Source organism: Microcebus murinus, chromosome 6, assembly GCF_040939455.1.
Source record: "Microcebus murinus isolate Inina chromosome 6, M.murinus_Inina_mat1.0, whole genome shotgun sequence".
In the NCBI taxonomy this organism is placed as follows: Eukaryota; Metazoa; Chordata; class Mammalia; order Primates; family Cheirogaleidae; genus Microcebus; species Microcebus murinus.
In genome coordinates, this window is record NC_134109.1 from 45504278 (window position 1) to 45782936 (window position 278659).

Here is a 278659-nt window from a genome sequence, read left to right on the forward strand (position 1 = left end):
TTATGATTTTGTGGGAGATAAAAAACAATTTCAGAGTGTAATAAATACTCTGATGGAAATAAAACATGAACATGATGAAAAATGGGAAGAATTAATTTAGGACAGATATCTGAGATGGGAAGAAGCCAGCCATGCAACAAACTTAAGAACCTAGTAAACAAAGGAGATAGCAAGTGCAAGGTCCTGGGGGTTGGTGGGAAGCTTAACTTCTAGGAACAGAGGGAGGCCAGTGAGACCAGAAGGAAGTGGTTTGCACAGATGTGGTGCACAAGATAAACAAAGATGCTGAAGTAGGCTAAGGCAGGACTTTGACGTCTGATAGAACTGTCTTTCAGATTTCTGTATTTGGTAAAAATTGCTTAATCTCTCAATATCTCTGTAAAATGAGTATAATAATTGTATTTAACTAATAGGATCGTCATGCGTATTGAATAAGATAATGTGCCGAAAGCTGTTAATGCAACATCTGGCACATAGTAAGCACTCAATAGTGTTCTTTTAAGTCATTTGTTAAATAATGACCCCAATGATGGGGTATTAATGACTTCAATTTTTGCAATAGAGGTCCCCATTTCTATCCCCCTTCCCATCATTGTTCCTGGGGACAATTAATTGTTGTACCAATAAAATCAGTCAAATTCTCCAACTAGACTCCATTTTCTCTCATCCTATCCAATGGCCCCGAATGTTTAAGTTTAAATATTTATATTCTATATATACAAATAAAGGACAAGGTATGTAAATTAATGACCAAAAGTCACATAAAAGATGCTCAAATTCTTATGGGTATTGTATAAATATTCTATTCTATATTTTTAGATATGACTGGATCTTGCAGTATATAATAAACAAAGAAGATGGGTTGGGCAGGGATAGTCCCTTCTCCCAGTAAGTTGCAACTACGCTGGTCAAACTAGTCCACCCATATCAAAATATGTCACCTCTGACATCAAGGAGTAAAGAAGAGAGGACTAGGCAGAAAAAAAAAAACAAATTCAGTTTGGTTCAATTTAACAAATATTTATGAACACATACTGATATATTATTTTAACATTATTCTCATCAACATTTTAAACTCCTTTGACCGTTGTTCTTCTTCTTTCACCCATGTGGCAAAATTCCAACTTGAGATGAACCTTCTATATTCCACATGCCTACACTAGCCCTGTTCCTCTTTTATATGCAACTATAAGACTATTCTTTTTCATCAGAAAGTGTAGCTTAATTTGAAAATTATATAAACATAATTACATGTTTAGTGTCTTTTCTTCCCAGTAGACTATAAGTCTCAGGAAAACATGACTGTGACTATTTCTTGCTCATGATTGTATCCCTGGTGTCTAGCAGAGTGTCTGAAAGTAGAAAAGCTACATATATATTGAACAAATGAATTAATATGTCAGGCATTATGATAGGTAAGCAGAGATACAAAAAAGACTAAGAAATGTCACCAGTACTCAAGGAACTTAAAATATCATAGAGTAAAAAAAAAGAAATGCAAACAAGACCAAAAAAGAATACAAATAAAAATAATCTAAAATACCATAGAGTTGAAGAGATGCCAGAAAGTAGGACATGGCTTATTTTGGAGTCATTAAAAGTGATGTCATAACAAACAATTTTGATATAGATTTGGATCTTGAAAAATCATGTAGGGATAATCTCCCAACCTACTTTTATGTAATTTAGCACTGATATGTATAGTGGTTTTAAACACAAATTCCTCGATACTTTCCACTTCAGGATGTGGAGCCTAGTTCTCCCTCCACTCCTCCCATAACCTAGTGACTTGCTTGTGAATAATGTGGAAGTGACAGTGTACAACTACTGAGACTAGGTCATAAAAAATAGTGAGCTTTCCTTTTTATTCTCCCTTAAATAACTCCTTCTGGGGGAATTTAGGAGATCTATGGAGAGACCAATGTGGCAAAGAACAGCCATCAAGGAACTAAGGATTCCAGCCTATAGCCTTGTGAGTGAGCTATCTTGGCAGAGATCCTCCAGCCCTAGGCAAGTCTTCAGATGACTGCAACTCTAGTATTGATTGCAACATCATGAGAGACTGAGTCATACAACTCAGTTCAGCTACTCCAGGACCATAAGATGATAAATGTTTATCGTTTTAAGCCATTATGTTTTGGGGTAGTTTGTTACACAGTGATAGATAACTAATACAATAGGAATAGTTTTTTTAGACAGAAATTGAGAAATAGTACACAATAGGCAAGCAGCAAGTACTTTTGCTCCAACATCAGCCACAACCCCTGAATTTTTAGAAATTTTCCATTCTATATAGCTACCCCCAAATACCTACAAGAATGCACTTAATGGAATATGTCTATGGCTAAGCAGTAAGATGTTGTGGTAGAAATAGAAGTTAAAATTCCTAGGCTTCTGGGAAATACTCTTCTTTTAATCAAATACATAAAGATACTTTTTTTAAAAAAGTATTACAAAGATTCCATTGAAAAAGAGGGCCAGGTGTGGTGCCTCATACCTGTAATTTAGCACTTTGGAAGGCCAAGGAGGTTTGCTTGTGCCTAGGAGTTTGAGACTAGCCTGGGCAACATAAAGACTTTGTCTCTACCGAAAAAAGGAGGATCTACTAGGGAGGCTGAGGTGGGAGGATCATCGCTTGAGCCCAACAGTTCCAGGTTGCAGTGAGGTATGATTCGGCAACTGCACTCCAACCTGGGTGACAGAGTGAGACTCTATCTCTAAAAAGAAAAAAAAAAATAGAAAAAGAGTAGTCTACTGCCCTATTTTACTCTAACCCTGAGTCACATTCTCCAATTTTAACATGTTTCTCCTACATTTACTTCCATATTTCTGAATAATATACTTATGCTGATATTTTTTGATACACAAATTTTAGGATTTATCTTTTGACTTCCTAATTAGGAAGATAAAGATTTAGCACCCTATGTCACTCCAGACTCCCACTTTTCCTACTTCTGTCCTCCATATATACAATATATGCAAGTTTTGGTTCAATCACTATCCAAGATTTATATCATTGTAGGGCTACGTATGTCCAGCAATATACTATAGTTACAAATTGCTTTATCATAAAACTTTTTTGAATTTCCATGAAATTAAAAGTTGCCTCATTTTTAAAATGTGCTTAGTTGTTGTTTTTTTAATCATTGATTGTTTCCAACTTTTCAATATAATTGTAAACTTTCTCTGAATAGTATTTTTCAGAAAGTCAATCACATCAGGGATTCCTCCAGTTCTAATTTTTGTCGCAAGACACTCCTCTTGAAGGGCTCCATCTTGCTCTAACCTGGGCTTTCTATGTCTACTGCACAGGTCTCTTCTTAGAACTTCCCGAACTCCTCTCTTGCTGTGCTATCTTTTCCTTCCTGATACCCAAGTCTGCTCTTCTTTAGTTTACTCCCTTGTTGGTTGTATCACATGCTGTCAGTACTTTTCTGAGAAAGGATTTAAAGATGTACATTATTTGAGGCCTTGCATATCTAAAAATATTTTAATTCTACTCTCACACTTGATTAATAGTTTGGCTGGCTGTAGAATTTTCTCAGAATTTTGAAGGCCTTGCTCCATTGTCCTGTAGCTTCCAGTGCTTATATACTGCCCTTCTGAGTCTCAATTCTTTGTAGGGGACCAGGTTTCTTGTTTTTCATTCTTAAAGATTTATCTCTGTTGGGGCATTTTCCACCGGGTACACTGGACACTCTGTGGACCCTATCAATCTAGGAAGTCATCCTTCCATTTTGGCTATTTTCTTGAATTACTTATAAGATGATTTTCTCTCTGTTTTTATGATTTCTCTTAGCAGTACTTTTACTAGTCAAACTCCACTCTTCTCAATCTTCTTATTTTTCTATCTCATCTCATCTATTTTTACCTCTTGGTTTTTTTATTCCACTACCTACGAGATTTCTTAATGTTTCTTCTAATGTTTGTATCGCAATGTTTTATTTTGGTTATAAATATTTGCTTTCCAAGAGTTCTTTCTTGTTCTTTGCTTGTTCCTTTTAATGGAATCCTTATGTTTTTGAGGATATTAATTATAGCTTTTTATTTGTTTTCCTTTCTTCCCTCTGTGTTCCTCAAAGTTTCTTTTTTACTGTTTGTTTTGCCAATTTCATGTTGAAGGCTTTCCTCAACAATTTGATGAGCCTTGGTTTTCTGATCATGGAGTGAGGCACTAAAAACACAGTGGAATTCTGAATGTGTGAATGGGAGGGTCCAGCAGTTTTGTTGTTTTTGATGCCGTTGTTTATTCCAGGAAGAATTTTCTAATCTCCTTTCAGAATGGGAGAAAAGGGGATTGGGTGGAATGGAGTGAATGGAAAGCAGATATGTATATGTTCTGCAGTTTTGGAGCTGAGCATTACAGGTGGTCTGAAGGTCAGAGAGAAGTTTTAACATTCAGCACTGGAGGACTTCATATAATCTACCTTTCTGGCTGGGCGCGGTGGCTCACGCCTGTAATCCTAGCACTCTGGGAGGCCGAGGGGGGGTGGATTGCTCGAGGTCAGGAGTTCGAAACCAGCCTGAGCAAGAGCGAGACCCCATCTCTACTATAAATAGAAACAAATTAATTGGCCAACTAATATATATATATATATTAAAAAATTAGCAGGGAATGGTGGCTCATGCCTGTAGTCCCAGCTACTCGGGAGGGTGAGGCAGCAGGATCACTTGAGCCCAGGAGTTTGAGGTTGCTGTGAGCTAGGCTGACGCCACGGCACTCACTTTAGCCTGGGCAACAGAGTGAGACTCTGTCTCCAAAAAAAAAAAAAAAAAAAAAAAAAAATCTACCTTTCCTTCAGTTTAGAACTCTCTCTCTCTCCTCTTATCAGAATTGTGTATAGAGTCCCTGAGTTTGTAGCCAATCTTGTTCCTTATCTGGAAGCATTTTCTAAATGAATTTTGGATAAATTTATTTTTCTAGTGAATCAACTGATTGTTGAACCCTTATTTTGTCATCAGTTTCCCACATCCATACTTTTTGTGAATTTTCTCTTGTCAATTCCAATTCTGTTGTGTCCTCTTCCCCATCCAAAATTACTTCTTCCCCAAATGATCACTTAGCCTTTAAGCTCATATCATTTGTTTGAATCCTAATCACACATTGCCCTGTGACATCTCAGGCTGTTATTGTATTTTTAGGTTTAGTTAATTCATTTGTACATTCATTAATTTACTCAAAAGTCATCTCTTGAGACACATACATAGTGCTCAGAGCTGAGAAACAGAAGAATACCAAGGCAAGTTGTCTACCCATCTATTGAATGGAGAAAACTTTCAAATAAACAGATATATTTGATTCCATATGGTAAGCACAATTATAGGACTTTATGGAACCAAAGAAGAGTAACTTAATCCAAGCGCAGAGGAAAAGAAAGGTTAAGGAAGACTTCGTGGAGGTAGCAGGGCCTGCGCTGACTCTTAAAGCAGTCAGCCAGGTGACATGAGGGCAATAGGTTGGCATGGGAAGAAAACATTTCAAGAGTGGAAACTTATTCCAGGTGAGCAAAGAGGTAGAGGCTGGAAACAACAAGGCATAGTAGGAATAGTTAGCAGTTCACTGACTATAAATCAGAGCAGTGTTGGAGATGAAGTGAAGAAGTACATGGGGCCAGATCATGGAGGATCTTGAATGTCATGCTGAGAATCTTGAACTTAATATTCATCAGATAATCAGGAGCATTGAAGATTTTAAAAATAGGTGTAATGTGTCAGATAACACATTTTGAGAAACCAGGAGAGTGTAGAGGATTTTTGATGGATATAAGCCTAGAGGGTAGGTGATCAGCTAAGGTAATGTGACAATAAATGAGGTGAGAGACACTAAGAGCTGGAACTAAGCCCTTGGCCATAAAGATGGAGAGGAGGGAATAAGATGAAGATACATGGAAAGGACAAATTGGCAGGACTTGATGTATCATGGGAGGTGAAAGAGAGAAATTCAGGATGGCTTCCTACTTTCTAGGTGCCTAGACATAGACGGTGGAGTGACCAAATGTTTCAAAGAAAACTGGATGGATATATCCAATAGACAGTTGGATTTTGAAGCTCAAGGGAGTGATAAGAACTGGACATATAGATTTGAAAGACATGAGCATAAAAAAAGGTATTTAAAATAATAAGATTGAAGGAATTTCTTCAGGGGAGAATGTAGATAATCACTGAACAAAGGATAGACTCCTGCAGAACACTCACCTCCTGGAGGTGGGCCAGGGAAAAGGTCATGAAGGAGACAGTTAAAGAATATTAGATAAGTGTAAGGAGAATTTAGAGTATTTTGTGCACAGACAAATTGGAGAGAGGAACTAGCATTTTGAAAATGCAGCTGAGATTTCACGAAAAATGGTCATTGGATTTGACAATAAGAAGGTCACATGAAGTGGAGTTTCAGGAGCTGGAAGCCAGATTGCACAATGGATTAAGGTATAAGTGGGAAGTTGAAGACTGAATAAGAAGTGAAGTCAGTGACTATACATAGCTTGCTCTTTCAGGAATTTGAAGTAAAGAAGGTGAAGACAGAACTTAGGTGGCATGTCTTGATGATTCTAAGCACCTTGAGAGAAATGTCTAGCAATGTGCTATGTGTACATTTATATCAGTAAATATTAATTAGATAAGTGATTCCAATCAAACATCAGCACCAAACCTTTAGGTTTTTAATTAGCCTTTCTTCCTTTGCCAATTTTTTTCCTTTTAATTATATCCTTCCAGTATATTCAATACCAGAAATTGTTTAGGTACTGAGAAGCTTCCCACAGAATTCTCCATGTCCCATTTTGAGAAATTGGGCTCAAGCCATTTCCTGCTTTGGTCATTAAAAAAATAATTTACACAGTAATTTACACGGTAATCAGAATTCCATCAAGAAATGCCATGTACATTAAATCTAAGTCATGTTATTGTTATAATCACTAGTATTAGAATAACAAGGTTGTGACTTTGTTCATCACTAAAAAATTTAATGTTGTTTAGCAAAGTTGTAATAGATGGGAGGACAGGTTTTCAGAAATCAAAGGTTGAACTATGTACCCTGTGGGTGCTCTTTAAATAGTTATTGAATGAATAATCAGTGATTTCATGGGCCCTAATACAGGTGAGATGATTACCTGAGCAAGCATATTTTAAGTAAGCTCATATAAAGGACAAACTTGAAGGATTTTCAGGGAAACTTCAGTGATATTCACACCACACATATAAAACTGTATTTTATTTATTCTAATATCTCTTACAAATTTGAAAGGAAAACTTACAAGTATCAAGATAATGAAGTAAAAGAATTATATGATTACTGTTTCTGATTGTAAGATTTTTTTTTTTTTTTTGAGACAGAGTCTTACTCTGTCACCTGGGCTACAGTGCTGTGGTGTCAGCCTAGTTCACAGCAACCTCCAACTCCTGGGCTCAAAAGATCCTCCTGCCTCAGCCTCCCAAGTAGCTGCGACTACCCGCATGAGCCACCACACCCGGCTAATTTTTCTATTTTTAGTAGAGACAGGGTCTCACTCTTGCTCAGGCTGGTCTCAAACTCCTGAGCTCACGTGATCCTCCCGCCTTGGTCTCCCAGAGTGCTAGGTTACAGGTGTGAGCTACCGCGCTCAGCCCTGATTATAAGTTTGCTAGAATTTTTTTTCCAGGCAAGAATTTGAGTTTTATGGAAAAGAACTTCCATCATAGGAACATTGACATTTTTAAGCTCCCCCAGATTACACGCTATTGCATCAGAATGAAATGTTAAACTGATTCATGTTCAGATTGCTTCCTTCTGAAATCCTAGGCTTTACTCATTTAGTTTACTCCCTTTCTTGTATCTCTCATTTTTCATGGTCTAATCTTTAGTTATTAGTACAATGACTATATGAAAATTTTTATTCATTCCACAAACATGCAAACATGCTCTTTGTTAAGATCTCTGGGAGTCTCAGGGATGTTTGAAACATAATCCTTGCTTAAGAAGTTTAAAGAGTTTAGGCCGGGCGCTGTGGCTCACGCCTGTAATCCTAGCTCTTGGGAGGCCGAGGCGGGCGGATTGCTCAAGGTCAGGAGTTCAAAACCAGCCTGAGCAAGAGCGAGACCCCGTCTCTACTATAAATAGAAAGAAATTAATTGGCCAACTGATATATATATATAAAAAAAAATTAGCCGGGCATGGTGGCGCATGCCTGTAGTCCCAGCTACTCGGGAGGCTGAGGCAGAAGGATCACTGGAGCCCAGGAGTTTGAGGTTGCTGTGAGCTAGGCTGACGCCATGGCACTCACTCTAGCCTGGACAACAAAGCGAGACTCTGTCTCAAAAAAAAAAAAAAAAAAAAAAAAAAGAAGTTTAAAGAGTTTATAATTCAGTGATAAAAATATGAAGTAGAAAATGTCAAAAAAGATTACATACTAGGCCGGGCGTGGTGGCTCACGCCTGTAATCCTAGCACTCTGGGAGGCCGAGGCGGGCGGATTACTCAAGGTCAGGAGTTCGAAACCAGCCTGAGCAAGAGCAAGACCTCGTCTCTACTATAAATAAAAAAGAAATTAATTGGCCAACTAATATATATAGAAAAAATTAGCCGGGCATGGTGGCGCATGCCTGTAGTACCAGCTACTCGGAAGGCTTAGGCAAGAGGATCACTTGAGCCCAGGAGTTTGAGGTTGCTGTGAGCTACGCTGATGCCATGGCACTCACTCTAGCCTGGCAACAAAGTGAGACTCTGTCTCAATAAAAAAAAAAAAAAAGATTACATACTAATGCTGAAATGAATGTGGTAGTGCAGATATATCTTTGCTATACCTATTTCAATTCATTTGGATATATACCCAGAAGTAGAATTATTGGATCATATGGTACTTCTATTTTTTTTTTTTTTTTTTTTGAGACAGAGTCTCACTTTGTTGCCCAGGCTAGAGTGAGTGCCGTGGCGTCAGCCTAGCTCACAGCAACCTCAAACTCCTGGGCTCAAGCGATCCTCCTGCCTCAGCCTCCCGAGTAGCTGGGACTACAGGCACGCGCCACCATGCCCAGCTGATTTTTTGTATATGTATTTTTAGTTTGCCAATTAATTTCTTTCTATTTTTAGTATAGACGGGGTCTCGCTCAGGCTGGTTTCGAACTCCTGACCTCGAGCAATCCACCCGCCTCAGCCTCCCAGAGTGCTAGGATTACAGGCGTGAGCCCCCACGCCCGGCCTATTTTTAGTTTTTTTAGGAACTTCAATACTATTTTTCAAAATGGTTGTACTAAAGTACATTTCCACCAACAATGTACAAGGGTCCCCATTTCTCTGCATCCTTTCCAGCATTTGTTATAATTCATAACAACAACATTGCTTTTTTATAATAGCAATTCTAACAGATGCGAGGTGATATCTCATTGTGGTTTTAATTTGCATTTCCTTGATGATTAGAGATGTTGAACATTTTTTCATATATCTGGTGGCCATTCATATGTCTTCTATTCAGAAATGTCTGTTCATACCCTTTGCCCATTTTTATTTTATTTATTTATTTATTTATTTATTTTTTGAGACAGAGTCTCACTTTGTTGCCCAGGCTAGAGTGAGTGCCATGGCGTCAGCCTAGCTCACAGCAACCTCAAACTCCTGGGCTCAAGTGATCCTTCTGCCTCAGCCTCCCGAGTAGCTGGGACTACAGGCATGTGCCACCATGCCCGGCTAATTTTTTCTATATATATTAGTTGGCCAATTAATTTCTTTCTATTTATAGTAGAGACGGGGTCTTGCTCTTGCTCAGGCTGGTTTTGAACTCCTGACCTCAAGCAATCTGCCCACCTCGGCCTCCCAGAGTGCTAGGATTACAGGCGTGAGCCACCGTGCCCGGCTCGTTTGCCCATTTTTAAATCAGGTTATTTGTTTTCATGCTATTGATTTGAGTTCCTTTACTTCCATGTTCATTTCAGCATATTCACAATAGCCAAGATATGGAAGCAACCTAAATGTCCATCAATGGATGAATGGGTAAAGATAATGTGGTATATACACACAATACTATAAAGTCTTTAAAAATAAGGAAATTCTGTAATTCGCAACAACCTGGATGGAACTAGAGGATGTTGTGCTATGTGAAGCCAAGCACAGAGAGACAAATACTGTGTGATCTTATTTATATGCAGAATCTAAAAGAGTTGATTTCATATAAACAGAGTAGAAAGATGGTCACCAGAGGCTGGGGAAGGGGGTGAAGGATGAGGAAAGGGAAGATATTGGTCAAAGGGTATAAAGTTTCAGTTAAACTGAAGGCATAAATACAGTTAATAACAACATACTGTTAATTGTAAAACTGCTGAAAGAATAGATTTTTAATATTCTCACCATAAAAATAAGTTGGTCAGGTGATGGGTTTATTAATAGCTTGATTTACTCTTTCTACAATGTATACATAGATCAAAAACATCACATTGTACCCTACAAATGCACACAATTATTATTTGCTAATTAAACATTTTTTTAAAAAAGTACTAAGCTCCACGGGTGTCCCTCCATGTGCAGGGACTGGACTTTATGTATCTTTACATCTCCAATGTCAAGCTCAGTCTGGCACAGAGAAGTTTATTGAATTGAAATTCATTTTGAGACTGGAACTGGGTGAAGAGGAAAACAGGAAGACCACTTAGAAGAGGGAGCATGTGAGCTAGGTCTTGGCCCGAGAAAGGATAAGTATGAAAAAGACTTTTCAAGGTAAGGAGGGATATTGTATTAATATGTATATGTGGCATGTTGTAGATTAGAATCAGAGCTTCTCAGTCCCATGAGGATCTCAGATGGAGTGTTGAGTTTTTACTACATGTCAGTCCACTTGGCAGTGATGGACAGAACTATAGGCTTTGCAGTAAGATATACCTGAGTTTAACTCTTATCTCTACTGTGTTTTTTTGAATAATGTATACAAACTTTCTATGCCTATTTTCTCTGCTAGGAGACTTAGTTTGCGCCTAGCATATCCTAAGCTACTTCATTAAATGGTGGCCTTAAAAAAACTATTTACCAAAGGAGATAATTTGAAATATTTTAACTTGCAATGTGCGAGATGTTGGAAAGCTTCCAGTTTCACCTGAAATTTTCTTCTTAAAAAACAAAAACAGGCTGGGTGCTGTGGCTCACGCCTGTAATCCTAGCTCTTGGGAGGCCGAGGCGGGCGGATTGCTCAAGGTCAGGAGTTCAAAACCAGCCTGAGCAAGAGCGAGACCCCGTCTCTACTATAAATAGAAAGAAATTAATTGGCCAACTGATATATATATATAAAATTAGCCGGGCATGGTGGCGCATGCCTGTAGTCCCAGCTACTCGGGAGGCTGAGGCAGAAGGATCACTCGAGCCCAGGAGTTTGAGGTTGCTGTGAGCTAGGCTGACGCCATGACACTCACTCTAGCCTAGGCAAGAAAGCGAGACTCTGTCTCAAAAAAAAAAAAAAAACAAACAAACAAACAAAAAAACAAAAACAAAAGCAAAGCTGATAGACTCGTCCCATGGCTGAAAGTTAAAAGACCAGGACTGGGACTAAGAGGACCTGGCTCTATCACTAGCTTCCAATCCTTGCCATCCCAATCCATCATCTCACCTCTCTGGTCCTGTTTACTTCTATGCAAAGAGAGGGTGGTCTCTACTGTCGCTGTTTAATATAGTGGGCACTTGCTAGCCACATTTGACTATGAAATGTGCCTAGTTCGTATAAAATACACACTGGATTTCCAAGACTAAAAAAAAATTAAAAAGAGAGAGTAAAATGTCTTATGGATACATTTAAGATTGATTACATTTTGAAATTATATTTTGCACAGATTGGGTTAAATAAAATATATTTTTAAAATAAATTTCACCTGTTTCTTTTTGCTCTTCTGATGTGGCTACTAGAAAAATCTAAATTATATATGCAGCCCTGGTCTAGATGATGTCCAATATCCCTTTCAGCTTTAAGACTGCCGGGAACACTGCGGACACGTAATTCTTACGGTTTGATTTCCTCGCATATGAGACACGGAAGGATTGGCCGGGAGTGAGCCGGTTGGGGCGGGGCCCCGCAGGAAAACACAGGCCCCTCCAGCTTTCGCTGTCGCACCGCAGCGGAAGGACCCCAACCCCCGCGCGGCGTCTGGGGGCTCGCGCGCCGGGTCGAGTCTCCAGGCTGGAGGTGCAAGGGGGCCGAGCGCGGGCGCGGCGGGCCAGGCGGGGCCGAGCCGGGAAGCGGGTTCGTGCGTCAGCCTCACGCGCCGAGGAGGAAGCCGGCCTGAGGCCGCGAGCTGCCGGCGCGGGCGCTGTGGCACGTCCGCAGGCTCCACCGGGAGGTGGCGACCGCTGAGAGGCAGAGGAGCCGAGGGCGGGCCAGGGAGGCGGCCCGGGGGTGGGGCGCCGCTGGGGAGCGGCCCGCGCGGGCTTCATCCGAGGGCGCACGGCAGCGCCCGAGTGCTGGGGAACTCCAAGGCGCCGGGCGACGAGCGGCTATGGGCCGCGGCTGGGGCTTCCTGATCGGCCTCCTGGGCGCCGTGTGGCTGCTCAGTTCGGGACGCGGCGGACAACAGTCCTCAGAGACTGCGGCGCAGAGGTGCTTCTGCCAGGTGAGGGATGTGCGTTTCCGCGCTGCGGGTCCCGGCGCGCCCAGGCAGGTGAGGGGCTGGGGGTGCGTCTTTGCATCCCTTCCTGCCCGGAATGAGACCGCTGCGCTTCTGTTCCGCGGCCGGGGCTGAGTCCTGTGCAGCTCGCCAGGGGTGGCGTGGAGCGGGCTCCCACCGCAGCCTGGACGGCGGCGCGCGCTCCGGTGCCTCGGACCAGGAGAGGAGTGTGGGTTTTGAACGAGTTGGTTTATGCATCTTTGTTGGTCTTTCCTGCCCGAGGAGGGTGTGCACAGTGTACAGCGCACACCCTCTTTGCTATTTTCCCAGAACGTGGATCTTTCTAACTTCTAACGACCAGGAACTTTTGTACCAGTGCCTGGGCTGGCTGCGTTCGCCAGCCTTTCTGGCTAAGACAGGCTTTTGTAGGAGGGTTACTACTCAGATTTCCTTGTCAGTTGGAAGAATGGCTACACGGGGCTTTTCTGTGTCAAAGCTCAACTGCCAAATGCCTTTAGGACTGCCGTCGCCCTATGACTCCTCGTTCTGTGTGTTTCTTTTTCCTGAATGTAATGAGATTCTCTTATCATGACGCCCATTCAGCTGATCTGAATTGGGAGGATGATCCTTACTCTTCAGTGCACAGGTTTGATTACAAGCTTATTATGATCATTTTCTTCTGTAAGAGATGTGGGTTCCTTAAGCAAAAAATTCAAAGAAACTTAGAGGTTTCCAGTTTCCTCAATATATGATGTTTGGATGTTATTACTCATGTTTAAACCAAATTTTGGTTGACTTCTGTTGATAAAAATTATATTTTATACAAAATTAAGGGGTGGGCATCCAAATTATTCCTTTTAAGTGGATTTTGCTATTTATGATCAGAAATGACATGTAGGGGCATGATACTGTCTCATAGAGGAAAGAAGCACTTTAAATATTATGAAAGGAAGAAATATCATCTCTTTTACTGCTTTAAATTCTTGGATTTTGATGCTTTGTTGAGTGATTTGGGAGTTGAGGTGAGTGTTACCTAGAAACCTGTAAGGGGGGTTTAAAGAATGTTGCTACTGGCTGGGTGGCTCACGCCTGTAATCCTAGCACTCTGGGAGGCCCAGGTGGGAGAATTGCTTGAGCTCAACAGTTTGAGACCAGCCTGAGCAAGAGCGATACCCAGTCTCTACCAAAAATAGAAAAAATTAGCCGTGCATGGTAACACATGCCTGTAGTCCCAGCTACTCGGGAGGCTGAGGCAGAAGGATTGCTTGAGCCCAGGAGTTTGAGGTTGTGTGAGCTAGGCTGACTGCCTCAGCACTGGAGCCCAGGCAACAGAGGAGACTCTATCTAAAAAAATATTGCTACTTTACAACTAAGAGATTGAAAACTTCTTTACCTTCATTGCTTGCAAACGACACACAAGCAAGTACTTAAAAGGAATAAGGGTCATTTTCCTTGTGGGTACAAATATAACACAAAATTTAAACATTTAAAAATAAGTAAGGTAGAAATAAGTTACTTTATCATAAGGTCTTCAGTACTGAAAGAAGATATCCAACGTAACATTTTCAATTACATTCTAGAGATTTGGATAATGGAATAAAAGTACATGTTGAGCTCTTCAAATTTCACATTTTTCCTTTAATAACCTTATTAGAGATCTGCTTAAAATTGGGGAACTTTTAGCTTTTTATATTTATTTTCTGTTTTTTCTGATTAGTCGTTAAGCTTTTTTCCTCTTTCACAATATCCTCAAATTTAAATACTTCTCCAACACAAAAATCTATTAGGCCACTTTCTTTTCTTTTTAGATTGAATGACAGTTTTTCTTTTCAAAGTCATCTTTAAAAAATAGTAAATTGAGGGTCACATAGTTAAAAAAAAAACTTTAAGAGAAATTTAAAATGGTCTACTTAAATACATTTAAGTAGATCATCAATTCCAGTTCAAATAATGAAAGAAAAGTGTATGTTCTATTGTGGCAATAATGGAAGGGATGATGTTGAGGGGAGGAGAGAGGAGACGGGACAGTGATGAATAGATATACAGATAAGAATAGACACAAGCATACAGAAACAGAAACAGAATGAGAGAGAGAAGAATAAAATGGAGAAGGAAAAGATAAGGGGAGATGAATAGTGCAAATTATTCATTCAACAAACATTTATATCCACTGTGTACATTGATCTGAGTGTTTGGGATACAGAAATAACTATGGCATGATCCCTGCCCTGAAGAGCTTACAGTTGAGTGAATAATGTTCATTGGGGATTGGTGGAAGGCATGGATCCTAAGCACTTAAAAAAATAAGTTAATAAATATTGTTAGAAACTAGATTTTCACCTAATGCTTGGAGATACAAGTTAAAATCTTCTCTATTTACAATATCCAGTGAGCTGCAAAGTCCTACAGACTCTGTTTTATTAATAGCTTTATCTTTTCTTCCTTCCTGTTGCTTGTCCCTCTTACCACTTCTGCCTTGGGTTACCACATCACCACCCCTGTTCACACTATGGCATGGGTGCCTGGCAGTAGGGGTTCACTGCACAGAGTATCAGCTCTGATTTGAGCCAGAGCAAGGATGTAGTTAGTTATTCAACCTTAGAAAGTTAGTGAAGTAAAATGTATAGAGCTCTACAAGTAAGTCAGATTAAATTCAACATGCATTTGTTGAGGCCTACTCTGAACAAGTTTTGAGAGATCAAAAAAATGACTTAAAAATCATCTGACACTACTGAGTGATTGAGCCTGGTACATAATTGGTGCTCAGTAAATGTTAGGGAAATTACAGTACAAGATGTGGGCACTATGCCAGCAGGGATATAATTTTACAATTATTCTGCTTAGCAAGCCATTTGCATGTGTTCTGGAATTGATCTTTCAGATGGGTTGACAGCTCCAAATGAATCTTTGAATCTGGTCAGTTGCGACATATGCTTGTTAGTTAACATTAGATTTTCAAAACTATTTTTATTGTATATTGTAAGTTCCTTTGATCATAGTGCTTCAGTGTAAATTGTTCAAAGTAGTGATTAATTGCCTGGGGCTTGTAAATCCTTGTATGTAACCTTCTGTAATGTTATATATATATAGTCCTTGTATACAACCTCATATATAACCCCGGCTTTTTAGAAAATGACTCTATTTAAAATTTTTTAATTTTTAAAATTTTCCCAGAAAAGTCTATGAAGTTTAACACATATCATTTGTGTAAACAACTCTATAATTGGGACCTGCCCTTTCTTTAAACCAAAATAGTTTTTGTAGTGTTGGTTGTAATAGGTATGGGCTTGCAGTACGTGAAGACCTTTCAGTTTCTTATTTCTTGTTGACAATTACTGCCCTATTATGTACCATTAGAGAGAATGAAACAGAACTTCAGTCCCCAATTCATGAAATCCCAGGATGTATTTTAGAGAAATAACCTAAGAAGAACTATTGAAGTCCAAATATGGGGGCAGTATGGACATCTTTTTCATTTAAGTTACTTAAAAACAAGTTTGTAAACTCTTATGTACTCAAAATGTTTTATCAATCTTAATATAGCTAGTGCTGGTAATACAGAGATCCACTTATTTGAGTGCAGTAAGTCTCTGTTGGGCTAATGAAAGGGGAATAGCTCAGATAATCCAAAATGATGGCAACTCTAAAAGAGGATTTTTTTTTTATTTTGGAGTGCATTGTAAATATTCTGCCAACATGTATTTTAGAAGATTTAACTTGTCAAGTGTTTTGTTAGATCAATTTAGAAAATGATTTTAATTGTTAGCTCTAGTGGCTGGGCCTTGGGAGAGACACCTGAAAATATGTTGGGTGGTGGGTGGAAATAAGCCTGGGATTAAAACCTAGTCAGGAGGATCTTTGAAACAGGTTATGCTGAAGAGGTGTCCACTGACTCTGCTTACTGCATGCTAGGCTTTTCTGAATAAAGTGTGTGGAATATTTTTGTGATGGTGGTGGTTCTTTCAGTCATTTGACAACAGTTTAAAGTTTTAGCAAAACTAAGACTTTAGAGTAGAAGTAGCTCTTAGCATTCCATGTCCTTAGAATGGTGCCTGGTGTCTGGTGTAGAATCTTTGGCATTTCCCTGCTTTCATTGACAGAGTTTCCCAGTGTACTTCTGTCAACGACTGAATAATTTTCATGTTCTTTTTTTATGGTCACAAAACACAATAAAGTACCTAAAGTTCTTCGCCAAATAAATCACACTTTGAGCACATCTATGTATTTTATTTATCTCTTATGTATTTATTTATACGGCAATACAGCTTTATTGCTGTATAATTGACAAAAATTTTTAAGGTATACAGTGTGGTGTTTTGATCTACATCCGGAAACGAATACCACAATCAAGCTAATTAACATAGCCATCGCCTTACATAGGTACTTTTTTTGTGTATATGTGTGATGAGAATATTTAAGATCTACTCTCTTAGCAAATTTCAAGTATACAATGTTATTTACTGTAATCACCATGCTGTACATTAAGTTTCCAGAACTTATTCATCTTATAGCTGAAAGTTTGTAGCAACATTTCCCCATTTTCCCCACCCCCGACTCTTAGTCTGTTCTCTGCTTCTATGAGTTTGACTTTTTAAAATTCCACATAAAAGTGTGATCAGAGATCGTACAGTATTTGTCTTTCTGCATCTGGCTTATTTCACTTAGCATAATGTCCTCCAGCTTCATCCACATTGTCACAGATTGTAGGATTTCTTTCTTTTTAAAGGCTGAATAATATTCAAGTGTGTGTGTGTGTCTATCACCTTTTCTTTATCCATATATCCTTCAAGGGACACTTAGATTGCTTCCATATCTTAGGTATTATGAATGATGATGCAATGAGCATGGGAGTACATATATATTTTTTGAGATATTGATTTTATTTCCTTTGGATGTATACCCAGAAGTGTGATTGCTGCACCATGTGATAGTTTTTTTTTTTTCTTTTTAAGCACCTTTATACTGTTTTCTGTAATGGCTGTACCAATTTACATTCCTGTCAACAATATGTAAAGGTTCCTTTTTCTCTACAAGATTTTTAACACTTGTTATCTTTTGACTTTTTGATAATAGCCATTTTAAGTGTGAGGTTTTAATTTGCAAACTAGTAAGTAGATGGGATTCAGACCTAAGAAGGTCTGACCCAGAGGCTGCATGCTAACCATTGCTAGACAGTGCCTCCTCCTTGAGGGGTCTATATGGAGGGAGTTGCTGTTTTGTTTGGGAGGTGGCAATAGAAGGCCTTCAAAGGCTTTCCAACTTTTAAGAGACTGGGACTTTAAGCTGAGTGATATGTCAGGGTGTCAGGCCTACCTTGGTCCTCATATCTACCATCCTCCAACCAGGGCCTTTTTATCTCCACCTATTAGACAGGCTCCCTCTCCAAGACTGGTTATTACTTGAAGCCTACAGCAGCGAGCTTCAAATTTTAGCATATATCCATCACTTTGGAAGGTGAGTAGGGTGCATTTTTTAAAAAAATCAGATTCCTGTGGTAGAGCCAGAGCTCTGTTTCACTTTGGGGGATAGTGTAGTAGTTATTTAAGAGGCTTTAGCACATCCCGAAGCATAGCATCACATCATCCTTGTTACTTGTTGGCACCTGTCTTCTGGTCTTAGTTTAGGTAATAGGATTCTGCTTTATTCAAGATCCTGTCCTGGGTCTATTAACTGTATTTCTACCTTAACCCTTTCCTGAGACTGTATTCCAATAACATGTCTTATTCTCTAGTTTCTAGAACGGGGCCTGGCATCATACCTGCCAGCCTTCCTTCCAGGGATCAGGTTCTGCTGCCTGTTGGAGGGCTTATCCGACCTGTCAGATAACTTCGCTTTCCAAGTACTTTCCTGTTTTCCTTTGCTGGGCTTTCTCCAGCTATTGAAACTCCTGCCACCTTTACTGTACTTCCTTAGTGGCCTTGCCACCTGAGGTTGTAGTTGAGGCCACCTTTTAATCCATGTCTAAGGTAAGGGGCAGAAGATTTTTAATTCTACCATTTGTCTGGCCTTCTCTCCTTTTTTTTTTTTTTAATTTCAGGGTATTATGAGGGTACACACATTTGGGTTACATTTTATATCATTGCCTCTCCCTAGCAGGGAATCAGCCTTCTCTCCCTTTGAGGTCTTTTGGCTATATGCTACCTCTGCTCTGGAGGATTTTGCATTTATTTCATCCTGGTTTGGGGCTTCTTAGAGTTTCCTTTGTAACATGATAGAGCTAGGTAGACAGTTGGATGCAAAGGGTTATTCACCCCTGCCGCTCGCTTTACTTGCTGTTGTGGGTGTGTTCCTGCTCCGTGTGCTGTGTCCTCTGGGGCACTGAGCACACCGTAGGTGACATGGTAGCACAAAGGTATAATGAGACAGTGTGTGCTGGTCTCCAATGAAGAGTGACCGTGGACAGCATCCATTCATTCATTCACCCACCCATAATACAAATAATTATTGAGCATCTACTATGTGCTTTCTGGAAGTACAGTGCCAAGTACTAGGAATACAAAGATGAACAAACATGGTTTTGCTCTCAAGGATTTTACACTTTAGTGGGCAGGAGTGAAATAGATACATTCAATATTGTGAGGTACTGTAAATCTTACCTAGTTGTGTGGATAGTGTCCTGGGAACACATAGGAGGGGTACTTAACCTGGCAGGTGGTGAGGAGTACCTGGGAGACAGCTTCCCAAAAGAGCGGATGCTGAGCAGAGTCTTAAAGATATATTTTTACCTTAAAAATGAATTCCTCAGGGGGAAAAATGGATTGCTTTGAACTCTTCCTGTTCAATGTGTTTGCTTTCTTTCGTAACTTATGTCCCTAATTTGCTTGTGTCCCTTTGGCCTTTGCAGTCTCTGTGTCTGTTATTCTTTATATGATTGTTTCAAAGGGAAGAAACAGTAGCTATTTTTTGTCCATGGAAATTCTGCTTTTAAGGTTCAAAAGAAGGTGTGAAAACTCAAACCATCTAGGTCAGAAACGCTTTTGTGTTGTTGGTACCCAAAATTAGGACTCTAAGATTATTGTGTGTTCAGAGAGTTTTTAGTAGGAAATAAGGACAAATTTGCATATGAAATGAATATAGTTATTACATGACAAAATATGTAGATCAGAAACTGAATTAGTTAGTCCAAAACAAATAAGACTAGAAAAATCAGTAAAAAGTCCCTCTTGAATATTTCTGTTATCATTCAAAGTATCCTTATCTAGGTGAACAATTTTTATTACTGTTTTATGATCTCAAATTAAAAGGTAGTATAGAATTTTATATATTACAAAGGGAAAACATCTTAATTCAGTATTTCAATTAAGTATTATTTATTTGCTTCCTTACCAATAGATTTTTAAATTATTTTTTGTAGGCAATAGGTCTCCCTAAAATATAATCCAAAGTAGTTTATAATGCAACTATTCAGACCAGAGTATGATAAAGATCTCTTTTCTGTAGCATGCTGTGCTGTATTTTGTTAACATCTCTAAGTGTTTTTTTTCAATCATGATGTATTAATATTGGCTACTTAAAACAATGTTTAATTCTATTAGGTGTTTGTCTAACCCAAATAAACATTTAAGAATTTTAGTTTCGGCCAGTTGCAGTGACTCAGGTGTATAATCCTAGGACTTTGTGAGACTGAGGTGGGAGGATTGCTTGAGGTCAGGAGTTCAAGACCAGCTTGAGCAACATATTGAGACTTCATCTCTACAAAAAATAGAAAAATTAGCCTGGTGTGGTGGCATGTGCCTGTAGTCCCAGCTACTCGGGAGGTTGAGGCAAGAGGATCACTTGAGCTCAGGAGTTTGAAGTTGTTGTGAGCTATAATCATGACACCACCCTGTGCCTGGGCAACAAAGTGAGATCCTATCTCAAAAAAATATTCTTTTTAGTTTCATAACTGATACCATTGATTATGACCTCCCAATGTATCCTCGTATAGGTGCATTTAATAGTTTGATTTAGTAACTATAGTTAAGGTATCATTTTTAAGCATTTGAAAATCAGAATTGGCTTTGAGGTCAGTCCACTATTAAGTGTTGCTAATGATAAGTAATTCTGAGCACCATTCTAAACCTGTAAGAAATTATTATAGCCCAATAATTGAGAATTGTTAGATCCTTATGAATTATTATTTCTTTTCTAAATTCAGTATCACTTCTTTTTATAATTCACCAAGCTTGTCTCTGATCTGCACATCCTATGGGAAATTAAAATAAATGAAAGAGAGACAACTGAATTAAAAGATTATAGAGTCTCAGCAAAGCTAAGGATGGGAGTGGAACTGGGCTTTAGGAAAGACAGGGGGAAGCAGGAGCTAGAACCTCCTAAGGTATCCAAGTAGCATATCCTCTCTTGCTCTCTCTCCCCTATCTCTGCTTCTTTGTGTAGTTTTAAAAATCTTTCTTCCCTTTGCCAACTGGCTAATGTGCAGTTCACATGCTAGCATATGGTCTGAGTTTACCTGTTTACTTACTTTTCTAGCGGTAAGGAGACACATCTCTCCAAGTTTCATTTTCAGATTTCTGAAGAGGACACCATGACCTGGTTTGGGTCAGATGCCCACCATTGGTTGCATCAGTTTGGCCTAGAGGGCAGGGTTACAAAATATTAACAAATGGCTGCTGGGTAAACAACTCTGTGTGTGTGTGTGTGTGTGTGTGTGTGTGTGTGTGTGTGTGTGTGTAATTATGAGCTCAGCATACCCTACAAAAGTTTCTGCCACATCATTTAGGTAATGCAGTGGTAATGCAGGTAATTCCTACACATAAGAGTCACAGTATTATTAAATTATTGTCATACTTCATCTCAGGAAATTGTAGGGGAGAGGGAAGATAAGAGTTGGTTGAATAGGGGGCTATTTCATAAAAACCACGAGAGGGAAAATAACCCTGTTGCATCTAGGACATTTAAACTTAATATTTCTTTCTTTCTTTCTTTTTTTTTTTGTAACAGGTTAGCGGTTACTTGGATGATTGTACCTGTGATGTTGAAACCATTGATAGATTTAATAACTACAGGCTTTTCCCAAGACTACAAAAACTTCTTGAAAGTGACTACTTTAGATATTATAAGGTATTTTTAATTTTAACTTTTTGTATAGGTATACTTAATGTTTAAATGGATAACATTTTCTTAAGAATTTCCAAACTTCAAAATTGTGGTTCTTATTTAAAATCAATATAGGCTTTATTAAGAAAATTCAGCTCATAAGAGTGAACCATATGTGGTTCTAAAACCACAATATGTGGTTCTAAAACCACATATTAGATACTCTTAATTTTTTTTTTAATTTTGGCATATTATGGGGGATACTCTTAATTTTAATAACTGAGTTTTGTACTCTAGAGTTAGAAACTAGTTGGTTAAATTGAAGTTAGAAAACAAACCGTTATAATGTTATCAAAATGGTGAGATTGCAATTTTCTAAAACATCAGATTGAGTTCAGTTAATTGAAGTAAAGTAAATATTTCTGAGAAGAAGCATGACTTTATTCTGACATGTATTATTTTAACAAGTCAGTTATGGTATTTTATCTTGAAATGTCTACTGGAAAAGTTTAGAAAACCTAATCATTGGAGTATCTAGTTGTAGTCTTCGTTCGTAATTGTCTAACTGTTCTCTGTCCATTAACTTGTTCTTGCTTAAAAAGAATATGAGTTGAGCAGTGATGATCTGAGCTACTTTGGCTCCTAATTACTGTCTGTTCAGGTTCTGTTTAGCAGCAATCACTGCCTTTCTAACCAAGTCTACTAATTTATTTGCACTAGCTACACATTTATATAATCACTGGAATTTGACAATAGGTAAGTGGACAAAATAGAATAATTGCAGCTGATAACATGACTAGGTTATAGCATCATAATTCATATTTGTCAATTATAATTTCAAGATTCTTATTTTTATAACTTTTTTCTATTATTATTTTACAGGTAAACCTGAAGAGGCCATGTCCTTTCTGGAATGATATCAGCCAGTGTGGAAGAAGAGATTGTGCTGTCAAACCTTGTCAATCTGTAAGAACCATGTATACATTTAAAAACGGTTACATTTTTTCATCTTTTATAACTTTTAAAAGAAGGCCAATATAACTAAAGTAATATTGCAATCCTTAGTTTAAATATAACATTCTTTACATATTAAAAACCCAAACTTACAAATATAATACCTATTGTGAATTATACTGCTTTCATAATAATAGAATTACAATTTTGTGATTCATATAATCCATTGGCTTATTAGGCAGATTAATAGTAGTTCTTTTGGCTTGATTTTTTTTCTTTTTACGTCTTACCTGAACAAAGTTATGTATATAGCATAATAAAATGAAATTAATGGAGATATAAACAAAATCCCCTCCCCCCCTTTTTTTTTTTTATTTCGGCATATTATGGGGGTACAGATTTTAAGGTTTCAATAAATGCCCATTTCCCCCCCTCCCCCCAAAAGTCTGAGTCTCCATCATGACCATCCCCCAGATGGTGCACATCTCACTCATTATGTATGTATATACCCGCCCCCCTCCCCCCTCCCACCTGCCCAATACCCTATTACTGTAGTACCTATGTGTCCACTTAGGTGCTGCTCAGTTAATACCAGTTTGCTGGAGAATATATCTGGTGCTTGTTTTTCCATTCTTGGGATACTTCACTTAGTAGTATGGGTTCCAGCTCTAACCAGGAAAATATAAGATGTGCTATATCACCATTGCCTTCCCCTTTTTTAGGTGCATTTTTTCTTTGGATTTCTTGGGGTAGGAAGGAGATGCAACACCTGGTGTTGCTTAGGAATTCTCAGAGCATTAAAATTTGAAGTCTTCTAAAAGGTTTTTTTCAAATGAATCCATTTTTTTCCTTTAAAAGTATATATTTTTATTTTACTTTATTATGGTAAAATATATATAACATAAAATTTACCATTTTAACTATTTTTAAGTATACAGTTTAGTGGCATTAAGTACATTCACATTGTACAACCAGTGTAACCATCACCACCATCCATCTCCAGAACCTTTCATCATCCCAAACTGAAAGTGTGCCTGTTAAACAATGACTCTTCATTTCCCCATCCTTCTTGTTCCTGGCAACCACCATTCTACTCTCTTTCTCTGAATTTCACTATTTTAGGTAGCTCATATAAGAGGAATTATATAATATTTGTCCTTCTCAAATAATAGCTGTGGATGATGAAAATTTGTCCTTTTGTGTCTGATTTATCTCATTTAGCATAATGTTTCCAAGCTGATACATGTTATAGCATGTATCAGAATTCTATTCTTTTTTTGTTGTTGTTTTTTGGTTTTTTTTGAGACAGAGTCTCTTTCTGTTGTTCGGACTAGAGTGCCGTGGTGTCAGCCTAGCTCACAGCAGCCTCAAACTCCTGGGCTCAAGCGATCCTACTGCCTCAGCCTCTGGAGTAGCTGGGACTACAGGCATGCGCCACCATGCCCGGCTAATTTTTTCGATAGATTTTTAGTTGTCCAGCTAATTTCTTTCTATTTTTAGTAGAGATGGGGTCTTGCTCTAGCTCAGGCTGGTCTCGAACTCCTGAGCTCAAATGATCCTCCCGCCTTGGCCTCCCAGAGTGCTAGGATTACAAGCGTGAGCCACCACACCCAGCCTATTCCTTTTTAAGGCTGAATAATAATAATTCACTCTATGCCTGTACTCTGTTTTGTTTAACCATTCATCTGCTGATGGACTTTTGAGTTGTTTCTACCTTTTGGCTATTGTGAATAATCCTGCTATGAATGTGGGTGTACACATATCTGTTTGAGTCCTTTTATTTCTTTTGAGTATATATTTAGAAGTTGAAATGCTGGATCATAAGGTAATTCTGTGTTTAATTTTTTTGAGGATCTGCCATATTGTCTTCCACGGTGGCTGTGCCAGTTTACATTCCTAGCAGGAGTGTACAAGAGTTCCAATTTCTCTATTCTTTTTTTTTTTTTTTTGAGACAGAGTCTCGCTTTGTTGCCCAGGCTAGAGTGAGTGCCGTGGCATCAGCCTAGCTCACAGCAACCTCAAACTCCTGGGCTCAAGCGATTCTGCTGCCTCAGCCTCTCGAGTAGCTGGGACTACAGGCATGTGCCACCATGCCCGGCTAATTTTTTCTAGGTATATTAGCTGGCCAATTAATTTCTTTCTATTTATAGTAGAGATGGGGTCTCGCTCTTGCTCAGGCTGGTTTCTGTATTCTTGACAATACTGTTGTTTTCTGTTTTTTAGGCAGTATAATAGCCATCCTAATAGCTGTGAAGTAGTATTGTAGTTTTCAGCAGTTCATTTTTATACATATAAATATTGCTGCATAGATCTATCTAGCATGTGGAATTATGACAAATGTAAACTTTTTTCATGAATGTTTTATCATGAGAATGAGATGTTTTTAGTTATATTAATCTTCATAGACACAACTTTTAGAAAATTCAAGGATTAATTTATGAAATGCCTTGTTACTATTATAAAAGCATAATAAAAGTTAATATCATTAAAGTGATATTAACAATTTAAGCATTTTTATTTTATAAGTTTTTGCATTTATAATTTAGTAATAGGAAAATTTAGTTGGAAACATATAAAATTTACCAATATCTTATTTATATGACTTAGCAAAAATGCTAAAATATAGTAGATACTTAATAAAGGCATTTAATTGTATTGTGCATTAAATGGGCTTTTTATTAACCTTTGTCAGGAAAAATAGTTTCACAATTATTGGGAAGTTGAACCTTATCTTGAAATAGCAGTTATTTCTGATTATTATTAATGAAGTATAGAACTAGATGTTGCCACTTTGAAAAGAGGCACCATCTTTTCAAAGGGGAAAGAAAACCTGAAAGATATTTAACATAAAAGATAGCTTATTGATTCCCAGGTTGGCAGACGGATGGATGAAATGTATTTTATTGTAAATTCTGGAGAAAACAACCAATTTCAGCATTTAAAAAATGCTAAAAAATATATTTATTATTTCATTTGAATACATAGAAATACTAAAAATGAATTAATCAGGTGAAATTGACCTAGCAATTGGATTTGTCCTGAGAAATTGAGACAGGGACTAGTTATTTCAGCTTCTACAGTACTGGGTGCCTTTTGTGCCAATACTCTTTTTTCCCTGAACTGATGTTACCATGGAGAAGTGGCTTTTTCTTTAAAAGCTTATTGGAACATGTTTATCCATCTAAAAATATTCTTAGTTTATAAATATATATATATTAGCTCAGCAGAGAAGTGACAGGATTAGGCCAGTTTTGTGGGGAGTGGAAGATGAGGAGATGGAGAAGGGACTGGTAAAGTCAGATCAAGTAGCAATTGAATGTAATGTGGTTCAATAATGAATATTTTGTGACGTCCTGTTATGTACCAGGACCTGGGCATACGAGATAAGCTCCGCCCTTTAGGAGCTTGTGGTTTAGTAGTGGAGAGAAACACTAACTGAGCCTTTCAGTACATATGGAATAGCCCAACAACGGAGAAGTACTGGAGTTTACACACTGTGAGAGCCGGGGGCAGTCTGGGAGAGACTCCACTGCCTGTGACAATGAGGGGATGCCGTTTATATTCCTCTTAGGACAAGCCTGGGCTCAGTTCTCATAGCTCCTAATAGGGTGATGTGCCAGAATCAGAGTGATTGACACATTAACTGCCATGTCAGTTGTATTTAATTCACACTACACACGTCTCTTTACCTTGGGAGCCATGTGGTGCACAGACAACTCACGCTGCCATGCTATAGCATACATGTTACCTGATGGGTGGCCCCCTGGGCAAAACCTTGCAGTTGGTTTGTGAAAACCTTACTTGTTGATGTTCTTATTGTTGAAATTAATATTGACAATTTAATTGCATGTAACTCATGCACAGAAAACAATACAAAATAAATTTTTCATTAAATTAGGAAGGATCTTTTTGTTTTTGATGTTTGTATTCTATTTTTGTAATAAAACCCTGTGGCTGCCAAGGAAAAATTTTTTTTCTAGTGTGGCAGTCAATGGTAAAGATCATTTCAAGTACTTTAGAATACTTGCTTCAGCCTATATAATCAACTTTCATACCTAGCATTTATATTGTGCATTACCAATATCTTGACATCTCACTGTTATTAATATATATTAATACTTTTGTGTGCATCTGAAAGAAAGGACATTACTTTGTGACCACAGTGCCATTGTTACATCCAAAACACTGAACAGTTCTTTCTTAATCTAATCTATGTCCAAGGTTAGCACAGCTAACTCACTACTTCACCTGAGCTGATGGAAATAAGATTGAAGTTCTCCTTTTCTTGCTTGGCACTTTAAAAAAACCATATCCCTCAATTTGCACCCTGATTCCAGAGAAGATTTGAATGAGGCAGATGGTCTGCCTATAGAAGCTGGAATCTCTCTATAAACTGAAAGGCCAGGCATTTATTCCCTTTATAATTAATCAAAACAGAGTTCTTTCACCTCCATTATTAATTGGCCAATCTGAAAAAGACTAACAATACCCGTTATTAGTCTGGGAATAAGAAATGAGCACTCTGGTGGTTGTGTTTTTGGAGATCAATTTGGGAAATGTATCAAAAAATTTAAAAAGGTCCATATCCTTTGACCTAGCAGTTCTACTAGGGATTTCACTTAATAAAATAATTGGATAAATGTTCAAAGATGTCTGTAAAGTAGTACTGGATATTGTAAAGATGTCCACTCTGCTGATACAAATCTATATATTTGGCATTGTTTGTTATATGAAAAAATTAGAAACCATCTAAATGTCTAGTTACAGATAAAGAATATACATTGACCTAGTTCAAAGTCTAGAAGTATATACAATAAAGTGATGATCTGTGTGGGTCGTTCCCTTTGGCAGGTGTAATCTATTTCAGGAATATACCTGGCATTGGAATAGTGTCCTACAATTTACAGAGTTCCAGTGTGTCATTATCTACTCAGAGCATCACTTCAAGGACAGGCAAATAGTTCCTGTAGTTGAAGTGAGTGGCTGACACAACTGAAAACCAGTACCTGTAAACCAGTACCACTTTCCTCTGAAAAGAACTAGGGCTCCTTAAAACATGGTTGATTCTGAGAGTGGAGGAACAAATATACAGAATGAACCTGGAATATCTTGTCATCACAGGAAACAAAAAATGCTACTAAGGATCACTGGAGTAATATCAAAACGACACAGGTGTTAATATCAAGCCAGCACTTAATGGATAGTCAAGTGGCCAAATATGGGACAATTTGAACATCAAAAGGAATAATGGCTAAGTGACTATATTTCTATGCTATAATATATGTAATATGTGATCACCAATTCATAAGATAATTTGTTGAATTTTTATTTACTTTTAAGAAATAGTATGAAATACTACCTAGCCATTCTATTAAAAAACAATCCAGGCCGGGCGCTGTGGCTCACGCCTGTAATCCTAGCTCTTGGGAGGCCGAGGCGGGCGGATTGCTCAAGGTCAGGAGTTCAAAACCAGCCTGAGCAAGAGCGAGACCCCGTCTCTACTATAAATAGAAAGAAATTAATTGGCCAACTGATATATATATAAAAAAATTAGCCGGGCATGGTGGCGCATGCCTGTAGTCCCAGCTACCCGGGAGGCTGAGGCAGAAGGATCACTCGAGCCCAGGAGTTTGAGGTTGCTGTGAGCTAGGCTGACGCCACGGCACTCACTCTAGCCTGGGCAACAAAGTGAGACTCTGTCTCAAAAAAAAAAAAACAATCCAACTTCAATAATTTGTTTTTATGAATTTTTCACATAAATCATAACAATTTAAAATATTTTTTCAGAAGATACAATACATGTCATATGAAAACATTTTTTTTTTCTTTTTCAGGATGAAGTTCCTGATGGAATTAAATCTGCGAGCTACAAGGTATGTATGTGCACTTATTGATGTGTCTAGCGTCTTAGTGAAAAACTCAAAAAACCCATTTCTCCTGCCACCCACTACCCTGTTTCTTTGCTTTCCTTTACATTGAAACACCTCGAGAGGTATTTGTACTCAACGGCTCCAGTTTGTTTTATTTCTTTTTATATGTTTATTTCCTTTTATTGTGGAATGTGTCAAGAATAAAAGTAGGGAAAACCTACCCCCCACCCCCCAGAAAACCAAAACACATACCCATCAGACAGCTTCAGCAGTGATCAGTGTGGGGCCAGTCTTGCTTCATCAGTACCTCGCACCTCATTCTCCCACTTATTTTAAAGCCAATATCAGATAAATCATTTTGTTTATACATTATTCATATACATCTCTAAGACGAAAAGACACTCAAAACAAAACCCCACAGTCAGGGTTGATATTTTTCTGTTTCATAAAGACCTTAATAGTTACTTTGAAACAGGATTCAAATATGTTCCACACATTAAATTTGATTGATGTGTCTCTTATGTATCTCTTTCTTTTTCTAAATGAATTTTTAATTTCTTTTTTTTTTTTTTTTTCTTTTTTTTTTTTTTCTTTTTTCATATCTAACCACCACATGGAAGAATTTTTAATTTCATAAAAGTTTTATATTTGTAGAAAAATTGTGAAGATAGTGCAGAGTTCCCATATACCCCACACTCAGTTTCCTCTCTCATTAACATCTTACACGAGTACGGTACATTTGTTAAAATTTTTTTTTTTTTGAGACAGAGTCTCGCTTTGTTGCCCAGGCTAGAGTGAGTGCCATGGCGTCAGCCTAGCTCACAGCAACCTCAAACTCCTGGGCTCAAGCAATCCTGCTGCCTCAGCCTCCCGACTAGCTGGGACTACAGGCATGCACCACCATGCCCGGCTAATTTTTTCTCTATATATATGTTAGTTGGCCAATTAATTTCTTTCTATTTATGGTAGAGACGGGGTCTCGCTCTTGCTCAGGCTGGTTTCGAACTCCTAACCTCGAGCAATCCGCCCGCCTCGGCCTCCCAGAGTGCTAGGATTACAGGCGTGAGCCACCGCGCCCAGCCCATTTGTTAAAATTAATAAACCAATATTGATGCTCTATCACAACTAAAGCCCATACTTTATTCAGATTTAAAACATTTTTACCTAATATCCTTTTTCTGTTCCAGGGTCCTACCCAGGGAACCATGCTATATTTAGTAGTCAAGTCTCCTTAGGCTCCTCTGGGCTGGGACAGTTTCCCAGAACTTAAGAACTTACTTTGTTTTTTTTTGTTTGTTTGTTTGTTTTGAGACAAAGTCTCATTCTGTTGCCAGGGCTAGTGTGCTGTGGCATCAGCCTAGCTCACAGCAACCTCAAATTCCTAGGCTTAAGCCATCCTCCTGCCTCAGCATTCCTAGTAGCTGGGACTACAGGCATGTGCCACCATGCCCAACTAATTTTTTCTTTATATTTTTAGCTGTCCAATTAATTTCTATTTTTGGTAGCGACGGGGTCTTACTCTTGCTCAGGCTGGTTTTGAACTCCTGACATTGAGCAATCCCCCCTCCTCGGCCTCCCAGAGTGCTAGGATTACAAGCATAAGCCACCACGCCCGGCCTTACTTTGTTTTTGATAAGGCATTTTTGAGGAGTACTGGTCAGGTGTTTTGAAGAACGTTCCTCAATTGGGATTTGTCTGATGTTTTTTTCTCATGATTAGACTGGAATTATGTGTTTTGTGTCCTGCCTCAGCCTTCCGAGTAGCTGGGACTACAGATGCGCACCACCACACCTGGCTAATTTTTTTTTTTTTTAATTTGTTTTAGAGGGTTTTAACATGTTCCCAGGCTGGTCTCAAAAACTCTTGGCATCAACCAATCTTCCCATATAGTCTGTTCTTAAGACAGCAGCCAGAGTGATTTTTTTTAAATGAGATTATATTTCTCCTGTTTATCCTATGTGTTCCATTTTTCTCGGAGAAAAAATGAAAGTCCTTATAAAGTAACAAGAATAAATAGAGTGACTCTATGTCTAGGTTTGCTGAGGACAGAACTGGTTTATACCTGTTGTCTTGACATCCTGTCTGATTTATCATTTTTTCTGATTTTCTTACTTTTAAATAAAATATTATTAACAATTGCATTAAAATAATTTGTGATGGATTTAGTAGACCAAATACTTTGTATTTCTGTCTTCCTTTGTTGTTTTCTCTCTTATATTTGATATTTGTGCCTAAATAGAGTTCTCACTTTAACGCAAAGATGGCCAGTAAGAACTTGTCCTTCTTCTGACTTTCCAGATGCAAAGAAACTAACACTCTCTTTCAAGGACAACATACTAGGTGCCTGCTGATAAAAATAATCATACTCAGACACAAATGGCTAGGGATAGCTACCTCTTTACAGTCTTGGGAGGCAGGGGGAGAGGTGTTGGACACTGCTGCCCATGTTGGTCTCTTGGAGTTAATAGCTATTTATGCTGTGACCTGTGTCATACCTGCAATTTGCCCTAAGCCTCCAGGCTGGCTTTTGACTGGTCAGTGAAATTGTAGGTTTGGCTTATGGGAAATATACATGGGAAATAGAGGCTAAGCAATCCTGCTTAGAGAGAACAGTCTTGCTATAGTGGTTTTATCCTTTAGTAGTTAGTGTAAATTGACAACCCCTATAGTTATTTTACTGTTTGGTAATGATTTTTTTTATTTTCCAATGAATCCTTTTGGCTGAAATAACTAAAAAAGGAAAAAGGAAGTGCATGTTTCATGAAAAATAAAGTATTGAATTTACATTTCTCATGGCAGTTCATCATGATATGTAACTTGCACAAAAGATCATCATTTACTATCCATAAGGGCTGTGGAAATATCACTGACTATATGAAAACCAGAAGACATAAATCTGATGGTAAAAGTCTCAGTGACTACTTTGTAAGTCAGTGGTTATTTTAAGAAAACTGTCTAAAGACAACAATTCAACATGTGCAGCTGCAGAGAGTACATTTACATATCATTCTGGGATATGTGATTTTTCATTTAGACCAAATGACTGTTCTAAATTAATTTCCCCAGTATTTTATTATGAAAATTTTTAAACATATAGCAGCATTAAAGGAATTTTCCTATGAACACATTTAATACTCATCAGCTAGATTCTACCATTAACATTTTAATAAACTTACTTTACAACATAACCATCTGTCATCCTTCTAACTATCTATTAGAACATCTTATTTTTTGGATGCATTTCAAAGTAAATTGCAGGCATTAGTATATCCCTTACTAAATATATGTCATTAACTATATGAATATATATAATGGACTGTATCGAGTAATATATGTAACCTTAACATTTGTACTCCCATAATACGCTAAAATTAAAAAAATACATATAATGAACTGTATAATTATCTACAGTCCAGTATTTTATATAATTTTTATGAAATTAACATATAATGAAATGCACAAATCTTAACTGTGCATTTGCTGAATATTGAAATGCATATACCTGTGTCACCTGTGCTTCTACTGAGAAATAGAAGGTTATCATTACCCTAGAAAGTCCCCTCATATGCTGTCCCAGTCAATTTCCACTCTTTCCTCAGAGGCAACCACTGTTCTGAACCTTTTCCATCATAGATTGTAAACTAATTTAGTTCATTTTTAGTTTCATGTTTTCTTGCACATACACAAAACATCGAAGAGTGAAGTGATAGCTATTGCCTTGTTGTCTCCAATGGCAAAAGAACTTTGTACATGGTTAAATGATGTTATCATCAACTGTTTCAAATGAAAAATAATTTAATTTTGAAAATTGATTTTTTTTATTCTGTTGATGGACTCAAAGTAAAAGTTTTAGAAGTTCATTCTGTTGAAGGAAAACATTTATCACCATTGATGGTGATAAATGCTAGTATATGATAAATGCTGATGGTGAATGCTAGTATAACTTGAGTTCAAAGTTCAGTATTGAAGATCAAATATTTTGTGGTAACACACATACAAATTTTGATAAAAACAATGTTCTAGGTAAAAACAATATCCTTTTTAAATCAAGAAATCTGTGGAATAGAAATGCGTTTGTAATTAAGGTATACACATAATTAATAATTATGTCCAAATGAGCTGTGATATTTTATCAATTAAGATAGAAGTGGTAATTGTTAAAATATATATATTTATATACACACTAAGTAATGACCATGAAATTTTTGAGATGAAGCTGAAGCTTAAAAAAATACCTACTGTGGTATGGTTTTCGGTAGTGCTTTCTTTGCTGTTATCAGTTAGATTTTATAAATGTTTGAGCCTTTGAAGAACTATTTTGTAAAACAAATCAAGAGTCTCTCAGTGGAGTTAACCAGTTTTTAATAAATGATCTCTCTAAATTTTGATTGCAGTTTGTTCAAAATCAGTGGAAAATCTTTTATTCAAAGTATCAATGAATGGAATGCATAAAGAAAAAAACAAATTTCAGCTTTTAAAGTTTTAGCAAATTGCAATTATTATAACAAGGCTTGTAAACAAAGACCTTGAAATTTATTCCTATAAAAGTTAGGGAGGAATTGAACACATCAAAAGAGGAAAGCTCAAATGTTACTTAATCTAATTCTGAAATTTTAATTCTGAAATATTGTAATTATGTTTTGGAGTATATTTACTTGGGGGAAGAATCTCCTTTTTTTTTTTTTTTTTTTTTTTTTTGAGACAGAGTCTCACTTTTGTTGCCCAGGCTACAGTGAGTGCCATGGCGTCAGCCCCTAGCTCACAGCAACCTCAAACTCCTGGGCTCAAGTGATCCTCCTGCCTCAGCCTCCCGAGTAGCTGGGACTACAGGCATGCACCACCATGCCCGGCTAATTTTTTGTATATATACTTTTAGTTGGTCAATTAATTTCTTTCTATTTTTAGTGGAGACGGGGTCTCGCTCAGGCTGGTTTCGAACTCCTGACCTCGAGCAATCCGCCCGCCTTGGCCTCCCAGAGTGCTAGGATTACAGGCATGAGCCACCGCGCCTGGCCAAGAATCTCCTTTTGATAGAACTCTTGTTCTTAATTGGATAACATTTATATTCTGAACTGAAATGGAATGAAATTGAGAAACTTTGCAGTTTTGTAATATCTAAATTCGGCAAATAAAAAGACTCAACTTATTTGATGAGTTTTCTTTTAAAATATTTATTGAAGAAATGTAGTTTACCAACAGAGAGAATATTTTCTCAATTAAAAAATGTCTGCAGAGAAGAGTCAGTTGAAGGTATTGATAATTTCAAATTGATTAACCATAAAATATAACTTTGAAAAAGATCTGTAAATTAATTAACTATAAAATATAACTTTGAAAAAGATTATGGGTAATTTTGTGAACAATTAAAAATAATAAGAACATATTAGGAAAATGTTCAGGAAAATGCCAGTGCCATGGTATTGAGACAGATGTGACCAAGAAGCTGATTAAATTATCATATAGGAACTATTAAATTATTGAAGAAGATTAATTTTTAAGAGTAGTAAGATTATTAATGTTAAATTATTATTTTATATCTTATTTGTTAAGATGATATTATAAGATTAAGATTAAATTATTAAATAATAATAGTTTTTTTGTTTAGCTTATTTTTAACCAGATAATCACAATAATAAGTTTTTTAAATTTTTGTTTCAGTATACACAGGTATATGTTATTTTTTGAACAAGTTTTGTTCATTTTTGATATGCGTTTTTAACTTTTTATTTTTTATTTATTTATTTATTTTTTTTTTTTTTTTTTGAGACAGAGTCTCGCTTTGTTGCCCAGGCTAGAGTGAGTGCCGTGGCGTCAGCCTAGCTCACAGCAACCTCAAACTCCTGGGCTCAAGCAATCCTCCTGCCTCAGCCTCCCAAGTAGCTGGGACTACAGGCATTCGCCACCATGCCCGGCTAATTTTTTGTATATATATTAGTTGGCCAATTAATTTCTTTCTATTTATAGTAGAGACGGGGTCTCGCTCTTGCTCAGGCTGGTTTCGAACTCCTGACCTCGAGCAATCCGCCCGCCTCGGCCTCCCAGAGAGCTAGGATTACAGGCGTGAGCCACCGCGCCCGGCCTTAACTTTTTATTTTGAAATAACTTTCAACTTACAGAAAAGTTGCAACAGTAGTATAAAGACATTTTGTACACTCTTTCTGCAGATTCACTAAGTTTTCATATTTTGCCACTTTTGTTTTATCATGTTTTTCTGCATACACACTATTTTCTGAGTCTTTTGATGTTTGGTTGAATACATCATATCCCTTTACCCTTTAATACTTAATTATGTCTGAAAGAATTTTATTTTTGAAAATAGCTTTTGATTGAGCTATCATATATGCCAACCAGTATAATGAAATAAAGTTATTCAACAAATAAATATTTCAAAAAATTTATATCATTTTATTTATTTTAGTGTTCCCTTTAAAAATTACATGATTTCAGTTATTTTAGTGTTCAATTATTTTAGTGTCCTAGTTTAGACAGTCATTTGTATGGTCATCTTAACAATACGACTACAGTAGGTACTTACTAAATATTCGTTGAGTGAGTTTGTGGCCTGCTTATTCCTGTGTTGTCTTCTAGCTGTATGATGGTGATGACTGGTGTGTTTTGAGATCTCCTGAACCACCCTCGCTTCCCCTGTGCCATGTACAGATCTAGTGGAATATATATATATATATATGTATATATAAAGTGACTTAGATATTGAGAAGAAATGTGGTTGTTAAAGCAGATACTTTAAAAACCTAAAGATGTTGGAATACTTTTTATAAGACTAGGTAGGTTCCAGGGTGTTCTTAGAATTATGGCTTGTGATAGACCTTAGGTACATGTGATCTAGTCCAACCACTTATTTTATGGAAGAGAAAACTGATGCTAACAGTCAAGTCATTAGAAAAGTGGGACAGTGCCTCTTGACTGTTTGCCTCATGACTTCCTTATACCTGGAAGATTTTCTTAGTGGACATTTTAGTAATTAGCTATTAGAACTATATTCTTTATTTCGTGAACATAATAGTAAATTATGCTTTCCAACATAAACACAAGGCAAAGCCCTTTACTTATTTTTTAGCTTCAGGAGGAATGTGAGAGCTTAGTTTTTTTTGTTCTTTTTTTTTTTTTAAGTTTTGATGCTAAGGTGATGGTGCCAGGTATAAAAAAAAGCCTCAAATCACTTCTAATTAAAAAAAAAAGTTTTAAAAATACAATAAATTATATGCTATTTAATCCCTTTTTCATTTTAGTATTCTGAAGAAGCCAATAATCTCCTTGAAGAATGTGAACAAGCTGAACGACTTGGAGCAGTGGATGAATCTCTGAGGTTTGATTTTGTTTTTTTCTAGCAGTATTTTATGTTTTTTTAATGTCACATGTTAACTTAAAAAAAGAGTAACATTATTTTCTTGTTTGAAGTGAGGAGACACAGAAGGCTGTTCTTCAGTGGACCAAGCATGATGATTCTTCAGACAACTTCTGTGAAGCTGATGGTATAACATTTTTTTATGTATGCGTTATGTTTGAAATTATGCCTAAGGAAAAGGTTTAAATTATTTTTAAAAACTCAGTTTGTAATAGTTTGGCAGTACTTCAAAAAGCTAAATATAAAATTACCATATGACCTAACAGTTCCATTCCTAGGTATATACTCAAAAGAATTAAAGACACGGACTCAAACTGATATTGGTACACCAGTGTTCATTACAGCATTATTCACACTAGCTAAAAGGTAGAAACAACCCATTTGTCCATCACAAGATGAATGGATGAACAAAACATACAATGGAATACTGTTCAGCCATAGAAAGGAAGGAAGTTCTGATATTTGCTATAACATGGATGAACCTTGAAAACATGCTAAGTAAAGTAAGCCAAGCACAAAAAGACAAGTATTAAATGATTCCACTTATATGAAATATCTAGAATAGATAAATTCATACAGACAGAAAGTAGATTAAAGGTTGGAGGTGGGGCAGGACATTATTGCCAAATAGTTACAAAGTTTGTGTTTGGGGTGATGAAAAAGTTTTAGAACAGATAGTGAATGGTAAGGTAAGGGTTGTATAACATTGTGAATGTAATTAATGCCACTTAATTGTACACTTAAATATGATTAAACTGGTAAATTTTGTTATATATATTTTACCACAATAAAAAAAACCCTTGAAAAGAAAACTCAGTTTCTGGAAAAATACTAACTTCTTGTTTTACAGTTCTGTATATCTAGTAGTTTACATAATTGTGTATACATACGCATTTTACATGAATAGCTATAATGTAGGGATTACAAAAACCTGCTTCTGTTATATTGGTGTTGGATTGTTATATATTTTCCTTAATGTTGGTCTGTGCTGCTTTTGGAGAAGAGAATATGAAGCCATGAGTCTTATCTGTGACATCTAAAGCTAAGCCAGAGTGCAGGTGCTGTTAAAATCTAGGAGCCCTGGAATCCATTAAAACTCTTTGATCAAGACTTATGCATGTTCCCATTCTTCTTTTTCTAGTATTTCCCATTTTCTAAGTTATATTGTTAGCCTCTTAATTAGCTAAACATAATCAAATCAAATAAGTTTTGGCATTCTTCTATGGGTCTGTTGTAGTGGGTTAATGATCTTTCAAAAAATTAGTGAAAAAAACAATACAGATTATTTTAATTAACAAGCAAAAGATGAAGCCTGCAAACCCCATAAAAGAGAAAATATGTATTTTTAATTCTGTGGCTTCTTTTGGGCGGGGGGAGGGGAGAGTGCTCCTTAATGGAAACTATGAGTGTGTTTTGGCATGTACATATCTATAATCCCTTATTTATAATTCTAAAATCTGAAAACTCTGAAAAAATGAACATTTCTCCTCTAAGTTTAGCACAGACCCATTTAGTGTGAATATTCATGTGTTTCACTGCAGAAATATATATACTTTATTAAAGTTTGCTGCCCCAGGCCCAGCTGGAGTAATATTCAATATATATTGGATAAACTGCATTACCTTTGTGAAATCTGAAAAGTTCTTAATTCGAAAGCACATGTGTTCCCATGGGTGTTGGATGAGGGGTAAGGATTTTTTGGCCTTAAACATTGTTGTGTGAAATAAAACTAAATTTGTAACATGCAGCAGATTTTTTTTAGGCTTGTGGTGTTAGAAAAAAGGATGGTGATACTTTAACTTCCATTAACAAAATATCCTTTTGAGACTCTACAACGTGTAGCACCAACTGAGAAACCAATAGACTTTGGTGAATCACTTGCCCATTTGTATTATTAATAGTTTTTTCTGTTAAAGGAGGGTGAATATTTTTTAAAAGGACAGCTTTATAAGGAATAAATAATGTATGTAAATGGTATGTGAAATACAGAAGGTATTTTATAAATCCTAATTTGAAATTTGAGCTTTTGTCATGTGGCAAAATATGCTTATAGTAGCATTTTTAAAATAAGGTTTAAGAGAGATGAAGTATTTATAATAAGTAAAATTATGAGGCAACAAATGTTTATCTCTAGGTACAGTATAAAAAATTTAATTATTTTTTGGTGGTTAGTTTGCTGTCTTAAACAAAGTACTGTATACTGAGAATTATATATTTTAAAAATCAGCATTTTTAAAAATGAATTTATTATAATTTACTTGGTATTAGTTGACATGAACAGTTGATTATCTCTGAACTAGATGTTTCCTTGCTAAGTTGTTTTTTAAGTTCTTATATTTACTTTTTCTAGTTATTTTAAATGCCACTTCTGCTTTGGACCCTGTTATTTCTAGATGCTGGCATTGTGCTGCTTCTAGAAGCAATTTTCCTAATTTATGCCTCTAGGGTCCAGCTTGGTGGCTCAGGCATGTAATCCTAATTTATGCCTCTAATATACTATGAATTAGAGTAAAAATAACCAAGCTTAGGGTTTTTTTTTTGCTTTGTTTTTGAATAGTAAGTATTGTTGAGAGCTTGATGGAGTCTATTATAAGCACCTTAGTGCTCAGATTTTTGTCATCTACTTTGGTTGCTTTGAGGCCATTTTTGCTCACTTCCTCATTCATTATTGGTTCATATTGTTAAGCTTTATATATGTGTAAGGTTAGCTGTAGTATTAAATAATTTTCTAAAGCCACAGAGGACTAGGGGCCATCTTTTTTGTTTTGAAGTTATAACACATTGTAAATGAGTAGGTAATGGGCTCCAGAGCCCAGGCTTCTAAATTGTTCTGCTATGTGGGATCATTTAAGTTGCTCCCAATTTTCCCCTTTATAAATAGTGCTGGCTGGGCGCAGTGGCTCACGCCTGTAATCCTAGCACTCTGGGAGGCCAAGGCGGGCAGATTGCTCGAGGTCAGGAGTTCGAAACCAGCCTGAGCAAGAGCGAGACCCTGTCTCTACTATAAATAGAAAGAAATTAATTGGCCAACTAATAGATATAGAAAAAATTAGCTGGGCATGGTGGCACATGCCTGTAGTCCCAGCTACTTGGGAGGCTGAGGCAGTAGGATCTCTTGAGCCTAGGAGTTTGAGGTTGCTGTGAGCTAGGCTGACGCCATGGCACTCACAATAGCCTGAGCAACAAAGTGAGACTCTGTCTCAAAAAAAATAAATAAATAAATAAATAAATATTGCTTACACAAAATCATTCTGCATATAGCTTTTGCATATTGAGTATTACATCTTTAGGACACCTTGGTAGTAGATCCTGATGGTAGTCTTGTAAGAAGAAGGTGATTAGTAATAAGCAGTGTATAACACTAACGCTTCTTTGTTTCCCTAGTTACTGATGAACTGCTGTGGTTAATGCGAAAGGCAATGGATATCATATTCTATGTCCGGATAGCTTATGAGAATTGAATTACCACATTTCTTCTATTTTAAAATTTATATATTTCTATTTTTACCATTTCTAAAATCAGAATGTTTTTGCAGCCAGTGTGTACAGTTAATGTGGCCGAGTTTGTTTCTCCTTTTCCTTCCTTTCTTTTTCCTGAAAAGTTGTTTTAAAATCCCTGATGCATTGTTGTAACACATTTCTGGTGCCTTAGAATCAATGAAATATAGTCTTGTATCTAGCTTTTTAAAGCAACTGAAGATGAAAAAGATTCAATGAAACATTTTATTAATATTTTACAGACATTCAGTCGCCTGATGCTGAATATGTAGATTTGCTCCTTAATCCTGAGCGCTACACGGGATACAAGGGACCAGATGCTTGGAAGATATGGAATGTCATCTATGAAGAAAACTGTTTTAAGTAAGTGTCATTTTCATGTAGAAATTCCTATAAGATGTGATTTTTCTTCATAAACAAATGAAGTCATAATGATTTAAAATTACAAATCAAATTCACTTTGTTAAAAGATGTATTTGGACGTAGAAACATACCTATTCATTAATCCAGTTCCCCTGTGGGGAAATATAGACATGAGTTTCAACAAATTTTTTTTTCTTTGAAAGAATAGTATTAGACCTTTATAGGAATATTGCAGGCACTTAGTAAATGTTCCTTGAGTAGATTATAGAATCTCATTTTATAGATGAGGTAACCTAGAGCCAGAGAGGTTTACTTCATTTCCCAAGATCGCATAGTTAGTGGCAAGGTATAGATGAGAGTCTGCAAGTCTTAATTCTCTTTTTGGTGCTCTCTACTCTCCTTTCTGTGGCTATAATTAGTTTGCCTGCTTTAAAGTTAAAGTTAAATTGATTTCAGAGAATAATTATAATAAGATAACATTTTTGATTACTCACTGCATGCTAGGTATTGTGTTAAGCATGTTATTATACACGCATCTTCTCCTTTATTCCTTGTAGTGAACCTGTGTTGTAGTGATTACTGTTTTGCAGATGGAGAAACTGAGACATAGGAGGTTAAATGATTGTTCAGTGTCAAAGGCCTAGTAAGTGGGAAGAGCCCACTTTGTACTCTTCCCCATTACAATGGAAGCAGTTGAGTTGATCACTGCATGATTGAGAAATGCTTCAAGTTACCTACATGTAAGCCTTAAGGCTCTAAACAATGTGCTTCTTGGTTTTTGGAAAGAATTCGTGTGTGTGTGTGTGTGTGTGTGTGTGTGTGTGTGTGTGTGCTGTTTTAGAGATTGAGAGAATTCTGGGAAAATCGTTGGATTTCCCAAATATGGGGATAATATATTTCACTTTTTTTTTTTTTTTTTGAGACAGCGTCTCGCTTTGTTGCCCAGGCTAGAGTGAGTGCAATGGCGTCAGCCTAGCTCACAGCAACCTCAAACTCCTGGGCTCAAGCAATCCTCCTGCCTCAGCCTCCCGAGTAGCTGGGACTACAGGCATGCACCACCATCCCCGGCTAATTTTTTGTATATATATTAGTTGGCCAATTAATTCGTTTCTATTTATAGTAGAGACGGGGTCTCGCTCTTGCTCAGGGTGGTTTCGAACTCCTGACCTTGAGCAATCCGCCCGCCTCGGCCTCCCAGAGTGCTAGGATTACAGGCGTGAGCCACCGCGCCCGGCCAATATTTCACTTTTTATAAGTCAGATTGATATAAGTATGAAATAAAAAATTGTGCTTGTACCAAACAAATGTCAGCCTGGGTTTTTCTGTTTGTTTTTACTTGAAGAATTTCTTCAGTTTGGAAAGTGGAGAGTTTTGATTATTTACTTATTTCTGCCATGTGTTTCTTTTAAATTCTCTTGAGTAGTATTAGGAAGTCTTGGTTTACTGACTTAAAGGTTTATTTTGCAGGTTTTGTTGTTTTCGTTTTACTGACTTCAAGGTTTACTTTAAAGGTTTTTGTTGTTGTTTTAAATGTGAACTAAAAGAGTCCATGAAACTTTGGTTAGATTGGTATTAGTTTTGGAGTCATTTCTTTACTCATTCATATCCTGCCTCCCATAATTTCTAACAATATAAACAATGTATGAGGCACTAAGTTAATTATATTGAGTATGTTAAAATGCAGCTTACATATTCTGTTCTCTGTCTCAAGTTGTGCAGATTTTTAAACTTTAAATTATGGACATTAAAACAGTCACTACACTTTATTAATAATACTAATGCATATTTATTTTGGGATTTAAAAGCAATTTAGTAACATATTAACTCTCAAAAAAACTTCTACTTTTTCTTATTTGAAAAAAACACCTTTTATTTATATAATGATAAACTTGGCCAGAGGACAAATTGATGTGTCTAAGATTACCTAAGTGGAAAATAATCTACCCACACTATTTTTTCTACTTTTTAATTTTAATGCTTGTATTGAGTATTTACATTTTTTGCTTATTTGTCTTTCAATTAGGGGCACATTTTGTGCCATACACACATAACATGCATATGTAGACATGTGTATATTATGTATATAAAAACATGTTAGTGACTCTAGAAGAAGAGCTTGACTTATATTTTTTCTTCCTTTGAAGAAGTGATTGGTAAGTGACCTTCTGGCTGCTACAATGGAAAAAGATCAGGAACAACTACTATTGCTGGAACAAATAATGGCCACATCTCCCTTAAAGCAATCAGTGAAAGCTAAATATTTTACAATCACAATAAAACAATTTGATTTTGGGGATAGTCATTAAGCAACTTTCTGAGATAATGTCACTTAGATAATTACAACATGATTGGTAACATATTTATGCTTTATACTTTTAATTCTTTTGTTTCTAGGCCACAGACAATTAAAAGACCTTTAAATCCTTTGGCTTCTGGTCAAGGTGAGTTATTTATTTGTATTGTTATATTACTTATCAGCCAGTGAACTTTGATTAGGAGGGAGAGAAGGTGAGATAAATGGCAAGGGCAGTTGAGGTCATGTAATCCACAGTCTGTTTTCATAGAAGTTATGCCTTGCTCTTGCAGAGAGTGATGTTTAAAATATTTGTACTTGAGTAAGTAGTGCTTTTATAATGAAGCTTATGGTATTAGAATATCACAGGATGAAAATTAGGATATATATTTATTCTTTTGTACATTATTATAAACACATTAAAGTATATGTTCAGTTTTTAAATTTTTGCTCATCTTTCAGATAAATATCAAAAAGACTTCTTAAATTTTTCCCAAAACTTGAAATTACTGCATCCAATGGGAGTCTGATTTCAAATGCACATGTCTTTTTTTTTTTTGAGATGGGGTCTCACTCTTGCCCATGCTGGTCTTGAATTCCTGACCTCAAACAATCTCTTGCCTTGGACTCCCAAAGTGCTAGGATTACAGGCATGAGCCAGTGTGCCAGGCCCCAAATTCACAAGTCTTTATATCTTATTAACATTTTTCATTTTCTGTTTATACTCAAGGCCCAAATGCTGCTTTTTCCACAAAGCTCCCCCTAGTCCTTATACCCAGAAGTAATCTCTCCCTGCTCAAGAAGTAATCTTAGGCATGTTTTGTTTTCCTGTTGTAGCCTTTTCCACTGTGTAGCATTATTTTATTATTATTTGTATTTCTATTGATTTACCCTAATACTTTGAGCATATGGGCAGCATTTATCTGTTTCATCTGATAATAGAGAGCCTGACACATAATAGACAGAGTAGTTTGTTAGATAAATGATAATTGAAAATTGCTCTCCTTATTGAATGGTTTAGTGAAAATCACTTGTTTGTTCAACAAATGATTATCCACCATTTACTATGTGCTAGGCAGTATGTAGGTGCCAGAGGGGATGTAAAGTTGAAACTCACAAACCTTGCCCAGTCTATAATATACAGAATAGTTCGTTGGAGAAACCATTTCAGTGTATGATTTCAGATTTTTTCATTGAAAATACATATCCCTGTTCTCTTTGAATAGGTGCTTACTGATAAAATCTTTGCATTTAGCAAATGCATAAGATTTTCATTTTTAAAATTTATTTGAAAAGATGCTGATTTCATATAGTCAATAAATGTAAATGTCATCCTGGAAAGCAATGAGATTGCATCACTCCCTAAATGCTGGCAGACTTCTCTTTCTTAGGTTAGGAATGAAAGAACAAAAGCCTTTAAACAGGCTTTTTAGTTTGTACAGTCACATGTGGTGACTCAGTGGAAGCTATCAGTTTAATATCAGATGAAACACAAATTCATAGAAAAGAGGGGATCTTCACTATAAACTCACATTATGATTTGATAAGTTAGCCACCCTCACCTTAAGAATAAATTAATTAACCACCCTCACCTTAAAGATAAATGGGAACAATTTAAATGTTTATCTTTAGGAAACTGATTAAATGACTTATAATATGGTCACATCCAAGAATACAGCCTTATAAAGGTTGCTGTAACTTTGCATTCTTTTAAATTAAAAGTGATCAACAGCACATTGAGGATAAGAAGCAGGTATCAAAACAACATAATATATTTTTATTAAAACATAATTAATATAATTTAAGTATCTATATACAAGGGAAAGGACATTTGCCAAAATGTACATGTTGTTTATCTTTGTTCGGGGGGTGGATTATGGATAATTTTCCATACACCAGGTGTTTCCAAAACACCTGTGTCTGTTTTTTTAAAGCATATATTTACAATGAGTATTTTTACCTTAATAATCAAACAATAAGGGCATTAAAGAAAAGTGGGCAAAATGAAGACAATTTTTCAATAGTAAATAAGCAGTTGCATACAAACTGCTATATTATGTATTATATAATTTGAATCTTACAAATAGTCTTTGAAAATATTCCAGACTATAATATTTATAATGCCTGTATGGAGGTTTCAAAGCAATAATACAAATCTTTAGCAGAAACTGTATTATAGCTTTAGAATAAATACATGTGGAAAAAGGCTCTGCCAACCAGACAAACATAAGTCTTTAAGATATTTAAGAGTACTCTCAGGTCAGGTGCAGTATCTCATACCTGTAATCCTGGCACTTTGAGAGGCCAAGGCAGGAGGAACACTTGAGGCCAGGAGTTTGAGACCAGACTGGGCAACATAGCGAGACCCCTGTATCTACAAAAAATTTAAAAAATTAGCCAGGAATGGTGGTGTGTGTCTTAGTCCCAGCTACTCAGGAGACTGAGGCAGGAGGATCACTTTAGCCCAGGAGTTTGAGGTTGCAGTGAGCTATGTTCACACCACTGCACTGTAGCCCAGGCAACAGAGCAAGAACTTGTCTCAAAAAAGAAAAAAAAAGAGTACTCTCAGATGATGAGTAGTTTTTTTAGATTTTTCTCTCCTGTCAGTCCATTTCACATCTAATGTGAGCTGAAAGTCTTTATGCACACTCCTGGAGAAAACGTCATTTAGTCAAATCAGGCATAAGTCATATCACTAGATAGAGTTGCAGTTATGAGTGTCTCATTCCCAGATTTTACTTGTGTGAATGAACTGATGGAGTAAAACCAACCATTATTAAAAAATCTTATTTTTATGAGAGTACAGCATTATAAAAGGGACAGCTGGAAGGAGTTTATAATAATAAATGTTTTGTTTTGCTTTTCAGGGAAAAGTAAAGGTAAGTCTAACTTTTTTATCATGTATTACGTATATGAATTTGCTTATACATTTAGGTGTTTATTATGGCAAACTTTATTTTTTCTCTGACCTCTGAGACTGAGAAGAACCTAATTTTTATTTCTTTATCTAAAATTCTGGTGGTACAAACAGGTTAATGGGAAGTGACTTTTTTGTGTCTGGGCTCTGGCATTAGAGACAGCCTGCCTCAGCCTCTGATAATTCAGTCGCATATTTTACCTACGGGAATGTGGAAGCCTGCCATATGCACCTCACCATCTTCTCCACTGCCTCTGGCAGGGAAAACTTCCTCTTCAGTCCTTTACTCTTGAACTCTAAGATCTGCTGGGTCTTCTATAGGAAGCTTCTGGGTGTGATCAGAGTGTTGATCCCAGAGCTGGCTTCTAAGGCTTATGCTGACTCTTGGCTGTAGGTATCATTGCCAAGTCAAAGTTAATAATAATGCTAAAAATTTTAACATATGTTAGGTTTACTTTGTCTTCTTGAGAATCTTTTTGCTTTAAGGGTGAAATTGAAATGACTTTTGTTATTCTCAAGACCATATGGTTGACCATGTGAAAAGACTTAATCAGTACTTTAGCTTTAGTCCAGCTATATGAAATTGCTAAAATGTGAAGTATCACTTTTCTCTCCCTCAAAATCCCGATTTTTGAACATTGTTTTTATGAATTGATTTTGTGTTATGTCTAAATAACAAAATATTAAAGTCTGATAACATTGCTATTTTATTATTATACTTTTAGTAACCCCATAGCAGCTGAATAAAATATGTATCAGAACTGTACTGTTTGGAAGAGAAATTGCTTAGCAGTAAGATTGTTTTTCCACAGATGCCTCATATTTGTTACTGGTAGAAGTGATTCTGTAATTTTCAGTTTTGAGTAACCTTATTCTACCTTGGGCATTAACCTAGTTCCAGGATATATTCTAACTACATTAGAGGAGGCTACTTTGGTTTGTCAATACTATTTGAAGACAACCCGTCTGTTGTTATCAAAAAAGGATTGTTAACCTGTGGGAGCTATCCTCAGAGAAACTGTCTTATTTATAAGTATTAATTTTGGCCAAATATCAAAAGGTTATTCCTGAGAGCTGTCAAATTAATCAGCTTTCATTCTTGACAGGTGATTATTTAGACCACAGTCAGGTCAAGTTGAGAATAGCTACATCAGGATTATAGAAATGAACTGAAAATTTCATCAGAAGACTAGGTCTTAAGTAGTTTTATCCCCCAGCTTCCCAATTCATGGTCAGACACTTGGGGGGGGGGGAAAACTCTGACAGTTTTTTTTTTTTTTTTTTCCCTTGGCATGCAAATTTTTGTTAATCTGACAGTTTTTATAAGGAATAAATCCCTTACAATCCTACAACCCTAAAATAATAATATGTGCCAAGCACTTTTTAAAGCAATTTACAAATATGATTTCATTTAATTCTTTCAATAATCCTAGGAGGTATTATTTTTGTCCCCATTTTTTAGAAGAGGAAAATGAGTCCCAGAGAGGTTCAGCAACTTGGTTATAATCATATGATTTGTAAGTAGCAGAGCTAGGATTAATATCAGGCAGTTTGGCACTAGAGACCATGCCTTTAGTTACTACCTGATAGGGCTTCTTTGTTAACATTTTGATAGATATGTACATATTTGTCAAACCCTTGTCAGCATTAAATATTATCATATTTTTGTCTTTACTATAGTTTCATAGGTAAAAGTGGTATATTGTTTTAATTTGAATTTTTTATTATAATACTAGAAAGACTGGACAGTTTTTGTCTGTTATTATCATTTATATTTTTTCCTTTGTGAATTTTCTATTCATGTTATTTGCCCCCTTTTTAATGAGCACTTTGGCATTTTTATTCAATTTATGAGCTTTTTACATATTTAGAATATTTTTGTCATATTTGCAACATACGTTATTTGTTGTTTGCATTTTGCTTTTGTTTATGAAGATTTCTGACAAATAGATGTTTTAAGTTTTTATATAGTCCAATTTATTGCTTTTTCCCCTTGTCATTCTTTCCATTACTTTTATGCTTATTTGGTTCATTTTTAACATTACTATAAGCAACTTTAGGAAAAAACACTGTGCAGTGTTTATTGTCTCTGTACCAAAAGCATACATGAATTTTTACATAATTATAATTGTTTCTTATGCCTTTATATGTTATTTCATATAAACAGTTTTATGTATTTTCATGTTCTCCATTCTTGTCATTTTAACAGTTGTAGGTTATTCTACCATGTCAACTAGTTATGTTAACTTAGGCATTATTGTACTTTTGGTTATTTGAGGTTTTTAAAAAGTGTATATGACATAATCATCTTTCTACAAATATCTCATTTTGAGTTATTTCTTTAGAGCTTAATTCTAAAAGCAGAATTATCGGGTCTAACTATATTAGCAGTGATCTTATTAGGTGATAGATTATTACTGATATTTGGTTTTTGTAACATTTCCCTGAATTGCTCTTTTGACATAGTCAAGGGCAGATAATATCAGCTATATAGAAATAATACACCTCCAATACTATTTTATTTTATTTTTTTAGAGACAGAGTCTCACCCTGTCATCCACGCTGGAGTGCAGTGGTACATCATTGCTCAATGCAGCCTCCAACTCCTGTGCTGGAATGATCCTCCCACCTCAGCCTCCTGAGGAGCTGGGACTACAGACAGGCACATGCCACCATGCCTGGCTCATTTTTGTATCTTTTGTAGAGATAGGGTCTTGCTATGTTGCCCAGATTGTTTTCAAACTTCTGATGTCAAGTGATCCTCCCTCCGTGGCCTCCCAAAGTGTTGAGATTATAGGCCTGAGCTACTGAGCCCAGCAACTATATAATTGTTATTTATTTTCTAATTTAAAAAGCATATAATGAATCCTTAATTTTCATGGCATAAATTATTATCAGAGCTAGGTATTTTCCTATTCTTGATTGATTTGCTATTTAAATTCTGTATTTTGACCTTATATATAACACTTTATCCATAAAATTATGAGACTGGGGACACCCAAGTCAAAGCTGAAAGCCTTTTAAAGACTGAGCAGCAGGCTGGGCGTGGTGGCTCACACCTGTAATCCTAGCACTCTGGGAGGCCAAGGTAGGTGGATTGCTCAAGGTCAGGAGTTTGAAACCAGCCTGAGCAAGAGCGAGACCCCATCTCTACCAAAAATAGAAAGAAATTAATTGGTCAACTAAAAATATACTGGGCATGGTGGTGCATGCCTGAGCCCAGGAGTTTGAGGTTGCTGTGAGCTAGGCTGACACCATGGCTCTTTAGCCTGGGCAACAGAGTGAGACTCTGTCTCAAAAAAAAAAAAAAAAGACTGAGCAGCAGAGTGGTACTTAACTGAACCCATACTAAGAACGTCTCTTCTTTCTTTGGAGAAATTGCAAACAAGACTTGGACCTTTAGATTAAACAATTTTTAAATCACTGTTTGGCACGAATTTGCTACAATGCTTTAAAACTTGAAAAACGTACATTTTGCCATTTTTATAATCTTGTGATTCGTTTTTCTTTTAATTTCAGAGAACACTTTTTACAGTTGGCTAGAAGGTAACTGGAAATTTTTAAATAAAATTTTTTTCTCATTCAATGGGTATGAAATTAATTTTGTATCTATAAGATTCACATGAAATTTTATTTCTAAATCACTGACTTTTTTTAGGACTCTGTGTAGAAAAAAGAGCATTCTACAGACTCATATCTGGCCTACATGCAAGCATTAATGTGCATTTGAGTGCAAGATATCTTTTACAGGGTATGTGACGTTTACTTTCATTTACCACACTTATTTTCAGGTATTCTTAAAATTGTCATGCTATTTACTTGAATGGGAAAAGATTGACCTGATTGAATATTAAGCACTAAAAATCCATTCTTAAATGGTAGTAATCAGGAATGTGGGAACTGTAAATACAATTGAAAAGTAAATTCTTAGTTCCCTTCACCTTCTTTTAAGAAGCTGCTCAAAATTCTACACATCTCTTTGGAAATAGTCTTTTGGTGGTTTTTTTGTGGGAAATGAAAGAGCTCCTAACAGCATAGTTTGTTCTTTGTTAGATATTACTGTATCAGAGCCTTTTTATTTGTGTGCCAGTGTCAGGACTGGAGGTTTAATGGGTTAAAGCACTTCTACTGCTCTTTATGCTTTATGGATGATGTTGAAAAATGAGACCACTGTTGATTTTCATCAACAATATATTTCTTCTGGAATTAAAGTATCTGTTACCTCCATGGTCTTCAACCCCTGCTCGTCTGCAGCCTGTTAGGAACTGGCTGCAGAGCTCTGCCAGTCCCCCTTTCCTCCCACCCCATGCATGGAAAAATTGTCTTCCATGAAACTGAGGGGGGGGGGGCTGCACAGCAGGTGGGGAGGGGAGCAGTGGGCGAGCCAGCAAGTGAGCAGAAGCTTCATCTGTATTTACAGCCACTCCCCATCGTTCCCATCACCAACGCCCCCCCTTCATCTGTGGAAAAATTCCACAAAACCGGTCCCTGGTGCCAAAAAGGTTGGGGCCCGCTGTTTAGAAACACAATATAGTAACTTTGATTTTAAATGGCACCTTAAACTCATTAGTAATTTCAGAGTTTCATTTTTTAATTGTGTACCTTGGTTTTATGGATATGTTTATATTCAGAAATTTGATTTTTATTAAAAAATAAAATTGGTTAGTACAACATTGAATTTATTTTAATTTTAAGGATAGGTTCAAGAAAAAAATATTAATGTAGACCTATTACAGGCTAAATTATGAAAAACCACTGGTTGTATTTATTATATATTTTAAAATACAAAATGAAATTAACTTCTATAGTCATAAATAACATGATATAATTAAAATGAAAAGTACTTGATTATAAAATTCAGTTTTTAATATTTAATTCATCTTTCTTCCCAGATACCTGGTTGGAAAAGAAATGGGGACACAACATTACAGAATTTCAACAGCGGTTTGATGGAATTTTGACTGAAGGAGAAGGCCCAAGAAGGCTTAAGAACTTGTATTTTCTTTACTTAATAGAATTAAGGGCTTTATCTAAAGTGTTACCATTTTTTGAACGCCCAGATTTTCAACTCTTCACTGGAAATAAAATTCAGGATGCGGAAAACAAAATGTTACTTCTGGAAATACTTCATGAAATCAAGTAAATTATATATTACAACTTATACATTAATGGAAGAGTAACAAATGGCATCCAAAATTAAGTTTTTAAATATTCATTTAGAAAAAGGAAACTATTTAAAAAATAATTAAAAGCTAATTTTGTTTATAGGTCTTTTTGGGGTTGAGTTTTGTTTTTGTTTTTTTGTTTTGACCTGCATACTAAAAGGCACAGATTTTTAGTTTTAAAAGCCATTATTTTAGTATTTGCTACTTGTATTATTTACATATTTAGTTGAACAAATTGAGTTTGGGGCCAAACTTCTCCCATCCAAGTACTAACCAGGCCTGACCCTGCTTAGCTTCCGAGATCAGACGAGATTGGGCGCGTTCAGGGTGGTATGGCCGTAGACAGGGGCCAAACTTCTATATTATGCAATTAGCATTTAGTATAAGAATTTGTTTTGGGACATCTGAGTATTGGTTTTACTATGTTTTCTACTCAGTCATATTATTTATCACAACCAGTAAAATGTTGTATTTATCAGGACTTTTAATGTTTATAATGCATGAAAATGACTGTTTTGTTTTAAAATGCAGGTCATTTCCTTTGCATTTTGATGAAAATTCATTTTTTGCTGGAGATAAAAAAGAAGCACATAAACTAAAGGTAATTTTATACTATAACTTAATTGTTAGATACAAAGTGATTAATACTTATACAAGTATGAATATAAACCTATATATTACTTATAGAAATTGAGAGTAGAATGATGGTTACCAGAGACTGGGGGAGGAGGGTAAGTGGGGAAGAGGGAGATGTTGATCAAAAGGTAGAAAGTATCAGACAGAAGGAATAAGTTTTAGTGATTTATTACACAGAATGGTGACTATAATAAATAACAATGCATTGTACATTTAAAAATTGCTAAAATAGATTTCTACCACAAAAAGATGATTACATATGTGAGGTGATGAATTTGTTCATTAATCTGATTTAATCTAAATTCTACATTGTAAACATATATCAAAACATCACATTGTACTCACAAACATATACAATTATTATTTGTCAATTAAAAAAATAAACAGGCTGGATATGGTGGCTCATGCTTGTAGTCCTAGTACTTTGGAAGGCCAAAGCAGGAGGATCACTTGAGGCCAGGAGTTTGAGACCAGTCTGGGCAACATAGTGAGACCCCATCTCTTAAAAAAAAATTGCCAGACATGGTGGCACACACCTGTAGTTTTAGCTACATGGGAGGCTGAGGCAGGAGGATTGCTTGAGCCCAGGAGTTTAAGACTGCAGGTAGTTATCATTGTGCCATTGTACTCTAGCCTGTATGACAGAGCGAGACCCTGTCAATCAATCAGTAAAAAAAATTTTTTTGATTAAAAAAAGTGTAAAAAATAAAAATCACACTTAATAGTTATACTTAACAGTAAATCTTAATATACATATATATATATCTTGAAATTATAAGAAAAATCAATCATAATCTTTCTTTTTCTTTTCCTCAAAAAAGTTGTCCAAAGTTAGGTCCAGCTTAAGGTATATTTTGCATTATATTCCAAGTAACAACTGATACCTGTGTATCATTGTACACTTTACGGACAGCTTTCACCTTAATGGTCTCATGTGATAAATAGAGCTAATAAATTAAAGGCAAAGGAACCAGTGCATAAGTGGCAATATTAGTCTATTTTTTGCTGAGGAGAATTCCTGAAAATGGTATTGATTAAATTAAAAGATCTTTAGTAGAAGAGGGCACAGTGTAATGTTTTGTCATTCATCTTATTCACTGGGAATTAAAGGCAGCCAGCATGCTGTTGGAGAAAGAACAGATCTGACCTGATACCCCACAGATTGGGGTCAGTTGTTGCCTTGCTTCTTAATAAGGGTCTGACCTCAGGCTTCTTAATAGGGATCTGACCATCTCTGAGCATGTATCTGCCTCAAATACTACAAATATAAAAATATTACATGATTTTTATCATTAAAGAGAGAGTTCCTTCAAGGGATTTCCAGAGGGAGTCAAGTAAAATTATATTACTGTTCTGTCTTACAAAGCTATTCATAAGTAAAGGCAGGTGGCCCTCAGTACTACTGGGCTTGTTGTAATTTCACCAAAATATTTCTAACAACCTTCCTCTGCTGCTTATTCTCTCTCTCTTTCCATAATGAAAGAACCTGATTTTATGCAGCTTGCAAACAAAATACTTTTTGTACTCAGTTTTTTGCTGTTAGATAATAGTTATTCTTGACTTCCCATCTACCTCCTACTTAAAAAGCATTCTTGCCACAAATACATACCTCAGTGCTTATATAATCTCTCAGACAGCATCCAGGAACTTGAAAGTGAGGGGGAAGATGCTGCAATAAGACTTCTTTTTTCCTCCTATTTTCAATATGTTCCTTATTTTTAGTTTACTTGCTGGTTTATTGGAAAGTGTTTTGGCATCAGCTCTTTATAAATTGTGCAGATTAGAAATATTTCTCACAGTGTTTTAATTTGATCTAAATTCCAAAACACTTAGCTTTGATAACCTATTTTTCTGTCTTTTACAGGAAAGAAGTAAAAAATAAGAAAACAGGTTAATGTCAGATTTACTTTTTTAAAAAGAAGTTTTTGTCAAGTATCATGGATTTGAATAGTCATACTTATAAATTCATTTTAAAAATCTCATCTCCTTTATACTCTATCAAGTATGGTTAGAAACATAGGACGTTCATGAAAAAGAATTATTTAGTGTTTAATTAAAAACAGAATAGGCCCTCACTTCAAGGCTTATAAAACATTTGAGAATTTGGGTGAGAATTGGTTGATTAGTTTCACTGAATATAAATCACAGCATATAATCACAGCATGTTTCATCATTCTCCTGACTGGCTGTAACTTAAAATGATGACCTAAAAAACTATATGCCCAAATAAGGAAAATTTGTAAGTGATTTATGTACTAATTTTTCTAATCTGAGATAATTTTGGGATATATGCAGGTTATTGGATATGATTGTTATTTATGGAAGTCATAGGATTTTCTCTTGTTCTGATAAATTGTTCTGATAAATCTTGTTCTAGTAAATTTGGTTCTAGCATATTAAGTTCACTTAAGCAAAAGATGGATGCTATTTTATGTGCTTGGTTTTAATTTTATAGTGTTTATGTGACTTTTGTAAGCAACCATGCCTCTCTCTGTACCTGCTCTATAAAGATTTACTCAAGAGCTGTCACATTCGAGTATTTGAATTAACGTAGATTCAAATGTGAATTTTAATAATGTCTACAAAAGCAAGCATAATCTTTTAGAACAGAAGCTTCCAACCTTTACAAGTATGTGAGTGTCTTAAAAACTTTCGAGCCCTCTTCCCCATGACAATATATCTTTAGTATCTATTGATTGTGAAAATATAATCGCCAAAAAGCCACTGTGCATTCAGTAACACTTTTAAAATACAAATTGTGTTTTATCGATCATAACATTTATATCCATTTAGAAATTTATAGTACATACATCTGAGCTATTTATTCTGTCTATATACAATCTTGTTGACATGTGCATTTTGTAAACCCTAATAATGACCATTAAGTCCTCTAGAGGTCAACAACTCATACATGGGAACTTGGCTTTACAATAATTTTATTACTCTGTTATTATTGTTAAAAGGGTGATATTTCTTTAAGCCAAGGTTAAAACACTAGTTTAAAGGAAATAAAAAATCAAATCAAAATCTATCCACAGTAATATTATTGGGTAGTTTTTTTTTTAGTACTAAAATTAGCACCTCTTACTGAACCAAGTATAGAAACACAAGATAGAGAATATTGTTAACATATGATAACAATATTAATAATTTGGGATTTGTATTAAATTAATAAAGACATAAGATTAAGGATCCTATTAACAATCTTTTACATGTTACAGCTGCTTCAAAGCCTCAAGCTGAATAAAGTATCTGGGGAAAGTCTATCTTTAGAGCACATTGAGATCTGCTTTGAATAGTGGGTTCCAATCTTTGCTGATTTATTCCTATTTTAGATCTGTGGTCCTGTCTCATCTGGTTCAGCCCAGTGTGCGGTTTATCACATTAAAAAAGAAATATACTGTTATGTTCCCTAAATTATAGGCCAATTGGTATAATGGATATTCTATCTGAAATATATGTCAAATTTTCTGCTTAAAATACTATAAGCTTGGGATTCTACTAAGTCCAGAACAGAGGGAGTCACTTGGAAGATGTAGTTTCCCTTCTTTTTTCCATATTCCATAAGGACATATACTACTTTTGGGTGAGCTGGATGTATGTTGCCATGTTGTAAGGGATATAATACTCTAGTGTTCATGGATACATACATATGTATTAAAAGTATAAAAACAAAAAGGGGACAATAAACAGCAAATTCAGCATAGTAATAGAGGGTGGGATATAGGACTTTGGAGGGATATGTAGGGAGCATCAATTGTACTTATAATGGTTTCTTTCTACAACCTGGTGGTAGGTACATGGATGTTTGCTATATTTTGTATATTTTTGTATGCTAATAATAATAAAAGGGGCTGGGTGCAGTGGCTCACTCCTGTAATCCCAGCACTTTGGGAGGTTAAGACAGGAGGATCTCTTGAGGCCAGGAGTTGAGACCAGCCTGGGCAACATAGGAAGACCCCATCTCTTAAAAAAAAAAAAAAAAATTAGGCTGGGCACGGTGGCTCATGCCTATAATCCTAGAACTCTGGGAAGCCGAGGCGGGCGGATAGCTCGAGGTCAGGAGTTCGAAACCAGCCTGAGCAAGAGCGAGACCCTGTCTCTACTATAAATAGAAAGAAATTAATTGGCCAACTAATATATATAGAAAAAATTAGCCGGGCATGGTGGCGCATGCCTGTAGTCCCAGCTACTCGGGAGGCTGAGGCAGCAGGATTGCTTGAGCCCAGGAGTTTGAGGTTGCTGTGAGCTACGCTGATGCCACGGTACTCACTCTAGCCTGGGCAACAAAGCGAGACTCAGTCTCAAAAAAAAAAAAAAATTAGTTGGACGTTGTGGTATGTGCCTATAGTTTTAGCTACCCAGGAGGCTGAGGTGAGAGGATTGCTTGAACCTAGGAGTTACCATGGTGCCACTGCAGTCCTCCCTCCCTCCCTTCCTTCCTTTTGTAAAATGATGCCCTCCAACCCCTGCCCCATCCCCCTTATCATACTGACGTACAGTTAACAATCACAACAACAGGACACCTCCACTAAGTTACCTTTGTACGTTTTTTGCAGATACTTTAGCTTTCGAGTCAGGAGTGAGGCAGGCCTAAATTCTAAGTTTGCTGTTTACTAGATGTGGGAATTTAGGCAAGTTATCTAAACTCTCTGAATCTCGTTTTTTAATTCATTAGGTATTGATTATAATGTCTATTTTTGGATCTGTGGTGAAGATTAAATGAGATTGGGTATATAAAGATTATGGTATGTAGGAGGTACTCAATGAATGTTTTCTTCCCTTTTTGGTATCTCATAGTACCTTACATAGTGTTAGGCACATAGAAGGCACTCAGAAAATACTTATTAGTTGATTATGTATTTTACCTTAATATTTTGTTAAATTGTTTTTAGGAGGACTTTCGACTGCATTTTAGAAATATTTCAAGGATCATGGATTGTGTTGGTTGTTTTAAATGTCGACTGTGGGGAAAGCTTCAGGTAAGCAAATCTAGCCAGTCCTATTTCTCATTCATCCTTTGCACAAAGAATTTTCTTATTTTTCACTTTTTCTTATTTCTATTATAGACTCAGGGTTTGGGCACTGCTCTGAAGATCTTGTTTTCTGAGAAACTGATAGCAAATATGCCAGAAAGTGGACCCAGTTATGAATTCCATCTAACCAGACAAGAAATAGTATCACTATTTAATGCATTTGGAAGGTTAGTTTGAATGTACTGAAATTGTTTCTGCTAGCTGAGTAAGTAATGTAACACATATATTCTCAGGTAAAACTGGGTAAAGAATATCCTGTTTAGTGAAATTTTTGGAATATCCTGTTTAGTGAAAGATTGTATCACAGAATGATATGATCTTATGAAATATGCATTTCATGTATGTAGACATATATAATCATTATATGATATTCTTTATTTTTATCTATTGATTTTTATAATATACTGATTAGATTTTAATATTCATCTTACTGAATATATTTTTTGAACTATTTAAAAGCTATTTTTTTATGCTGTCCAGTTCTTTTTCTGAAGGTCCTGAATAAATCATGTTTTTTAATATAGGTGTACATGTAAATTTCTGTGAATTTACTATTATATAAAAAGATCAATAATTCTTTTAAAAATAATTATTTTCCATCAAAATGATTGGAGTAAAAGCATGAAATAAGGAAGTTACATTAAAATATTGAGGTATAGATACATTTCCTTTTAGCCTATCATGTAAAGAATGCCAAGATTTATAAAAATTAACTTATTTTAAGGACTATGTTTCTTCACTTTAAAAAAACTATGATTTAATATTTTGAGCTTGAAATAGTTGACCTTAAAAATTATTTCTCTGGCATCCAGGAACTGGACAGTTACATTGCATTGAGTATTCTGCTACATTTTTCATGGTAGAGAGCAAAGCTAAAGTGTACTTAAAATAAGGAACAGATTTTACTTTTTATAAAAATTAGTGAAAATAGGCCAGGCGTGGTGGCTCATGCCTATAATCCCAGTACTCTGGGAGGTGGAGGTGAGGGGATCGCTTGAGCTCAGGAGTTCAAGACCAGCCTGAGCAAGAGGGAGAACCCATCTCTACTAAAAATAGAAAAAATTAGCTAGGCATGGTTGTGCATGCCTGTAGTCCCAGCTGCTCTGGAGGCTGAGGCAGGAGGATGACTTGAGCCCAGGAGTTTGAGGTTGCAGTGAGCTATGATGACAACACTGCACTGTAGTCGGGATGACAGAATGACACTGTCTCAAAAAAAAAAGCATTAGTGAAAACAATTTAGTCACACATGTACTACTCTCACTCTTTATAGACTAATAGCTTTGATTCTTGTACATTTCCTAAATATGGCATATCATTTTTCTGTATTCACATACTCATGCATATTTAAAAATACATTTTAATATTTCTATTTATATGCTTTATACTTATGTACTTGAATACCAAGCATATGAATATAGTTATGAATACTTAAAATACCTAAATATTTTTTTCATTAAAATACCTATTTTAATACTTGTATCTTTTATACCACATACATACTTTAATACTATTTTAATACCTATGTACTTCATATTTATTTATTTAAATACTTTATAAGTAACTAATTTCTGGATAATATTATCTTAGTTTTACCATGTCAAATTAAGAACAAAGTATATCAAAATAGATTAAATGGCTTATGCACCTTTAAATTTGTTGAGTTAAATTACTTTTAAAATTTTCGGTGTCTTAAAAAATACAAAGTCAGTAACTTTTACAGAGAACATTTATCTAAGATGGTTTCTGAGTGAAATATTTTTTGGTTGCAGAATATCTACAAGCGTGAAAGAATTAGAAAACTTCAGGAACTTGTTACAAAATATTCATTAAAGAAAACGACTTGAAATGTGCCTGTTTCTGGACAATGGAGGCCAAAGAGTGGAATTTCATTCAAAGGCATAATAGTAATGACAGTCTTAAGCCAAACATTTTATATAAAGTTGCTTTTGTAAAAGGAGAATTATATTGTTTTAAGTAAACAAAATTTTTAAATTGTGCTAAGTCTATGTATAATACTATTGTGAGTAAAAGTAATACTTTAATAATGTGGTACAAATTTTAAAGTTTAATATTGATTAAAAGCAGGATTATCAAATTAATATATGATAAAACTAAGTGAATTATGTTTCAAGTCTCTCAAACTAGTTTTGTGTAAGATGTAATATAAATAAAACTATGGCAAATGTGACATACATTTAATAGGAAAATGCTAAGGAGGCTCATGAATGATCCATAATTAACAACCTAGAATTTTTGAATACACTTAGGGTTGCTAGATTTAGCAAATAAAAATAAGGAATGCCCAGATATATTTGAATTTTAGACAAACAACTAGTTTCTTAATTTAAGTATGTTGCATGCAATATTTGGGACATACTTATACTGAAAAATTATTATGTTTTTGAAATTCAAATTTAACTGGGAGTCTTGTGTTTATCTGGCAACCTGAAAATACATTGGTGTGAGACAAGTCACTTTTAAAATAATATTGCTATTTTGATTGGGTTGTTTTGTGTGTAGAAAGGTACAATTACAACTCAAAGGCATATGAGATTCCTAAACATTGTGAAAAGTTGAATAGATTATATATTTATTCTCATAATACTTTCCCTAATATTGAATAAAATTTTGGGGAAACTTATTTTTATATAATTTCAAATTCATAGAAAAATTTCAAAAGTAGTATAAAGAACTCTTTTACCCAGATTCACCAATTGTTCATATTTATCTTTCATGCTTTCTGTATATGTACAAACACACTATTTTTTTCCTTAGTCATTTGAAAGTCAGTTACAAGCATCATGCTCTTTTGACCCTAAATACTTTAGTGTGTAATACTGAATAATTTCTAAAAATTATTTCTCAGGAAAAAAACTCCCACAAATCTGGAACTATGATACTATAAGCCTTAGAATAAAGAATCATTTCAAGTTCCAATCTAAAGTTCTTTTTCAGTTTTGTTGCTCTTTTTATGCTTGATCTGATAGTCACAGGGCAATTTATTTTTTAATTTTTTAATTAAAACAATTTTTTAGAGACAGGGGTCTTGCTATGTTGCCTAGGCTGGACTCAAACTCCTGGCCTCAAGCAATCCTCCTGCCTCAGCCTTCTGAGTAGCTGGGACTATAGGTGCATGCCACCATGCCCAGCTTAAATTTAGTTTTTTATACCTGAAGTTCATTTCCTTTGCCTTCCTAAAATTAAACTATACTTTCAGGAGGTTTTCATTAGTGGAAGCTCTTCAATGATAAAAATATTTGAAGGGGTAGGAATTTATGTCACATGATAATTGTAGGGGAAAAGAAATTTTATACCTCAAAATTATGTGCCCTGTTTATATATGTCTTAGGTATAACATGTTGAGATACCACATTATTAGCAAAGCAGGGTTTATTTATATAATGGTTTAGAAATGTCACTTTACACTGCTGTATACTTTTTCTTCTCTTTATCCCTAAGGCTTGGTACAGTGCCAAGCACATAGTTAGTATCCAATAAATATTTGTTGAATGAATGTATGCATATGTATTCAGTATATTTTAAATGAATAATCACAGAACTAAGTCTAATAATATGTGCCCTATTTTCATTTCCCCCCTCATTTTCTCTGAATAGGGCAGGTAAAGAAAGCCATTAACCCACTAAGTAAATCCTATTGGAGACTATGAAGTACTATGAAGTGATCACTATATGTAAAAGTGTAAGGATATTAGTAGTATTATGAAATATGGTAAATGGTTTAAATGGTAATTTTGTGTGTATACCTAACTCATCTTATGCTGCCTCCCTTCTCTTTTTTTAATAACCAATCTTTTTGAAAGAATATCCCCACCTTCACTTTGTTACCTTCCACTTGCTCCTTAACTAAAATCTGGCATTTGTCCTTGTAGTTCTTAACAATCCCTTCCCGTAAAGTCTAAAATCTTAATTCTAAATCCACATTCAGTTCATAAGCCATTTCTTACTTGAATTTTTTCTGCATTTGACACTGTTGACAGGCCTTTCTAAAAATCTTTATTCTCTTGGTTCCTTACATTTTGCTTACTCCTGAAGCCCCCCTTTTGGCCTCTTCACTTATTCCTTAAAGTTATTCCACAGGCATTCATTCTTACTCTCTTGATCACTGCACCACTTCTCACTTTGGGTATTTCCAATGCAATGATTCCTAAATCTTGTCTTCAGCTCAGACTTCTAAATCCATCTGCCTGTTGCACTTGGTTGTCCCACAGACACCTGTGTTTGTCTTAGGAGTCATTCTTCCCAAAACTTAGTCTAATTCCCATGTTCCTTACTTTGATTTCCAGAACCATCATTTTGTAAGTTTTCTAGGTTCATTCCTCTCCTCTACCTTCGCCCTATCAATTATTGTCTAAGTTCTACTTATTTTATCTTCACCTCTCTGATACATCATTCTTTCCATTTTCATTGCTATTACCTGAAGTACTACACTAACCTGTCTCCTTATACCCAGCTTGTCTCCTCTCTTGCTCTACAACGTTACCAGAGTAGGCTTTCAGATACACTCTGACAGTGTTACTCCCTGCTTAACACCCTGTAGTGATTTCATGAACCTTTAGGAGAAAGCTAAACTCCTTTGTTTGCTGTACAAAGTCCTCTGTTGTTTTTCCCTCACCCAATGTCTAATAAAAACAGACTTAAAATTCTTCAAATGCCCCATAGGGCCAGGCCTCCACACCTTGGTAAATGTTGTACGCTGCATTGAGTGCCCTAGCCATCCTTCCCCACCTGGAAAATCTTACACATCCTTGTAGGTCCAACATAAGCATCTCCTCTGTTAAATCTCCCTTGCTCCATTTGAGGAGGATAACTCCCTCTTTTGTGTCACCACTGTAATTACAACCTACCTCTATTGTGTGTCACTTATTGTACTGTATTGTTGTTAATTTTTAAAGTCTCCTTTACTAGAATGTGAGCTCCTTAAGGGCAGGAAAAGGAACTTCTTTTATTTTTGCATCTCCATAGCATAGTTTTTGGCATATGAACATTTAATAAATATTTGTTGAATAAATTGCTTTTAAAATGACAGCTTTATTAGAGTTCCTACCTTGACTCCAAGTACCTTCATTTCCTTCACTTTGTAGCAAGGGTCAGTAGACTCCCAAGGACTTAATCGACTTTAGGGGGTCAATAAAGCTGAAATTGTATTCAAAATTTGGTGTGTTTTTTGGTGGGTTATGAAAGGGGTATACTGTGGGAAAAAAAGGAATTCTTCTTTCAAAGGAAAAGGCAGCATTATTGAGGAATTTCTTGAATAATCAAAGAATAGCTGCTCATGATTATGGCCTAGAAATTGATTCCTATTTAGATTCTAAGGGGAAGGAGAGGAGTGTTATAAATTATTTCATACAATGAATTTTCTTAGCTTAATGTTTAGATAAACATGTACTAGTAACATATGGGTATTTTAAAGTAAAAAGTATGGTACTTCATATCCAATTGGTATATAATAAGTGTGATATGACATCCAGATGCAAGTAATTGGGAGATCACTAAAAGCAAACTATCATTTGTAACTGCTGATGCTGATTTTTTTTTCTTTTTTGTGGTGGCACTCGGTTTCTTGTCCTTACGTGATAGAAACTCAGTGTAGTCCAATACAAGATTAAGAAAACCAGACCTCCAAATAAAAGCACAAACACTTTTATTTTGAACAGTAGTGTTTTGTTACAATTTAGTGAAACAACAAATAAATACATTCATTGGCCACAGCTATACTTTTACAACCAGTTTGAAACTGGATTATATAGCTGAGAAACACTGTTAAACAATAAAAAAGGGCAGCTATGCATAAAAAAGCCACTTTAGCTATAAATTACATCTTCCATAAAACTACAACCAACTATAATGAGTGGTAAGAGTTTCAAATTAATGGCTACCCAAGTGAAATGATAAAAACAAATACTGCTAATCACTGTAGAATTATTCACTTAAGTAATGAAATTCACTTTTTTAATTAATGAACTAAAAAGGAAGGTTTGAAATTGTCATCATGTGCTTCAGTGCAGGATGAACAGGGAATCGGTAGCCCTTTGATTTTATAAACAACTTCTTTCAAGACCAAATGTAAAGTGCTCCTAGTGCTTTGGAATTTTTAAGCAAAAATTGGGCCAGAGTTTATCTTTCTTTGTCTTTGGTGATGTATTATATGAGATGTGTATAAGGAGACAAATGCAAGAATTTAGGTACCCTAGTCAGTGGTAACAATAAACTTATAAATCCTGAATTTGGAAGAATAAACTAATGCAGCTGAGAAGAGCCAAATTATTTTATCTGAAAATTTTTTTAAAAAGTAATCTTTGTTTATCTGGTCAAATAGGAACATTATCTAGGGAAGCCTTACTAAAAAAACTATTACCTTGAACCCCAAGGATTAACAAAAATAACAGATATTTTCCAATAGCTCTAGATATTAGAGGCCTACCATTATTAGCAAAATAAATAGTTGGCATTCTGAAAAGAAATCTAACAACTGAAGTTGTAATAAAAATATACTGTTATATTGTCATGTTAATGCCAAGGTTAACTTCTGTATCATACATTTTAAAATAATTTGGTTACAATGAGAGAGCTTATAAACAAACCCAAAGTAACATTTATAACTGATAAGTCTATGCTTATGATTGAATTTAAAGTTATTTTGTATCATAAAAAGAAGAAATTTATTTGGCTATGTACCAGCCTCCCAAAAGATTGAAAACATTAACAATTTCATTTTTCTTTAGGGTTTCACTTAATGTTATACTTTTGTGAAGTTACTGCATCAGTTATTAAAAGTTGAAATATATTTTAAGGGTAGAAATAAAACAACTTTCTAATCAAAGTAAAAGCCATAAAAGGACAGTTGTATCGGTTCTAGTTCTTAAGAAATAGGTCAGCAGACAATTGTATATAGTTAGTCATCTTTAAGCACGTTACAGCTAGCTTCCCAATGTTGCCTGTTCACTTGGCATCTTTGAGGTATTCAGCATCTACTTCTTTCCATATAGACACTGGCAGAAAGTGCATTTTGAAATTCTGTATTGTTTTAGCCTACCATATTTTTTCTTAGATTTGGGCTAGAACATTCAAGACAGTTTTAATGTAATTCTAAGAGTATTCCAATATTATTAACCTGTGGTTTCATACTTGCCAAGTTTGTACGTTTACTTAAGTTTGCTTATTTAATCCTGGAATTAATTTGAAATCAATTTAACTTGGCTTTGTCCATATACAAGGTAACAAGTGTGAAAACTAGAGAAGGAATTATTTGTCTTACAAAGTATTGCACTTGAGTTCACTGCAATAACATACCATGATTTAGTTTACCTGAGGACAATTCTGATTCAATAGGTAAGACCAGCTATATCTTGCTTCAGATAAATCAAATGCTTTTGAAAAATGTATTCATGTTTTAACTTAGAATTGTGCATTTTATGAATAATTTTTTTTTTTTTTTTTTTTTTTTTGAGACAGAGTCTCACTTTGTTGTCCAGGCTAGAGTGAGTGCCGTGGCGTCAGCCTAGCTCACAGCAACCTCAAACTCCTGGGCTCAAGCGATCCTCCTGCCTCAGCCTCCCGAGTAGCTGGGACTACAGGCATGCGCCACCATGCCCGGCTAATTTTTTATATATATATCAGTTGGCCAATTAATTTCTTTCTATTTATAGTAGAGACGGGGTCTCGCTCTTGCTCAGGCTGGTTTTGAACTCCTGACCTTGAGCAATCCGCCCGCCTCGGCCTCCCAAGAGCTAGGATTACAGGCGTGAGCCACAGCGCCCGGCCTCATTTTATGAATAATTTTTAAATGCATCTGTAAACTTGTTTAGTCCCAAGAAGTTTCTACCAAAATCTCCCTATACAAAAATCACTATTGCTTTCTTGAATCATGCTTAAACTACTATATATATCTTAATTATATAAAATAACCACTTGACCAATTCTACTCAAAGTAGCCACACAATTTTCACTGGTATATCTTCCTCTTGAAATTATTGTGGCTTTCCAAAGAACACTGCTGGTCATCACTGTAATGGATTACTACCGTTTGTTTAAAATGATTCTTTGAATAATTTCAGTTGGTATTTTAAAATCATGCTTAAAAGAACTGTCTTCAATGATTACATATTTTTAGATTTTTTTAAAGGATGATACATTTTTATGCCTTAACTCTGTGCACTGTTAACACTAAAAAATTTTTATTGGGTAAAAATTCCATATAGAGTACACCACTGAATATACAGACTTTGCTTTTCATAGGAAAATTACCTTCCAATTTGGTGTACAACGCAGTATTCCAGTGTGAACACTGGCTTATGACTTTGGGGAATGCAGTGTACTCTTTCAGACAAAGATAAAAGTGCAAATATGCATTTGATGTTCCCAAGTCAGGATGTTTGGAGGCCATCAAGTGCCTTAAGATCTAATCTCTCTTTTCTCCTACTCCAAACTTTCCATTTTACTTCATTTTACTATGGGGAGGTCAAAAGTAACAGCTGTGTTCTTCGCCAAACACAGCCACGTTTCCAGATTTTGTTTTTCGTTGCAACAGATAATGATGGAATGTTTATGCTGATGGAATTTAAACACATTGAATATACACATTCATAAAAAACAATAATCACAACCTGGTAATGGTGTCAGTTTTGTGGTGTTACATATAAGCTATGGTGATTGTTCATATCTAAATTACTACAAGTAAAGAGCAAGGGAGCAGTATCTGTCATAGGTCCATTCAGGTGGGGAGTGACTGTATAACTGTTTCTGCCACACCCAGTCATGGTGCCATACCAGCCCAAACTTTGTGAATTTGGTAGACTGTAAGAAAAAAAAGGCAAAGAAGCCATAGGACTATGATCAGAATATAAGAAGTTACATTGGAATTTTTAACATTTTCAATGAATTTTGTAATACAGTTAGTATCATCAAATATATTAAAATGTTCTTTGCCAAATACCATAATGCCTTTCTACAAAATTTAATGATTTTATCTAATATCTTTGATTCTATATCACATATATGACAAAAGAATGAGTAAATGCCACTCAGAACTAGTAGAACTTGATGCTCAGATAATAATAGTAAAAATATAGTTCTTACATGCTAGGCTCTATTCCAAGACATGCGTATGTATAAGTATGCACACACGTTTATACTCATTTAATCCTCACAACAATTCTGAGAGATAGGTTCTGTTATTCCTATTTTACAGATAAAAAATAGGCTAAAAAAACTGAATTTAACTTGTTCGGATGAAGTTAGGATAACAGGAAAGGCTATATCAAGCTGAAAGCAATATGTAGGTAGGTATTAAGGTTTTGTCTTTGCCCTGAATAACAGCTAATACTAATAATATACTAGTTACGGACTTGCAATAGTTTTGGAACAAGAAAGGTATGGGAAGATTTCTTATGGCACTTAGGCTTCCCAAGGGTTTTATCTAGGGTTTCTCTGGATTTTGAATAGCACTGGAGATATGGAAACAGATACATAATTACTATAATAGCATTCCTGCCCTGCTCCCTCCCTCCATCAGCTCCTAACCAACAAGTGATCCTGGAATGAAATGGTACCATTTTACCCCCAAAGGCAGATAGGCTATGAGTCAGATGGTAGTTCTTTATAGCGTGGGTCCCACCATGAGTTTAAGATCTGCTGTAAGCTCCAATATGACAGATCTTATTTATTGACCTATACCACCAAATCTCCGTTTGTCATATTTGGGTTAAAGCTTAGATTTGAAATATATTTTATTACAAATTCAGGCTAAGAGACTTTGGTTACATCTACCTTCCTTCTCTTGAACTTCCCAGTCTTGGCAAGTCATCATCACTATCGTATCGTCTTGGATTGTCAAAAAAGTAAGCTCTGGAACTGTAACTGTGACTATTTATCATGCCAGCAGGTGCCTGTGAACAAAGTATTAGCATATGAAGGTTAACTTTTCCACTAAGAAAAGTTAGAATCTATAATGAAGTCTTACGCTTTGCTAAAAATAAAAATCAGTATAAATATTCTATAATTTTTAAAAATAAGGAAAACAAGTACTGGGGAATATTATGATATCATACCAAATTCTGGTTTAATCTCTGTGCCCGGAAAAACAGTACCACCGACCATGCTGGCACATGTTCCCACAGAAAAAGGACCATTCCAAATACTATATACTCTTCTCCACTTATGTCTTCTACATGAGCCTGTAAATAGAGTATGGCAGAGAATTTTTACATCTATTTAATGTATAAGCAATTACCCTACACAATTAACTCGTTTCAGGCTGGGTAAGTTCAAATGTATTAACTACAAACACATAAACTCTAAACATTTATATTTTGTGATTTCTCATGTAATATCCTTTAAGGGACATAAAATGCTTTGATGTTAAGTAGAATAAAAAACTTAACTTTCCCAATGCATCAATTTATGAAAATAATTTTAATATATGGATAATGGAGTGATCTCATATTTTAGGCTCCATAGTATGAAAAGAGTTACTTTTTATTTTATTTTTATTTCAGGATATTATGAGGGTACAAACATTTTGGTTACATTTTATGTCTTTGCCTCACCCAAGCGAGGATTGGAGGCATGCCCTTCCCCTCCACAATGCTCACCCTGTCCATTAGTTGTGAGTTTATCCCCCTAACCCCCTAAAGAGTTACTTTCTTGGGGGGGACAGGGTCTTGCTCTGTTGCCTAGGCTAGAGTCCAGTGGCAACATCATAGTTCACTGCAACCTCAAACTCCCAGGCTCAAGTGATCCTCCCACTTCAGCCTCCTGAGTAGCTGGAACTACAGGGACACCACCACACTCGGCTAACTTTTCTACTTTTTGCAGAGAGGGGAGGTCTCACTGTTTTGCTCAGGCTGGTCTTGAACGACCTGGCCTCAAGTGATCCTCCCGCCTCAGCCTTTCAAAGTGCTAGGATTACAGGGATGAGACCCAGTGCCCCAGCCTAAAGAGAGTTACTTTTAAAGAGAGGACTGTTCCAGCTATTCCATAGGCAAAATAATGGCACTTACTAAGTTATACCTGTAGAGAAATGTAACATGTTAAGCCACTCAGCTCCGCTGCAACTTAAAATATGCTTTTGAGCCTAATCTACATTTTTTTTTTTTTTTTTTTTTTGAGACAGAGTCTCGCTTTGTTGTCCAGGCTAGAGTGAGTGCCGTGGCGTCAGCCTAGCTCACAGCAACCTCAAACTCCTGGGCTTGAGTGATCCTTCTGCCTCAGCCTCCCGAGTAGCTGGGACTACAGGCATGCGCCACCATGCCCGGCTAATTTTTTCTATATATATCAGTTGGCCAATTAATTTCTTTCTATTTATAGTAGAGACGGGGTCTCGCTCTTGCTCAGGCTGGTTTTGAACTCCTGACCTTGAGCAATCCGCCCGCCTCGGCCTCCCAAGAGCTAGGATTACAGGCGTGAGCCACCGCGCCCGGCCATACATTTTGAGTTTGTTTCTATTCTCCCAGATGTTGGGTAAGGGAAATAAGAAAAGGAGTGAAAAGAATCTGCCGTATGCAACCACATGTGAAAATTGCTTCTCCTTAGAAAGGTAAATGAAAAATGGTATTCCAGGGTGACTTAAATTTAGTACAAAGTTAAATTACTATAAAGATATGATATATACCTATGTTAAACTACAGAAAGGGGATGGAGACTGCTGAGAAGTCAAATATACATAGCTAGAGTACTGGAAATTAATATAGAAAACACCTGGACATCCAGGAACTATGACTGTTCTCCCATTGTCAAGACTGATAATGCCAGATTTTTATGAAAGCCAATATTTAAACATCTAAGACTGAACAATATTAGTGTTATATGTAGTTCAAATTAAAGTCCCATGTTCACTGCCTAAATGACAATTAACTTATCTACAGTTATTTAAACACCACCATTAAAAAAATTAATAAAACAGATTTATAACCAATAGGCTTATGACACTCTTATTTACAAAAAGAAAAGAAAATATTTCTTTAGAAATTCCCTCTGAAGAATGATTTCAAGTGTCACACGTAAATAAGGATTTTTAAATATAGAGCTTTAAGTGTGATTACTGAGTGTAGACAGAGATTCCATAAAAGTGTTTGTAAGTCAAACACTGAAATGTTCTCCTAGTTGAGGGGTAGCTTAATTATCACATTGTTAGATTGACAATATGTGGTAGATTCTTACCTTATCTGAAAGATTATCCCAGCCATAATTAAATGGACTTTCTAATGTATCCTGAGATATGGTGATCACCACCAAATTATAACACGCTCTGGAGGAGTAGAGAAGAATGACTATAGAGCCTACAATGACAGTCTGGCACAGAGACATACCCTAAAAGAAATAAAAATCATCATCTTGATATTCTGCATATCTGTCACAACAAGCTATTCATCCACATAGAATATCATCACCTCTTGCAATGCACTCCTAGAAAGCATTAGGTAGGCACCTGTTGAAATAAACTCTTGATATATTGCTTAACAATTCCTATTCCTAGAACCATTTGTGTTTAATATGCATAAATTAATATGTGTATATCCTTTGCCAACTTGCCAAATAGCAGCTGGAAGAAGATTGTGTACTGCCAAGGTTACTTTACTCCCTTAAATAATATATGAATAAATAAGTTGGCAAAAGATCTGAACTTTTATTGATGTTTATCAGAGAAATAGTTTAGTCACAATGAGAAAAGAATAGAAAATAGAAGCATTCGTCCATTTGATACACTTAATTTCTGATTTAAAATTAGAACAGAAATATAGTTCCTATGCTATTTGCTTTCATTCTATTGGATTCTATTAGAGAGTGCATGTTAGTTCTTACTGATGCCATTATGTTGATGACAAAATGATTTAGGCATCCAAATGTACTTTCAAATTCATAATATCTTAAGACTATGGCTTTCACCATTTCTCCAGCATTGAAAGCCCTTACAACTTAGTGGTTCTCAACTGGAGTGTGTATACTAGAGAGGAGTGTGGTATCACCTCTTACAGGGGTTCTTTTTTTTAAATTAAATTAAATTTTTTTAAACATGAAGGGGGGGATTGGGGAGGGGAGTTCATTTTTATTTATTTATTTGAGACAGAGTCTTACTCTGTTGCTCTGGGTAGTGTGCAGTGGCATCATCATAGCTCACTACAACCTCAAACTCCCGGGCTCAAGTGATCCTCCTGCCTCAGCCTCCCGAGTAGCTGGGACTACAGGCACTCACTACAACACCCGGCTAATTTTTCTAGTTTTAGTAGAGATGGGTTCTCACTCTTGCTCAGGCTGGTTTCAAACTCCTGAGCTCAAGTGATCCTCCTGACTTGGCCTCCCAGAGTTCTAGGATTACAGGCATGAGCCACAGTGCCCAGCCTCTTACAGGGATTATTAACCAAGGGTCTCTATTTCAGTATAATTAGTTTCCTTTGTAATCCTATATATTTACTCTTATGCATTTAAAAACATTATTCTGATGGGCGACACCATTGCCAAAAGAGATCCATTGCAAAAAACCATCCAATATAGTGTTTTGCAAGTTTGTATTTTTGTTGTCACAATGATTAGGAATCAATGACAATTTTATGGCTAAATACAAACGTCTATAATATCATAACCCCAAATTTACATATTGAAATATTTATTAATTTCCTTTCATTTACTCTTTATATTATAATTATGGCAATTATATTGAATTTTATGTGTGTAGGTAGGTTAAAATTCTATTAATTTCAGCATAGAAACAAGTTATTAAAAATATTTGTTACTAGAAGGGTGCACTAGGTCTGGAAGGGTTGAGAACCATTATTATAACTGACTTCTTATAAGGACAATGTATTTTAGAGGTATGTAAGAAGAAAGAAGTAAAAGATGAAAGATGTTGAGATAGTAACAGAGTACCTTCTTTGAGCTAATCCACTCCCATCATAAAAAGTACGTGTGAAAATAAATAAAACTCTGGCAAAATTAAATTTCAAAAGGCTAAAATTTCCTATAATACTCATTTTTATTTTTGTGAATCCAAAAAAATGTTAATAAAAAAGTCAATCTAAAACCGATCTAGATTTTAATTTTAAAAGAACTATTTATTAGAGAAAAGTAAGATAACAAGAATAAGAAAACAGAATGCTGTACCATTACCATCCTCTAAAATAATAACAAGTTTATATTTACTGCTTTCAGAAATAAAACAACTGTTAGAAAGAAAAATGCTATAATACATAGAGACTCTACTTAAACTTACAAATATGATAAAAACTTTAAAAAAAACTTTTAAGAAAAGGTTGTGAGAAGAGCAAAGACTCAATAATACTGAAGCAATTAACAAAACAAAACAACCTCTAGCCAAATTACATACATGAAACAATGAAAGAAACCCATTGATTTAGAAAATAAAATAAGATACGTTCTGCAAAATACAGGATTACAAAATGAAAAATAAGAATCCAGCATCATAGTGTTACCAAAAAGTTGAAGAAAACTTTCCTAAAATAGCATCAAAACAAATAATTTCACTAAGAAGCAGTCCTCAAGAAATGATTCTCCTTTCCCCATCTCGGATCCCTAGATATCAGTTTTTAAGAAACTCCATATTTGATACGTAAAGAGTAAAGAAGAGTTACATCTCACACCTAAGCACATAAGTATCCACATCATTAGAGTTCAATGTTTGTTTACAGATACTTTTAGAATGCAGATATGCAGAAATCTAAAATTACCATTGAGTTTTGACAAATGTATACACCTAAACCTCTACCAAAATATGGAACACTATCACCACTCCAACGAATTCCCTCCCACCCCTTCCCCATCTGCCAAAGCCCCAAACACAAATACTGCTTCTGTTTTTACCACAACTTAGTTCTTCCTGCTCCTGAAGTTCATGTAAGTGTAATCAGAATAAGAACTCTTTTATAGGTTTCATTCATTCAGCATGTCTTTGAGATTCATCCATGTTTTTAGATATATCATTTTTTTTTTTTTTTTATTGTAGAGGAGATTAGGGTGACCATATCTTCCCAATTTGCTCAGGAGTCTCTTCGTTTTAGCACTAAAGTACCACATCCAGGAAACTCCTCAGTCCCAGGCAAACTAGGACAGTTAATCACACTAACTCCACTGTGTGATTATATGAGTTTGTTTATATGACAGTTTAACCATTTTTCTGTTGATGGACAGCTTCTAGGAAAATTCTTATTCAAATCTTTTTGTGTTTTCACTTCTTTTGGATAAATATCTAAGAGTGGAATTGCTGGGTCATATGGCAGGCATAAGTTCAGCTGTATAAGAAATTGCCAGATCTTTTCCCAAAATGGACGTACAGCTTTATACTTCCAATAAAGTATGAGAGTTTTAGTTGCTCCATTTAAAAGTCGAATCTGAGGCCTCATTTGGAGTTGTCAATCTTTTTAATTTGAAACATACTAGTGGATGTGTAATAATAGCTCATTATGATTTTAATTTGCATTTCCTTGATGATGAATAATACTATGCTATTGGCCATTTGTATATCTTCTTTGTGAAGAATCTATTCAAATCTTTTGACCATTTATAAATGGGTTGTCTTTTTTTCTTAATCATTGAGTTGTAAGAATTCTTTATATATGCTAGAAACCTTTATATATGCTTGTCTTTATATATGCTTGTCAGATGTATGTACTGCAAATATTTTCTTGAAGTCTGTGGCTTGCCTTTGCATTTCCTTAGTCTTGTCTTTTGGTGGGAAATTTTATATTTTAATTAATTCTAATTTATCAACTTATTCTTTTTGCTTATTACTTTCTATGACCTAAGAAATCTTTGCCTATACTTAAGTTGTATGATATTGTTTTCTTTTAGAAGCTTTTGACTTTTTCACTTACATTTAGGTCTACAATCCATTTTTTTTTTTCAACTGTGAAAAGAAGTTTATTGAGGAAGGACAAGATAGGTTTACAGAGCAAGAGCAAGATACGTTTGCCTAAACAGCAAATGGGCCTCTTGTTATAATCAAAAGACAATGATCCATTTTAAATTAATTTTTGTGTATGGTATGAGATGGAGTTGGAGGTTCATTTTATTCCATATGTATATCCAGTTGCTCCGGCACCGTTAGTTAAAAAGAATTTCTTTCCCCATTGGATTCCTTTACCAGCTTTGTCAAAAATCAAAGACCACATAAATGTGGATTGATTTCTAAGATCTCATTCTGTTCCATTGATCTATCTACCCTTATGCCAGTAGCACATTGTCTTAATTATCGTAGCTTTATACTAAATTTCAACATCATTTAAGTACCTCTGTTTTTCAGCGTTACTTTCTGTACTGTTCAATACAGTACCCACTAGCCACATGTGAGTATTTACACTTAAAATAAAAGATCAGTGCCTGTTGTGCTAGTCACTTTTTAAGTGCTCAATAGTCACCTATGGCTAGCTACCATACTGAATAGTCCAACAATGGAATATTTTCACCTTCACAGAAAGTTCTCTAGGAAAGCATTTCTTTAAATATTTTAGGTCCTTTCCATACAAATTTTGAAACCAATGTGTCAGTTTCTTTTTTTAAACCACTTTGAGATATGATTGACATGCAAAAAGCTGTACATATTTAATGTATACAACTTGATGAGTCTGCCAACTGTCAATTTCTCTTTTTAATGCATTAACTGCCATGTGAGTTGTATTTAACTCACACTAGCTTTGAGCTGGGGGCCCTCATGAAGCATATGTAACTCACACATCTCTTTTTCTTTTTTTTTTGAGATAGATTCTCACTCTGTTCCCCGGGCTAGAGTGCCGTGGCATCAGCCTAGCACACAGCAACCTCAAACTCCTGGGCTCAAGCCATCCTTCTGCCTCAGCCTTCCGAGTACCTGTGAATACAGAGATGTGCCACCATGCCCAACTAATTTTTTTCTATATAGTTTTAGTTGGCCAATTAATTTATTTCTATTTATAGTAGAGACGGGGTCTTGCTCTTGCTCAGGCTGATTTCAAACTCATGACCTCAAGTGATCCGCCTGCCTCGGCCTCCCAGAGTGCTAGGATTACAGATGTGATCCACCGTGCCCAGCCACTCACACATCTCTTCACCTTGGGAGCCATGAGAAACTGTTTTCAAGTTGCATATAACTCATGCACAGAAAACAATAAAAAATAACAACTTGTTCATTAAATTACAAAGGATCATTTTGTTTTCACAGTTTTTATTCTATTTTCGCAATAAAACACTGTGGGCCCATGGAAAGAAGTTTTTTTTCTAGTGTGGTAGTTAATGTTTTAATTTAAAAAAAAACATATGGTAGCCAGGCACAGTGGCTCATGCCTGTAATCCTAGCACTCTGGGAGGCCTAGGCGGGCGGATGGTTCAAGGTCAGGAGTTTGAAACCAGCCTGAGCAAGAGCAAGACTCTGTCTCTACTAAAAATAGAAAGAAATTCAATTAGCCAACTAAAAATATATATATAGAAAAAATTAGCTGGGCATGGTGGTACATGCCTGTAGTCCCAGCTACTTGGGAGGCTGAGGCAGAAGGATTGTCTGAGCCCAGGCATTTGAGGTTGCTGTGAGCTAGGCTGATGCCACGGCACTCACTCTAGCCAGGGTAACAGAGTGAGACTCTGTCTCAAAAAAAAAAAAAAAAAAAAGTATGGCAAAATTATGATTGGGATTGCACTGAATTTTACAGATCCATTTGGGAGGAACTGCCATCTTAATAATATTGCATCTTCCAATCTATGAACATGGTATATCTCTTCCTTGACTCTAGGTCTCCTTTAGTTTCTTTCAGCAATATTTTCTAGTTTTCAGCATAGAGATACTGCTTTTTTGAAAATTTAATCCTAAGTATCTTTTTTTTTATAGTATTGTAAATGGTGGGGTTTGTTGAATTTCATTTTCTAATGATTCTTCCTGCTATATATACAAATATAGCATATTGTATTTTGACTTTGTATCCTGAGAACTTGCTAAATTCACTTATTAGTTCTAGTAGTTGTTTAGTAGATTCTTTAAGATATTCTCCAGGGTGGGTGTGGTGGCTCACACCTATAATCCCAGCATGTTGGGAGGCTGAGGCAGGAGGATCGCTTGAGGCCAGGAGTTCAAGAGCAGCCTGGGCAACAAAGCAAGACCCTATCTCTACAAGAAAATAAAAATAAAAATAATAAAATTAGTGAGGTGTGGTGGCATGTGTCTATAGTCCTAGTTACTCAGAGGCTATTAGGGGAGGATTGCTGAGTCTAAGAGTTCAATATAACAGTGAACCAGTATCATGCCACTGCACTCTAGTCTGGGTGACAGAACAAGAGTGACACGCTGTCTCTTAAAGAAAAAAAATGTTCTCCATAACAATCATGTTATCTGTAATTAGAGATAGTTTTATTTTTTATTTCCCAATTGTATACCTTTTGTTTTTTTTTTCCTTGCCTTATTGGAATATTAACTAGAAATGGTAAGAATTGACATCCTTGCTTTGTTCCCAATCTTAGGGATAGATCATTCAATATTTAAGTAAGATATTGGTTTTAAGTTTTGTAAACAGATGCCTTTAATGAAATTGAGGAAGTTTCCTTCTATTTTGTATTAGCTGAGAGGGTTTTTGTTTTTGTTTTAATCATGAAGGGTGTTGAATTTTGTCAAACATTTTTTCTACATCTACTGAAATGATCACATGGTTTTTCTCCTTTATTCTCTTATTGTAGTGAATTACACAGATTAATTTTCAAATGTTAAAACTATGTTGTATTCCTAAGATAAATCCCCTTGGTCATGATATATTATCCTTTTTATATTTTGGTTAAATTTCGTCTCTAAGTATAAGGGTTACTAGTGTGTAATTTTTTTTTTTTTTTTTTTTTTTGAGATAGTCTCACTGTGTCTCCCTGGGTAGAGTGCAGTGGTATCATCACAGCTCACTGCAACCTCAAACTCAGGTGTCCTCAAACTACAACCCATGGGCCACATGCGGGTGTTTTTGCCTGTTTGTTTTTTTACTTCAAAATAAGATATGTGCAGTGTGCATAGGAATTTGTTCATAGTTTTTTTAAAACTACAGTCCAGCCCTCCAACAGTCTGAGGGATAGTGAACTGGCCCCCTGTTTAAAAAGTTTGAGGACCCCTGCTCAAACTCTTGGGCTCAAGGGATCCTCTTGCCTCAGCCTCCCAGGTAGCTGGGACTACAGGCATGCACCATGAGATGCCTGGTTAATTTTTTCTATTTTTGGTAGAGATGGGGACTTGCTCTTGCTCAGGCTGGTCTTGAACTCCTGAGCTCAAACAATCCTGCCACCTTGGACTCCCAGAGTGTTAGGATAACAGGCGTGAGCCACTGCGCCCAACTTTATTTTCATTGTTGTATTGTTACTTATTTAATCTTTTCAATCTATGATCAGTTGAATTTATGGATGTGGAACCCTTGAATACAGAGGGCTGACTGTATTTGTAATATTTGTCAGGTTTTGGTATCAGGGTAATGCTGACCTCTGTAACTTAAGAAGTGTTCTTTCTTCCTCTATTTTCTAAGACTTTGTTCAATATTAGAGTTATTTCTTTAAATATTTCATAGACTTAACCAGTGAAACCACCTGGGCCTGTAGTTTTCTTTGAGAGAAATTTCTGATAACATATTTAATTTTTTTTCTTTTTCTTTCTTTCTTTTTTTTTTTTTTGATACAGCGTCTCACTCTGTTGCCCGGGCTAGAGTGCCATGGTGTCAGCCTAGCTCACAGCAACCTCGAACTCCTGGGCTCAAGCCATCCTCCTGCCTCAGCCTCCCAAGTAGCTGGGACTACAGGCATGCACCACCATGCTTGGCTAATTTTCTCTATGTATTTTTTTAGTTGGCCAATTAATTTCTTTGTATTTATAGTAGAGACGGGGTCTCACCTTGCTTAGGCTGGTTTGGAACTTCTGACCTTGAGCAATCCACCTGCCTCAGCCTCCCAGAGTGCTAGGATTATAGGAGTGAGCCACCGCGCCCGCCCACAAATTTAATTTTTAAATTAACATAGAGCTACTCAGATTTTATATTTCAATTTTGTCTAGTTATTTTTTTTATTTTTTTTTTTTGAGACAGAGTCTCGCTTTGTTGCCCAGGCTAGAATGAGTGCCGTGGCGTCAGCCTAGCTCACAGCAACCTCAAACTCCTGGCTCAAGCAATCCTCCTGCCTCAGCCTCCCAAGTAGCTGGGACTACAGGCATTCGCCACCATGCCCGGCTAATTTTTTGTATATATTAGTTGGCCAATTAATTTCTTTCTATTTATAGTAGAAACGGGGTCTCGCTCTTGCTCAGGCTGGTTTCGAACTCCTGACCTCGAGCAATCCGCCCGTGTCGGCCTCCCAGAGAGCTAGGATTACAGGCATGAGCCACCGCGCCCGGCCTAGTTATATTTTTTAAAGAAATTATCCATTTCATCTCAGTTGTCGAATTTACTAGCAAAGAGTTGTTCATAGTATTTCCTTATTTTTCTTTTAATGTCTATGAGATCTATAGTGATATTCTATTTCATTTGTGGCAATGCCAATTTGTATTTTCACTCCTTTTTTTCTGTAGATCAAATTTGTTGATCTATTCAAAGAATCAACTTTTGGCTTTAATTTCTCTATTGTTTATGTTACATTGATTTCTATTCTTATCTTTATTATTTCAGTACTTCTACTTACTTTGGGCTTACTTTTTTTCCCTTTTTGTTTCCTATTTTCTCCCTCTAGTTTTAAGGTGGAAACTTAGATCATTGATTTTATATCATTCTTCTTTTCTCTTTAAGTACTATTTTAGCTGCATCCCACAAATTTTGATATATATTTCATTATCCTTCATTTGAAATATTTTCTAATTTCCCTTGTGATTTCTTTTACATATGGGTTATTTAGAATTGTGTTGAATAATTTCCAAATATATGTGTATATGTGTGTATATCATATTAATATTTAATTACATTGTGGCCATGAACATTCTTTGGTTCCAATCCTTTTCAATGTATTGATACTTGTTTTATGGTCCCTTGTATGCTTTGGTGACCATTTTCATACTCAATTAAAAGGAATATGTATTCTCCAGTTATTGGGCATCAGTTAGCTTAAGTGTATCGATAGTGTTATTCAGATTTTCTATGTCTACTCATTTTTTTTTGTTTTATCAACTGCTGAGGATGGGGTATCAAAATCTCCAACTATGAGTATGGGTTTATTTTTTCCATTTATTTCTTGACATTTTGGCTCCATGCACACATTTATGATTATTATGTCTTACTGATGAAATGTATCTCTTTATATCTGTTAACACGTTGTCTTGATATCTATTTTATCTGATATTAATGTAGTCTTTTATGCTTGCTGAATATGTAATATATTAGTTTCCATCTATTATCTGCAACTTATATTTGTCTTTATATTTAAAGTATATTTTCAGGAGCCAGCATATTGATGGGTCTTGCTTTTTTAAAAATCCATTTTGACAGTCTTCACTTTTTAACCTGAGTGTTTAGTTCATTAACATTTAATATAGTTAATGATATGTTTGAATTTAGATCTTACATTTTACTGTGTTTTTTATTTGCTCCTCTTGTGTTTTGTTGTTGCTGTTACTCTAGGACAGTAGTTCTTAAAGTGCGGTCCAAGGACTCGAAAGACCAAAATCAAAACTATTTTGAAAAATACTAGTATCTTTTTTTTGCCTTTTTTACCCTTATTCTCTCTTATGTGTATAGCAGAGTTTTCCAGAGGTAACATGGTAATGTGATGATGCCATAACTGTGTGCATGTATATTCTTGTGTTTTTTAGAATTTCTGATGTACAACTAGGATATAAATATGTGCATTTTCAGAAATTAACTCGATTTTTTCTCTGTACTTTTACTAGGTTCTTGCTAGTTTTCTTTAGTTACACCTACTATACCCACAGAAGCCTCATTCTCATTTAATAAATTGTTATTTTAAAATCCTAAACTTTTCCTAGCACCTTCATGGAAACACAAGAATGTGTATAGCATAAATATGCTTTATAATGTTTATTAATTTTCTTCAAAAACTCAAAAGTAAATTTGTTATAAAACATATTTTAGAATTTAATATTTTACTTTAAAATGAAAAAATTATATATTTTTGATATTTATGAATGGATCATTGACTTAGGAATAGGGAGTTATTGTTTAAGGGGTACAGAGTTTCAGTATGGAATGAAAAAAACATCCTGAAAATAGATAGTGGTGATGGTTGCACAATATGAATGCACTTAATGTCACTGAACTGTACACTTAAAAATGTGTTTAAAATGGTTAATTTTATTATGTATATTTTAGCACAACAACAAAAATCTTTCTCAACATATAGCTTCCTTGTTTAGCTCTAAGATGCTGAGAAAGATGAAAGTGTCAGAGTTCTCTGACTTAATAAAGGGAGTAATCTACCTCAAAGGAAGTACGTGAAGCTATAAATAAGAAACAAAAATATAATGAAAACTATCTTTCAATAGGCTTTATAAATGTTAATAATTTACCTTATTGTGTCTTCAGAACATTGTGTAACAGAACATTTTTGAGTAGTATTATGGTCCGAGTTAAACTGCAGCATCATTTTGAGACCAATCATACAGAGTTTAATGCAAAAAGATTTGAAATTTTACATGTAGGTATGTTGGCTGGGTGTCGTGGACTTGTAATGCTTGTAATCCCAGCACTTTGGAAGGCTGAGGTGGGAGGACTGCTTGAGGCTAGGTGTTAGAGAACAGCCTGGGTAACATAGAAAGACCCCATCTCTAAAAAAAAATAAAAAAATAAAAAAACAATTAGCAGAGTGTGGTGGCACACACCTATAGTCCCAGCTACTTGGGAGGCAAAGGTGGTAAGGATCACTTAAGCCTAGGAGTTCGAAGTGGCAGTGAGCTATGATGACACCACTGTAGTCTAGCCCAGGCAACAGAGCAAGACCCTGTCTCAAAAAATAAATGCAGGTATGGTAAATGCTTTAAACACCAAATACTGTTTTTATAACTTTCCAGACTAGAAAGAAAAAAGCCATTGAAGCATTATAATGGCCTTTATAATAACAGGTTAAATTATTATTAATATATTTCATTGGCTAGTAAAGTACACAATAGCTGAAAGACAAGCCTTATATAATTGACATTGCTGAGTGACTGTGGATAGAAAGTTTATAAAAGAAATCATGGCATTGCCATTTTCCCATAATACAGAAATTCACTGATTTAAAGATTTAACCAAAAACATGAAGATTGATTTAATATCTTGTCTACAAACTTATATTTCTGCCTTAAAAGTGAATGAATTGATAGATGTAGCAGGACTTGTTTGTATTTTTATAGTGTCAGCACCAACTAATCATCCAAGAAGATACTCTTTTACATCAATGCCTGACAAGAAACGCAAGTGGTACTAAAATATTCAAAGTGCCAAATAACTTTTCTGATTGTTTATACTGGGCCAACTGTGTTGATATTTTCACTAATAGCGCAAAAACAATTGTGTGTAAAACTGCTGGACCTTAGCACAAATCATGGCAGTGGCACTGACCTATACTGAGGGTGGTTGTGTTCTTCATTATTACCATGTACTCCCAGTTGAAAAAGGGTTTCATTTAAGAAAATCCATGATGAAGCAGTGAAAATATTCATTAAATATCAACCCTAGAGTACATGTCTATTTAATATTCTGTGTGATGAGATGTGATCTTAAAGCAATTCTGCTTCACATTGAAGTACAGTGGTTGTTTTCAGGAAAAACACTTATGTGATTATTTGACTTGTGAGCGGATCTAGTCACTTTTTTTCATAGAATACCGTGTTTCCCTGAAAATAAGGCAGGGTCTTATATTTATTTTTCCTCAAGAAGACACCCTAGTGCTTATTTTCAGGGGATGTGTTATTTTTTTTAAGTATGGTACAACAATCTACATTTATTCAAATATAGTTAAGTCATCTTCTTCTGGAACATCATCATAGCTCTTCAAACTCTGAATTCCATCCTGAATTTCTTGTGACTCTATTTCATTTAGAACCACTGGACCCAATCTCTCACGTCAAGCAATAGAGCTCTCATTAAATGAGCAGCTCTTATCCATGTAACCTGCTTGGAGTGCACTGGTAACACCACTGTCAGTGATTTTATCCCATGAATTCTTCACCCAAATCACGACCTGTCATGATGGGGCAGATGAGACGGGCTGCTTGTCTTCTTTACCACTCTGCGACAAAATGCATGGTTGTACAGATACGCTGCCCATCACTAGGTCTTATTTTCGGGGTAGGGCTTATATTGCACAAATGCTTAGAAATCCTGCTGGGGTTTATTTTATGAGTGAGTAGGTCTTATTTTCGGGGAAACATGGTATCACTTTTTCCTTGACAGACAACTATGGCAGACAAACAATGGTTATTCAGATGTGGCTACTGGGCATATATATTTTTTTAAATAAAGAAAATGAGCCTATCACTTCAAAGGAAATATCTGATAGTATTTATTGCCAAAGATGAAATTTTAACCTTCAAACAAAAATTAGAAATTTTTGAAACTTATGTGTGCTTGTATCCACTGTAAGAATGACAGCTTCCCAAAGCTAAAATACTTTTCTGATTGGATGGTCGGATATTAACACATGTGATTTTGGATATTGTCTAATGAAATGTATAAACATTTTGAAGACCTGTGACCACTCTTTTCCAAATGATCAATGCATGATGTTACAAAATCATTCAAAGTGCAAGATAGACCAATGGAGAGTACAAAAAGTTCACTAATATGGGTTTAGATTCCACATGGCAACTAACCTTTAAGAAACCTCCACTTCTGAGTTTTGGTGTAGTAGTAAAGAAGATATCCACAATTATCTGAAAAGTCTATTAAAATTCGCCTCCATTTTCCAACTACATATATGTGTGAGGATGGATTTTCTTCATATACTTGAACCTAAACAACATATCACAACAGGTTGAATGCAGAAGCAGACATGAAAATCTTCTATAGTCTTCTATTAAGACAGACATTAAAGAGATCTGCAAAATGTAAAACAATGCCAATCTTCTATTTTTTTTGGAAAATATTATTTTTTATAAATACATGTTATTTATGTTAACATGTAATGGGTTTATTATTATTTTAAATGAATACATGATTATTTTTATAATTTCTCAATTTTTATTTCTAATATGGTATGCATCTATCTATCTATCTATCAACAAAAGTTCTCTGAAGGATATGGGGTCTTGAGACCAAAAAGTTGAGAACCACTGCTTTAGGGTTTATAATATATATCCTTAACTTTTCACAATCTGAGTAATGGTTACTATCATTGGATTTGATGTAAAATGTAAGAACTTAGCAACCACATAGATCCATTTACCCTGTCCTTTATGCTATGGTTGTTATATATAACATAAAATTATATATCCATATAATTAACCTCACAGTATTATAATTTTTGCTTTGTACAGTCATATGTATTTTAAAGAAATTATATTTACCCACGTATTTACTATTTCTCATGTTCTTCATTCCTTCCTGAAGAGCTGAAATTCAAGCTCTTTAGTTTGTAGAAATTTCTTAGCGTTTCTTATAGTATAGGTATGCTGGTAACTAATCCCTGTAAGTTTTCTTTTATCTGAAAATGTTTTTATTTCTCTGTTTTCTTGAAGAATATTTTCACTGGATATAGACTTCAGAATTCACAGCTTTTTTTTTTCTTTTGCCAGTTCAAAAATATTGTTCCATGTCTTCTGGCCTCCGTTATTTCTGATGAAAACGAACAATCATTTAAATCTATGTTTCCCTATGTAAATCTGTAATTCATTTTTCTCTGCTTTCAAGATTTTCTCATTATTTTCAGTTTGAAGCTCTTTGACTATGATGAACTTGGGTGAAGTTTTCTTTATATTTGTCCTGATTGGGGTTGCTAAGCTTCTTGAAACTATACATTTTCTTTCACCAAAATTGGAAAATTTCGGTCATTATTTCTTTAAATATTTTTTCCAACTTCATTTTCTTTCTTTTTTTTTTTCCTTTGGGGATTGTAATTACACGTTTAGACCCCAATGCTCTGTTTTTTGCTTTGTTTCAGTTTTCACTATAGTCTTTCCCCTCCCTCCTCTTTTCTTCACATTGGATAGATAGCATCTACTTACTTTAAGTTCACTGACTCTTCTTTCATTTCCAACCTGTTGTTAAGCACAAATAGTGACTTATTTATTTTATATACTATATTTTTAAATTCTAGAATTTCCATTTGATTCTTTTTTTTTTTAATAGTTTCTATTTCTCTTCATGTTTCCTATTTATTTCTCCAATTGTATTTTCCTTTACATCCTTGAACATATTACAAAATTTTTGATAAATCCAAAATCCTGGTAATCTTGGTGGTGGGAGGTATCTCCATTGATTGCTTTTTGAGTTTTGATTTGTGCTCCTGAATATCAGTTATGTTTTTTCTGTTTCTTCATATATTTAGTAACTTTGAATTGTGTCCTAGACATTGTAAGTGACATATTTTAGACGGTATTGATTTTTGTTTGTTTCAACTTGGCTGAACTCAAATCCCACACTCTGTCTCCCAGGCATAGATAGCACCTGAAATCTCAGTCCAATTCCTTTATCCTTATTTGTGCTGCTTGGAGCCTGTCTTGCACATGTGCAGTTCAGGTATTAGATAAAAGTCTGATAGAGTTTAGAATCAGAATATGGGGCTTCCTCTATCTGGTTGTCTTCTTCCTGAGATTTCCTACTCATTTTCCATCTGTGGTAGTTACTACAATCTTATCTTCTCATTTTTCAAGCCATAAAACAGTGAATTTCTCTTCAAGTTTTTGGCTGTCCCATGGCTGGGACCTTCCCTCAGGCTAGAAGCTGTAAAAAACAGGAAACTCACTCAGTGCCATTTTCTTCTAATTGGTCGTTCTCCAGTGCTTTTTTATATTTTGTCCAAAATTTATTGTTGCTGTCTGTGGAACGGGTGGGTACATTAGGAGCAACCTAAGCCATTACCAGAAGCAGAATCCTGAACATATTTTTTTAAATCATCTCACAAATGTTTTTTCCATTTTGAAATTAAGATGCCAAACTAAGCATTAAAAATAAGAAAACAAAGTAATCTCAATTAATAAATTAAAAAATATGTTTTGATAATTACAAGGCTTAAATAGTTTCAGAAACAGTTACATGCTGCTAAGACACAATGAAATTAGATCTCTGGTTGCTATGACCCTGACATTATGGAGTTGATAATGGAGTTGGAAAAATAAAAAAATTCTGAAAATACTGGCTAGTACAGTAAAAGGGTCTAGATATATACAGGAAAAACTACTTGAGTTTAGGAGCAGATAAAAGATATAAAGTCTAGTATAAGCAGGGATTTTTCAAATGGGGCAAGTGTATGGTGAGTCACTCAGCAACAGAACAGGAAATAAGATTTGGTGTATACAACTGGAGTAGCTAAGGCAACAAACTAAAGAAGCTCCAGAGCTTAAGACAGATCAAGTAAATCCCAGTAACTCAAGAGAACTTATAACAGAATATTAGGGAAGTGGCAATCATACCTATGATAAGGAATGATGCAGACTATATTTTTCTACCATCATACTCTCCAAATTCTAGTTAGGTTTTATTTCAAGGTGGTAGAAGACTCTCATAGTAGTTTAGCCTGTTTCCTTAATTATGGCCTAAATTACCATAAACTACTGCTTTAATCTTATAGGATAAGTTGGCCTTTATAAAAATTAGAAATATAGTTTGGCTGAATGTTACTGTGTCCCTGAAAGATGCTGATGCTGCCTCCCATCCCAATACATTAAATAGTAAGGATCAAGGACGTAGTGAACACAGAACAGAAAAGTTTACATAGTAACTAGAAGTATTAGTAATTCAGGAGGGAGACAGAAGATGCATTATTTGCAAATGGCTGCTGGGCTGACAGACAAGCTGATCTTGAGTACTAAACAATTATTTCTTTCATACTCTTACACAGATATAAAATGGTACATGTCCCTGGCAAGACATATAAGCTTGAAAGCTTAATTTTTATTCCCACATAGTCCTTGAGTGGGCTTTCATACAAAGAATCCCAACTTGCTACCTTGCTACCATAGGGACTAAGCATCTATTATTGGTTTGAAACTTTTTGTGTTAATGAGTTATTTTATCCTTTAAAAGTGATATGTCTTCTATATTCTTATAAGTATTCTTATTTTTTCTTAAATGGAAATACTAAAATAAAAATAATTCTATTAGCATGCACCTTAATGTTAACAGCTCTAATTCTGATAAAAGTAAATAAATTCAATGTGCCACAGAAATTATACAAATGAAGACAAAGCAAGTAGCAATAAAAAAAACTTAACAGAAGAAAAAGACCAAACTAACAACCAATCATATCAATAAATGTAAACTGAGCTACCCTATAAAAAGGGGGTGCATCACTAACAATTCAGAAATAAATATTCTAAGTTAATGAGACACATTTAAAATGTCAGCATTAGATAAAAAGTTAAAAGATAGTCTGTCTATTGTGTCAATGCAAACAAAAAAACCCTGACATTGTAGTAAAGATACAGATTTTAGAACAAAAGTACTACCAAAAGAGGGCATGTAATAATTTCAATTTTGTTCCAAAAATGTCAAAGGAAAACTACTTTCATATTAGATGACATGTAATCTATCAGATACTTCAAATCTTATCAAAATCAGAGTGGAATGATATGTAAATAAGGTAGAGTCAAGTAAAATTAAAATATTCAAAAGAAATATCCTCTTTTTCAGTGTTTCTTATTTGTTTTTTTTTTTTTTTGTCACTATTACTTCTGAGAATCTGATTAAATATATAGGACGCCACTCCAAATAAATTTTGCAAACATTTTCAGGTGTTCAAGAACTTCTTGAAGCTAAGTTACCATGCACTGGAACACATTAGGACCATAATCACTAACATTTATAGGCACTTTTTTGCTGGTAAGCATTATACTTAGGACTTTATATACATTTTTATTTAATCTTTTTTTTTTATTTCGGCATATTATGGGGGTACAGTTTATTTAATATTTATAACAACCTGATAAGCAACCCATGAGATTAACACTATCATTATCTCCATTTTACATATCAGGAAAGTGAAACCTAGAGATGCTATTACTTGTCTAAGGTCACACAGCCAATAAACACCAGAGCTTATGTCCTCTCTCTGATCCCAGTTTCCATCTTTTAATCACTATAGTACACTGTTTCTCACCAAGATCTTTTCATATTAATTTAAAAAACTGATATGTAAAAAAAAATAAACATATCCAAAAGTATATCCAATTCTATTTTTACCTATACTACTCTCACTGCAAAAGAGAATTTGAAGCAGTCACAGAGATACATACAAATAAAAAATAAATATAGAAATGTATACGGGGACAGGTAAGAAAATGAGATGAAAATAGAGGTACAACTAGAACCAAAAATAGATATCATAAGGTTATCTAAAATTGATAGAGGTAAGCCACATATTTGCCTCTGAACAACACAGTTGCCAGAGGAAAGAACACTGTTCTTTCTTAACACTGTTTTTCTTGGTGATGAATCTGAGAAAAAGATCTTTTTTGAGGACATTGTATAGACAATATTTTCAACAATATTATATACTATAGTGACTTTAAAATATACCTTTCTTACAAATGTCTTGATGTAGGCCAAAGCATAATATCAAAGTGTAGGCTGGAAAAGACAACTCTACCCAAGGTATAATGTAGTCTTGGTGCAAAATTGCAATGATCTGGATTGGGCTGAGGAAATGGGCAGAGGAAAAGGTGGGGAAATGGGCAGAAATGGACCCCACATCCTCTTTCTGGCAATTAAGCTTTTGAATTTAACAGTTGAGAGTTTCTTATCTCTGACAAGAACCTGGAGTACAGAAATTCTTCATTATTTATTAGGCCAGATTCATATGCATGGACAATTAAGCAGAGGGTAAAACTGATAACTTCTTATGGAAGTTAGGAGGCCTAAAGAGGATATATGTCTGAATTTTAGACTTTCTTCCAAGGTGAGCTGAATGAAGACCTATAGCTAGAGATAATATCTTATTCACATTGATGTGTAAATATGCATTGCTTGAGACATGGCTGAAATCCAAACAGAAATTTTCTTTATTTTTGTTAAATAAGGAATGTTGTTACAACATTATAAGATCATAGAAAGCAGTACTGTATAAAACATATTGTTCTAAATATCTATATTAGTTTATAAAAGAATGAATTAAATTTCTATATGTCTCTATAAGGACATAGACATGGAACAAAGTAACAATCTTAAATATATAAGAACATAATAAAAAGCAGAAATAAACTTTTCAAATTGATAATATCTAAAAAGCAATTAAGAGTGCTTCATTGAAAAAGAGAATCAAATCACAGAACTGTTCTAGTTGCTTAAAGAATAAAATACAAATTAAAAATTAAGTAATAAATAGATAACATAAAAGATACTTAAGTTCTTTGTAAACTGAGACAGGGTAGACAGTTCTAGATGCAATTACTAAAACTCCTAACTCCTATTAAAAATAAATAGCTAGGCCGGGCACCATGGCTCACGCCTGTAATTCTAGCACTCCGGGAGGCCGAAGTGGGCGGATTGCTCAAGGTCAGGAGTTCGAAACCAGCCTGAGCAAGGGCGAGACCCCGTCTATACTAAAAATAGAAAGAAATTAATTGGTCAACTAAAAATATATAGAAAAAATTAGCCGGGCATGGTGGCACAGCCCTGTAGTCCCAGCTACTCAGGAGGCTGAGGCAGGAGGATTGCTTAAGCCCAGGAGTATGAGCTAGGCTCATACTGTGAGCTGCTTGCTGTGAGCTAGGCTGATGCCATGGCACTCTAGTCTGGGCAACAGAGTGAGACTGTGTCTCAAAAAAAAAAAAAAAAAAAAGGATAGCTTTGAAAAAAAATGACATCTGAGCTGAGATTTGAATGCAAAGAAGCCATCACATATCGATAGGAAGTGCAATTTGGGCGAGGAAACAACATATACAGTATAAAGGCTATATATGATTAGAATAAACTTAGTATGTGTTTTTGTTGAGATACTGAAGGTTAAGAAGCCCATGTGGCTGGAAAAGGAAGAGGAGAGTGCTAGTGGTAAGGGATCAGAAAGATAGGCAGGAGCCAGGTCATATAAGGCCATACAAGTCATACTGCCTTTGCCTCTTAAGCCCTGTCCTGCCACCTTTTTTTTTTTTTTTTGTAAAATAGAAATAAAACCATTGGAAGCTAAAATCAGTCTTTTCCTACTCTGTACTCTTACATACCACTCAACACAGTATTTTACCTCTGCTCACTATAATGGGGAGGGGGGGCTTTCTCCTTAACAACAACTAATTTTCCTACAGATACCAATTGAATGTCCTATAATTAATTCAATTCTGACACTATCTACTTGAAAATAGTGCCACCTACTTCAGATGCCAATTGCAAGTAGGAGATTGTCACCTATAGTTTTGACCAACTGGCTATAAATCTGAGGTTCCCATGACCCCCTCCTTGGATTAGATTAATTTGCAAGAGTAGTTCACAGAACTCAGGGAAATGCTTACTTACATTTATGGGTTTATTATAAAAGACATTAAAAGGATATAGATAAACAGCCAGATGGAGGAGAGACATACAGCAAAATATGAGGGAGGGAGCACAGAGCTTCTACACTCTGTCACCTCAAGGCACCTCCATGTGTTCAGCAATCTGAAGCTTCTCAAACCCTATTCTTTAGGTTTTTATGGAGGCTTCATTTTATAGGCATGATTGATTACATCATTGACCATTGATGATCAACTCAAGCTTCAACCCCTCTTCCTTCACCAGAGGTTGGGGGTGGGTGGGACTGAAATCCCAACCCCCTATCATACCTAGGTCTTTCTGATGGCCAGCCTCCAATCAGAAACTATCTAGGGGATCCCAGCCATCTGTCATTTTATTAGCATACACTCTTATCACTCAGGAGATTTCAAGGGTTTTAGAGCTGTGTGCCAGGAACCAGGGGCAGAGACTACACGTATATTTCTTATTATATCACAATATCACAGACTGCCTCATAGAATTGTTGTGAGATAATGTGAAAAACAACTAGAAGAGTCCTTGTGCATAGTAGATACTGATAACTATGCTCATTAGGTTACTTTTCCTGTCAAGTTGCTCAAATAAAGAAAAACAGATGAAAGAAAAAATTTTTTAAATTAAAAAGTCGACCGGAGAAAATAGCAGAATTGGTCACATAGTAGAATCAGTGAGCTTGAAGACAGACCATTTGAAAATACAGTCATAGGAGAAAAAGAAAAAAGAGTGAAAAGAAATGAAGAAAGTTTATGAGATCTATGGGACAACAACAAAAAGCAAACATTTGGGTTATTGGAGTTAAAGAGGGAACTGAGAAAGACAAAGGGATAGAAAGCTTATTCAAAGAAATAATAACAGAAAACTTTCCAAACCTGGAGAAAGATATAAATACCCAGGTACAGGAAGGTCAAATATCACCAATCAGATTCAACTCAAGTAGTAATACCCCCACCCAAGACATATTATAATCAAATTCTCAAAGGTCAAAGACAAAGAAAGAATTGTGAAAGCAGTGAGAGAAAAGAAGCAAAAAACATATAAGGGAGCTCCAATATGCATGGCAGCAGACTTCTCATTAGAAACCTTACAGGCCAGCCTGGCCATGGTGGCCCATGACTGTAATCCTAGCATTTGGGAGGCTTTGGAGGGAGGATCACTTGAAGTCAGGAGTTTGAGATCAGCTTGGACAACACAGCAAGACTCTGTCCCTAAAATAAAATTACCCAGGCATGATTGTGCCTACCTATAATCCTAGCTACTCAGGAGGCTGAGGCAGGAGAATTGTTTGAGCACAGGAATTTGAGGCTACAGTGAGCTATGATGATGCCACTGCACTCCAGTCAGGGCAACAGAGCGAGACCCTGTCTCAAAAAAAAAAAAAAATACTATGCCCTATAAAGCTACTCATCAGAAATGAAGAAGGACATAGACTTTCCCAGACAAACAAAAGCTAAAGAAATTTATTGCTGTCCTACATGAAATGCTAAAGGGAATTCTCCAAACTGAAAGAAAAGGACAATAACTTAATTGTTACGCTAATATATTCATGGTATGTAAACCACTTATATTTTTACTAAGTAGACTAAAAGACAAAAGTATTAAAAATAATAATGGCTACAACAATTTGTTAAGAGATAGGCAATATAAAAATGCAAATTGTGACATCAAAAATTCAAAATGTGGGGAAAGAAGGGAGTTCATGTGTTCAGATTATTATTATTATTATTTTGAGATAAAAGTTAAGTTGCTATCAGGTTTTTTTTCTGAGAGTCTTATTCTGTTACCTGGGCTAGAGGGCTGTGGCATTAGCCTAGCTCACGGCAACCTCAAACTCCTGGGTTCAAGCGATCCTCCTGCCTCAGACTTCCGATTAGCTGGGATTACAGGTGTGTGCCACCATGCCTGGCTAATTTATCCTATTTTTTAACTGGCTGGATAGTTTTTTTTCTATTTTTAGTAGAGACTGGGTCTTGCTCTTGCTCAGGCTGGTCTCAAACTGCTGACCTCAAGTGATCTTCCTGCCTTAGCTTCCCAGAGTGCTAGGATTACAGGTGTGAGCCAGCATGCTCAGCCAGTTGCTATCAGTTTAAAATAACTTGTTATAACTTTAGGATGTTTCATGTAAACCTCATGGTAACCACAAAGCAAAAACCTATAATAGGTACATGAAAAATAAAAAGCAATGAATCAAAACATACTATCAGACAAAATTGCTTAACCACAAAAGAAGACAGTAAGCAAGGAAGAAACAAACATAGAAATCTCAAAGCAATGAGGAGACAAGCAACAAAAAGGCAGTAGCAAGTTTTTACCTATCAATAATAACAATAAAATTGAATGTTAATGGAGTACATTCTCTAATTAAAAGACAGAGTGGCTGAATGGATTACAAAACAAGATTCAACTATATACTGCCTATAAGAAACTCACTTCTCCAATAAAGACACATAGATTGAAAGTGAAGGATTAGAAAAAGATATTCCATGCAAATGAAAACCAAAAAAGAGCAGAAGTAGCTACACTTAGATAAAATATAATTTAAGTCAATGTCTGTAAAAAGAGACAAAGAAGGTCATTATATAATGATAAAGGAGTCAATTCAGTAAGAGGATATAACAATAGTAATATATATATACACACACACACACACTCTATACTGGAACACCTAAATATATAAAGCAAATATTAATAGATCTAAAGGGAGAGATAGACTGCAATACAATATAGTAGGAGACTTCAACACCCCACTATTGGCAATGGGTAGATAATCCTGGCAGAAAATCAGCAAAGAAACATTAAACTATACTCTAGACTAAATAGACCTAGTAGACATTTACAGAACATTTCTTCCAACTGCTGCAGAATAAACATTTTTCTCAGCAGCACATGGAACATTCTCTAGGATCAACTACATGATAGAGCTCAAACCAAATTTCCAAAAAATTAAAACCACATCAAGTATCTTTTATCACAATGGAATAAAATCAGAAATCAATAACAACAGTAGCTGTGGAAACTGTACAAATACATGGAAATTAAGCAAAATGCTCCTGAATGACCAATGGGTCAATGAAGAAATTAAAAAGAGAATTAAAAAATTTCTTAAAACAAATGTAAATGGAAACATAACATATCAGAACCAATAGTATACAGCAAAAGTAGTCCTAAGAGGGAAGTTTATAGCAATAAATGCCTGCATCAAGAAAACAGAAAGACTCCAAACAAACAACCTAACAAGGTACTTCAAGGAACTAGAAAAATAAGAGCAAACCAAATCTGAAATTACTAGAAGGGACAAAAGGTAAACATTACAGCTGATACTACAGAAATACAAAGGATCATTAGAGAATATTATCAATAACTATATGCCAAAAAATTGAAAAACCTAGAAGAAATGAATAAAGTCCTAGACATATACAACCTACCAAGATTGTATGAGGAAGAAATAGAAAACCTGAGCAGACCAAATAACAAGTAACAAGATGGAAGCAATAATTTAAAAAGTCTCCCATCAAAGATAAGCCCAAGACCAGATGGATTCACAGCTGAATTCTACCAACCATTTAAAGAAGAACTAATACCAATTCTAGTTAAACTATTTCAAAAAATTGTAAAGGAGCGAATATTTCCAAACTTGTATTCTATGAGGCCAGCATTACCTTGATTCCAAAACCACACAAGGACAAAACAAAAGAAGAAAACTACAGACCAATATCCCTGTGGAGCATAGATGCAAAAAGTCCTCAACAAAATACTAGCAAACAGAATTCAACAATACAGTAAAAAGATCATTCATCATAATTAAGTGAGATTCATCCCAGAGATACAAGTATGGTTCAACACATGCAAATCAATCAATGTGATACATCATATCAATAGAATCATGGACAAAAACTGTACAATCATTTCAATAGATCCTAAAAAAGCATTTGATAAAATTAAACATCCTTTCATGATGAAAAACCTCAACAAAATGAGTACAGAAGGAACATACCTCAATATGATAAGAACCATATAGGACAAACATACAGTTAATATTATACTGAATAGGAAAAATCAAAAGCTTTTCCACTAAGATCTGGAACAAGATGATGCTGATTTTCACCACTTTTATTCAACCTAGTACTAGGAGTTCTAGCCAGAGCAATTAGACAAGAGAAGAAATAAAGGGCATCTAATTGGAAAGAAAGAAGTCAAATTAACCTTATTTGTAGATGTCATGATGCTATAGTTAGAAAAACTTAAAGGACTCCACCAAAAACCTCTTAGAACTGATAAACAAATTCAGTAATGTTGCAGGATACAAAAATCAACATACAAAAATAAGTAATGTTTCTATACACTAACAGCCATCAATCTGTAAAGAAATCAAGAAATCAAATCTCATTTTCAATAGTTACAAAAATATATATATACTCAGGAATAAATTTAACCAAAGAAGTGAAAGAGCTCTACAATGGAAACTATTCAACACTGATGAAAGAGATTGAAGAGGACACACAAGAAAATGGAAAGACATCCTATTCTCATGGACTGGAAAAATTAATATAGTTAAAATGTGTATACTACCCAAAGCAATCTACAGATTCAATGCAATCATTATCAAAATACCAATGATATTCTTCAAAGAAATAGGAAAAAAATCCTAAAATAACTATGGAATCACAAAAGATCCTGAATAGCTAAAGCAATCCTGAGAAAAAAAGAATAAAGCTAGAGGGATCACACTACCTGACTTTAAATTATTCTATAATAATTTAAAATATTAAAAAATTTATATCTAAAAATAAAAAGTTATTCTATAAAGTAATTGTAACCAAAACAGCACGGTACTGGCATACAGACAGACACACAGACCAATAGAATCGAATTAGAACCCAGATATAAATCCATGCACTTACAGCCAATTCAATTTCAACAAAGCTGCCAAGAACATACATTAGGGAAAGGACAGTCTCTTTTAAATGGTGCTGGGAAAACTAGATATCCATATGCAGAAGAATAAAACTAGATTTTCATCACCATATAAAAAAATCAACTCAAAATAGATTAAAGATTTAAATGTAATGCTTAAAACTATGAAACTATGAGAAGAAAACATTGGAGAAATACTCCAGGACATCGGTTTGGGAAAAAAATTTTTGGGTAAGACCTCAAAAGTTCAGGCAGTGAAAGCAAAAATAGACAAATGGGATTACATCAAGCTAAAAAGCTTCCACAGAGCCAAGGAAACAATTAACAAAGTGAAGAGACAACCTATTGATGGGAGGAAATATTTGCAAATTATCTGACAAGGGATTAATAACCAGAATATGTAAGGAATTCAATCAGTAGCAAAAAAAAAAAAATCAATAATCCAATTTAAAATGGGCAAAGATCTGAATATACATTTCTCAAAAGAAGACATACAAATGGCCAACAGGTATATGAAAAAATGCTCAACATCATTAATCATCAGAGAAACGCAAATTAAAACCACAATGAGATATCATCTCACCCCTGTTAGAAAGGCTATTATCAAAACAACAAAAAATAACAAATGCTGGCAAGGATATGGAGAAAGAGGAACACTCGTACATTGTTGGGGGGAATGTAAAGTAGTGCAAATATTATGGAGAACAGTATGGAAATTCCTCAAAAAACTAAAAATAGAACTACAATATAAACCAGCAATCCCACTGCTGGGTATATATCAAAGAGAAAAGAAATCAGTATATTGAAGAGATATATGCACTCCCATGTTTACTGCAGCACTACTCACAATAGCCAAGATATGGAATCAAACTGTCTATAAATGGATGAATAAAGAAAATATGGTATATATGCACAATGGAATATTATTTGACCATAAAAAATGAATGAAAGCCTATCATTTGCAGAAATATAGATGGAACTGGAGGTTATTATGTTAAGTGAAATAAGCCAGGCACAGAAAGACGAATATCATATATTCTCACTCATATGTGGGAGCTAAAAAAGTGGATCTCATGGAGGAAGAGAGTGGAATGATAGTTACTAGAGGCTGGGAGGAAAAAGGGGGAGGGGAAGTATGAAGAGGAGTTAGGTACAAAAATACAGTTAGAAGGAATAAGTTCTAGCATTTGATAGTACAGTAGAGAAATTACAGTTAACAATTTATAGTATATTTCAAAATAACTAGAAGGGAAGAATTGTAATGTTCCCAACACAAAGAAAAGATAAATGTGTGAGGTGATGGATATCCCAATTACTCTGATTTGATCATTACACATTGTATACGAGTATCAAAATATCACATGTACCCCCCAAATATGTACAACTATGAAAGATCAATAAAAAATACAAAAAAGAAAAATTAAACATGCACATACAAATGTTACCTACTATAAACTGGTAAGTGTCCCCAGAGGAATAAATACATTTTTGAGATAATTCAGATATTGAATCATTTCTGAATTTTATTTTAGAGTTGAGGGAGAAGGGATGAAATTGAGTTCATGAAAAGGGGAAACATTGGAGTTAGCTGTTTAAAGTTGGGTAAGATATGGGCAATTAGGTAGAGAGCTCTGGGAGGGGGAAACGCATTCCTGGATGATGAAATAGTCTAAAGATATAGAGACAGGCATACTGTGTGTCATTTGCAAATACAGTAAGATTTGGTTGAGACAAATTATGGAGGATTTTATTATCACAGAATATGAAAAGAAGGAAGGAAGAATAAAAAGAGGAAAAGAGAAGACTAAAGTCTGAGCTTTAAGGAAATGCTGTTAGGGATAGCAAGATACAGGGTCAGTTTGAAAGAGAAAGGTAGGTGGCTCAACAAACATTTGCTGATTGAATAAAAGGAATGGCCATTACTGGAGAACATGAAAGCAAGATGACAATGTCTTTGAATGAAGAAGTCTAAAACATAGTTAGGAAGATAAAGAACTGCATAACAGTACAATATAACACAAATCATCTAGTATCTCATCTCCCTTTATAGGTATCTATCTGAATATGTCTCTCTGTAGTGTTCCTAGATAATTCTGAATCCATGCAGCTTTTAAGTTTAAGGCATTTTAAATAATTAAAAGTGAATACCTTTCATATGATAGTAAGGGGAAGATGTTTGAAATAATTCTGGAAGATTTATCAGATAAAATTTTCTTCTCAAATTGGCAACTTTACTATATTCAGAGTATTATCTATTTCACAGTAAGTAAAACTAAACTTAGAAAGTTACTAGGTACCTAGAGAACAAACACTTTATTATTATTATTATTTTTGAGACAGAGTTTCAATGTTGCCCAGGCTAGAGTGCTGTGGCATTAGCCTAGCTCACAGCAACCTCAGACTCCCAGGCTCAAGCAATCCTTCTGCCTCAGCCTCCCGAGTAGCTGGGACTACAGGCATGTACCACCATGCCCGGCTAATTTTTTTCTATATATTTTTAGTTGGTCAATTAATTTCTTTCAATTTTTAGTAGAGACAGGGTCTTGCTCTTGCTCAGGCTGGTTTTGAACTCCTGACCTTGAGCCACCTGCCCACCTCGGCCTCCCAGAGTGCTAGGATTACAGGCGTGAGCCACAACCCATGGCCAAGAACAAGCACTTTAAATTTAACCACATCTGTTTATGCTTTATCCCTAGACAAGAAGTATAAATTCTATGGTGATGTTATTATATTAAGTAAAGATGTTATTGCTATCACCAAAAGATATGAATCATAACAGTGACAACATTATTCGTAACAAACTGAAGCCTGAATTAGCTAAAATATTTAAATTTTAAGAACCCTTTAGAAGTTAAATAAAACAGTTTAACAGGTAAGATGAATAACTTTGAAAGTCTGACTCTCTGTCTTTCTTCTTTCTCTCCCTTGCTATGTAGTTTTTTTAAATAACATTCCACTGAGATATGTTTAAGAAGTAAAATTAAAATCTCTGTCTAAATTTAAGGGACAAGTTGATTATCATATATTTAATTATAGCACCTTACTCTACCAGGACTATATTAAAGATAATGACAATATAGAGGTCTAAAAATATTTTAGAGAACTGTTTTAACTGTTTAAGATACTATCTTGCTTAATTTCAGTGAATAGGCAATGATGCCAAATTAAAGCATGCTTTCCTGGGCAGGTGATGGTAAAAGTGTGTGTAGGTATACACCCACACCCAGTATCCACATATCTACACCCCTACACTCAATGCCACACATACACTGTGATGATCAGTTTACTGCTCAACCACACTGTCAATCAAGACTAGTAGAAACTTCCATGGTTCTTTATTAAGGGGTTAACATTTGGCTTCTGTTTGTTGATCCAAAGCATAAGGAAAGGGAACAGCAAGGCATTCACAAATTTAGCTACATGATCAGTTATTTCAAATATCATATGGACTTCACATTATAGGGTGAAGTAACATTTTCTAAACCTTTATATGAATAAACACTACTTTACCTAAATGAGACCTTAACATTGGTGACCCAAGTGTACATAGACATAATCTGATAAATTCGTTTTTTAGGCAATACCACCATCCTTACTGGGCAAAATCTTAAGTTATTAGTGCACCTTTATATAATAGACTATTTTTGATCCTTTCATATAAATTCTGATTTATTTAATTTAATTAGCCTTTAATGCAGAGTCACAGAAAATACAATATGCCTAGTATAAGCTTCTTTTTAAAAAAACATTGTTTATTAAGGGCCAAATTTTTTTTTTATTTTTTAATTCTTCTTTTTTTTCTTTTATATTGAAGCCATTGCATTTGAAAAATTTTGAATACTTTTAAATTTCTAGTGACTATTCTTTCATGCTCAAAAAATGTACCAGTCATTTAGGATACTTTAAAAGAATACAATACACCTGTAGTCCCAGCTATTTGGGAGGCTGACACGAGGATCGTTTAAGCCCAGAAGTTTGAGGCTATATTAGACTATGATCATGCCTGTGCATAGCCATTGCACTCCAGCCTGGGGAACACGGTGAGACCTCATTAAAAAAAAAATAGCAACATAAACTTTCCATGAAAATATGGTTCATAGGATAAGGATTTGAAATTAGATTTAAGTACAAATTTAAGAAATATACTTACCTTTGATTCGAGGTAGACATTTGCTGATGACATTTTTGTAATTTTGCATATGTAACTAACTAAAGAGATGGCACAAAGAATAAACAGGCTATCATTAATTAATGCTCGAACAAATACAGTCCATTTCAACTGATTTTCTGAGACATCTCCGTGGACTAGCATTGCACAAGTCAAGTTCACCACTAAAAAGAGAAGGCTTGCCAATATAAAGCCCAAATGCAGTAGAATTCTGAAAGAAAAAAAGTCTGTTAGATGATTGTAAAACTAATGAAAAATTAAATTTAATTTTAAATTAGTGTTTTATTTTAGAAACAAGAATTCCTTCAGTTTAAAATGTTTATAATTTCATAAAATACAAATTTAATAATCTCAGAGTTTTATTGGGCTATCTTTGCTGCTAAGAAATTAGTATCTAAACCATCTTAAAATGGCACCGATTTTTAAACATTAATTCAGAAATAATCTCACATTAACTTGAATTCAGTTACCTTTACCAGAAGAATAAGAGGACTATTTTAACATTATTTCAAATAATCCTGAATTTTTCATTTTTATAACTATTATACATATTTCTACTGACCTTTTCATTGCAAGAATTACCAGGCTTTTATAATTTGCCTGAAAAAATAATATACTATATCTAAATTTATACTGATCATCTAATATTAATTTTTATGAGGTAAGGGAAACACATTTTAAGCAATGTTCAATCTTAGGAACTTCTGATTATTTATAGCAAACATTGACTAAAGAAGAACATAGGCATAGTATATGTAGAGTTTCAAGCCCTCATCAATATCTCATCTTCTTATAAAGTTACACATTTACTACATATACAGAGCAACTCTGCACATGAAATGCTTAACCTCTTCCCCCTAAGAAAAATTAGACTACCTCATAAAAACTCTTCAGGTAAGATGTGGTTATCTGTTTCAAACAGCAATAACAGCTGTCTATAGGAAAGTAATCATAGTTATAATAAGTATATACTCCCATATTAAATAATATGATCTAGAAATTTCATCTGGCATCCTGATATCTTGTATTTTGGATCACTTTCAATAGTGGGAATCACAAAGTCTCTGCATTTGAAAATGGTTTACATGAAGTAAATTGAAGATAATGTGTAATCTGTAACAAGCAAACTAAACTGTTAAGTGTACATGAAAAGTACAAAGATTTTAGTTTGAAAAGGTTAGGTTTTCGTATTCTCTCAGATTAAATAATAAAAATAATTATATAGTTTGAAATCCAAAAGGACCTATTAATAGAAATTATATATCCAGGGAATTAGAATAGTTTAGGAAACCAAAACATGTAGAAGATATATGAGGGGCATAGTCAGCAAGTTAGTGGGAAAATTGGGTCCGAAACCCAAGTTTATATGACTCTATAGCTTAGTACTCTCACTTCTGAAATTAATCAGTACTGAAATATTACTTATTTCAAGGAACTATACTATACATTCTCATTCTACACAGCATAATTTAACTTTGGTAAATATACATCTATGAAGTTACATCTGAGATCTGAAGTGGGACAGTGCAGAGCAGAAAAAAAAAGGTATTAATCAGCAGTATGGCTAAAGGGAGAGAAATGTGGGCTACTAAATTTATTTCCTTTGAACCAATCTAAATATTTGGATTTTCTAGAAAACTGCTAAGGCCCCTTCAACAACCACTCCTTCCTACCTTGAGAAGTCTACTGTAAAAAAATTTTTTTAAATCTTATAGGTACTAATCATTAATATTAATAAGTTAATGCTTTAGATCTTTTAGATAAAAATTCAGATACTCATAAAACTTACTTGTGTTTGTCAATTTCAGTGGCACATCTGACTTTACAGATAACCTATAATAGGAGTATAAAAAAAAGTTTTGAAAACATGTGTAATACAGTATTCTTACATATGTTTTGACTTTGTTTCAAAGTGATAAAACTATAAAAAATAATAGATAGCAAGTAAAGTTCAAATATTAACAGTTGAATTACTATGAAGCAAAAATAGGTTTCCAAAGGCTTAAAACAATAAATCAATACGTTTCTTTGTTATAGTCTTAAAATTCAATTTCTACCTTTAAAAATTTAAACAGATTTAATTTAAACATTTATTGAACTTTTATTATGGATGTTAAACATTGTGTTGGATGGCTTGCCAACTACCTAAATTTCATTATATTACTCATACTTTGTCTTAAAATGGAACTTGTCCCTTACATATGAACATGGCTGAGTATTCTACACAGATTATTTTTTCTTATGATGAAATGAAGTAGTAAAAGGAAACAAGGAACCAAAAAGTGAACATAAAGAGAATGAGCATATATCATATTTAGGAAACTTCTTTCACAAAGCCTTGCAAAAAGGCAGGTGCTCAAATACATGAATAAAGTTAGGCAGGTAGGTAAGTATAATAGAATTTGAAATAAACATGGTATATTCTGAGAGCATAGTGTGAGGGGTCTCAAGTCCTCACTGATGAACTTAAACTTTATTCTTTAGACAATGGGAAGATGTTGAAGGTTTTTATACAGGTACTCCAAAATATGGAATTTCATTTAATGTATAGGCTACTACAGAAGAACTAAAGAATAGAAGTAGAAAGACCAGTTACAAGACTACTGGAGAAAGGTATGAACTTCAGGGACCTGGAAAGAAAGAGGAAAGTACATTATGAATAAAAATAGTGTAGGTACTTGGTAACTTACTGATTTCATCCAAACATTTACTGAGCACCTGTTATATGCCATACTCTATGAAAGGTGCCATGGTTTCATAAACATGACCACTGTCTTTGCACTCAAGGAGCTCATATTTAGAATCTACCTTGACACACTGTGCTATAAATGCAAAAGATGCTATCACAAAATTTGGGAAGAGAGAAAGACTAATTCATTCCAGGAAAGGGAAAGAGGCAAGGAGAAAGACTGTGCAAAGAACCAAGGAGGACTTCTTAAAGGATGTCACATTTGAGCCAAGTTATGAAGGGTAAATGTGTGTTAAATGCTCAGGCAAAGATAGAAGCCTGTGCATCTACTCATATCTATTGTACAGTCATGTGATGCTTAATGACAGGGATACGTTCTAAGAAACACGTTATTAGGCCATTTTGTCACTGTGTGAACATCACAGAGCTCTTACTTACACACACTTTGATGGTATAGCTTTCTACACACTTAAGCTCCTAGGCTGTTCAGCATGTTATTGTACCGAATGCTGTAGGCAACTGTAACACAATAGTTAAGTATTTGTGTATCTAAAGATAGAAAAAGTACAGTAAAAATATGATGTAGAAGATAAAAAATGGACACCTGTATAAGGCACTTACCATGAATGGAGCTTGCCACACTGGAAGTTGTTCTGGGTCAGTGAGTGAGTGAGTGAGTGGTGAGTGAATGCAAAGGCCTAGAACGTTATTAGACACTACTGTTGACCTTATAAACGTTGTACATTTAGGTTATACTAAACTTACAAAACTTTTCTTCAATAATAAATTAATCTTAGCTTACAATAACTTTTTTAATTTCTAAACTTTTTAATTTTTAAAAACTTTTTGACTCTCTCATAACACTGTTTAAAATATAAACACATTGTACAGCTATATAAAAATATTTCCTTTCTTTATATCCTTATTCTATAAGCTGTTCTCTATTTAATTTTTTTTTAACTTTTTAAGCTTTTTTATTAAAAACTAAAGACCACACATTAGCCTGGACCTACACAGGGTCAGAATTGTCCATATCACTGTCTTTCACCTTCACATCTTGTCTCAACTGGAAGGACTTCAGGGGCAATAACAAGCATGGAGCTGTCATCTCCTATACTAATAATGCCTTCTTCTGGAATGCCTCTTGAAGGGCCTGAGGTTGCTTTACAGTTAACTTTTTTTTTTTAATACATAGGAGTACACTCTAAAATAATGATAAAAACTACAGTATAGTAAATACATAAACCAGTAATAGTTATTATCATTATCAAGTATTATACACTACACATAATTGTATGTGCTATTAGTATTGTGACTGGAAGCACAGGTTTATTTACACCAGCATCACCACAAATACATGAGTAATGTGTTACACTACAATGTTACAATGGCTACAATGTCTCTAGTAGATAGGAATTTTTCAGCTCCATTATAATCTCATGGGACTACTGTCTTATAAGCAGGCCATTGTTGGCTAAAATCTTATATGGCAAGTGACTGTATTTTGGTTAACAATACCACTGTCGAACAGAAGCTGAATGTCATGGAGGAGTCTAAAATATTATACCATCACTTTCTAAACTATACTACTTATATATTCTCAGATGTATCCATTTTCACTGTCTCCACTACCAAGTGGATTATTATTAATACAACAGTTTTTTTTTTATTTCGGCATATTGTGGGGGTACAGATTTTAAGGTTTCAATAAATGCCCTTTCCGCCCTCCCCCCATAAGTCTGATTTCCCAGCATGACAATACAACAGTTTTTTAATTTGTTTGTTTCCATTCTTAACTCCCTCCACATGTTTAGAAGGTAACTGTTCATTTCACTTTTCCTTTATTCCCACCTCTCAATATATGATTTTATTTTTTAAATTGTGCTAAAATATGTAAAACATAAAATTTACCATTTTAACCATTTTTAAGTGTATGGTTCAGTAACATTAAGTACATTTATATAGCTGTGAAACCATCACCACCATCCATCTCCAGACCTTTTCATCCTCCAAAATTGAAACTCTGTACCCATTCATTAAATAACAACTCCCTCCTCTCCTACCGTCTGGCAACCACCATTCTACTTTCTGTCTGTATGAATCTGACTACCCTAGGTGCCTCATATAAGTAAATACATAAAATATTTGTCCTTTTGAGACTTTCATGTAGCATGTTTTCACGTTTCATCTATATTGATGCTTCTAGGCACGTGTCAAAATGTCTTTTCTAAAGGCTGAATATTATTCCAATAAATATATGTTTTTTAGCCATTTACTCATTGATGAATACTTGGATAGTTTCTACCTTTTGGCTATGAACATTGGTGTTCTCTATATGAGTTTGAAAAATCATATGAGAGTAAGTTGTATCATGCTTCTTTATCCCTAAGTATTTCAATGGATACTTCCTTAAAAAAGATAATTCTCCTATGTAACTATAGTATAATTACAAAAATCACAAAATTAAATATTTTCACAATACTATTATGTATTTTGCAGACCTTATTCAAATTTTGCCAATCATCCCAATGAAGTTCTTCATGGGAAGAAATCCAGGATTATGCACTACACACAGATTTCATGTGTATTTAGTCTCTTTTAATCTTCATTTCTTTTGTCTTTTGTGATATTCAAAGAGTACAGAGCAGTGATCTTGTAGGGTTTCCTTATGATTAGACTCAGGTTATGCCTTTTGGTAGGAGTACCATTTGGGATAATGCTGCATTATTTTCAATGCACTGTATCAGGAGGTTCATGATGTTGATTTGTCCTATTACTGTGAGGTTAATTTAGGTCAATCAGTTAAGGTGGTATCTATAGAGTTTTCCCCATTGTAATTAATATGTGGGAAGATATTTAGAGACTATGTAAATATCTTATTCTTCAAACTTTCATACACTAGTTTTTACTATTATCGATGATTCTTGCTTGGATAAATTATGATGATGGAATAGTTTCTTTTTAAAAAGTAAATCTGATCATACCATTCCAGAAAAAAGTCCACACTCCTTTAATATTAAACACATAAAAGGTCTTTTATTATCTAGCCCCACCTTCCCATCCTTATATCCTTTTATCTTCACCTTCAATTTTATGATCTGGTTGTCCTGAATTATTTACAACTCTTCAAATAAGTGGTTCAATTTCTTTTTCTTTCCTTCTTTCCTTTTTTTCCCCCTTTTGAGACAGGGTCTCATTCTGTTCCCCAGGCTGGAGTGCAGTGGCACCATCATAGCTCACTGCAGGCTTGAACTCCTAAGGCTCAAGTGATCCTCCCGCCTCAGCTTCTTAAGGATCTGGGACTATAGGCACATGCCACCATGCCCGGCTAATTTTTATTATTTTTTGTAGAGAAGACAGGGTCTTGCTATGTTGCCCAGGCTGGTCTTGAACTCCTGGCCGCAACTGACCCTTCTGCCTCAGCATTCCGAAGTGCTAGGATTACAGGCATAAGCCACTGCATAGGCCACTGTGCCCAACCTAAAGTAGTTCAATTTCATATTTATGTGCCTTTGTACATATTTGTACTTTAACTGGAATATGCTTTTTATGGTCATATAACAAATTCCAATTCATCCTTCAAAACTTTACTAGAGTGTCATCCTTTACAATTTCAGGTTAAATGTCTTAGGGAGAGAGAAACCACTTTGTATCCTTGCATTACTAATCACACTTGGCATTTATTTACATATTTATTTTTCTCTTAAGACCATAACTTACTCAGATTTATACCCTTAGGGCCTAGCATGATGCTTCATTCACAGTAAGTTTTCAGAAAGTGGCTGAATAAATGAGCAGTGAATTCAGGTCAAAGAAAGTACTTTAGTATGGAGTTGTGGCATGGCAGTGTGGGAAATAAAGCAGAAGTTGAAGCTGGAGGGGCAAGCAGCCATCCAATCATGGAGGCCTTGTATAAAGTGCTAAAGAATTAGGCTTTAGCTCCTACAAATTTTGTCATATGATTCTATGAGTGATTTCTTAGGTGATAATGTGGAAAATGGACTAGATTATGACAAAGAATTCCAGTTAAAAAACGAATTTGAGTGAGTCAACTAAACTATATTCTCGGGTTTTGAATCTAAAACACCAATAGAATGAGGGGTCTATTGACAAGGAATTAAAAGTCAGGTCATAGAGTTGATTCTTATATTCAAATTTTATGACATCTAGGTAGAAATAAAAATGACAGGTGAGTTTTGAAATGTAAGAAAGAAATTACAGTCACCTACAGAGTTGACACCTGAAACTCAGAGTAGAAATCATTTGAGGGAACAAATGTAGAATGAGAAGTCAACCAGGAATATGTTTATATTTAATAGTCAAATAATAAGCACAAGAGTAAAGAAATACGTTGGGTGGAGGAGAGAAACATATGATCAGATTAGTCATAGAAAACAGCCAAGTAGTTTAGAGTTAAAAGGAAGAAAGTATAGGCCTTGTTAAATATTGCAATAAATCAGGAATTATTAAGAAAAGACTGTTTGATTCCACGACTGGTATGTCACCGGTACCTTGCATAGAATAGTTTTCAACAGAATTATTGAGCAGAAGTGCAGGGAATTGATAGGAAGTAAGACAACATAGGCATTAAGTATAGACTATATGAGAAATACTTGAAGCTAAGAGAAACCTGGGAAAACCCATGTTGAAATACAATTCTCTATAATGATCTCATGTTTTTGCATAGTCTAGGTCTTCTGAGCCAAGGAGTTTGCATAGCAAACATCCTTAAATACCAGAGATAGTGTTTACCTTAAGGTCAGAAGGAATATTTGTTTGCTGACTAGTATAATAAAGATAGAGATCATTTCCCTCTCTGAGGATATTCCAGGGGAAAAAAATCTCCCTTTTTCTCTCAGGTTAAGATTTGCTTACATTCCAGAGTCAATGTATATCTATATGTGTCTGTCTGTCTCTCTTCTTTATTTCAGGCTTCCTCTCTTATAGCACACCCTACTGCATGTACAGGTAACATCTGTCCCCTCACAGTGTTGCCCTATGGGATTGGAGCTCGGAGACATTCTTTGGTTGTTGTTTTTGCCATAAGTGATACTAAATGGCCTTTTTCTATGACCCATAGGTCTTGTATTTTTTGTCAGTATGTATATAAAGACCCTTTGCAGTTTCTAATTTAGCAATCTGTTAGTTAGAAATTGACTAAATAGGGAGGGTGAAGTAGAAGATGGAGGAGAGGAGAAGGGAGGAGGGAAAGGAGTGGGAAGGGGAGAGAGAAGGAGAGAGGGGGAGGGAGAGGATGGGAGAGGATGAGAGAGAGGGAGAGAGGGAGAGAGGGAGAGAGAGAGAGAGAGAGGGAGGGAGAGGGAGGGAGGGAGAGTGAGGGAGAGCGAGGAAGAGCGAGGGAGAGAGAAGAAGAGAGGGAAAGAGAGGGAGAGAGAGACAGAGACAGACAGACAGACATAACAATTGTTAAAGGTGGCTCTAGAAGAAGCAAGTTATCCCTGGAAAGAAACATACATACTTTTGAGTCAAGAAGGAAGAAAAGCAGGTTAAAGAAAAACTTGGCCGTCTGCACAGAAAATTTAAAATAATTACAAAATATCTCTTTGTTAAAATAAGAAATTTGGATGCAGTGTGGATTCAGATATTTCGATATAGAGGAGAAGGATGAGAGGATTTGGCAGATGGATTCTATTTTTTTTCCTAGTAAAGTAGAAGGCAAGGTCATCCCCTGTGAAGAGATGTTAGATTTAAGCAGTTGGAATATGGAAAACATTTGGAACACATGAACAGAAGGGTTATAAAAGAATATATTGAAGAGCAGGGAGGTCCAGTTAAAGTCAGGCAATTGATAGTAGATACAGTTAGCAAGGTTTCATGATTTTGAAATTGAAATAATCTAATAGAAAGAGTGGATGGCATTTGTGAACACTGTCAGAATCAAACAGAGTCACTTATGCCAAACCCTAATAAAACGGAGTCAGGGGCTGTGATGGAGGGGTCTCATGAAGATATGCCTATGATAAAAACTATTATAAGGACTATTATAACCACAACCTTCCACAAAGGGCACTGCAGCCTTAAACAAAGAAGACTTCTGTGAAGTCTTCCCAGGAACTAACTGCCTATTCAACCTTGTACTGACACCCCCCTTGTTATTATCCTTGTGGCCAGGGATAATTGTTTCAAAACAGCTTATGTAACCTTCCTCATTTTGCCTTTAAAAGTTTACCCTTGACTCAACCTCCCCCAATATGCCATTGATCTGTTTTAGCATCCATATCTTGGATTGTAATGCTGCTCATTCCTGAATAAAGTCATTATCTTTGGAGACTCTCTCTCTGTTGTTATTTTAGGTATACACATTATAAAAAGTTCAAATAACTAGGTTGTGTTTTTCATTTAGTAATCTAGAACTATAAAACGTGGAAACTATTGTAGAGAAAGAACTCACTCCAGTGAATGAGTAGTTTGGCGTGACAAAAAGTTAAGGGATTACAAATACTAGAATGGAGTGGGAGAACAGAAGAGATAAAATGATTAAAAGTTAGTATGAGGGTGAAAAACAGTTATAAAAGGATGAATTCAAGATGTATAAGGGAAAAGAGATAGAAGACATTAGTCAGAAAGAATAGCTCCATTTTTAAGAGCTGATGCAAGGTATGGCCATGCTACTGGGTAGCTCAAATAGAAATGGAGGGTTTCAGAACTCCAAGAAACCACTGAATTGAGACATTGGATGGGTTATCAATAAGGCTTTGAAAAAGATCATATATCACAGAAGATAAGAAGGAAGAAAGTGCTGATTCATCCAGGAAGGTGGAAGTTATTATTATAGCCAATGATGACCTAATCAGATGGCACAGATTTCAGAGAGATGATGATGGTATAACACTAATAAGTAGTATTGGGAAACATCAAGTAGGCTGATTGTTTTTCCCACAAAAGGCACAAAATGTCATCTGGGAAAAGCTTGATTTTAGTGACGGCATTTAAAAGGATCACATGAAGAAGAGAATGGGGACAGGGTAGGAGGTGTGATCCATAAGATTACAGGTCATGGGATAATTGGCATGAGAGGAAGTTGAGATGGATAAGGAAAAAAATTAAAGGTCATCTACCATCCCAGATCTGTAGAATATATTCCAATGTATTACATAAGCATAACCAGCCTCTTAAATCACATTTAGATTATAATAAGGTTAAAAACAATGATCTGCTAGTAATAGATTCCAAGCATTTTACAGAATATAGCTAATAGGACATGATCCTGAGTAAAAAAAAATTAGTAATATAAAAAATGTCAAGAAATTATGCATTTGTTGAGATAGTGATAAGTCATAAAACTTAATAAACACATGCTTTATGCAGATTTTTTGAAGTTTAGAATAGGAAATAACATATCTAAATAACTTGCTGGTGTTAATTTATGTCAGATGGGCCATATCTTACCAGGTCTTTCTTAATACCATAAAAACTGAATAAATGGGCCAATTATAGAAGGATATTATTCTTTATATAAAAGTATAAAGAGGCCAGCACGGTGCTCATGCCCAGTGCTTTGGAAGGCCAAGGCAGAAGGACCACTTGAGGCAAGCACATCAAGATCAGCCTGGGCAACATAATGAAATCCTGTCTCTACAAAAAAATTAAAAAATTAGCCAGGTATGTGGTGGTACATGCCTGTAGTCCTAGCTATTCAGGAAGCTGAGGTGGGAGGATTGCTTTAGCCTTGGAGTTGGAGGTTGCAGTGAGATATGATCACTTCACTGTACTCCAGCCTAGGCAACAAAGTGAGACATCTCCAAATAAATAAATAAATAAAATAAAGAATAATAAGGGTTAATGGATACCAAATGTTTTTTGTCATGTAACCCTTATCCCATGTGCAAACTAGCCTCCCCTAATTTAGAAAACAATAATTTTGGAATTTAGAAAACATTAATTTTGGATTTTTGAATTATTAAAGATTTATAATAATGTTATAACTAGCATACTTTACTTTTGTAATATTCAATCTATATATAAGATCTGAAATGATTCCATTTAAAAATGCAGACATATATTTGTCTCCTTAGTTTCTTAAATAAAGGGAAGATGAGAGTATTACAAATATACTTAGTGTAATTTTGCCTAATGTAACTTTAATACAAGTATCCCAAGATTTGAGAAAGGTGCTATAATCTGAATGTTTATGTCCCCCACAAATTCTTATGTTGAAATACTAACTCCCACTGTGATGGTATTAGGAGGTGCCTTTGGGAGATGCTAGGTCATGAGGATGGCACCCTCATGAATGGGATTAGTATCTTATAAAAGAGACTCCACAGAGATTCCTCATCTCTTTCTCCACGTGAGGACACAGTGAGAAGGTGCTGTCTATGAACCAGAAAGTGGGCTCTTACCAGACACTAAGTCTGCTGGCACCCTGATTTCTACTGTGTATAGGCTACCCAGTTTATGATATTTTGTTATAGCAGCCTGAATGGACTAAGACAGAAGGGTCCTAACACTGGAGCTGTGTATTATTTATCTTCGCCTATGACATGTTGATCCAAGTTGCTGGGAAGATAGTCAGTACTTGAAATACTTATAGAACAGATGCTTTTTTATGGAATTAATTTTTGTCAAATTTATTTTCCCACTTTTGTTGACTTAAAATAGACACTTTACTGGAGAACATATCTGTATAAAATTTAGAATTGATGCAAAAATGAATTGTGGTAAACATAATCTCCTCTCCATGGTGAAGAGTTAGGCATACATATCCAACTAAGTAGATTACTTTCACAGAAGCAGTTATCCAGTTTCCATATCAATTGCTTAAGTTTCTATGGAGAATAGTGCACCATTCCCAAGCTTACCATTGCTACTGCCTGCATATAAAATATGATGTTTTTAGCAACTTCAGTTATAAATTGAATAGACATATTCAATTTATATCTCAGATGTTCACTTTCCATGCCTATTGTATATTTCATTTTATTAATAAAAAGCTTTTTGTACTAAGTATTTTTTTTACAGCAGCCTGTTTTATTAAGTTGCTTAAAAATGATTTTATACAAATCAGAGTGTCCTGATTTACAATCAAATGAATTTCCAGGTAAATGTTGAATATACACATCTAATTTTGTTCCCATCTAAAATTCTACTAAAACAATACTAAAGGGATTTTCATGAAAGGAATAAACATATACATTTGAGTAGAATGGGAAAGGAACAATAATAAATTGTTAGAAGACAGAAACACAGCAGGCCTGAGACTCGATCCTCTGCTTGTAAGATTGGCCCATGGCTGGCATTTGGGAACTTGGTTTTCAGCAGGATTCCCAGTATTCTCTAAATGATGAGAGTGTTTTCACTGTACCTAAATTGCTTATGCAAATAAGTATTCAATTGCACACAGACCACTTTATTTTTCAGAGTTTGAAATTTTAGTATGTGTTAGACAGAGGGTACCTACATGACCACCCCAATAAAAAAACCTGGGCACTGAGTTTCTAATGATCTTCCCTGGTAGAAATCATTTCACGTGTGTTGTCACAACTCATTGCTGAATGAATCAAGCACATCCTGTGTAAGTCCACTGGGAGAAGACTCTTGGAAGTTTGTGCCTGGTTTATTCCATTCTTTACTCCATGTACCTTTACTCTTTACTAATTTTACTCTGTATCCTTTCACTGTAATAAATTGTAACCATGAGTATAACAACTGTGAGTCCTAGCAAATCATCCAGGCTGAGAGTGGTCTTTGGGATCCCCCAGTACAATATATGTTTACCCAAGAAAGATGAATCCCAAGCTAGTGATGATAAGGTTGAGAACCAACATGATATACATTTAAGAATCTTCAAAAGGTATGGGAACCATGAGAACCTGCTACCACTCTGAGAGAACTGAGAGGTGGGGGATGGTTAAAACAAGGGTAGGTAAAAGCTGTTTGAGAGCAGTTAAATCCCTAAATCTTTCCCTAGTCCATACCCTGGGCAAATGCTCCTTCTTCACTCTGGCAGATATCTGGGTATTTATTCTCTGGAGAGGTTAGTGAAAAGGCTTTGGCCTAAAGTATGAAAGGTAAATGCCAGGCACAATTGATAGTTTGGCACTATACTAAAAACAGTGCACATGAAACATAGGGATTCTCTGTAACCCCAAACCTCTTGCTCCACTAGGTTCTCAACATGCTACAATTGACCTTTACACTCTGAAAAATTAGAATATTTTTTCCCTGAGGAATCTAATCAGTCCAAGAGGAAGTCCTAAATATAGAACATTAGGGGTTCCCTAACAAATGGTCCAGCCAGACCACCCTACAGTGAAGTTCAAAGTGTACATGTCTCACCCACATCCTCAGAGTCTCCACTGTTAATTACGAGCAGAGAGTGTAAGATAATCACATAGCTCAAAAGTTTTCAATGAAAGAGATGAAAATGAACATACAGAAAAAGGAAAACAATACAGAATTAAAAACTAAACAAAAAACCTATCATTAATAGACTCAGAGAGATAAGAAAAACGGGCTCATGAAACAAAAACAAGATGCTGTTAATGAAAATTTCAGAGAATATAAAAGAGCTTATGGAAGGAAATTAAATGTTCTAGTAGAAATAAAAAATGTCAAAGGGGCTATAATTTGGGGAAATCTCCCTAAAATGAAGAGCAAATAGATGTAAAATAGGAAAGAAAAGGATCTGTATAAAAGGCCCAATATCCAAATGTTAGGAGCTGCAGAAAGAGAAACAGAAACAAAAGAGAGGCGAAAATCAAGTTAAAAAGTTAAGAATGTTTCCCTACACTAAAGGATACCTGTTAATAAATTGAAGGGGCCTATTCAATGTCCAGCAAAATGGATAGACAACAGACTCATTTGAAGATATATCAATGCACGTATCTTTGGGGTCAAAGAAAAACTTAATATTTTCAGAAAGGAAAAAAAAAAGTCACATATAAAGGATCAAGAATCAGAATGCCGCCGGGCGTGGTGGCTCACGCCTGTAATCCTAGCACTCTGGGAGGCCGAGGCGGGCGGATTGCTCAAGGTCAGGAGTTCGAAACCAGCCAGAGCAAGACCCCGTCTCTACTAAAAATAGAAAGAAATTAATTGACCAACTAAAAAATATATATACAAAATATTAGCTGGGCATGGTGGTGCATGCCTGTAGTCCCAGCTACTTGGGAGGCTGAGGCAGGAGGATCACTTGAGCCAGGAGATTGAGGTTGCTGTGAGCTAGGCTGACGCCACGGAACTCACTCTAGCCTGGGCAACAAAGTGAGACTCTGTCTCAAAAAAAAAAAAAAAAAAAAAAAAGAATCAGAATGCACTGGAAGTGGAGCAAAACCTTAAAAATCCTCAGAGAAAATTATCTCCAACCTAGAATTCTGTATCTGCCTATACTATTAATATCAGAGTCAAATATGACAGTAGAATAAAAATATTTCAGACATGCAAACCCTCAAAAAATTGCTTACCAAGCACCTTTTCTCAAAAAGGTACTAGAAGATGAACTTCACTGAAACAAGGTATGCAGTGAAGGAGTAATTCAGCAGGCATGAGTTATATAAATCCTGTACATTCCAAAGAAAGGTCTGGCTTTTGTCTGGTCCTTTAAGATACCTTCTAAGTCCTTGGAATATCTTGCCTGATAAGACCATTTTTGTTTACCTGGGGGCCTTGGACCATGCCACATAGTCTATGTTAACAATGTGATTTATGATGGAGGCCTTGGGCCATACAGTATCAGTTTGAGTTTTGGAGAGGCTGGAGACTGAGTAATTAAGGTCAGCCACATGGATGTCCCTTGCTTCTATGACTGACCCCCAATAAAAACCCAGGACAACAACATGGCTCAGGTGAGCTTTATGCTGGGAGAATAAGCTCTGTCTACAAGACTCCACAGAAAGAGGACAACTGGAAGCTTGTCCCTAGTCTCTCCTAGACTATGAGAAACCTTAGAGAGTTAGTTCAGTAACTTAATTTTATAGATAATAAAGTTGAGCTTTAAAGATTAAGTGTACTCTCCAGGAACACACAGGAAATCAAACAGGATCAAAACCCAGGTGTCCTGACTCCTAATTTAAGGATCACAGAGATCCTAGTTTTCTTAGATATATTTGTACATTTAGATCTTTAGATGGTATAGTTTTAATTCCTTAATTCATAAATCTTTTAAGGTGACAAATACTGCTTTATTAATATTAGTATCATCTATTTGTCACAGCAACTAGTTATTAGCTGTTCAAGATATGCAGAATTAACATGTCCAAGAAAAATAAATTCAGAAATCAAATGATCTGTTTAGTATTATAAAATGTAATGACTGAGAAGCAGTTTAACACCTTCATTTTGTGTTGTTTTGCAGACAATTAGTATTTTTCCATGTCCTTTACTTAATTAGAAGTATTTTTTAAAAGCATAAATAACAGAAATTTTTAGGAATGATGTATTAAATTTGTGAATGAGAAGGAAAATTTATGAGCATTATTAAAAGTCTCCCCAAACCATAACTGATTACTATGAACTGTTTATTAGTTTACCATCAACAGTTGATTGAAGATAATTTAACATCTTATGTTTAAGGAATATACAGAATTTATTTCTAAACTGAGCCTCATACAGTATGGATTTAGACTTCCCAGAAAACAGATTTAAATTGAATTTGTGCTGAAACTGTGCTGTCCTTGAAAAAATTTTCCAACACTAAATCCCCTGTTGTGTATTACTGACTTTTCATAAAATCTTTCATGCTTTTTGAGTTAGGAAGATAGCAGAATTGCTTTTTGTAAAGATAGAGACAGAGCCAGATTCACTGGAGAATATTGGTCTGACTGATAATGGTGGGGAGGAAAAGGGGCAGAATGTATCAGAAAGAGTAATAGAATATCCCAGGCAAGAAAGAAGCAGAAGGAACACTGCTTACTTTGCTTTCATTTCCATTTCTGAAGGACAATAACAGTTTGAAGGTAAGCAGTGATGATGATCACTAATGTTAGCTTAAAACCTGCTAATTCTAAGCATGAGAAAAAAAGCATTAGTGTAGTCAGAAGACCTGAATCCAACTCTTCTAATTTCTAGTGTGATTTAGACCAAGTCCAGGACCTCAGTTCATCACCTGAAAAATGGGGATAATACCTATGAGGCTATCTTTTTTTTGTTTGTTTTTTTGTTTTTTGAGACAGAGTCTCACTTGTTGTCCAGGCTAGAGTGAGTGCCGTGGCATCAGCCTAGCTCACAGCAACCTCAATCTCCTGGGCTCGAGCGATCCTTCTGCCTCAGCCTCCCGAGTAGCTGGGACTACAGGCATGCGCCACCATGCCCGGCTAAATTTTTATATATATATCAGTTGGCCAATTAATTTCTTTCTATTTATAGTAGAGACGGGGTCTCGCTCTTGCTCAGGCTGGTTTTGAACTCCTGACCTTGAGCAATCCGCCCGCCTCGGCCTCCCAGAGTGCTAGAATTACAGGCGTGAGCCATGGTGCCTGGCCTCCTATGAGGCTATCTTAATCATATAGTAAGGAAATAATGGTATCATGTCTATTACCATAGATTTGAAAAAGTGATTATTCTAGTGTCTAAAGTTTATACACGAGAAAGATGCCAGACACAAGAAAATCTTAATTTTAGAGATGCTCTCATTTTCTTTTGTGTGACTAAAATAGTAACAACAGCTAACAATTGAGTCCTACTATATTCTGATCCCTACTTTCAGTATTTCTAAAGTGTTACTTTATTTAATCTTCACAACCCTATGAGGTAGGCACAATTAGGTCCATTTACAGATGGGGAAACCATAATACAGAAAAGTTACATAACCTGCTTAAGGTTACCAAGGGTCCAAGGAATAGGACTCCAGTGCCCAAGATCTTAACTCCATAATTCCACCCTATCCAATGTTCTAACTGTATTCTTACAGCCTCTAGTTTACATAACCTGGAAAATCCACAACCCATTTAGAAATGTAGATGCCTTTAATTGTGATTGATTCTAGCCTATTAATTCATCTCAAGAAATATGCTTATGTGCAATGGTCCTAGCAGGTAATCATGTTACTTTTTCTACTTTGGGCAAAAGATTTCCTGCCACTGCCACGTATATATGCTCTGTCTATTCTGACTTAAATTAATGCTTGTCAGTTCTGCTGTTAAAAGTCCAATTCTTTCCAGAACATACTTTTAAAAAAATGCCAATTAGATACTTAACAGCCTCAACACAAAGCCTTTGGAAAGTGAGAGAAAGGATACTAGGAGGCTCCTGATCAATCAAAGAACATAAAGTAGGGCTGTGAAAGAGTAAAAGTCCATATCCTCCTTTGAGTATACCATATCACCTCAAAGCAGTCCAAATGATTGGATCAGCAATTAGACAGTCCTATGTAGTAGCTGAAGAAAGAGCAAAAATTTTAAGAAAATATTTCTTAAGTATTTCTATACACTGAGAGACTGAAGTTAGGAAGAACAAATTGTAGAGTCTGATTAATTTGCTAATGAAAAATGACAACTATAATTGAATTGTAAAAAGTGAGAACATACAGATTTGAAATATATAGTTACATCTTATTCTAGAAATCAGATGATCCTCAGGCCCTTAAATGAACTAAATTTTGATTGCTTTTAATATAGTATGTATAACTATGTTTAATTGGCATCCATATCTCAGAGATAGAATTCACAGACACTGTATTAGACCTAGGTAATAAAGTAAGAGTTTTTTAAAAAAAAGATTCTCAAAATCCAGGTTGCTTTATTAGTATAAGAATATTAGAATTAAAGGGATCTTAGATAGTACTGAGACTAATAACTTTACAAAGTAAACAACTGGCCTAGAAAAGCAGTGATTTGGCAAATATCAGTTAGCCAAGTAGAGTACAGCTTGGACTAGAGTTCAGGTCCCCAGACCCCTAGATCAGGGCTACTGATGAAATTATACTACCTTAAACATACCTCTTAACAAAGCTAAAACAGTAAGATTTCTTAAAAGTTTGTTTTTATTTGAAACAAATTAAATGAAAAGTTCCACATTGCTAAGTTAGAGATTCTGATTTTGTTTGTGGATATGGAAAGAAAGATTTCTTTTGAATTCCCTTACTTTACCACTAATTTGTTCAACCATCCAAGTCATTAAGCATTAACAACATAAATAACAATGCTAGGTGCTGAAGAGTATGCAAAATTTCCTTCAAAATAAATGTAAAATAGTGGCTGATCTAAATATATAGTGTAGGAGAGGAAGGCAGATATTGATGGTATATCCTATGATATACAGTACTATCTTTTACATTTGATCACACTTACAACATCATAATTTTCCCATAAGGTACAAATTATTCAGAGTTCATTTTGACCAACTTTCATAGCTATTAAATGTAATTATGTTTCATTATATGAAAATTATAAATACAAGATTATGTTTATTGTTTTATTCCTTAAAGGAATACAGAGGAAGGAGGAGGATGAAGAGGAAGAGGAGAAAACAGAAATCGTAGCCCATGGGTTGGGCTGATCCACAAAAATGTTTTGGTTACCTTATTCAGTGTTAGCCTATAGTATTTTTTAATAACATTTGACTCCCCTGACTTTACTTAAAAAGCAGATTTCCCATTTTAACAAATCTAAATTTCTGTTAATGTGGCTGTCCTCTTTAAATTTGTGCTGATTCACACTATCACCATCACTCCCTATTCTCTCTCAGAAGGTAGCATCCAGGCCCCTCTAGGCATTTGAGTTTGAGATGCCTGTTTTAACAAAAACACTTTTCTTCCTCCTTTTTTTTTAAGAGGAGGAGGTAGATAAATGGGAAAGGAAAGAAGGATAAAAGAAGTACTACTGTGAAATTATATATATATATAATATATATATATATTTTTTTTTTTCAGGGATTCCACCCCCTACGATATTTTGGATATGGTGAATAAGGACTTCATTCAGTATTTATTGAACACCTAATACACGCCAGGTATTAAATTAGATACTAAGGATACAGCAAGAACACAGACTTGGTCCCTATTCCTATAGTGCTCACAATATGGTAAGCTTACACAAAGAAATCACACAAACAAATATAAAATTGCAACTGTGCAAGTGATATGAAGGAGAGGAGCATAATGCCTTGTTAGTTTTGGAATCTAATCTACATGGATAGCTGGGTGAAGGCTTCCCTCGAGCAGTGTCATTCTGGAGTTGAGAGTTAACTAAGCAAAGGAGGAGGAAAGAACATTCTAAGCAGTGGGAAAAGAATATGGAAAGGCTCTGTGGCAGAGGGAATATGGCGAGCACAAAGGACTAAATGTTCTAGTGTGGTTGGAGTGGTGAGGAAAGAGCACAGTATGAGATGAAGCTGGAACCAATGAAGTGCATTGTATTATGTATAAAAGTGTCTTTATCCTAATGAGTAACTAGAGCCAGTGGAGGCATTTGGGCATGGAGTTTTTAATAATTAGATTTTTGTTTTAAAGGATAATTCTGGCAAAATTGTGGAGAATGGACCTGAGAGGACCATAGGATACAGACACACTCATTAGGAGGCTAACTGCCATCTACTAGGCAATAGATGCTAGTAGCTTGAACTAGGTTACTGTGATGGGGAGACATGAATGGACTTAAGAGATATTAGGCAGTAACATAGGATTTGGTGATAGAGTGAATATGAGGTATGAGGGAGAAGGCAGGATCAAGAATGACCTCATTCATAGGTTTCTGAATTACATAAATAACTGGATAGCAGTGTCAGTCACTGAAATGGGGAACAAAAGAGGGAAACCAGGTTTTGGTAGAGATAGGTGAGGGATGGGGAGGGAGGAGGAAAGATCATGAGTTCAGTTTGGGACATGTTGAATCTGAATGCTTCAGACATCCTGAAAGAGTTATCAAATAAGGGTAGAATCTAGACACCCAGAGCTCAGAGAGCAGTCTGGGTTAAGATTGGAGATAGGTGTGTGAATCATCTGCTTTTAAGTGCTATGGTGTCATGAAAATGGATGGGATCACTTGGGAAGAAGAGGGGATTCTAGGCTTAAGTCTTTAGAAATCTCAACCTTTCTGATGGCAAGATAGAGGCAGACAAGCTTGAAAAGAAGCTAGCAAGGTAGCAAAAAAAATCAGGAGTGTATGATTCAATGTGTTAGCAGTCAGGGGTCCTCAAACTTTTTAAACAGGGGGCCAGTTCATTGTCCCTCAGACTGTTGGTGGGCCAGACTATAGTTTTAAAAAAACTATGAACAAATTCCTATGCACACTGCACATATCTTATTTTGAATTAAGAAAAAACAAATGGGCAAAACACCCGAATGTGGCCCACGGGCCGTAGTTTGAGGATGCCTGGGTTAGCTAATGGAAATGTGCTATGGAGAAAGATATGGGGAGTCAGTTGCTGTTGAGAGATTAATCTGGATGATGACTGAAAAGTATCTAATGAACTCATTGACATGAAGGTCACTGTGAGCCACAGGCAACAGCTATTTTGCAGAGTGATGGGACAAAGGCAGATTAGAGTAGGTGGAGAAGTGAGAACATGGTGATATGTAAATAGTCACCTCTGAAGAAGTCTGATTATGAAGAAAGGTATGGGGTAGCTTTTGGGTTTACCAAACCTCTTTATTGTGTTTTTTCTATTTTATTACTTTTTACATTCATCTCCTTCTGTTTGTTTCCTTTGGATTTATCCTGTTCTTTTTGTAACATAAATTAGATGATTAGCTTGTTAAATTTCAGCTTTTTATCTAACTTAAACATTTAAGGTTCTAAATTTACCTCTGCATACCAATTTAGTTGCATTGTTTAAGCTCTGATATGTAGTGTTTTTATCATCACCTTCTAAGTATTTTCTAAATTCCACCGTGACTTCTTCCTATACACATGTTCTAGGTGTTTTAAAAATTTCTAAACGAACCTTTACAAGTTATTATTTTTAAGGAGTATGTAGTCTATAAAATCCCAATTTTTCAAAATTTAATTATAGCTAACAATCAACACTATATGCCATGCAGCCACTCTAAAGATTTTATATGAATTATATAATTTAATCTTCACAATAATCCTATGAGGCAAGTACTATTATTATTCTCATTTTTACAAACAGGGAAATAAGCACAAAAGTTAAACAATATATAACCAGGTAACTTTACCACGTTACACAGAGCTGATAAATGATCGAGCTGTGCTTTTTACATTTCTTCCCCATTTTAGCTTTTATTTTTGGAATAAATTTCACATAAAGCCCTGAAATTTTGGGATGATCAATTTCACTGAAGTATAGTTTATGTACAACATACTGCATGAATTTATGGTGTACAATTCCGGGTTTTGAGAGAAGTATACAACCTATAAACTATCACAACAAATACAGAATATTTCCACATCTACTTAATTTCACACTGCCCCTTTTATGTAAATCCTCTCTTCTACTCCTGACCCCAGGGAACTGGTGATTTGCTTTTTAAAACCATAGGCTTGCATTTTCTAAAACTTAATATAAATGAAATGATACTCTGTGAGCTAGTATTTGTCTGGCTTCTTTTTATTCAGCATATTGATTTTTAGATTCATCCATGTTGTTGTGTCAGTTTGTCCCTTTTTTTAACTGCTGAGTAGTGTTCCTTTCTATGGATATACCTACCATATTTTATTTATCCACTTATGATGAATATTGGGGTTAATTTCAGTTTTGGGCTATTGTGATTAGAGGTATTATGAACATTCATATTCAAGTTTTTGTGTGAAGACATGCTTTCATTTGAGTAAATATATAAGATTACAATGGGTAGATTTTTTCATAAGTTTTTGTTATTTTTCTTTTTTTGAGACATGGTCTTGCTATGCTGCCCAGGCTGATCTCCAACTTCCACTTCAAGTGATCCTCCTGGCTCAGCCTCCAGAGTACACTGGGATGACAGGTGCACACTACCACATCTGGCTCCTATAATGGTTAGATTTTATGATGGGTTTATGTTTTACTTTTTTAAAACTGCTAAACTGTTCCCAAAATGTAAGCTTTATATTACTAGCATCAGTGTAAGAGTTCCAATTAATCCATATATTTGCCAGTAGTTGGTATGGTCAGTCCTTTTTAGTCTTGATAGCTGATGCTTAGTGGTAACCCATTGTGATTATAATTTTCATTTTCCTGATAGTAGTCTTGAGCATCTTTTTGTGTGCTTTTTGGCCACGCATGTATCTTCTTTTGTGAAGTGTCTGTTCGAATCTTTTGTCCATTTTTATTAGACTTCATTATTGAGTTCTAAGAGCTCCTCATATATTCTGGATACATGTACTTTGCCAGATATATGTGTTGTAAATATTTTCTCCCTGTCTGTGGGTTGCTTTTTCAATATTTGTCTTGCAAAATATAAAAGTTTTTAATTTTTATAGTCTCATTTGTCAATTTTGGTTCATGCTTTTTTGTTTCCTAAGAAATCTTTATCTTCTGTAAGAAAACAAAGATTTATCCTGTTTCCTTCTACAAATTTTAGCTTTTACAGTTAGGTCCAGGATCTATATTAAGTAGACTTTATAGTATAAGAATCAATGTTCATTTTTCTCTATATGAATACCCAATTATTCTAACACCTTTTGTTGACAAAACTCTCTTTTCCCCACTAAATTACCTTGGTATTTCTGTAAAAAATCCAGTTGACTATATAAATGTGGGTCTAATTCTGGATTTTCTATTCTGCTCCATGGATGTATATGTCTATTTCCTCCCCCTCCCCCCCATATTACACTGTCTTGATTATGGTAACTTTGCAAGTCTTGAAATCAAGTAGTGTGATTTGTTCTTCTTTTACAAAATTATTTCAGCTTAGTATTTCCACATATATTTTAAAATCATCTTGGCAATTGCTATCAAAAAACCTGTGAAGAATTTAATAGGAAATACATTGAATGTATAGGTCAAATTGGGGGAGAAGTGACATCTTAAAAATAATGAGTCTTTCTGAGTATATTTTTCCATTTACTTAGGCCTTTCTTTAATTTCTACATTTATTAGTTTTCATTGTAGAGGTATTACACATCTTTTATTACATTTATTCCTAAATATCTTAATTTTTGCACTATTGTAAGTACAATCATTTTTATATTTCATTTTCCAATTGTTTTCTGCTAGAATATAAAAGTTATATCCTGCAAGCTTGTTAAATTCATTTATTCTTGTAGTTTTTTGTAGATTCATGTAGGATTTTTGACTTTAGCAATCATGTCACCTACAAGTAGACAATTTTACTTCTAATTTTTAAACCTTTTTCCTTGCCTTATTGCAATGGCTAGGACCTCCAGCACAATGTTGAAGTACTTTGTCCTAGGAAATAAGCTTTCAACTTTTCATCATTAAGTATTAACATAAAATTGGCTGTAGATTTTTGTAGATGCTTTTAATCAGATTGAGGAAGTTCCTCATTTTTCTCTTGCCAAAAGTTTTTTAAAAACCATCTATGGCTGTTTAATTTTGCAAAATTTTTTGTGTCTGAGATGATCATATGATTTTCTTCTCCTTTACACAGCAAATATTACAACAGCAAGTTTATTACATTGATTTCTGAATATATTTCTTAACATAAAACTTATTTGGTCATGATGTAATATCCTTTTAATATATTATTTGAGATTTGCCAAAGATTTTTGCATCTATGTTCATAAGAAATATTTGTAATTATTTTTCATAGAGCTTTCATCTGATTTTGGTATCATTCAGTTCTCACAATAATCCTATGGGGTAGACATTATTACCCATAGTTTTAGAAATAGGGTTATGGGCACAGAGAAGTTCACAGGTACAAAGAAGTTTAGTCACTTGCCCAAGATCTAATAGCTGGTAAGTGGTTGAGTTATGCTCTCAGTCATTATGTCTGATTACCTCTAATTTGTTGAGTGTTGCTTTAATGCTCCAGTATGTGGTCAATTTCTAAAATGTTCCAAATGTTAAATTTAAAAAAGATATACCCTGCTCTTGGGTATACTTTTACTGTGTTCTATATATGGTTCATATTTTAGTATTTCCATATTGATCTACATCCATATTTCCTTGATCAATGATGTTAACATTTTCAATAAAACATTAGGTTTTCTCTTTGAAGTTCTATTAATTTTTGTTTTCTTTTGGTTAACATGGCACAATATTTCATTTTCCTATACTTTTACCCTTTACTTGTATTAAGAGTGTCTCTTGTAAATAGAATATAGCTGAATTTCTTTCAAAATTAAGTATGACACATTTTCTTTATGCTAGAGTATTAAGGTCATGACTGACTGGAATTATTTTTTAATTTTCATACTGTATTAATCTGATCTTTCTCAAGGTGTTTTTTTGTTGTTGTTACCATGTTGTGGACAAGCGCTACTCTCATCCTACCACCATTTTCATTTCCCTCTCATAGTTTGAAAGTGATATACTTTTGCTTTTCTTTTGAAAGGTATATTCAACCTAAAGTTTAACCAAACACTATCACCTTATGATGTTTACTCCTCCAAATGACACTAGGACCTTACAATGCTTTATCCGTTATTTTGGCTTCCTTATTTATGTGCTATTGTACAGGATTTTGGTTATCTCAATTTTTTTATTCCTATAAATTAGAAATTGTTTCATACATATATCTTGTTTAGATTTACCAACTTATGTAACGTTTTTCTTTGCTCACCATTTCTCCCTGTATTTTAGACCTTTCTAAGACCTATTCTTTAGATCTTCTTTTTGTGAGAATCAATTAGTAACACACTGTTTTTGTCTCCACATGCTTTTATTTCACCCTTATTGTTGGCAGTTTCATTATGGGAAGAATCTTAGGTTTCAGGTTACTTTGTTTCATCATTCTGAAGATGTTTACTGTCTCCTCGACTCTTTAGTTTTGAACACCAACACACTTTTTATTCTTTTGTAATATCTTTTGTCTAGTTGCTTTAAAAATATTTTCTCTTTGGTGTTCTGAAGTTTTGCTCTGTGTTCATTTTTATAAAGCCTGCCTTGGATTAGCTAGGCTTTCTGATCCTGAAACTTGCTGTCTTTTATAAATTAGGGTAAACTTTCAGTCATTATCCCTTTGAATAACTTCTCGAAAATTTCAATTAGATATATGTTAGACCTGTTCATTCCTAATTCTCTCTTAAAAGATTTAAAATATAATCAATGGGTTATCTTTCTGGGTGATTTTTTTTATGAGATCTTCTAGTTCACTAATTTCTTTCTAACTATTGAATCTGTTTAACCATCCATTTCACTTCTTTTTCATTTTTAAAAATGATTATCGGCCAGCCATTGTGGCTGATACCGATAATCCCAGCCACCTCAAGTGATCCTCATGCCTGGCCAAACAAAGCATGAGGATCACCTGAGGCCAGGAGTTTAAGACAGCCTGGGCAACAAAGAGAGACCTTATCTCTACAAATAAAAACATGATTATTTCCAAATGTGTCAGTCAATTTTGAGTTTTATATTTCAAGTGTTTAATTTCTTAATTTATATAAGTGAATAATTATTTCATACTATGCATTTGATAATTCTGATATCTGTAATTTTTGTAGGTAAGATTGCCAGTAATTATTAATTTTGAGTCATGTTCCTTGGAATTTTATTTGTCAAGATGCTAGTTTTAAAGAACATCTTCCACAGATGATTTGCATTGCTCCCTCCAGGAGCTTGAGCTTACAATCAGGCAAGGATAACTTTACATTTCAGGTTGGATCTCCCGACCTCCCCATCCTACAATCATAGAACTGATGTGAACTTAGGCTTTAAACTGTGTGAGAACAAGCTTGTTGTGTATTCTCAGGGAAGATTTTTCTTTTCCCACTGTGTACACTCTTCACCCAGAGCCAAGGCAGAGACAGTCACAAATCCTACTATCAACCTCTGAGGACTTGCTTATTTTCCTACTTTACCCACTGAAGGTGTACACTTTAATGATTCTGGTATTATGCTGGAGGGGATGAGGTCTTCAATTAGACCTCACCAAAAGGCACAGCCTGCAATATCACCTCCCTACACCTCCAATACATAAAATTAAAATCTGGATGGTAGGCTAGCAGGAAGCAGCTGATACCTACTCTCACTCCCAAGTCAAACATCTGTGGTATTTTATCATTCCACATTTGCTTTTTTTGTAGTTTCTGGCCTTTGAGCAATTTCCTTACTTACCTGTTCAATCATGCATTGAAAAAGATTAAATACTCTCTGCAGCATTGTTATGCATTTCTCTGAATCTCTGGTCAGCCAGATGGCTCTAGCTTCTACACTTGTTTAAACTGGGAGGTAAATTAGGCATGATGGTTCATGCCTGTAATCCCAGCTACTCTGGGAGGCTGAGCTGGGAGGATCATTTGAACCCAGGAGTTTGAGACTGCCGCACTTCAGCCTGGGCAACAGAGCAGGAACCCGTCTCTAAAAATAAGTAAATTTATTAATTAAAATAGGAGGTAAGAGTCATATGCTATGGATGAAGGGAGAATAAAAGGTTTTCTAGACAGTGGAAAAGGTTTGAAACAGTGTAAAAATGGGAAAGCATGTTAGAGGAGGACTAAATAATAAGCAAAGAAGTGATGGTATCCAGGAAAGTTCATGGTATAGGAAGAGATTACCTGACAAGATTTTATAACACTTGAGCTATACAGTAGTCTCATATCTGATACATATTAGCCATGTAACCTTGGACAAATCTCACCCCTCTTTTACATATTTCATGGTAGTTGTGAAGATAAATGTCTAAGGTGCTTTGAAAATATTAAATTCATAAAATATAACAGATGTCTTCTGCCATAGATATGTATATGAAACTCTGGCCTCACAGATAGTCTCAGGAAAAATAAGATCAAGTTAGCAAATAAAACACCGTTTAGTAGATTCAGATAAAAACAGTTTATAATCACAGTTATGGATAAAAGTCAAACATTGCACTAAACCACTATTTCCAGTAAATAGTAACTGACTCATGATATGAAACTTGTTTTACAGACTTTTCTATGTAGAATTGTTGAATCCAAATTAGCAAAGCCCTAATTACTATGGGCCATTTGCCATGACATAAAAATAGTTTTGTTAAGCAAAACTCTATATTATATGGAATCTTTTAGGCAGAAAAGATTCTAGACAGTACATAATTTACCTCAAATGTCCATCAAAATAAAATTAACCTCCACATGTTAGAAGGCTAAATATTTTCTAGATCTTTTATATTATCATTCAATAATATAATCTCCACTGTTCTAGTTATCAGATTAAAAATATTATAAAATAATTTTTTATGATAAAATAACTTATTCTCAAGGAATTTTCATTTTATGTAGTGAAAATACTTTGGTAGGAAATCACAGAACAAAATGAATGTACCTGTAAGTTGAATTGCATGTTATTTCAAGTGCCATCAATATTTAGAAAAATACATCCACTAGTAGGGACAATAATAGCATCCATGGATGTAAGAGTTAAGATTTTGAATTTAATTTTCCTAGCTGTTTTGGCATTGTGATTAAGTCACTGTATTTTATCCTGATTAAGCAACTGGCACCCATATTACAAATAAAAGGAAAAAATGTCAATATGTCAAAGATGAACTCATTGATTCTGGCACGTATCATAACACTCCAGAGATGGTATACTACCAACTTTCATTTTAAGTCCTTCTACATGTTCTGATGGTGGATAGCATCAGTTTTAAAGACTGAAGTCTCCTCTGGTAGAAGTACAGGAGAGTGAACCCTTGTCTGGAAAAGTTCATGTTCTACTGATCCTGCCAGAAAAAGTTCAGTATATGTGCTTTTAAGATTAGTGTGCAGGTTTTTTCTTCTCCTCAACTATCTGCTTCTAGGAGGTTAAATATGAGAAGCTGAGATGCCTAATTGTTTGAGAAAAAGCTACTTTCCCTTATCTCAATTCCATTCAACTGTAGTCACCAGAAGACAGTGGTTTAGGCAGTTCTTAACTTTTCAAAAACATAATGAGTTTTAGAACACCCACCAAAATGTGTTCAAAGTAGTAATACTTTACAGACTATTTTTATATTGATCTGTGGTTCTTTATAACTAAGTCTTTAAAATTACTTTTAATTAGTGAGGGACAGATCAACAAATGCTTTAAACAGGTCAAAAGTAAAATGGAATTGGTATTGAATATGACAGGCAGTAAAGACAGAATAAGTTAGTAATCAAGTAGCACAACTATTTAAAAAAGATATAGGAGCTTTTGGTTTAAAAAATTAAATATCAAGTAAGTCTTGTATTAATATTTGTCACTATATAGACTTTTCCTACCACTTTGCTATAATATGAAAAACTTACTAGGAAAAGCTTCATTAATTCAGAATGATCAAGGGAAGTATGTTTCTAGTTGCCTGGAACTGAGAATTTGAATTCTAATACTATTAAATTCAGCTTCCTATGGATTTTTTTATAAGGAATAAGGAAACAATTTCTGGTTAAGCTCTCTCTTTTTAAACAGGTTTTCCAAAAAGTCAAAAATTTGTTCTCTTAAGTACAGGTATGTATCCTAAAATTGTTAGTTTGAGTATAAAAAGACAAGGATAGACAAACAATCCACACCCATTTTAGAAGACACTGCAAAAGGAAAAAGCTTTAGCCTAGCTTCTTTCCAAATTATATTTTCTAGGTTAATAGAGTTTTATTGCTTTTTAAAAATAACACACAAACAAAAGATTCATTTAACAGGAAGACTTTTAGACTTTAAATTCTTCCTCACTAGTTTGGAATATTAGCAATCAAAAGTCTGAAGATCCAATCTAGATACTTTGTGTATTTTATGCTGTAGAAGCATACTTTTAGAATTTCAAGCTTACATATAGATTTTTTTCTATTGTGATAGAAAAATAGAATTTCAAGTTTACATATAGATTTTTTTTCTATTGTGATAGAAAAATACCCACTTTGTTTACCTCCAGGTGAGAGATACTAACTGGGAGAGGGTACAAGGAAATCTTGTGGGACACTGAAAATTCTTTCCATCTTAATCTGGGTGGTGGTAACATGAGCATATATATGTAAAATTCCATTTAGCTGTATATTTAAGATTGTGCACTTTATGGTGTGTTATACCTCAAGAAGTAAAAAGAATGTTTATCCACTTTATGAAATATCTACCAACTATTTTACAGAGAATCATTAAAATTATTTTTTAAGTGTACAGGGAAAACCAAGTGATCAAGGCCTATGTTCAAGGCATAAAGATTGCTAGTCACTTTCAGAAAAATTAACTACTATATCTGAAGCTAGAGTAAGGCTTCAGTGATGACAAGTCACTAACATTCAAAAATGGTGGCAGGAAGAATACAATGTATCAGTTTAACCATAAAGGACAGAAGTGTTATAATAGCTTAAACAACTAGAAGATCAGAACATCCTCAAATAAGTGATGTGACTATGGATGGAATGATTATCTGATTTATGATTATCCACGCTTTTTATTTCTGCTTCTTACTGTTTGGATTTTTGTCATTGTATTGTTTAGGCTCCCAAAGGATGGAGAAAGAAAAGAATTAAAGTTAAATTAGTTTTGTTACTATTAATATTTCAACTATTGTCTTTTAGTGTGCTAAATAGCAGAATTATGACTGTGATTTTAAAATTATGCATTCTACTTCCTATTTATTAAAAGAGAAAAGAGTTGGTTTATGCAGGAAATATAAACAATCTGCCTCAAATTTTTTTTACTTTTGCGTGGAACTACATTAATTCTCATCACCTCCAATAGCCTTTGAGAGGATTAGCTGCATAGACCAATATTGTTCTATATTAGTCAGTATTAAGCATATGATGTCACCTTGTTTCCTCCCTTCCTCAAGCTTTTCTTTTGGGGGGAGGGGAAAATTTGGGGGGCAATTCTCAAAATACTGTGGCTTAAATACCACAAGCTGACACACATGACTGACAACCTTACACTCCCAAACCTGTTTGAAATGGGTCAAATACCTAAGCGCTGCAGAACAATGCAATCCTACCAGCAATTCCCCATAAAAGAGAAAGGGGGTGTGATTAGGTTCCAGATATTAAGCAAGTTATTGCAAAAGCAGTGTGATTTGTTTCCGCAATGGGCACAGGTTAAGCTAGTATTTTCTCTCTTAATTAGCTCTAAAAAAGACTATGCTATGAGAGGTAGAATAAATCTCCAAAGCATGAAGCAACTGGGACAAACATTAAGGGCTTTATGGAGGTCCTTACACTGAACCTCAGCATTGGTTATTGATCATTAACCCTGCTGGGGTACTATCAAACGGAATTTGTGTGAGGCTTATCGAGCCACAGGAAAGGAGATGCAAGAGGGAATATAAGCTTCTAATAAAAGAAACGCAGCAACAATAGCAGAGGAACAGCTCTCTGCCTGGTGACGTAATGGCTGGCAGCAGTCCAGCTTCAGCAGAGCTGCTGCTACCTCAGCATCCAACCTCCCTCAACACAGTCCAGCTTCGGCAGAGGTACCGGGGCTGCTACTTCTTGCGATGCCACTTTGTTGGTGCCACCAACACCTTACCTTAGAAGGCCAGAACACCGAACAAAGGGTTGTCTTGCTGTTTTAAGTTGACAGAACACACACATTCTCACTTACTCTCCCCCCCCCCCAATTACCTCAGGAACCGAGTCAATCAGCTGCTTAAGTTTAGGACGAAAACGCGCACACTCCAGGCATGCCTCAGTTTCCCCATGCTGGTCTCGAGTCCGCCCCTCATGCCCACCCACCCCCCACTCCCGGCCAGTCCTCAGCGGGAGTTGATCCGGGCGGCCCGCTCACCCGCCCGGGCCCCGCATGCTGGTCCTCCCGCCTTACCTCCGCCAGGTAGAGGTTGAGGAGACAGAGCGTGGAGAACTGGAGACAGGAGGGGAAGCAGTAGAGCAGCCAGTGGGGGAAGAAGTGCAGGTGAGCGGGCGGCCGGAGCAGGGGCAAGGAGCCGCTGAGCGAGAAGGCGGCGGAGAAGAGGGTGGTCCTGAGCGCTGCCCACAGGAGACAGAGGAAGAGGCAGAGGCTCTGGTAACTCAGCCGCCGTTCGCGGTACAAGAGCAGCCGCCACAGCTGCAGGTAGGCAAAGGCGAAGAGCGCGGCGTAGAGCACGGCGTGCAGGACGCTCAGCGCCAACTGCACGGAGCCCGGCACCGCGGCGCCTGAGGCAGCAGCGACGGCGCCTCCACCTCCGTCGCCCCCGCCGGGCGTCGAGGGCTCGCGGCCGGCCGCGGGGGCGGCAGCGGCCGCTGGACCCGGCACCGACACCCTCATGAGGGGGTTAGGGGATGGGCGAGGGAGCGCGGGAAGGAAGGGGCCGGACTCAGAGCCGCCGTCGAGGGGGAGGACTGTCCCCTTACCCCCCACCCACCCCAGCCTCCAACCCCAGGAAGCGCCGTGACGGGACCCGGAGTCCCGCGCAGAGCGGCCGCGGCTCCCCCCGACCCCGCCTCCTCTTCCCCCCACCCCCCGAGGGTCTCGGCTCCTCCTGCTGCGGCTCGGCTCCGTAGCTGCAAAAAACAACTCTCGGCTGGAGACAATCAGCTGAGAAACCCGAGCATTTGAGGCGCTCGCTCCGCACTGTGGGCTCGCGCCGATTGGCTCAGGCGGGCATGCCCCCTGAGCGCCGTGCTCGGAAGGCCACTGGTCGCAGAACCAGTCGCTCGGAGACCCCGAGATCTGATTGGGTACCCGCTTTCTCTGCTTTTTCCCTCCCTCCACTGCCCACCCACGTTGCTGATTGGCCCAGCGATTGCACCGCCCGTTCGCGCCGGCGGGAGGACTCGGCACTCCTCTGTCACCAGGGGCGGCTCTGGCTCTGCCCCCTGCGCTTCCCGTTGGTTGGAGATTCCCTCACGTAGGGAGCACGAGGAGAAGGAGGAGCCTTGCGGGTTGTTTTTTGCCCAGGAGGCCGAGTCCGCTGTGCAGGTGGCGGCCTCAGGCGCCGGGAGCAGGCGCGCCAGGCTCTCGCAGGTCGGCGAAGCGGTTCCCGGCTGCCTGGCTAGCCCGGCGCGGCCCCGCCTTCTGCATCCTTCTCCGTGGTTTGGCGGCGGGAACCGTCGGCCGTGCGGCCTCAAGGACCGCCCGGGTCCCTGCCCGCAGGTCTCGGGCAGGTAGGTGGCGGCGCGGATCCTTGAGGCTTGGGGCTGTGGTGTCTGCCTGCAGAAAGGGGGATTCAGTCCAAGCGGCTTTCCTCTAGCTGAGGCTGCACAGCCGAGCTCTGGCGTGTAGCTCGCCCCGCCTTTGGGTCCCCAAAGCGGCCTCACCTGGACCTTTCTGATGGAGCATTCTGCTTGCTTCTTTTTTCGCTTCGAGAGCGGTGGGAAACAACATGAGCCCTTTCTAGGGCTAGGGGATGGAATGAGGCCACGGGTAAACCGAGGCTCTTAAGTCAAAGACCCTCCCTAGGGAAATGTCCCTTAAGGGAAGAATGGTATTATTATCAGATGGGTGTCCAAGCGATCTGTGAGTAGGGTTTCTTTGAAACTTAGAATTTGGAAACATGGTCTGTGCGTAAGTTTGGGGGAAAAGGCAGAAACAGACCTGTAAGTCTTTGATTGTCTCGAGAGGGAGTAGAATAGCCCGTGTTCCATAAATTCCACATGTATGGAAGCCTTTAGTGTTCTATATGGTAGATGGTGGCGCTATTCCTGGGGCTGAGAGAAAATAAATGCTGTTACGTTGCCGCTGTAAATAATCCAGGAATAAACAGATCTCCTAACCTATATTAGGCCTGACATAACATTTGTTGGCTTTTTTTTTTTTGTATTTGGTAATAAAATGAGAAAAGTAGTGCAAGATTAAGAGGAAATAATTTGTGTTATCCTTAGAATGTACGGCACATTACAAATTCAGTATCCTTGTGAAAAGACAATGCTACATTTACTGGAGCAATCGAGACCCAGCCTTTCCTGCCTCACCATCCTTTGTCCTGTGCTTTGCCTTTTTTCCTAGTTAAGTGTTTTGCAGGGAACTTTAAAGTCTATTTTGTACTCCAGATTCTGAAACAGTAGTTCACCTAGGCACCAGACGCTGGTGTGCTTTGAGTTCTTTATAGGTGTGCTGACAAACTGTGATAAATGTACAAGCCTGGCACTGTTAAGTGGACATTCCTCAGATGAAACATTCAGCAGAGGAGTGCAGTGTACAGGAAGGTACAGCTTTTTGTAAGAAGTTAACAGACCAACATCTGTGCTTTGGAGAAGGATCTCATGTTTATTGAAACTTAAGAACTTCACCTCATGGATTCTTGGAGAATGTGGTTAGGGCAGTGCACAGTTCTCTATGGGACAAAGTGCTCGTGACAGCAGTGAGCTCGTGACAACTGTGGTTATGTGCTTAAGCACTTAAGAATAGACTTTTACCCTAACAGGGTTTTTCTTTTTCTCCTATACTCTCTACTTAAAGTAGTGGTAAACATCGGAATAGTGCCCATACTAATTTTAGGTCTTTGCTTGTGAGACTCCCCCCAAGTGTCAGAGCAAGTCTGGATAGCCTCCTCCTTTCTCCCTTTCTTTGTGGGGGATGAGTGTGGAGAGTACAGATAGAGAATTTTCCCCCCAAACGTTTTGAAGAGGCTACAAAGTGGAGAGATGTTGATTCCTTTTGATGTCTCCTTTAAGTCTTAATTAATGAACTGTGTTGAGATCTAATCAACATTTTATTTTAGGCTGGTTCAGTGAGCAGGTTCTATTCTTCAGTAGCAGCATTAAACTCCAAGTAAGCTAACTTTAGACAGAATGTTGTTACAAGAACTTTGTAAGCATTATATGCTCCATTTGTTGCAAAATATAAAATGTGTCTTTTTCCAGAGAATACTGCCCACAGTCTTGATACAATTTATTTAATAGTTATAGTTGTTAATTTCTCTTTCTCCTGAGAGGGATAGCCATTAATTTTATGGTTATTTATAAAGGAATTTTAGGCCTATAAAGGGGAAACTAACCAAGGTTCTCCTAGAAAAGCTTGCTGCCAGATATTCTAAAATTTAAATGTGTCCAAATGCACAGAAGTTGAATATTGTTCTGAGAGGGCAGATTGCTCTAGCACAGGAGTCTTTCAAACATGTAAAAGCAGAGAATTGTTTGCCAAGTATTACTATAATATAAACAGTACCCAATCTCAAAATGGGATTGCTCTAGCTAAAGAGGGCTACCAGCTGTTCCACCTGCCTAAGGAACACATAAATGCAAATCCTCACACTGTCTCCTTACTAACAGGAAGATCATTGTTTTCCTCTTGAAGCATTTCCTCCTTGATGCTCTTTGGGGCCTTTCTTAAATATTCTGGTGCCGAACAAAATGCACCAGAAATGAAAACACAAAATGCACCAAAATGAAATGCCTTTAGCATTTCATTTATAAGCTTTAGCCCTTTTTGAACCATAGCCTCACTGACCCATTTTACAGTGCTTGTTACCCTCTTGTATTTGTCCTTAGTTACATGTCACTCTTTCTATTATTGAAATGACCTGGGCATACACACTTGTTTAGAGTTTAGGGATGAGACAGAAGTTATATCTTATATGCCAACACTGATCCATGCTGACAGCAGCATTATACTGAAGAATTGAGGGCCCCTCCTTGGGCCAAAGAATGAAAGTCTATACATAGTTGGGAGTTGTATATGTGTAGTATTGGCAAACATTTGCCTATGACTTTTCCCTTCTTTTGGTATTGACATCTGTTGTGGTAACAGCAAAAGGAAAGTGTATCATGATTTATGACACATGTGTACTGACTTCTAAAAATTCTAGAAGTTACATGTATCACTTTGCACATTTCATTGGCCAAATTAAGTCATGGCAAACCTAACAGTCAGTTGCCTTTTAAAGAGTTATCTTCCCTTTTAAAATCTTCCTGCAGTGGAGTTGGGTCAATTTCCTGGGAATTCTTGGAAATATCTAGCTTTAAAATCTAGGATATGTACTTTGTGTTCAGGTTACTCTCTTGTCACTTATTACTAAGACCAAGTATACCAACAAGACTGGGCTGATTTTTACTGTGATAATAATACCAAAACTTTGAGAGTTTTGGTATTATTATCACAGTAAAGAGAGTTTAAAACAACAAAGTTTATTTTATGTTCACAGTGAGTCATCTGGGAGCTTTGTCCTGTCTTGTTCTTTTTCTGGGACATGAGCTGACAGAAAAGGCCTTATTTTGAGTGTTATCAGTCATCATAGTAGAGGGAAGGTATGTCATGATTCATGACATATGCATATTAACTCTTAAAAACCTCCAGAATTTACATATATGCCACTTTGTACATTTCATTGGCCAAATCAAGTCATGGCCATACCTGACTCAAGGAAATATAATTTTAACGTGTGGAGAACTAGAAACATTTGAAAAGCTACCCTTGTCAACAGATATTCTCCTTCCTACATGTAGTTCATCCTTTACTCTTCCCAGTGGAGATCATCCAAAAATCCTGTCCAGTCACTGTGTTAAAGTTCAGTGATGCCCAGTAGTGGTAGTCTCTTTACTGGTCTAAACATAAGTTATGTCTCCCACCTCTGTTGAATACATAGGGTAGTGGTGAGGCAGATAACCATAAGTGTTCCCATTTGGAGAGGGGAAGAATGGAAGACACATATCAGACTCTAGACTTTAGTAATCTATAGTTGAAATCTCTCTGGGCAGTTGGTGTTAGGGCTCTAGTTCTGTTCCCTGGGTTCTCTAGGCCAGTTTAAAAACACACACAACTCCAATTTAATTTGAATATTTAGTAAACATGATAAAAATTAATTATAGTTTAACACTAGCTGAGGTATTCACACCTTAATGATCCTCATTAAAAATCAAGGAATTGGGGATGGGGAGGGTTTAGGAGAGATCTAGAATGACTTCTCATAGCACTACTGTGTGCATAACTTTATTTTTCAGAGTTCTCATTAGGGTGGTAGGAGTTTATGAAAGACAACTTTAAAACTTATTTTGAGTTAAATGCTGATTTTTAAAAAAATGTGTTACACTAGACTTGTTGCAGCCTTTCAAAAGTAGCAGTCTTAACCTGGTGTATAGTAGAGCATAATTTTTCTATAATTAGGCACCTTTTGCTGCTTTTGAGTAAGACTGTTTTCCTGTTTAGATTTTAAGTACTGCCGGAGAGAAGAATCTCTTCTTTCAATTGTAGCATTGCTTGACAGCTCTAGATGCAGCATTTCTGTGATTAAAAAAATGAGTGTCTATCAAGAAATCTAGAGGACTAGCCCTGTTTCCTCAGACTCCAACTTCATTTGCACTCCTCTAGTGAGGAGCTTTCTGACATGTGATTATTTACTTCAGAACTAGAGTTTCAAGCACCTACATTAATTATTTTATATTGTGTGCAGAGCACTATATCTTTTAATGTCAGATATGATATACTGCACATATTTTGCTTTTGCGCTCTTTTAAAATTTTTATACTAAATAATAGAAAATATATTCTTTGTGAGCTTTGAATAGATGACATTATTACTTTATTATTATTTAACAAAAACTTTTTCTCAGTTATTCTATTGCATTGTTATTCTGAGGAAGTACTATGCCAAATATCTTGTATAATGTTTGTATGGAAGATTAAATTTTACTCTTGTGTGGTAAGACTATTCAGCTACAAATTTAATAGTTGATATTCCAGTACAAAGTCCACAATGTATTCAGAAATCCAAATTGGTGTCATACATTTCATTTTGATGTGAACTTTTCTTTGTTTTCCTTTGTTCTAAGATTCCATTTTGCAATAAATGTTTTGACAGTTAAAAAAAAGCCAGAAAATTACTGTATGAAATTGCTAGAAAAGCTTCTAAACATTTACATTCAAATTTTGTATTTATCTCAGTATCGTAGACCAGTAACAAATAGTTCTTACTCTGCATGTGCCCTAGAGCATAGTTCTCCATGGTTCTAGTCTTTGTCCTGTAATAGGTCCTTCTATTTTTATCCTTGGCCACATCTGAAGTTGGCTTTGGAGAATGTGGCCTCTTTCCATGACTGAGCAGTTTTGTCAGCTTGCTTGGTGACCATAGAAGGGTGGATTGTTTTAAGTTTTGAACATCTAGTCTCCTGTATGGTGGTTCTTGTCTGAGTATCTTTGTTTTAATACCTTGTTAAACGCAGCCAGCCATCACACAGTACTAATCTTCCAACCTCTTCTTTAAGGGCTATAAATAAGTTCATTAGCCACAGAAACCTAGGTACAGGTTCATTATAATTTTATTAGGTGCATGTCACCTCCAAGTTATTGTAGTGGCAGTTTTATCAAATCTTTTAACTTCTAACTGTGGATCACTTGTTGATCTCTAGTCCCTGAAAAATATTTCCTTGAGTAGGCCCAGAACACTTTGGTGCTGGTTGGCCCCAAGCCAGTATTTTGGGGTTTTTGTTAAGGCGGTATTTCACTTCTAATTTGTATACCAGTTAAGATAGACTGGCTTGGCCGGGTGCGGTGGCTCACTCCTGTAATCTTAGCACTCTGGGAGGCCGAGGCGGGCGGATAGCTCAAGGTTGGGAGTTCGAAACCAGCCTGAGTGAGACCCCGTCTCTACTAAAAATAGAAAGAAATTAATTGACCAACTAAAAGTATATATACAAAAAAAAAAAATTAGCCGGGCATGGTGGTGCATGCCTGTAGTCCCAGCTACTCGGGAGGCTGAGGCAGGAGGATCGCTCGAGCCCAGGAGTTTGAGGTTGCTGTGAGCTAGGCTGACGCCATGGCACTCACTCTAGCCTGGGCAACAAAAAAAGTGAGACTCTGTCTCAAAAAAAAAAAAAAAAAAAAAGATAGACTGGCTTATGCTACAAAAATAACTCCTCAAATCTCAGTGGCAGAAAACAGGGTTTATTTCTTCCTTATGTCACATGCTCTTAAGGAGCTGGTATACACATTAGATGGGGGTTCTCTGCACTGTGGTCATGCTGACAGAACAGCCACCATTCGAACATTTCTGTTGATGTGACAGAAGACTAAAGCATGACGTATCATATGCTAGCTGTTAAAACTGTGTCCTAAAAGAGAAATATGCCACTTTTGCTCTTTATTGGCCGGAGTAAGTTGCATGGTGGCCATAAATAATTTCACCAGAAGGTGGGGAGTGGACAATCCTTACGTGTTATCTTACCTTATACTTCAGTGGAGAACTGGAACCATACTAATGAACTGCCACACCAAGGTAATAAGGTCACATTTCTCCCAAGGAACTCATCACTTTGTTCTGATATTTAGATTTTTGAAGGATTAAGTATTGTTTTTTATTCCCTTTTCTAATCACTGGGGGTTGGGGGGGAGAAAGTCACCAAGCACCTTCTGTATCTTTATTTTCAGTCTCTTTTCACTCATATTCTTTTTCCTTGCCCACATTCCCTTCCCTTTAGTTTAAAGATGTTTTTATGAGGACAGTTTGTCTCTGGCAAATGCGATTTATTAATAGTTTCCATGCATGGGAAATGTCCACTGTTCTAAGGTCCCACAGGGTAGATTGGATTAATATGAGTAGTATGGAAGATTTGATTATATACTAGTAATAGTTTTTCTTTTTAAATCAAAGTGAAAAAGGTACCATATTTGAAGAGTCAGATGGTTCTGACTCTTATAGGCTTTAAAAGTCCCCTTGGAATCTTCCTCCCACCCCCACCCCTATCCCCATTTCTTCTTCTTCCTTAGAGACAGTTACTTTCAACTGCTCACTGTTTGTTTTGGCTTTGACCTTCTTATTGCCAGTAAACTTGGTTTTTGGTCTTGGGAAAGATAAAGATTTAGTTCATTCATTCTTTTTCCCATCCCACTGCATGCTCCCTTATTTTCTGTCTCTCCATCCTCTCAACTGTGGTTATGGTTTTGGTTAAATAATTTTTTGATGTTTATTTTATTATGAAGACATAAATTCTATTTCTAACTGATCCATGCTGTATTCTCTGCTTTAAATAATTTTTAAAATAATCAAATCTTATCAAAGATGGAACAAACCAGAGATTGCTACTGAGTTCCTATCTCTAAATGTCTGTAAGAATGATCACCAATGTCTCTAATTGATGAAAGCACAGTACTAGTACTTTCACATACATAATCTCATTCATCTAATGGGATAGAAGATGTGTGGGAAAATATTTAAGCATTAGATGTGCAGTTAGACCTTTCAGTGCTACAAAATGCATTCTAGGGACATTAGTGTGTTAAAATAATTGAATTGTAACCGGAAGGCCAGGGAAAATGATATTTTATCCTTGAATTTTTCATTTGTGTTTTCACTTCATGTTTTACAGTTTAATTAGGTTATAGTTACTCCATAGATAGTAATGAATGTTATGTAGTTATTCCCTTAGTCTTGGAAATGCATGCATTTCTCTCCAGGATATAAAGAAAATAGTGGATGACCTATTTTAAAATATCCCCATTAATATAAAGTGGTTTTAAAATAGGCTGGTTTAAAATGGTTATAATGTATAATCAATTTTAATGTCAAGGATACCCCTTAATTATATCATTAAAATTACATTTTTATATACCTCTCACAGTTCTCACTCCTCATTTTGCTTTGAGATTTTGAACTCTTGACTCATTATTAAAAATTGATGGCAAATTTGTTCACTGTTTGATATATACTGGCTCTAATGAACAGCATTATTAGGAAGTTATGAATAAGTAATAGCTTCTTTTGTAGGAATACCTGCTTGTTAAGGAGAGGTATTATCTTGTTCTTGATAATATTGAATGACCAGAGTAAATATCTAATTTAATATGATTTTTCTATAAATTTTTAGTCTTTTATAATTTTTTCTTTATTGAAAAATTCTACCCTTATGAGTATATGGAAATAATTTTTGCTATTTTTTCCTATTGCCTATTTTGAGATAGTGATTTTGCATTTGAAAGATATGGGTCTTGTTTGAAATTAAAAAAGAAAAATTAAAACAAACTTCTCACCCATACCTATGGGTGTATCTTTTCCTTCTAGAAGTATGATATTGTTATATTATACTTATTTTCCTAAATTATCTTTTTTGTAAACTTAGATAACGTAAATTGTCAGTAGAAAAACTTCTTGAAGTTATTTAAGAAACATGTAAAAGTAGCAAAAAATAAAACAAAGAGATTGACAGCAGATACAGAGGACAGCATGGAAGTAAGTACACCAGGGAAGAAGGTGAGAGGAGGATATCTAGAACAAAATCTGAGTTCAGAAAATAGAATTAAAGTATGAGTTGAAAAAGATATTTAAATTTCTCAGCAGTATAAAGAAATCTAAGGCTTAAGCATTACAAATGTATATACATTTAGAAGGAATGTTCTTAGTTTTAACAGGTATCTTCTTAAAGTACAAAGAAGGTAAACATAGTGGACATATTTTGGATGTCTCATTCCCATGTTAATGGTATTAAGTAACTATTTGAGTATTTATTGTAAATCAGCTATAGATAAAGATAAAATGCCCAATTTAAAAAATGGATTGGATAATGTTTGAGAATTTTAGAACTCTTAAAAGTGATAATTAGCTTAACATACTTCAGTAAATATCTATGAAATTCAAGATAATTAGTTAAGTATTTTCTAGATATCTTTGATATCTTTGTAAGTATAAAAAAATCAATAGTATTACAACAATTCAAACTTTTACTACAAGGAAATAGTAAAGTATTAGCAAAATCAAATAATGTAAGTAATGACTTAACTTTTTCTTTTTGTAGGTTTTACTTCACTCATTCATTTTATAAATCCATTCAGCAAAACTTTGTTGAAGACCTACTCTGTGCCAAGTATTATCCTAGACAACAGAACATAGCAGTGATCAAAACATATAAAACCACCTGCTCATATGCAACTATAGCCGGTGATGTCTTCCAGCTTCAGTATATATAGAGTTGGGATTTCTTTTGTCATAACATGCATTTTTTACAAGTCAACAGTAGACTCTTTACCAGAACTGAGTCCTCAGAAATATTTCAGTACGTTGCAACCAGGAAAAGCCTCTTTAGCTTATTTTTGTCAAGCTGGTAAGTATTATTTAAAATCCAATATGATTCTTGTGATGTTTGTGTTTGTGTTGCTATTCAGTCAGTAAACTCAGTGGGAACTTACTGTCAGGATCAATAATATGTGCTAAAAAGCTGTTACTATAATGCGCCTACCTGGACTTGAATCTGAACTCTGCCAGTTGGCCTGTGGTGTGACCTTGGTCAAGTCACTTAGCTTCTCTGTGTGTCTCTTTCATCATTTATTAAGAGATAATAGTACTTTATAAGGTTGTTGTGAGGATTAAATGGGTATACTTAAAATATACTTAGTTTATAGTAAATACTAGGTAGGAATTAGCTACTAATATAATATCTGAATTTCATGTGGCCATTTCTGGAAGTTGCTTTCTCATGTTTTTAGCATATAAATATTTAAAAAAAATTTTTTTAAACTTTAAATGTAGTATTAGTAATGTTTTAGTTTAAGTCTCTACTTTAGCTATATTATTAATTATACTGAATTAGCTAATATGACTATTGAACATAACTAATTATAATACTCTAAGTCTCTTCATGCCTTAAAAATATTATTCTTGGAATTAGTAAGTGAAGTGAATCCACATTTCTTTTGGCTCCATTATTATAATTGTGTTTTGAAAATGATATTTTAAAATCATTTCGAAAGTTTGTGTATGCATACATGTGTGTTGTGTATGGTATTAAAATTGGAAGAAGAATGCCAAATGTTAGGTTTAAATTAAACATTTATTTATTATAATCTTGTTTTAAAAAACTTTTATGATCACTTGCAAAGTTAAAATATGTCATAGAAAAACATTAGAAATAAGAATAATGAGGCAGTAGGAAAATAAGAGTATGAAAATATGTAACTATGTATGTTTAATTATTTGTTTTTGTAGGCTAGTTGGACAAATGAATATATTTCTTCTGTGTGTGCTGATTTTGGCTTTAATTTTAAAAATTCATCTTTTTTAGGGGCAATTCATAAACATTCATGAAACATTTCTTATTTTAGATTCTCCAAGTACATCTGTATTTCTTGAAGAATTGAATAAGGCTGTTAGACCTCTCCAGGACTATGGAATTTCAGTTGCAAAGGTAGAAAGATATTTATGTTAGTAAAATATTAGTGGCAAATATTTTACAACTCTATGGCTTAAAACTGAGTGTCTTATAATACTTTTGTTTTACATCTTTTTCCAAATTAGAAAAATATTTTTTTCATAAGAATAAACATAAGCATAGAAAGATAGTTTCAGATTATTGTGTAACATAGTACATATAGAGAAAAAAAAGCTGTTTAAAATTTTTAGCTTAGAATTTAACTTTATTCTGTAAATCACTCTATTTGCCCTATTGTGTCATGTTTCAAACCTATAGTTAGATGTTTTTGTTTTGTTTCATTTGGCCTGATGAATATTTCTTAATAGATAGCCAAAATTGAACTATTTATTAAATTTTTATTACCAGAAACTGAAGTAACAAAATTGAGGCAACTAAAGAATTCTTTTCTATTCTTCTTAGTCTTTATAATTGCTTATATTTTGGTTTCTCACATTTATTTTTAGAACAAAATTAGAACAACTCAACTTGAATTACATATTTAATTTTTTTCTCAAAAAATATTTAAACTTGCCATGCAGTATTATGGAAAATTTCCACATGCATCATGCATTAGATAGCTATGTAAGGCTTTTATTTAATTTAAACTTAGAATTTATACTTAGAAATCAAATAAGAAGTAACCCAGTTACATTAAATTCTTTTGCGTTAAGGTCTACCTGACTTTTTATGTACATGTATTCTTAGTTCATTAGCTTTCTTTCTTTAAGAGATGGCTATTGTCCCCCCTTGGATTCTGTAGCTAGAATTCCCAGGACAGGAGACATAGAAAGATTAACTAACCTTGGTTATATACCTTAAAAAAATTTTTTTTTATGTGCCAAGTCTGTATATATAGAGGTCTCACTTAAGATAATGGTACTCGTCTCCAAGGATCTTTGAATAAACTTTTAAGCTAAAGTGTAGAAATGAAATAGTAGGTTGGTGTGAAACTTAAAAGAGGTAATCATACTATTTGTCTAGTAACTAGTAAACTAGTAACTATAGTAGAATATTAAAGTTCATGCCTAGGCTGTTGCCTTTACATAACTGAAACTATTTTGTGGTTGAGGATGCTGAGATATTTGGAAAGGAAACCTGTGTTGAGTACCAAAGTTAGTGCCTTGCACATAGTAAATACTCAGTAAATATTTGAGAGATTAAAATGAGGTTGCAATATTTAGTTTTCTTTTGGATAGAATGATAACTAAGACTCACACCTTTCCTTTGGAGAGTTTATGTCCTAAATGGGAGACTAGAATATATTCACAAATTATTTTAAACTGGCAGAACTTTATTATTGTATTATATAATAGAGATACAAATAAAATATGAAAGAGGTTTAAAGGAAAGAAAGCCTATATCTGATTGTTGAGGTGGAAAGTCACAGATGGTATTGGGAAAGACTTCATAAAAAGAAGCATTGCAGAGTGTTTTCATAAGTTAAGATTGCAAGAGGCAGAGGTAGATGAACACTACAATATAAATGTACCTAAATGTTCCAATTAAGACAAAGATTGTCAAGCTGAATACAATACCCAAATCCAACTGTATGCTATCTAGAAATGTGACTAAAATAAGTGTTCAAAGTAAATGAAGGAAAAAGGAATATTATACAAGTGATAACCAAAAGAAATCTGGTATAGCTATGTTATTAAATCAAATTAGATTTTAAAATAAAAACTTGTCTGTCATCCTTTTCTTTCTCTCATATACAATCCATCTACTACAAGGTTCTACAATGAAAACTTTTCAAATCTGACCACTTCCTGTACTTTCACTTCTACTTCTCCTTTTCATCACTTCTCATCTGGGAACCACAATAACCTCCTAATAATTGGCCTTTCTCCTTTCATTCTTGTCCCATGACCAACTTCTCCATTCGTACTCAGATGTGTCAGAACACATTGCTATCCTGCTTAGAAAGGCTTCCCATTACAGTTAGGAGAAAATTGAAACTCCTGAGTATTATGGACACTGGCTTTGTCTCTGATCTTGTTTTCTGTCCCTCTCCCTTGCTTGGCTTGTTCCTGATACATAGTGGGCATCTTTCTGTTACTTGAACTGCTACAAGTGCTATTATCACCAGGCCTTTGCAGGTGTTTTCCCTTCTGCTTAGAATTTCTCTCTGCCACATTTTTATATATTTGTATGCATTACTTCATTACTTTGGTTCTTTGTGCAAATGTCACCTCCTCAGAGAAGCCCTCCTTGATTACCTATTTAAAATACCCTATCACATGCTACCCCTTATAATTTTTAAATTTATAGCACTTAATATTACATATTAATTCATTTTTTAATTGTCTCTACTTTTAGAATGTAAGTTCTAAAGATTTTATTTGGAACTTACCTATAGCACCAGTGACTAGAACAGTGACTGACATATGGTAGGTGTCCAAATATATGTGGAATTGACTTTAAAAATTTTTTTAAAAACTGTATACACTAAAATTCACTTTTTGGTTATGGCTATAGTCTAACTTTTTGTTCCGATTCTCTATTTCTGATATCTTTCCTGAATGTCAGTTCCCCATTTAAACAAATGTCACTTCCCCAGTTGTCATTGTGCTTCCTCAAACTCTATTAAAATTAAATTAAACAACAACAACAAAAAATCCATCTTAAAATAAATAGACAAAAACCTTACCAAATCCAAAACAAAATAACTATTTTTCTAACCCAAGTTTTGATTAGTTATGTTGGTAGCTACCGATTTGCCCCATCTAGGGGCAATTCTTCATTTTCATTTTCTCCTTCATTCTCATTTTCTCCTTCTTCTCCCCCTCTGTCCTGTGCTGTATGTACACACTCAATCTCGTCCCCAGTTATACACCTCTTGACTCTCTTTTGTCCCTTTTGGCATTGGTTCGGGTCTCGGTCATCCTTGACCTATACTAATGTGATATTCTTTTAACTTACACCTCCTTATCTTTGTGCTCTTTTGCCTTCTGTTTTATCTTCATGTTGCTGCCAGGATTGCCCTTATATTTTTATTTTATATTTTTTATTGTCTTTATATTTATTAATTTTCAGATTATAAGCTATCCAGTGCTGGTACGGCTGCTCTAGCGTCATCAGGGACTGAGGTTCATTCTTTCTGTTTTGCTGTCCTTAGCAAGTAGTTTCTTCTTTAAACATGCCTTTTGGTCTGTGATTGCTGCTGGTATTCTCGTGTTCTTATCTGTTTTTGGTCAAAAAGAAGTAGAGAGAGCAAGAGTATCACTCAGCCCTCTGTTAAGAGACTTCTAGGAATTCCAACCCAGGGACTTCTCACACTATTTGGGCACTCCTAGCTGTTGGGTAGGCTAGGAAAACCTTTTAATGTGGTACTTGCAAAAGCAAAATTCTGTTAGAAAACAGGAGAGGATGGATTTGGGGTAGGAAACCAACAGTATCTGCTATCCCTGTGTTCCACTGCTGAGATACTTTCATGATCCCAACTTAGCACTTACTTTTGTGCCTCCTAACTTTTGCTCATGCTTTTTGTTTGCCCTAAATGTGTCCTTTTCTGCTTGGTTACCTCCTACGGGTTCCATAAGATTGAATTAAATATAAACTCTTAGGTGCAGAAACAATGCCTTTCTCTGGGTTATCCCACACACTTGAATAAGTGAGCAATTATAGCATACAAACCAGGAAAAAAATGTGACCTGGAGGCAAGATGTAATGTTGAATTATTCTTCTCCTTTCCCTAACCAAGAAATTTTACATTTTGATATATATGCTTAAACCTTAAATATAATCTTTTAAAGGTTAATTGTATCAAAGAAGAAATGTCAAGATACTGTGGAAAAGAAAAGGATTCGATGAAAGCATATTTATTCAGGTAAGCTATTTTTTTGAGTGTGATGGGCAAATATAAAGCTGTACTTTTAGAATATTCAAGTATTAATATATGAACTATCACTGAGCCAGAATAAAGTTGTATGTAGTGGGGATCAGATGAAGCCTAACAGAAAGTCAAGTAATAGATTTGTTACCTAACATCTCTGTACTTTAACTTCTTTATTTATAAAATGAGGAGAGTAATACCTACCTCACATGGTTGTTTTGAATATTACATACGACTCTTAAGTAAACTCCTACTACAAATGCCTGGTAAGTAATTGGTTAACAAATACAGTGTTCTGAGTAGGTTCATATTTGGGTGTGAAATAAATCCCTTCTTTTTGAAGGATCTGCCAGTGTCCAAGTTACAGATTCCTCTACATTAGATTTATTAATCCATCTGAGGTTTCTCAAATCCTTTCTTCAAAACTTTGGGATTTGGTCTATGAAGTAGGGAGAGATTCTTTTTCCGAAAAGCCCTACTGATGAGGACACTTCTTTTTCTCCCCTGCTTGTCTTCTTCCCAGCCCTGTTTGGGGAGTCTGGGTCTGTGTGGTTGTTAAAGGGAGGTTAGTAAAAAGCCCAGATTGGACTCACTTTTGTTTAACCAGTCTTTTTGCCAGGTCCAGAGCATAAGCTTTTATAATGAAAGTCAACATATTTATTAAGTGTATATGGAATAAATATGAGAATGTATTATGTACTAGCACTTTGGTAGGTGTGTGGGGTACATGAATAAGACACAGGCTCCAACAGGAAAGAACTTATAGCCCAAGGGGTTAGATAGACAAGTAAATTGAATTATAAGGAAATATTTCTGTAACATGTTTTTAAACTTTTTATAGAGGCAACATATTGCTCAGAGAATTCCCTACTGATACCTTGTTTGATGTGAATGCCATCGTTGCTCATGTTCTCTTGTAAGTATGGGGGGTATCTATTGACTTATTCACTTGTTACTTATCTATTGATTTCATTTCATTTACTTATTTATTTTCGAGACAGGGTCTTACTCTGTTGCCCAGGCTGGAGTGCAGTGGTATGATCATAGGTCACTGCAATCGCAAACTCCTGGGCTCAAGCAGTCCTCCTGCCTCAGCCTCCTGAGTATCTGAGACTACAGGCATGTGCCACCACACCCAGCTAATTTTTTTTTTTAAATTTTATGTAGAGACAGGATATTGCTATGTTTCCCAGGCTGGTCTTGAACTCCTGGCCTCAAGTGATTTTCCTACTTTGGCCTCCCAAAATGCTGGGATTACAGGCATGAGCCATCACACCTGGCTTGACTTCATTTTAGACAATCACACTTCATGAAAATATTTTAGCTTTTCAACATTATATCTGTAGGTATCAATTTCATACAAATAACTGTACTATCTTCCCACATTAATCTAAAATTTCATTAATGGCAAAGGATACAGAAACATGTAATAATATATACTTTTATAAAAGTAGGAGATGACTCAACAAGATCACAAGGTCATATAATTACTTTTGATTCTTCCTATAGAGTGAGGATTTTGCCAGATATCTTAGTCTATTTAGGCTGCTATAATAAAGTTCGAGAGGCTGAGAAGTCCAAGATAAAGGTGTTGACAGATTGAGGGCCCTTGGTTCATAGATGGTTTTTCCCTGTGCCCCGTAATGAGGATCCTGTTATCTGAACTGGAGAGCCTGTGGGGCTTGTTTCATGCAACCCCGCTGTGGTCGTGTCCTCTTCCTAGTGCTGTATTAATGCTGATTTAGAACACAAATTCCACAAATAGATTGTTCCCATGTTTTTGTGTGTGCTAGACACTTGTTAGGCACTGGGGATAAAAACAAAATAGGATGTGGCTTCTGTTGTCTAGAAATTTAGTGTTTGTTGCAGAGACAGACAGAGAAACAAATTATTATGTGGTAAGTAAATAGTGGAAGTACGTATGCATATGGGCTAATGGGTCGCCAGAGAAGGTAATAGTTACTCATGTCTAGAATGAAGGTGGATATTTATTAAGTAGGCTTCCTGAAGGAGGTGGCAGTTGGGAGGACTCTTAAAGGTTAAGTGCTTGGTGAAGAAGAGGATGGTGGGAAAAGCAGGAGAAACTGTGTGACAGAGGCATGGAGTTTAGAAATAGTTTGGAGAAGACGGTTTTGCCGGAGTATAAACTGGAGATGAGAGTAGAGAAGTAGGCATGGGGTCAGATGACGGGGGTCCTTGTTTACTTTGTGTAGATGTTTAGGCTGTTGGGTAGTCACTGAAGGGTGAGGAGTCCAGCTCTAGGCCAAAATCCTTGTGCAATCTTTCATGACCATATGCAATTACAGTGCTTTGCCCAGTAGGTCTCATGGCAGGGAGCTGCCCTCACCGTGCCAGCTTTGGTGCACACCCAGTGCATTGCAGTTTTCTGGAGAAAATTAGGGTGCAGGACTCAGGCCCCTACCCATTTTAATCCTTTAGCCCAGCCATGGTCATATGTACAGCTACTTTCCTAGCCCAGGTGCCTCCATTTTGAGGTCTCCTTATGAGAGCCCTTGGCTAAGGCACCTTTTAGGTGCTTCTGCTAAGACCTTATTGGGGGTCCTTGACTAAGGTGCTTTTCTCAACTTTGAGTCAGTACCTTTACTGACCTTTTTACCTTTTTACTCCTATCCCGTATCCCTTTTGTTCCCCCAAGTCCATGAAAAGGCAGGGGCCTTTTGTTTGCAGCTCCTTGGAATGAGGTGATTTCTTGTGTCCCCACTGCATCCATCTAACCCTGTGTTGCCATTCCAAGGGATTGAAAAATGTAACATTGTAGAGCCAGTGCCCTCTTTTTTGCATCTTGCTTGCACTGTCCTAGTAAGTGAATAAAGTCTTGATTGTTACTTTTAGTTTGGCTCATTTTCCTAATTGACCATCTTAACACCTGACTGCTTAACAAAGAGTTACAGGCTGGCAAGTGATGTGATCAGATTAGTATTTGAGAGATCTTTCTGGTGGATGTGAGACATATATTGGGTTTGAGCACATGTAGCATAATCTAGGGGGTAGAATAGAGATAGCGAGGAGGGGATTGTCTTTTTAACACTTCAGAGGTGAAAATAACTGGACTTGGTAATAGTTAATTTGGTAACAGCAAAACTATAGTTTTGAGTTAATCCCTGATCCATCTCTTTTACTTCTTTCTCACCCCACACTACCTAGATGCAATCTGATCACTATCTGAAGAAGGAAAGGAAAAAGAGCAAATTCACAGAAGATGAGTCTATTTTAACAACTTGAATGTCCATTATGCTTCAGTGTCATATAGGCAACTGTAGGAATTTGAACCCCTGAGGAGTACACATGTAGGTGTTGTCAGCATATAGGTCATTCAGGGAGCATTCTAGGGCAATACCACCCACCACTTAAGGGAAGAAGAAATTGAGAGAAAAAAATGCCAAGGAAGTAGAATTCCAAAGAAACAATGTCCTCGTTTTTGTTTAAAATGTAAGAAAATGATTTGTGGAATACAGTATTTTACAGAATTTTCTGGTAGTGATATTTAGAACTTTGAAGAACTATGCTAAATAGTGTGCTGTATCATAGCTGTACCTTGGAAATTGCCATTTGGAAAAAAATGCCTTTCAATCTCTCATCCTACTTTTGTGTGCTTGAAATGGTTTGCTTGTTTTTCTGTTGTGTTTTAAACTTTGTTTATTTTGAGATGGGGGTCTTGTCAGGTTGCCCAGGCAGTGGTTATTGACTGGTGTAATCACAGCGCACTGCAGCCTTTAACTCCTGGTCTCAAGAAATCCTCCTGCCTCAGCCTCCTGAGAAGCTCAGAATACAGGTGTATGCCACTGCACCCAGCTTAAACTTTATTTTTATTAATTTCTAGGCACTCTCCTTATATGAAGGAGACACAAACTGCAAACTTTTCTCCCAAGTTTTTAATTTATCTTGTGGATTTTCCTATTGTGTTCTTCAAAAATTATGTAGTCAGGCCGGGCGAGGTGGCTCACGCCTGTAATCCTAGCTCTCTGGGAGGCCGAGGTGGGCGGATTGCTCGAGGTCAGGAGTTCAAAACCAGCCTGAGCAAGAGCGAGACCCTGTCTCTACTATAAATAGAAAGAAATTAATTGGCCAAATAATATATATAGAAAAAAATTAGCCGGGCATGGTGGCGCATGCCTGTAGTCCCAGCCACTTGGGAGGCTGAGGCAGAAAGATTGCTTGAGCCCAGGAGTTTGAGGTTGCTGTGAGCTAGGCTGATGCCACGGCACTCATTCTAGCCTAGGCAACAAAGCGAGACTCTGTCTCAAAAAAAAAAAAAAAAAAAAAAAAATTATGTAGTCAAATTTATCTTTTCTCTTTTGACTTCTGGATTATCAGTTGTACTATGGTCTCCCTTATGCTGTTGTTGAAGGAATTCACCCATTTTTTGGGTGTTTCAGTTGATAGAGTTTGTTTTTAATAAATAAAATAAGTTTTAGATTTATAGAAAAAATTTACAGAACACTGAGCAGATAGTACATAGAATTCCCATACATCTCCTTTCTCCATATATAGTTTTCCCTATTATTAACATTTTGTATTAGTGTAGTTCAGTTGTTACAATTGATGAACCAATATTGACACATTATTTTTAACTAAAGTATATAGTTTACATTAGCATACACTCTATGTTGTACGTTTTGTAAGTTTTGACAAGTGTAATAATGACTTTTATACCATTAAAGTATCATACAGAGTAGTTTCACTGCCCTAAAAATCCCCTGTGCTCTACCTATTGATTCTTCCCTACCTTCCCTGCAAACCACTGATCTTTTTATTGTTCCTAGTTTTGCCTTTTCCAGAACATCATATATTTGGAATCTTATAGCATGTAGCCTTTTCAGATTGATCTTTTACTTAGCAATATATATTTAAGTTTCTTCTATGTGTTTTCTTGGTTTCATAGCTCATTTCTTTTTATCACTGAATAATATTCTGTTGTATGGAGGCACCATTATTTGTTTATCCATTCACCAGGAGGGACATTTTGGTTGCTCCCAGGTTTTGGCAATTGTGAATAAAGCTGCTATACATGTTAATGTGCAGGTTTTTTGTGTAGATGTATGTTTTCAACTCATTTGGGTAAATACATGGAGGTAAGATTTCTGGATTATATGCTAAGATTATGTTTAGCTTTGTAAGAAGCTACCATATTTTCTTCCAGAGTGTCTGTCCATTTTGCATTTCCATCAGTGATGAATGAGAGTTCTTTATTGCTCCACATCCTTGTCAACATTTGGTATTGTCAATTTTTAAAATTTTCACTATTCTAGTAGATATATAGTGGTATCTCATGATGTTGAATATCTTTTCATACGCTAATTTGCCATCTGTATATCTTCTTTGGTGGGGTGTCTGTTCAGATTGTTGATTTTTAAAATTGAGTTGTTTTCTTATTATTGAGTTATAAGAGTTCTTTTGTATGTTTTGGATACAAGTCCTTTATCAGATATATGCTTTGCAAATATTTTTTCCCAGTGTGTGGCTTGTTTTTTCATTCTCTTAATAGTTTCTTTTGTAGAGCAGAAGTTTTTAGTGATAATGAAAGTTTAACCTAACGATTTTTTCTTTCACAGATTGTGCTTTTGATGTTGTATCTTAAAACTCATTGCCAATGCAAGGTCACCAGGATTTTCTCCTATTTTATCTTTTAGAAATTTTATAGTTTTACATCTTACATTTAGGTCTGTGATCCATTTTGACTGAATTTTATGTGAGGTATAAAGTCAGGGTCTAGTTTAATTTTTTTTGTATGTGGATGTCCAGTTCCAGCACCCTTTTTTGAAAAGATTGTGCTTTCTTCATTGAATTGCCTTTGCTCCTTTGTCAAAGATCAGTTGACTATATTCATGTGGGTGTACTTCTTCTCCTAGTATTTTTACTTTACATTGAAATATTTGATCTGTTTGGAATTTAACTTGGTGAATGGTACTGAGGGATAGATTTAGGTGAGTACTATTCAGGTGGCTACCCAATTACCCTCAATACAACTGAGATTAATGGACCTTTTCACTATTTGAGTGCCACATATGTTTAAACTCTCAAATGTATTTGGGTCTATTTCTGTTTCACTAATCTGTTCACATACCAGCACCATTGGCTTAATTTATTAAGGCTTTGTAATGTAGTATTGGAAAAGTCTAGGCTAATTCACATTTCTCTTTTCAGAATTGCTTATTTTGTTTATATATGTTATGTATACATACACACATATATTTTTATATATGTTTATTATTTTTTAAAATTAGCTTGTCTAGTTTTTTCTCCCTCCCTGCCTAAATTTATAAATTATCTTAGGGACAGTTAACATCTTAAGAATAAATCTTCTCCTCCCAGACATAATGTCTTTCCATTTGTTTGAGTTTTTTGGTGTGTGTCCTGTAGCAGTGTTTTTATTTTTTTCAAGACAATTTTTTAGAGCATTTTTAGGTTCACAGCAAAATAAAGGAGAAGGTATAGAGATTTCCCATATATCCCCACCCCTACACATGCATAGATTTCCCCTTTTGCCAACACCACCCACCAGAATGATACATTTGTTAAAAATTAACCCAAAATCCATAGTTTACATTGGGGTTCACTCTTGGTGGTATACATTCTGTGGGTTTGGGCAAATGTGTAATGACATGTATCCATTATTATACTATAGTATAGAGTATTTTCACTGCCCTAAATATATTCTGTGCTCCATCTATTCAACCTTCCCTCATTCCCCCTGAGCCCCTGGCAACCACTATAATCTCTACATGTAGACTGGAATATTGTATGATATATGAAGCTAGGATTTACTGAGTATTTGAGTCTTCATTTCTTATCTTCCATTGTGTGATCTGAGTAATTATCCTTTCTGATTGCCATTTTCCTTATCCTTATGTGTTATAATTGCAGCCTCATGAGATTATTGTAAAGATCAAATAAAGTAATGCACATCAAAGTATGTTGTGGATTTTACCCACTGCTCAACAAATGTTTTTTTTCCCTAATAAATGCAGGCAGTTTCATATCATAGTTAAGAAGGAAAAACAAAAGTGAATTCATGCTGTGATAGTTGGGGAGATTTGCCACGAGGCAGCAGTTGCAGAGAAAGGCCATTCTTTACCTACTCATTGTGGACTCCTAAGAATCATCAAATGATGTATAAAGGAAAGTAATCTAGTAAGGAACAGTGAAATCTCATTAACTCTTCATTAAGATGTGTTACTTCATGTTCTGGTGACAATACTGTATTTTGTCGGAAAAATATTAATAGGTTTCTTTCAAGTTAGCATACTACTCCTAATGTGAACTTCAAATATTATAGGAATTATTTTTAACTGTCATAGTTCCTGTGAATATTCTTTAATACGTCATTGCAGAGCCTGAGTATCGAGTATTTAGGTGACGTTACTGTACAACCTTGGGATAAAATTGCTTTTAGAAGTGTCTTTCTCTAAAACTCCTGAACTCTGCCAAACTGGCCCATTTTTAATAGGTATTGAGCTATTGCTCATTCTTTTATATATATCAGATTTTTCCTACACAATATTGTCAAGTGGGTTCCTGTTGGATAATGATATACTTTTTATTAGGAAATTTTACTAAAAAATTTCTTGTCTTGGGTTTGAATTCCTCACAGCTCTGTTAGTTAGTATTTGTGGTTATATCTCCAAAGTGTGGCCTTTGATATAAAGTGCTTCTACCAGTGCATACATGGTACATGACATATATTAGGCACTTAAATATTGGATTGATGGATGATGAATTTGGAAACTTCACTTTTTGGTTATTAAAAATGGGAGGAACATAAATCCTCTTAAGTAATAAGCCTATAAGATTGTTTCTGGTGATAAAAATTTTATAAAAAGTAAGCTAGTGGGAAAATATACATTGTATGACAAAAAGACTAAGTTTGTTGACTTTATTATTACTTATACTCTCAACTCACATTTCAGAGCTGGCTCCTACCTATTATTTTTAAATCCATATTAATTTAGAAAATGCTTAAAAAAAGACTTTGAGATATATCTTTTTACATGTGAATCTGCCTTGTCACAATATACAGTAATTAATTTAGATAAAAGTAATTTGTCTCTCTTCTTATCTCTTTATTTTTCCTGGGGATTTTGGTATGGTAAATTAGTAGGTTACCTTTTTAAAAATTTGCATGATGAGCAAAATATAATATAAAGATGGTCTTTTTCTGAAAAAAGACTGAGTGGTTTACTACTCTAAAAGTAGGGTCAAGTAGACCCTACTTTGTTCCTTTTCTTTTTGGCATCCACTCAATTCTTGGCCATATATTTTTCTACCAAATGGTTAGACAGAGTCCCAGGAAAGGCATGCCAAAGAAAAAGAAAGCCTTTCTGTGGCAGGAAGAACTCCTTATTCAGAGCAGCCCTAGGCTGTTTTACCCCATCATTAGAGTAAGAAAATCCTGACAGAGACTTCTACTTTAACCCGTTTCTGTCAGTATTTCTTCTTTTTGGGACTGGAGTGAAGGAGCACAGGCTGTGGAATGGATCCTTATATTCTGGAAATTAACATTAAGGAATATATTAAAGTTAGGAAGCCATGGAGAAAATCATAGAGATCATTAGATTATGAATGTCATTAGTTTTGGTTATTATTTTCTCATGGATAATGGCCACTTAATGAGCTTTGGGACATTAGACAAGGTAACCTCTTTAAGCCCTATGACCTTATCTTTAAAATGAGGTTAATGATAGTACCAATTTCAGATGGTTGCCATGAAAATTAAACAACACAGAGTGCATTGCTGAGGATTCTTAGTTATAAACCCTAGAGTTTGGTTCTGACTGGCTTAAGCAGAGAAGGATTTGGAGTGGATATAGGAAATTTCAGCCTTGTTATAAGGGCTGGAGAACTGGACTCAAAGGTTATATGGCTGTGAATTAGTTGAAATCCTGACACAGAATGAATCGGAGGATAGCTGCATTATTGCTGAGCATTGGATGCTACAGTTTGCATCACTTGCACTAGGACTGTTATTAACACTGTTGTTACTGCTACCTTTAATGCTAACTTACTGCTACTCCTTGAAATAATTCTCTACTGTCCCTCATTCTCTGTATCATTTGCTCCTGGTTTAGAATCTCAGGCAAGTGATTTTGTGTCATATAGTCATGTCTTGCAGCGGGGAGCCTGGAGATGCAAGCTTATGATATCAGCTTTTATGAGGGGACTTGGGCTCTGCCCACCATGAAGATTTAGGAAACCAGGAATTCCAAGAGCAAAACAGAGGAGTTTAGAGCTGGGTAGCCAAAAAACTGATAAGTTGTTATTACTCATAAAGTGCTTAGTATTATGCCTGACGTGTGGTAAGTGCTTAATAAACATTGGCCTTTATTAATTTATATTTGTCAGTCTTTTTTTGAAAAAGTTAGATTTCTACTCCTAGATTTGATTTTTGAAGCAAATAGATTAGAGCTACTAGAACAAGAAAGGTAATGGGTAAATGTAATTTTCAAGCCTAGAATTTCCATGGTAGTTCAATGAAGTTTACTAGATTGTATTTCCCAACTGTTTTGAAGTAACTCAAGGGTGATTCTGGACTTGTTAGCCAAAATGTGTAAGCAGCTAATAGCCCAACTTGCCACCCAGACTTCCTTGCCATTCTTTAGTTGCTACCTTTCCACCTGGCTTCCTATGTGTGAGTGGTCAGTAATAACATAATTTAGAAAGTTCTGGCCTTAGTGTCAGAAGAACTGGAATTGAATTTTGGCTCTACCAGTGAGTAGCAGTATGATCTTGGGCAGGGTACTTCGTCCTTCAGACTTGTGTGTGTGTGTAGAATAAACAATATCTGAAAAATATTGTTGAGAATTTAAATGGAAACGTGAAAAATATCTAGCACATAATGAATACTGCTCAGTAAATATTTGTTTTAAAAATAAAACAAGGCCCTGGGAATTATAGAAGATCAAGTTTTACATTTCTTTAAAAATGTGGAATTAATCTGTAATAAGTAGGTAAATATTTAGGTCACTGTTACTTAAGGCAATGTTTCAGAGTGCCCACTAAGTGAAAACATTTTTTATAATAATAAGACTAATTATTTGCCTTTATCACTTTCATTCTCTCATCGCTGTGGTTTCCAGAGGCTACATGATGTGTGATGTGACAACAGATTGAATACAGGAGCATATATGAGAATCTAGTTGTCTTCTATTTAGTCCAATATTAAAGAGATTTGCACAAATGTAAACTAATGCCAGTCTTCTCACTAAATTTTCCTTTTGTTTTGGAAAATTTAGTTATTTTATAAATATAAAGTGTTTCTCAGCATGTGATGGTGTTTATTGTTATTTTTAAAAGAATTACTAAATTTTTTAAATTCCTATATTTTCTATTTTGGCAACTATTGATAGACATACCTACATAAACAAAAGTTGTTTGAGGTCTTCAATAATTTTTAAGGGTATAAAGTTTTCCTGAGACCAAAAAGTTTGAGAACGGCTACATGAGAGGAAAGTGCTCTATTTTCTGTAAGGGAAACTATATTTGACTAATTTATCAGAGGTATTTGAATGAACATTTGCTTATTTATGTATATGGACCTGGAACAGCTTTCAGAAATTCTGTATGTTTAGCCTAACAAAATTACACATGAACAAATGCATGTGAGGATTAAGTGGAATGAGTTGTTAGGGATAGAGAATTTATATGGAAGTAGACAACTAAAAATGGGATAATTTTGGATGAAGAAATATGATCAGTTGGTCTGATTTATACATTGACAAGATAATTTGGAAGATTTATGGTCAAGTGGAAAGATCACTGGACTAGGAGTGAGAATACCTGTTTTGTGTTCTGTCCCTGGCTCCTTGATTCAATAAATGTGTTTTTGAGTAAACTTCAGTGTTTTGAACTTCCATTTCTTCAATTGAAGGATGGTAGTAAATAATTCCTGCCCTACTTTTTCTTTCATTCATTTAACAAATATTTATTAATTGATAAAATACCCAAGGTCCTTGCCTCAAGAGGATAATAGTTTAATAAGAGGCAGGGATAAATGAGTAAATATATAAATATAAATTGTCATAAGTACTACGAAGGAATGAAGTAGTGAAATGAGAGAAAAATGCTACAGGCTTACTGACACAGGACCAACAGGGAAGGCTTCTCTGAGGTGATGATGTTAAATTGAGACCAGATGTATGAAATGGAACAAAGGGAATTTGCTTCCGGCAAAGAAAACTGTATATCCAGAGGCCCTAAGGTATGCGTAGATTTTACAGGAGTCTTCAAACTGTGGCCCGTGGGCCACATGCAGCCCCCCGAGGACATTTATCTGGCTCCCTGGGGTGTTTTTGCCACCACTGCCTGTCCTGCTTAGCAGCAGACTCGTCCTGGGCCCACAGTGCGCATGTGTGGAATGTGCGCTGCACTCTCCAACGGCCCTCCAACGGTCTGAGGGAAAGTGAACTGGCCCCATGTTTAAAAAGTTTGAGGACCCCTGGCTAAAATGTCACAGATGTGAGGAATGGTAGAATAAAATGAGGTTAGAGAGGTAGACAAGGTCTAGGTCATGTACGTCCTCATTAGGCCATGAAAGGAAACCTGCCGTTATAGATGTATGAAGGGTTCAAAACAGCAGAGAGATCTGTTTGGGATTATTTGGCCAAAGTAGGATGTTAGTGAATATAGCCCAAATCTGTCGAGGTCATTGTGATAGAGAGTGAGTACCATTTCTCACAACTGTCCCTGGTTAATGTTCTCAGGGACAGACTAATGATCTAGAGAGTAATTTTAATTCAGTATTATTAAAATGCTTAGGTTCGTACTAATGATTTGGTCAAAAGAGATAAATTCCTTTTTGATTAGGTTCCTTAACAAAAATATATATTATGTAACTAATTCCATATATGGTGTTTCTACTAATTATATCTGTGTTTATTTCAGTGCTCTTCTTTTTAATGAAGTAAAATATATTACCACCTTGGAAGACCTGCAGAACATAGAAAATACTCTGAAAGGAAAGGAAAATATTGTATTCTCATATGTAAGAGCCATTGGAATACCAGGTATTTATTCTCTTTCCTTTTAATATTTGCTGTGCCTCTGAACTTATGTGTGTTGAAGTACCTAAAATAGTGTATTTTCTGATGACAGTCTTAAGATCTAAAATTAAAGCATCTTTGCTACTATGTTATATTTCTTTAAATAGGCAGCACAACACAGTGGTTGAACAAGAACTCTGGATCCAGACTGCTGGTTAGATGCAGTGCACGACCAATTACTTGTGTGCCTGTAGACAAGTTACTTAACTTCAGTTTCCTAGTGACTAAGATGGGGAAAGTAATTGTGCCTACTTCTTAGTGTTATCATGAGAATCAAATGCTTTTGAATAATTAAAGTGGTTTCTGGAGTATAGTAGTTGCTCTGAAAGTGTTAGCTATTTCTCTTTTGATTTCCTTACAGTGTTATGGTATCTGATATAGTAGTTTCTGGTATTTGATAAATGTTGGTAGATTGGAAGGAGGAGAGTAAGGGAGAAGATTAAGAAGTTACTGCAAAAATGAAGGCAAGAGATGATGGTGGGTGACTTGGACCAGGGTGTTAGCAATGGAAATGGTAATAAATTCTAATTTTAGAATTATTTTGGAGACAGTGTAACTGAATTTGCTGACATATTGGATATGCACTGAGAAATATCAGATAAGGGTGGCTCTGGGTTTGGGCCTGAGCTACTCAGAAGGTAAAAATTTAGGTGGAGAAGATAGATAGAGAATAGTTGGAAAGGAAGTTCTGGAATCCACTTTTTGAGATCATACTTGTAAATACCCATTAGACATCCAAAAAGAGATATCAGCAAAGTAGTTGGATTTTGCTAGACTACCTTTTATTTTGGAAATACAGATTAGGGATATAAATTTCAGAAATTAAGGTCTGAGACCACAGAAGATCACTAAGAGAGTAAGGGTAGGTGGAAAGGAGAAGACTAAACCCATCAGTGAGGTAAGAAGAAACCAGTAAAGTAGACTGAAGGGACAGTCTGTTTGTTAGGAGTGCCTTGTAAGCAAAGTAAAGATAGTATTTTAAAGGAAGCAACTAGGAACAATTGTGTTAAGCGATGCTGAAAAGTTAATTAAGAACTGCCAATTGGCCATTATGTTTAGCAATGTGGAAGTTACTGGTGACCTCTTGGCAAGCACAGTTTCTATAGAGTATGAGGGGTAAATACTTGATAGGAGGGGTAAAGGGGAATAGGTAGAGAGCAACTGGAGACTGAATACAGAGACTTGTTAGAGAAGTTTTGCTATTAAGAGAAGGAGAACAATGGGGCAATGGCTGAGAAAGTTGGAAAAGTATGTGGGGCTAAGAATTTTTTAAGGAGCATATCTGTATGTTGAGAAAGACCCATTAGAAAGGGGGAAATGTATCAAAGGAAAAAGAAGGGAGTATTTCTGGAGCAAAGCCTTTGAGTAGGCTAGAGGGCATGGAATCTAGTGAGCAAGGGGAGAGGCTCTTGGTGGGAGCACAGAAGGTTCATCGGTAGTGAAAGGCAGGACAAGAAAGAATATGGGCATCCATGCAAGTAAGTGGCTGGATAGATACGGTGTTGAGGCTTGTGGAAGTGTTTTGGTTTGTTTTTTAAATTTCTTTTATTTCACTGAGAAAACAGAATGAAAGTCATCAGCTAGTTTGATAAGAGAAAGGAAGAGATGGCATAGTTGTTTAGGAGATCTGGAAATAAAGAATAGTTGCTAGGCTGCAATAATATTTAATATCTGTAATTTAAAGTGAGATCATTAGCATTGTGATGCTGGCATGTTTTTATTTTCTTTTCCCCCCTCTCCAGCTATATTGACTTTTATGGGTGTAAGTACAGAATAGGCAGAGTGTTGGACTTAGCCTGGATTGTATTTTAACCTAATAGACAGGGGAATGATTACAAAGATAGACCATGGAATTTAAGCTTAATTAGGAGGGAAAAGAGGACCAGAGTAGGGTGAAGGACAGTGACAATGGTTGGATCTATGGATGTAGGTCTTAATGTGTTAGAGTTGTGTGCTAGATAGAGTGACTTGGAGATGTGTGTTTGTGTGTGGTGAGAAGCTAGACTTGGAGATTATGGAGAGGTTTGCAGTATTGGTAATTACAAGGCCTGGATTGAGTGTTAAGGTAGGGTTGAAGAGTGATCACTGGAGTAGAGAAGGCCAAGGACTGGGAGGCTAGGATTTTGAAAGTATCATCTGTGTGGATAATGAAATTACCAAGGGTTATGGCAGAAGTAGTATTGGAGAGAGTAACAGTATAACAGAAGCTAAATTCTTTTTTTTTTTTTTTTTTGAGACAGAGTCTCACTTTGTTGCCCAGGCTAGAGTGAGTGCCGTGGCGTCAGCCTGGCTCACAGCAACCTCAATCTCCTGGGCTCAGCGATCCTACTGCCTCAGCCTCCCGAGTAGCTGGGACTACAGGCATGTGCCACCATGCCCGGCTAATTTTTTGTATATATATTTTTAGTTGGTCAATTAATTTCTTTCTATTTTTGGTAGAGACGGGGTCTCGCTCAGGCTGGTTTCGAACTCCTGACCTTGAGCGATCCGCCCGCCTCGGCCTCCCAAAGTGCTAGGATTACAGGCGTGAGCCACTGTGCCCGGCCGGAAGCTAAATTCTTCATGGAGTGAGGAGGAGTGATCCTGGCCAGGGAGGTAGATGACTGTAACATGGTGGGGTGGTGAGTGGAATAATATGACATGAGATTCAAGTGCTAGGAAATCAAGTGAGGGAGAGGAAGATAATTGTCTGGAAATGGCAATGAGGAGAAAATGGATAATAAAATAAGTAGGGAATCATCAAAGAAATAGTTCAAGAAAATTTCTTAGAACCAAAGGATTGGAGCTTCCATATTGAAAAGGCCCATTGAGACCCAGCATAGTGGATGACTATAGAGCCACACCAAGATATCTCATTTTGAAATTTTATAATATTAGAAAAAAAGACTATTCTAAAATCCTTTGGGGGGTTGGGAGGAGGTTTGGAATGCAAGGATCAAGAATCAGAATGGCATTGAACTTCTAAATTGCAGTGCTGGAAATGAAAATAAAAACAGAGCAGTGTTTTCAGAATTCTCTGGGGAAGTGACTTGAACTTCAAATTCTATACCCAGTCAAGTATGGTTAATTGCGAAAGTAGAATTAAGACACTTTTCAGACATGAAGGATTGCAAAAAGTGTGTATTCCATATATCCTCTCACAGGAAGGTGCTAGACAATGGGAGCAAGGGAGCAGTAAAGAAGATAAGAGTGTAATAGTCAAAAGGGCCCAACCTAAGACAGAGAATAAGAGAATCCCCAGAATGGCAGTCGTGCAGCAGGCCAAGGAGCAATAGTCCATATTAGAGCAAATCAGAAGGCTCTGCAGAAACGCCTCTAAGGTAGAATTGATAGTATACCTGATGATATTTGAAGTATTGAGAGGCCTGGACAATGGTGGAAGAGGTTAGGAAAAAACTGGAAAAAAATCAAAACAAAAATTTAAAAAGATAATTATAACTGTAGTGAAGAGGTTGTTTAAAAAAGGAAAAGTGGTCATTCTGTACTGTATGGCTCATCTGTAAATAGTATTTACTAAGTTAAAAACAATATAAATACTGACTATTGATCTAGTAAAATTAAAACTATATTGGGGCCGGGCGCGGTGGCTCACGCCTGTAATCCTAGCTCTTGGGAGGCCGAGGCGGGCGGATTGCTCAAGGTCAGGAGTTCAAAACCAGCCTGAGTAAGAGCGAGACCCCGTCTCTACTATAAATAGAAAGAAATTAATTGGCCAACTGATATATATATAAAAAATTAGCCGGGCATGGTGGCTCATGCCTGTAGTCCCAGCTACTCGGGAGGCTGAGGCAGAAGGATCGCTCGAGCCCAGGAGTTTGAGGTTGCTGTGAGCTAGGCTGACGCCATGGCACTCACTCTAGCCTGGACAACAAAGCGAGACTCTGTCTCAAAAAAAAAAAAACTATATTGGGAGAGTTGGGGGGATAAGAGGTGTGTACATTTGTGGATCTGGGTTTCAGAAAGTAAAGCTAATTTATCATCTTCCATAGTGGGAACTCAATAGATAATACTGAAACTTTATATACATATATATGTATTTCTCTTATCAGAAAATAAGACTATAAGAATGTCATTTAGAGACTCAGAGGTAAACACCAAAAGAAATAGTGAAAGAGTTGAAAGCGGTTGTTCCTTGGGAATTAGAAATGGAGTAGAGGGTGGGTGAATGGCTGTTTTTCTTAATATACCTTGTAGAATTGTCTCCTTAATATGTATAAGTTTGGTTAAAAAATAACTAACCCAGAAACAATATACACAGACACACATATATAAAAATAACATAGGAAAGTTATATGGTGAATTCATATTCTCTTCCCTATTACTAGAAAGAAACTAACACAAATATGTCACATATTCTAAAGTATAACTCATTTTCTACTCCCTCTTAATTCTTCTCTTACCTTGAATAGAGTAGACTTTTTATAGCTTCTTTAACTGCCTGCATTTAAAGGCAGTTAAATCCCCAACTGGGTTTGCTGCAAAGGATTTTTCTTTAAATACAATAGAATATAAAAGAGTGTAGGATCATATTCAGAAAAGAAATTGACATAGAGTCACACAAACTAACTCTTCCTGTCTCCCAACTCTCTTATCTCTTCTTCAGAGCACAGAGCAGTCATGGAAGCTGCTTTTGTGTATGGGACCATATACCAATTTGTCTTAACCACAGAAATTGCCCTTTTGGAAAGTATTGGGTATGTATAAGAGGCATATGTCAACAATTTAAAGTTTTTTGTTGTTTACTTATTTCACATTACTTAGTCAACATTTCCAGCATACTCCCACAGCATGGGTTTGTCTGAAGAAATCATAAGCAGATGTGAACATATAAATGAAACCTGAAATCCCCTTCATTGCTCTCATCTGCTATACTATAGTCTGAAATATACAGAAGTGATGTTAGATTAAGGTGAACGAAGGTAATATGGATAAGCCACAACATGTGATCCTATGAGTGGCCAAGTGGGTTATCTTACAAATAGATCTCCTGTAATGGTCAGATGGGAGTAAAGTAAGAGCTTTCATGATGAAGCTCCAGAAATTCTTCACGACAGTTCTCTAAGTTATTTTGTCATAATGATCTTAATTGTATTTAAGTACCGTTTTTTAAATGGAATGTTTATTTTTCTTGTCTAGTTTCTAGCTTACAATTCTAGGTAGAAGCCTACTTTTCACTGTTTTGGGTGGGCAAGCTAGGGTTAAAGCTTTTCTTTTCTTTCCTTTTTTTTAGCACTTAAGGACAAAGGGAATAACTGATACATTTTAAACACTAAGTTTGGTTTCAAAATGCTGTTCAGGAAAATTAATCCAAAACAAGGCAACATGGTGATTTCATAAACTTTTAATGACATTGAGTGTCTTTAATGAGCCCTTTTGCTGATCTTTCAGAAAATAACAACTGTTTGCTATACTACACAAAATTGTTTAAAGCCCAGAAATTTTACAACTCTATAAATTTAGAGGCTAGTGCATATAAAACTGATAAGGTAAAATGATTTTTGAGGGGAGGGAGGTAGGCAGGGAAGGAAGTTCATACAAAGAGAAGTTATGTTTTTGTTGCTCTGTGTGACATTAACCAGCATTGCTTTTTTCCTTAGTCTCGCTTTATTGAAAGGTGAGGTGAATGAATTCTTTATTTCATTTGTTAATTCTTTCATTTTTTCATTCAGTAAATATTTATTGAATGCTTTCTATGTGTTAGGTACTACTCTAGTTTCTGGGGTTATAACATCAGATAAGACTAGTATATTAATTGCTATCATGTTGGGCCTGAGTATGTTTGAAATTCTATGTTAGTTAATAAGGGGATATAAGATAGGTAATAGAGGGTAGCAAGTCATAGAGACACCAGTACTTTCTGCTACCTCCCAATATTCTCTTCTAAAAGAATCTGTATATAGGCCAAGAAGGGTATTATCTCTGTCCCATATATATCATAGCCAGTTAAATCAGAGGTGGGCCCCTGAGCTAGGGCCAGCCAATCCATTGGCTTACCTGAGCAAGTATTAATAAGATCCTCTCTCCTGGGAACTTACAATTGGACATGGAGAAACTGGATTATACATCATGGGTAGCTGTCTTGTTCATAGGAATGTTTTTCCCACTTAGAAGTAAAGCAGAGAGGTATCTTCACAGAGTGAGTTGGGACCTAGAAAGTGTTAATGGCAAAATGAAGGTCCCTGAACACTTAGTCTTCAGGTCTCTGTATTTCTTCTCTGCCCTTTCTCTGATCCAATTATTTGAATTTTCCTTATAATCTGTGAGATAGCCTTCTAAACTTGCAATAAATTTCCCCATTTTTGGTTTCTGTTATCTACAAGCAAATGATCCCTGATTAAATAACTTTCCAACATTATTTTGTTATTTTAGAGGTTATGATATGAAGTCCAACTTTAACTAGGATCTCTTGCACTCAACACTTTCCTTTCAGCAGTAGTGATTATTCAGTATTCCCCCTCTAAACATTATATATTTTCATTGTACTTTGGCTTTTATTTGAAATGCCCATTTGTCCTGTCTTCTTGAAGAAGTCATTCTTTCCCTTTCTGTTTTCTGAGCTCTGTGATGATCTTTCTTTCCTTTTCATTCCTTCTCTTTCTTAACTTGAGGCAGAATGAAATATCTTTGTGCCTTATAGCATTTTGTATGTTATAGCACATAAACTACAGTTTAATTGTTTTACTAAGTATGTCTCCTTTAAGGAGAAATGTATTTAAATATATTTCCTTCAAGAATTTAAATTGTCTTATTCATCTTTATCTCTGTGTTTAGCACAGGGCCTAACACACAGTAATAAATCTTTGATTATTTCTTTAATCATTGATCAAATCTATTAAAAATTATTCTAATTAAATTGGAAATCAGTGAACCTCGGACACTTAGTTTCTGCATATCTCAAGAATTAAAATAACATTTTAAAAATAAAATTTTGTAGTATTTTGCCAAACTCTACTAATGCCATATGGAGATTTTTAAAATGCTATTTTAATTTTGGCAAACCTTATCCCCACTATAAGTTTATCTTTGTATTCTCATACTGAAGGAAATGCCAAATATAAGCCATATTTGCTAAGTTTTATAATATTTCATATACAAAATCACAAACTCCTACAGTCACATGGTTTCTATTTTAAGGAATGTTTTGGCTGAAGTTTATTCAAAACAGCTTTAGGTTTAAATTAAACACAAAGAAGATTTGTGTTACAAAGTTTCATTTAGCATAGCTCTAGAAAAACAACTATATTTGATGATAATCTCATTGTCCACAAGGTGACAGCCTTTTATTGAAAAACAAATTATATAGGCGTGCCTATAACCTAATTTAGAAGCTACCATATGAAAGAATTCAGGAAAAAAATTGCTTGTACCACTCATTTGGTTCATTCAAATATTAAGGTTAATTTTCCTTAATATCTTATATCCTCTCTTTTGCCCAAGTCCATTTTATTTTAATCTTATACTCTTTTAGGCTTTTACTAAAACAATACTTCAAAAACATGAGACTTAAGACAAAGAGATTTGTTGTTATATCTTTTTGGATGGTAGAAGGATCACACATTGAACTTCATTAAGTTCATTAATTTTTAATTTGCAGCTCTGAGGATATAGAATATGCACATCTCTACTTTTTTCATTGTAAACTAGTCTTGGACTTGACCCAGCAATGTAGAAGAACACTAATGGAACAACCATTGACTACCCTGAACATTCACCTATTTATTAAGACAATGAAAGAACCTCTGTTGGTATGTGTCTTATTTTAATATAGTAGATAATTCATACATACATCAAAACTTATTAAGTTTTGATTCACAGATATGTGTTTTATTTAGATGGATTATATTGTTTTTCCTTTGGGCATATTTCTTCTAGTTTTAGGGATTTGGGAGTAGTTCCTTATTAAAGGTAGAATAGAAGATAGATTGTTCATAAAATGACAATTGCCTTGATACATTATTACATTGAAACTCAAATATAGCATTGTTTAAGTGGAAATATTTTGTGGTAGTATTAATGAATTCTAGGTTTTGGTTACGGTTTACAGATCACAATGACCACATCATGTTTAAAAAAAGACCTTTTTTATAGGTGCTTTGATCACTGTTTTAAAAGTTAGTAAATATTGTAACCATAGGATTTCTGGTGCCATACTTTCCTTAGCATTAGTCTGAAGGAAATTTATAGGGACTCACTAGGTGATGGTGATCAGCAAATTTTTTCTCTGAAAGATGGAAGGGTTGTGCCAGTTTATATAAAGCCTTTAGTAGATCTTCTCATTCAGTTTGTCTTTAAAAAAAAATGGTGCATGTGTATTATAAATAATCCAAATGTTGCAGCAAAGTATAAAGAAAAAATTTTAAGAAGCCACCCAATCCCATCATTCAGAAATAAGCTGATAGATGACCATCACATGAGTCATCTTCCTACCCATATGGACATACAGATAGAAGGATGAATGGATTGATGGATATGTTATTTTTTGTGTGCTATACTTTATAGTATGAAATATTATATTTGATCTTATTTGAATTTAATACAAGAAAAAGAAGCTGACATGAAACTAGAGGGAGTATGGAACTTTTGATAAATGTTTCTTTATCATTAGAAGGCTCTTTAGGAAGTATTGTCTCAAATGTTAAAGTGGTTATAAAAAATATTAAGAAATTAAAATAATTATTTTTGTTAAACTTCATGTTTCCATTTTAGACAGTGTTGACTTCTAGCTGTGAAAGATGAGAAAATTAACTTCATACATTTATTTCCATCTCGGCTCTTCTTGCCCTTCTGATTTTTGTTAGTTTTGTGTTTTTACATTATTAAAGTCTATAATATTTATGTTCTGTTCTATAATCATAATTTTCAGTTTCTAGAAGTCTTGCTTCCAAAATTAAGTAGATTCAGAGCTTGCCAGCTACAATTTAACCAGCTTCATTCCTTGGTTTTCCATGTTAACTAACTTTTTTTTGGCTGGATTTTAGCTGCAGGTAATTCTTTTTAAAGAAAAGTTTATCTTTTTCCTTTCCTTTCACATGGGAGAGGGCATGTATCTTATTTCCATGGGAAGAATGACTTCTGAATTTGTTTTGATCTCCTCTTTTAGCATAATGTTGGGGGCGGGGGAGAAAGAGAGAGGACAGTTCATTGTACAGTTCTTCACCGTTTCTCTCCAGCCTCATTTCCTTCTTTTCAAATAGTGGAATGTTATTAAGAATTTTCAGGATTTTGTCTACTCACCAGTACTGTTTTTGCTCTTGGGGGCAGGATTAGGAATCATACCAAGCTTTACTAAATCTTCTATTTTTTCTTTGCTACAACATTCTGGCTTGAAGTTGTGCCTCTTTCCTGAAGTTTCTGCTCATGAATTTTCTTTTGCTCTTTTAAAACCATATCTTTTGGAGTTTTTTTAGATAGATAATGTGGAGGGAGATTCTCTGATCTTATTTCACTTTATGATACTTACTAGGAATTATATAGTATTAGTTTTGAAATACTTTGGAGACTTCATAATGATTTGGGATTCAATCAAGAGTGGCTTTTACTTCATGGAGAATTAAATTAAAAAGATAGCTGAAATTCAGATTGAAGAAATTTATTTCTGTGTAAAGTTATTTAAAAACTCTGTATTATATGAAAGGCAAAAAGTTCTATGTACTTGATGTGAATATGCGAATACTGCTATAATAAAGATTGACTGCATGGAGAAAAAAAAAGAGTGGCTTTACTTGAAAGCTTGACGTGGCAAAAAATTAAGGGTGCTATTTATATTCTATATGAATGAAGTCCCCTGAAACATACACTTTATAAAGTACAATATGAATGGTACTCCCTGGAATTGTGTGGTACAGGTACCCTGCCCTAGCCACTCTTTACCCAAAAGGAATATTAAATTTTTAATCAAAGTCTGAAGTGGGGTTTGTTTCAACACTTTTACAGAATAATGCATAAGCATTTTATTTCTTTGAGTTTTTTTGATAGAAAACTAGAGAACTGGGATGTAGGATTCAGGCAGAGGTTCCAGAATCTGCATCGACACTGGAATTGGTAGGAATGACCGGTAGCTTGAAGCCAAGAATGATCTGAAAGGCAAAATTGAAGATCAGTGTCAGATTGGAAAGCTAAATTGAGAATCCAAACTTTAGTGTCAGCCTAGAAAGGCTTGGCAGAGAAACACAGATTAGTGGACTTTCACAGACCAGAATGGAACAAATGAATTGAGTACAGAAAAGAAAAGAAAGCCTCAAAAGATTCCTTGAGATTCTTGGTGTGGTGGTGAAGATCTTATCCTTGTGGGATTAGGAAGGCGTTAGGGACCTCAGCTAGTTTGGTCACTTGTATGTTTTAGAACTTCAAACATTTGGCCATATCGGTATTTGAGGTTTTTTGTTCTTGAAGAATATACTAGAGATTAAAAAACAAAGTAAGGCCAAACACTTTTATAGGAAATACATCTTAGACCAAAATTTGATATAACTGGATTATTGTGATGGTACTGTGAACTGGAAGGGGATAGAGAGGTCTTGAAAGTTAGCACCTAAATTTGATGATTTCTTAAATGTTCTTGTTTAGTTGACTTAGTTGGTTTTGAATTAGTGTTTCTTACTGTGTTCTTATTTTCTCACAGCACCACTGATGTTCATTCCCCTCTCACATCATTCTTAACCATGCCTCCTTTATTATCTTTTACATCAATCTATATACAAGCCTTTGAGGTTTAATCATGGTTGGGTTTTGTATGGTTAGTAAGCTGCTTTGCAAACCAGCCTGGGCTCATGGGTTCAGAATCTGTAAAAATTTGATATGTTTATATAAGTTTATTTATAAACTAATACAAACAGAAATTTGTCTGATTATTATAATTATATGCATTGTTATTTCACTTCTAAGCATATGAAAATAGATGCAGATTTTTTGTGTATGTTTATCTCTGTTTTTTAAAAGTAGACAGGGTACTTAGACAATTATTATAGACAATTATTGTCTTATATTCATGATGGGAGGCATGTCATTTTAGTCCTGTCAAACTAAAAATAAATCTTGAGCATAAAATTTTTAAGTGGGGTTTAATCTTAAATAGACCGAGATTCTGCCAGATATGGAGTTACCCTAGATGTATCGTTAAGGTTCCCAACAATGAACATAGATGGAAAAATGGTTTAATTATTGTCCTGTTGGCAAATACCAAGGACGTTTTGGAATGCTGATGATTTTCTCCATGATGGACTCAGTTTATATCTTGTAGAGAAGGAGAACTTCTATCTGAATCCCAAGAAGAATCAAGTGCAAATATCTGATAAAAGAGTTTATGTATTTTTTATAATAGTTTTTCTGAAATTTTTACTTTACTTTTTGTTTGCAAAAAGTATCTAAGCATCTAAGATAGCTCCCTGTCTCAGAGAGATTCAAGATACTTGAATGAAATTAAAATTCCTCTTTTATATAGGAAATTAGAAGAATGCTGTTATAGTTTATTTATTTAGCTTCTATTTCTTGAGAACTTATATGGCAGTGTACAATATTATACAGCAAAGTGTTGGTTCCTAATATTATTGTTTTAGAGCTTCTTTTTTCATTGTAAAAAACATAACATTTTCCTCCTAATTTTTAAGGGTACAGTATAATGGTAACTGTATGCATATTGTTGTACAACAGATCTCTAGAGCTTTTTGCTGTCATATGACTGAAACTTTCTACTCATTGAACAACTCTACATTTCCTGCCTCCCTCACCCCCAGCCCCTGACAACCACCATTCTACTTTCTGTTTTATGAGTTTGATTACTTTAGATACCTCATATATGTGGAATTATGCACTGTTTGGTTTTCATAATTGTCTTATTCACTTAGCATAATGTCTTCAAACTTCATCCATGTTGTAGCATGTCAGGATTTTCCTTTTTAAGGCTGAATAATATTCCATTGTATGTAAATACCACATTTTATGTATCCATTTATCCAATATTGGACATTTATGTTGCTTCTACCTCATGTCTCTTGTGAGTAATGTTTCAGTGAACATGAGTATTCACTGAGATTTTTAAAAAATTCTTTTGGACATATACCCAGAAGTAAGATTGATGAATCATATGGTAGTTCTATTTTTAATTTTTGAAGAACCTCCATAAAGTCAGCCATCTATATCCATGGGTTCTGCATCCTCAGATTCAACCAACTGCAGATTGAAGATATTTTTTTAGAAAACCAATAAATATAATACAAATAAAAATATTGTTTAACAATTATTTACATAGCTTTAACATTGTATTAGGTATTATAAGTAATCTGGAGATGATTTTAAAGTATATGGGACAATGTGCATAGCTTATATGTAAATACTATGCCGTTTTATATAAGGGACTTAAGCATCTTAAGCATCTTACTAAGGACTTACGCGGATTTTGGTTTCTGTGGAGGTGGGGCCTGGAACCAATCCCTCCGAAGGACAGCTGTAACTGTTTTCCATAGTGACTGCACCATTTTACAATAACACCAACAGTGTAGAAGGGTCCAATTCTCCACACTTTATTAACGATTGTTCTTTTCTTTTCTTTTCTTTTTTTTTTTTTGAGGCAGAGTCTCACTCTGTTGCTCAGGCTAGAGTGAGTGCAGTGGCATCAGCCTAGCTCACAGCAACCTCAAACTCCTGGGCTCAAGCAATCCTCCTGCCTCAGCCTCCTGGGTAGCTGGGACTACAGGCATGTGCCACCATGCCCAGCTAATTTTTTATATATATATATTTTTTAGTTCTTCAGCTAATTTCTTTCTATTTTTTTAGTAGACACAGGGCTCGGGAGCAGCTGGCACCCCAGCCACTGGCCATGCCCCTAAATCACAAGTACAAAAGGTCTCTGGCTACATAACTTCATGTGTGTGTATATGTATAAGTGTGTACATGTGTATGTGTGGGTTGCATGTATATATGTGTATGTATGTGTGCATATGTGTGCATGTGTGTGTTGTATGTGTATGTTGCTTGTATGTGTGTATATGTATATATGTGTATGTGTGATAGTGACCATTTTAGTAGGTATGCGGTGATACCTCCTTGTGGTTTTGATTTTTATTTTCCTGAGGATTACTAATGTTGAGTGTTTTTTTACATTTTGACTGTTTTTAATGTCTTCTTTGGAGAAATGTCTACTTAAGTCTTTTGCTCATTTTTAAATTGGGTTGTTTTTGTTATTGAATTGTAGGATTTCTTTATATATTCTGTATATTAAACCCTTTTGCTGATACATGGTTTGAAAATATTTTCTCTCATTCTATAGGTTATCTTTTTACTCAATTGATTGTTCCCTTTGCTGTGCAGAAGTTTTAGTTTGATATAGTCCTATTTGTCAATTTTTGCTTTTGTTGCCTGTGTTTTGGTGTTAAATCCAAAAAATCATTGCCCATTCTAATGTCATGAAACTTTTCCCCTGTGTTTTCTTCCACGAGTTTTAGTTTCAGTTCTTATATTTAGGTCTTTAATCCATTTTGAGTTAATTTTTATATATGGTATAAGATAAGGGTCTATCTTTATTTTGCATGTGGATGTCGAGTTTTCCAAGCACCATCTATTGAAAAGACTGACTTTCCTCCATTGAATGGTCTTGACATTCTTGTTGAAGATCTCTTGACCATAAATATAAAGGTTTATTTCTGGGCTTTCTATTCTGTTCCATTGATCTATATGTCTGTTTTTATGTCAGTACCAAGCTGTTTTGATTAGTGTAGATTTGTAATATATTTTGAAATCAGAAGGTGTGAGGATTCCAGCTTTGTACTTCTTTCTTGTTTGGGTTATTTAGTGTCCTCTGAGATTCCATATGAATTTTAGGATTTTTTTTCTATTTCTATAAAAAATGCCATTGGGATTTTGATAGGGATTGCATTTAATTTGTAGATTGCTTTGGGTAATATGGACATTTTAATATTAAATCTTCCAATCCATGAACACAGAATGTCTTTCCATTTATTTATGTCTTTTAAATTTTCTTTCAACATTATTTTGTAGTTTCCATGTATTAATGTCTTTCACCTTCTTTGTTAAGTTTATTTCAAAGTATTTTATTCTTTTTTGATGTTGTAGTAAATGGGATTATTATCTTAATTTCCTTTTTGCGTTGTTATTAGTGTATAGAAACATGACTTATTTTTGAGCGTTGATTTTGTATCCTACAACTTTGCTTGAATTTATTGTTCTCATGGGTTTTTTGGTGTGGAATCTTCAGGGTTTTCTACATATAAGTCACATCATCTGTGAACAGAGATAATTTTACTTCTTCCTTTCCAATTTGGATGCTTTTTATTATTTTTTTCTTGCCTAATTGTTCTGGCTAGGACTTTCAATATTATGTTGAATAGAAGTAGCAAGAGTAGACATCCTTACCTTGTTCTTGATTCTAATATCAGGAAAAATTTCCTCTAATAGCAAAGTTCTCAGTATTTTATCATTGGCTAGGGCTTTTCATATATGACCTTTATTATCTTGAGGTAATTTCCCTTTTATCCCTAGTTTGTTGAGAGTTTTTATCATGAAATGGTGTTAAATTTTTTCAAAGGCTTTTCCTGCATCAATTGAGATGATGTGGTTTTTGGCCTTTGTTATGTCAATTTGGTATACAGTATTAATTTTTGTATGCTGAACTATCCTTGCATCCCAGGGATAAATCCCACTTGCTCATGATGAGTGATCTTTTTAATGTGCTATGGAATTCAGTTTGCTAGTATTTTGTTTAGGATTTTTGCATCAATATTCATCAGGAATATTGGTCTGTAGTTGTCTTTTCTTGTAGTATATTTGTCTGATTTTGGTACCAGGTAATGCTGCCCTTATAAAATGAGTTTAGAAGTATTCCCACCTCTTCCAATTTTTGGAAGAATTTGAGAAGGATTGGCATTAATTCTTCTTTAAATGTTTGATTGGATTCTCCAGTGAAGCCATCTAGTCCTGGGCTTTCCTTCATTAGGAGGTTGTGGATTAACTGATTCAATTCCCTTACTAGTTATACATTTGTTCAGATTTTCTATTTCTCATGATTTAGTCTTGTAGGTTATGTTTCTAGGAATGTATCTATTTATTCTAGGTTATCCAGTTTATTGGCATATAATTGTTCATAGTATTGCCTTATCCTTTTTATTATATCCTTTTTTGAAAGTTAATTTTTAAGTAATTTCAGGTATTTAATAGTTAATACATGATTTTAGAAAAACATTGGTAATCCCACCCCCAATGTAAGAGTATTTCTATCACTTTTGTATATTCTATTATCCTAATTTCTATATCTATTATATATTTTATTTAGTTGTAATTTTTATGATACTACTCTATTACTTTCTCTACCTATCAAGCACAAATCCTTTTTTTCATAAGAAAGGATGAGTCGGAGGGCTCTTGTAACCAAGAGCCTCAAGAGAACAACCTTCAAGGAGCATGACTGAGCCCTAATCAGGGTGGATAGTGTCTAACACTTTTAAGTCCTCTTCAAAAAAGACATTAAAATAAAATTATCTGAGGCCAAGTGTAGTGTCTTAGACCTATAATCCCAGATCTTTGAGAGGCTAATGTAGGAGGATTGCTTGATCCCAGGAGTTTGAGTCCAGCCTGGGCAAAGCACTAAGACCCTGTCTCTAAAAAAAGTAAAAAAAATCAAAGTGTGATGGGATGAGGTATTGAGAATCTTGGAGAAAGGAGTGTATGTTGAATGTGGATGTGAGTTGTTGTACCCCAGTAGAGGGCAGACAATTGGCTGCAATAATTCACATCCCTCCCACATGCAAAATACATTCCCTCCTCTCTTTAAGATCCCCCAAGCCTCATCCCATCAGAGTTTAATTATATTTTCCAAAGATGGCAACAATACCTCTCATCCCATAAATTCTTATCATGTGACCTTATCACTGTGCTTATGGAATGGCAGAGACTGTGTCCTGTCTCCTTGAATCTCTTGGGCCTTTGTAATCACATTGACCACAAGAATGAGGCTGAAATGATGATACATGACTTTTAAAGCTATATTTGACAAACTGTCATGTGCTTTTGCTTGCTCTCTTTGGCTATTCATTCTTGAAGCTTCACTATTTTGCTGTTAGACTAGGCAGCCTGAAGAGAAGCTCATGGGGAAGAGGAGTCAAGACACCTAGACCACAGCCCTGACTGAGCTCCTAACAGTTAGCTACAGCTTGTTAGTCACGTATATGAGCCATCTTTAAAGTGGAATCTTCAGCTCCCTCTGAAACAGCCCACTAATGCCACAAGAAGCAGAGAGGAACTTGCAGATATATGAGTAAAAGAAATTATTCTTGTTAATTTTAAGCTACTATGTTTTGGGGTGCTTTGCTATACAGTGATAGATGCTTGAAACATACCCTCCAGGTGATATCATCGGTTCCTTGGCATTGACTACTTCTATTCTCACATCTGAATTTTCAGGTCAGGTGTTTCTTTGGAGCTTCATTCCCATATATCTAACTACTAATTAGATATATTTCTCCTTAAGCTCAGTACATCCAGCATTAAGGTGTTTTCCTTCTCCACCACATGTTTTTTCTGTTTTCTTTGTTATTTTGCCATCCATTCATTTATGACAGAAATTTGGGAGAACAGTCTCAATTCCTACATCTCTCCACATCTACAATGTCTTTTGAAGGCTGACAGAGTATTTTTTTAAACACATATATGATCATGTTACAATTCTTACAATTCATAAGTGGCTTCACTTTATTTACACAATAAAGTCCAATAAAACATATTTTCTTAGCAGGATATACATTGTTTTCAGTAATCTAGCCCCTTGCCAGATCTCTAGCCTTACTGTCTCTTTCTCCTTTTCACTTTATAATACTGAATTACTAATAATTCTCCAAATATATAAAGAAGAAACCAGCCTTTTCCAGTCCTTTAGGCTGTTCCACTCATCTAGATTTGCAATAGAATTCAGTTCCTTGTGGTTGTAAGACTAAAGTTTCCTTTTTCTTGCTAGCTGTTGGCCAGGGGTTGCTCTCAGTTCCTATCGGCTGCTATTTCATCCTTGACACATGGCCTTCTCACAACATTTCAGCTTGCTTCTTCAAAGCCAGCAGGAAAATTTTACTATAAAAGACTCTTATGTAACATAACCTAATCAAGGGATTGGCTATCCCATGGGTCCTACCCACACTCAAGGAGATTATATAAGACTTGTTCACCATGGGGCAGGGATCTTGGGGGCCATCTTAGAATTCTGTTCACCATAAGTAAATATAGGATTCTGTCTGGAAACTTTTAGGATATATATATTTAAAAATCCTCAGATTAGAAAGTTTATGAGAATGCATCTTTCTGTATATCTGGTTTTATCCACTATATTGGTTACTCAATGGGTTCTTTGAATCTGGCAACTCATATCCTTCATTTGTGGGAAAATTTTGTGTTTATTCCAGTGATGATTTCTTTCCTTCTGTTTTCTCCTTCTGTTTTTCTGTGACTCCTATTATTTATATATTGGACCTCTTAAACTAGTCCTTCAATTTTATTACCTTTTCCCTCCTATCTTCCATCTATCTTTGTTCTGCTTTCTGAGAGATTTATTCAACTTTATTTTTAATTCTTTATGGATGCAATGTCTTTCCATCTCCATCAGTGGTGGTTTCTGAACCTTTAATCTTCTTGCGTAGTCTGTGTTTCCTCCATGTTATTTATTTTTCCATTTGTCCTGGTCTCTGTCTTTCATGTTAGAGGTTTTCCTTAAGTGTTTGTTAATCCTTGGATATCTATTCATGATTCAGAATTTGAAAACAAAAAGATGTTTGGAAATTCTGAGAACATTGATGGGACTTGTTAAGTCAGAGCTCCATAGGGTAATTGGGACTGGGCTGCTTTTTAGTGAACCCTAATGTCAGTATCTTTAGGCTTTCAAAGATTACTCAAGTTGTCCAGAAAAGGATCTTCCAATCTTCTGTTTGAGGATAAAGATTTGGCTTCGAGCATTCTGGGAACTGAGTGGAGAGGGGTCTAGGGGGATATTGCAACATTTGGGCACTTAAAATCCCTGATTTTAGCATGGTATCCATAATCTCAGCTGTTCCTGAAATCCTCCCAGATTTCTGCTGGTGTTGGGCAGGGATAGTTGCCTATGCTCAAGAAGTCAGGGAGGGGAAACTAGGGATCTACCTACTTCTCAAAAGCTTTGATTTATTCCTATTTCTATTAGAGCCTTCCTGCCTCTTCACCTCCAATATTTCTTACCCATTTCCAGACAGACCAGACACTCATAGTTCTTGAGGTAGGATTCTGCAGTTAAAGTTGAGTTGTATCTTAGTGTTCCCTCTCAGGGTTTAGGGTTTTGCTATTTAGAATCTCCTAAATCAGTTGTTATTCTGTTCTCCAGCTTCTAAAAGTTTGCTACTTTTTCTCTTATTCTTTCTTCACATATGTATATTTATCTCTCTTTAAAAATTCCACTGCTGTAGTTTTCCTGGGATTTCTGGAGGGAGTGAAATTAGATGTTTGTATTCAATCTGCTGTCTTAAGTCAGATGTTCCTCATTGTTTTGTAATGTGTCATTTATTTATATGTTAAGTTCTTATGTGAAAGTGTTAATTCCTTAGTTATGTTTTCCATTTCCTTTGAAATATTTATCTCTACTAGTACCACACTGTTTTATTTATTGGGTTTTTTTTTTGGTTTGTTTCTTTATAATATGCATATTACTTACACTGATAATTTTATGTTTAACTCCTTATAGCATCTGTTAGTTTTATAATACTTAAGTTATGTAGGTATATGGGGAACATTAAATTTAGGAAATTATGAGATCGTTTCTGTTAATGTTGAATTTATTTCACAGACATGTTTTTTACTTGTGACTTTATTAATAAGAATTAGAAGACTTTAAATCAAAATGTTGGAATATTATAATCACAGAAAAGACATTTTGTGTTCTTTTTTTTTTTTTTTTATGAAGACTGAAGTTGCTGAAGATCCTCAACAAGTTTCAACTGTTCACCTCCAACTAGGATTACCACTGATTTTTATTGTTAGCCAACAAGCTACATACGAAGCTGATAGAAGAACTGCAGAATGGGTTGCTTGGCGTCTTCTGGGAAAAGCAGGCGTTCTACTCTTGTTAAGGTATCTTAATCATTCAATATTCCCTATATTTAGCAAAACATTAATGACTTTCACATTTTAATATATGGTAATTTAATATAAATAAACTCAAATTTCTAATAGATTCATATATATGTTAGAACTAGTTGCTGAGCTAAAGTCCATACATTAATTATAATCTTGATTAAAATTTATTTATTTATTTTTTGAGACAGAGTCTCACTCTATTCCCCGGGCTAGAGTGCCATGGCGTCAGCTTAGCTCACAGCAACCTCAAACTCCTGGGCTCAAGCAATCCTCCTGCCTCAGCCTCCCGGGTAGCTGGGAGTACAGGCATGTGCCACCATGCCCAGCTAATTTTTTTTATATATATATTTTTTAGTTGTTCAGCTAATTTCTTTCTATTTTTTTAGTAGAGATGAGGTCTCACTCTTGCTCAGGCTGGTCTCGAACTCCTGAGCTCAAACAATCCGCCCACCTTGGCCTCCAAGAGTGCTAGGATTACAAGTGTAAGCCACCATGCCTGGCCTTGATTAAAATTTAGAATTTTAAACCTTGCCTACATGTAGATGTAGATTAAGATGGAGCTAGAAAATCTGGTTTATATTTATCTATAAAATTTTTCAGATTCACTAAATTGTAATCTTTTTTCATAAATATTTTTAGTATAAGAATTTATAGTTTTATTTTAGATTGACATCCTAGATGACTATAATTCTACAGATAGTAACATAAAAACATTTATTTCCATTTTGAAAAAGGGATTCTTTGGAAATGAACATTCCTCAGCATGCCAATGTGGTCTTCAAAAGAGCAGAAAAGGTTAGTTGTTTTATGTATTAGTCTACAATGTCTGGTTATTTAAAGAAAGTCAATACATGTGGTCCCAAAGTATATGTTTATTATAGAAAAAAATATTTGTAAATTATTCAAAGATAATTGCTGTGTTAACATTTTGGTGTTCTTTTCATGTGTCAGTCTGTCTCTTTTTCCTCTGTGTGTGTATGTGTGTATATGTGTTAATAATATATATTTTAAGGAAATCAGGATCATGCTATATATCCTACTTTTCACTTAAAATTATATTTAATTACTTGCTCTTGTGACATAATGCCCATTCTGTACTGTTTTGAATATCACTGATTTTTTCCTGTGGCAAAATTTATGAAAGTGAAATTTGTCAAAGGAAATGGGAATTTTTAAGGCTTAAAATACATAGTTAAATTGCCCCCCAGAAAGGTTATACTTTTACCAGCATGGTTTGGAATTCCTTGTTTCTCATATATCTTTGCCAATACTGAGAATTACTATCTTTAAAAAAATCTTTTCTTTTTTTTGTGAGACTCAGTCTCACTCTGTTGCCTGGGCTAGAGTGCTGTGGCATCAGCCTACCTCACAGCAACCTTAAACTCCTGGGCTTAAGCGATCCTCCTGCCTCAGCCTCCCAAGTAGCTAGGACTACAAGCACGCGCCACTGCGCTTGGCTAATTTTTTCTAGTTTTAGTTGTTTGGCTAATTTCTTTCTATTTTTAGTAGAGACGGGGTCTCACTCTTGCTCAGGCTGGTCTCAAACTCCTGAGCTCAAGCAATCCTCCCCCCTCGGCCTCCCAAAGTGCTAGGATTACAGGCGTGAGCCACCGTGCCCAGCCTAAAAAAATCTTTTCTATAGGCAAAAAAGTTCTTTTAATTTGCATGTTCTTGATTATTAGTGAGAGTGAACATTTTTTTAGGTTTATTGGCCATTTATGTTTCCTTTGTAAATTTCTGTTATTGTCCCTTTTTTCCTTAAAATTTTCATAAATTTTCTTTTTCTTTTTAATTCTTAACATATTTTAAATACTATCTAAAATATGCTAAAAAGTTGATTGATATGTTTAAGAACTGCCAGACTAAAATTTTCTTGCCTAAATCTATGGTGGTAATATTGGGTGAAGAGTTAGAAAACTTGCAGCCTGGGCAGCATAGTGAGACCTCTTCTCTACAAAAAAATTTTTTAAAAAGCTGGTTGTGGTGGCATGCACTTATAGTCCTACCTACTTGGTAGGACTGAAGCAGGAGGATCACTTGAGCCCTAGAGTTCAAGGTTACAATGAGCTGTGATTGCACCACTGCACCCCAGCCTGGGTGGCAAAGCAAGACCCCATGTGTAAATAAAATTAAATAATAAAAGAGTTGGAAAACTTGGATTTTGTTCCTTATGGTTCTGGGACTAGATTTTCCTTTTAATACATATTTTTGCCTTGTTTGTTTTTGTTGTGACAGAATCTCCCTCTGGCACCCTGGGTGGAGTGCAGTGGCATCATTGTAGCTCACTGCAACCTCCTCCTGGGCTCAAGTGATCCTTCTGCCTCAGCCTCCCCGATAGCTGGGACTATAGGTATGTGCTGCAATGCCTGGCTGGTTTTTTTCTTATTTTCTTTTTTTGGTAGATACAGGGTCTCATTCTTGCTCACCTAGTCTCCAACTCTTGAGCTCAAGCAGTCTTCCTGCCTGGGCTTCTCAGAGTGCTAGGATTACAGGCGTGAACTGCTGTGCCTGGCCTGGGACTAGATAGATGAATTAACTTCTCCCCAAGGTTCAGTTTCCTCATTTATGAAATATTCATAAAACTTCCCCTTCTAACTTACAATCTATTTTATAAGACAAATGAAAACTATAGCATTGTTCAAATATGTGATAGTATGAGGGTAGGTATGCTCTACATATTGCCAGATAATGGAAGGAGAATATGTAGAATCTTCTGAAGCCATTTTTTGCTAGTAGATAAGGAACCTTAAGAAATTATTTGTTACTGGGAAATAGATTTTGTAAAAGAATTAAAAGTTCATGTTGTTTCCCAGTTTTGATGTGTTAAATTGTTAAAATATATTAAAATAATTTTATATAGTGTGAGGTAAGATAGGTTATATATTAGATATAGCTATTTCTATAAAGAGGTTTTTTATAAATAATAGAATAAGCTTTTCTATGAGTTTATTAAATTCAATGTAAATTTTTTTTACATCTTCATCAGGGCAATAATGTTGATCCTGGGTTTGTATAATTATCCTTTCAGTCTCTCTTTCCTGTGCTCTTCCAGGCAAAGGGTTTGGGAGTCCCTAAGTTCTAACACTGTTACACAGATAGTATCATATAATTGTATTACTATATTAAAAGCCTTATAATATATTATAAGAGTTATAAAACATTTCTGTTAAGCATTGTATTAGTTCTCTAGGTATTTTTTTCGCTATGGCAGTGATTAGCAATATAGTATCAAGAATTTATGCTATAGGCCTGGCATGGTGGCTCATGCCTGTAATCCTAGCACTCTGGGAGGCCGAGGTGGGAGGATTGTTTGAGCTCAGGAGTTCTAGACCAGTCTGAGCAAGGGTGAGAACCCATCTCTACCAAAAATAGAAAAATTAGCCGGGCTCAGTGGCATGCACCTATAGTTCTATCTACTCAAGAGGCTGAGGCAGGAGGACTGCTTGAATCCAGGAGTTTGAGGTTATAGTGAACTACAATGACACCACTGTACTCTACCCAGGGTTAATGGAGTAAGACTCTGTCTCAAAACAAAACAAAACAAAACAACAACAACAAAAAATAATTTATGCTATAGAATCATATTGCCTAGTTCAAATCCTACTCTGTAATTGTGAGCAAATTACTTGACCTCTCTCTATATGTCTCCATTTTTTTCCATTGTAAAATGAGAATAATAATATCTATTTTAAAGTGTTCTTGGGTCAGTATGTTAAATGAAATAATGTAAAGTGCTTAATTAGCACTGGGCCCAAAACATTGTAAGTGCTAATAACTAGTATTCTTTTATGCACTAAATATTTATTATGTACATGTGGTTTTTCAGGCACAATCCTAGGCTTTGAGGATATAGCCATAAACCAAACCAAGTGTGACAGGAGAGATAAAAACAAGTATAGCTAAAATGTCAGATGGTGTTAAGGGAAATAGAGAAAAACAAATTGAGGTAAGATGAGAGGGTACTCATGGAAAACCTCACTAAAAAGAAGTGAGAATAAAGCAAAGGAGTGAGCCTGTGACCATGTGTGGAAAGAGTATTCTAGGCCAAGAGAACACAAGTGCAGAGATCCTGAGAAGAGGAGTGAGCCTTTGCCTAATAGAATAGTATTATGAGGAATAGTGTAATGCCCAGAATCATTCTTAGTATATAATATTTTAAAGCCCTTTTTAATCTTAAACATTTTTTATAAAAAAAATCAAATACACTGAAAAATAGAAAAAGAGAATGAACAACCATATACCTACTACCTAGATTCAGCAATTAACATTTTGTCATATTTGCTTCATCTATTAATTTTTTCTGAAACATTTCTAGAATGTTAGAGATATCTTGATATTTTACCCATAAAAATTAGCACACATCTCTAAAAACTATTATCATTCTCATATATATAATCATAGTCTCAATGTTAGGTGTAATCACACCGAACAAAATGAACAATAATTTTTTAATATTAATATCATAGCCTAATTTCAAAGTCAGTCCATATTCATATTTTTTCATCTTAAAATTTTCTCTAGATAGTTTTTGGGAATCAAAATCCAGTAAAGGATTATAAAGTGCATTTGGTAGGTTTCCTAGCTCTCCTAATATCTTAGATCACCCTTCCCTTTTTTCTCCATGACAGTGACTTTAGATACATGGGGCTAGTTTTTCCATATTCTTGAATTGTTTCCTTTAGCTTTTGTCTGCCTTGTTACCTTATGTTTTATATAAACTAGAAGTTAGATTTAAGGTTAGTTACCTCCATTAAACATTTTGGATAAGAATACTTCATAGAGCAGACTTCATTGTAGTTCATCTTCTCCTAAAGTACATGGTGTCTTTTTTTCTCGGTGTCTTTTTTTCTCAGATGTTTGATCACTGAATTACGGTGGAGACAACTAATTCTCTCCATTATAAGATACATTTCCCTCTTTCTAATTAGCAAGGAAACTGTAGATAGAAATGAAAATAATATCACAAGAGATATAAATATTCACCTTCAAGAATGGTTAAACTTTTAGAAAGTAACCATACTAATTATTGACAAAGATGTGGGATTCCAAGAACTTTTGTATATTGCTGGTAGGAGTAAAAAGTGGTACAGTGAGAACTGGAAAAATATTTGGTAGTATTACTAAAGCTGAAGCTATTTATGTCATGTGAACCAGCAATTCCATTCCTAGGTATATGTCCAATAGAAGTGCATACAAATGTATACCAAAAGATAACATTATTGTATAATCTTCATAGCAGTATTATTTATGATAGTCCCAAACTGGAAATAATACATGTTAATGAGCAGTAGACTGATTAAATAAATACAGTACACTCACATAATGCATACTTTACAGCATTAAAAAAGAATAAACTGCATTTATATGTTAACATGGATAAGCCTTACAATGTTGAACAGAAGAAGCAGTCACAAAGAATATAAATTGGATAGTTCTATTATATAAATCCAAAAACTGGCAAAATTTATAGAAGGTGATTATGTTAGTCTAGTTGGACTTCTGTAACAAAACACCATAATCTCGATGGCTTATAAACTACAGAAATTTATTTCTCAAAGCTCTAGAAGCTGAGAATTCCAAGATAAGGTGCTGGCAGATTCAGTGTCTAGTGAGGGCCCATTTCCTGGTTCCTACACGGCTCCTTCTTACCGTGTCTTCTCATGGTAGAAAGGACAAGCTAGTTCTCTGAGACCTCTTTTATAAATGTGCTAATTCCATTCTTGAGGGCTCTGCCCTATGACCTAAGCACCTTCCAAAGGCCCCACCTCCTGATACCATCACACTGATAATTAGGTTTAACATATGAATTTGGAGGGACAGGGCATAAATGTTCAAATCATAGCAGTGATGAAAGTCAGAATAGTGATGACTTTGGGGGAGGGTAATGACAGGGAGAGGCAACAATATAGCCTCTGGATATGCTAGCAATATTCTTTCTGTACCTTAATCTGGGTGGTGGCTATATAGGTGTGTCCATTCTATAAAAGTTCATCAAATTATACACTTAAAATTTTTGTTCTTTTCCATGTTTTGTGTGACTGTTATACTTCAATAAAGTTCACTACAAAAATTTCTGTGAGACTTCGGATCAAATTCAGTTTAATTGATTTTGATTCCTCTACCTTTTGAATATAATTTTAAAAAGATAAAGATATGTGATATCAAAGAATAAACATACTTGGGGCTATTTATAGCTTTATTCCAGTGTATCTTTATAGTCAGGGATAATTTGCTAAAATACTGTACTGTCCTAAAATTTCATGGTTTGTTTGTTTATTTATTTGTTTTTTTTGAGACAGAGTCTTACTCTGTTGCCCTGGCTAGAGTGCCATGGCATCAGCCTAGCTCACAGCAACCTCAAACTGCTGGGTCAAGCGATCCTTCTGCCTCAGCCTCCTGAGTAGCTGGGACTACAGGCATGTGCCACTGTGCCTGGCTAATTTTTTCTATTTTTGGTAGAGATGGGTTCTCACTCTTGCTCAGGCTGGTCTTGAACTCCTGAGCTCAAATGATCCACCCACCTCAGCATCCCAGAGTGCTAGGATTATAGGTGTGAGCCACCGTGCCTGGCCAAATTTCATGTTTTTTAAAATGTGATAGTTGGGCATTAGTGAAAGAAATCTTAATGGAATAATCTCAATGTAATAGAATTTGGTATTCTTAAGAATACTGGGAGCCAGAGAGTAATTTATTGTTTATAGCTCATGAGGAAATTGAACTTTTTAGTGGAATTAATTTAGATGAAGTATTGTTTTGAATATTTCTGTGGAATATCAAAATAATCAATTTTGATTGGCTTTAGTCGTAATAAAATTGTATATATTTCTGTCCAATATAAAGATAGGACTTGCTCTTATAAGTGAAATGTTTCGCTGACTTTAGTATAAAGCAGTTGTGACAAGAAGCAGGTGAGACTTTTATTTTTCTTTGTCATCTTTTTCAGTAGTGCACACTGTCTTTATTTAAGGTACGTTTTGGATGCTTTCCATTTCTTAGTAACTGTGGAGTTAATTTTTTTGTTTTATTTAATTTTAAAACTGAAGTGCAAAGTTTTAGTTTCATTTGTGTCAAACAAGTAAAACATATTTTTATAATAAAATGTGTTGTGGCTGGGCACAGTGGCTCATACCTGCAATCCCAGCACTTTGGTAGACCAAGGCAGGGGGATCACCTGAGGGAGGCAAGGAGTTCAAGACCAGCCTGGGTAACACAGTGAGATGCCGTGTCTAAAAACATAAGAATAAAAAAAACAGCTGGACATGGTGACTCATGCCTGTAGTCCCAGCTGCTCAAAGCCCAAGGTGGGAGGATTGCTTGAGGCAAGTGTTTGAAGCTGCAATGAGCTGTGATCACACCACTGCCCTCTGGCATGGATGACAGTGAGACCCTATTTCTGGGAGAAAAAAATGCTTTGCTATATTTTAATCATTTTTTAAAAAATTAATGTATTTCTAGGGAATACCATTGGAATTTTTGGTGTTACATGATGTTGAATCAATAATATCCCATGTGGAAAATAATATGCACATGGAAGAAATACAAGATGAAGATGATGACATGGAAGATCCAGATTCGGGTAAGGTGTTGTAATATTCACTCCTCCCCCTTCCCACCTAGCACCTATCAAGTCAGTGAAATTTCCAATGCGTTAACTTTGTCATAGAATGTATTCACATTGAAGACTGTATGAAGAAACCTAGAGAAATTTATTTTGAGTTACATTTTATCAAGTTGATTTGTTGAAAAGATGTAAGGATGCTATATTTTGTTTAGTGATACCTTTCACTGTTACATATCAGGCTTCAAAGTTCCACATCTGTGCCTTTATCCTCCAAATCAAAATTCCTTCAGCCTTTCTGGCCTTTCCATGTTTAAAAACTCTGCCTAGAAGCCACAATATCATAGTTCATTTTTATTATTCCTAATAGGAAATGAAATTCTAATAGATTTTGTTGTATTGGTAGTTGTAAATAAGTCTGATTGTTAATTGTATAGGAAGCAAATTTTAATAATGTTTTAATACTTCTTTTTAAAAGTTATTTCTGTTCTTTTAGTATTGCTCTTATTGCTTACATTTATGAAGTATTCTACAGTTTACAAGGCTTTTTCTTCACATGTTATTTACTTTGATTGTTATCTTCCAAGGGAGCTGATGTGACCTTCATTTTATAGAAGAAGAGTCTGCATTTACACAGAGTTGAGTGATCTGCTGAAGGTCACACAAGTGGCACATGGTGGAGCCTGGACTAAAGCATCCTGACATGGAATCTTATTTATTATTGTTATTGTTCCTGATACTTCTTTCATAACATTAATCCTATCCGTAATTGCTCATTTACTTTTCTCTCTTCTCCACTAGTCTTTAAATACCTCCAAATCAAGGATTATGCCTTTTTCATTTTTGTATCCCATTTAATAAATACTTGAATGTTTTATATAGTACCAACATCATGACCTCCACAAAGGAAGCAATTTACATATTCTTTTCATGAGACCCATTCATTATTATGACCAAAGTCTATATTGTAAACTTAAATAAGCGCTTTAACTGTTACTAGTGACCAGTTTCTTGCTTTGATCTGAGCTCTAGTTCTTTTGATATGCAAAGATTAGAATTGTCTATATTCCTTTCCAGAGTTCTTCATAACATTGTCATTACATAGGCAGACCTGTGTTCTGGTCTCTTGCTCTGTGCTTTATTCCTATTATGGTTCGTATGTTTGAACCTTCAGAGTTAGGAGACTTGCCTCAGCCTCAATTAAATGAGATTTCCTGGCTGAAGCCACAGTTGGCTGTTTCAAGATCCCCTTATGGCCAAATCTCCCATATTGCTTCCAGACTCTGTGGCCTTAGTTTGCCCTCTGGTGCTGCCTTCTCTCTCTAGCTTGTTTTTAGGATTTCTTTTGCAGCATTGCCCTTTTTACTTGTTTTTCATATTTAACTTCCTATTGTTTGTAATCCATACTGACCCAGAATATTGTATGATGTCATGCTCATATATGTAATTTTCCCTGCTCCCTTTGTATCATTTCCATTACATAGGAAAACTAGAAAAGGGTAGCACAAAATTTGTTACCATCTGAGAGTGGAAATCAGGGGCAAGTATGTTCCCAAAGGAAATGGGGCAAAGCATGAATCAGAATGAAAAGGACTGTGTTCTGTAAACATGAAAAAAAGAAAGGAAAAGAAACATGTATGACTGAATATAGTGTGTAGGTACCGACCAATAGGTGAAAGGTAGAACTGAGGAGGGAGTAAATTACAAGTGAGGGTAACTTATTATAGCGTATAGGAAGGAAAAGAAAGGAAGTGTTAGAACACAATAAGAAGGAATGAATTGGGAAATAAGAAAAGATTGGCAGGAAAATGAAAATATGTGAATAAGAAGAAAGAAGCCATACAGTAAAACAGAAAATAAGCCTTTACTAATTCTGGAATTGAGTATGTAACTTTTTAGTGTTATGGAATGTGATGTTTAAAGTACCTTATTATAGTGCAACTCATCTGCTTCCCAGAGTTGAACATTAAAGCCCAAAGAGTTAAGTGATTGACTTAGAGTCATACAGTTAGAGAAAGGCTGAGATGGTACTGAAATCCAGATCTAGAATTTTATTTCATAGTACAGGCATGCATCACTTAATGATGGGGATACATTCTGAGAAATACATCATTAGGTCATTTTGTCTTTGTGTGAACATTATAGAGTATACATTATAGAGTGTACTCACACAAACCTAGATGGTATAGCCTATTGCTCCTAGGCTACAAACATGCACAGCATGTTACTGTACTGAATACTTTAGGCAATCGTAGTGCAATGGTAAGTTTTTGTATATCTAAACACATCTAAACATACAAAAAGTATAGTAAAAATGAGGTATAACAGATAAAAAAAATCACACACCTATAACAGGGCACTTATCATGAATGGAGCTTGTAGGACTAGAAGTTGTTTTGGGTGAGTCAGTGAGTGGTGAGTGTGAAAGGCCTAGGATATTACTGTACACTACTGTAGACTTTATAAACACTATACACTTAGGCTGTACTAAATTTATTACAAAATATTTTTTTCAATGACCAATTAATCATAGCTTGTTGTAACTTTTTTACTTTAAAAGCTTTTTAATTTTTTTCAAATGTTTTGATTCTTGTAACTTAGCTTAAAACACACATTGTATAGCTGTACAAAAATATTTTCTTTATATCCGTATTCTATATGCTTTTTTCTATTTTTAATTTTTTGTTTACTTTTTAAACTTTTTTGTTAAAGACTAAATACAAACACACACATTAGCCTAGGCCTACACAGGGTCAAGAACATATATATCACTGTCTTCTACCTCCACATCTTGTCCCTCTGGAAGGTCTTCAGAGGCAAAACATGCATAGAACTGTCATCTCCAATGCTAATGTCTTCTTCTACAATACCTCCTGAAGGACCTACCTGAGGCCCTTGTTCAGTTACATTTTTTTTTTTATTTTAGCATCTTATGGGGGTACAAATTTTAAGGTTTCAATAAATGCCCTCCCCCCCAGTCTGAGTTTCCAGCATGACCATCCCCCAGATGGTGCACATCTCACTTATTATGTATGTATATACCCGTCCCCCCTCCCCTCTCCCACCTGTCCAATACCCTATTACTGTAGTACCTATGTGTCCACTTAGGTGCTGCTCAGTTAATACCAGTTTGCTGGTGAGTATATGTGGTGCTTGTTTTTCCATTCTTGGGATACTTCACTTAGTAGTATGGGTTCCAGCTCTAACCAGGAAAATATAAGATGTACTATATCACCGTTGTTTCTTAGAGCTGAATAGTACTCCATGGCATACATATACCACATTTTATTCATCCATTCTTGGATTGATGGGCATTTGGGCTGTTTCCACAGCCTTGCAATTATGAATTGTGCTGCTATAAACATTCGAGTGCAGGTGTCTTTTTTGTAGAGTGTCATTGGATCTTTTGGGTAGATGCCCAGTAATGGGATTGCTGGATCAAATGGTAGATCCACTTGTATCGCTTTAAGGTATCTCCATATTGCTTTCTACAGAGGTTGAACTAGTTTGCAGTCCCACCAGCAGTGTAGGAGTGTTCCTCTCTCTCTGCATCCACGCCAGCATTTATTGTTTGGAGACTTTTTGATAAACAGTTAAATTTTTTTAATAAGTAGAGGGAATATACTATAAAATAATGATAATAGTATAGTAAATACATAAATCTGTAACACAGTCATTTATTATTATAAAGTATTATGTACTATACCTAATTGTACATGTTGGACTTTTATATGACTGACAGCATAGTAGGTTTATTTGCCACCAGCATGACTACAAACATATAAGTAATGTACTGTGACATTAAGACAGCTATCAAGAAGAAGAGCTCACCACCTCCATCAGCCTAAACTTAGCTGTCAACTCACCTTTCCCTCCCTCAAAACCGGACATCATTAATACAGGAAATTTTAAAAAATAAAAATAAAAAGATGGGCCAAAGGGTCAAGAACAGGCAATGCCTTACAGGGCTGACATGATTCCTGTCTGGGATTGGGGGAGGAGAAGGAGCATTTTGGATGTCTCTATTCTTGGCAAGGAAAGCACCTCCAGGTCATGTACCATCAAAAGATTCTAACACATGAATGTTTTCAGGGAATGAATGATATGCCTGTGCTAAATGACCTCATCTTGGGGTGTGATGATGGGGACAAATGTGTAGAGGCTGGAGGACTGGAGGTGGGGAGAGAAGACAGCTATCATGTCACTAGCTGATGGGAATTTTTCAGCTCCATTATAATCATGGGACCACGGTCATATATGCAGTCTGTCCTTGACCGAAACATTCTTATGCAGCACGGCTGTATTAGAAATATGTAAAATAATACTTTAGTTCTCTGGATGCATTATCTGCCTCTCTTTCTCCCTTCCTTTGTTTTTAATTTGGTGTTACAGAGAATTATGAACATACCATAAAGTAGATAGGATACTAGAACAAACATCCTGGTATCTGTTACCTGGCCCCAACCACCATCAACCCATTGCTAATCCTGCTCTAATCACTTTCCACTCATTATTTTATAGCAAATTCCAAACATAATTTCATCCATCAATATTTCTTATGTATTTCAGAAATATAAGGATTCTTTAAAAAGTTAACATAATATTATTATTGCATCTAAAATTAGTAATTCTTAATATCATCAGATATCCAGGCAAAGTTTGAATTTCCAATTGTGTCATGCTTTTTAATGCTTCTGTGCTTTTGCACATGCTGTTCCCTTGGCTCTGTGTGCTTCCACTGCCTCCCTTTCTGCCTACTTTTTTTCTTTTCATATTCAGCTAGTATCAACTCTTCTAAGAAGTTTTAATTGTCTATTTAATCAACTTAGATACTTTGTTATTCAATCTATACAAACTTCCAATAGAATATTTATGGATTCAAAATGTGTTTTTACTACATGGATGGATAGATGGATGGATCCTATTGATGGTTCTATCTAAATGAATGAAAGGGTTTTACATATTCAGAATCCACCCATAACTTGATACATTTAGGATAAAATCTAAAATTCTTAGCTCACATGGCTTCTTATGATCTAGCCACTACCTATCCTAGAGTTTTCCCATGCCATGTATTCCTCCAATCCTATCTTGTTTTATCAAATTTGCCTTCTCTCAGTACCTCACATATACCAAACTCTTTTATGTTTCTGAGCTTTTACATGTTATTCTTTGTTACTCTCTAAAAAATTATTTTTTTCATTCTCTACATGGCAGATTTTGGGTTTCCCAATCTAAATCTCTGTTATAATCTTGTACTGTATCTATTACTTTTCTTCATAAATTGACACAATTTATATATTTATTCAGTGATTAGTTTGTCTGACTTTTCCATAGACAGAAGCTCCATGTGGTCAGAGATTACATATGTTTTGTTTACCACTATCTCTGGTGTCTACCACAGTGCTTGGCGTATAGTGGAGGCAAAACAAACACTGTCAAATATGTATGGTAGAACATTTTTGGATTATAAATGAATATATTTATCACAAACAAAATAGCACTATGTATATTATTTGTAGAATAAATTTTAATAATTCTGGAATTGACTAAAACTTCACAATTTCTTGGTTAAGAAGCATCTCATGGTCATTTATAGGAAGCCGGATGACTTGAAAGTTTTCCAAATATGCATTTTTAACTATTAAGATAGTATGAATTCAAAAGTATACAAAGTACCAAATTTTCATATGCTTGCTTATATTTAATTATACATCTATATTTAAAATAATTTCTTTATAGACATTTTGGATATTCAAGATGATGAAGTAGCAGAAACTGTTTACAGAGATAGAAAGAGACAACTACCTTTGGAATTGACAGTGGAACTAACGGAAGAGACATTTAATGTGACAGTAATGGCTTCTGACAGCTTAGTTCTCTTCTATGCTGGTTGTGAGTATGAGCCTTTAGAGGAGACTATCTATATTACATTTTAGGACATTTAAAAGTACACAGATTTTATTTTTTTTTTATTTTTTATTTTTTTTGAGACAGAGTCTCACTTTGTTGTCCAGGCTAGAGTGAGTGCCGTGGCGTCAGCCTAGCTCACAGCAACCTCAAACTCCTGGGCTCGAGTGATCCTTCTGCCTCAGCCTCCCGAGTAGCTGGGACTACAGGCATGTGCCACTATGCCCGGCTCATTTTTTATATATATATATCAGTTGGCCAATTAATTTCTTTCTGTTTATAGTAGAGACGGGGTCTCGCTCTTGCTCAGGCTGGTTTTGAACTCCTGACCTTGAGCAATCCGCCCGCCTCGGCCTCCCAAGAGCTAGGATTACAGGCGTGAGCCACAGCGCCCGGCCTCACAGATTTTATTTTTGCATTCTGTATATTGCATGTTATAAAATGATACCACTTTCATGTCTCAAGGAGACTGCACACATTGAAGCATTTACTTCTAACTGATTCTTGGGTTGTGTAGCTGATATATATATATATATATGTGTGTGTGTGTGTGTGTATATATGTATCTGATTTACTAATTAAAGGTTAATTATTAAACTAGATGTTAATTTTGGGAAATTGTGATTCAAGCTAATGATTTTTAATATATTAACAGTTCTTATAGATTTATAGTAAGTATATTGCTTGTATCTTCAAATAATAGCCATTCAGATATATTCTTTGTAGTATGAATGCAGAAAATCAGTTGCATTTGGAAACCCTCTTAAGTGTTTAGACTATATTGAGGACTGTATACTAGGATATTTCTTATTAAGAAATAACAATTTTGGGAAACCCAATAAATCCATTTGTTACATGCAAGTATGGATGCTTTGGAGATACACATGTAATATCTGTTGAATTTTTATTTTAATGTAGGGCATGCAGTATCCATGGCATTTCTGCAATCCTATATTGATGTGGCAATTAAATTGAAAGGTATTGTACTGTAATATGCATGCTTATTTTCCTGATTCTGAGCTGTAGCTATTATAAAACTGTCATGGTAAAGATGTAGAAAACCCCATAAAATTTTGGGTTATTATGCTTGTGTCTCCAAGGTTAATGAACCAAGAGTTTCAAAAGTGCTCACTTGATTTGTCTTAATGGAACTCTCTTTAGTAGGAAATAGAGAACCTTTTTTTAAGTACTTGTGGCTACACAGTTAATCCAGTAAGCTTTTTTGGCCGAATTCAGTCATTCAGCAAGCATTTACTGAGTCTCTGTTTTGTACTAATTACTATTAAATACTTGAGATAAAAACTTGGCAGATAAGCTCAGTTTCACAGTCTAATGAAAGATCAAAGATCCCAGTGTTCTTGAAGCTATATAGTTTGCTGCTCATGGACTAGAATATTTCTTAATAGCCAACATCTTTTTATTTTTAACTATTCTGTGAAATCTGATCTAATGGTGGGCAATTAAGAATCCAAGGAATGGACTTTGACTCAAGATATCTATACCTTCTTTCCAGCAAAGACATAGGAAGAAGTTGGAAGGCCTGTCAGTAAGATAATGATGGGTTAGGTGTGTATAATGTTTTGTAATTATTTGAGTAAGACAGAATATATAATACTTTATATCTGTAATATGATTTTCTCCTACCATTTATGTTGTGAATAGAATCTATTATGGTTAAATAGGCTTATTCCTGGCTACTCTGGGAATGTATCCACCATTTAGTTTTGGGGGCTCTAAGGCTCATAGAGCTTTTTGAGCTCATAGAGGCTTTTTCATTATTTTGAAAGTTCCTTATGGGTAGGATGTATGCCTTATGTCAGCTTACTGGACTTGGCATGCTGCCTTAAATTGTCAAATATCTGGTTTTCAATAATTGCTGAATAAATGAATAAACGAATGTAACAGAATTTTATAAAGTTTGTTTTATTTACAGGAAAACATGTGCTGATGTACAACCTATCTATACACTGGAGATTTTGATTCCAAAAACTCAACCCTAAATGAACCATTCCTTTTATTTCCCAACCACATTTGATCCAACTTTTGATTTTTTTCATTAACTGAGTGAAAGGATAATTAAGTCTGTGAATACTATGATCCATAATCATTTTTTAAAAAGCAAATCCTATTATTTGCTTTCAGATTTTCCTTTATAGTTGCAATCTATGGGCAAATTTAAGTTTCTCCTCTTAGGTTCTCTAGACTTATTGGCAAATAATTAGAAGAAAGGAAAAGGAGGAGAAAATATAAATCATAATGCACTAGTAATATGATAATGTCTCTGAATAATAGAATTCATTATTGGTCCCACCAATCCATTTGGTTAGACATCAGATGAAAATGGTAACAGATTCCCTTCATTTCTTCTCTGTTAATGACCAAATAAAGAGACTGTTTTCCCCCTTAGTGTAAGGGCTCTGAGTTGTATGTGTTTGTGGAATAAAAATAATAAAACTAACCCAGGTCTTGCTTTTCTTTGCATTCAGTCTGTTCTTTATAAATAACAATCCTTTTTAGTAATTAGACATCAGATAAATTAACTATTTTGGAAGTTCATGGGGCTTAATGTGGAAACACATAGTATAGGTTTTTATAGTGTTTTGTGTCTTTGTTGAAGCCTATACTATAAATTTGTAAAGTGAATTAGGAAAATTTTGTAATACTTCAGGCATTTAGTCCTATACTCTTGTCTTTCATATTGACTTCATGGGAAAAAGCCATTTTTCATTTTAGCCCAAGACAATGAAGAATCTTTTTCACTCAGTCACAAGGTGGCAGCAAATATCACATTTTTAATGCTGTACTAAGAGAATCTATTTTTTTCCTTTAAATTAGGAAACTATTTGAAATTATTGCATTGACAAAGTATATGAGATGTAATATTGTAGGCATTTTAGAATATTAGACTATTCAGATTGAAACATGAGTAAATATTGAATTCACTTTATAAGAAAGAAAATAAAAATTTTAAATTTATAACTTCAATGAGTAGTCTTATAACTACTGTAGGACAGACTGTATTATCAAAAAGATTGTTAACAGTAAAGAGATAAGTTATTGCATACATGTGAAATCAAGAATCTAAAAATATACAAATGAATTTTCAGTATTAAAAAATTTTAGTGATAAGATATTAAAATATCACATTTCATAATTTTTATCATATAGGGTTAAATTGATATACAAAGATGCTTTCTTTGATCTAGTATAATATTAATGTTTATTTTTATTTGAATTTATTCCTTTCTTTTGCTGGCTGAGTTTTTGGTACTTTTTTTATTTAGTGTTTGATCTCTTTCTGCACAGTGATTTCTATATTTTAGAGAATTTTACCTGTTTTATTGTAGAACAAGTAAGAATTTCTGTTTGAGATTCTATGTGTTACTATGTGTGTTCTGAGGCACACATATATATATAAGAACACACATACACATATACATATATAAGAAATTATATTATTTAGATAAGATAGGTCTCTGAAGTCTTTGATGAATTTCACATGTCATTTATTCACATACATATTTGAGGTGCTCAAGATGCTATAAAATCACTGGTGAGTAAACAGATACAGTCTCTGCTCTCAAGAACTCTCTTAATGGACAAAGACATTAATCAGATAACCACACAAATGAGTACATGATTATAAGGACACATAAGGAAAGGAGCATGGTTCTACAACAGCATTTACCAATGGAAGCTGATGTAGATCAGCATGTCACAGAATGCTTTCTTGAAGTAGTCACACACTCTGCAAGGTTAGTGGGATTGAGCTGGTACCAAAACAGATTTGAGTTTTTAAAAGGTATCTCTAGCATTAATACAGAGACATCAAATTCAGGGAAGTGAATTGTAAGTCTATTGTATTAATAGTTATATCCAGGAGAAATGATGACTAGAGTAATAGCAGTAAAGAGAAATGGACAGTAATTAAAGATATTCAAAATTTAGGTAGTAAATTGAAAAGACGTGCTGATTAATTAAATATGAAGGGTTTAAGGATGGGGAGGCGTGAAAGATGATGCTTTGTTTTCTGAGTTGCACAAGAGTGGCAACTTCACCAATACACACAGGAAGAAAACCATATTTTAGACACGTTGAGTTTAAGGATGTTTCTATTCAAAGGGAAACAGAGAAGGCAATAAGACTACATGGGTCTGGAACTTCAAGGAGGAGGCTAGGCCAAAGACATAAATTTAGGATTCATTAGGTGGTTGATGGTTATTGAGGTTGTCTAGGAAAAGAGTGTAGAACAAGAAGAGAAGGAGGCTTAAACTGAGCCTTGAGGAACTCCCAACTCTTCTGGCTGAAGAGCCTGCAATAAGGGACCAAAAAGGAGAAGTTGGAGAGGTGGCGGAAAAGCCAGTAGGGGAAGGTGTTGTAAAGATCAAGGGAAGAGAGTGTTTAAACAGGAGTTTTTCATGCTGAGAAATTAAAATAAGAATGGGATAGAAAAATATTAAAAATGCTAAGCAAATGAGGTTTCTACATTAATAATTACAAAATATGGATTTTCCTTTTATTTAGGCACATCCGCTATGCTTCTTACTAGAGTAAACTGTGCCGATTGGTCTGGTGTATGCGCTAAGCAAAATGTTACTGAATTTCCTGTTGTAAAGATGTACAAGGAAGGCAAGAACCCAGTATCTTACACTGGTATGTTAGGAAGTGAAGATCTCCTAAAATTTATCCAGCTGTAAGTACTCAGCTTCACTATAAGATTTCTAAATGTTTAGGTCTGCAGAAGTTCTAGTTCTCATACTTTGTTGACATACTTTGAATAAGTTAAGGAAGATACTAGAATTGAGATCACAAAATAAATAGTGATAAGGAGAGTCTGTGCACATTCCAGCACTTTGGGGGAAGATAGTAATTTTGTTTAATATGGCTGTTTTTTTGATGAATATTTGTCTTTATTTTGTGACATATTTATCCTGTGTAATATATCGTTTGCAATGTTCAGTATGTCCTATTTTTTATAAATTGAAAAATATCCTTAAAAATTAATTTTTAATGTAGTTGTGTATTCATCCAGCAATAGGATTTCATGTCCGGTGATCATAACGTCAATCCAAGAAGCAGAAGAGTATTTAAGTGGAGAGTTATATAAAGATCTGATCTCCTATTCCAGTGTGTCAGTACTGGGACTATTTAGTCCAACCATGACAACAGGTAAATAGAGTTGAGCTTTTAAATTATACAATACAGTACATGGTTAAACACTCATTGCTTATTCATTTTTTTAAAAAAACAGTATCTTTTAAATTATAGAGAATTTTGAAAATACAGAGACGTTTGAAGGAAAAATAAAAATTTGTTATCTAATTATTCAAAGATAAATCCTGGCCAATTTTGATGTAATGCCTTCTATCTTTTTTCTGTGTACCTATATATTGCATATTTATATATGTTTTAATATAATTGGGCTAAAACTATTTAGGTATTTTGCTGTTTTGTTTTATTTAATATTAAGTTGTATTTTTTCCATGTGATTAATATTCTTCATACATAAACATGGCTGCATAATATTTGAATAAATATATACACTGTAATTTAGCTATTTACAAACAGTATACTGTTTCCTTTTTTGCTGTATGTAAAGAATATTTTTACTTATGAGTCTTTGTGTGAATTTTAGACTAATAAGTATAGATTCTCAATAGAATAACTTTATGTCTTCTGTAAATTATATATATTACTCATTTTTTTAAATGGTGTTTTAGTGCTCATGTAATCAGGTAGTATGAGATCTTCATATTTTTTTTATGTTTTTATTTTTTGTAGAGATGAGGTATCACGTTTGTTGCCCAGGATGGTCTTGAACTCCTGGCCTCAAGTGATCCTCTCACCTCAGCCTCTCAAAGTGCTGGGATTACACTGGTGCTCAGCCTCTCAAAGTGCTGGGATTACACTGGGATTACATGGTGACCCACCATGCCCGGCCAAGATCTTCGTATATTAAGGATATTGAGCTTTTCTCATTTTTCCAATTATTTTACCTCTGTTTGTTTGTTCTCTCTTTATTTAATAATATTTTTATATATAGCAGTTTAAGATTTGTTTTCAAATATATAGATCTTGAGATTTCTTTCATTGCTTTTGATTATAAAAAAATCTATATTATTCTTATCAGTAAATATTTACTTATATTTTTTCTTGCTTTAATTATAATATTTATATTCTTGCTTTGAATAGTCTTTTTAAGTAAATTATGGTTAAATATATATAACATAAACTTTACCATCTTAACTATTTATTCACACTGTTGTACAACTAATTTCCAGAACTTTTTTCATCTTGGAAAACTGAAACTCTATACCCATTGAACAATAACTCTCCATTTCTCCCTTCCCCTAGGCCCTGCTAACCATCATTCTACTTTCTGTTTATATGAATCTCACTACTCGAAGTACCTAATGGAAGTGAAATCATACAGTATTTGTCTTTTTCTGACTGGTTTATTTCACTTAGCATAATGTCAAGTTTCGTCTCGTTGCAGTATGTGTCAGAATTTCTTTCCATTTTTAAGGCCGAATAATATTTCATTGTATATATATACACCACATTTTGTTTTTTCATTTATCCATCAATGGATACTTGGTTTGCTTATATCTCTTGGCTATTATGAATAATGTTGCTGTGAATATGTATGTACAAATACCTCCTCGAGACTCTACGTTCAGTTTTTTTTTGATATATACCCAGAAATGGAATTGTTGAATCATATGGTAATTCTATTTTTAATTTTTTGAGGAACTGCAGTACTATTTTCTATACTGGCTGTACCATTTTACATTTCTACCAACAATGTACAAGCATTACAGTTTCTTCAACATCCTTGCCAATACTTGTTATTTTATTATTTTATTTTTTGATAGTAGCCATCCTAATGGGTGTGAGGTGACACCTCATTGTGGTTTTGATTTGTACTTCCCTAACAACTAGTGATGTTAAGCATCTTTTCATTATGCTTTTTGGTCCTTGTATATCTTCTTGGAGAAATGTCAATCTATAAATATATCCTTTGCCCATTTTTAAATCAGCTTATTTGTATTTTTTGTTGAGTTGCAGTTCTTTATGTATTCTAGATATTAACCCTTTATCAAATATATGATTTACAAATATTTTCTCTTATTCTGTAGGTTGCCGTTTTACTCTGTTGATTGTGTCCTTTGATTTTTTTCTTTTGTGTTTTTTTTTTTTTTTTTTTTTTTTTTTGAGACAGAGTCTCACTTTTGTTGTCCAGGCTAGAGTGAGTGCCGTGGCGTCAGCCTAGCTCACAGCAACCTCAAACTCCTGGGCTCAAGCGATCCTTCTGCCTCAGCCTCCCGAGTAGCTGGGACTACAGGCATGTGCCACCATGCCCGGCTAATTTTTTTTTTATATATATATCAGTTGGCCAATTAATTTCTTTCTGTTTATAGTAGAGACGGGGTCTCGCTCTGGCTCAGGCTGGTTTTGAACTCCTGACCTTGAGCAATCCGCCCGCCTCGGCCTCCCAAGAGCTAGGATTACAGGCGTGAGCCACAGCGCCCGGCCTTCTTTTGTGTTTTTTAAAGTTTTTAACCTTTTAGACATTTTTTTAGTGCATGGGATGAGGTTAGAGGCCAGCTTAATTTTTTTTCTAAATATTTAACAATTGTCCTTTTTTTCCCCTCCGCTTACATGAGATTTTACCATCACCATATTAAATCCATATTCATATGTGTGTGTATATATGTCTGTTTAAATGTATCAAATTAATAACGACAAAAGGCTATTATTACTCTTTACCTAGGAATAAATCTATTCATTTTATAATACATACTGAATACATGACTGGTCAATGCTCTTATTTGCCTTTTTTTTTTTTTTTTTTACATTTTCTTCTCTTTTTGCCTATTGATTCTTCTAGGTGAACATTAGCCATTTGCATTTATTATCTTATTTAGATATCTGCTGCTTATTTTATTTTTCATTGGTGTTTCTTTAGTTTGTTTTTTGTTATTTTTTTAAAATATGGAGTAGCTTCTTTTGCTTGTATTTCTCTGGGAATAGAGAAGATATTCATAAAAACACATATTTGAACCTATAAAGTTAAAGACCATTTCAATGATTTTGACTCCCTCTTATAGAAGCTGAAGATGCTTTTAATTTCTTCTATGCTTTTTTCTTCTGTTTGAGCCTCTGTGGTCTCATAATATAGACTCAGATTATCATTATTGCCAAGCTTTTTTTGCATTATACATTTCTCTTTCAAAAATCTTTGCATTCACTTTCCCAACGTTTTATGATGAAAATTTTCAAATATACAGCAAAGTTGAAAGAATTTTACAGTAGATATCCATATACCCACCACCTAGATTCTACCATTAGCATTTAACGTACTTGCGTTTAGTATATACCTGTGTATCTATCCATCTGTTAATTCATCTTTTTTTGGATACATTTCAAATTAATGTTTTTGCATTCAACTTTGATATCATGCTTACAGCAATTATTTTAATTTTTATAGTGTTACATGGCATCATAAGCTATTGTGTTCTTTTAATATCACAACTTCTCTTTTCTTAGACTATTTACTTCTTGCTTCCTAGGAATGTATCTTTCAGTAAGTTTTTAAGGAAGAGTACAAATAGGGTCTTTTTTCTGACCAATAGTATTTCTGAGAATATTGTTTGTTGCCTATGTATATCAATGGCCTCTTAAATGGATAAGAAAACCCCCAATGTTTTCTTCACTATGATAAGTCTTACCGTTTATCTAGCACACTTCCCCTTCTTGTTTTTCTTTCCTTTGAGATGAATTTCAAATTCTGAATGAAATCTTTTAAGAATATTTATATGGAAAGAGGACCCCACTATCTAGCATTATATTTGTACATAGTAGATACTACTTATTAAATTTTTCTTTCTAGATATTTATGTCTAGTAATTTTTCTCTACTTTTTTTTCAAAATCTTTAAAATAAAAGGCACAAAGGAACTTTTTAAAAAGAATAGTAAGAATATTGTGTGCCCTATGGCTTACCATCTTAGAGGGCAAAATCCTAGAGAGTGTAGATTCTTAATTGAAAAAAAAATTTTTAAGGAAAAATTGTGAAGTGAGCCTGTGTTTTACTCCTCCATCTTCTCTTTCTAATGTTTTTGCTTCTGTTGACTTTGTCTTCTATGTTCCTCAGGTGCCTGGTGCCCTGCTGTTCTCATTTATTATTTACACTAGGCCTCGTTCCAAGAAGAATTTACGTCTTCAGATAATAAAAAACACAAATATAATAAAATCATTAAAATAAGGATAAGAGTTAAGCAATAAAACAGTAGGGGATAATTATGTAGACAGTACAAAACACTGCCGTTGATCATAAAACTTACCCTGAGCAATCTGGTAGCAACCAAAAAAGGAAAGATAAAATTTTTGCTATCTTATCATCATTTACATAATAAATGGCGACATATAAGTTAGGATGCTGGTTTATCCACAGAGAAGACTTTTTGCTGATTGTAAATACTGAGAGGAATTTTTCATGTTTTTTATATAGGAGATTGACATCAGAAACAGTATATTTGATCATATTTTTACATAAATGGTAAAATTTCCATGTAGTCATCTCTCAACAAAAGTCCAAAGTATAATGTTAAATTATATACAGGTAGTTCTATTATGCCAAAATGATTGAGTCTGGATATGACATATTATTTCACTGGATTGATTTTTACCAATCTTTTCAGTTAGGTATTAGTTCCTTTTCTTTTAGTTTTGTTTTTGCTTTTTGCAGACAATTACATATAGTAGCTAAACTATCAACGTCCATTGAATAACAGAATAAATAATGATAAAAGTCTATTATTAATTAATAAAGTTGTGCCTTACTAATAAAAGCTAATTAGTAAAATTTCTTGAGCACGTATTTGTACTAGATGTTGATTTTTGTTCCTGTAGATTCTAATGGTTTGAAGACATACAGTGTGAATTTCAGGAGGGCAGATATGTCTCTTTTATTCACTGGTGTATCTGCCATGCCCCTGTGAGAAAGTTACTATTTCTTCCTGTGTAATAATAAGCATCTTGTGGCGAGATAATTTAAAACTCTGAGAAATGTTCTGTTTCTCATCATACTTTTGAATTCCAGTTTTAGAATCCATTGCCTGAAAGAACTGTCACTATGATGGTTGTCAAATGGAAATTTTCTAACTCATCATTTCTTCTATATTTATTAATAGGCATTCTGCTCCAAAACAGAGGTTTCTCTTCTCATTTATTTGTTTATCTTTATGGATTCCTGAATTCTTATTTTATTCAGTGGGTCATAATCAGTTACTATGATTAGTTTGCTCAAATTGTCCCAGATTTTGTCAGTGGGAGCCCCTTCCACCTGATTTCTCTATCCTTTTGACATGTCTTCATCATTCCTTCAACATTTCCTTCTATTACAAGATATTTCCAGCCTCATTCCTGAAATCAGCCATTTCTCCAAAGAGTTCAGGTTTCCTTTTAGTGGCAAATTAAATTTAAAAACCAAGATCTAGGGGTTATCAGTGCTTTTAGTTACTGGGGTGTTCTTGCTTCTCAGCTCTTTCTGATGGAGCTAAAAAAAAGGGGTGTATGTGAGTGTATAAATACAATTATTCAATAATATGTGATAATGGAAAAAGCAATATTGCTATATATATATACACATATATATAAATGTATTATATGCAATTAAAATATATTTATAGTTAAACTAATAAGTTATCATTTGTATAATATATATGTCCCAAATATATTTCTAGTAGCCAGAAGAGCTTTTTATGTATCTTTTTACTTAGATACTTGAGTATTTTCTTATATTTAAGGCTGCTATGTATTCTGACATAGATATAAAATGTTCACCAAGGGGGAGAATATGCCTGGTTTTGAATGTTCAGAGGAAAATATACACTTTAATTTAGTGGAAATAGATATGCACCTGAGATCTGCAGTCTTATACTGTCCCATGCCACGAGTTACTTAAGATTTATGAACAAGTAGATTCAGGAAGAGACTTTTTAAGAGAGATATTCATGAGTAAATAGTCTTCTGTATTGGGAAATTATATGGAAATATTATATTAAACAGTATTTTTCTACTGTTACTTATCTAAAAAGAAATCAGAAGAAACTGAAACCAATTCTATTATATCATTGCTTTAGGTAAGATCATCTGTTGAGCAGAATTTAACTCAACATCTTCATTTCTCTTAGAAATGAAAGTATAGGCACATAGTCCTTTCTAATTGCTATTTTCTTATGAGTCTTTTCTACTTTTTGTGTAACACAAGCTAAAGAAAATATTTTAATGAGTTTCTCATTAAATTTATAATTATAAGTGAGCTCCCAGTGCTGCTTAATGGTTGACTGAGCCACTCTAGTAAGTTTGCTTTCCTGCAGACAGTGTTTCTCAATCTTATGGAAAGTATGTACCCTTTTTAAAGAAAATAATCCTGTGGTTACCCAGTGTTAAAGTGTTGAATATTTACATTATGAATATAGGGCTGACTTCTAAGGTATGGAACTTTGGGTTCAGCATGCCTAGCCGACTAGGTGCTTTATGACTCAATTCTTCCACCAATGTTTTTCCATTTGAGTTACTGTAAATTGTTCATACATGAGCTGAGCTACCATTTGGCCTTCACTTGGCAAGAATACATTATTTCCCTGTAAGTCCACCTCTGCTTTTTTTCCTCATTAGTCTACAGTGATTTAATCCAAACTTGCTTCTGCGTTATAAAATAGTTTTTAACATAATCCAGAATATGCTATTTATTTATGAAAATGTATTTAGAAATCTACAGAAATAAGTTTTTATTTTGAATATGTATATCCTAACAAAGGACCGAAAACATATGAATACCATAAACTATATATTTTGAAATATATCTTATAACTTTTATGTCAACATTTTACTCAAGAGATTATCTGTTAATTTTTGAAATGCCCTGCTACTTTTATATCTTTTGTGATCTAAATTTGGTATCATCATGGGTCATTAGATTTGTCATTAATTTGTATCAATACAAATTATTCAAAGTTCAGAGGTAATGAAAACACATTACTGAAAATGCAAGAAATAAAAAATAAAATCCATCATAATTGCACAATCACAAAACAGACACTGTTAGAGGACTGGAATTTCCAGTCTTCTATTTTTTTATGCATATAGGCACTTTTAGATTTTGTGATTTTAAGTACACATTGTGTTTCTGGTGTTGAGTTATGTGTTAGCTGTCTCCATTTACCCTGTCATAGGAGAAATTAAAAGCCAACAAATATTTATTCAGTAACTCTGTATGATTAGAGTGCTATGAATCTTATAAATTACATTTAGAGTACATCTGTTTAGGAAACCACAGTTTCACAACATCAATTTACATTTCTTGAGTAATCAAATGTCATAAAATGGACACAGATTTATTTCAGAACTAAGTTATATGAGGCCTGCACTTAAATATTTATCTTTGTAATTAATAATGAAAAACTAGCATCTATATTAATCTCTTCATCAATTGAATCACATACATTATTTTAAAGGTTTCAGATTTTTGTCTTGTCTGTGTATTTATAGCGAAAGAAGATTTCACTGAAGCAGGAAACCATCTAAAAGGATATGTTATCACTGGAATTTATTCTGAAGAAGATGTTTTGATATTGTAAGTTTTTTGTTCTTCTAATTTTAGGATGGAAGAAGTTGGGCAAAACAATGCATTGCTTGTCTTTAAACAGCTGATGAAGGAAGATAGCACAGACACATAAATACATTTTTAATTTCCTTCTGGAAAGTAGCAGACTATTTAGATTCTTTAGATATTTTTTTACTTTAGGCCAAAGCCCCCACGGGCGATCCTGGATTCATACTAAATCATTTTCTTATAAAATTTTTTCTCTTTGGGTTCTATTACCTATAATTTTGGTTCTTTGGAGTTGTCATAGTTTTTGGAGAATTTTACTTCTTGAGCATCTTGAGTTTTTTTAACCACTTAAATTGCTTTATCTGTAGAAGACAGGGCTTCTATGATATAGCAAAATGTTTTAGTTGTTACAGAATGAAGGACTGAACTACAAATTTGGAGATTTTATTATTAATACAAATGACATTCTAAACTAATGGCCATTTTCAGGTGCAAGTGGACTAAGCCCAAATAGTTTATCTTTCTTACCTTCTAACTATAATATTCTCAATTGTGATTTCTAAGCTTAAATCTTTCATCTTGAACACTAGTGACATATAATCTTGGTGATCAAGCTTGTGTTCTATTTGTGAAATTAAGGACTTTTGAAAAGTAAATACTGAACTAGGAAGACTAATCCATCTGACAATGGATAATCACCACTGTCCTCTAATCTCTCATTGTGCATTTAGCTATGGTCCAAAGAGGTAGACCAGTAGTTTTCAGAATGTGTTGTTTATAACACATTCACCTTAGTTGACCGCCTGGTCTACTAAGAGGCTTCTCTAGGTGATCTGAAGACTGGGCTTTCTCCTAATGCATATAATATTGTAATGTCTATACTTTGCTCTGGCATGAATTAAATTATTACATACGACTACCTCACTAGTAATTTCACACAAAGCATTTTACCTATTTAATTTAGAGAATTTAGAGAATTTTCTTTTAGGTTTAATTAGCAAACGCAGTTTTGGGTGGATATGGGTCCTTGTTTCAGTGCAGAGAGCACAGACTTTATGTCAGGAGCCCCTCATTTAAAGTCTGTGTCTGCTGTTTATCAGTCTCTAAGTCTTGTTTCCTCATCTAAAATGGGGTTAAAATGCCTACTTTATAGGACCGTTCTGAGGGTTAAATAAAAATACAACTAAAATACCTAGTGGAGTGTCTGATAGATAGTAGGTTTCTCATAAATGGCCATCTCCTTATTCATCAATGTACTGGGCAGTCCAAAAAGGTTGAGAACCATTCAGCGTGTTCCAAATCCTATTTAGACATTTTGGGATGAATAAATTGTATAGGAAAAAAAATCTGGCTAGATTATCTGTTACTTTCTTTTAATCTTGGTTGTCAAGGCTCTTGAACTTTCTCAGAGAGCCTCATATAGAAGATAATAGTTTGTCTGGAGATTTAGCTCATTTTTTCCTTACCAGTAGGGCTTCCTACTTGCTGTCTCCTACTGTGACCTCCTGGCCTAAATTTTCATGTTTTTGATTACTTGTTACATTTTGGTTGGGAATTTTAATACTACATTTCTCCATAGGTCAAATAAATATGCTGCAACTCTTCCAGCCCTGCTGCTTGCCAGACATGAAGAAGGCAAGATAGAGAGCATTCTACTAGCTAGCACTCATACGCAAGACATAGTTCAAATAATAACAAATGCATTATTGGGAACATTTGTGAGTATATTTTATAATTAAGGATGCCATTTGAAACAAAATCTAGATAAGCTGAAGATAGTATATGTTAGTATACAATTTTCTAGCCTTTGCCGGCACAAGGATGATGTCCTATGAGCTGAAGATTCATTGGGTTGCTCTGTTTTATTGGTCACTCATTATGCATACAGCATTTCTACTCTACTGCTAAAAGTTTACATGTCTTACTGAGACCAGTGTGGCTGAAGTCCAGTTAAAGTACTTAATCTAGAGTAATGCTTCTTATGAAGCACACAGATTCCAGAAAATCAGACTGGTTGGCTTCAAATCCTTGATTTATTTCTTACTGCCTATATGTTCGCTTCTCTGTTCTTTACTTTGCACATGTGCAATATGTATTAGGTCATAGTAGCACCTGCTGCAGATAGTTATTGGGACTAAATGAGACACGAGATGTACAGTGCTTTATGTACAATGTTTAAACAATGGTAAACATTCAACAAACACTAGCTACTATTCTTATTATTTATACAGTTTTAGAACAAAATACTGTCTTATGAAAGGCCTTTTCTAATGTTTTGGTTGTACTGTAATAAATACATCACTTAACCACAGGGATACGTTCTGAGAAATGTGTCATTAGGCAATTCTGTTGTGCCAACATCATAGAGTATACTTACACAAACCTAGATGGCATAGTCTACTATACAGCTAGGCTGTATGGTATAGCCTATTGGTCCTAGGCTACAACCCTGTATAGCATTACCGTACTGAAAACTGTGAGCAATTTGAACATAATGGTAAATATCTGTGTAGTTAAACATATCTTAACACAGAAAAGGTACAGTAAAAATAAGGCATTATAATCTTATGAGATCACTGTTGTATATACAGTCTGTCACTGACTGAAACATTGTTTTGTGGAGAATCACTGTATTCAAGGACACAACAGTTGTAATCTGGATTACTTGATTTCAGTTCTCTGTTTATATTGAACATAGCTAGAATATTCTAAATTGATACTTTTACATTTCTAGAGTGACATAGGAGCACTATTATCAGCTATAAATGCTGAGTGAATATCCTCTTGCATTCTTTGTCATGATGATCTAAAGGACATTATATTTTAGGCTCAAATGAATGTGGTTTTTATTAAGTCTTTTTGTGACCTTAGTTCTGTCCCTTTTCTCTCCCTCTTAAAGTCACGGGTTATAATTAATCAAATCATTGAGTTAATGTGTTTATGATGTAGTTTTCTAAATTATTTATTAATATAACATTTTTGTCTTTAATGACATGTTATTAAGTAAATATCCCTTAGCATGTACATAGTGTAGTATTTTTAGACTTATTATAAGTCTTTAGCCTTTTCTTCAGATAATACAGAAAACTATAAAGAAGAAAATTATAGTCAACCATAACTTCTCTAACCAAGTTTAAATTTGGAAATATATTTTCCCCAGACTTAAAAAAATTCTCTGTGTATGTCTTCTTATAGTAAGGGTATTTTCATTAAGAAATATAATTTAACAAATTTCCTCTTGATAGATATTTAAGTTGTCTTTAGTTTTTTGTTTTTTAATTCAGGGAACATCCTTGTAGATAATCTTTGGGTGTGTTCATGGTTAGATACTTAGGGTAAATTTCTATTAGAATAGAATTGAATTGAATTGCTAATCTAAACAGTATACTCATTTTTGAGGCTTCTGATAACATTTTTGTATTGTCCTACCAAAGATTTATATCATTTTACTCTTCTATCTTTTCTATCTTGGCCTATCTGATAGAATCTGAAAAAATTAGAATGTAATATTTTTCTTTAAGATTACCTTCTTTAAGCCTGAGAAACTTTGGGCAAACTTATCTATCAAAATCTGTTTACAGTTAAAGCAGATGTGATAAGCATTGTGACAGTTTATATTTGAGTTTATAATATTTTGATTTGTGATATTCAACTAAATACTGAACAATTATAATAAAAATTAAACAGACTTTAGAAAGATTTTAGTTCCTTCATCTGGAAGGGGAAGGAAAGTAGATGACCAGATGGTAAAAATTTTTCATATGGCATGAAATTTTTATTTTAATGAACCTGATGACAAATTAGGCCAGATAAATAAGTGCTTAAGTCTGAAATATATAATAATTAACTGCATAAGCAGTTATATCACGTTTAGAAATATTTGTTAGGAAGCAGGTTTGGAATTTTTTTAAGATAAACTGGGTTCTTTTTTATGCTTTTATTATGGACGAGTTTAGAATACCAGGGCTCACACAATTATAGCCTCTTATATACATAACCAAAGGTCACCTTCCAAGTACCACATTTGATGACCTTTTAACTGTTTCCTCTTGGCTTCTCAATAGCAATCAAAACTGTTGTCTGTACCATTCCTTCTTAAAATTCTCTCTTCTGCCTTTTGGAGTTCATTCCTCTCCAGAGACTCTTTCAACCCTCTGACCACCTGTCTCATTTATTCTCTAGAATTACATCTTCAACCCTTTAAATTCTTTTACTGTGTTCTATTTTGGGAAATTTTATCGATACTCATAAATTCTACCATCACTACTAGCTGATGATTCCTAGATCTGAGTTTCTAATCTTAACTTTCCTTGTAAACTCATATAACTCTTGGTTCTTCTTTCCTGACAGATACAGAAAAGAGGAGGGTCCATCACTCGTCTTTCTTTTCTCAAAATCATATTCCACTTGTCTTTCTGAAAACATGCCTAATTAATCACTAATCTGACTCAAAAATCTTCTCAGTATTCCCAAGAGCTAGAAAATTTATTAAGGCATTACCCATCTGGTCTCACATCCACATTTGCTTCTTGCTTGGCCTAAGTATGGCATCTTTCACTTCCACTATTCCCCAATATATGATGTATGCCTTAACAGCTCTCTGCCCATCCTCATGATGTTCCCTGTATCTGGAATCCCTGCTCAAGTACACATATCAGCCTGTCAAGATCTTATCCTTCAGCCAAAGCCCAGCTCAAGTATCAATTCCTCAAACATTTGTTTTTTAGCTTGTTTAATTTTGAGCCAATAGATTTCCTTATTGTCATACACTAGATTGTTTCATGGATCACAGCAGTTTGTATACCTATCTGTCTCCTCCCTAAACTATGAACTCTTTGAGGGCAGGGAAAGTATCTTATTTCTTTATATATTCAGCACCCAGCATAACATCTTGAACACTGTAGTTCTTAGTAGATGTTTGAATTGAGCAGTGGTGTCTATGTCTCACCTCATGTTTCTGCAGGCTTAATAAGATCTATCAATATTTAGGAGGGGGATATACTTCATGCAGAAGGAGTCATTACTACTAAGGAAATAGAATTTTAGGCCCTTTTCCTGAGTTGGGGGAAAGTGGAGAAAGGATGTATTTCTAAGATAAACAGAGTGTAGGGGCCTAGAGAAATTCTCCTTTACCCTCTGAAGGTTACTGAAAATCATCTGACAAAAGACAGATCAGGAGAAAAGGCATAGAAAATTTTACTTTAATGTGCATAGCACAAGGGAATCATAGAAAAATGATTACCCCATCTTTAAATTAATAAAAATAATAGATTTCTAGTTGCTTATTAAATTCCTTCTTTCAGTTATTATAAACTGAAAGACATGAGATTGGCAGTTGGATTTGCTTAGCATATCTTTGATTATTTTAATTATGCTAAAAATCATAATATTGTAGAAAGTAAAATTTTATTAACGTTTAAGTAATCAGATATTAAAAGAAAGAACATATCTTTAAGAACATATATTCTCAGCTTATATTTTTCTTCAAAAATTTTATGTTAATCACTATACATTACATGTATCAAAACAATGCTGTGTACTTCATAAATATGTACAATTATGTGTCAGTTAAAAAAATTTTATCCTAGAGGAAAAAATAACAAAATTTTGTTTGTCATGTGTACAGTGGCTAGTTTGGTCCAGATTTTAGCATAAGAAATTATTAAAAGAAGTATTACATCTTATAAAACAGGGGTGCCTTTAAATGATTCTCAAATTCTATTAGCAATTTTATTTTGAAAATAACTCATTAAGAAGCTTGAGATTCATAGTTACTAGTATAGTAAAATCTCTACTTAAGTGAAAATGTGTTTGAATTACATTTTATAAACTAAAATTGCATGAGTGATTTGAATAGTATTTTCTATTGTATGGCATCATCATCCTCCATGTATTTTTTTTTTTTTTGGTCCCTTTCTTTTAACAGCCAGAAATCACTGTGGAAAATCTTCCTACTTATTTAAGACTTCAGAAACCATTATTGGTTTTGTTCAGTGATGGCAGCATGAATCCTCAGTATGAAAAAGTAATATTGACACTGGCAAAACAGAAATATCTGGATATGTTTACTCCTTGTTGGTTAAATCTGTAAGTGTACTTTTTATTTTTAATATATAAGAGGTAAAGAAAGTATGATAATTATTACATTTTCATTAGGAAATGAAATTCTCTAACTCTACCTTTGGAGGTAATATAGGACCAAATATGTCATGATATTTTAATAGCTAACTTCCCTTAGACAGGGTCCAAGATGACCTTGTTTTAGGTTGAATTTTATTCTACAAGTTTTTTAAAGTAATAATTTTTCCAATTTTAACAGTTATTGATGTTCATTGAAGAAAATTTGGCAAATACAGAAAAGTAAACATTGTGGTATTTTGGCCTTTTCCTTCAGTTCCTTCTTCTGTACTTCTATATTTTTAAAGTCCAGCCTATAATGTTACAGAAGGTTTCAGAGCATTCATCAGCAATATTTCCTAGTGTGTTTTCTAGACGTATGGCTTGTGTTACATTTAATGTCTCTGACCAAAGTTCACAAATACACATAAACACATATACTATCCCTCATTCAGATTTATCAAATGAAAGACATATTTTATTTTTTAACTCATTTGAAACATTACAAAAGTGAGACAATGTAAATTTTTGCTGTAAAGCGTTTAATAGTACATCCTACTGCTCGAGGCAAAAATTTCCAGGTAATTATCACTGTAGGTATCGAAGAGTAAAATAATATTTTACAAAACATGGAATGTGCATTAGGAAAACTAGGTATCTTTAACATACGGTTTCATGTGAACATAATTATTTTTCACTTCTTTAATTTGAAATTAACCCTTTCTCCTTTTTTCCTGAGGAAAGGCACAATTTTATTTGGAAAAGAAGGATTTGTAAAAATAAGTATCTTATTATCTTATAGTTATATAACTGTTTAATTTTTGAGCTGACATATGATCAGATACTTGACTAAACTTTGGGAGGAAACTATTGATTGCCTCAAGCCTCAATTGACAAGTGCTTGGGCTATGCCTGATTTTCATTAAAACTGTCATTGGCTGCCTTTTTTTCTCCTAAGAGAAAGAGAATGCCCCATAATAAAAAGAAACTTTTAAAGAATCTGATTTCTAGTCACATCATTATAGACTTCTTGGTTTTGGGAACATCTTTTCATAAACTAAACTTACTGGTATAATACTATTTAAAGTTTTTTTTTTTTTAATTTTTTTTTTATTTTGGCATATTATGGGGGTACAGATTTTAAGGTTTCAATAAATGCCCATTTACCCCCCCCCCCCAAAAGTCTGAGTCTCCATCATGACCATCCCCCAGATGGTGCACATCTCACTCATTATGTATGTATAATGTTCTATAAACTATTTTCATTTTTTATAGAAAGAACATTAATTAACACGTTCATTTGTTCCCTTTTGTAGAAAGAATACTCCTGTGGGGAGAGGAATCTTGCAGGCATATTTTGACCTTGTGCCTCCCCTTCCTGTTCTTGTTTTGGTGAATCTGCATTCAGGTGGCCAAGTATATGCATTTCCTTCAGACCAGGCTATAACAGAACTAAACCTTATATCATGGCTTAAGAAATTAGAAGCGGGACTAGAAAATCCTATCAGTAAGTTTTCTATTTTGTTCAATACATATGGTTCTGCATTTTGATCCATAAATTTTAAACTTTAAATGAAGCTAATGAATGCTAGAGTGAGCTGAATTGTAACATTTCTAAGTATCCTCAATAATAATATGCTGATAGCATTGTTTGTGGGACAGTCTTTGATTATAAGGCCAAAGGTGCAAAGCCTTAATCTAGGACAGCTGGCTCACCTATGAAGGCCTCTTTCATCTCTTGAATTTCAGTTCACTAAGTCCATGTTGCTTGTATAGCATGCCAATGTCTTCAAACATACAATTTTAGTAATTTATATAGTTAAAAAAATTGTTACAGTGGGAGCATTGGTCTACTGAAGCATAAGTCCTTTATGCTATTTTTATAAAACTTAAAATTGTAGATTTCACAAGATAGTTCTTACATAGCTTTTCCATATAAATGCCAGTTTGTTTTCTTTCTATAACTGTAAGCAAATATGTAGTTTTGTAAGAAAGTGACAATATTTTATGAATAATACATTATTATTATATAAAACTCTGGTTCTTAATACAGGCATACTCCAGAGATATTGTAGATTATGTTTGAGACCACTACAATGAAGAAAGATACATTAATTTTTTTGGTTTCCCAGTACATATAAAAGTTATGTTTATACTATGCAGTAGTCTACTAAGCATGCAATAGCATTATGTCTAAAAAGTATATACCATAAGTAAAAAATATTTTATTGCTAAAACATGCTAACAATAATCTGAGCCTTCAGTGAGTTATAATCTTTTTGCTGGTGGAGGGACTTGCCTCAGTGTTAATGGCTGCTGACTAATTTAGTGTGGTGGTTGCTGAAGGTTGGGGTGACTGTGGCAGTTTCTTAAGACAACAATGAACTTTGCCACATTGACTCTTCCTTTCATGAAGGATTTCTTTGTAGCATGTGATGCTGTTTGATAGCATTTTACCCACAATAGAACTTCTCTCAAAATTGGGGTCAGTTTTCTCAAACCCTGCTGCTGCTTTATCAACTAAGTTTATGTAATATTCTAAATCCTTTATTGTCATTTCAGCAGTGTTCACAGCTTCTTGACCCACAGTAAATTCTGTCTGGGCTAATCCATTTTCTTTGCTTATCCATAAGAAGCAACTTCACAACCATTAAAGTTTGATCATGAGATTGCAGCAATTCAGTCACATCTTCAGTCTCCAGTTCTAATTCTAGTTCTCTTGCTATTTCTACCCCATCTCCACTTACTTCTTCCACTGAGGTTTTGAACCTCTCAAAGTCATCCATGAGGGTTAGAATAAACTTCTTTCAAACTCCTGTTAATGTTGATATTTTGCCCTCCTCACATGAATCACAAATGTTCTTCATGTCATCTGAAATGGAGAATCCTTTCCAGAAGGTTTTCAATTTACATTGCTCAGATTCATCAGAGGAATCACTATCTATGGCAGCTATAGCCTTATGAAATGTATTTCTTAAATAATAAAAGTTGAAAGTCAAAATTACTCTGTGATCTATGGGCTACAGAATGGATGTTGTGTTAGCAGGCGTGACATTAATCTTGTACATCTCCATCAGAGCTCTTGGGTGACTAGGTACACTGTCAATGAGCAGTTATATTTCGAAAGGAAATTTTTTTTTTCTATAAATATGCTTTCATCAGGCTTTTGTTGTTCTGCTCTGTTCATCAGGCACAGGCAGAGTAAACTGAGCATAATTCTTGAGGGCCCTAGAATTTTTGGAATGGTCAATGAATATCATTGGCTTCACCATGTGTCCTTTCAACTTTGAAGCCAGGCATTTACTTCTCTCTGTGAAAAGTCCTAGATGGCATCTTCTTCCTATGGTAGGCTGTTTCGTCTGCACTGAAGAATCTGCACTGTTGTTTCGTCTGCACTGTTGTTTAGTGCAGCCATCTTTATCAATGATCTTAGCTAGATCTTCTGGATAACTTGCTACAACTTCTCCACCAGCACTTGCTGCTTCATCTTGCACTTTTATGTTATGGAGAGAGTGTCTTTTCTTAAACTACATACCAACCTCTGCTAACTTCCAGCTTATCTTCTGCAGCTTCCTCACTTCTCTCAGCCTTCATAGAATTGAAGACAGTTAGAGCCTTGCTCTGAATTAGGCTTTGGCTTAAGGGAATGTTGTGGCTGGTTTGATCTTTTGTCTGGACCACTCAAACCTTCTCCCTATGAACAATAAGGCTGTTTTGTTTTCTTATCATTCACTGCAATAGTACTTTTAATTTCCTTGAAGAACTTTTCCTTTGCATTCACAACGTGGCTATTTGGCACAAGAGGCCTAGCTTTCAGCCTGTCTTGGCTTTCAACATGTCTTCCTCACTAAGTAAGCTTAATCATGTCTAGCTTTTGATTTCAAGTGAGAGACTCTTCCTTTCACTTAAACACTTAGAGGTCATTGTAAGGTTATTAATTAGGCTAATTTTAATATTCTTGTGTCTTGGAATAGAGAGGCCTGAGGAGAGGGAAAGAGACGGGTAATGGCTGGTTTTTGGATCAGTCAAAAGACAACATTTATTGATTAAGTTCATTATCTTATATGGGTGTGTTTTGTGGTACACCCCCCTTCAAAAAATTTACAGTAGTAATGACAAAGATCACTAAAACAGATATAGTAATAATGAAAAACTTTGAAATATCATGAGAATTATCAAAATGTGACACAGAGACATGAAGTGAGCACAGGCTGTTGAAAAAATGGCACCAATAGACTTGCTCCAAGCAGGATTGCCACAAACCTTTAATTTGTAAAATATGGAATATCTAAGTGCAATAAAGTGAAGCACAATAAAGTGACATATGCTTGTATTCCAAACACTTATATCTCAGACTGAAACTGTCTTTGGGTTTCTCCCTACACATTATTATTATTGCTTTTGTTGATCAGATGGTTCTACTCTTATGGATTATGATACGTCTGATTTTACAGTATAGGGCAAGTACTTCAAAGAAAGTTACTGTTGGAATAAAAATAATAGCCAGTATTCACTAAGAATGTGTTCTTTTTCAGGCATGGTGCTAATTATATTTCAGGGATTATCTAGTTTATTCTTACAACCACCTCAGAATTTGGGGTCTGGGGGATAATCACTGTATTCTTTTTCAAGATGATAAAACTGAGATAGAGGTTAAGTAATTTGTCAAAGGTTATTTACTAATAAATACCACAGCAAGGATTCAAACCAAAGAATGTAATTCCAGAGCCCCTATTCTTAACCAAATCTTCTGATCTATCTTAACATATCATTTCCTTGTTTTATTGAATCTCTAAGTCACCATGTGATTTAGTCAAATAGTCTGTGTAGTCACTGAGATTGTCAGGTGACAATTGAGTTTGTACTGGTTTTATTTAAACTCCATAACCATTATATCTAATCAATATACATAAACATTTAGAGGAAGAATTTCTGCTTAATGAAATAGTATTTTAATAAGTATCATTATTTTATATTTAATTTGAATAATAGCTAACAAAAAGTACATTTCTTAAATTATTTTATCTAATCCACATAATAAAGTGGTACATGTTGTTACACATAAAAATAAGTACCACTGTGTTACATTTTATTAAATTTAATAATAGTAGCTAACATTTATTGAATACTTACGAGGTGGCCAGCACAATGCTAAGTGATTTACATATATTATCTCATTTAATTCTCACAAGGTTCATATAAAGTATTATTATCTTTAGAAGAGTTAAGTAACTAGTTCAGTCACAATTAACCAGTAAATGAGGAAGCTTGGATTCCAACCTGGATCTCTTTTACTCCAGAGCTAGAATTTTTTTAAATTGACAAATGAAAAATTATTATATTTATGGAATACAATATGATATTTTGATATATATAAACACTGTGAAATGAGTAAATCAAACTAATTAACATACTCATCACCTCACATACTTCTTATATCTTTATGGTGAGAATGTTTAAAATCTACCCTGTTAGTAATTTTTAAGTACATAATACATTATTATTTACTATAGTCATCATACTATACAACAGATCTCCAGAACTTATTCCTCCTGTTTAATAAACTTTGTACTTTAACATCTCCCCATTCCCCACCTCCCACCCATAATCCCAGTAACCACCATTGTGCTCTCTACTACATCTATTAGTTCAGTAATTTTAGATACCACATAAAAGTGAAATTATGCCATATTTGTCTTTATGTGCCTGGCTTATTTTACTGAGCATAATATCCTTCAGGTTATTCTATGTTGATGCAAGTAACAGGATTTCTTTCTTTTCTAAAAGCTGAATAGCATTCTATTGTGTATATATACCATATTTTCTTTATCCATTCATCCACTGGTGAACACTTAAGTTGATTTTATATATTGGCTATTGTGAATAATATCCTATAATGAATATGGGAAAGCAGCTATCTCTTCAACATACTGGATTTAATTTTCCTTTTTTTTTTTTTTTTGAAACAGAGTCTTGCTCTGTTGCCCCAGATGGAGTGCAGTGGCATCATCATAGCTCATTGCGACCTCAAACTCCTGGGCTCAAGTGAGCCTCCTGCCTGAGCTTCCCAATTAGCTGGGACTATAGGTGCATGCCAGCATGCCCAACTAATTTTTCTAGAGACGGGGGTCTCAGTCTTGCTCAGGCTGGTGTTGAATCTGAGCTCAAGTGATCCTCCTGCCTCAGCTTCCCACAGTGCTAGAATTACAGGTATGAGCCACCACACCTGGCCAATTTTAGTGTCAATTGTTGTACCACACTCATTCTTCCCAGGTGGTCTACTTCATTTCTGTCAAGTTAGGCAGTTTTAACTAGACTATTAAGCTTAAATAGCCTATGGATGATATTTTATTTGATATCATCATCATGATTATTTATTTATAATTCATATACCATAAAATCTACCCTTTTAAAGTGTGTAATTCAGTAGCTTTTAGTAAATTCTCAAGGCTATGCAACTATTACCTCTGTCAAATTCCAGAACATTTATCGCCCCAAAAAGAAACCCATTAACAGGCATTCCCAATTTTTTTCTCTTTCTACCCCCTGGCAAACACTAATCTACTTTCTGGCTGTATGGATTTGCCTAATCTGGACAGTTCATTTCAATGGTATGATACAATATATAACTTTTTATGTTGGCTTCTTTCACTTAGCATAAGGATTTCAAGGATCAACCATGACCTAGTAGTTCATTCATTTTTATGGATAAATAATATTCCATTGTATGAATATATCTCATTTTGTTTATCCATTCATCAGTTGATAGATATTTGGGTTGCCTTCACTTTTTGGCTATTACAAATAATGCTACTATGAACATTCATGTACATGTTTTTGTGTCCTTATTTTAGTACCACACTGTGTTGATTATTACAGCTCTGTAGTATGTTTTAAAATTGGGAAATTTAATTCCTTTACCTTTATTCCTCATTTTCAAGATTATTTTGGCAATTCTGGGTCCTTTTAGATGGTATTTTGGTCTTAAGTTTTTGAGATAATTTATTGGTTTTAATGTTTCCCTAGGAAATGAGACAAAATTAAGTTCCCTGTTTTGTCTAAGTCAGTCTGGAAGGAAGCCTTTCTGTAGTTTTCAATTGTCTTTGACTTCTTCATTCTAGCTACGTGGTATAGGGATCCTTTTAGTTGTAGCTCTTTAAACTCTTCAGATAGTCTGCATTTACTTCACTGTCTGCATTGCTATTTTGTAAGATTAAATGAGTGTTGTCATTTTGCAGCTGCAGTGACACAGAATTCCCATGGACTCTAAGTCAGGATTAGGTGTAGCTAGGGCTAGAGTGCTTCTCAAACTGAATTGCTTAAAAAAAAAAGTGTTGTTCAGGCCGGGCGCGGTGGCTCACGCCTGTAATCCTAGCACTCTGGGAGGCCGAGGCGGGCGGATTGCTCAAGGTCAGGAGTTCAAAACCAACCTGAGCGAGACCCCGTCTCTACCATAAAAATAGAAAGAAATTAATTGGCCAACTAATATATATATATATATATAAATCAGCCGGGCATGGTGGCTTGTGCCTGTAGTCTCAGCTACTCGGGAGGCTGAGGCAGGAGGATCACTTGAGCCCAGGAGTTTGAGGTTGCTGTGAGCTAGGCTGATGCCACGGCACTCACTCTAGCCTAGGCAAGAAAGCGAGACTCTGTCTCAAAAAAAAAAAAAAAAAAAAGTGTTGTTCAAAACACAGAAGCTTGAGCTTATGAGCTAGCTTCCTCAATTACTAACTATGTGGCTCTAGGCAAGTCTTTCTTAGTTTCCTCCTTAACAGCTGTAAAATGAGATTGATAATTCCTACTCTGAAAACATCACCTAGGTATTTTTAAAAATCAAGTAGAACTCTGTATGCAAAGGCACTTTGTAAGTACAAACTCCAAAGTGTTATCATTACCTATGTAAAAATTCTTTTTTATAAGGAATGACCCTGGGGACTTTGATTGCCCAACTATCACCAAGAGGAAAGAACCAGAATTGTTCTGAGCTTCCTCAGAGACTGGAATATCTTCTATTGCAATTTTGTTAATATCTTTACCACTTCACTCTGAGGGTTTTTGTCACTTCCATGTATCACTGCTTCTATTCTTGAACTATTCCGGTAGCCTCTGCAGCACAGGAAAACTGAATGGCACTTCTCTGTGTATTGGTTCCTGCCTTCTGTGCTAACAGGGCCTGCTCTCACCACTGTGTGAGATGGGGTGGGAGGTGGCATGGGGTAGGTTGCAGGGACATTCTGGGAATAGTCTAAATTAGTAACATGATGCCACAGATGTCTGCCTCACCTTTCTTGCTGCACATCTTAATTTCTGTGAAATTGTGGTCACTGGCTACTCTTATTTGAGATTTATACTCAACTTTGGTACAGTTCCCTGACCTTTACATGCCTTGGTCTTCTCATATATAAAACTTGGATAATGGGCCGGGCGCGGTGGCTCACGCCTGTAATCCTAGCTCTCTGGGAGGCCGAGGCGGGGGGATTGCTCGAGGTCAGGAGTTCGAAACCAGCCTGAGCAAGAGCGAGACCCCGTCTCTACTATAAATAGAAAGAAATTAATTGGCCAACTAATATATAAGAAAAAATGAGCCGGGCATTGTGGCACATGCTTGTAGTCCCCGCTACTCGGGAGGCTGAGGCAGCAGGATTGCTTGAGTCCAGAAGTTTGAGGTTGCTGTGAGCTAGGCTACGCCATGGCACTCACTCTAGCCTGGGCAACAAAGTGAGACTCTGTCTCAAAAAAAAAAAAAAAAAAAACTTGGATAATAATTGTACTTACCTTATTGTAAAGATTAAATGAATAATGCCTGGAATATTGTAAAGGCTCAGTGTTTATTATTATATATTATCATTATAAATTTTATGAATAATGTTTTTATTACCCAGAAATGATTACAGTTTTATTTGCAATTGAAAATATTAAGATCTTTGTAGAGTTCCCTTAGGAAGTAATTAGCAGAATTGTGATATTAAGTTTCAAGCATTTTGTCATAGTCTCAGACCACTAGGCTGCAGCATTTACCTTAAAAAAATGAATATTGCCAAGCTGGGCATGGTGACTCACGCCTGTAATCCCAACTACTTAGGATACTGAGGCAGAAGGCTTGCTTAAGGCCAGGAGTTTGAGACCACCCTGGGCAATAGTGAGACCCCAATCTCTACAGAAAATTAAAAAAAAAAAAATTAGCATGCCTTTAGTCCCAGCTACTTGGGAGGCTGAGGTGGGAAGATCACTTGAGCCCAGGAATTTGAGGCTGCAGTGAGCTATGATTGCTCCACTGCACTCCCGCCTGGGTGACAGAGGAGACTCTGTCTCAAAAACACAAATATTGCTAACTATTTATTATGCTTTTAACTGAACTTTTCTTAAAGATACTTTAATATATATTTATCTGCATATTGCAAACTACAATTCCTCTTCTCACCTATTCATTACATTCAAGAAAATATTTCGTCTGTTTGTTACTTTTGAGTCTGCTATCCTGTCAATGCCAATTTGAAACACCAGTTCCATGGGTAGTCTAAATTTAATACCCTGCTGATTTGCCAACTAGAATTTCATATAATTGAGTCTAAGTGAAGAAATTATATATCAGTAAGTAAAGTATAGACATACTGCATATGTACATATACAGATTTTTGTTTGAGCTTTAATCCACTCTAGGAAATTGAAATTTATATGTATTTTCTAAGCTTCTAAAGATACTTATGAGAGATGCTCATGTTTATATTTTATGAGCATTTATTATTAGCATTTTTGGCATGGAACAGTATACAGATTTTCTCATTGGAGTTTATTTTTAAAAGGTTTACTTTGCGCATTGCCTTATAGAGTTTATTTCTCAAAATAGTGTTTTAAATGGGCCAACTAAATCCTAAAATCTAATAAATGGAGGAAAGTTAGCTAATTTAGTTCATATATGTTATTAGCTTTAATCAGTTTCCTATTTTAATGACCAACATTTTAAAATAATGTTAAGATTCACTGTCATGAAGTGCATCTAAGAGAAATTATCTAATGACTGTCTATGTGTAGTACAGTTGATTCCACTGCAGCTTTAAATCTATCCTTGTCTATAATTATTTTTATAAAATGAACTTGTTTTTATAAAGTGTGTAGAAAGGATCTTAATCAAAAGCTTCAAAACCAGAAAATTCTTTAAAAATGTAAGGAAACACTTGTATAAACAACAAAATAATAATTATTTATGTTCCAGAATCTTTTTCTGGAATGATTCATAAGAAATGGTTACATTTCTTTAGAGATAGAGAGTGGAGTAGGTAGGGAAACAGGAGATGTTTTCATTTAACCTTGTACCTGTCTGTGTGTAATCTTATTACATATGTTGCTATTTTTTAAGACCTCAACAAGGGCTGACTGAGAGTGAGACTGTGGACCTTTTTTCTATATTAATACTTTATTTGTAAAATAATAGCTTATAAAGGTAATATAAAAATGGCTATGGCTAGTAATGACAAATGTATCAAGTTTAGTATTGACAATGACTGTAAAACAAAAAATCTAGCTTTGCTAAGTAAAACTAATGAAGCCTTCCTTCCTACAAATATATTTTTCAAAATAAAACATTTTCTAGTATATTCATGTGATAATTTTGTAGCTGTTCATCTTTAACCCTTGGTTTTATCTTTCTTTCAGCAATTTTACCTGCTCAGGAATGGAAACCTCCTCTTCCAGCTTATGATTTTCTAAGTATGATGGATGCTGCATCTCAACACCCCACTAGGAAAGTTCCTGAGTGTAAGAAAGAAATAGATGTGCAGGAGAATGATAAGGAACAACATGAAGATCAATCAGCAACCAGAAAACAACCGAATGAAGCACTGAAAATAAAGCATTGGAATAGAAGCAATTGGTTTAAAGCAGCAGAAAAATCGTTCAGGCGTGATAAAGAGTTATGATGCTCACAAGGGAGGTGATTTCATAGGGCTGTGCTTTCCAAAGTCTTTTTGGCTTGACAAACTTAAGAATTTATTTCATTAAAGAATAATAATCATTTCAAGTGTCTAGACTAGTGCCGTCTAATAGAATTATAATGCAAGTCACATGTGTAATTTAAAATTTTCTGGAAAATACATTAAACAAAGTAAAAATGAGCAGGTGAAATTAATTTTAATATTATATTTCATCCAGTAAGTATACCTGAAATAGCTCAATTAATACAAAAATTACTGAGATATTTTACATTCTTTTTTCATACCAACTCTTCAAAATGCAGTGCATATTTTATACTTACTGCATTTATCATTTTGGAGTAGCCAGATTTCAAGTGCTCATTAGCCACATGTGGCCTGTGATTACTGTATTGGACAGCTCAGTACTAGACAAAAATGAGTATAATTTACTTAGTTCTAGCTGTGATATGTATTTGATTAAAATAAAAATGTACCTCTCATTTAATTATAGTTGACTCCACAGTGGAGTTATATAGCTGGCGATTATATTTGTTTTATTGTAGTCATGATGTTAAAACCAGTGTTTCTCAAATGGGGCAGTTCCCCGCCCCACGCCCCAGGGATATTTGGCAATGTCAAGAGACATTTTTGATGTCATGACTAGGGGTACTACTGGCATCTAGTAGGTAGAGACCATGGATGCTGCTAAATACCATACATTGGACAGCCCCCTATAACAAAGAATTATCTTGCCCAGAATGTCAGTAGTGTCAAGGTTGAGTAACCCTGTTACACTAACCTGTGGAACACTGAGCTCCTGAATCTTCTGGTTCTGCTCAATTATCATGTTTGAAAAAGTCTTAGATATTAAATATAAGCCTTAAGTGGTCTTCTTCTGATTATCTAGACACATACTTTTCTAATAAATAAGTTTTTATAATATTTTCAAAAAGTGATGAGGTAACCCAAGAGGACTCCAAGTGATATATATATATTTTTAAGGGAGTCTTAAAACCTATTATTTCTAGAAGTTACATGGCTGAATTTCAGATTAAACAGGAATTCAACGTTCTGCTATCTCCTCAAAAAAGAGAGGCTCCTTCATCTGAACCATATCTGAAATCTACCCTTGTCAGCTTTACACAAATCAAAATGGTGTCCCTGGGCCACAGGGCCTCATCTATATAACAAGAGGGCAAGATTAACCAAAAACATTAATTTTTTCATTCTAAAGCACTTGTTAGACTGATCTGTTTGTAGCAGTTGTTTTTGGTCTCATTTTCTGTGCATTTTTTGAGACATGTTGAGAAATATCTTGGTGCTCTACTGTATTTCTCTTTCTAATATCTACTTGGAATATCTTGTTTTTAAAATTTTTTCCATGTATGATATGCCTAGTATAACTGAGTTTCTTAACTGGAATTTTAATAATCATAAACAGCTACATTTCAATAAATGTATATATTTTATTGTAATATAGACCATTTGCAGCTACTCTCAACACCCTCTCCTTGATTTTTTTTTTCCTGTAGCATTTTATACCTTATTAATTCAGTTCATTCTCATTTCCTTTTATTTCTAACATGGGAGATAATGAGAGTGAACTCTGACTATAATTTGTAGTAATAAAACATTAAACTAATCATTAGAAAACACTAATTAACTACAAGCACATAAAAACATGAAATTGATTAGTCATTGTACCATAACCAGCAATTCTGACAGTCATTAATACATGTTTTCAATAATTTTAAATAGTGTCTGGACTTTAGGCTAGTAGCCTTCAAAAGCTTTCTTTGGTTTCTATCATGCCCTCTATTGGACCACTTGTAACAGGTGGCTTTCATTGGTTGCTAGCAACAGAAATGCAACCTTGGCTAACTTAAGCAAAATGAGAATATTGGGTCAATCCACAGAGTTAGAATAAAAATTAAAATAGGTTTTGAAAATATAAGAACTAAGACTGTTCTGGGATCTATGTAGCAGGAACTAACAGCTCAGTGATGGGTCAGTTCCAACTGTTTTTCTATCTTTTATGACTCAAGGAGTCCTGGGAAAGTTGGTTAGAGGAAGACTAGGCACTTTCATTGACAGTCCTAATAGTACTTCCAAATGCAGAAGAGGTAAATCTCACAAAAGTCTAAATTCTGTATATCAAAAAAAGTGAACATGGAGAAGGAAAAACAAAACCCATGAATCCTCAATACACCACTTGCTATTCTACTTGTCCTTTGTGTCCCTTTTAGGTCTTTCTGTCACCTCATCTTATCCACTTTTAAGAGCTCCAAAAGTCCTCTCTCTACACCAGTTGGTTATAGTTTTCCTATACGTTCCCCTGGTCCTCTAACAGAGTTGGTGGCCAGGGCATATGTACATTCTTCACAACACCTCATTCTCATGAGTCAGACTCTTTTACCCTCTCTTGCCTCACCATACCCTTCACAATAGCAACAAAGAAAATAAAGTACCTAGGAATGTATTTACCTGAGGTAAAAGACCTCTACAGGGAGAACTATGAAACACCTAGGAAGGAAATAGCAGAGGATGTAAACAGGTCGAAAACCATACCATGCTCATGGGTTGACAGAATCAACATTGTTAAAATGTCTGTACTACCCAAAGTGATCTACAGATTTAATGCAGTCCCTATTAAAATACCAACATCATTTTTCATAGATACAGAAAAAATAATTTTATACTTTATATAGAACCAGAGAAGACCCCATATAGCAAAAGCAATCCTAGACAAAAAGAACAAAATGGGAGGCATCAATTTACCAGACTTCAGTTTATCAAACTATACTACAAGGCTATAGTAACTAAAACAGCATGGTACTAGCACAAGAACAGGGACATAGACCTATGAACAGGACTGAGAACCCAGATATAAAGCCATCCTCATATACCATCTAATCTTTGACAAAGCAGACAAAAACATACACTGGGGAAAAGAAACCTTATTTAATAAATGGTGCTGGGAAAACTGGATAGCCACATGTAAAATAATGAAACAGGATCCACACCTTTTACCACACAAAAATCAACTCACAGTGGATAACAGACTTAAACCTAAGGCGTGAAATTATAAGAATTCTAGAGGAAAACGTTGGAAATACTATTCTAGACATTGGCATAGGCAAAGAATTTATGAAGAAGACCCCAAAGGCAATCACAACAACAAAAATAAATGGTACCTGATTATATTAGAAAGCTTCTGTACAGCCAAAGAAACTATCACAAGAGCAAACAGACAACCTACAGAATGGGAGAAAATATTTGCATGCTACACATTTGATAAAGCGCTGATAACTAGAATCTATTTAGAACTCAGGAAAATAATCAAGGAAAAAATCAAACAGCCCTAACAAAAAGTGGGCAAAGGACATGAACAGAAACTTTTCAAAAGAAGACAGAATAATGGCCAACAAACATGAAAAAATGTTCAACATCTCTAATCATCAGGGAAATGCAAATCAAAACCACAATGAGATATCACTTATCTCCAGTGAGAATGGCCTTTATCAAAAAGTCCCAAAACAACAAATATTGGTGTGGATGCAGAAAGATTGGAACGCTCATACACTGCTGGTGGGACTACAAACCAGTGCAACCTCTGTGGAAAGCAATATGGATATACCTCAAAGAGGTACAAGTAGATCTACCATTTGATCCAGCAATCCCATTACTGGGCATCTACCCCAAAGAACAAAAGACATTGTATAAAAAAGACATCTGCACTCAAATGTTTCTAGCAGCACAATTCACAAATGCAATGATGTGGAAACAACCCAAGTGTCCATCAATACATGAGTGAATTAATAAAATGTAGTATATGTATACCATGAAGTACTATTCAGCTATAAGAAATACTGGTGATATTGCACCTCTTGTATTTTCCTGAATAGAGATGGAACCCATTCTACTAAGTGAAGTATCCCAAGAATGGAAAAATAAGCACCACATGTACTCACCATCAAATTGGTTTCACTGATCAACACTTAAGTGCACATGCAGGAATAACATTAATCGGGCATCAGGCAGATGGGAGGGGGAGGAGGGGATGGGTATGTACATACATAATGAGTGTGATGCACACTGTCTGGGAGATGGACATGCTTGAAGCTCTGACTCGGGGTTGGGGAGCAAGGGCAATATACATAACCTAAACATTTGTACCCCCATAATATGCCAAAATAACAAAACAAAACAAAACAAACCTTGGTCCCTTATCCTCTGGACCTTGTGAGGAAATAGTCCATGGGGTGTTTTCCAAAATTCCTGGAGTTTTTCACTCAAGCCTCTGCTGCTTTTAAAAACTAAGTAAACATGTAAGCTGAACAATAACAGTTTGCAGATCATCGTCTATCTTTGGTAATAAAAGTAATCAAACAGATGTAACTTGGGAGTTATGTTTTCACCTAGGATGTGGAAATCTGTCAGACAACGTTACTGCCATTCTAACAACAAGATAAAGTCATAACTTACACCCATCAGAGAAAGTAGTCAAAGGAACTGAATTCCAAAGAGCAACAAGCCCCTTGAAAGAGAAACAAGGTACATGAACAGTTTCACATTTGTCAGAGAATAAGAGGCTGCCATTAAAGCAAGTAGGGTTAATTATCAAGAATTTAGAAAATTCTAAGTGTTTACCCTACTTGCAAGTTAGTAAATTAGCTTGTCACAGACTTCTGAATCAGAGACAAAGGACTTTATTACACCAATAGCATTAACCAGAGTGTCAAGAATTCTTGCTGATTCCCTGATCCCCAATCGAGACAGGACACTGAGAAGAGGACCAGATTATATCTGTGTACGCAGTGGTTTGCATAATGAAAGGATCCATGAGCTTACGGAGCCCAGATATTTAATAATGGGTATTTAGCATGCCTGCCCTTTGCTCTGTTGGGAGATAACTTTATTATACTCTACAGTAATCAAACCTTTCTCATAGAGGAAGATGATATCTTTGTCTTTCCAGGTTGTTTGTTATATAAATCTTGAAAGGTAGTCCAGAACAGAGGCAGGCAGTGCCTCTACCTTAAAGTCATGCAGAAACATGAATGATCCATGGAAAACTGTTTTCTGACAGAAATCGCTAACATGTTAAGGAATTCTTAAAAGCCAACTGTGTAATAGATATTAGTTTAGAATAAGTGAGATCCCCTGGTATGACAGTTGTTCACTCAGGAGCTCCTTTCCACAAGCCTCCACTTGGGTGCTAATGAGAAAGACTGGGGCAGGAGACTTGTGAGAAGTGACACTTGGTGACACAGACATGCAGGTGATGGGTGACATAATGGCACTGAGTGGCAGGCATGAAACACTGCCCACTTCCTCAGACCTTTCTCTTGTATGAAGTAAAAGCCATTGCCACTGGAGGAGGGCTGGCAAACCTTCTGCCCTAATAGTCCAGGCAAAGATCCACTGCTTTTGGAGGAAATGTAGAAGCAAAATTCTTATGCCCTTGGGAAAGGCAGAAAATGTCATGGGCCCAGGATCCTTCACTGATACCAGAGATCCATCCTCACCTAGGAGAAGTGTAGGAAAATCTCTCCTGTTGAAGAACTCCCCAAACTGAGAAGTATACAATTACAAATTGCAACAATACAATTAAATATATGTAGAAGGTAGTAATAGAGAACAATTATGAGCAATGTATTGGGACACAAGTTTTTTTTTTTTTTTTTTTGAGACAGAGTCTCGCTTTGTTGTCCAGGCTAGAGTGAGTGCCGTGGCGTCAGCCTAGCTCACAGCAACCTCAAACTCCTGGGCTCCAGTGATCCTTCTGCCTCAGCCTCCCGAGTAGCTGGGACTACAGGCATGCGCCACTATGCCCGGCTAATTTTATATATATATATCAGTTGGCCAATTAATTTCTTTCTATTTATAGTAGAGACGGGGTCTCGCTCTTGCTCAGGCTGGTTTTGAACTCCTGACCTTGAGCAATCCGCCCGCCTCGGCCTCCCAAGAGCTAGGATTACAGGCGTGAGGGACACAAGTTTTTAAAAGGATATTCTGGTTGCCATAAAATGTAGCCATGGAGATGAAGAGAAGAGGATGGATTTGAGCCATATTTTGGAGGTCTGACCTTTAGACGTTGCTGATAGATTAGATCTAGGTTTTGAGGGAAAGAGAGGAATTACAAATGACTCTTAAGTTTCCGACATTAGTAACTGAAAGAATGTGGTATTGTTTACTGAAATGGGGAAGGTGGGGTGGTGTTGGGGATGAACAGAAAATCAAAAGTTATATTTTGTCCAGGTTAAGACTGAAAAACCTCTTTGATTTCAAGTGGAGATTTCAAGTTGACAGATACTTTAAAATGGAGCTCAGGGGAGAGCTTTCCTTCACTGATTCAACAAATATTAAGTGTCTATTATCTGCCAGGAAATGTTTTTGGCAATGTGAATAAAACACAGCCCTCTTGTTCATGGAATTTACATTGTAGTGCAGGTGAGACAAAAAATAAACAAGTAAATGCACAGGTGATGATAAACACTATGAAAAAAAAATAAAAGGAGAATAGGGAGTGGTATGGGAAATTTTTTTTATAAAGTATGCTTAAAGAAGGCTTCACTGATAAGATACTTGAGTAAGAAGTAAAAAGGAAGCAAGGGAGCAAGACTTAGTGTTATTTGTGATGAACCCTGTTACTGAAAATTTTAAATCCTAGATAATTTTTAAAAATCTTTCATAAAAGGATTGAGGGGCTGATAGACAAAAGACCAAAAAATCACCAGGACAAAAGCTAAGTGAAAACGCAGGAAAAAAGAGAAGTGAAAAAGAATCACTGCAGGTGATTCCTAACAGCATTTGTACATGTGAACTTAGTTCTTACCTTTATATTCCGGTAAGTTATTTAGCTCTCACTGTTTTACAAAAAACACAAACAAAAGAACTCAACAACATAAAAATCCTTGCATACGCTGTTAGGCTGGAGAATTTCAATGTTTTTCATTTATCATTTAAATTCGAGGAAATCTTATAACTTCTTTGTATGTAGCTGTTACCTGTAGGGCAATTTGTCTTTAAATAGGGACTTTCTAAAACAAATCCTGAATAGTTTTCCCTTCAAGTCAAGCATCTGGTTGTTTAAATAACTTCTAGTTTAAAATGAAAACATACAAAAATAAATATAAATATAAAAACATGCAGTTAAGTTTCTCTAGCCTCCAAGTGTCGCTGTTGGCCTGAGACTACCAAGGAGGGGTTTGGCTCTGTGTAAAATTCTAAATCCTCCTGGGACCTGAGAACTGTTCTTTGCTTGTGCCTCCCCAAGAGAGACACACCCCAGCCCCCATAAGCACCAGCAGTGAAATTTCCAAGTCCACCTTGGGGCCAGAACCACTCCAGCCTTGTCTGGGAGGTGCGTGAAGAGAGGGAGGGAGGGAGGGAGGGAGGGTGTGTGTGTGTGTGTGTGTGTGTGTCTGTCCCATACCCCAGGGAGGGAGGGAGGGAGAGAGGGTGGGAGGGTGTGTGTATGTGTGTGTGTGTGTATCTGTCCCATACCCCAGGGAGGGAGGGAGGGAGGGAGGGAGGGAGGGAGGGTGTGTGTGTGTGTGTGTGTGTGTGTGTGTGTGTGTATCTGTCCCATACCCCAGCAAATGTCCCTATCCCCGAATTTCAACATTGCCATGGGGGCCAAAGTTAAAGCCCAGGGCCCACCCAAGATGGAAAATTGGGACTCCATATGACTTTCTAAGCTTGTGAGGTAAAGATGAACTTAAAGAAAAAGAAAAAAGCCTTCCCCATCTCTGCATACTCAACTACTACAAGGGAAGATGTTTTGATACTGAGTAAGCAAAAGAAAAATAAAAGGCCAACATGAGAACTTGAAACTATACCCAGCCTTTGAGATTTGCAAACCAAACTGATATAACCCATATGATCCAAAACCCTAAACTGACTGATTTAATTTAAGATGGTCCCAAACAGGTCCTAGAACTAAGAACTTGGCAGAAGCAAAAACACATTCTCTCTGGGGGAAAGCCACCTTCATAGTAGGCCTCTAAGTATTGCCCAAGATAACTTTTTCAAGGACAATGATCTGTATGTAGTCAAAATTAAGCAAACACATGAGGAAAAACCAAGCATATTATAAACGAAAACTAGCAAGAATCAACAGCAAAAACAAATCAATAAAGACTTCACATATTATAATTGTTAGACACATAGTAAAACAATTATGCTTACTATGTTTTAAGGAATAAAAGGCAAGCTTAAACATATCTTCAGAAAGTAGGCAATATATAAGGCAATGGACCTGATTTGAAAAAGAACCAAATAGAACTTCTAGAAATAAAAAAGAACAACTAACATTAAAAATTCAAATTAGACACAGCTGAACAGAAAGAGGTAACTTGAAGATAGATCATAAAGATTATTCATAATATACAGAGAGACAAAAAGGTGAAAAGTATAAAAAAAGGGTAAAAGCCTTGGGAGACACTGTAAGAAAGATTAACATGTGCAGTAGGAGTTCTAGAAGGAGAAGAAAGAGAGAAGAGGGGCAGAGAAGCCAAACAAAAGAAAAATTAACAGAATTTTCCAGAATAACAAAAGATACCAATTTACAAATTCAAGAAGCTTATAAATTCCTACACAGATTAAATAAAAACAAATCCTGATCAGATAAGATAGCCTTACATCAGATAAGATAGGTATTAAGTCAAAAAGCATTATTAAAGATAGTCACTTCATAATAATGTTCAATTCACCAGTAAGTTATAACAATTGTAAATTTGTGGCCCCCAAATAACACAGTGTCAAATTATATGAAGCAAAAAGTAATAGAAGTAGATAAATTAACCAGCATATTAGATTTTTAAGCCAGCAGACAAAAATAAAGGAAGTTATTTAAACAACGTCATTAATAAACTTCACCTAATGACTGCAGAAGACACATTATTTTCAAGCACATACAGAACACTTATAAAAATTGACATATACTAGGCTATAAGCAAGTCTCAATAATTGTGTTTTTTAATGTGCTTTTAATTTCACTGCATCAATAATTGGTAAAGGATTGAAATCATATACAATATGTTCTCTGAACACAATGCAATTAATCTAGAAATCAGCAACAAAATGATACCTAGAAATGTACAGTATAAGGAGCTAGGTATGCAAGCCTGAGCTTGAGATAAAATTCTGGACATCATATAGCTTATTAATGGTTAAAATTGGAATTGAACCTGAGTCTCCTTCATACCCATTTAGTGGAATAATACCATGTAAAGCCTTTCCTGTCCATAACATTTATTTCCTCATTAAAAATTTATATATAATACTAAAAAATATTAAAATGGCCTATTACTGGATTATTGAATAAGCAGACAATTCAGTCACTTCTCCTGTTTGGAGTTAATATCCTAACACTTTATGGTTGTAGGCTATAATTTCACATTCTCTTAAAATAAACCTTTTTTCTTTTACTAAGATATGTTAATGGAAGCCTATCCAAGATTTAAGTTTGGATAACCCAGGGTCAAGTCCTTACATAGGCCTCAAGAGCTATAAAAAAAAATAGATGAAGAATCTGGAGTTTTGTGAAATATTCCAGACAGTACTTCTGACTTCTAGTGCACAATATTTCATGTCAGCCTTCTAATCAAATAAAGTACTCATTTCCTCTGACATTAAACACAGTCTGGATTTTCTGTTTCTCATGTGGATATTTTATATAGTTATGAAGGCTATTTTTGAAGAATTAATTTTTCTCACATTTAAACTTATTTCCTTGTTAGAGATATTACCTAGCCAGCTACCCAGTTTTTGTGCAATGAAACTCTTTCTGAACATCTGGTTTATTGTAGTGAGAATGACAAATACATTTAAGTCATGTCCCCAAAGTTACTGGGGTAGGCCTCTAAGGACACACCAGCCCTAAATGGCCTTGACAAACGTGAACAGTAAGTAAATTCCTATTTAGACATTATAAAAAGGTAGGATTATTCTTGTTCCTAAAGATCGTGGGATAAAAAGCTATTAGAAGACAGCTTCCTTAAAAATAGTCTAACAAAAGTGGCATTCAAAGATATATGTTTTTTAAGCAGAATTGAGAATACCTGCATATCCAGAAATATCTGGGTGATATAACCAGTATAGCACACTGGTTAGAGACCCTGGGCACTGGATTTGTACTGAAGAATTCTAGAGTCCTAACTCTTCTAAACATTAGCTGTGTGAGATTGTAAAGTTACTTTAAAATCTTACATCTTAGTATCTTTATTGGTGAAAATACTGCTCATCATATAGTGCTGAGGATTAAATGGGAGTATACTCAGTAAGCGTTTGATAAATGCCACTTAAAGCATGGTTAATTAGAAATTTTTCCTTATTACCAAAGTAATACATTGTTGTAATAAAAATTCAAAGAATACAAAAGTGTGTACACACAAAAAAGCAATAGCTTCCCTACAACTCCAATTACAGAGTCAAGTGGTAACCACTATTAACAACTTGGTTCCTATTTGGACCTTCTACATGTTTCACTTCTTATTCTCAAGGTTCCAGATACCTATGTTAGTTAATCACTTCTTGGCTTTTTGGCCAAGATCAAGTGGAAATACCTATGTTAGAACACATTTTTACTTTTTCTTTTCATATATAACATTAAAATTTTTTTCTTTCTCTTTGTGGTGTTAAGTATCTCATCCATATTTAGTGTTCACGCTGAGATCAAAAAGGAGAGGTTATGGAAGAATCTGTCCCATTTGATCATTAGTAGTCAATTGCTTTTTTGGGCTGGGGTTTGCTCTTCAGACTTGAACTCTAAAAATTAACATACTTTTACCTAGAGTATCTTTTATTTGGCTATTTGGCTGAAAACAACATCCCCTTGGCATTCCAGAGTGCAGTGCTTGAGAGCACCATTCTGTACTGAGTGGCGATATGCCAAATGTCTAGCTAAGGCCTACCGCCACCCCATGTAACCCCTAGGTAACATTTCTGGTTACTAGTGTCTCATGGACATGACTGCAGGTATGAAAGTCATGTCAGTTAAGAATGCTTTAACTGCAAGTAACACATCATCTAATAGTAGCTTAAACACATTGGGTTTTACTTTACTTAAGCGACAAGAAGTGTGCAGATACAGCAGCTCCATGATGAATGGTATCAGTGTCCTAGATTCTAGAAGCTCAAGCATCTAGCACATATTTAAGGACAGAAGAAGGGCAGAGGCTGGTATCAGATATCTCCATTTTATATGAAGAATAAAGCCTTAATCAAAAGTTCCCTGGGAGACTTTGCTTGTGTATCATACTTGGACCAGAGCTGGGAAGCCACTCCTACCTGTGAAAAAGCTGAAAAGCAAGTTCTATATTTGGTTTTCCAACCTCTGCACTGGGAAACAGCAATGGAAAAATGGGGTAACCAGTCTACAACCTCTGGCACAAGAGGGAACGTGGGAGAAAGGGGTGGGCTATGGCTTTCTGTTTTGTTGTTGGTGCTGATTGGAAGACATGGCCCAATCATAGCAGTGAGAATGAGCCACAAGCCCTCCACTGCAAAGCACCATGCCAAGAGAAGGCCTGGGCCCCTAATTGTTACAGCTCTTAGGGACCAGCAATATCGGTTCACATATAGCCATTTGCCCAAGGTGCAAATGTGCCCTGAAGCTGAGTTGAGGCAGTTCCAGCATTTGCTATCTCTTGACTCAGGACTGCTATTGCTCCTCTCTATCAGCTCAGTGCTGGGTCCACCCAACAGTTCTAGTACCTTTCTTTCCTCAAGGTTTATTTTGGGACCTCAATGTCCTTGCCTGCCCCTGAGCATTGTTCAGGGGTACCCTGGCGCATTGGGAAGGTCTCCCAAAGCCCAAAGATCAATTCTTTGAGGTTTCACACAACACATCTTTAGATCACATCCTTCATTCCTGCCTTTAGCCAACAAACATTTGTGGTGCCTACTAAGTGCCAGCCCCTGAGCTAAGAGCTATGGACGTAAAGTCAAATCAGGCACAATCCATTCCCCGAAGGACCTCACTATCTCGGGGAGAGACATGGAAATCACTTTTGCCTGTTGTGTTAAGTGCTAGAGCAGAGGGTTGCCTACGGTGACAGGAATCCCAGAGGAGGGCAGCTAACTTAGGCTGGGGGCCAGAAACCCTCCAGGGAAGAGGGTGCTCGAGCTGAATTTTGAAGTATGAAGTAGAAGTTGCTAAAGGAATTTCCAGAGAAAGGAAAGTGCATGGGTGATGACATGGAGGCTTCAAGCAGCCTGGTACATGCAGAAACAAAGCTAGTAGTTCCATAGGGAGTGAAGAGTGTGTGGTGCACAGACCACAGAGGAACAGAAAGCAGACACTGCAAAGTGTTGCTGAAGTAATGAGCTTGAACTCTGGGTTGTAGGTTATGAATTAGGGTCACAAGCTTATTAGATGGTTCCCTACTTACTCCTAAGAGTAAAAAAGTAAACTGCAAAGGTTTATATCATGATGAAAGAGGACAATTAAACATCTATGGTAAATGGAGCATAAACCCAGAGTCTCCCCAAAATGATAACTATAATCATTTTAGAGCAAGAGTCCCTTTCTACCAGCCCCTTTGCTTGTATTAGCTTAAATAGATTAAGCAATCTGGGCACTTAAAATTTGTAGGTGAATATTTTATACTGGAAATTATAATGAATCAGATTCTCTCTAGGGTCAAAATCATTTCCTGCAGTAATTTTTCCAGGCTATTAGAGTACCATTTTTTCTCCTGCAATAATAAAATGCACAAATAGGAACTGAGTTAGTAAACCTCCCTTAGCATCTTGATTATTATGATTCCAGGAAACAATTTAGGTATGGGAACGGCAGAGACCAATAGCAATATTTGCACATCAATTTTCTTTCTTTAGTTTGGCTTCAACATGTTCTAATATTTCCCTACTTTCCTAGAAGGCTGGGACTTTGAGAAGCAGATTCCTACAATGAAGTCTTAATGTAATTCAAGAAGTCAGAGAGAGTGAAGACTTTTTACGTGTGTTTTATTTTAAAATGCAGTAAAAATATTTTGTCTATTGGTTTTAAAATGCTTTTATTATGTTTTAAAATTGTGTTCTGATATACCCTGAGATTTTGTACTGTGAGCATTTCAGAAGTCATCAGTATTCATATGTTTCTAATTCTGTATGTGATGGTTGCTGTTGTAATGATTGACAATAAGCTTATTTTACTCTGAACCTCATGAAAATACTGATTCACACCTCCTTGTATTGTACTGTTTTCCCATTTATAACGCCCTTTCCCATACATTGTTTTGTTTAGTATTTACAGTATTAATATAAAATAAACTCAAAATTTTACAAACTAGGAAAGAATCCAAAACGTTACAGCACATATATCCCAAACTTAACTCTTCATTTGCATCACTTAGGAGAGCTTTTCAGAAAACAAATTTGTGTGCTTCTCTCCCCCACCCTCCAAGATTCTGCTTTAACAGTTAAAAAACTGCCTAGATAATGCTGATAGTGAACCTGGTTGGGAACCCCTGGTTAAGGGATTTTGAAGCTCTTAAGGATTAGAACCAGAACTCAAACCAGGGATGCTGACTACAAGTGAGGTGTGTTTCCCGTAGTTCGCAAGTTAAGTAGGAGCAGTGGATGGGGGGGTGGGGGGGTCGGGTAAGGAAGATGGATGTGAATTGATGGTAAAAAGATAAATCTTAGAGCAATTTTCTTTCAAAAAGAATTTTTAAAAGTGAAGATGGACTGACAGTCAATGATCAGAAATTTTCAGATTGGTAACATTTTATGGGATACTGGGAAAAGAGGATAGGTCATGTTGTTAGTATGGACGTTCATGATGTGAGTGTAAGCTTTTTGTTTCTATGCATGAAAAGCAAGAAATGCAGAACAAGACAGAGGAAATGGTAGGTTTGTCCTTTGTATCTTTTAAGGAGCCAAGTAGAAAACACCCATGAGAAGCTGTAAAAATGAAGACAAATCATTGAAAAAATAATTGCCACTGAACTGTAGTAAATTCCCAGGTGTATGGGGAAGAGACACTGAATATTTTAGAAGATGAGTTATACTCAAGCTCAGGAAAGAATATCTGAGTGGTTGGTAGATATTCCCATTTTTGTATTATAAATAATGAAACTAAGGTTCAAAGAAGGAACTTGTCTAAGGCATTCCACAAATATGTGGGAGAAACCATCAAACTATGATTATAATAAATGATAATAAACATAGAATAAAGAACCCATAAGAGAGAGGAAAATAAACTCCAGGAGACTGTGAAAATAGGCCTAGGTAGTGCAACCTACAATCCATTTTGTGATATTGATGGACTGTAACATTGCTTTACTCTGCTCATGTCACCAAAGAAAACCACTGAGCCTTGGTTATGAGATTTCTTTTTGGATATTTGAAACTGGGACTTTCCAAATTCTTATTTTTCAGGAGTCAATGAAAAAGTTCAGCCTTAGGCAGGATTTAAAAAAAAACAGATTTGGGGGAGAGGACACTACATTTCAGATAATTATTTTTATGCTGTCACTCATTACTTGTTGGTTGAGAATTTGTGTTCTAGGTGATGCCATCGTTAAGTAGTACTGCAAACACTTTTTACTTTCAAGTGTGTGTAGCTCTTAGAATCTCTATTACATGTCATAGAGTTTTTTGTAAAATGTATTTTTTTCAAGGCTACAAAGGACTTTTAAAGTTTATTTTTATATTTTTAATCATTGACACTCTATGCAATGGATTTTGTTGTTTTTCTTTCCAATAATGCTCCCCTTTTCTACATTGTCACAAATATATTTCATTCACTAGGCCACAGTTGTCCAGGTTTTTTCAAAAGGTATCTCTTTTACATTTCTTTTCCAAAGGGCTTTCCAAGTTCTAGGATTCAGGGCAGACCTCTCATACTTCTTATGTCTTACATAAATCTGACTTTGGCTTCAAAAAAACATTGAAGACAAACCAGTACCTGAAATGTCTTTAGTCAGATTGTTCTGATTCATTCTGTCACTTCTCCTAGTCCATGGGAGGAATTTCTGCTTGAGTTCTACATCTCTGATTCAAAAACTTTCTGATCATAATTCATTTTTCCTGAGGAAGCATTTTTGTATTTTATAAGCATGAACCCAAGAATTTACAATGGTCCTTTTCTTACAAAAATATGAGATGATTTGCCTTTCTAAAAGTAAATGCAAAACCTATAAACTAAATGACTGTACTTTTTCAAGCTTCTAGGAGTCATTCCAAGTGCAATTATTATACACATATAAGAAATGTCTAACATTGAAAACATAAAATTTTTAAATATGTATTTATTCATAATATAACCTATATACAGTCATTTCTTTGTTTTTCTTGTTTTACTCTTCCTTCTTATAATTATTGAGAGACATGCACTGTAAAAATAATTGAAGTTCAGTATTGGTGGGAAAGAATTTTGGAGTTATTTCTAGTATTCCCTTGGTCCCTTAATGGACTTGTATGAGAATTTAAAAAAAAAAATGTGTAGAAGACTTTATTTTGTTAACACTTGCTCTAATCTTAACTTCATAAAATGGCAGTTTTCTATCCCCACTAGATAAGATGAGAAATCTGAGAGTTCAAGCTCTGTCCACTGCTGTTAGCCCAAGCCCCTGAAAATGGTCTTTAGCTTTTCATCCACTAGAGAAAATAACATATTTATGTGGCTCCCAAGTGTCTTTTTAAAATAGGAATTTCTTTTCCTTTCATGATATATTTCAACTCACATTGTATATTTTCTTAACAAATAATCCTGTCACGTAAATGCCCTTTCATGCATGTGTGTGACAGGTAGTTAGATAGACAAAACTAGTTGAAGAAATTATTTTGAACCTTTGGTTTATTTTTTATTTATATTTTTGAGACAGGGTCTTGCTCTGTTTCCCTGGCTGGAGTGCAGTGGTGAAATTATAGCTCACTGCAGCCTCCAACTCCCAGGGTCAAGCAATCCTCTCATCTCAGTCTCTCAAGTAGCTAGAACTACAGGAATGCATCACCATGCCTGGCTAATTTTTCTTATTTTTTGTAGAGATTGGGTCTCCCTTAGTTGCCAAAGATGGTCTTGAACCTCTGACCGCAAATGATTCTTCTGCCGTGGTCTCCCAAAGTGTTGGGATTACAGGCATGAGCAACTATGCCCAGCTCATTTTGTACCCTTTTTTAAAAAAATTAAGAAATGCTTTTAGGCTGGGCGCGGTGGCTCACGCCTGTAATCCTAGCACTCTAGGAGGCCGAGGTGGGCAGATTGCTCAAGGTCAGGAGTTTGAAACCAGCCTGAGCAAGAGACCCCATCTCTACTAAAAATAGAAAAATTAGCAGGGTATGGTGGTACGCACCTGTAGCCCCAGCTACTGGGTAGGCTGAGGCAGTAGGATTGCTTGAGCCCAGGAGTTTGAGGTTGCTGTGAGCTAGGCTGACGCCATGGCACTCACTCTAGCCTGGACAACAAAGTGAGACTCTGTCTCAAAAACAAACAAACAAAAAAAGAAATGCTTTTTAAATGAAAACTCACCCACGAATTCTTGTTTTATATTTTTGGATTTTAAAATCTTGATATCTTTTAAGGAAAGGCATAGTTTTAATAAATATTAAAAATACATATACTGACATAAATTCTGTTATGAACATATAATGTACATTTATGTAATTTCAGAGCTTGGCTATTTATGCCAATATATGTGTATGTATATGTATGTGTACCTGTGTATGTATGAATGTGTTTGTATGTGTGTTTCCAGTATAATCAATTTCATAAGCTATTTGAAAAGAAAAAAAATCCTTGATTACCTCACTTATATTTTACTTTTATTATACAAAATTTAGCATATCAAGTAGTTTGTTCTGTTTTCTGTTTTTTAACTTGTTTTGGTTGTGATTACTATTCTCTGATAGTTACCACAAAGAAGAGTTGTAAATATTTGCAACACCAGGAACCCTATTCCTCCTTTGGTTTAATAGTCCCAAATGTTTTGATCCTGAATACAAACAGAAATCCCAGAACATTAAAGAGTTGAAGGAAGGGTAACTGGAACCCAGGACCACATTCTACCTACACAGGTACATAGTAGGCTAGAGACTGACCATGGAAAGAAACTGCAGGGAGAGGTGGTTGTGTTAGAGGGCATGTACTTGCTTATGTGGCCCTCCAGTCCACAAATACTGTGTATGTGAAAAAGGATTCTTTACTTGGGGTCTATAATAATGTGTAGGCAAAGTGGAGTGTACATGTGCAAATATGCATTTCTCTAGGAGTTAGATCCATAGCTTTCTTTAGGTTGTCAAAAGGTTTCATAACTGCAAAAAAGGCCCCAAATTACTAAAGCTTACAAGATGACTGTGTCCAATGAGCTATATATTTCAGTTTTTCTAAATATCACTTAATAGCCTGAAATATAAATTTATCATGACTCTCCTGGCTCTTAACACGCAGATGCTAGTCAACAAATTAAAATAAATACTTTATCAACATAAATGGTACAGGCACGTGACTATAGCAGAGGAAGTACAGCAGTTTCATTTTATGGGAGGGATGTGTTCCTAGAGACTTGGCAAAATTCAAAACTTCCATATTTCATTCCTAATTGCTCCCCTAGGACTGACAAGGATGTTTACTAGCAGAAGTGGCCAAGACATATGCCAATAGCATAAACACAGTTGGTAATTCATTTGTCCCTCCTCCAGTTTGAAATCATAATTAAGATTAAAAAATAGATTCATACTATTTCTAATCTAATAAAGTGAAACTTTATTGGTATTTTAAGTTCAGCCTTTTCAAGTTAATATAATTTTAATTTGCATACATTTGCATCAGGTATGTTATATTGTTGTAGTAAATTGAAAATTCATTCTTTCCAATTATTAGGATGCTCAAATTTTTAATCCAATTTCATCTAAGATACCACTCCCAAATAATTTTGTACAATTGGTAGTGCCAGTAGGTAACACTGTTGGCACAATAACTATAATTAATGCTTCAACTATTCTATAACGGGAAATAAATTTTTCTTCATTCTTCAGTAGTTATCTGTGTTGTGCTGCATTTATATCCAGTCTGACAACCAAGGAAACCCAACTAGAAGGAGAGAGATTGAGTCAAATGAAATACCAGTTAAGGGTAGGTTTTGAAAATATATAGATATAGTCTGGTTCCATAAAGTATGCATGTTATTTAATTTTCATTTTGATTCAGTGTTCTGTGGAAAACTTTAATTAACATTTCAAGATAGCCAGAGGTACAGCAAATTAGTCCATTCATTTTGATTCTTGACTCATGGTTTTCAGTTTCTCACTGAGAGGGAGGACAGTATAAATTTCCCTTGGTTTGTCTATTACACATCAGTTACAATGCATATAAGTAAAATCTCACAGGGGTTTCAATAAAAATTAGGTGGAATAAGGTTTTGCATTTGAGAAATTTGAATTTTAAGGACATTGTGATCTATCCTGAATTTAAAATTTGGCTTTTAGGTTGTTCTGACCTTGACTAGTAGTAAAGTTTCTTAATATAATAAGTAGTTAACCAAAAGTCACGTTTGGTCTTCAGATTATAGGTAACATTAACTGCCTTGATTGTCTCAAGTAATGGGGTCTTACTGTAACTACAGATAGAAAAAAATATGAAAAAGAGGTGTCTCAGGCCTTGTGGAAACCAAGTTAACAGCAACGGAACCGGAAGTCACGTAAAGACAGCCACAAACCCTATCTGGTTATGTGGGTTACAATCACAATGCAATGTGAGAGCAAGAAGATTCCTATTCCTCAAGATCCAATTCTACCTTTAGGGAGCCATCACATTACCCACTTGATTGGGTAAGTTTATGGAGCCCTAACCTATTGCAGTACTCCATCATTACTATTCTTCAGCTACAGGTACGGTCTCCTCCAGAAAGCCATCTCTGGTCACCTTCCTCAGCTAGGCTAGGTACTCCTTTGTAGTCCCATAGCATCCCATGTGTCTCACTATTGTGATATTTATCATGTTGTATTAGAATTTTCTTTTTCTTGTCAGATAATTCGGCTAGATTGTAAGATCATGTTCTGTGCCTTTGTCATCTCTGTATTCCTATCCCCTGACTTAACATGTGTGCTTTTTAGTCTTTGCTGCTCCTATCAGCTGCTTTTAATTGACTTTCTTTTTAGGACTCAAAACTTCTTCAAAGAGAGAATTAGATTTGTTCATAGTCCCCATCTTCTCTGTGGGGCCAAGCTTTTGTGTCAGATAATCTCAAAGGCTATTGATGTTGGCGAGGATGTGGAGATGGGGAAATTCTTATTTACTATGGTGGGAATTTACATGTAATACAACCATTATGGAAAACTGTATGGAGGTTCTTCAAAATATTAAAAATCGAACTACTATATGATTCAGCAATTTCACTATTGCATATATATCCAAAAGAGATGAAATCATTATATTGAAGAGATACCTGCACTCCCATGTTGATAGCGGCACTATTCACAATAGCCAAGATATGGAGTCAATCTAAGTGTCCAGCAATGAATGTATAAAGAAAGTGTGGTACACATACACAATGGAGTAACATTCAGCCATAAAACAGAATGAAATCCTGCCATTTATGACATGGATAAACTTGGAGGACATCATGTTAAGTGAAATACACCAGGCACAGAACAACAAAACCGTATGATCGCACTCATATATAAGGGCTTAAAAAGGTGTTCTCATAGAAGTAGAGAGTAAATGGTAATTATCAGAGGCTTGGGGGCTTAGGTGGAAGGGTGATGGGGAAATGTGGTCAAAAGATACATAATTACAATTAGATAGGAGGAAAAAATTTCAAGAGACCTATTGTACAGCAAGGTGACTATAGTTGGCAACATATTGTATCCTTGAAAATAGTAAACAGAGTAGATTGTGTTCTCACCACAAAAATGATAACTATGTGAGGTAATGCATTTGTTAACTAGCTGGAGTTAACCATTCCATAATGTATATATACTTCAAAACTTCTTGTCAAATGCAACTAAAACATACAATGACAGGCACAGTGGCTCATGACTACAATCCTAGCAATTTTGGAGACCAAGGTGGGAGGATCACTTGAAGTCGGGAGTTTGAGACCAGCCTGAGAAAAGTAAGACCTGTCTCTACAAAAAATAGAAAAAATTTGCAGGACGTGGTGGTGCCCTGTAGTTCCAGCTACTCAGGAGGCTGAAGCAAGAGGATCGCTTGAGCCCAGGAGCTTGAGGTTGCAAGTGAGCTATGCCACTTGATGTGAGATGATGCCACAGCATTGTAGCCTGGGTTACAGAGTGAGACCCTGTCTCAAAAACAAAAAAAAATGGCTGCCCTGATACAACAGTTGAGGCCAGAATAAGGGTGACAGCACAGTAATTTATGTAGTCCAGCTTGGCAGTGGGTGTAGAGGGGCCCATTCTGAGGCTTGGGCTGTGCAGTGAGAGAGATCACAGCTTATACTCTGAAAGTTTGTTCAGTGATTAAATACACAAATAAACTATACTGCCCTGGTTATCACTTATAGCCACTTCTTTTTGAATTAATTGCTTTCTTTTAGGTTGAAGAACTAATGGTCCTTTGAAGAAGAAGCATGAGCTCTGCAAAAATTTTATTTCCATCATTGACATCCCTGGTAACAAGAACCAGCTGCTCAGGAAATAGGTCATAGTTATGCATGAAGCTCTAATCTGATAGAGTTTCAACCTCAAATTATCAACCTCAAATATTAACAGATCTTTAAAGAAAAGCTGCCAGCTTTTGGCAGAGTTTGGTGATTAATTTCTACCCTAGACTTTACTTTCGACATCAGCAAAATTCACTAACATTAGGCCTTCTTTATGATTTTTGCTAGGACTCTAGTTTAGGAAATTATTCATTTCAAAGAACCCTTTTTGACCATATTGGCACTTCAAGATGCTTATGTTTCATCTCTGGCCACCACTCTTTAAAGACTTTTTTTTTTTTTTTTGAGACAGAGTCTTGCTCTTTCACACCAGGTATAGTGCAGTGACATCATCATAGCTCACTGCAACCTCAAAGTCCTGGGCTCAAGTGATCCTCTTGCCCCAGCCTCCTGAATAGCTGGGACTACAGGTGCATGGCTAATTTTTCTATTTTTCGTAGAGATAGGATTAAACACTTGCTCAGGCTGGTCTTGAACTCCTGAGCTAAAGCAATCTTCCCACCTCGGCCTTCCAGAATGCTAGGATTACAGGGGTGAGCCACCATGACCAGCCCTTTAGAGCCTTTCTTATTACTGTTAATACAAGAGATAGGGAACTCAACACAAGCTATGCTCAACTACTGTGATGGTTAATTTTATGTGTCAAGTTAGCTAGGCTATGGCACCCAGATTTTTGGTCAAATACCAGTCTACATGTCACTGTGGAGGTATTTTTTAAAGATGTAATTAACATTTAAATCAGTGGACAATGAATAAAGCAGATTACCCACTATAATGTTAGTGGGCCTCCTATAATCAATGGAAGGCCTTAAAAGATTGAGGTATCCTGAAGAAGAAAGGAGAATTTCTGTCTCCAGATTGCAATATCAACTCCTGATGGAATTTCTTGCAGGTTTCAGATTTGCCAGCCTCCACAATCACATGAGCCAATTCTCTAAAATATCTTTATTTTATACATATAAATATTATTATATATAAAAATATCTATATATAAAGATATTTTAAGGGATATATATATATATATATATATATAAAGATTTACAGAATGAGTATACCAAACACACACATACACATATCCTATTGGTTCTGTTTCTCTGGAGAATCTAACTAATATACCTACTAGCAGCCTTATTAATTAAGTGGGATTATATCCATGCCTATTGAGAGAAAATAAGATTGATGATTCTAAGACAACAGGCTCGTGGAAGTACATCAGGAACTGTCAAAGGGGATAAGTAAGGTGCTAAGAAAGGTGGTGCTCTGTTCCCCCTTTCCTAAGCTTCAACCAGAGTGACTTTTGTTTATTTTATATATTGGAAAATGGTATAAGTGGTACTTATAAAACATTCCACTGCTAAAAATAAAACTTGAAAATTACAGATGTATGGTTAGGATAGACCAATTTTTCAAAGTTTAAATATATGGTATCTGCATGGGATTTTTCACAACATTTTTCATTGATGAAAAGGCAATATTCCAAAATGGGCCAAATATATTTTTTGTAGCCTATAAAGATATTATCTCTAGGACCAGATTTTTTCAGGACATATCCCTTTCCAGTAGTTTGATGCTACCCAGGTCTATAGTTTTTTATAAATATGTAGGAAAATATAATTAACTTTGCTTCCTAGATAAAAGTCCATTTTCTCAAGTGGACTTTTATTAGAACAATAATCTCTAAAATCATGAAAGGCAGGGAAATGTGTATTTGATATCATGTTCTTAATTTGTTTTGTGGAATTAATGAAGACTAAACCAAGATGTTGACACAGGATCAGGGACCAGATAGATTCTCTTTTGGCAGTTACATTCAGGAACTTGGGAAGGAAGAAAAACCTGGACTGGTATTCATAAAGTTCTGAAGCACTAGTAGCAGGTGTGAGGGGGAGGACAAGCCTGGATGTTGTGGGTTGAGGTATTTACACCACTGTGGTAGCAGAACTCAGCAGTGGGCCTAAAGGAATTTGATCTTTCAGCTAAAACTAGCAGGTAACTGTGCCAGAATCCTCTTCATCATTTAGTAGCACTGTTTGGTTAGGATTAATATGAGAGATTGCATGTTGTAATGGAAATGGCCTTCCACAAATGGCTGATAAACTGGGGCTCTGCTTTCCACTATTGCTGGTCCAGAAGATCATGAAGTTTTAAAGATTTCGCTGAGTTAGAAGGTCATCGGGTTGTTTTTGCTATAGAAAGGGATGGAGACTTGGTGGGCAAGCAGAGACCTGAATAGAAACTTAAAACGCAAATCTGACCATTAACAAATTTTAAAATTTCCCTTCCCACTACAGGATAAAGTCTAGGCCAGTGTCTTTCAAACTGTAGTGTGCATCAGAATCATCTTTGAACTGGATTCCACCTCCGGGATTTCTGATTTAGTATGTCCAAGATAGGGCCTGAGAATGCACACGTCCAAGTTCCCAAGTGATGTTAATACTGCTGGTCCATGGACCACAATTTGAGAACTATCAGTCTAGGCTACTTAGCATCACACAAATGGATCTTTTTAGTTCATTTCATCCCACCCTCTCTAGTCTATATTTCCCACCTCCTGCCCTGCACATTATGATTCAGCAACATGGAATTGTTTAATGTATACTTCGTAGCTACCATGCTGTTTCTTGCCTCCATGCCTGTGTTCTTGCTGTTTGGAATGCCCACCCCAATCCCTATTCCATTTACTTGACTAATTCCTATGTAATTTTTAAGATTCAGCTCCCATTGTTGCCCAATTATCTTCTCTGTCATTTAATTGCCTCCCTCCCTACTCCTTATCTGGGTCAGGTAGCTCTCCTCAAACACATTTCTACATTGCACTTATCACACTGTCTTAGAGTGATCTGTTTATGTGTTTATTTCTTCTATGACACTGTGAATTCCTTGACACCAGGAATCACATCTTATTCTTTGTATGCACAGTGCATCCACATTAGAGGTGCTTGATAAATTGGGGGAAGAGAGCAGAAGGGAGCAGGAGAGAAGGTGAGAGTGACCTTGTGCCCTGATTACTGGGCCATAGAGAGAGTGTGGTTCTGGCTTAGAGTAAAACTTCAGGTTGCCATCTAGGAGTAAAATGATTATTTTAATTCCAGCTGTTGAAGATCTTGTAATCAACATACAGAATTTCAGTGCAAATCAAATAAACAACAGACTGGGGTTATATAGCCATCAACTCTCTATTTCCTTCAGCTGTGATCACTTCCTATCTCATGCAGGCCTATAAAGGGGGAACTAAAGATGAGTACCGTGGCAATGTCTGGCTGGTGTCACCTTTAGCTTCCCCTCAGTTGAACAAGTTACACTCTTATTAAAATTTGGGACAATTATATTAATAGTATTTTATAATTAGAAGGCATGGTTATTATTGCCTTAGTTTATACAGCTCACAAGGACCATTAATTACATAGCAAAGCTTATAAGGGAAATACTCTGATTCATAGACTACTTTAAATAGTCAGTGTTTAGGCTTTTCAGTTTTCCCATTACTTCTGTCTTCATGATTCATTATTTTCCATCTATAGCTCCTACTAGGATAAGACATTTTAGCCAGGAAAGAATGTAAAGATCATTCAGTGTAACCCACTCATACTGATGCCGAGGATAGGTGATTTGCCCAGTCACAGAGCTAGTCTGTAGTGGATATCTGGGATCTAGGTTCCTGTCCTTTGCACCACATGCTACCACTTATTACTTGTTTAAGAAGCCATACTTTGTATCTTCAATTCTGCTATTCCTGAAGCGGAATGTTTAGCAAAACAAATTCAACACCTAAAGTAGCACAGAATTAAAGTTGAAGGGTAAAATCCACGGCATACATTGTAAAGGAGGGCATGATTTATCACTTCTAGAAGTATAATGCTATAATCACAGGTCACGTTTGCTGACAGTTTGCTGTCACAAGCACCACACTAAGTGCTTTGCATGCGCTATCTCACTCGATCCTCACAACCACTCTATCCAGAGGGCTAGTATTCCCAATTTACAGATGAGAAGCTGAGGTTTGAAGATGAAGCAATGTGCCCTAATTCCACACTGGTAAAACCAAAGTTCAAGCAGAGAATGCCTCTGGATTCTATCTCCAGAGTTCATGCTCTTAACTGTTACGCTAGTGGAGTAAAACCAGACAGAAATTCCAGTCTGGTTGCAATAGTGACTGAAGCAAAACAATTGCTACAAAAGATAAATAGTGAAACAACAAGACACCCATGGGCACCTCCTGCCTTACCTCACATTTGTAAAACTAAGTACATTGTATAAGGCTGGTACTCATATGATTTAACTCCTTGTCTTAATAATTTGTAAATAAATTACACAAACTTAGGTTTGGAAGGAACCGCACTGTTCATTTAATCCAGCTTTACTGAACGAACAAAGCCTCCTCACTTCAAAATCCCTGATGCAGAGAGCTGCAGTCTTTTCTTGAAAACCAGCTCGCAAACAGAGGGCTTACCTTTTGAGACAGTCTGCTCGGTGGTTGCTGGTTCCTCCCAATCCTGAGTCGGAGCCCACTTTACCTGCCTCCTCTCCCTGCTGGTCCCGGCTCTGTCCTGTTAAGTACAGGCAGCAAGTCTGCTGCCTCTGCTCCCAAGTAGCTTGGAAGGACAGGAAAATCATGTCTCCCCCAGTCTTTCCCCTGGAGGTTACACATCATGTTTCAACCCCCATGTTTGCCAGATCTCCCACCATTTGGTCACTTCTTCCAGGACACAAGTTAGTTTTTTGTATGGTCCTCTCCAGAATATAACATATTATCTTATCATTGCTGAATGATGTGGGATTTATTACTTCCTGTATTCTGGTTGTTATACTCCTATTAATACCAACTAAAGCCAAGATAGCTGAAAAGCAACCATGCTTCTTCCCAACTAATTCTGAACTTGTAATTAACTATAAACTTGGATCTATTGAACTGGAATTGCTTTGAAGCTCAGAATTTTCTATCATGAGGCTAAATACAGGGCTTACCAGTTAACATTTGTTTAAATTATTTTTTAATTTTCTGTACAATATTCTAGCCTGTCAGGATCATTTTGAATTTCTGTTGTTTGTATTAATCAACTGTATGTAGTTTGGAGAAAGTCCTACACCATCTGCCCTGCTTACCTCTCCACCCTTATTACCATCCCTCTTTGCATGCTCTGTTTTAGCCTCAACGGTCTTCTACCTATTCCTCAAACTTTCCAAGCTCAGGACATTTGCACTGTCTTTCCTGAGACACTTTTCTCCAGATTTTTAAACTGTTCTTTTCTTAACAGGATTAAAATCTTTGCTTAAGAGTCCTCTCCTGAAAGAGGCCTTCTCTAATTATTCCACCAAAAATAGTAATCTCCATCTAGCTCTGTCCCCTTCCCCTGCCTTACCTTTCTACACATGGATTATCACTACTTGACAGTATAGTCTTTTTTCTTTTTTGCTGTGTCTCTTACTAGAATACATGTTTATGAAGGTAAGAATCTCACCTGTGTTTTTCCTGGTCTTTTCCCAGTGCCTAGAACAATGCCTATTCTATAGTAGGCATTCAGTAAAAATTAGTTGAATGAGTGAAAAAAAATGAATGAATAATTGAACTGGAAAAGGTGGGAAGGCATCCAGCCTTAAGGTATCTTGTATGCTATGCTAAGGAGCTTGGTTTTTTGCCCTGACAATATTAGGGAGTTATTAAACAGAGGGAGACATTGAAGGGTATTAAACAAGAGAGGTCAGCTTAATTTCTAGACGGATGACTCTGACCATAATGTGCTCTGGCTTCAGGCTGAAATAGGGTAGGGAGTCCAATTTAGCTGCTTTAAAATAATTTACATGAGAGAAAATTAGGGCCAAAGTTAGGATGGTGGTGATATCAGTGTAGAGGAAGGGAGGGATATGAAGAAAATATAGGAGGCAAAATCCAGGGGATGGCATTTGGAAACAAGGAAGAAAGCAATTTAGGCTAACTCTCGAGTTTCCTGCATGAGTGACTGACAAGCAGCAGTAATGGAGGGGCAGTAGATATCAGGCAGCAAGATGGTGAGTGTAGTTCTGCACATGCTATGTTTCATGGAGCTATGCAGCTACCATTGCTATCATTCAAACCTACAAATCTGAGGCTCAGAAGAGAGGTTAAGGTATCGCACATGGATTTGAGAGTTATCAGAATGCAAGAGATAGTTAAAACCATGAGAAAGGAGGATATCCCCAAACAAAATGCGATATACTCCTTTATAATATAGCTTTTCATGCACATGTTTTCTCTCCATAACTACATATATGCCTTTTAAAAGGCAGGGACTCTCTGTGATATTATTTTATATCCTTTGAAATAAGTTTTGTTGAGGTGCTCAAGGTATCATAGTACAAGCGGGCAGGGTGTGCTAGGTCAGGTGTCTCTTCCTCTTCTTATAAAACCACCAGTCTCATGATAACTCATTAACACACGATGGCTCTGCCTTCACGACCCAATCACCTCTTAAAGGGCCCACCTCTCAATACTGCCACATTGGGGATTAAGTTTCAACATGAGTTTTAGAGGGGACAAACATTCAAATCATAGCATCATCTTTTGCCTGGTTTTTCCAGACAGATGGTAAGCTCTGTGAAATCAGGTATTGTGTTTCATTCGGATCCCACATTTCCATTTTTCCTCTTTGGTGAATTGGGTACATGTTGCTTTAATAAAGGATGGAAGAAGAATGAAGGTGTTTCTTATTTTTCAGATATTTTTCAAAGGAACAGGCTCTTTTCTGACCAGGATGATTTAAATATAACCTTATTTAAGGTTAGATATATCAAAATTATTATTCCATTTTCCTATTAGTGTATTTTATCATTTGTTGCTTATCTTCAAATACCTAGTTGAGAAGTATTAATCATTTTCTATATGTAATAAGAACCATTAATATCCTATTTTTCTCAATGGGGAGCTCCTACGAATATACATGTCCCATAATTTTCTCTTTCTTTTCTTCCTCCTTTTAATTTTCCTTCCTTTTCCTTTCTTCCGTCTTTCTTTCAGACATGGTCTTGCTCTCTTGCCTGGGCTAGAGTGCCATGGAATCATCACAGTAGCCTCAAACTCCTGGGCTCAAGCAATCCTCCTGCCTCAGCCTCCCAAGTAGCTGGGACTACAGGCATGTGCCACTATGGCTGGCTAATTTTTTCTTTTTTTAGTAGAAACAGGGTCTCACTCTTGCTCAGGCTGGTTTCGAACTCCTGAGCTCAAGAGATCCTCCCACCTCAGCCTCTCAAAGTGCTGGGATTACAGGCATGAGCCAGGCATGTACCTGGCCCTCTTCTTCTCTTTACAACCTCCAATTTCTGAAGAAAAAAGAATGATGTTGTATTCCAGTCCAGTTTATTCCTTTCTCTGAATCTGCACATGTGGTTTTACCACAATTATAAAGCAAAGGCCAAAAGAAGCTAATTGGTACAAAAATGTTTTGGGTAAAAAACACATCAAATTTGTCATAACATGAAATTTTACTTTGAAATGCATAGTTGATTTAATGTATAGATAAGTATAATTAATGGAATAAAGTAGGACATTATAAAATGTAAATTCAACTGACTATTGATCATTAAATTCAAATTCACTACTGAAGTAGTAATAGCATTCTTAATGATATAGAGAGTATCTTACCATTTTATTTTCTTTTGGTTTTATTAAGATATACTAATAATTGACAAATAGAAATTGTATATATTTACAGCGTACAATGTTCCTAGCCATCTCCATATGCCTTGAGCATGCTGATCTTTCTCGTGATCCTTTCTGTGTGGTTATTCTCCCCTTTTTGCTCCACTGAATGCTGCAGATAACTGGACCCCCTAAGCCTTCCCAAGGTTATTTTTATTCATGGATACCTGCCTATTTGTTGTGGGGAAACAAAGGCTGGGATCTCCTACTCTATCATATTGCTAACATCACATCCCTGTACCATTTTAAACATAACTTTGTACATTAGCATTTATTCAACATCCAACACATATGTATTGAACACCTACTGTGTGTCAGGGACAGTACTAGGCTCTGCGGATTACACTGGTAATCAAGACAGACATAGTTCTTGCCTTTATGGAACTAACATTCTAGAAGGACACAAACAAAGCAAAAACCAAGTGACCAAATGACAAATAACTGCAAGTTATATTATAATAAGTAGTAAGAAAGAAACAATGGGACTGAGAGAATAAAGTTGGAGAGAGATGAGGTGGCAGAGTGAAAACAGTTTCGTTTGCATGGCTTGGTGTTGCCCTTTCTGCGGAGGAAACATTTAACCTGACAAATTGAAGAATGAGTAATAGGTGAAAGGTGTGTGTGTACACCCCACAAAAAAGCAGATATAAAGACTTTGAGGCTGGCTTTAGGGGTTGAGACAGTGAGAGAAGCCCAGTGTGACTGAAGAAAGGTGAATTAATGAGAGACAATGGTAGCAGGTGAAGGTGACAAGGTGGGCGGGGCCTGGATTGCGCAGAACCTTATTAGTCATTGAAAAGGAGTTTGGATCTTATTAGAAGTACAATGGAAAGCCATTAAAGGACATTAATCAGAGAAGTGGCAAGATCTGACCTACTAAGAAGGACACTCATCATCATGGTGAGGAAAATAGTTCCATAGATGAATAAGAATAGAAACAGAGAGGTTGTTGGGAAACTGCTATAGTTTTCCACATGAGAATGCTGGTGGCTGTGATCAGGCTGGCAGTAGTGAAGGCAGACAAAAATGGATGGACTGGGATTAAGTGCTGGTGGGATGAATGTGGAAGTTGAGGGGAAGACAGGAATGAAGCTTGCCTCAGCTTTCTGAGCCAAATGTAACTGAATGTGGGAGTGGGGAACTGGTCTGGTAGTCGGAACTGACTCTGTTTTGAACGTGTTAGGTGTTGTAAGCTATCCAAATAAAGATGTCAATGGGCAGATGCTAAGCTTACTAGGGTGGAGTTTAGAGGAGAGGATCCCTATTAGAAATATCATTTTGGGACCCATCAGTATAATACAGTATTATAAACAGTATTTAAAACTCTGGGAATGGATAAGAAAGAGAATTCAAAGTAAAGAGTATCTCTGTGAGAAATCCCTGAGAAACACTAACATTTAGACATTGAGTAGAGGCAGAGGATCTTGCATGGAGCCTGAGATAAAATGGCCAGAGACATGTAAGAAAAAAAACCCGGATGCTTCCAAGAAATAACCATTTAAGTAAGTAAGATGTGGACAAGTAACTTAATCTTTCTGTGCCTCCATTTCCTCATTTCTAAATGTAGAACAATGTATTCGTTTTCTATTGCTGCTGTAACAAATATTAGTGGCTTATAGAAGCAAAAATGAACTATCATACATTTCTGTAGGTCAGAAGTCTAAAAAAGATCATTTTTTTTTTTTTACTAAAGTCAATGTGTCAGCAGGCCTATCTAGAGTTGGCAACGGTAGGTTAAAACATAACATCACTCCATTGCCACATCTTGCTTTCATTGTTACATCTCCTTCTGACTCTGACTCCTCTTCTGCCTCCTGCTCTTCTACTTTTAAAGGCCCATGTGATTACATTGGGCTCACCTAGATAACCCAGGATACTCACCCTTTCTCAATGTCGTTCGATTAGCAATCTTAATTCCATCTGCAGCTTAATTCTTCTTTGCCATATCACATAACATAGTCACAGGTTTTAGAGATAGGACGTGGACATTTTTGGAGACTATTTTTTGGAGGCTATTATGCTGGCTACCACAGATATTATATACCTCATAGGATTGTAATGAAGATAAAATGCATCAATACACAAAGTACTTATGCCTGGTATAGTGTAAATATTCAATAAATATTGGCTATTCATTTCTACCTGCACACTAGACAGTGAGTTTCTCAGTGTTATTTATATTCATCGTTGTAACACAGATTATAGATGCTAATATTTGTTGAATGAATACATGACACAGAGAATGCTCAAGAATGTCTAGTGAACAAATGAATGCAAATACACATACCTCAAATTGAGGTACAGAAGCACTGTATTAACCTTGTTTGACTTTAGCTTTGCCAGAACCTCATGAGGTAGAATGGCAGTCCTCCAAACCAATTTCTCTTCTTGATTTCTCCATTTAAATTCATGGCTCCACTAATTACTCATGTGTACAACCACAGAGTTCTTTCATGGTCTTTACTGAATTACTTATACCCAGTCTACTTCTGACCCATCTTTGGTTCCTTTTGACATTTTTTTCTCCTTCATTCGATCAACAAACATGACTTTAGAGTCCACTCTGTGCCAGATATAGGACTACTCACCCAAACAAAGTTGAATTAGACACAGGCTTAAAGAGTAGCCAGATTCTCAGTGTTCTTTCTTTGTAGTGTCTCACAGATTTCTTTCTTACTTTCTCGTCATTTATCAGCTGGTTCAGACCCTTAGGCTCTTAAGGCTTCTGCAGAGTCTGTTTCACACTCCTTTACTAAAGCACAGTAATGATATACCACAAATATGCCTATATTTGCTTTACTGTTTTTGTTCATATTGTTTCCTCTGACTAGAAAGTCTTCACTCTCTCTACCTTATGAAATCATATGCACTCATTTTTTTCACCCCATTTCTAATTCTACTCTTCCCAGAAGCCTTTTGACTTTGCCAACAATGTCTTTCTCTTCTCCCTTAACCTCCCTTAACATTATTGTCTTTTTGATTTCCTGAAGATGTACTTTATATTGTAAATACGTTTGTACAAGCTGTTTCCTCCCACTAGGCTCTCAGTTTGTTCACGGCAGTGGCTGCATGTTACTGCAGCTACACAGACTCTAATTCTGTGTTTGAATCCTGGCTTTGCCACTTTTGAGTTCTGTGGCTTTGGGAAAGCTACTTATTCTCTGTTCAGCATCCTTATCTGCAAAATGGGGTTAATAATATTAACTCCTCAATAGGGTTATGGTGAGTATTTAATAAATAAAACATACAGGCTAGCACATAGTAAGCACTCAATTAGCATTTGTTGACCTTTTGCACATCAGGATGATTGACAATTTGTTACTATAATTTATTTTGGGGAGAACAGAAATTTAAATGTTAAATAACTCTCCCAAATCAAGGAAGAACTAAGTTTAGAAATCACATCACTTTAACTCCACTTCCCAAAATATTATGAGTTTGGAGGAATATATTTGAGTGTTCATTGTCGTCGTCTTAAGTAGAAACTCATAGTCAGGCTACGTAATTTTACATATTCTGGTTTTAATATGTGTAAGATTATTTGAGCAAAATTCACATTCTATATACATTTTCACATTTTGTTTCTTATCTACCAAGCCCTAACTCTCAGTTGTGAATTCCTTGACCCAAAACCTGTGAGCTACTTGACAGCAGGATAGTGATTTCTCTCAATTATAGGAAATTCCCATAGTACCTGGAAGGCCTCACCTGTTCCAGGATGATCCATGACATTATTCCCACTTACCTTACTCTCTTGCTTTGATTTGGTTTCTTGCTAGGAAACTGGAATGTAAATCTCCTAAGTAACTTAGATGATACAAATATCTGTTGTAAGATTCAAGGGAAAGACAAAATTGCCCCAGAGCCATAGCTAGCTGGCAGTTGTCAAATGTACATTGGGACTTCAAGGTTTTGTTCAACTGTCATCCTCTTACAGCAGAAATGGAAATGTCAGTGGTTCGAGAGTCTTTGTTTCAGGACCACGAATTGCAAAGGCAAATCTTGTGGTGGTATCAATTATAGAAGTAGCGTAGAGATATTCTGGTAGCTCAAGAAGAGCTGAGGTACTTGGAAATCCCCGGACTCTGCACTGATCTGTTTTAATACAGAAAAATGATCACAATAGTCTGGCTTAAAGAAAATCAAATGGCATTCCACTGCCAACAGGATCAATCTAGACATTTTAGCCCAGCCTATAAGGTCTGACACAAACAAATCTCAATTTACTTTTCTGGCTTATGACCACCCTAGCCCTGCCAGCAGCTACACTATACTGTTTCTCATTCTCTAAACAAATATACATATCCTGTAGTCTTGCTAAGGCAATGCTAAGATGTAACTTTATAGGAGGGAAGAGCAATATTGCATTTCTAATTTCACGAGGTAGAAGATAATAATAGTTACTATATACCAGGCATTGTCCAAAAAAAACCACTTTGCACACATTAACTCATTTTCATTTTCATAACCTAATCATCATTTTTTACCAATTTTACCAATGAGGAAATCCAGGTGTTAAGAAAATTGCCCAGGGTCATATAGTTAGAAAATGGTGTAGCCAGGATTCCAACCCTGTCAGTCTGGCTTCTGAACCACTGCAACATAATGGAAAGACTTGTTCTCTGGAGAGTGATTGTTCTGCTGACATTCAGAAACTTACTGACTCTACTGGCTTCTGCCAGCTTAACAAGACTTTGCTGGTTAAAGTTGAGCCGTACAAATGATAAAATGGACAAAATGTCCCTTAAAGCCAGTGTGCTCCCTATAGCCACAATGTGCTATTTATAATTTGATAATTTTTTTATTTTTCTAAAAAGGACCAAACAAAGCTAGGAGTTTCTCTGTATTATCTCCCTTGCTGAGAACCCTTATTAAGTTAGTTACAAGTTAATAAGAGAAATGTTTGTGTGAGTTGTATAATTTAACTAAGCTTTACATGAGAATGCACTGAGTTAATGGATAACAGCTGTGGGTATTATTAAAGACAACTTGGCCATACCTGGAGTGCCTTCATAGTTGGAGGGATTGGCCTGCAATGGCTCTCCATCTTGGCTGCACACTGGAATCACAAGCAGTGCTTCTGAGAAATACCCAGTGACTGGGCCCCTTCCTAGACCACTTAAATTGTACTCTGGGGTGTATGTATGGGGGGTGAGGTGGGCAGGCACTGCTAATTTTTGAAAACATCCTAGGTGATGCTAATGTACACCTAGGATTAGAACCACTGGGCTAGATAAAAAAGGTGTGTGTTTATATATTTGGTGATCTACAATTTTTAACAGTGATCCCAATCCCTAATTAACTTAAAACTTGAACAATAATAGATCCTTTTTAACTATCTAAAATGTATTCATAAAACATGAATAATGGCAGTACTCTGAACACATACATGAGCTAACAAAATGCAAGAAATTTTAGATACGAGCTATCCCTTGGAATCTTGTTTTTCAAGGTGTGGTCTGTAAATCTGCATCAAGGGCCTGCCTGGGGACTGGTTAGAATGCAGAATGTCAGGCCCTCTCCCTCAATGTACTAAAATAGAATTTACATTTTAACAAGACCTACACATTCAAGAGTGAGAAGTGCTGCCTTAGAGATCATCTCTTTTAGCTCCCTCATTTTATAAATGGGGGAAGAAGAAACAGGTACCGATACCATCGAGGTTGTGAAACTCCCACCCAGGGACTGTACTAGGACACTGGGAGCCTAGAGACCATGTCTGCTGCTGCCTGGGCCTGTGACCTCTCTGCTACATTATGCTGATATGCCATAAAAATAAATTATTGTGGATTTTTTTCACTGAGTGAATTAAGCTTATCTCCCTTTTGTATCAAAAATTTTCCAGGATATGGGATGAAAAATGGGGCTTTAAATGATAAACTCATGTTTGATAAAAGGGAAACAACTCCTAGTATAAAATGTATATATTAAAAGCAGAATTGATCAGTAAAATTTATCTTGGCCAAAAAAGGAAAACTATAATAGAACTACAGTAAAAAAATTTTTCTTAAGAAAGAAAAATATGCTTTAAATATGAAGCCCTAAAATAGAATTATTTTCTTTGAACTATAGTGGATAAAAAGAAATCTTACATAACAAATGTTGGGGTTCATTCCAATAAAAGTTTCCATTGCAACTCTGTTAAAAGTTATTTCGTGGTATAATTTTTTTTACTAGGCAACAATTTTTTTTTTTTTTTTTTGGAGACAGAGTCTTACTCTGTTGCCTGGGCTAGAGTGCCATGGCATCAGCCTAGCTCACAGCAACCTCAAACTCCTGGGCTCAAGTGATCCTCCTGCCTCAGCCTACCTAGTAACTGGGACTACAGGTGTGTGCCACCATACCCTGCTAATTTTTCTATTTTTAGTCGAGACGGGGTCTCACTCTTGCTCAGGCTGGTCTCAAACTCCTGAGGTCAAGAAATCCTCCTGCCTTGGCCTCCCAGAGTGCTAGGATTACAGGCGTGAGCCACCGTGCCCGGCTGGCAACAAATTTTTGATGTGAGGAGAACCATTGTTTATCTCAATCCACAACTAACATTATTTTATTCTCAAGCGCTCAATTCTGCCAGTGGTATTATATGACTTAATATTGCCAATCACGGTCACTTGATCAACCAATCTCTTTTGGACTAAATCCTAAAGCAAAACTCAGCCCCCTTGTTTGAGGAGTGAGGATGAGGACAAGGGTAAGGTGCTTCTATCATGTTTGACATTGGTGCCGGGTCCAGGCTCCAAATGCTATACCCTGGCATGTACTGGCCGAGCAGCATCAGCTTGCCTCGTCCCTAACACCGTAACTGGGATCTGTTGTCCAAGTCTGTGGCTCTGACTGCTGCTCTTAGGACCATGTGACCTACATCCACTTTGGCTCAACTGTCTTTTCCACTCCAGGATCTCTCAACTTACTTAGGGGTTCCCCTGTTCCTCCCACCCCGTCATGCCTGGGCCCAGAGGCCGGGAGCACAAAGCACCAGCAGTTCTCAGAGACCCACTGCAGCTTACCCCTAGTCTCAGAGTTCAGGAGTCTCTCTTGCCTTCCTGTTTGTGGAATGCCTCTCTTTTTGGTGAGAATTGCTCTTACATAATCACACATTCCTTTCTGCTCCACAATTCATGTTACAAACTCCATGCTCTAATTTGGCCTGGTTGGGACTCTTGAATATTTAAAAGGAATTTATTTTTGGAAAATTTAAAAAACTTTTTTGCTCTCTCAATGCCTGGATCTTATAACTGACGAGGGTCTCCCCAGCTGCTCAAAAGCCAGATGCTGAGGAGTCTTCCTCTTTCTTGGCTGGAAACCCCAGACGCTGAGAGCAGTGTGCAAAGAAAGCCCCCCAGTACTACTGGGGCAAGAGAGAGAAGAGTAAGGGCAAAAACCTGGAAAATACATTTTAAAACCAACACACTGCCCTGCCAAAATCTTATCAATTAAACCATAATTTAGGTACAGTATGCTAATTGTGTCTCAATTTCTACTTAAGAGAGGCAGAGAATTCAATTGTACAAACATTTTTTTTTTAGTGCTCTGTGAAAGACACTATTCATAAGGTCCTTGCCTTCACATGGTATATTGGTTTCCTATTGTTGATCTAACAAATTACCAAAAACTTAGTGGCTTAAAACAATACAAGTGTATTATCTTAATTGTTCTGGAGGTCAGAAGTCCAAAGTCAGTCTCAATGGACTAAAATTGAAGTGTTGGCAAGCCTGTGTTCCTTCTGGAGGCTCTCTGGGAGAATCTGTTCCCTTTCCTCTTGCAGACTCGGGAAGCTGCCTACATTCCTTGGATTGTGCCCCTCCTCCATCTTCACAGCCAGCAGTGTAGCATCTCCCTTCTCTGGTGTCTACTTCCATCTTTACAGCTCCTCCCTCTGACCACCTGCTTCCCTCTTATAAGAACCTTTGTGATTACACTGGGCCCACCCAGATAATCCAGGATAATCTCCCCATGTCAAGATCCTCAACTTAATCACATCTGCAAGTCCCTTTTGCCATGTAAGACAGCATATTCAAGGTTGTGGGCATTAGGATACAGACACCTTTTGTGGAGCTGGGTTGGGGGTATTACTCACCACAGGGATGCCAGGGGAGAGGACAAGGATAAGATATAAATGGCTGGGAAATTTCCTGAGAAACACATTTATGTTTTTCTTCTTGTCTTTTATTCTTTATCTTCCCTCATTTAAGGAAGGAGGCAGGTTCTGACCTTGTCTCAGAGGGGGCAGAAGACAGACGTTGCTGGCAAGACACTTCCCTTTCTAACTTTTGGTTTTAAAAGCCCAAGTGCATTGAGGAAGATGTGTTGGGTGTCCTGGAGGGCAAGGTGAAAGGGAAGCATGGATGGGGTGGGGTGGGGCGGGGAGGGTATTTCCCCTAGTTTTGAGGGCAGGTGGGTGGGGCCTCAGAGAATGGGTTGCTTGGCTCTTGGCTTTGCCAAGATTCCAGTGTCCCCAGATATAGCCCAGAATCGGCATAGCTGCTGCAACCCACAGACCATGGGAGTATGCCGGTGACTGAAGTCCAGAGGAATCTCCCTGGGTCTTGGTCCTGCAGGGAGGGCTGAGAATGACTGAGATTAAAATACACCTCAGCATGATGGGATAGGGGTTGGGATAAAAATAAAATGGTTTGAGGAAAATAAAGAAATTCAGTATTTCTGGCCCAACTGTCTAAACCATAAATATAAAATAAGGTAATTTCCATAAAAGGCATATAAACAATGCAGCTAAGTTTCTTCATTCCTCTCAGCTCTAAGGCTAGTGGGAAATATAGTCAAATAAAAGGGGGCTGCGCTACCGCACCCTAAATGTAAGAGGGAGGGACGTACTGGACACTGAGGGGACCTCATTCTAACTCAGAGGGTCAGGAAAGACTTGCTATAAAATCTGACATTGAAGCAGATGGGGAGATTTCAAACCATGGTGGCTGAGAAAATAGTGACAAAAAGAGGGAAGATGGGAGGAAGAGCTTCCATACAAGAATGAGAGCCCAGGGTTGAAATTTAGCCTGTGCTCTGGTAGCAAGGCTGAGTGACCTGATCTGGGGATCCCCTGACCTGGGGGGAGTGGTGCTTATGGTCCCCTGAAACGACAGGCACTTTTCATGTTCCTCTCCCCTCCCCCACAGGGGAGTACCTTGTAAAAATCCTCATTAGGTCTCTGTGCATTGGCCCTGGGCAGATATGAGAGGAAGATGCTGAGCTCTATTTGTACCTTGTTGAATTAAGAAATCTTCTGGACAGCCCAGCCTGAGATGTGCTCTAGGCTATTTAAAACTATGTGTCTGGTACTCAGAGAAGTTGCACTTAAAGTCTAGGTTTTGACTTATCTGTGTAGAGGTGCAAATTGAAGCCGTAAGAATCAATGGGCTCAATCGGGGAAAGAAAGAGATGGAAGAGACGAAAGAGGTAAAGAGAACCTAGGGTTTCGCTGTACATTAGTGGAGCTCAAAATGCACTCCTCCAATTTTTTTTTTAAATTAAGAGTTGGTTTAGTTTTCCAGGCCAGTCCTCACAGTATCACTGAATATGGTCAAACAATTATACTCAAAACACTACAGAAACAAATCTTTCCTTATTATTTTGTTTCTATTTGTTCCAGATTTCAACTTGGGATTCCAGGAACTCATTTTCTCATAATCCCAGGAATATAAAAGTGCCCATTCCCTGCCTCTCAGTCCCCACCCCTCACTTATACTGACCTGGCTTTCACATATGCCCTAGTGACAGTGGTGGGAGACAGGGCACGGTGGCTTCCTGGCATGCGCTGGGCAGGAAGGGAGGGTGCAGTGGCACCAGGAAGCATCTGTGGAGTTGGTGAGAAGGGAGCTATGGCAGGAGTGTGAGGCAATGCAGGGGAGGACATCAGAAGTGTCTTACATGACTCTCATGTGGCTGAGGTTCTTAAGGGAAGGCTGGTAAGGGGAGAACAGGGGAGAGAAAGAGAAGAGAAAGAAAAAAGAAAGGAGAGATGAGGAGTAGGACCAAGCCAGCTGGCTGGTGAACACAGCATGGAATGGAATTCCACTGGCTGTCAGTTCCCTGGGGAGATGGAGAAACCTGGGATACATTAAAGATCTAGGCAGTAGGGATTAGTAGGTGTCCTGGCTTCTTTATGTGAACAGTCTAAGAGATCACTGCCTGTGTTGCTAAGCATTAGAGAATTAGCTATTGGACATGGGATAGATGTACCACCATATTTATAAACTCCACAATTTATCAGTAAGAATTATCTTTATAAAATGTCCAGTTGGCCTTGCACTGGTTCAAGGAGAAAAGCTACCTCAGATGGGACTAGGCCTAGGACAAAAGCTAAAGAGTAGTTCAATAATGTTTAAAATATACTTTAAAAATCAAACATATCAGCAGAAAGTTAGTACCTTATAGGTTTCTACTAACTATGCTTTTTTAGGCAACCCTCTGGCTAAATATAGGATAAATATTTATAAGTAGAACTTATAAATAAAACATAGTAACATTCTCTAAATGCAAAATCAAAAAAAAATATGCTATCTCTGAAGGAAAAAGCCACTTAAACTTTTGTTGACTTAATCATGAGTCAATTAAATTATTGTTATTGGTTTCAAAGCATAGCTGAAACAAAGGAATGTGAAAAATGGTTTATTTACTTAGTTTGAAATCTAATTGGAAGCTAGAATTTAAATATAAGAAAGTTGAATAACTTTACATGATTATAATATGGGAATTTATCATCATTAAGAAAATTAACCTCCATGATGGGTATTTCAAAGACCTTGGGAAGATGTGACAGTCATTGGCATATGCAGAATTCTGGGTGTTGTGAATCCTGGATGATACTGGCCCGAAAATCTTTGTGCTGCCTTGAAAGAAACGGTATTTGTCTGCAACTGCTCACATTGCAAGCTCAAACAGTAAGACAGAAGGTAGGCCATATTATTACCCAATTACAACTGAAATTTGTTTGATTTGCTTGGGCTTGTACATATGGTGAACATTTGGGAATTATAGCCTTGTTGCTAGCAGAACATTTTAACTAAAAGCAGTAAAATGAACACAGACTTTGGACTTTTAGCTAGATCACTCTTCTATCTCTTCTATACACATAGCCATTTCTGCCTCATATTGAGAGATTTAGCTGGCAATCTCAGGAAATTTGCATGAGAGTATAGTTGACTCCAAAAGAAACTTGGAGAACGTGAATCTGTGTTCAAAGTTCAGCCAAAATAAAGAAGTAGTTCCATGACAGCATGAGTTGCCAATAATAATGTTATAAAAAATGTTTTCCGGAAGCCAACAGTCTTTTTTTTTTTTTCTTTGCCTGCAAGCAATAACTCAAACCATACTTAGTAAACAGAAATTCTGGAAGCAATTTCAAACAATGGATCTCCATTGCATGGCCCATACAAATAGAAAGTTAAAGATTGAGAACTTACTCATGCAAAGGTCACTTAGAAGGTTTTCCACAATAATGGGATTTGAGTCAACAAGTATTCACTGAATGCCTATTATGTGGTCAGCTTTATGAGAGATGGTGGTGGATGGGAAGTGGGACTAATGAAACCATCATACCTAAGACATAGTCCCTGACTTGGAGGAGCCTTCATTGATTTGAAGGAATAAGCAGGAAACACATAAGACTGCTAACTAAGAATCTAAAGCAGTGCAAGTATACATATTTCAATGAGTAGTGAAATACTCGTAAGTGTGGTGGGTGGTCATAGAAAGTAGATGTCAAGGAGACTGCAGGGGGTTTTCCTGGGCTAGGCATGGTGTGACGAGGGAGGGAGTCGACAGAAAGTGCATTCCAGCAGGGACTAGCAGGAAGCAAGAAGGCCAGGCAGGTTAGGGAGGGAGGAGGGGACTAGGTCACTTTCCAGTGTATGGAGTCTTCTTTGTTCCCTGCCTCCTCCTTACCTCACTGTATCTGTCCCTTTTGCTTTACATACAACTCCATTTCCTAGCACTGCCTGAGCCACTTCCCTCTTCTGACTACCATGTGTTCCTTTTCTCTCTAGTGAGGCTTCTTTTTGTACATCAGAAGTTAGACAGCTCAGATCTAACTCCTCAGTGGGGAGGGGAGTGACTGTCACTTGGCTAATTGTAACCTTAGGTTGTGATCCAGGCTTGTCTTAAAAATAAGACAAAGAAAGTGAGTGCCACAACGATGTGAATGTTGTCATGCCACTGAACTGTATGGTTAAAAATGCTTCTAATGGTAAATTTTGTGTGATGTCTCTTTTACCACAATTTCAAACAAAACCAAACACTGTCTCCTTGACCTGAATAAAGGAGTTTCTGGTTTTGTTAGGGAGGGTTGTGGGCAGTGTAAAAATAACCATGGTTCAGCAATTTGGAATATGTCGTTCTCTCAAAGAATCAAAAATTGTAAATGACCATAGGTTCTGTGATGAAAAATGAAAGGCAGGGAGAATTTTGGCCTTTAAAAGCATGCCCTGCCCACTTTTCACCACAGCAATTGCACTATGAATTATGTGTAATTTCTTCAGTTCACTTATATCTTAAGTCCTCCTTCCCCCTTTAGATGGTTGTTATTACTATTATTCTTTTTGGCTTGTGAATATTGCAGAGCCACAAAAGCTGTTGGTACATCTTTTGTAGGTGCCTTACACACTCATAGTGTGTGACTCCAAGGATGGACAGAATCACACTTGGGGGGAATGTATCAGTGTATATATCTCTATATTTGCTGGGGGAAAATCCTTCACTCCTTCACTTACCAGTTGGACAAGTTCTTTGACCTCTTTGTGCCTCGGTTTTCTCATCTTTAAAGAGAGTTAATAATGATTAAATCAGTTAGAAAGTGCTTAGAACAGTGATTAGCACAAAGTAAATAATCATTGTGTGTTAACTATAATGTTAGCTATTCCTTGATCAGTGTTGAGGACCTACTTCAAAAATTAAACCAGTGACATAGGGTGGCCATCTCTAGAGGCACTAATAACAATTCAGTGTCTGGACAAGAAAGGATGAGAGTGACACCTTGGACATGATAGGTTAGCTACGCTACCACCTCTGCCCAGCCACTGCCGGCACCAGTGGCACCTGTAGACACTGGCCATGTTCTAAGCTCTCACAACCTCTGGAAACACTTCTACCGACAGTAAGTTGGAAGTGGAGGGCTAAGGAGATTGTTTTGTTTATGAGCAAAGAAGAGATACTAAACAGAGACATGATATGATAGAAACACCTTCTGAAACAGTGTAAGAAACTATAGATAGAAGAAATGAGACTTAGACTTAGGAATCCATGTCCCTAAACATGGAATTTAAGGAATGGAAGGAGAACAAGGAATCAAAGCAGCAGCAATTAAAGAAAAAGGAGGCAAACCAGAGAGGGGGCCCTTATGGAAACCATGAGAAGAAAAGTTTCAAGCAGAAGAAGGGACTTTTATTTGTGATTGAAGTAGATAATCAATTCCCAAATCAGAAACTGGGACTCTTCCACCTATAGTTTACCAAACATTTTTCACGAACCTAAGATTCTGTGATTCTGCCAACACTTTCAGAAGGTTCTTGTGGTTTTACTATTAGCAAATTCCTCTGCCCACTCACCACCCTTCAAAACCAGAGTTTTGGCCGGGCATGGTGGCTCACGCCTGTAATCCTAGCTCTCTAGGAGGCCAAGGCGGTCGGATTGCTTGGGGTCAGGAGTTCAAAACCAGCCTGAGCAAGAGTGAGACCCTGTCTCTATTATAAATAGAAAGAAATTAATTGGCCAACTAATATATATAGAAAAAATTAGCCAGGCATGGTGGTGCATGACTGTAGTCCCAGCTACTTGGGAGGCTGAGGCAGTAGGACTGCTTGAGCCCAGGAGATTGAGGTTGCTGTGAGCTAGGCTGATGCCACGGCACTCACTCTAGCCTGGGCAACAAAGTGAGACTCTGTCTCAAAAAAAAAAAAACCAAAAAAAAACCCCAGAGTCTTGACCATTAACTAAGCCCCACTTCATGAAGTACAACTATCCATTCTTCCTGCCATTAGTCTGTTTTCTTCTGCTTTTTGAAAGCAGAAAGGCCAATTTTGTATATTATCATGATGATTTTAAAATTGCAACCATATATTTTAAACTCTTTGCATTTTAAAATTATATATATGGTCCTTGTGTTTAATTTGTAGAATTTCAGTTTTCTTTCCTTTCTCAGCTCTGCATTTCCAGCTGCATTTAATGTGTGGTGGACTGACGTGTAACTGTTGATTCATGATGGTCCCCTGAGCAAATCACTTGACCCTCTGTCCGAAGCTTCTCATCCAGGAAATTGCCAATTAATTATTAATAAAATACCTCAGAATGATCCTGCAAAATAAACCTATCCCAAGGATTTCTAAATCTATTTAAGACTCTCCTCCTTCCTCTCTGATGCCATTACCTTTTTCTTTCCTTAATTTTTCTTCTCCTTTCTCCCTGAATGTAGCCATATCCCAGAGCTCAGCTCATCTCTTTTGTTATGGACTAAATGTTTGTGCCCTTCTCTCACCTCCCTCAACCAAATTCATATGTTGAAGTCCTAATCCCCAACATGATGGTGTATGGAGGTGGGGTGTTTGGGAGGTAATTAAGTCTAGATGAGGTCATGCAGGTGGAGGCCCTATGACGGGATTAGTACTCTTATAAGAAGAGGAAGAGACATCAGAGTTCTCTCTCTTCACATGAGTACACAAAAAAGGCACTGTTATATTGCTAGTGGAGTATCAAATTTGTATAATCATGAGTAATTTGGCAGTATTTACCAAAAGTTTTAAGAAGTGTGCTCCTCCTGTCACCCTACAGTTCCACCTAAATCAATTTATAGTAAGAAAATATTCAGAGAAGTATTCAAAAATGAATGTATAAGGGTGCTTGTTCATTGTAATACTGTTTATAATAGTAAAAGATTATAAATAGCCTAATTGTCTTAATTCCAGGGTGAAATTTTATACATCAAAATTTAACAAGATTATCTCTGGATAAGAAGTAAGAGGTAACCTGATTTTTTTTCTTTACATTTTTTTTTGTGTGTTTCTATACTTCTGAAATTCAGCATGCATTATTTTTTAAGTTAGAAATAAGTGACTCGGTTTTTTTTTTAAGCAGGCAATTTACATACAATCTAATGTGCAAGTTTCTGGATGAGGGAATAGTTTACTAACTTGAATATCTGACAGCATCATTTATTTATTTATTTATTATTATTTTTTTTTAGAGATAGGGTCTCAGTCTGTAGTCCAGGCTGAAGTGCAGTGGCATGATACTAGCTCACTGTAACCTCCAATTCCTGGACACAGCGATCCCCCTGCTTCAGCCTCCAAATAGCTGGATACAGGTGCACAGCACCACTCCTGGCTAATTGTTTTATTTTTGTGTAGAGATGGATCCTTGCTATTTTGTTCAGGCTGGTCTCCAACTCCTGACCTCAAGCAATCCCCAAACCTCAGCCTCCCAAAACGCTGGGATTACAGGTGTGAACCACCACACCAGGGTGACATCATTGTTTTTATGTCTTAGTTCACCTTCTAATTTTCATTTCCAGTTCTTTCCCTTCTCCTACCAAAACAGAAAGAGAGAAAAAAAGTCTTCTAGATGTGGTTTTCTAATTCCCCTACCACAAAATCAACCCCTTTTACTTAAATAACCCACCCCTCCTATCTGAAGGTTCTATGTGAACCTCCTTTTTTGAATCTAAGGTTTTCCTGGCTCACTTATTCTCTGCCAGGCTGGAGAAACTGTCAAGGCCTGCCTCCTTTGTGAGATAGGGACATATCTAACTCATTTGGCAAATGCACTTCCACACAACAGTGTCAAATCTTGCTTTAACAAGCCCTGTAGTACATCTCTACTCAGTTTAAGGACTTCCTCCTGTAAAGTGAGTAAGGCTAAAAAGATGTGTTTTCAATTTGCCACAAAGGTACCCGTTTCTCTGAAACCAGGTTTATCAACATGAAAGATTTGGCTGATCATTCTTTGGCTTTTTTCACATTTTCTTTCATTTACTCTCTGACTTCTCAGACTCCTGCTCTGACTCCTGTCACAATCAAGATTCCTAAATATTCGCCCCAAGGTTCTGACCTCAGCCCTCCTCTCCACACTTTCTGCCCAGGACTCTCTTCTGCTACCACGTCTTCAGAGCTCACCTGCCAGCTAATGCCGCCCAGTGCTGCTTATCTCAAGTCCACACGGCTTTTCTGGCTGCAATTCCACATGCCCAGCACAGTGCTGAAAATCTACTCCAGACGGTCTCCCGATGCCTCAGACTCAATAAGCCACGTCTGAAGCCAACTAACTATACCTTCCCCAAACCGCCAGAGCTTCCTGTTTCTGTAGCTAAACTGCCTTTTTCATTTTCATTAGTCTCAAAACCTCAGTCACGTTTGACCTCTTTTTCCCTTCCTTCCTCTCTGAAACTCCTCCCTAACTCCCGCCCTGGTCCAACCAAACATTTCTCCATACCCTTTCTTCTGTCCATCGCCTCTTCTCTATCGCAGCCATCTTATCTCCCCAGCTTGGCTCCTGCGCATGCGCGGAGGGTGCGTGACCGCTGGACCCCTTCCCGTCTCCCCGCCTCACCAGCAAGTCCAGCTTACTCAGGCAAGGCTTGGGTCCTACATTCCTCTGCCCAAACACGACAGGGGTCTTATCCAATCCAGTCCTTCAGGCTTGGCGTTCAAGGCCTTGTATCATCTGGACCGAACCTACCTGCCAACTGCTGTATCCCACTACTTTGCAATACAAAGTTAAAATCTGGCTCACCTGATGTTTTGGCCATTTTACAATCCCACTTTGAACTTCCTGTCTCTATACTTGGCAAAACCTTTTCTCTCCTATCTTTCTTTTCTCTGCAAGTACTGCCTCCTCCTTCTTAAGTTATCAAAGGCAGGTTCCTAGTGAGGACTTTGTTACAAATGACACTTAACCCTTTCTCTCTTGTGTTACTGTTCGTGTTCATGTCTAATCTCTCCCACAGGATTAAAAGATTTGTCTTATACATCTGTATGTACCCCACATCTCCTAGCACGCACGTATTAAGTGCCTAAGATACACACGTTATTGTGAAAATGAATGAACGCTTAGATCAAATAGGCAAGTTATTATTTAGACTTCCTGACTCTGGTAATCACTTAAGGGTGGCCAATTGGCTGTAACATCAAAGTGAGCCTGCTTTGGCAAAAAGATGTCCACATACCACTACAATTTTTCACTGTAACTTTTGTCTCTAATAAAACAAAATACAGATTGTTCTAATGTTCTACTGGAGAGAACATCAGAAAGAAAACTGTCATAGGGGCAGAAGTAGAGCCTACTTCCCTGCCTGTGGTGGTTATTTTGTTGCCTGTGTGGCCTACCCTTTCACCTTCTCCCTGGTAATGGACTCTGCATGCCTGCCCTGGCCCCCACTGCCCACCAGCCACCAGAGTGGGAAAGTGACAGTTAAGATCCAGTCTTGGGAGTCCATTTGCGTAGTGAATATCCCAGGGCTGGGCCCTGGACCCACACCATGCTGATTGTATCCTTCACAGAGACTTTCTGTTGGAGCTGGCAGGAAGGTGACTATAAAGATATGACCCAGAACTACCACGAACCACATCTCTGCCTGGAAACCAGTGGCCTCCTTATTGCCAAAAAACCCTTATATAGCAATCTAAATAGTAATCACCTAGGTATCTTAAACTTTATATTTGTAAAATGGAGTTCTTTATCTAACCTCCCATGTATTTCTCTCCCAGTCTTTCACATCACAATAAATGGTATCACCTCCCTCCTGATTAATCAAGCAGAGAACCTCAGCATCAACTTTGGTTCCCTTTTTCCTGCATCTCCCGAAGCTAATATATCAAGAAATTCTATGATTCTAATTCAGATCTGGCCCTTTCCTTATCTCCTCTGTCACCAACCAAGGCCAAGACATAGCCTGTCTCTGCTAAACCACTGGAAGTTGCTTTTCTAGCCTCATTTTGCACCTGTCTTCTACCTGCTCAGTAGTCTCCAGCCACACCGTCCTCTCTTCTGGGCCTCTGACTTCTGCACTTTTGCACTTGTTGTTTCTGCCTGGAACACTCTTTTTTCACTGCTCTGGAATAGTTTACTACCTTCAGGTCTCAGTTCAATGTCACTTCTGTAAGAGGTCTCCTCTGATAGCCCTGTATAAAACTTTTGCCCTCCCCAGCTTCTCCTCCTTGCTTCATCCTGTTTATTTACTTATAGTATTTATGACAATGCATAATTGTCATGTTTAATTTATTTACCTTTGCTTTCTTCTGGAAGGTAAGCTTTCCAGTGGTAGACTCTTTTCCTGTTCTTCTGTTGCATCTCTGTATTTAGCAGGCTCAAGGCATAAATGTTTATGGAATAATTAAAACAAAAACTAATTCCCTCTTCAATATTTTTACTATTTCTTTATTGAAACTTCTCATCTTTTGGCATTTAAAACATAGTATTCTGCCTGTTACCTGTCTTGTTCTTCCTCGCCTAACATCCTCTAAGAGTAAGTATCCTCCAAAATTCTACCTTGGCTTTTTTCTCTTTGGTCTACATTCCAGAATGTAAGTTTCATGAAGGCAGAGCCTCTGTCACCACTGTATCGTTAGTGCCTACAGAGTAAGGGCTCAATACAATTAATTGATGAATGATGTCTTTCTCTTGGTACTCCATGGCTTCAATTCTTCATGATGTGACATGCCCATTTCTTTATCCAGTCATGACTGATCTCCTGATCATCTATCCTACATTTTCAATTCCTGCAAGATGCTCTCCCATGGACTCCCTGTAGACACTTCCAAGTTAGTATACTCAGAGTTGAACTCATCACTTTCTCTTTTTTTTATTTATTTTTTAATTTCAGCATATTATGGGGGTACAGATTTTAAGGTTTCAATAAATGCCCATTTCCCCCCTCCCCCCACAAGTCTGAGTCTCCAGCATGACCATCCCCCAGATGGTGCACATCTCACTCATTTTATATGTATATATCCGCCCCCCTCCCCCTCCCCCCTTCCACCTGCCTAATACCCTATTACTGTAGTACCTATGTGACCACTAAGGTGCTGTTCAGTTAATACCAATTTGCTGGTGAGTATATGTGGTGCTTGTTTTTCCATTCTTGGGAAACTTCACTTAATAGTATGGGTTCCAGCTCTAACCAGGAAAATATAAGATGTGCTATATCACCATTGTTTCTTAGAGCTGAATAGTATTCCATGGTATACATATGCCACATTTTATTAATCCATTCTTGGATTGATGGGCACTTGGGCTGTTTCCACAGCCTTGCAATTATGAATTGTGCTGCTATAAACATTCGAGTGCAGATGTCTTTTTTGTAGAGTGTCATTGGATCTTTTGGGTAGATGCCCAGCAATCATCACTTTCTCTTTAAACATTCTTCCTCCTCAGTTCCTTTCTGAGCTCCAATATCATTTCTGATAAAGATATCATCGTCTTTCTAATCACCCAAATGGAATCCTTTTTACTTCTTTTCCCACTTATTTGCCACATTTATTGTTTGCCAACCCCAGTTGCTCTCACCTCCCATCCATCCCCTTTCCTCTGGTCCCACGGCTCCAGCCCTCATCGGTTCTCCGCCTCCTGGCTACTGTTCTCAGCCTCCATAGTTTCCAGCCTCCTTAGTGTCCTTCCTCACCCAACTGATCCACTTTCAACCGTCACTGCAGACCACTTCCACGTTTCTTCTAAAGTACTTCCTGCTTGGAAACATCAGCTATTCTCCAGAATGAATATAATTAAATCTAGGCTAGAAATTTATTTTAATAGAATCCTCCATTATCTATTATTCCAACTCTACTTCCTCCTTCCTCCTTTTTGAACTTTCTCCTCTGTAGCAGTCCTGAATCAGTCAGTATTCCTGGTGTCCATCTTGTGGTTTTTCTTCTCTGGTACCTGTACTCAAAATTCACGCCATCTCCAATTGCTATTGATGAATTAATATATTATAGCACTTAATTCTTCTTTGTATTATACCCATTTGACTATTTGGATCCTATTTATCTTATTAAATCATAAATTTCTTGAACACAGGAACTATATGTCTAATTCATGTTTTTAACCTCCATAGTTCTAAAATGGTGCTTTTCTCAGAGTAGGAATTTGGCACACAGCTACTGAATATTGAGATGCACTATAAGAGTATTTAGGGGCATCGGAGACTTGGAGTCAAATTCCAGCTAGCTTGAGTAAATAATAAACTTCTCTAAACCTTGGTTTCCTGCAAACTTGGAAGAATGATGCTTAACACATATAGTTATTATGAGAATTAAATATGATAGTGTCTAGAGTACTTGGTGCCTAATAACTCCTAATAAATGTAAAATATACATTTTACATTTTACATTACATTGATGATTCATTGTAAAATGAATCATCAGACCACTTTGTCCCTTTCCTTGATCATGTGTAACTATAAAATTTAAAGTATCCACTGCGCCTGAAAAGCTACCTTCCTCTCCAATCTTATCCATAAGGATGAGAAAGAGTTACAGTTGCTCACCTCTTGTTATATCTCATCTTCAAATCATGGGGATGTAGAGGTAGAAAGTATGCTGATGACACTGTATGTGCACCCATCCAATGCCCTGTGTTTATGAGACTAAGGAGCAGATGGACTAGGCCAATGTAGCAGGCCCTGGAGGCTGCCTTGCCACCCCCACTCCTTAGCATCCCTCCCACGTTCACCTTGCAAGACTAAGCACGAGGAAGGTGACTGGTGCCATTCAGAGTTTGCTGATTTCCAGACTTTGCTCCACTTGTGGTATCCCTACTGATTCTGCTGTCATATATGACTAGTCTATGTTGTTGGCAAATTCTTGAGCCAGCTCTTCTTTATTACTCCATTTGCTAACCCAAAAGCCTAGATTTGCACACGTCTATAGTGCAGGCAGTTCTGGGCCAAAGAATTCAGGAGACTGAACTCTAAGCCAGGCACGTGGGATCAGGAACCACTTGAGGGTCAATGCTGCAGTTGAGAGTCAGGTGCAATAAGATGTGGCTGTCGAGCCCACTTCTTTAGAAAGGACTTTCTCATAAAAGAGCTATTGGCAGTCAGGCTCCTTGAGACATGTACAAAAGGCTAAGAAAAAAGCAGACGACTGAATTTCATTGTGTTCCAACTTACAGAGAGGTTGAGAAGAATGAGGACCAAGAGAAGGCCATTTGGCTCAAATATTAGGGGATTAGTGGACTTTGGCCAAAAAGTTTTAGTGGAATGGTGAAGGCAGAATTGTGCTTCCTCCTATGTCAGCTGGTCAACAAGCACTTATTGAGCACCAGTGATGGGCCAGCCACGGTGCTAGGCCTAGAGGCATAGTAGAGCTGAAAGCAGACTTAGTACAAGACACTCAACAAAGAGATATAGGAAGTGGCAGTCACAGTCCATGCCCTTGAGGAGACTACCATTTTTTGAGGAATTAAGGCAAATGCACATGAAAAGTTCAATACGAATTACACAATTCTACATAATGGGTCATTTCAAATTTTACAATAGGCTATGATATATTCATAGAATTTCAGAGCTTAAAAGAAGTTTCATAATTTTCTTCTTCAATCTTCTCTTTTTATATGAGAAAACTAAATTCACCGAAACAAAGAAACCTGGCCAAGACCACATAGTTATCCTCCTTTCCATTATACAGATTTTACTTGTTATGATCACAGCTTTAGGTCATTATTATCACAATCTAATAAGAAGTTTTTATGTATTTCTTATGAGAATTACAACTTAATGAACACAAAAATGTCATTAACCATCTTCATGAACACCATAACAACTATAAAAGTCCTAATTTCCACTTTCCCTATCAAAAGAAGATGCCATAAAACAAATGCACTAGCCTATGACCTGTTCTGCTCAATAAGATGAATGTCCTAAATCAGTCTGCACTCTTAAAAAGTTCTGAGATCCTTGGTTGGATGAAACAGTAGATATCTGTAAGGTGGTCACTGCCTGGATTAGTGTTCTTTAATAGACTGGGAACTAAATGCTGTGTTTGGCCACAGAAGAATTTCTACTGGTTGTGTGACTTAATTGCTTCTTGGCCTTTTGGCTAAGATCAATTGTCTATTAGCTGTGTGACTTAACTGAACAGTAATTCATTTGTGGCTTGCTTTGTAATTTCCAGGTTTCTCATACCCTAAGAACACTAAGTAGCATACTGTGGGAACAAACTTAATTCAATTTAGCCCTCCTTTGGAGAAAAGGCCATAAGGACAGCATGTATCTGTTCTATTATTACCCAATTGCTCCTGTCCATAATGGATGTTTGTGATTCATTGCTTGTTGAGGAACCACTTCTATGGAAAGTTGCCAAAGATCTTCTGAAAATCCAAACAAAGTGTCTTGCTCCCTGGTTTGGAGATCAGAACTGAATGGCTCATTTTCAAGTTGCTTAGGGCCACACACTAAGCTATTGGATAGAAAAGTCCAAGGGGACTTAGGAAGCTAAGCCTAGGCCTGGGAGAGTGGAATACCAACCTCACAACCCTGGCCCTGCCAAAGTTTTCAGAAGAGAAGCCCTTCCTGAGTCCAGGCTGGGGAAGAAGTGAAACAGGGGTTTCAACAGCTCTTGTGGAATGTTTTCAAGACATAGAAGACCAGAGAGCATCTATATCTTTCCACACCTGTCTTAAGATGCACTGGTCAACTGCATTTTGGAGCAGTGGTCCCAAATGGTATTCCATGGAAGGTTGAGGGATATAAGTTTTAGAAATGCTAGCTTAAACAAAATCAAACATATTTCTTTACTTCAGGACTTCTATAAGCCTTTTAACATTTTCATATTCATTGTGATTCATTATGAATCTTCAGTAGAATGCTGCTTTTTCAAATTTACTTGACCAGGAAGTCTCCCTGCACATTTCAATGGTTCAACTTTTAGCAGTTGAAGAATTCTTGGCGAATTTTATAAAATTCTAAACTGGAAAAACCCCTAGGAAGCTTGATCTGGTTTCAAACTGGCTTTGATTTAAAGAGTCTCCAAAGGCTAGGACTATTTGATGACCACCTCTGCGTGAAGGGCAGGTCCCACTCTTTATTTTCTTTGTGTTTCTCTCTGGATTTTGAGTCTGTCAGTGGAGTCCCAAATGCTGGAATGGCTTTCAAAGGGGCCCAGTCTCCAGGAGAGCTTTAGACCATAGCCAATGTGTAGCTGACTGGCTCTGTCGGAGATATGTTACATTTGCACTACAGTCTAGCACTTGAGAGCACAAGTTCTGGAGCTGTGTAACTTGGGCAAGTTACTTCATCTCTCTATGTCTCAATTTCCTTGTCTGTAAAATAAAGATAATAATAGTATCCACTTCATATGGTTATGGTGGATTAGATGAATTATTACAAGTGAAAGCACATAGAATAATGACTATCACAAAGTAAGTGCTAAAAATTATTAGCTATTATTGGGTCTGGACTTAGATCTCTGAGGCTGCCCTGGAAATGGAGATGGTGGGTAGGTACCTCACATTTGCTCAAGTCAGTGGGTCTCAACGGATAGGATTCAGTTAAAAGTGCAAATTAACAATAAAATTTTCTCCCAACTGCATTCTTGCCCCTCAGTAACTACTACCTACAAATAACACCTTTAGACAATGCCCAACAACATACAATATCTTCTCAGGAAAAGTAAACATTTGTTTCCATCTGGTGAGATTAATAATATGAACACCTACTATATATGATCGTTTATGGAGCTATACCTTTGTGCTTTTGAAACATTCAAGATGCACATATGTGCACAGGAGCTGAAAGTTTCTATAAGGCTCAACAAGTTTTCCTTATCTTAACCCTGTGGCCCTTAGAACTTGCTTATTCACTTTAATAGTTATTGGAGCTGACATACAAATCGAGGGGTTGATTCCTTCTGATGCAGCTTAAGCAGTAAAACTCAAAATTGGGGAAAATCCAGGGTTTCTGGCCCATTCCTTGACTGTATCAGGTCATCTAAAGTTTAGAGGATACCTATGAGGTCAGGGATGGAAAACAGACTCCACTTATTCCCCTGTGTTTGGCTGAAGTTTAGCTCATATTTTTGCCAGATAATACCATCTAATGGTGGTCAAGATAACCTGATTTGTTTTAACTAACTGAATTAAATCAACTCCATAAATCTGACATTTTAATGAGTTGACTAAAGCCACATATCAGCTTTCACATCTCCCCCAAGCAAATGTGAATGAATTATCACATTGCATTATCGCCTTTGTGGGTGGAAAATAAGACAATGACAAAAAGGGGGAAAAATCTAGCCATAAACAGTCATTAGAGAACTTCATCAATTCATAATTTGTACTGCTCTTTGATTTACTCTGTGCCTAACATTTGATTCTTTTCTTTTCTCTAATGTCTTTCTAGGTGATGTATGATTTACACATATAAATAGTTGAAATGAAATATTTGAGTATGTTAATCATATTTATTAGTTAAAATAATATTTATTAGTTTAGACTTTACAGGTGAGCTTGGCTGTCTTCTAGAGCAATGGTGCCATTTAAGCAGGTATGCTTGAAGAAAATTGTAAGTTAGGTAAAATATTAAGATTTTGGTTTAAGGCAGAAATTAGATAAATAATGTAGTAACAGTGGTTATCTTCTAAAGATCCTAAACTTGGGTTGAGCAGTTTTTGTTATTAGAAGATGAGAACATTAATTAACATACATGCAGTTTGATAGGAAAATGTCCTTGGGTTATAAAAGACAGGAGGAAGGTATGATTATGGGATTTCTCCAGGGGATCTATGATTTGTTTCACTAGATGTCCTAGGTAACCTAGGATAGAGGGAGTATATACCAACAAAATAGAAACTTATAGTGAAAGTTATTTATGCAGGCACACAGACCTATATACAGAATCATTAACTAACACAATTATAATAAATAAATGAAAAAATAAATGAAGTAATATATAAATGCCCTACAAATAAATATATATTAATTATTACACAAGGGTGATATTGTTCATCAACAATTCTGCTAAATCTCTTTGTGACCTTCAGGGTCAAAGCAGTTTAAAGATAGATTTTTGCACCTTAGGATGCTAGAGTCATATTTATATGAAATGTAGAAACACCGAAATTCCACTTCTTGGTATAAATCGTAGAGATAATCTTGACCATGTTCATCTAATGTAATACACAAAAATGTTCACTGCAGTGACACAGTCTGTAATATTTAAAAGTTTATAATTTTAAAATGCCCACCATTAGGAGAGATGGATGAATAAATTGTAGCATATTCTCATAAGGGTATATAACCAATAATTAAAATAAATAAATTAGATCTATACTACAAATCTTGAAAAACATAAAGTGACAAAAACAATTTTCAGATTGATACTTTATAGTATGATAAGACTTGGGTAACTTATCATAAAAATTGTTTAAAGATACATAAAACTATGCTGTATATATAGGTATATATGTATGAAAAGTATAAAAACATGGATGAGAAGATAAGAACATCAATTGAGGAAAGTGGTTGCCTTTGTGAGGAAAGGCCAATGGGTTTGGGAAAGAACATAAAAAGGATTTCAACTGTATATGTAATGTTTTCTTCTTAAATAAATATATTAATCATATGTTAAAATTTTTCAACTCTGGGTGGTAAGTGAGGTATGTTTGTATTACTGCCTGCACTTCTCAATGTATTTAAAATATTTCACTTTTTTTTTCAGTAGGCACAATCTCTTTTAGACTCGCTGCATTTGTTCCGTCTGTAAAGTCATATTCCACCTTGACAATTCCGAGAAGGATACCTAGCTAAACTCTATAGACAATCCAACATTTTCTTTTGGACAAATGAGACAAGATGTCTAATAGTATTGCTCTGAGAAGAGTTTGCAATCTGGAGTGACTACTAGTTAATAGTTAATACTCCTCCAGAGTATTACTCTGGGGAATTCAAGTAATGCACTGTTGTTTGTAAACAAGCTCAAGTCTGACCTTTCATCCAAGTTTATGTGTGTTTGGGTGAACCCTGCCTGGTTTTTCTGGCCCTCCTCTTCCCCAGCTTTTCCCAGCTGGCTCTTCAGCACTGTCCAGCTATAATACTAATGTAGTTCAGCTGATTCCAGGCAGGAAGTCCCTAACCAGCTCCTCTGCCTGCCCCGGGGCCCATCTGGCTGGCTAGAAGCTGGCTCCAGCTCCTAACCTGTAAATCCTCTCTGGCTGCAAATAATCCAGCCACTTGCTCTTCATGAGAGCCCAAGACTGTGCTGCACTTTGGTAACAATACATTTGTCTTGCATTTGTCTTGACCATCACTTGCCCAGGCTAGGCCAGATGTCTTAGCGTTAGATGCCCTCCTCAACCTGGACTTCTCCTTTGAGGTCTTATCACAACTGCAATTAAACAACTAATTTCATAGCTGGCCTAATGTTTGCTTCCTCTGCTCTAATGTAGGCTTCGTGTCTGTTTCTGAGAGGCAGCAGTCATCGTGAGCATGTGTGAGAGTGTGTGTGTGTGTGTTTATGAATGAGTATATATATAAATGAATGAGTGAATGTAAAACTTTCTCTATACACAGAAAATCATATATATATTTTAAGAATAAAAATGGAATACATTAAATTTTAGTTTTTACTAAAGTTGTCTCTTTAATTTTTTTTTTTTTTTTTTTTTTTTGAGACAGAGTCTTGCTTTGTTGCCCAGGCTAGAGTGAGTGCCGTGGCGTCAGCCTAGCTCACAGCAACCTCAAACTCCTGGGCTCGAGCGATCCTTCTGCCTCAGCCTCCCGAGTAGCTGGGACTACAGGCATGTGCCACCATGCCCGGCTAATTTTTTTTTTATATATATATCAGTTGGCCAATTAATTTCTTTCTATTTATAGTAGAGACGGGGTCTCGCTCTTGCTCAGGCTGGTTTTGAACTCCTGACCTTGAGCAATCCGCCCGCCTCGGCCTCCCAGAGAGCTAGGATTACAGGCGTGAGCCACCGCGCCCGGCCTCTTTAATTTTTTTTGAAAAATTTCAAATACACAGTCAGAAGATACACAATTATAATGAACTCTATGAGAGCACCTATCACCTAAATTTAATAGTGATTAGCATTTTGACATATTTAACTATTTTTTTTTTTTTTTGCTGCAGCATTCAAAGAAAATCCTAGACATCATGGCATATCACCCGTAAATACTTCAGTATGCAGATCCAAGAAGAAAAGAAAGCTAACTGCAACTAACAAAATTGACAATAATCTCTCCATCTAATATCCAATCCATTTTCAGTTGCCTTTTTACAACTGTAAGAAATATCTTTTTACAGTTGATTAAGTTCAGGATCAACTTTTTGGAAAGAATACTTCACAGGTGGTCCCATGTCCTTCAGACATTAGTGTGGTCGAGATTCATCAGTGTATTCAGGGGTGACAGCCTGGTCTGTCCAATATAGAGTTTTTCTTTTCTCCTTACAACGAACCACTAATTGGTGCTTGGCACCCTGCAAATATCTAGTTCCCATTGACTTTTCTTCTAGGATTTTAGCATCCATTGATGACCATAGCCTGAATCAATTATTTCATGAGAGATTGTAACATAGATGTTTTTGAATTTTATCATTGCTTCAACACTCATCAGCTGAAAGCATTCTGTAATAGGGCACTTTCTGACATCAATTAGGGCTATCTGGCTACTTTGAAATATAATTTGTATAGAAAAGGCACAATAAATGCCAAATTCTTGTCCTTTAATTACCATTGTAGAAATAGAGTTTATTCATCCACAAGCTATTTTCAATAGACAGATTTTTTTGAGGATTTTCTCTTTTTTGAATATCACCATAAACTCTTGCATTTTTCTGTATTTAATATGATTTCAATCACAGCCTTGATTCTTTCTGGACAGTTCCTAATAGGCCACAGACCACAGTACTATGGTCAGTGGCCTGGGGGTTGGGGACCACAGATTTATTACATGTCCATGTCAGTTTGGCTCTATTTTTATGCTTTGTTACAATTATTCCATTGGTCTTTCTCTCTATTCATGGCATAGTCTATTGTACCACACAGTTGAACTACAGAGTGTTTTACAGTATGTTTTAATATCTGATAGAAACTAGACTTTCCTTTTTACCCCACCCCACTCTTAACAATTGCTCATTCTTTTCAAGGATCTCCTGGCTATTCTTGTTTATTTCTTTATTTTTTTTTTAGCATGAAGTTTGGAATTAATTTTTCTAGCTCCAGAAAAAGATGTGATGTTATTTTTTAAATTCGGGATTGCATTACATTCATGAAATAACTTAAAACTGACATTTTTATCATGTAGAGTCTTCCTATCTAGAACACAATGTATATTTCCATAGGTGCTGGTTTACTATATATATAATTTTTTTTTCAAAAAGGGAACCATGCTTTGTAATTTATTTTTTCATTTTTAAAATATGACTTGGAGATTGTCTACCTCAATACATATAGGTTTATCTCATTCTTAAAATGCTACGAAGTATTCTGTTATATCAATATACTCTAGTTTATTCAGTCACCTTTTGATGGACATTGTTTTGCTATTTTAAATATGCTATGATGAAAATTCCTAGACATACATGCCCAAGTATTTCTGCAGAACAAATTCCTAAAAGAAGAATTTGGGGGCCAAGGTATATACACACATTTAAAATTTTGATAGCACCAAATTGCTTCAAAGAATTGTAATATTTCCCGTCTCAACGAAGACTGGGGGAGAGTGCCTGTTTTCTCACATGCTGGCCAATACTGTGTAGAATCAATGTTTGTAATCTTTATAATCTGATACTTTAGTTACACTGGCACCAGTCCACCTTGGCTTGTATCTCTGGATCCCACTGAGATTTTGTGATGCTGGGTGTGAGATGACTAAACAGAAGCACACCTGGACATCTCTGCCAAGAGATGTGTTTGATGGTATTGAATGGATTTGCCAAGACAGTTGTGTTTTGGCTCACTGGGACAAGAGTATTTGCCTTAGGCTGAGATCCTGTCTTGATTTGGGTTCCCCCAGAAACAGACTGAAGATTTGAGTGCAAGTAATTTGAGGAGGGAGATGATAGAAAATACCAACAGGGAACTGGAGACGTGAGATGGAAAAGGGAGGGCAGCCTATGAAGGGTGTGTTAGTAAGTTACCACTGTGGACAACCAGAGCTCAGTCCTCCTGGGGGACCCTGGGAGCCAGTGTAGAGCATGCCTCCACGCTATATCACCTGAGGAGTGAGGAAGTTAGAGTATTTATCTACAACTACACATCTACTGAGTAGTTATCTACCATCTACCACGGAGGGTTACTCAGGCTCACTCACTCAGACATTTCTGGCCTGGCCTACATGTACTAAGCTCACTTCCTTGCTAGAAAGAAGGCCTGAAGACAGAGTGAAAAGTGTTGGCAGTTTTCAATGAGGTGAATCATGAGAGTATATGGGATACCCACAAGAAAAGGGAATAAAGAATTCATCTGAAAAAATGGAAATTCACTACTCTTTGGTTTCTGCTATCTTCTCTGGGATTTTAAGAGTCAACTAGTTTATAAGAAACCTCCACTCTCAAACTGTAGTTTTTCTACAAAAAGCAGAACTATAGAACCTGTTCTAATTACTAAGAGTTCATTGCTTTTGTTGTTGTTTTTGGATTTTTCTCCCTAGTTTATGTTTCAAATGTGAATGAAGTCCATGAATGAAATTTGGTAATATTCCACATTGAATCACAAATACCATGTAGTCACATCCCAGTTTGTCCTGGACTGCTAATCTGAAGCTTCATTTCCCATTGACTTCTTGCCCACAGTCCTTTGCTGCTCAGTCAGTCCTATGGCCCCCTTCTATTCCAGTGGTTATATCACTTATTCCTGCAGTCTTGAGGGGTTTGTCCCCTACATACTCAACGAATGTGAATGGTTTTATGGATAAGATCTGAGCAACCTGAATCCCTCTGAATTCTATGTCTCTCCAAGGCCAGTGGTGTGGAGCAAGACATAACATTCTGTGTATGTTATGTCTTGGACAATGGCTGTCGTCCAGTTCAGGGATATCATCCAGTTGGGTCTATACTTAGTGAGCTGTCACAGAATTGCAGCCTCCTCTAGTGATGGACAGAACTTGTAACCTGGGTTAGAAAGGGATGGATAATTCATTATTTTAATCATCATGTCCCTATAAATCATTTGTGTTCCTTGGATGGGAAACTAGGCTTTAATGAGGGTCTGAAGATGAGGGAAATATAAAGAAAGGAAATAAAACGAAATGGTCAAATTTGGTGTCTAAGAACCATTTGGTGTCTAAGACTGGTTCTCATCAAGATAGGTTTCAAGACTTCTTGGCCAACTTGACAAGTGCAGAGAACTGGAGAAGATAGAAGCTGGGCAAGGTGACTGCAAAGTCCTACTGATCCTTTAGGGCTAGAGGGAGATTATTTTAGGATCAGAAATATGTGCTTTGGAAGTGCGCCTATTTTTAGAGTTTGGATTTGCCATAATTATTTCTTTTGTTCTTCCTTATTTAGTTAAGGTTTTAAAAAAATGTCAATGATAAACCACAATAAAATCTAAAGCAACACAAGTATATATATTTACAAGGGTGAAGTAAAATATTAAATCTCTTCCAACTGGGTCAGGGGGAACTAGAGAATAGGGTAGGGGCGGGGAGAGTGTCCATTCTTGAGTCAGAGTTTCAGTGGGCCTCAATGTGAGGAAAAACAAAGGGGACTCCCATTCTGGAGTGACTTCCTGGGGACTTTTATTTTTTGCTAAAATCTTGGAAGATCTGTGTTTTACTCATAAGGGAGGCTATTTCCTGTTATGATGTACTTTGTTCTACTTAGCATATGTAATCCTAAAATTATGTTTTATAAACTGCTTAGTAGAAATAGAAAAGTTAGATACTTATATTTGCCTTCATATTATCAAATTATTTCATAGGTTATTTGTATAAATCTAAATTTTGATTTATTAAGTTCACTCAAGAAGGTGGAAGCTAGTTACTTTTAAGAGGTTTACCATCTAAACATCTTAATGGTAGATTTCAACTTGTGTGCATTTAACTTCTTTTTCCTGGAATGTCTGACTTGCTTCGTTCATTTTATTTTTTATCTTTTTTTTCACCTAGAAACTGAGTCAGCCAAACAACTTGCTTGGTTTATTAGAAGAAATTCTGGTTTGTATAACTACTTGTCAGGCAATGAAATGGGCAGAGCCATGTATCTCAAACCTTTTTATATGTGGTTTTATGGGAAAAGATCTCTTAGTAACAATATTATTAATGCACTAAAAATATTTCTCCAGGGTGTTTGATTTTTTAAAAATAATTCATAATCTAAAATCTGCAATGTCTGACTTTTATGTAAAACATGAGCTACAATGTTACAATATGGCCAAATGGCTTATTTTAGTCATTCTCTTAAAAAAGACCTCCTTTCTTCTTGCTATTCCACCTCTCAGCCCCAAGAATCCCAAGTAGTAACCTTACTGCATATTATTTTGATGATTTATAGAAATTATTTATAATATGGATTACTCTTTTTCAAAAAGGATCTAGAGTGACTGCTTTTTTTGTAGAAGCTTTTGACAAAAGCCAAATAATAAATAAGAAGAAATGTTTACATATTTTTTGCCAGTGTATCAGTGGGGTAGAAGGAGAAGGAGAGGAGAGCCAGTAGAAGATGAAGACAGCTCTCTGTGTATAGATCTTATCTCTTGCATTTTACCAAACTCCTGAAGGACAGGGCTTATATCTGATGCATGTTTGGTTTCTTCTTGCAATGCTTTGAGGTGTTTCCCCTCTGGGAACACACTATTCAAAAGAAAAGTGAGACAAGTACACAAACAATTATAGTTCTAAGCAAATAAGCACTTGAGTGATTTTTTTAAGCTTTATAGTCTATTTTTTTACAAGAAATGCAGCTATAATATCATGTTTCCCCCAAAATAAGACCTACCCATAAAATAAGCCCTAGCAGGATTTCTAAGCATTTGCACAATATAAGCCCTACCCTGAAAATAAGACCTAGTGATGGGCGTGGCTATGCAGCATATCTGCACAACCCATGCATTTCATCACGGAGTGGTAAAGAAGATGAGCAGCCCTTCACATCTACCCCATGAGAGCTCTATTGCCTGACATGAGAGATTGGAGCCAATGGTTCTAAAGGAAATGGTTGCAAGAAATTCAGGATGGAATTCAGGGTTTGGAGAGTTATGATGATGTTCCAGAAGAAGACAACTTAACTATATTTGAATAAATGTAGATTGTTGTACCGTACTTAAAAAAAAAATAACACATCCCCTGAAAATAAGCCCTAGGGTGTCTTCTTGAGGAAAAATAAATATAAGATCCTGTCTTATTTTGGGGGAAACATGGTATTGTTAAATACTTAGAGTAAATTGAATTAACTGCCAAAAAATATCAGATTTTAGTTACTGACGATGACACAAATTTTAACTGAAACATTAGACTTTTTTTTACCTTAAAATCACATTAAAAATCTTTAACCAGTTTAAAAAAGAACTAATCTGAAATTTGGGTTTATGCCAAATCTTTAGTTTTCTGATAATTGGTTGCTTTGGGGTGCATATCACAGGAAGGGAAGAATAGAGGGGTTTTTCATGGAATCAGGACATTGTGGTCATTTTTTTCTCCCAGGGTGAAATGTCTGAGAGCATATAAAAGGGTTAAGGGAAAAATCTTAAAAGCACCACAGTACTCACTCACACTAGCAGTCCCTGAGTTGCTTCACTGAATGTAAAACTAAGAAATCTTCTGCTAACCAATCATTAATCTAAGTGCTGACAGCCCATTCAGCTTACTGACATTTATATAAAGCCCAGAGAGCCCAAGAAAATCAAATCAGATTTTAAAGCAGTGAAAAGAATGACATAGTTAAAATATAAATGTCTTTCTTAAAAGCAGGCCGTTACTGGAGGGGAAAATACCAGATTGCCGGGAGATGAAATGTTTCAGGTCCGATAGTGGAGCCTCTGTGAGTTGTAGGTATCTGGAGCTGCACAGGATGGAATGATGTGGCCCCAAGGATCTCCTGGGCCCCCCAGAGCCAGAGGATGATATCTCCCAGAGCCAGACTGCATCAGGAGAGAAAATTTACCCCAGGGGTAGACAAATGTTTTGTAATAAGTGTGAGCAATTGGCTGAAGGGAACAATTACTTTTATCTTTGCTACTGAGCCTCTGGATTCTGCCAAGTATATTTATGCTCCTTGGCAAAGATTGGATTTTAATTTCTTGGCAAAACACAGCCACAGACATCCCTTTTACAGTATCTAGTAAAAGATCCTACTTTGTAAACACTCATTCTACAGGGTTTAAAAGCTACAGTGGGGGATTAAATCCCATACGCCTCCTTAAATCTTCAGAGAGGAAAGAATTCTTCAAAAAGAGAACTTTAAGGCAGTTAACTGGAAGAGGTCTCTTTTAGTCTGGTTCTTCTCCTTTGAAGTGTTCCCACCGATTCTGAGAGACAGACTGAATTCTTAGATGCCACTTAAAAAATCTAATGACACCATCCAGCCTGCCCGCCCTTTGGTTCCTCATAAATTCTGGGGCGTGACGGGTTCAACTTTGTTTCTGGCTGGTGTGAATGTGACGATGTGATTTCAGCACTTGGAAGTCACTGAGAACAGTGAGGTGAGCGATTAGTGAGGTTATTGTCACTCAGGGCAGAATTCCCTGTTAAAGCGAGGCCAAGGATCCAGGCATAAGTGAACTTCTGGCATACAGCACTAAACACAACTGACAGTAATAAAACTTCGAGTTCCTGAAACCAATGACCTCCTCCTGTGAGAAAGTATTCTGACACAGAAAAATGCTTTGCATGGTGATACAAATTGCCTCCCGGCTGTGGCCACACTACTTAGGAGGAGACATATGATGTTCTGCCTGTTCTATGCAGGTTTGTGATCAGGGGCCCTGAACAATTGTTTTGTTTTAAGGGAGAGGCGTTGGGAAAAACAAAGCACCAAACTGATTTTTTATTTTTATTGTTTTGGTCTTCTAAGTGCTAGGTGTCTGGTGCGTGGTAAAATGTACCTCACTCACAACCCCCTGAGATTACCTGTGACAGGCAGTCTCCTAATAAAGGTTATGCTACAATTAACAAGGATTAAAATTTTCATATTTTAAGTCTCCCCACTTTTTTTCTGAGACAGAGTCTTGCTCTGTTGCCCAGGCTGAGGTACTGTGGCGTCAGCCTAGCTCACAGCAACCTCAAACTCCTGGGCTCAGGTGATTCTCTTGCCTCAGCCTCCTGAATAGCTGGAACTACAGGCATGCACCACCAGGCCCGGCTAATTTTTTCTATATATTTTTAGTTGTCCAGCTAATTTCTTTCTATTTTTAGTAGAGACGGGGTTTCACTCTTGCTCAGGCT

The 278659-nt window shown here is 35.9% G+C and overlaps 3 protein-coding genes across 5 annotated transcripts; 2 read left to right on the top strand and 1 right to left on the bottom strand.

Annotated features, from left to right (window-relative positions):
- The first annotated feature begins 12012 nt into the window (after positions 1-12012).
- Positions 12013-60851, top strand: ERO1A (endoplasmic reticulum oxidoreductase 1 alpha). 2 transcript variants are annotated; one of them, XM_012757953.3, is made up of 16 exons: positions 12013-12551; positions 21486-21605; positions 22464-22547; positions 28370-28408; positions 35656-35732; positions 35825-35898; positions 39512-39632; positions 42027-42073; positions 44793-44804; positions 48362-48388; positions 48501-48593; positions 49735-49981; positions 50539-50608; positions 55539-55625; positions 55713-55846; positions 57449-60851. In XM_012757953.3, exons 1-16 carry the CDS (start codon positions 12438-12440, stop codon positions 57507-57509), a joined length of 1407 nt encoding a protein of 468 aa, XP_012613407.1. In that variant the 5' UTR covers positions 12013-12437; the 3' UTR covers positions 57510-60851. The 2 variants fall into 2 exon arrangements, with proteins under 2 accessions (XP_012613407.1, XP_075860138.1); XM_076004023.1 differs by lacking the exon at positions 44793-44804.
- A 2617-nt stretch (positions 60852-63468) lies between these two features.
- GPR137C (G protein-coupled receptor 137C) lies at positions 63469-127209 on the bottom strand. The gene is made up of 7 exons (XM_012757954.3): positions 126709-127209; positions 98098-98141; positions 96291-96519; positions 67857-68006; positions 65747-65872; positions 65466-65584; positions 63469-64493 (listed from the first exon to the last, which is right to left on the bottom strand). Exons 1-7 carry the CDS (start codon positions 127150-127152, stop codon positions 64316-64318), a joined length of 1290 nt encoding a protein of 429 aa, XP_012613408.1. The 5' UTR covers positions 127153-127209; the 3' UTR covers positions 63469-64315.
- Positions 127210-127661: 452 nt separating this feature from the next.
- On the top strand, positions 127662-216241 carry TXNDC16 (thioredoxin domain containing 16). 2 transcript variants are annotated; one of them, XM_076004024.1, is made up of 20 exons: positions 127663-127991; positions 136547-136852; positions 137850-137932; positions 141691-141764; positions 142612-142686; positions 153669-153790; positions 158430-158520; positions 161421-161571; positions 172749-172915; positions 173656-173716; positions 180377-180497; positions 186222-186374; positions 187308-187367; positions 190914-191082; positions 191422-191558; positions 198947-199031; positions 200590-200728; positions 204937-205097; positions 206444-206634; positions 215784-216241. In XM_076004024.1, exons 2-20 carry the CDS (start codon positions 136693-136695, stop codon positions 216044-216046), a joined length of 2463 nt encoding a protein of 820 aa, XP_075860139.1. In that variant the 5' UTR covers positions 127663-127991; positions 136547-136692; the 3' UTR covers positions 216047-216241. The 2 variants fall into 2 exon arrangements, with proteins under 2 accessions (XP_075860140.1, XP_075860139.1); XM_076004025.1 differs by lacking the exon at positions 206444-206634 and having other exon boundaries at positions 127662-127991; positions 215784-215903.
- Positions 216242-278659: the final 62418 nt, after the last annotated feature.

Excerpts from the sequence above, each read along its gene's own strand:
- ERO1A (XM_012757953.3), top strand. The coding sequence starts at position 12,438 with ATGGGCCGCGGCTGGGGCTTCCTGATCGGCCTCCTGGGCGCCGTGTGG. Across the intron at positions 22,548-28,369 it reads CTGTCAAACCTTGTCAATCT|GATGAAGTTCCTGATGGAAT; the intron begins GTAAGAACCATG and ends TTTCTTTTTCAG. Across the intron at positions 28,409-35,655 it reads TTAAATCTGCGAGCTACAAG|TATTCTGAAGAAGCCAATAA; the intron begins GTATGTATGTGC and ends TTTTCATTTTAG.
- GPR137C (XM_012757954.3), bottom strand. The coding sequence starts at position 127,152 with ATGAGGGTGTCGGTGCCGGGTCCAGCGGCCGCTGCCGCCCCCGCGGCC. Across the intron at positions 96,520-98,097 it reads ACTGAAATTGACAAACACAA|AATTCTACTGCATTTGGGCT; the intron begins GTAAGTTTTATG and ends TTTTTCTTTCAG. Across the intron at positions 65,585-65,746 it reads AGAGATTAAACCAGAATTTG|GCACCTGCTGGCATGATAAA; the intron begins GTATGATATCAT and ends CTTTGTTCACAG.
- TXNDC16 (XM_076004024.1), top strand. The coding sequence starts at position 136,693 with ATGTCTTCCAGCTTCAGTATATATAGAGTTGGGATTTCTTTTGTCATA. Across the intron at positions 153,791-158,429 it reads AAGAGCCATTGGAATACCAG|AGCACAGAGCAGTCATGGAA; the intron begins GTATTTATTCTC and ends TCTCTTCTTCAG. Across the intron at positions 200,729-204,936 it reads ATGCATTATTGGGAACATTT|CCAGAAATCACTGTGGAAAA; the intron begins GTGAGTATATTT and ends TTCTTTTAACAG.